Genomic DNA, 288,358 nt, shown 5'->3' with positions numbered 1-288,358 from the left:
TGATAGATATTAAAATCCTCCTTGTGTAAAAAATACAGGGGGAACGGATTCCGACGGCTGGTTTTTTTCCCGTCGGATTCTGTTCCCCCTGTAAAAAAAACATCTGACGGAATCCGTTCCCCAACTCCCATTATGAGAGGTGTTGATGAAGTGGCTTAAAAAAAATCATATTTTATTTTGTGTGGGGATGGACCTTACCTGGCATCAGTGTAAAATAAATACATTTAGGAGTTTTTGCCTTTTATTAGGAAAATATGGGATTAAACAAAGTCCACGAGCCGGGACTTGAACTTGTTTCACCAAAAAATCAGCAGCTCTATATGTCAGTGAATTGACCACTAGGCTATGGGGGCCTTAGAATTAGCAGCTTTTTGATAGATATTTAAAGATCCTCCTTGTGTAAAAAATACAGGGGGAACGGATTCCGACAGCTGTTTTTGTACCGTCGGATTCTGTTCCCCCTGTAAAAAAAAAAATCTGACGGAATCTGTTCCCCCACTCCCATTTTGAGAGGTGTTGATGAAGTGGCTTAAAAAAATGCATATTTTATTTTGTTTGGGGATGGAGCTTACCTGGCATCAGTGTAAAATAAATATCTTTAGGAGTTTTTGCCTTTTACTATGATAGGAAAATGTGGGATTAAACAAAGTCCACAAGCCGGGACTTGAACTTGTTTCACCCAAAAATCACCAGCTCTATTTGTCAGTGAATTTACCACTAGGCTATGGGGGCCTTAGAATTAGATGCTTTTTTATAGATATTAAAAGATCCTCCTTGTGTAAAAAATACAGGGGGAACGGATTCCGACGGCTGTTGCCATCGGATTCTGTTCCCCCTGTAAAAAAAACCTCTGTCGGAATCCGTTCCCCCACTCCCATTATGAGAGGTGTTGATGTAGTGGCTTAAAAAAAGGCTAATTGCGTTTTGATAGAGGTTAACTGTCATCGTTTAAATTTGAGTATTTGATCCAGAGTGATGAAGATTGAATTTCATGGTACACATTTAGTATTCCTGTCAGATTTTGCTTTCCTTGGGAATCGAACCTATGACCTTGGCATTGTAAGCACCAATGCTCTACTGTTTGAGCTACATGAAAGCTCATATAATAAGTGCATCAGTTTAGGGAATAATTTTATGGAGTTTTTGCTGATTATTATGATAGCAGAGTACAGGTTCAAGAAAAATCACAAACTGGGACTTGAACTCGTGTCACCCAAAGCCCTAGAGTGCTTAACACCAGTGCACTGACCACTAGGCTATAGGGGTCAAAATATCAGCAGCAGTTTAATATATTTAGAAATATATTTAGGAGTTTTTGCCATTTATTATGATAGGAAAATATGGGATTAAACAAAGTCCCAAGCCGGGACTTGAACTTGTTTCTCCGAAAAATCACCAGCTCTATATGTCAGTGAATTGACCACTAGGCTATGAGGGACTTAGAATTAGCAGCTTTTTGATAGATATTTAAAGATCCTCCTTGTGTAAAAAATGCAGGGGGAACGGATTCCGACGGCTGTTTTTTTGCCGTCGGATTCTGTTCCCCCTGTAAAAAAACAGCTGTCGGAATCCGTTCCCCCACTCCCATTATGAGCGGTGTTGATGTAGTGGCTTAAAAAAAGGGAGCTTACCTGGCACCAGTCCATAGAAATATATTTAGGAGTTTTTGACTTATGATAGGAAAATATGGGATTAATAAAAGTCCACGAGCCAGGACTTGAACTTGTTTCACCGAAAAATCACCAGTTCTTTATGTCAGTGAACTGACCACTATGGGGGCCTTAGAATTAGCAGCTTTTTGATAGATATTAGAAGATCATCCTTGTGTAAAAAACACAGGGGGAACGGATTCTGACGGCTGTTTTTTTTGCCGTCGGATTCTGTTCCCCCCGTAAAAAAAACCTCTGTCGGAATCCGTTCCCCCACTTCCATCATGAGAGGTGTTGATGTAGTGGCTTAAAAAAAGGCTGATTGCGTTTTGATAGAGGTTAACTGTCATCGTTTACATTCAAGCATTTGACAGATTTTTGATCCAGAGTGATGTAGATTGAATTTCATGGTACACATTTTGTATTCCTGTCAGATTTTGCTTTCCCTGGGAATCGAACCTACGATCTTGGCATTGTAAGCACCAATGCTCTACTGTTTGAGCTACAGGAAAGCTCATTAAATAAATGCATCAGTTGAGGGATTAATTTTATGGAGTTTTTGCTGTTTATTATGATAGCAGAGTACAGGATCAAGAAAAATCACAAACTGGGACTTGAACTCGTGTCACTCAAAGCCCTAGAGTGCTTAACACCAGTGCACTGACCACTAGGCTACAGGGGTCAATATATCAGCAGCAGTTTAATATATTTAGAAATATATTTAGGAGTTTTTGCCATTTATTATGATAGGAAAAAATGGGATTAAACAAAGTCCACAAGCCGGGACTTGAACTTGTTTCACAAAAAAATCACCAGCTCTATATGTCAGTGAATTGACCACTAGGCTATGGGGGCCTTAGAATTAGCAGCTTTTTGATAGATATTAAAAGATCCTCCTTGTGTAAAAAATATAGGGGGAACGGATTCCGACGGCTGTTTTTTTGCCGTCGGATTCTGTTCCCCCTGTAAAAAAAAACATCTGACGGAATCCGTTCCCCCACTCCCATTATGAGAGGTGTTGATGAAGTTGCTTAAAAAAATGCATATTTTATTTTGTGTGGGGATGGAGCTTACCTGGCATCAGCGTAAAAGAAATATATTTAGGAGTTTTTGCCTTTTATTATGATAGGAAAATATGGGATTAAAAAAAGTCCACAAGCCATGACTTGAACTTGTTTCACCGAAAAATCACCAGCTCTATATGTCAGTGAATTGACCACTATGGGGGCCTTAGAATTAGCAGCTTTTTGATAGATATTAGAAGATCCTCCTTGTGTAAGAAATACAGGGGGGACGGATTCCGATGGCTGTTTTTTTGCCATCGGATTCTGTTCCCCCTGTAAAAAAAATATCTGACGAAATCTGTACCCCCACTCCCATTTTGAGAGGTGTTGATGAAGTGGCTTAAAAATATGCATATTTTATTTTGTGTGGGGATGGAGCTTACCTGGCATCAGTGTAAAATAAATATATTTAGGAGTTTTTGCCTTTTATTATAAGAGGAAAATATGGGATTTAACAAAGTCCACGAGCCGGGACTTGAACTTGTTTCACCGAAAAATCACCAGCTCAACATGTCAGTGACTTGACCACAAGGCTATGGGGGCCTTAGAATTAACATCTTTTTGATAGATATTAAAATCCTCCTTGTGTAAAAAATACAGGGGGAACGGATTCCGACGGCTGGTTTTTTTCCCGTCGGATTCTGTTCCCCCTGTAAAAAAAACATCTGACGGAATCTGTTCCCCAACTCCCATTATGAGAGGTGTTGATGAAGTGGCTTAAAAAAATGCATATTTTATTTTGTGTGGGGATGGACCTTACCTGGCATCAGTGTAAAATAAATACATTTAGGAGTTTTTGCCTTTTATTAGGAAAATATGGGATTAAACAAAGTCCACGAGCCGGGACTTGAACTTGTTTCACCAAAAAATCAGCAGCTCTATATGTCAGTGAATTGACCACTAGGCTATGAGGGACTTAGAATTAGCAGCTTTTTGATAGATATTTAAAGATCCTCCTTGTGTAAAAAATACAGGGGGAACGGATTCCGACAGCTGTTTTTGTACCGTCGGATTCTGTTCCCCCTGTAAAAAAAAAAAATCTGACGGAATCTGTTCCCCCACTCCCATTTTGAGAGGTGTTGATGAAGTGGCTTAAAAAAATGCATATTTTATTTTGTTTGGGGATGGAGCTTACCTGGCATCAGTGTAAAATAAATATCTTTAGGAGTTTTTGCCTTTTACTATGATAGGAAAATGTGGGATTAAACAAAGTCCACAAGCCGGGACTTGAACTTGTTTCACCCAAAAATCACCAGCTCTATTTGTCAGTGAATTTACCACTAGGCTATGGGGGCCTTAGAATTAGATGCTTTTTTATAGATATTAAAAGATCCTCCTTGTGTAAAAAATACAGGGGGAACGGATTCCGACGGCTGTTGCCATCGGATTCTGTTCCCCCTGTATAAAAAACCTCTGTCGGAATCCGTTCCCCCACTCCCATTATGAGAGGTGTTGATGTAGTGGCTTAAAAAAAGGCTAATTGCGTTTTGATAGAGGTTAACTGTCATCGTTTAAATTTGAGTATTTGATCCAGAGTGATGAAGATTGAATTTCATGGTACACATTTAGTATTCCTGTCAGATTTTGCTTTCCTTGGGAATCGAACCTATGACCTTGGCATTGTAAGCACCAATGCTCTACTGTTTGAGCTACATGAAAGCTCATATAATAAGTGCATCAGTTTAGGGAATAATTGTATGGAGTTTTTGCTGATTATTATGATAGCAGAGTACAGGTTCAAGAAAAATCACAAACTGGGACTTGAACTCGTGTCACCCAAAGCCCTAGAGTGCTTAACACCAGTGCACTGACCACTAGGCTATAGGGGTCAAAATATCAGCAGCAGTTTAATATATTTAGAAATATATTTAGGAGTTTTTGCCATTTATTATGATAGGAAAATATGGGATTAAACAAAGTCCCAAGCCGGGACTTAAACTTGTTTCTCCGAAAAATCACCAGCTCTATATGTCAGTGAATTGACCACTAGGCTATGGGGGCCTAAGAATTACCAGCTTTTTGATAGATATTAGAAGATCCTCCTTGTGTAAAAAATACAGGGGGAACGGATTCCGACGGCTGTTTTTTTGCCGTCGGTTTCTGTTCCCCCTGTAAAAAATACATCTGTCGGAATCCGTTCCCCCACTCCCATTATGAGAGGTGTTGATGAAGTGGCTTAAAAAAATGCATATTTTATTTTGTGTGGGGATGGAGCTTACCTGGCATCAGCGTAAAATAAATATATTTAGGAGTTTTTGCCTTTTATTATGATAGGAAAATATGGGATTAAAAAAAGTCCACAAGCCATGACTTGAACTTGTTTCACCGAAAAATCACCAGCTCTATATGTCAGTGAATTGACCACTATGGGGGCCTTAGAATTAGCAGCTTTTTGATAGATATTAGAAGATCCTCCTTGTGTAAGAAATACAGGGGGAACGGATTCCGACAGCTGTTTTTTTGCCATCGGATTCTGTTCCCCCTGTAAAAAAAATATCTGACGAAATCTGTACCCCCACTCCCATTTTGAGAGGTGTTGATGAAGTGGCTTAAAAATATGCATATTTTATTTTGTGTGGGGATGGAGCTTACCTGGCATCAGTGTAAAAGAAATATATTTAGGAGTTTTTGCCTTTTATTATAATAGGAAAATATGGGATTTAACAAAGTCCACGAGCCGGGACTTGAACTTGTTTCACCGAAAAATCACCAGCTCAACATGTCAGTGACTTGACCACAAGGCTATGGGGGCCTTAGAATTAACATCTTTTTGATAGATATTAAAATCCTCCTTGTGTAAAAAATACAGGGGGAACGGATTCCGACGGCTGGTTTTTTTCCCGTCGGATTCTGTTCCCCCTGTAAAAAAAACATCTGACGGAATCCGTTCCCCAACTCCCATTATGAGAGGTGTTGATGAAGTGGCTTAAAAAAATGCATATTTTATTTTGTGTGGGGATGGACCTTACCTGGCATCAGTGTAAAATAAATACATTTAGGAGTTTTTGCCTTTTATTAGGAAAATATGGGATTAAACAAAGTCCACGAGCCGGGACTTGAACTTGTTTCACCAAAAAATCAGCAGCTCTATATGTCAGTGAATTGACCACTAGGCTATGGGGGCCTTAGAATTAGCAGCTTTTTGATAGATATTTAAAGATCCTCCTTGTGTAAAAAATACAGGGGGAACGGATTCCGACAGCTGTTTTTGTACCGTCGGATTCTGTTCCCCCTGTAAAAAAAAAAAATCTGACGGAATCTGTTCCCCCACTCCCATTTTGAGAGGTGTTGATGAAGTGGCTTAAAAAAATGCATATTTTATTTTGTTTGGGGATGGAGCTTACCTGGCATCAGTGTAAAATAAATATCTTTAGGAGTTTTTGCCTTTTACTATGATAGGAAAATGTGGGATTAAACAAAGTCCACAAGCCGGGACTTGAACTTGTTTCACCCAAAAATCACCAGCTCTATTTGTCAGTGAATTTACCACTAGGCTATGGGGGCCTTAGAATTAGATGCTTTTTATAGATATTAAAAGATCCTCCTTGTGTAAAAAATACAGGGGGAACGGATTCCGACGGCTGTTGCCATCGGATTCTGTTCCCCTTGTAAAAAAAACCTCTGTCGGAATCCGTTCCCCCACTCCCATTATGAGAGGTGTTGATGTAGTGGCTTAAAAAAAGGCTAATTGCGTTTTGATAGAGGTTAACTGTCATCGTTTAAATTTGAGTATTTGATCCAGAGTGATGAAGATTGAATTTCATGGTACACATTTAGTATTCCTGTCAGATTTTGCTTTCCTTGGGAATCGAACCTATGACTCACCAATGCTCTACTGCACCAATGCTCTACTGTTTGAGCTACATGAAAGCTCATATAATAAGTGCATCAGTTTAGGGAATAATTTTATGGAGTTTTTGCTGATTATTATGATAGCAGAGTACAGGTTCAAGAAAAATCACAAACTGGGACTTGAACTCGTGTCACCCAAAGCCCTAGAGTGCTTAACACCAGTGCACTGACCACTAGGCTATAGGGGTCAAAATATCAGCAGCAGTTTAATATATTTAGAAATATATTTAGGAGTTTTTGCCATTTATTATGATAGGAAAATATGGGATTAAACAAAGTCCACTAGCCGGGACTTGAACTTGTGTCACCTAAAAATCACCAGCTCTAAATGTCAGTGAATTGACCACTAGGCTGTGAGGCCTAATAATTATCAGGACTTTGATAGATATTAGAAGATCCTCCTTGTGTAAAAAATACAGGGGGAACGGATTCCGACGGCTGTTTTTTTGCCGTCGGATTCTGTTCCCCCTGTAAAAAAAACAGCTGTCGGAATCCATTCCCCCACTCTCATTATGAGAGGGGTTTATATAGTGGCTTAAAAAATGCATATTTAAATTTGTTTGGGGATGGAGCTTACCTGGCACCAGTGTAAAATAAATATTTTTTCGAGTTTTTGCCTTTTATTGTGATAGGAAAATATGGGATCAAAAAAGTCAGCGAGCTGGGACTTGAACTTGTTTAACCTAAAAGTCATCAGCTCTTAAAGTCAGTGCATTGACCAATAGGCTGTGAGGGCCTAATCGCTTGCAGCACTTTGATAGATATTTGAAGATACTCCTTGTGTAAGAAATACAGGGGGAATGGATTCCGACGGCTGTTCTTTTGCCGTCGGATTCTGTTCGCCTTGTAAAAAAAAACTGCTGTCGGAATCCGTTCCCCCACTCCCATTATGAGAGGTGTTGATGTAGTGGCTTAAAAAATGCATATTTTATTTTGTGTGGGGATGGAGCTTACCTGGCACCAGTGTAAAATAAATATATTTTCGAGTTTTTGCCTTTTATTCTGATAGGAAAATATGGGATCAAAAAGTCAGCGAGCTGGGACTTGAACTTGTTTCACCTAAAGGTCATCAGCTCTTAAAGTCAGTGCATTGACCACTAGGCTGTGAGGGCCTAATCACTTGCAGCACTTTGATAGATATTTGAAGATCCTCCTTGTGTAAGAAATACAGGGGGAACGGATTCCGACGGCTGTTCTTTTGCCGTCGGATTCTGTTCCCCCTTTAAAAAAAACTGCTGTCGGAATCCGTTCCCCCATTCCTTTAAGGAAACGAACAACCAGGTCATTCCTACCAAGTGAACGGCCAAGCGTCGGATTGGCGAACGCTGCTATAGCCGCCACGTAAACTTTGAGCGTGGATGGGGTCCTACCCTTATCCAGCAGCTCCTGTAGGAAGGAGAGAACCTCCGTTTCCCCGCACTGCAGGGGTGATATATCCTGGGCTGAGCACCAGCTAGAAAACACAGACCATTTAGAGGAATAGAGCCGTCGAGTGGACGTGGCTCTAGCCTGCTCGATCGTGTCTAATACTCCTTTTGAGAGGTTAGCGGGTACCCGTTGATGGCCCACACATGTAGGGACCAAAGCTCCAGGCGAGGATGCAAAATCGAGCCCCTGACCTGAGAGAGGAGGTCCCTCCTCACTGGTATCGGCCATGGAGCAGTGCTTGTCAGCTGCATCTGTACTGGAAACCATGCTTGGTTTGTCCAGAACGGAGCCACGAGTAGCACTGAGCATCCACTTTTCCTGATTCGCTCCAATACCTGAGGTAGAAGCGAGACAGGAGGAAAAGCATAGAGCGGGCAGCGGGGCCAGACGTGGGCCAGCGCGTTCTCGCTCTTGGAGAAAAATTTTGGACAATGAGCGTTTTCCTGAGATGCAAACAGTTCTATTTTTGCTCTGCCGAATGTCCTCCACAGCAGTTGTACTGTCTGTGGGTGTAGAGACCACTCCCCCGTAGGAACATTGTTCCGTGAGAGTCTGTCTGGGCCGATATTCAGGTGCCCGGGCATGTGTACTGCTCTCAGCGAGCGCAGGTTGTGCTGGGCCCAAACCAGGAGGCGTTCCGTTAACCTGTAAAGGTTTCGGGATTTGACACCGCCCTCGCGATTTATGTAGGCCACTACTGACATATTGTCCGAACGGACCAGGATGTGATGTCCTTTTATCCGGGGACAAAAGCGCCTCAGCGCGTAGTCCACTGCCAATATTTCCAGGCAGTTTATATTTGGGAGCCTTTCCCGTTCTGACCACTGGCCAAAGAATGGTCTGCCCTCGAGCAACGCTCCCCAGCCTGAGGTGAATGCATCCGTAGACACCACCTTCACGCTCGAGGAAGTCCCCAGGCTTACACCTGACTGGTACCAGTCTGTCGCACTCCATGGTTTCAGAGCTGACACGCATTCCTGATTGACCTTGAGGCGACAAAGACTGGAGACCCATGCTCGGCGTGGTACTCGCGCTTTCAGCCAGAACTGCAGCGGGCGCATGCGAACTGTACTGTACAGTTGCGAGAACTGTAGCGAATAGCCTCTTTTTATAATGTTCAGCACCCACTCTGAAACTCCGGGAAGTTTTTCCCACGCATTTGCATGAGTAACTAGGGGTAGAATGAAATCTGGGCCCTGGTCGCGAAATAGCGGCGACACGAGAGCAACCGTGTGCTGTAACATGGACGCCGTGTTTGCAGCGTTTGAGGCAGGGGGCACGCTTAATCGAGCGGGCAGCCCCCTTAGGGCTCGTCATGTCTGGGAATAAATGTGGGTGTGTGATAGCGGGCACATTTATAGCACTGGGAGTACTGTCTATTAGAACTGACTGACCGTGCATTGGTTTCATTTTACAGAAACCGTTGAGATATGCAGTGTGTAGTGATTGTGGGCACTGAAGAGTGGGCACGTTCACTACATGTGATGCACAATCGACATGAGTCGATTTTATGTGTGCAAGCCCTGTATTGTGTAGGGCTGTGCTTGTGTGTATGAATGGGCACTGAGTTGTGGGCATTACAGTTACACACATTACACCATCGGCCGTGGCCGGTACACCATATAGCACTCAGAGTACTGTCTGTCAGAACTGACTGACCGTGCATTGGTTTCGTTTTTACAGAAACCGTGGGACATGCAGTGTGTAGTGATTGTGGGCACTGAAGAGCGGGCACGTTCACTACATGTGATGCATCAATCGACATGATTTGATTTTATGTGTGCAAGCCCTGTATTGTGTAGGGCTGTGCTTGTGTGTACGAATGGGCACTGAGTTGTGGGCATTACAGTTACACACATAACACCATCGGCCGTGGCCGGGACACAAGAAAATACACTCTTTTCAGATTTACCTGGGACACCGTAAAAACGGCGTTTGTGTGCAGGCAAACGGGCCGTGATGCCGGTTTGTTGACTGCAGAATACACTGGCACGGTGGCGTGTGTTGGAACTGTGCGAGCGAAAAGTTTTGGTGAAAATCCGGCCGCCACGGAGAATGCTGCTGAGGCAGAAGTATGCACCCTGGCTGAAAGTGGGGCTTTCCAGGACTTCGCGACTTCTTCATGAAGCTCAGGAAGAAAAGGCGCGAGTCGTGAGGACGGCGAAGTACGGTCCCCTGCAGAAAGCAGCCATCCAGCCGGTTAAAGGAACACTTCACCCATTTGCATTAGACTTTGTATCTTTAGAAACCCAGTCACATTTTCGAATGGTCATGGTTTATTCCCTTATTTTCCCCTGAGATGGGAAAAATAAGGATTTAAGTGTTCCACTTCCTGCTTTTTATGACACAAAAATCGTCATTTTGCGTCATGATAAGCAAGAAGTCCAATTTCTTTGGGAAAGCAGGAAGTTCAATTTCTCATCATTTATCCAGTAGAATGCGCTGTTCCGCATGTTTTCAACCCGCCCATAGAGGGAGGGATCTCACTCACAGAATGTACATATAGTGTCAGCCATTTTTTATTTGGAAGCTAAGCTAACAGTTTCTTATACTGTGGAGAAAGCTCAGTAGTAGGGGTTACCATCCTCTTTTTCCCGGACATGTCCGGCCGTCGAGATCGTCCAAAATGTCCGGGATTCGGCTTTTGCTTTCTGCAGTCGCATTCATTGTTTACATGCACACCTTTTGTTTCAATCTAACTGAATTCATTCCGATTGGTGAATCTGAATGTAGTGTTTACATGAATGCTAAACAAGTGATCGGTTGATGTGCGTTTTAACATTGCTAAGAAAATTCCCGCTCCTCCGTGAGAGATACGAGACGAGACCGGTGCGTCTCACAGGTGCCGCTCATCAGTAATCACGCCACCGGCCTCGTGTCGTTCTCCCACGGCCGTCAGTCTCGTTCCTGCTCGTCACAGTAAACATGATGAATGGCGACTGTAGAACGCAAAAGTCAAATCCTGGACATTTTGGGCGACATCAAAATACCGGGCAGACTCACGGAAACTCACTGGTAGCATAGCCTTGTTGTTTACTGCGATCTCTTACCAGTAGGCGTGGCCTCCTAGGGCAGTGAAGCAAGTGCATTCTGGGAGTTGTTGTCTTTCATCCCCATAAGCCAAAAATACACAGAATCCACAGAGCTCGTGGTCGTCACCCAGGCAGGAAACACATATCACGTGGTGGTCCCCGCAGCTGAGTGGGGCTCGACACGAGCGACAGTTGCGCGGCATCTTTAAAAAGACGCTCGGCTCTTTTAGTGTGGGAGAAAAAATGTGTGAAGAAAAGAAAATCGGACTTCGGCAGCTGTGCTCGGTTATTTATAAGCCTAGGCCACGCCCATTCTGGCGGGACGTGATGTAGAGGGCGCGAAGCGTCCTCATTGGGTCAAGCTTCATGGAGGCCTCGCATAGGCTGCTGCTTTTGCCGCAGAGCAGCCAATAGGCGCGCAAGCTGTTCCGCCTAAGGCTGTATGCATTTTACATTATTACAAAATTAAGGATTAATTTTTTGGCTTCAATATCTCGAGAAAGAATCTTTTCCGCAGCGTCTTCGACGCAGTACAAGAGAACTCTCGTAAGAGAACTTCCATTTGATGGTGAATTGATGGGTTTGTTGTTCCAGAAAACGTTTATACTTTTTCCTGGCTCTGCAGCGCGAGTTTCCGCTGCCTTCGCGCTCACCTCCCCAAGCGGACGAGGCATTTGTAGGACCACTGTAGGAGCTTGACGCGCTCGCCGTTGTAGGAGCTTGACGCGCTCGCCGTTGTACTATTCTTTGAAACGACAGGGGGCGACTCGAACTAAATGTCCTCTAAACAACAATTAATAATCAGCGGTGAGAAGTAAGGTAAAAAAGATACGGTGACATGGGCTGGGTCCCAATTCGCCTACTTATACTACGACCTAAAAGTATGTACTCTTTTTGTGAAGAAAAAATATATACTTTTGAGTGTGTAGCAAAAAGGTAGGCAAGCTTTGAGACATAGGCTACTACTTCGTCATCTTTAACGGACAGATCTGTCGCGTGCATCCTGTCACTGTAAACTGCCCTGTCAATCATCTTGTCACAGTTAAAATCCTCCATTCAATCTAATTTCATTTCCTACCGTTTCGGAGAGAAATGTAGCAGCACGTTCATCTGCCAGTCGCGGGTCTTTCTTGCGGAGACTCTCCTGATGTGTTTGGAATTTGAATATAATGATGCATTTAAAAGTTAATGGCTAAACGTGTCTTTACAAAAGTTCACAATGCTGCTGCAGATGCAACAAATGTGGACAACATTGAATAAATACATTTTCGTCAGGTTAGATACTGATAATTAATCACTCAAACCCCTTTATCTAAACCTCTCTACCTACATAAAGCCGGACTCGCGCGTCCTCCATGTCTGTAGTTTTTTATTAACACTTTTCACTCGTGTTTGTAGTTCCAACCGAATCCTCGCCCAACGCGTGATGGGTTATGTGCAATATTAACCGTTAGAGTGTTCATCGATCTGCACTTCGGATTCTGAACGGAAATAGTAGACCAACCAGGTATAGTCTAGATGGGATGTACCCAAAAAGTGAAAGTGAGGAGCATTTATGGGTACAAGTCGGGAACCGGCCTACTTTACATATTTCTAGGGTTCTGAATCCAAAAAAACTGGTACCCAAGCGAAATTTTGAGTTTTTGACCTTCTAATTTGCATATCAAAATGGCCGCAAAATTGCCTATCTTGCTCAGTCGTTGGACCATTTTCCCCTAGTTTTTTTTGTAAGTAGGCAATCAAGATGAGGAAATTAAGTTTCTAGATCGATAGTCAAGGGTCAGAGCAAAGATATAATGGATATAATAAATTTTTTATGTATATATATATGCAAAATACCAACTTTTAAGTTGAAATTAAGCATTATTTGTGTAATTTTTTTAGGCCGACATAAATATTCAATCAATATCACTCTTAAGCCCTATTCGCACGGGATTAGTACTATCTGAGGACCACGTGTGATTTAGAAATGACCCCCACACATCTGAATTTCGTGTGGCGCATTCACACGGGATAACCGAAGCCTGTGATTTTACTCAAATTTACTGACTTATCTCCCTGATATGACGTCAATAGGCTTTACTAGGAAATGTCTTGCCGTTATTACAGGTCTAGCTGTATGATATATCATAAACAGAAGAATGTTCCTTACCGCATGCTGCTATACATGTCATTCATCTCCATCTTATCATTCTTTTTGTTTTTGCTCTTCTGATAATTTTTTTTAGCTTTCTCTTTCTGCAAATTGAATAGTAGTTGTATAGCGATATGACCCGGCACCCAAAACACTATCAAATCACTTCAACGCAGCCTCCATTCTTCTTGAAAGATGGAAAAAAAGGCGTGCATGAAACAAAAACATTGAAAAAATGATATACGATCCCGCCAAATCACAGAGATCGCATCGCTTGTTGCCGGCATTGCTTCTGGTTTACCTGTCCTGGAGAAAAGTATATACCTTGCTGCATCAACAGAGTCTGTTTTATGCACATCATATATTCTGCAGACAAAAGCCTCTGAAGATCTTTGAGTCTCCTCCGTGAGATCACCAATTCCGAGGTTGCTGAGCAATTGATGGTGCATTTTCCAGACTTTCTACGATGTACTTTTGGTGTATTTGTACTCAACAGTGTCTACCCCAAGCTATTCACGCAAATGCGTGGGCAAAGCTTCCCGAGGTATCATAATGGGTGCTGAACATTATAAAAAGAGGCTACTCGCTGCAGTTCGCTCGACGTCCCCGCCATTACATGGCGCGGGTCGAAAATACGGTAAAAAACGAAGTAGCTCATCTGCTTCGAGCCGAAATGGCGAAACTATTGAGCAAAGGGGCCATAGAGCCTTTATCTCAAGCTCAGAGCGAAGGGGGTCTATACAGCAGATATTTTCTGGTACCGAAAAAAGACAGGGTTCTCAGACCCATTCTAGATCTAAGACAGCTGAACAAAGTGCTTGTGAAACGCCAGTTCAGAATGCTCTTAACCAGGAAAATCCTCGCACAGATTTGCCAAGAGGACTGGTTTATGTGAATAGATCTGAAGGACGTGTATTTCCAAATACAAATAGCGTCACGTCAGCATCATTAGTACTCCAGTTGGGTCTGCTTCGCATGCGCCCGCTGCAGTTATGGCTAAAAGCGCGAGTACCACCTCGGGCATGGGCCTCTGGTCTGTTTCGCCTCACGGTCAATCAGAAATGCGTCTCAGCTCTGAAACCTTGGAGAACAATCAACTGGTATCAGTCAGGTGTAAACCTGGGGACTTCCTTGAGTGTGAAGGTGGTGTCCACGGACGCCTCCACCTCGGGATGGGGAGTGGTGCTCGAGGGCAGACCGTTCTTTGGCCAGTGGTCAGAACGGGAGAAGCTTCTACACATTAACTGTCTAGGAAATGATGGCAGTCGACAACGCGCTGAGGTGCTTTTGTCCTCAGATAAAGGACTACCACGTCTTGGTCCGCTCGGACAACATGTCAGTGGTGGCCTATATAAATCGCCAGGGTGGCGTCAGGTCCCGAAACCTTTACAGGCTGACGGAACGCCTCCTGTTCTGGGCTCAGCACAATCTGCGCTCATTGAGAGCAGCACATGTGCCTGGTCACCTGAATTTGGGACCAGACAGACTGTCCAGAAACAATGTTCCAGCAGGAGAATGGTCTCTGCACCCGCAGACGGGCCTACTGCTGTGGGAGACATTCGGCAGAGCGCAGGTAGACCTGTTTGCGTCCCGCTCACTGTCCGAAGTTTTTCTCCAAGAGCAGGGATGCGCTGGCCCACGTCTGGCCCCGCTGCCCACTCTATGCTTTTCCCCCCATCTCGCTCCTGCCTCAGGTATTGGAACGAATCAGGGAAAACGGATTTTCAGTGCTACTTGTGGCTCCGCTCTGGAAAAACCAGGCTTGGTTCCCAGTTTTGATGCAGCTGACAAGCACTGCCCCATGGCCAATACCGATGAGGAAAGACCTCCTCTCTCAGGCCAAGGGCTCGATCTGGCATCCTCACCCAGAGCTTTGGTCCCTACATGTGTGGGCCATCAACGGGTACCCGCTAACCTCCCGGAGGGAGTGTTAAACCCGATCACGCAGGCTAGAGTCCCATCTACTAGACGACTCTATTCCTCAAAATGGTCTGTGTTTTCTGGCTGGTGCAGAGCTTGAGGCTTTTCACCCCCAGACTGTGGGGTTACGGAAGTTCTCTCCTTCCTTCAAGAGCTACTGGATAAGGGCAGAACTCCATCCACACTCAAGGTTTATGTGGCGGCCATAGCAGCGTTTACTAAACCAGCGACTGGCCAGTCACTAGGGAGGAACGATCTGGTCATCCGCTTCCTTAAGGAAGCCAAGAGGCTGAACCCTCCCAGACCCCCTTCAGTCCCCATGTGGGACCTTTCTACGGTTTTGGAAGCAATGAAAGGTGCCCCGTTCGAGCCAATCCATTTATCGGACATGAAACATTTGAAACACTCAAACCAAGACACGGTTACGTGCCTAAATCCCTCAACACACCGTTCAGGGCTCAGGATATTTCCCTGTCTGCCCTGCCGGTTTACAACGAGGAAAAGGACGCAAGCTTCCTTTGCCCAGTCAGGGCATTAAGAGCTTATGTGTCTCGCTCGTGTCTGCTCACAGACTGAGCAGCTCTTTGTTTCGTTCAGCGGACGTTCTAAGGGACTAGCCGCATCGAAACAAAGCCTATCCAGGTGGATAGTTGAAGCCATAGCACTGGCCTACACTTCTAAAGGCTTGCAGTGTCCTTTGGGTGTCAGAGCGCACTCCACTAGAGGCATGGCCTCGTCGTGGGCGTGGTCTAGCGGGATTACCTTGCAGGATATGTGTATGGTGGCAGGCTGGGCCTCCCCGTATACATTTATAAGGTTTTATAACCTAGAAGTTCCCGACTTGCAGGCTAAACTACTTTCGGTCTAAAAATCAGTACTGTCTGTCCCGTTGCTTCGGCTCAGAATACTGAAACTGCTTGAGCACCGCTCACTGATCGATAAAATAACTCCATGGGCATTGAGTAAGACCCATACTGTTACCCAGTTAAGACCGAACATTTTCACCCTGACTGTGTGGAACACTGTTGATGTGATTAGCTCCCTTAGGATGCTACTTATTGGGGAATGATGCTTCCAGCCTCTCTTCTCAGACTCTCTGTGAGTCCCTGGTGATTATGCACTATATGAGCCCCAGGCACCTGCCCTTGGGACTTTGGTGTTGGATCCCAGCACGCACAGCGTTTTACACTGTGTTCCCCGTAGCATAAGATATTACGCAGTATGAGAGAACCTCTCGTAAGAGAACGTACTCGGTTACTAACGTAACCTCGGTTCTCTCTAGAAGAGGGAACGAGTACTGCGTATCTTTGCCGTGCCTGCAACACGCTCTGGTTCGCTTCAGCGATGAAAAACCAGATTATATCAGCCCATCGAGCTGTATTTATAGGCCTAGGCCACGCCCGTTTCGGCGGGACGTGACGTAGTGGGGGCGAAGCCCCCCCTTTGGATCTGACGTCACGATCGGCCTCTCTCGATAGGCTGCTGCAGTTGCCGCAGGACAGCCAATAGGCACGCGAGCCGTCTTGCCTATGTCTGCATGCTGCCACAACGCGTTTTACATTAATTCAAAATTTATGATAATTTTTGGCTTCAATATCTTGTGGATCAGAGGTTTTCCCCTGTTGTACTGTTTACTGTTGTAAATACACTGTTGTGCATCAACAGTGTATTTACACAACAGTAATGTGTTATAACATAACATTATTTAATATTTGAATCACAGCTTAGGCTATAGGCTAGTGTTTTGACATCGACAGCCCAAGTGCATCTTACCTCAAACTTGCGACTAGTTAACTTTCTAAAAGTTAATCGCTTCTCGGGTCGATATACCACTTTTTAATGCGTGATTGTGTAAAGGTGTTCACGAGATACCAACCTTTTGCGAACTTGCTTTCAACGTTGATCACTCATTCTCATGGAGACGCGGCGTGCACGGAGGGGGAGGGGTGTGTGTATGCGGCCTGCGCACGCGTGCATGTGAGTGACAGAGAGACTATTCACCTGGGTTTTTCCCGTCTTAGAATTTAGAGAACAAATGCTTAATTTGCATTAAAAAAAAATTAATCTCAGACAACTTGCAATGGTGTTTTTCTTAGTTATTATGTAATATGGAATACATCACATATCATATTTACACTGGGAACATTTAAGAGTGATATTGATTGAATATTTATGTCGGCCTTAAAAAATGACACAAATAATGCTTAATTTCACCTTAAAAGTTGGTATTTTGCATATATATACATAAAAAAGGCAGTGAGCCTCCATTATATCTTTGCTCTGACCCTTGACTATCGATCTAGAAACTTAATTTCCTCATCTTGATTGCCTACTTACAAAAAAACTAGGGGAAAATGGTCCAACGACTGAGCAAGATAGGCAATTTGGCGGCCATTTTGATATGCAAATTAGAAGGTAAAAAACTCAAAATTTCGCTTGGGTACCAGTTTTTTTGGACTCAGCACCCTAGAAATATGTAAGGTAGGCCGGTTCCCGACTTGTACCCATAAATGCTCCTCACTTCTTATAGAAGGCCATTTTTCTGAAATCCGTCTAGTCTAGTATCTTTGGAACAATTATTTCAACATACTACGATTTGGGACTTATTCTACTTTCGAATACTATTTAGGACAGATAGTATGCGATTTGGGACGCAGCCAATGTTTATTTTAGTACACCACCGGCTACCCTGGAACTCCAGAGTTCTCGCGAGAGCACAATTTGAATTTGCTAAGCGAGTTGCTCTGGTGTCGAGTAATAATGCTCATTAAATATGCCCCTCTATCTGAGCTGCACCAATCACATCGGGTTATCTGATATAGGCAGGCCAGAAGTGAGCTAAACACAGCGCTGTGACGTCGAAGTCATTAGTAAACATTGCAAGATGTTGATTGCATTACACAACTCAAACTTACTCTTAATACCTCGAAAACAAAAATCATGTGGTTTTACCGTAAGGGTGCTACGCCACCTCCTGCCCTTAACATCACCACCTGCAATGGGACTACTTTAGAACAAGTCACTGCATATAAGTAGGCTACTTGTGCATCTGGTTGGAAACTTCACTTTCTTTCTCCATCCACATATCAAAGCTGCAATCTAAGGTCAAAGCCAAGCTTGGTTTCCTTTATAGAAACCGCTCTTCTTTCACTACTTCGGCCAAACTTACTCTAATTCAAATGACCATTCTACCCATGCTAGACTACGGAGACACTATATATATGGTTGCTTGCAAGTCCACTCTATCAAAACTTGACACTCTTTACCATTCTGCTATTAGGTTTCCTACAAATGCTCCTTTCAATACACACCACTGCGCACTATATTCTTCTGTTAACTGGCCCTCAATTCACAATCGCCGAAAAATTCATTGGTTCACCTTCATTTACAAGACCCTTCTCGGCCGTTCACCTCCTTACTTAGGTCGCCAAAGACTGTCACTTATAATACTCGATCCTCAATTCATTTTCAATTAAGCGTTCCCAAAACCAACTCTGCCTTTGGTCATCTTTTCAATCTGCTGCCGCTCGCGATTGGAACACGCTGCAAAATATTATCAAACTGGAGACATTCATTTCAATTGCATCATTCAAAACTATTATATCATCCTTGTTCACGGATATATGCAGCTGCTTCTCTACATAGTTATTATTATTATTTTTATTTTTATTTATCATCCATTATCACTTCTATGTACCTATACACTTAGCTGGTTATAAGTGTCTGTTGTCTACTGTGTTGTGTTTTAAACTGTATCGTGTTTAATGTATTTATTTTAGCCCTCCTTCCCTTTCCCTAAGTGGTTATTCCACTTGTCAGGCCGCCATTGTAAATAAGAACTTGTTCTTAATGACTTGCCTGTAAAAATAAAGGTTTAATAAAAGATGGCTATCGATGAACAGCAGTTGTTTGAAACGGCTTTGGGTGCTACAATGAAAGATTTAGACTTGCCTTTATCTCTAAAAGAGGAACAGAAGACGGCGCTCGAATCATTCCTTTGCAAGGAGGAAGTTTTTGCTGTTTTGCCGATCGGATACGGCAAGAGTATAATCTACCAGTTAGCTCCGCTCAAGTTCGAACCCGAAGACAGACACGAGAGGCAGGGAACAGAGTAGACGTGATAAATGTGAAGTTGGAAAAGAAAGAACGCCGTGGATCAGGAGGTGAGGTGAATTAACAGACTGCAAAAGCCTGGACTTAAGTTGGACCCAACTTTTCAAAGGTAATCAACATTTTGGCTATTTAACATTACATTTTAATTATATTATGCTGAAGTGAACGAAATTAATCGAAAAAAAGATTTGTTCATTTTGAACGAGATTCAAAGATCCGAGTCAGTAAAATGATCCGAACTTCCCACTACTCCGCTGGTAACGGGGCTTAGTGGCGTCGCCCCGTGTATTGTTGTGATTGGTCGTGTTAGCCAATTGCGTGCAGTGAGATTTTCAAATGCACGCTTGGTGCCACCCCTCGAGCTGGCCGATTTTCATTAATCGACACCAGACCATAATTCTTTCAGATTTTGGTCTGAATTTCCAGGCTATTAATACGCTAGAATAGTGTAAAACCCAGTAAACCTTGAGATTATTACTTGTGACATTAACTTTAAAAAACAGGTTAGCAGTTGTGGGTTTCACATGGCTAACAATTAATTGCAATACTCAAATCCAAAACATGAACAATTTATTCACATCGAAAATTTGTTATGACAGTTAAACAGGAACATGGCCACATGGGGACAGTGTTGCTCATATCTCATACTCTAGCTTTCATCTGACTGTGTGGTGGCAGAGGTTTCTCCAGGTGGTGACCCACAGTGAGACCGAATGGGGAATCAGCCTGCTTTTCATGAACTTCAGGCTTCAGCTGAAAGCCTTTCACCTTATCAAAACTGTCTGCAGGTGGGAAGGAGAGAGGCGCTTCGCTTAAAAGACCTTGAAGACGAGTACGCCAGCCTTTCAACAGGCTGTCCCGAGCCTCAGCAGAGAGATGTGTGGGTGCCCAGAAGACCTGTGGTGCGAGGACCTGGAAGCCACAGTAATTGAGGACACCATTCTACAAAAGAGAAAACATTAGCACAGCAGTCCCAGGTTAGTATGACATGCAAAATCAGATTGTCAAAGTTAAGCCTGGTTGAAGTTGAAGTTGAAGTTGGGATGAAGTTTTTACCTGAACTGGCCACAGAGTAACATTCATATCTCCATTGATCCCATTGGAGCTGAACATGGTTTCATGGGAACCAGTGGTGAATGACAACATGGCTTTCTTTTCCTGACACAAATTAAAACCCCACGCACCCATTAACCACCCACTCACAATTAATTAAATAACCAACACAACCTTTTCTGATTAACACATGTAATTAAAGATAAGTTTGTGATTTGTAGGCCTTACCCTGAAGATGCCCGCACTGTAGCGCTTCTCCGAGGTGTATGCAAAACCAAGGGTAAGAACCCGATCCACCCAACCTTTCATGATCGCAGGAACCGAGAACCAGTACATGGGAAACTGCAAAAGACAACAACAAAAAAGTAAAAAAAAAAAAAAATGTAATCAGACTTCTGATATAAGAGCCTTACCTGAAAAATAACAAGGTCCGCTTCTTTTAGTTTCTTGTGCTCCTCTACAATATCAGAAGCTAGTCGTCCCTCCTGCCAGGCCAGCATGGTCTCCTCTCCATAGCAGAAATGTTCTGGGTTCTTCACTGCTCCTGAAACAGAAAATTGTGCCATTGCCCCAATAAGGGAAAATGTTTTTAAGTTCAATATTTTCTCGTCAAACATAACACCTATAGATTTTACCAGTAATATCCTCCTCAGTTGCTGTGGCCTTGAATTTTAGTTCATACAGGTCAGACACAAGAACATTGCAGCCCTGTTTCGTCAGCACATCTACAGCAGCATCTTTAACAGCTGCATTGAAAGATCCAGCACTCTGGTGCGCGTACACGATCAACACGGTCTTCACAGCTGAAAAAAATAAATAAATAAACTGCTGCAACAAACAAATAAACTGCAGCAACAACAACAACAACAACAACAACAACAACAACAACAACAACAACAACAACAACAACAACAACAACAACAACAACAACAACAACAACAACAACAACAACAACAGACCATACCCATTTTTCTCTCTCACAGGTCTCTACTAGAGCATCTACTAAAACAACAGTTTTGTGAGCTTCTTTTAAAACCACAATCACCTGAGCACAGCTGAAAGTAATTAACTAATCAATTAGTGTTGGCAGGCTAGAGGCAGGCAAAAACAAAAATATACAGCAAAAAAAGTTAAACAAAAGTGATTTTGAATTGGATGTGGCTGTGGCCTATTTCTTCTTAAAAGTGTCTCTATGAACGGTAAAACACACACACACAAAAACAAACTAGAATCGCATTATGCCTGGTTTAGTTTACCTTTTTACCACTAGATATCAACATGCACCAGGGGCCTCATTTATAACCGTTGCGTATGCACAAAACAGGCCCAGAAAGCGGCGTACGCCACTTCCGACGCATAAGTTGTGATTTATAAAAACAAACTTGACGGGAAAATGTGCGCACCTGCACGCAAACTCTGACCCATGCGTACGAACGTTTTGGAGACGGAGCAGTTTGGCGACACCGATGGCGAGCTGGAGTTAAATGTCTTTTTGGTCACTTTTAGACAGAAAATCTAAATAAAATTATATACAGAAAGATAATACAAATATAATTTCACTCACCAAGCCTATCACTTGAAGTAATTATCCACATCTTAAATGTCCGCGCCAGCGAGCGCGTTGGGCCGTTTATTGAAACTGACGCATATCTAACGGCAGATGAAGTAAAAACTGTAAATCTTCATTATGTGTCCTAATCATAAATAGGCTACAGTTTATAAAACAATTATTTAAACTATGTTTTATTTCTGATATAAACATTTAGATTAAATATGCCATTCTCATTAACGGAGTTAAACACTTAAACTACATGACATTAGGCCTAGCCTACTGAAAAGTAAAAAAAAAAAAAAAAATTATATATATATATATTCAATAAATAGCCTATAAATATTTGTTGTGGATGCAATGCTTTTGAACACTTTCTTTTGAAGTTCGATCTGTTTCCATTAAAAATATAAATCAATTAAAAAGACTATTTGGCCAGTGGAAAAGATTGAGAAAAACTTTCTCTGAAATGTATTTTACACTATTTGATTTATTTATTCAAAAACAAGGCAAGGATAGGCTACTAAATGATTTTTATTAATGTAATGTGACGGCACATCCGCATTTCATATTTTCCTAATGTCTTGTACCGTTAAACATGTTATCACGTGGATGAATAATCATATGCAAATGATATGCAGATGAAGATATATGCATAGTAAAACTAGGCGTTGTAAGCTCCATATATGGTTATTTCGGGGAGGAGACGCATGTGCGCACAATCTTCCACTGAGTGGCATTTATAAAGTGAATCCTGCGCAGGTTCTGGCGTACACACGGTTTTATAAATCTGATTTTTTTTTTGCGTACGCCATTTTTGGCTTTCGGGCGCACGTACACTTTTAGTAAGGATCCTACGCACAGTTTTATAAATGAGGCCCCAGCACAGCCTGTTTAAAGCCTGCAGCCTCGTCAGTGGAAACAAGGCTCATGTTAACGAGACAAACTTGACAACCTTGGATATTTGAGTATACTACAATCACTATGCAGGTCTAAATGGTTACTTACTAGAGAGAACGTTTGGAAATGGTATACGTCAATAATAGGTGAAACAGAAAACAGTGTAATGATTTTAAATGGCAAAATGCTACATTGTCACATGTTCTGATACCTATTTCACATCCAACTTGGTAAAAATGAGATGACAATTTTCCCTTATTGGTTCATTCACACAGAAAGTAGAAGAGGGGCTTGATCACACCCTTAAAGAGTAATATATTCCAAGTTTCAGAGACCGTACCAGTTTCTAGATTACATTTTGGATCTGTTTTAGATTAAATAAGAATCCAAATGCGTTTGAAAGCTTTTTCGGCATGACATCTGCAATGCACTTTGATACAGACATTTATCATTTACACAGTTGTGCACATGCCTCCAAGAAATTTCTATAGGAAATGGTTAAGTTGTGCACATATGACAAATATGACAATTTATGTGCACCAAATAAGTGCCATATTACAGTGTTGCTTGTTCTGATTCAAACACCTTTGGTTTGGACCATAGAATTATTTGGATAGCTCCTGCTAAGGGTGACTAATGGCAAAAACGAGGTATTACATGCATCACATTTGTATGCAATACACTTGAGACCGCATGACTATGCAGGGAAAAGTGGTCATGTCTGCTCTACCTTGTTAAACATTTGCCCTTTAATTTGTAACTCAAAGCCACTCCATGTATGAGATGATTGAGCTGCCAGTGTACCTGCCAATAAATGCAGACTTTTCACTGTCAAGCTCTCCGACTCCATGTTATTTGGGTAAACCGTTACAAGACCACTAAAGCAGCAACAAAAGAGAAAGTCAGAAAAACACTTGACTAGGGAGCACAAACCATTACGTTTTGGTTTCTTAATGTCCCAATCTGACATTAACTTTAAGAAACAAGCGGTTGTGGGTTTCACATGGCTAACAATGAATTACAATACTGAAAATCCAAAACATGAAACAATTTATTCACATTGAAAAATTAAGTTATGACAGCAGTTAAAGAGGAACATGGCCACATGGGGACAGTGTTGCTCATATCTCATACTCCAGCTTTCATCTGACTTTGTGGTGGCAGAGGTTTTTCCAGGTGGTGACCCACAGTGAGACCGAAGGGGGAATCAGCCTGCTTTTCATGAACTTCAGGCTTCAGCTGAAAGCCTTTCACCTTATCAAAACTGTCTATGGTTGGGAAGGAGAGAGGCGCTTCGCTTAAAAGACCTTGAAGACGAGTACGCCAGCCTTTCAACAGGCTGTCCCGAGCCTCAGCAGAGAGATGTGTGGGTGCCCAGAAGACCTGTGGTGCAAGGACCTGGAAGCCACAGTAATTGAGGACACCATTCTACAAAAGAGAAGACATTAGCACAGCAGTCCCAGGTTAGTATGACATGAAAAATAAAGCCTGGGTGAGGTAAAAGAATAAGGGATGAAGCTTCTTACCTGAACTGGCCACAGAGTAACATTCATATCTCCATTGATCCCATTGGAGCTGAACATGGTTTCATGGGAACCAGTGGTGAATGACAACATGGCTTTCTTTTCCTGACACAAATTAAAATCCCACTCACCCATTAACCACCCACTCACATTTAATTAAATAACCAACATTGAACCTTTTCTGATTAACGAAAGATTGGTTTACGATTTGTAGGCCTTACCCTGAAGATGCCCGCACTGTAGCGCTTCTCCGAGGTGTATGCAAAACCAAGGGTAAGAACCCGATCCATCCAGCCTTTCATGATCGCAGGAACCGAGAACCAGTACATGGGAAACTGCAAAAGACAGAAACAAATAATAGAAGTATAAGCAAAAGAAAAATAAACCAAATCAGATTTCTGATAGGCCTATATAAAAGCCTTACCTGAAAAATAACAAGGTCTGCTTCTTTTAGTTTCTTGTGCTCCTCTACAATATCAGAAGCTAGTCGTCCCTCCTGCCAGGCCAGCATGGTCTCCTCTCCATAGCAGAAATGTTCTGGGTTCTTCACTGCTCCTGAAACAGAAAATTGTGCAAAACAACATTTGCACTCCGATAAGGACATAGGTTAAGTTTAATATTTTCTATACAAACATAACACTGCCTCCACACCAGTAATATCCTCCTCAGTTGCTGTGGCTTTGAATTTTATTTCATACAGGTCAGACACAAGAACAGTGCAGCCCTGTTTCTTCAGCACATCTACAGCAGCATCTTTAACAGCTGCATTGAAAGATCCAGCACTCTGGTGCGCGTACACGATCAACACGGTCTTCACAGCTGAAAAAAATTTAATGAAAGAATGAAAGAATGAAAGAATGAAAGAATGAAAGAATGAAAGAATGAAAGAATGAAAGAATGAAAGAATGAAAGAATGAAAGAATGAAAGAATGAAAGAATGAGAACTGCAGCAACAAAAGACCATACCCATGTTTCTTACTCAGAAGTCTCTAGAGCATCTAAAGCAACAGCTTTGTGAGCTTCTTTTAAAACCACAATCACCTGAGCACAGCTGAAAGTAATTAACTAATCAATTAGTGTTGGCAGGCTAGAGACTTTCCAAAACAAAAATCTACAGCAAAAAAGTGAAACAAAAGTGATTATTAACTGGATGTATTTCTTCTTAAAAGTGGCATCTACAGGTTTGAATCGTTAAAAAACAAAACTAAAAACTAGAATCGCATTATGGCTGCTAAGTTTACCCTTTTACCATTAGATGTCAACATGCACCTGGAGCTATAGACGTCTAGCTATGAAAATAAAATACCTATATGATAAAGATAAAATATAATGATAAAGATAAAAAAAATATATAGGTCCTATAAATTTGGTGACTCGGTTTAGATAACAAGCTATTTTGCTTAGATATTTTTGTATCATAGCCAGGTTATATATAAACCCCTTTAACGTCCTCTCGACCATTTGGTAGAGCACATTTTGAGTCACTATATTTTATTGAGAGGAGTACCTTTATGCTGATTGAGCCATCTCTATCTGATTGAGGTATGTTAAGACAAAAAAATCCACTAGATATCACTGTGTCAATCAACAGCACTTGTCACAACACTTCCTCAAACATGTATTTCAGAAACAAAAAATCACTCCTGCCATTAACTGTTTTTGGTGAAATTTTGCAAGGTAAGCATATTTGTTTGACATATTACACTGTAAGAGCCCTAAGTTTACAAAATGTTACTTGGTCCCATGAAAAAACTTTAGTAGGCTATGTTTTTATAATTTTTCAAAAACATGCTCAACAAAACGGTCGATTTGGCACATAACGGTTAACTGTAACTCCCCCTTTTAGAATGGGAATTCAAATGCACTATTAAAACTTGGTTGTAATTCAAGAATGCTTTGGAATATACCGGTAGACTTAAGTTTGGTATTGTTTTAAATAAAACACTCGGCAGATTATTGCTGAAGTGAAAGAACTTCAAAAAATGTAAAGTATGAAAAAGTAATAATGGAAGTTTAAATTGACATTAAATCAAATAGACTGTACTTAATATTTTATTTTATATAAAATATATATTTTACAAAATATTTTTTTACTATAAAATTAAAGCCATATATCTAACCAAGTTGTGTTCCAAATTTGAAGTTGATATCACAAAAATTGAAGTTCTCATAAGATTTTGTTTAGGCGGGTGACATACATTCCATTGAATGCATTCTGCCTAACAAATTAATACATTTCTGTCCAAATATCACTTCTGTCACAAAATATTTAACCTTGAGACTCAGATAAATAAAGAAGATTCAAAATACAAAAATATTTTATTTTCATTGTTTTTAAAGTAAATTAGTATTATAGATCATATTTTCATAGTAGCCTACATATGAAAATGTGTATACTTTTCTTTTTTTTTACCTTTAAGTGCAATATCAAGGTCGATCTTTTTTACATTATGGGATGTGTTGAAAAAAAAAGACATTGATTGTGGTTAGCGACATAAGGAGAATAGAAATGCAAAAAAAAAAAAAAGTAAAATGCTTGGTGGGGCTGCTAAAGAGTTATAATTTTGACTACAATTTTCTGCTGGGGAAAAAAACGTTTCTGGTCTCCCTGACTGTGATGTAGTTTGTGGTCTAGGATAGATGATGACGTGCTTTGCTTGAGACCAAACAAGACACTTGGTCAGGCTGAGTCTGTCTAATCACCATTTAGAAATATATTTTCCCCAGTAGTGCTTTTTTTTTTTTTTTTTTTTTTTTAGATCGAGATCCTGGAGTTTATTCTAGTATTATCTGTCTCCAATCCCGGAGACCGCAATTTCAGGACCGCAGTTAGGACCCTATTTTGTATGTGTGTGTGATAGCGCTACTCATGAAAATCTAACCCGTCACTTAATCAGAGAGTGTCAAACCAAATCCACCACATCACAAATGTCTGCTTGACGTGCGTGTTGATCTGGATGTGTTCTTTTGTGAAATAACGGTAAACCACTTTATTTATGTGTGAATGTGCAATCTTGACATCATTATGATCAATGTATCACTTTTTATTGTAAACCTGTGGTAAAACATCGATGCTTAGGTTTTAAATGAAAGTTTAAGTAGGCTAGCCTAAAAAACAAAAATGCCAGCAATGTCGCTTTATGTTCGTTTTTGGATCTCGCTGGTTTCCAGTGATTTATTTCGTTTTCGTTTTCTGATAAAACTTCCATTTGATGGTGAAATGATGGGTTTGTTGTACCAGAAGCCATTTATAGCCTACTTTTTCCTGGCTCTGCAGCGGGATCGAGTCTCCGCTGCCTTCGCGCGCACCTCCCCAAGCGGACGAGGCATTTAGCTACTTGACTCGCTCGCCGTATTCTTTGAAACGACAGGGACTAAATGGCGAATGTCCTCTAGTCTAAACAATCATTAATCAGCGGTGAGAAGAAGTAAGGTACACGCGTGATACGGTGACATGTTTATTTACACCACCAATAAGCTACAATAGAGTAAAACCCAGTAAACCTTGAGATTAATACTTGGGACATTACAACATATATTCAACTAAATGAATGATCTTTTAAACATTTTCATTTAGTTTTGTAAAACAGATTAAACAAGGACCTTTATGTAAAAGGCGTATGCTATTGTAGACTCGGTTTGACCATTGACTGTAAAAATAGATGGACGATGCCCCTTCGCTCTCCTCCATTGGTTAGAAGTGAATCTGTCAGTGTCCCGATATGGCGCTGACATCTTGGGGCCGGAGTCTGCGCAGTAGCAATCTCGGGACCTGAGTCTGCACAGTAGTGAGAAGTAAAGCTGCGAAATTAAGGTCCTGACGGCTAGATTCGCGTTGAAGTCGTTCATCTTCATAAGCAGAGCGCAGTTACAAAAAATGCAGCGCACACCACAATGAGAACGTACTCGGTTACTTACGTAACCTCGGTTCTCTCTAGAAGAGGGAACGAGTACTGCGTACTGAAAGTACGCACCGGGTAAAGTCTCTTTGCTCGAGATATTGAAGCCAAAATTTATCCTTAAATTTCCATATCTTGTAAACGCAGTGCAGCAGCAGTCAGACCTAGAGCGGGCAATCTAGCGCGCTCATTGGCTGCTCCGCGGCAACTGCTGCAGCCTACCACTGAGCCCCTGGCGTGACGTCACGCCCAATGAGGACGCTTCGCGCCCTCACGCGGCCAAGCCCGCCAAAATGGGAGTGGCTTAGCGTATATAAGGGGCAGTTCAGGCTGCTAACACTCGATTTTGATCGCTGAAGCGAAATGAGCTCGAAGCGCGACACGGCAGGGAACGCAGTACTCGTTCCCTCTTCTAGAGAGAACCGAGGTTACGTAAGTAACCGAGTACGTTCTCTTACGAGAGGTTCTCTCGTACTGCGTACTGAAAGTACGCACCGGGAACCCCTTGTAAAAGCCGTGTGCGCTTAAGCAGTCACTATATGAATCCCAGGGGGGAACGCCCCGGGGGACATGGATAAGTGAAATTAGGTGGCCAACAGAGTGGGCTCGCACCTGTACATAAGCACTATATGAGGGGATATACATACAGAGCGGCACTGCCGGTCTTATATTTGAACACATCAACCCTTGTAGCGCAGTTCACAAGTGAGTCGCTAGGACTTTTTTTTTTTTTTTTTTTTTTTTCAGACTGAAAGGAGTCTAGCCTGCAAGGCGGGGACTTCTAGGTTGTAGAACCTAACAAATGTAGACGGGGAGGCCCAGCCTGCCGCCGTACAAATGTCATGAATAGAAATCCCGCTGGACCAAGCCCACGACGAGGCCATGCCTCTGGTGGAATGAGCCCTAACGCCCAAGGGGCATTGCAGGTCTTTTGACGCGTAAGCCGCAGCAATAGCGTCCACTATCCATCTGGATAGGCTGTGTTTCGAGGCGGCGAGACCTTTGGTGCGCCCACCGAACGAAACAAAGAGCTGCTCCGAGCGCCTGAAGGCGGCGGAGCGCGTGACGTAAATTCTCAGTGCTCTGACAGGACAAAGGAGGTTCGTATCGACCTCGTTGTCTGATGCCGGCAAAGCTGAGAGCGAAATGATCTGTGCTCTGAACGGGGTACCGATCGCTTTGGGACATAACCATGTCTCGGTTTAAGGATGACTTTAGAGTCATTAGGTCCAAACTCGAGGCACGTAGCACTCACAGAGAGCGCGTGCAAGTCACCCACACGTTTAACTGATGCAAGAGCGATCAGAAACACGGTTTTGAGCGCGAGGTACTTCAAATCCACAGAGTGAAGCGGTTCGAAGGGATGTGCTTTCAGGGCCTCTAGGACCAGGGAAAGATCCCAGAAAGGAACCGAGGGGGGCCGTGGGGGATTCATCCTCCTGGCTCCTCTAAGGAAGCGGATGATGAGCTCATTCCTTCCTATCGCCTGGCCGAGCGTCGACTCGGCGAACGCTGCGATGGCCGCGACATATACTTTGAGCGTGGAAGGGGACCTGCCCCTTTCCAACATCTCTTGAAGGAAGCAAAGCACCCACGAGACTCCGCACGTTTGAGGCTGTAAGCCCTTGTCCGTGCACCATTTAGTAAACACCGACCATTTAGACGCATAAAGCCGCCTGGTAGAGGGGGCTCTAGATTGCGTGATCGTGTTCACGACCCCTTCTGGCAAAACAACGGGTACCCATTGATTATCCATGCATGCAGAGACCATAGCTCTGGATGAGGATGCCAAATCGATCCGCCGGCTTGGGAAAGGAGGTCTTTCCTCACCGGGATCGGCCATGGGGCTGAGTCTGACAGCCGCACCAACTCCGAGAACCATGTCTGGTTCTCCCATCGGGGGGCTATGAGGAGCACCGAGTGACGCATTTCCCTGATTCTCTTGATTACTTGTGGTAACAATGAGACCGGAGGGAACGCGTATAACGGGCATCTGGGCCATGTCTGGGCCAGAGCGTCCTCGTTCTTTGAAAAGAACCTTAGGCAATGGGCGTTGTCTGTCGACGCGAATAGGTCGACTTCCGCCTTGCCGAAGCGGTGCCACAATAACTGGACTGACTGAGGGTGCAGGGACCATTCCCCGAGGGGAACGTTGTTCCTGGACAGTCTGTCCGGTCCGTCGTTCAGGCGTCCTGGCACATGCGTGGCTCTGAGCGAGCGCACGTGGTGCTGAGCCCAGACGAGGAGGCGTTCCGCCAGATCGCAGAGTGCCCTGGATCTGACACCGCCCTGGCGGTTCACGTACGATACCACAGACATGTTGTCCGTTCGAACCAGTACGTGGTGGCCCCGCAGAAAAGGGAGGAAGTGTTTCACAGTGTACTCGACCGCTATCATCTCCAGACAGTTTATATGGAGGAGCTTCTCCGTGTCTGACCATAGGCCAAAGACCGGTCTGCCCTCGAATATCCCGCCCCAACCGAGGTTGGAAGCGTCCGTCGAGATAACTTTTCGGTACGAGACAGTTCCCATCATAACTCCCCGCTGATACCAGTCGGTCACAAGCCAGGGCTGCAGAGCTGAAACACAGCTCTGAGTCACTCTGATTCGGTAACCGCCGGAAGCCCACGCTCGGTGGTGTACACGAGCGTTGAGCCATCGTTGCAGGGGGCGCATACGCAATAGACCTAGCCGGAGCACTGCTGCGGCTGAGGCCATAAAGCCCAGCAATCTCTGAAACGTTTTCAGGGGAAACACTTTGTCTTTCTGGAAAGATGCGGCCAAACGCTGAACACGGCGCGCGCGCTGTGTTGACAAGCGAGCCGTCATTGCCACTGAGTCGAGCTGTATTCCCAGAAAGGAAGCTGACTGACGGGGCAGCAGTGAGCTCTTGGTCCAATTGACCGTGAGACCCAGGTTTTCCAGATGACTGAGTAGCACAGCTCTGTGAGACACAAGTTCCGCCTCTGATTGTGCTAAAATCAGCCAATCGTCCAGATAGTTCAATATTCGCATCCCCTGACGCCTCAGGGGAGCGAGCGCCGCGTCCATGCACTTCGTAAATGTACGGGGTGCTAAAGACAGGCCGAACGGCAGGACGGTGTACTGATATACCTGACCGTCGAAGGCGAATCTCAAGAATGGCCTGTGACGGGGTATGATCTGAATCTGAAAGTACGCGTCTTTCAGATCGAGAGAAATGAACCAGTCCCTCGGGCGAATTTGCGCGAGGATTTGTCTGGTCGTGATCATTTTGAACGGTCTTTTCATAAGAGCTTTGTTCAAATGTCTCAGATCTAATATAGGTCTGAGCGCTCCGTCCTTCTTGGGCACGAGAAAATAACGGCTGTAAAAGCCTGACTCGCTCATAGAAGGACGTACCGGCTCTATCGCCCCCTTGCATAACAGTTTTGCTATTTCTGCGCGAAGTAGGTGTGCTACTTCTGGGTTCACGCTCGTCACTGTACGGGCTCGGAAGCGCGGGGGACGGCGAGCGAACTGCAGTGTATAGCCTTGTCTTACAACCTTCAGCACCCATTCTGACACGCCCGGGATAGCTTCCCATGCTTTCGCACGCATAGCTAGGGGCAGAATGGTCTCCGCGTCCTGAGCGCCGCACTGCGCGGGCTCGAGGAACTGAAACGGAGGTATCAGCGCGGCGCGCGCGCCCTCGTTTGCTGAGTAATGCTGCTCGCTGGTTACAGCAGCCTGCCGTTTCGCATTCAGTAACTCGGTCGCTAGGGACGGAGAATAGTCTGTGGCGCGAACAGCGGTGCTTGTGAGCGATATGGGGGGAACAGTGTTCGTCAGTGAGCGCTTATATCTGAAACACGGCCTATTGGCTTTATTAGTTTCGCCCCCCGTGATAACTGTACAGCAGAGCAGACATTTTGTAGGTGTGGGCACTGGGACGTGGGCACAAATCCTACATTTAACACTCGAGCGGCGCGTGCCCGCTTTATATGAGTGGGCTCTGTGACAAACCTGGGGGGCGTGCTTGTGTGTAGGGGTGAACACATTGGAGTGGGCACATTTTCTACACATAGAACACAATCGGCGTGAGCCGTATATACAGACATTACACTCTTTTTGTGATTTATCTGGGTCGCCGTGAAAACGGCGTTTGTGTGCAGGCGAGCGTGTACTGTGAGTGGCTCGTTGGCTGCTAAATACACAACTGCAGTAGCCTTGTTTAAGGGGACTGACAGAGCGGCTAACTTTGATGGCGGTCCGGCGGCGGCGGCGGGACTCGCGCATCTTTTCCTCTTCGCGATGGCTAGGAGGATTTCGCGGCTTCAGGCTTCAGCACGATCTTCTGTCGCGGTCCCCGGGGGGGAGGCGGTCTGTGACGGCTGTTTGAGCGCGATCGAGGGCGGCCGCCCTGTCGCTGCTGCGAAGCTGATGGAGGCTGCGATGGGCGTTGTTGCGATGAGCTTCGTGCAGGAGGCTGCTGGGAGCGGCCTGCAGCGGAGCTAACGCGTCGTGGGAGGAACAGCTTCATGGCTTGAGACGTTTTCTGTACCTCAGAAAACCTTTCCACGATCCCGGTCACCGCAGGGCCGAAGAGGCCGGCGGGGGAGAGCGGGGCGTTGAGGAACACGGCGCGCTCAGACTCACTCATCTCGGCGAGCGTCAGCCAAAGGTGCCTCTCCGTTACCGTGAGTGAAGCCATGCATCGTCCCATCGCCTGTGCTGCGGATTTCGTGGCGCGGAGGGAAAGATCCGTCGCGCTGCGCAGATCCGTCACGATGTCCTGAACCGGGCGTTTCTCGTCCAAACGGCGGAGGAGTTCGGCCTGGAGGATCTGGAGGACAGCCATAGAATGCAGGGCGGAAGCGGCTTGTCCGGCGGCGGCGAAAGCGCGGCCGACAAGGGCTGAAGTGGTCCTGCAGGCTTTCGACGGGAGGGCAGACTTTGAGCGCCATTTTGGTGATGGCGGGCAAAGATGCACTGCGACCGCCTCTTCCACTGGGGGAATCCGGCTGTAGCCTTTTTCGACGGCTCCGTCCACTTGGGAGAGAGTCGAGGAAGCAGGGGAGCGGAGTCTCGCGGAGAATGGAGCATTCCACGATTTAGAGAGCTCGCTGTGGAGCTCCGGCAGGAAGGGTGCTGACCTAGAGGCAGGCGCTAGGCGGCGGCTAGGTAAAAAGCACCCATCGAGCCTGTTGGGCGCGGGCGCCTCCGGTGGAGACCAGTCCAGGCCCAGTTGGTCGACGGCCATGGTGAGGAGGCGGATGAGTTCGGCGTCCACATTAGACCGGGCCTTGCCAGGTTCCTGCGTCGAAGAGGAGGTGGAGTGTGTAGATCCAGACCACTCTTCACTGTCCGACGCCAGGAGAGAACAGCTGTCGATGGCGTCGTCCCCCGCCTCGTCCCCTGTGTCGACGGCAGTGAGGGCCGAAGCCGTCATCTGCGCGTCGGGAAGGGGGGGCGGTGAAGGGGAACGCGAAGCTCGAGGGGAAGGTTCCGGCGAGCGTTCGCGAGCGACGGGCTCCGGGAGTCTCTGGGCACGGCGCTTCTTCTTCCGCGGGCCACTGGAGAGAGGCGGAGCGACAGCTTCGACGTTGAAGAGGGCGAGTCGAGCCCGCAGGGTCGAAATCGCCATCTCGTCGCACTCGATGCAGCCACCCGTCGAGAGAGCGATGGCTGCGTGGTCTCGGCCCAGGCAGAGAGCGCAGATCACGTGGCGGTCTCCGTCGCTGAGCGCGGTTCGGCACGAACCGCAGGAAAGACGAGGCATTTTTGTACAAACGCCTTTGCTCTTTTAGGACGTGAGTCGCGGCGGCGAGCTCACGGAGAGGTTTTGGAAAAGGATACTTTGTCGCCGGATAGCGTAGCTGGCACGGACGGCTGAAGGTGGCGAAGACGGCCGGCTTCCTCAGGCGCTGTCCTAAGCTGGCTGGTCGCTGGATTCGACGGCGGCGGCTTCTCTCGGAGGTCAGCGAAGCGTAGAGCGTCGCTGAAGAGATTAAAATCGAGTGTTAGCAGCCTGAACTGCCCCTTATATACGCTAAGCCACTCCCATTTTGGCGGGCTTGGCCGCGTGAGGGCGCGAAGCGTCCTCATTGGGCGTGACGTCACGCCAGGGGCTCAGTGGTAGGCTGCAGCAGTTGCCGCGGAGCAGCCAATGAGCGCGCTAGATTGCCCGCTCTAGGTCTGACTGCTGCTGCACTGCGTTTACAAGATATGGAAATTTAAGGATAAATTTTGGCTTCAATATCTCGAGCAAAGAGACTTTACCCGGTGCGTACTTTCAGTACGCAGTACGAGAGAACCTCTCGTAAGAGAACTGGGGCCTTGCGCAAACATATAACACGCACGACCGCAATTATGTTATTTTTGCCAAGTAAACCTTGCTTTACGGGCAGGTTTTAGTGAAACACTGCAGAGCCTCTGGCCCGATGGTGGAAACGCAGCATTGTTTTGGACTATTACCCCAGCACAGCCTGTTTAAAGCCTGCCTCGCCAGTGGAAACAAGGCTCATGTTAATGAGTCAAACCTGGCACTCTTGGATATTTGAGTATACTCCAATCACTATGCAGGTCTGAGTGGGTACTAGAGAGAACGTTTGGAAATTATCTGCACAGTATACATCAATAATATATGAAGCCAGACACAATGTAATGGATTAAAATGGCAAAATGCTACACTAGCCGCGTTTCCATTACAGATTTGCGCAAATGTTTTGCGCTTTTATCTAAATATCGATACAAAACTATTGCGAAATGACGGCGTTTCCATTAACCGATGTTATGCGACTAAAACGTCCTTTTTTCTCTCGCGATAAAGTCATTCTAAAAATCACTGCAACGGACGTTGGCTTATATAATCTCACAGCCACCGCATTAGACATTATTATTATTAATGGAGGGAGACGTACGTGTTATCCAAGCATTAATGGCAGGGAAAGACCCTTATATTCCAAACGAAATATAAGGAGTTTCTGGGTGTTTCACCCTCATTTCTGCGCTGAGGTTTTGATTGTGGCATTTCTTTGAAGTTTAGAATCCAGTGTTCCTATAGGCAATTATTGTTTCTTTTATGAATTTAATAAAGAACTCTGTCTCCTATTCCAAACGATCCATGTAGGCTTCTGTTGTGTCCATTCGTTTTTTCCTTTTTAAACCCGTAATTGAAAAACGAAAAATAAACGGTTGTCTTTTTAAAACGCAAAGTTGAACACCACAATTTTAATTTAAACTGGCTACACCAACTGCTGCGCAAAAAAGTAAATATCGACGAATTTTCAGATGTTTTAATGACTTTTTTCCCCTTTATTAAACATGTAAAATATTCACAAATTAATATGGAAAACTTGTCGATTTTACTGGTTTTCTAAGGCCAAATTAGAACCTGGAATTGACATTTTCCCCGCAGTGCTGAATAAGAAGAGCCATTAATATTATCAAACTATTGTTTTCTAACTCGGCTAAAAACATCTCTATCTCCGCTGTAAGCAGATGCTCTTTTAGAGAGAAATGCACCTTTCATACGGATTACTTAATCAGAACAAAATGTATTAGCTTTCGATTCGAATTTGTTCGTTTTAAAGTGGACATTTCAAGCTTTAGCCTACATAGGCTATATTTTGTTTCAGTTCTCGCGCTCCAGTTCACGGAGATCATGAAAGCGCGCCTGATTGTTTTATTTTATTTTACAAAAGCACAACATTTTCTTGTTATTGTTTACACAAATAAAAGTAGTTACAAATAATGTATTATTATTTTCTGTATGACCAGAAATTATAGAGTAGGCTATATTAAGTTGTTTCACTGTTAATAGGAAAATGCAAGTGTTCACGCCCGCGCCTCCGTGCCATGTAGTGCGCGCTCCACACTCCACATAAACCCTTAGATATGCGTCAAGATATTGTGTTTATTTGTGATAATCTCAGCTCTGTATTATTATTGTTATTATGAATGACATTTGACGAATTGCTTTGTTCCTTTTTTGGATAAAAGCGTCATCTAAATATGTAGCCTAGTAATGATGATAATTATTATTATTTGCTTACACGGACCCCAAACACACCGCGTCTTCTAAGTCAGGTGACTGTAAATGCGCAAAAACTGTTTCCATTGCAGTTTTGCGAAATACTCCTTTTTCGAATTGGCTGAAAAACCTCCTCATGCGAGCGTAAAAACTTTTTTGCGATAAACGAGAGTTTTTGCGAAATTGACGTGTTTCCATTGAGCGTATTTTCAATTCGCAATTTCAATTTGCGCAATTTGAAGGGTAATGGAAACGCGGCTACTGATGTCACATGTTCTGATTACCTCAAACTATTACACATCTAACTTTTAACTTGAACCAATAAGTGAAAATTGTCACTTCATTTAAACCATTCCCACAGAAAGTTGAAGAGGGGCTCACACCCTTAGAGTAATATATTCTAGATTACATTTGATTACCATTTAGGATCGGTTTTAGATTACATAAATGCATTTCAAAGCTTAATCACAGACATCTGCTAAGCACTTTGATACAGACATCTATCATTTACACAGTTGTGCACACATGCCTCCAAGAAATTTCCATAGGTAATGGGGAAGTTGTGGACACAGGACAAATATCTTTGAGTATGAATCCAATTTATGTGCACCAAATAAATCTGCCATATTACAGTGTTGCTTGTTCTGAAACAAACGCTTGGTATTTGGACCATAGTTATTTGGATAGCTCCTGCTAAGGGTGACTAATGGCAAAAACGAGGTATTACATGCATCACATTTGTATGGAAAACACTTGAGACCGCATGACTGTGCGGGGAAAAGTGGTCATGTCTGCTGTACCTCTTTGTTAAACATTTGCCCTTTTATTTGTAACTCAAGAGTCACTCCACATATGAGAAGATTGAGCTGCCAGTGTATGCCAATAAATGCAGACTTTTCACTGTTAAGCTCTCCTATGCCATGTTTTCTGGGTAAACTGTTACAAGACCACCAACGCAGCAACAAAATAGAGAAAGTCAGGAAACACTTCACTATAAGGGGCACAAGTCAACCACTGTGTTTCGGTTTCTAAAATGTCCCAATCTGACATTAACTTGAAACAAGTAAGCAGTTGTGGGTTTCACATGGCTAACAATTAATTATAATACTCAAATCCAAAAAATGCACAATTTATTTGCATAGAAAAAATTAAGTTATGACAGTTAAATAGGAACATGGCCACATGGGGACAGTGTTGCTCATATTTCATACTCCAGCTTTCATCTGACTTTGTGGTGGCAGAGGTTTCTCCAGGTGGTGACCCACAGTGAGACCAAAGGGGGAATCAGCCTGCTTGTCATGAACTTCAGACTTCAGCTGAAATCCTTTCACCTTATCAAAACTGTCTACGGGTGGGAAGGAGAGAGGCGCTTCGCTTAAAAGACCGTGAAGACGAGTACGCCAGCCTTTCAACAGGCTGTCCCGAGCCTCAGCAGAGAGATGTGTGGGTGCCCAGAAGACCTGTGGTGCGAGGACCTGGAAGCCACAGTAATTAAGGACACCATTCTACAAAAGAGAAAACAGCACAGCAGTCCCAGGTTAGTATGACATGCAAAATCAGATTGTCAAAGTTAAGCCTGGTGTAAGTTAAAAAATAGAAAATGAAGCTTCTTACCTGAACTGGCCACAGAGTAACATTCATATCTCCATTGATCCCATTGGAGCTGAACATGGTTTCATGGGAACCAGTGGTGAATGACAACATGGCTTTCTTTTCCTGACACAAATTAAAATCCCACTCACCCATTAACCACCCACTCACATTTAATTAAATAACCAACATTGAACCTTTTCTGATTAACGAAAGATTGGTTTACGATTTGTAGGCCTTACCCTAAAGATGCCCGCACTGTAGCGCTTCTCCGAGGTGTATGCAAAACCAAGGGTAAGAACCCGATCCATCCAGCCTTTCATGATCGCAGGAACCGAGAACCAGTACATGGGAAACTGCAAGACAGAAAAGAAAAAAAACTACAAGTATAAGCAAACGAAAAATAAACAAAATGAGATTTCTGATATATAAAAGTCTTACCTGAAAAATAACAAGGTCTGCTTCTTTTAGTTTCTTGTGCTCCTCTACAATATCAGAAGCTAGTCGTCCCTCCTGCCAGGCCAGCATGGTCTCCTCTCCATAGCAGAAATGTTCTGGGTTCTTCACTGCTCCTGAAACAGAAAATTGTACAAAACAACATTTGCACTCCGATAAGGACATAGGTTAAGTTTAATATTTTCTAAACAAACATAACACTGCCTCCACACCAGTAATATCCTCCTCAGTTGCTGTGGCTTTGAATTTTATTTCATACAGGTCAGACACAAGAACAGTGCAGCCCTGTTTCTTCAGCACATCTACAGCAGCATCTTTAACAGCTGCATTGAAAGATCCAGCACTCTGGTGCGCGTACACGATCAACACGGTCTTCACAGCTGAAAAAAATTGAATGAAAGAATGAAAGAATGAAAGAATGAAAGAATGAAAGAATGAAAGAATGAAAGAATGAAAGAATGAAAGAATGAAAGAATGAAAGAATGAAAGAATGAAAGAATGAAAGAATGAAAGAATGAAAGAACTGCAGCAACAAAAGACCATACCCATGTTTCTTACTCAGAAGTCTCTAGAGCATCTAAAGCAACAGCTTTGTGAGCTTCTTTTAAAACCACAATCACCTGAGCACAGCTGAAAGTAATTAACTAATCAATTAGTGTTGGCAGGCTAGAAACTTTCCAAAACAAAAATCTACAGCAAAAAAGTGAAACAAAAGTGATTATTAACTGGATGTATTTCTTCTTAAAAGTGGCATCTACAGGTATGAATCGTTAAAAAACAAAACTAAAAACTAGAATCGCATTATGGCTGCTAAGTTTACCCTTTTACCATTAGATGTCAACATGCACCTGGAGCTATAGACGTCTAGCTATGAAAATAAAATACTTATATGATAAAGATAAAATATAATGATAAAGATAAAAAAAATATATAGGTCCTATAAATTTGGTGACTCGGTTTAGATAACAAGCTATTTTGCTTGGATATTTTTGTATCATAGCCAGGTTATATATAAACCCCTTTAACGTCCTCTTTTGAGTCACTATATTTTATTGAGAGGAGTACCTTCATGCTGATTGAGCCATCTCTATCTGATTGAGGTATGTTAAAGACAAAAAAATCCACTAGATGTCACTGTGTCAATCAACAGCACTTGTCACAACACTTCCTCAAACATGTATTTCAGAAACAAAAAATCACTCCTGCCATTAACTGTTTTTGGTGAAATTTTGCAAGGTAAGCATATTTGTTTGACATATTACACTGTAAGAGCCCTAACTTTACAAAATGTTACTTGGTCCCATGAAAAAACTTTAGTAGGCTATGTTTTTATAATTTTTCAAAAACATGCTCAACAAAACGGTTGATTTGGCACATAACGGTTAACTGTCACTCCCCTTTTTAGAATGGGAATTCAAATGCACTATTAAAACTTGGTTGTAATTCAAGAATGCTTTGGAATATACCGGTAGACTTAAGTTTGGTATTGTTTTGAATAAAACACTCGGCAGATTATTGCTGAAGTGAAAGTAGGCTACTTCAAAAAAAAGTGAAGTATGAAAAAGTAATAATGGAAGTTTAAATTGACATTAAATCAAATAGACTGTACTTAATATTTTATTTTATATAAAATATATATTTTACAAAATAGTTTTTTACTATAAAATTAAAGCCATATATCTAACCAAGTTGTGTTCCAAATTTGAAGTTGATATCACAAAAATTGAAGTTCCCATAAGATTTTTAGGCGGGTGACATACATTCCATTGAATGCATTCTGCCCAACAAATTAATACATTTCTGTCCGAATATCACTTCTGTCACAAAATATGGAACCTTGAGACTCAGATAAATAAAGAAGATTCAAAATACAAAAATCTTTTATTTTGATTGTTTTTAAAGTAAATTAGTAGGCCTATTATAGATCATATTTTCATAGTAGCCTACATATGAAAATGTGTATACTTTTCTTTTTTTTTACCTTTAAGTGCAATATCAAGGTCGATCTTTTTTACAATATGGGATGTGTTGAAAAAAAAGATATTGATTGTGGTTAGCGACATAATTAGAAATGCAAAAAAAAAAAAAAAAGAGTAAAATGCTTGGTGGGGCTGCTAAAGAGTTATAATTTTGACTACAATTATCTGCTGGGGGGAAAAAACGTTTCTGGTCTCCCTGACTGTGATGTAGTTTGTGGTCTAGGATAGATGATGACGTGCTTTGCTTGAGACCAAACAAGACACTTGGTCAGGCTGAGTCTGTCTACTCACCATTTAGAAATATATTTTCCCCAGTAGTGCTTTTTTTTTTCTTTTCTTTTTTAGATCGAGATCCTGGAGTTTATTCTAGTATTATCTGTCTCCAATCCCGGAGACCGCAATTTCAGGACCGCAGTTAGGACCCTATTTTGTATGTGTGTGTGATAGCGTTACTCATGAAAATCTAACCCGTCACTTAATCAGACACAGAGAGTGTCAAACCAAATCCACCACATCACAAATGTCTGCTTGACGTGCGTGTGATCTGGATGTGTTCCTTTGTGAAATAACGGTAAACCACTTTATTTATGTGTGAATGTGCAATCTTGACATCATTATGATCAATGTATCACTTTTTATTGTAAACCTGTGGTAAAACATCGATGCTTAGGTTTGTAGTGGCGGTTTTATGATATTCATTGATCTTTAGTAAAATATAGATGATTCAAAGAATGTCACATGTGTGACTCTCACTTGTAGTGAGAGAAGATTCTTTTTATGTACCTGGGGAGGCAGAAGGGAGAGACACTCCAGAGAACAGACGAACAAGGACCTCTGACCTAGATGTCAGAAGGCCATTTGGTGAAGGAGGGCTTAGGAGTTGGCTCTAGTGACGAATCGAAACTAGTGTTATGGCTTCCTTGTCTATGGAAAATTACTGAATGGAAATCTACTGTGGGGGGAAGGCTCTGCGGAGAAGGCCTTGAAGATTAGGATAAAAAGCTAGTTCAGTCTGTCTGGGGGTGTGTCACTCTTCTGCACAGGGTAACAGCTGTGTATTAGACTGCTCCTTCTTGCAAGAATAAATACTTTAATTTTATAATTTGACTCTGAGTCTCCCTTACGCAGTGATGTTTGTTTGATGAATTTTTGCCACAACAATTTGGTGTCAGAAGTGAGATTCCTTGGACGATGCCTCCTGGACCTGAGATCGGACGGTGTTTGGCCACCTGGACTGAGTAAGTTCCAGCTCTACCTCGTAAACTTGAGAGAGAGAGGCCGGCCGATGTCAGAGCCCCGGGAGGATCGACCACTGGAAATCAAAAGAACTCAAGGTGGCACAGAACAACATCTCTGAGTAAGGTAATTAAATTCAGTTTAATTGGGGGAAGAGTGAAATTGAACCATATTGGCTGAGAACTGTTTTCTGTGGTAAGGATCTGAAATTAATTGAGGTCTGTGACAGAACAAGATATTTCAAGCAGATAAATAATCTGGAATTAATTGAGAACTGTGACAGACCAAAACATTTCATACAGATAGGTACCTGAAAATTAATTGTTCCACCACGGAGCAAGTTATTTTTGGGTGCTGAGACTAATTGGGGGAGCCAAGAAAATCGTAACAGATTTTTGGTAAACCATAATTAGGAGAAGCACTAATAGTGCGAACCCAACCGACTTGGGTTAAAAGAAAAGATCGGGTTTGTTTCAGAGACGTCTGACAAATAAAGAGAACGCGCGCAAAGGAAAATCCACAGAAGACAGTGAAACAGCCAAAGTATGGGGATGTTTTAAAAGCAAGCTTGCGAAATTTGGTACACCGGTGTTTTGTCAAATGAGAAAAAAATTAAGGGCAGAAATGTATTATATTGAGCACCACAAGATTAAAGATGGTGCGGGAATCAGTTGAACAGGGCAGTGAGAAACCGAAGTTGTTGTGTCTGCGTTCAACGTGTGTAAAAGTGTGAAAAGACAATGAGTTGTTGGCTTGAAGCAGATAAAAGAGAACCGAGTCGATGTAGAATGTATTGCCATATAGTAAGATTGAATATAACTGATAAAAGGTTTTTTATTTTTCACCCATTAGATGGATGCATGACATTAGATGTCAGAAGATTTTTTTTTGTAACAAAAGTTGATCCTCTTTGTGAAGGATTGAGATTTGAGTAATATGATATTTTGGTTTCTGTAAAAACAGTAAGTAGGATAAGTGGGACAGAGACAGTAATGATAATACTTGTTGAATCTGCAGAGTGCAGACTAACCATTTTGAGAAGAAAACAACTGTAGAAAATGTTATGAAAATAACATTTCTGATAAAATTTATGGAACTATATATGAACGGCTGTTAAGTCAGATTAAGGAATGGTATGAAAAGTGAGGTTCAGATTAAAAATAATAATGATAAGGTATTGAGTATGATTAACAGGGATTAACATGATTTAAGATAATGAATGTTTCATTAAGCAAAATGGGGAACAATTCTATATTTTAGTGGTAAAATAAAGAGTGAAATTATGTTTACTTTTGGTTTGACAACCATTATCTTTTGAACCTAAAGACTCCAGCTATGCTGGGAGTACAGCAACAGCGCGTGCTTATTCAGCCCGGCTTCCGGATGTTAAATGTGTACTTGCTATTGTAATCACTGTTGTTGATGATAATACCGAATTAGAGAGATGTAAAGACAGATTTTGAAATTCAATAATGTAAAATGTCAGATATTTGGTTGATATTAAGTCATTGAAGGAAAAAGACATTGTCTGTTTTATAAAGGAAATTATGGGTCGGGGATAATTTCCCTGGACAAGTGTTAAAGTTAAACAGAAACTTTGTGAAAACTTTGTTAAAACAATTTATGCATTTCCGTGCAGAAAATTAATGTTCTGCCAATAATTATGATTTGGCTAGTGTGACTGAATCCGCCACTGGTGGACTGTCAAAGAATAGAGAGAACTGCTTATCAGCTGTGTTTACAAACTGATTGGAACACACTGCTTCAAGGGTGTCAGTAAGTTGGAGCTGTTTGAAAGCTCACAGAGAGATCGAGCTATATGAGAAGGGGACAGAGAGTGTTTTAATTGTGGTCAGCTGCATTTAGCAGTAACTGTAAATGCCCACTCAGAAAGGTGTAAAAGAAAGTTGATGGAATGTGAAAGTGACGTGTATTAATGTGGGTTTGAAAGTAGAACAGGATTTGAATGACGATATTAAAGTTTTCGTCTGAGAAAGAACCAAGAATGTGAATGCAGGGCTAAGGGAAGTGAAAAGAATGTGTAAGTAGATTGAAAGAGAAAAGAAAGTTAATAGATGGAAGTCGTAAGTAGATTGAAAGAGAAAAGAAAGTTGATAGATGGAAGTCGTAAGTAGATTGAAAGAGAAAAGAAAGTTGATAGATGGAAGTCGTAAGTAGATTGAAAGAGAAAAGAAAGTTGAAAGATTTAAGTTGTAAGGAAATCCTTTTAAAAGGAAAGAACTAAAGTACCAGTAGATGTAAATTGCAGATAAGCAAAATATTTGTAAAAGTAAAGGTAACTAAAAATATGATTGTCTTATAATGAAACGCTTAAAAAAAAGGTTTTGGAAGATCCTAATTGTAGATTGGTAAACCCCTAGAAGAGAAAATATGGAAAATATTGTCAGATAAAGTTGTAATTGAAAACCTGACAACTAAAATGTAGATGTTTTAATGAAACGTTATTGAGAAATAGAATAACTATTTGTTGCTAAATGTAAAAATGTAGAAAGGGATCTGATTAAACAAACAGCTTGGTAGTGTTGACCATGAAGCAGCTAGAAGATGTTTTGGTTTCAAAAGATAAGATTGGGACTTGGCTGAAACTGACTCAATATGAGTGGAAATTTGTAATGTCTAAATTCCCTGATGTATGGGCAAAAGACAACTATAAAATTATATTAATATTAAAAGCGTATGTAATTTCTGGCAAAGGTGCCTTAAGCTGGGCTATAGAGTTAAAAGATAAAGTAGAGAATGTTTAGTATGACAAAAAGTGTACCAAGTCCTGAAGGCCTCAGAGTCTCGGTCTCATTCAATGTCAGAAGGCTGTTATCTTAGCCTGTCATGACGATAAGTAAAGCACAGTGTTTCAGTTGAAAATTATAGACACAGATGTTAAAGGAAATCATTGCCATTCAGAGGGCAATTAGTACTTAAATATTTTAGATTGTAAAACGGAATGACTTTAAAGAAGTCTTTGAAATAATAATGTAGACCTGAATGACAGAAGTGACATTTTTGTACTTTGTTATTTTAGGACCAGTAACGTATTTGTCTGATCTTAGCCTTCACCATGACAGTGACACAGGACCTATCACCATGACTATAGATGTACACTGAATAGACGATGTGAATTTTGTTCACTGAGATTTTGTTGATTCGGACATGTCTAACAGATTTGAGTGATTGAATACTGTTGTTGTTAACCTGTCTCCCTTAACAATATTAGGCAGTCCAGATGGAGGTGAGGTGACTCTTGAATGTGTCTTTCCTAAGCTCCAGAAAAACAGCTGAGTTCTGTTGAAGAAACTGATTGTGTGATGCGAGCGGGTCACCAGTGGGTACGTGGCTACTCAAAGACGGGATGATTTTCCTGGCCAGGAGACATTCTAACGCAGGGGGTCCCGGACACTGCATCTCCGGATGGAGGTGTTATATGTGAGAAGGTATGAGAGTTGAGCGCTGATTACCAGAGGCCACTGGGGTCAGCAGAGCATTGTGGGGTCAGCAGAGCATTGTTTGACCGAGAAAATGTGAGTTCCTCTATACCACTCACCAGAGAAAACCCCCCCTCGCAATTCACTGTATGGCTTGTTTTCAACTGTGACAAGTCTGATGGAAATTATAGATAAAGAGCTGATGGGAAATGTGCTTTCAAGAGCCAGCTGAGACCATCTGATTGTCATTATTTGTTGGGGAGACAGTAACATAACTTATTAATTTATATCAGGAACATGTTGCCTTATGGGCAAGGAAAATTAAAGAAGTTGATTTTGAACTAATATGTCTATAGGATGGTTTTAACTCCTGAAGGTTAGACATGGTGCTGGTTAAAGATTAAGACAGTTTTTGTAAGAGTTTGGATAACAAAGGTTAGGTGAATTGAGAATTTATACAAGTATTCAAACTAAAGATAACCTTATAAATACTCAGAGCATAATGTATTTTAGATTATTGTAATGGTTCTAATTTGAGTTAAACATTTGTATATTAACATTTATGAACTATTAAGGGTTCTATGATTAATTAAGTTTCAGTCTTAGGAGGCTGTTTGAAAAGATTATTTGTGTAAGAGAGACTGCTGAGTGGAGGAAGGGATTGGGACGCTGTTTGTCTTTCTGTTATCAGGCCTGGTAAGGCAAGCTTAAACAAAATAATGATAATGAACCAAAACAACCCAGTTGACTTTTCTAAAGAAAAAAATGAATAATGAACAGATAGAACATTTGAAACGGTTTGAAAGGCCATGTAAAATTATATAAAAGCTACAGAAAGATGTGAAGTTTAAATCTTATTTAAACCTTAAATATTATACTTTTAGAGTTAATATAAAAAAAAAAAGCGAACATTGTAAATGAGCAGTTAACATGCTGTATGTGTGTCTAGCATAAGTGTGTGTGATGGGGACAGCACTTTATGTCTTGTGTTAGTTTAGGGCAGCTATTCCGCCTGAATAGTGAGTATGTTGTGTCTTTAACCTCTGGAGAGTGTTTTTTCATTACAGATGTGTTAAGGCAAGTGACAAATTGTAAAGAAGGCAAATGCTGAGTGAATCTGATGAGAAGATGATAGAGAACATGGGACGAGCTTTAAGATCACGCTCCGTCTGGTAGTAATTACTTTTGTCATTTATGATGTGGATTTGAATTACTTTCGGATAAGTTTAGGTATTTATATAAATTGGAAGTGTGGAGTTGTAGATCATGGGTTGAAATAAAAGAAGATGGTATAGATTTGACAGCAACAGCAAAGATGTGACACATTGGCTAAGTCAATATCAAATTATGCAGAGAGCCATATATGATTATTGTAAACAGGAGGAGAATGTTTTTTTTGACTGACATTGACCAAGTCTGTACAGCACGACCTGACTTTTAAAAATGGTTGCGAGACAAAACAACAGGCCTGAAAAGCAGGATACGCAGTGAGACTGAGGGCCGTTGCCCTTCAAATGCTTCGATAAGAAAATGAAATTGTGGCTTTAAGTGAAGAATGTAATATTTTGTTTCAGAGGCAGAGAAAGATGCCTGGAGGAAGTTTGTCTGAGGGACAACGTTTGGGTTAGTGTTGATGGCAGACTTTATCGAAGACACTATGTTAAATGTTATGTTAAATTGATGATCGAGTTGTGTCGACCATCAAAAGGGGGATGCTTTATGTTTTATTAGGAATAAATGTTGGGAGAACACTAGGGGTAATTGGGTAAAAGCCCTGAAAGAAGCCATTTTTCTGCCTAACAAAATTGCTGTCTGGATTGTTTCAACAGGAAAGCAAGGGCATCCAAGGCCGTGGCAGCACGTACTTTACTATCTGACAATAACCTCAAAATTTGTTTTTCTTTACAGAGAACATGCAGGTTTGGGAGACAATTAATTTTGCTAACTCTCCTGGCCTGGGTTATTATTGTGGCAGAAAGGTGCTACACCTTAACCTAAAATTTTCCTTTTGCAGAATGTCAGGAGGATTGCATCAAGCTGAACTGATTCTGTTTTTCCAAATGTATGAATACTGACTTGTGAACGATATGTGTTTTTCAGGGGAAAAGGACTCTGACTCTAATAAGCAAGAAATGTCTAATGATAATTGAAAATGAAATGGAAAATAATGATTTTTGAAAATTCCACAGGCCTACACCAACACTCCTGGAGGAGGATGTGGACCAACTAATGAATTAAGAATGTGGTTTTGGGATGATTTTGAGGACTTTATTTGAGCTTAGTATTGATATTGGTATATGACAAATGATTTGATTGGTTACTGATTAATTAGAAAATATTTAAGGCAAAGGTTTTCAGGAAGAGAAGATCTATTAATTAATGTAAATTATGGGGATTATTATTGAAGCTTATTAAGTAGAACCACTGCCTGATTGAATTAAAAGTAAAAGAACAAAATATGGTTAGGGAAATGGATATGGGGAAAATGTTGAATGTGTAGTGTATGAGTTATGATTGGATGTGTTATTCTGATCATTTTGTTATTCATGGGTGAATATGAGAAAACTGGAATGTCTGTTCAATTGGTGAAAATGACAGTCTATCTGGATGATGATGATGATGATGAACAAAATTATGCAGATGATTCAAGTAGAGATTACAGTTAAATGTGTTGATGTTTTCTTTTTCTTTCTGAGAACGATTGATATGTAAAGAGGGTTAAAAGTAGCAGTCATCCGTGTTACGAGATGGCGTACAAGGACAGGGTTTGAAACTGAGGGATTTTTTTATTTTTTTTATTTTTATTTTTTTATTTATTTATTATCTGTTTGTTTTCCTACTGTGCTATAATCTTTTTCCTTACTAGTGTGACTGCGGTAGTGAGCCCGGCATTAGTAAATTGTTTACTTGCTTGCTAAATAATTAATGGGGCTTTCCCCCACAAAAAACAGCCTTATGCTTCTTCATTCTAAACTTTTTCTTCACAGGTTCAAGGAGACTGATTTTTATGATGTGATGTAATGACTTGAACTTGCATTTATTATTGTTGTTATTATTATTATTATGTTTGATTAATAATGATAAAAAGTGAGGAGTTGTAGTGGCGGTTTTATGATATTCATTGATCTTTAGTAAAATATAGATGATTCAAAGAATGTCACATGTGTGACTCTCACTTGTAGTGAGAGAAGATTCTTTTTATGTACCTGGGGAGGCAGAAGGGAGAGACACTCCAGAGAACAGACGAACAAGGACCTCTGACCTAGATGTCAGAAGGCCATTTGGTGAAGGAGGGCTTAGGAGTTGGCTCTAGTGACGAATCGAAACTAGTGTTATGGCTTCCTTGTCTATGGAAAATTACTGAATGGAAATCTACTGTGGGGGGAAGGCTCTGCGGAGAAGGCCTTGAAGATTAGGATAAAAAGCTAGTTCAGTCTGTCTGGGGGTGTGTCACTCTTCTGCACAGGGTAACAGCTGTGTATTAGACTGCTCCTTCTTGCAAGAATAAATACTTTAATTTTATAATTTGACTCTGAGTCTCCCTTACGCAGTGATGTTTGTTTGATGAATTTTTGCCACAACAGGTTTTAAATTAAAGTTTAAGTAGGCTAGCCTAAACAACAAAAATGCCAGCAATGTCGCTTTATGTTCGTTTTTGGATCTCGCTGGTTTCCAGTGATTTATTTCGTTTTCGTTTTCTGATAAAACTTCCATTTGATGGTGAAATGATGGGTTTGTTGAAGAAGCTGTTTATAGCCTACTTTTTCCTGGCTCTGCAGCGGGATCGAGTCTCCGCTGCCTTCGCGCGCACCTCCCCAAGCGGACGAGGCATTTAGCTACTTGACGCGCTCGCCGTTGTACTATTCTTTGAAACGACAGGGACTAAATGGCGAATGTCCTCTAGTCTAAACAATCATTAATCAGCGGTGAGAAGAAGTAAGGTACACGCGTGATATGATGACATGTTTATTTACACCACCAATAAGCTACCATAGAGTAAAACCCAGTAAACCTTGAGATTAATACTTGGGACATTACAACATATATTCAACTAAATTAATGATCTTTTAAACATTTTCATTTAGTTTTGTAAAACAGATTAAACAAGGACCTTTATGTAAAAGGCGTATGCTATTGTAGACTCGTTTTGACCATTGACTAAAAAAAGATGGACGATGCCCCTTCGCTCTCCTCCATTGGTTAGAAGTGAATCTGTCAGTGTCCCGATATGGCGCTGACATCTTGGGGCCGGAGTCTGCGCAGTAGCGATCTCGGGACCTGAGTCTGCACAGTAGTGAGAAGTAAAACTGCGAAATTAAGGTCCTGACGGCTAGATTCGCGTTGAAGTCGTTCATCTTCATAAGCAGAGTGCAGTTACAAAAAATGCAGCGCACACCACAATGAGAACTGGGGCCTTGCGCAAACATATAACACGCACGACCGCAATTATGTTATTTTTGCCAAGTAAACCTTGCTTTACGGGCAGGTTTTAGTGAAACACTGCAGAGCCTCTGGCCCGATGGTGGAAACGCAGCATTGTTTTGGACTATTACCCCAGCACAGCCTGTTTAAAGCCTGCCTCGCCAATGGAAACAAGGCTCATGTTAACGAGTCAAACCTGGCACTCTTGGATATTTGAGTATAACTCCAATCACTATGCAGGTCTGAGTGGGTACTAGAGAGAACGTTTGGAAATTATCTGCACAGTATACATCGTTCTAACATACACCTTAAGGTGCTACTTGGACACGTCATCAGTGATGAACCCGGGGTCAACAGGTGTTTCGGGTCTTAAATCAACAGACACCCTCGCCCGGGCGACCCTGCCGGGGGTGATCAGTCCCCGGCCTGTGTCCAAGTGGCATGCTACTCCACGGATCTCCCCTCCGGATCCACAGCCATCGTGAGGCTTTTTCGGCAGCCTCAGTGATGTTCTTTATGGCTCGCCTGCACAGTTGACCTTTAACTCCTAGGATTTTGAGTGTTCGGAGCAACGACCGCCCAGCAAAGCCCCGGCATCCGACCTCCACCGGCTCACTGCGTGCTTTCCAGCCGCCGCTCCTGCACTCCTCCACCAGCTCCGCATACTTGGCTCTCTTGCGCTCATTTGCCTCCTCCAGTCTGTCTTCCCAGGGGACCGTAAGCTCAACTATGACCACCTGCCTGGTCGACTCAGATGTTATCACCACGTCTGGGCGGAGTGAAGTGGCCGTGATGTAATTCGGGAATTTGAGCTGCCTTCCCAGGTCCACTTGAAGGTGCCAGTCTCTTGCATTGGCGAGGAGCCCACCTGGGGAGCGTGGCTGCTGATGTGCCTTCTCCCCAGCTCTGACAAAGGAGATGGTTTGCTTGGAGGGATGCTGGTTCTTACTGCTCTGAATCGCTGCGGTGATTGTATCTGCCAAAGCCCTGAGGACTTGGTCATGTCGCCAGCGATACCGCCCATCCCCCAAAGCCTTTGGACATCAGCTGAGGATATGCTCCAATGTGCCACTCCTTTGGCACAATTGGCATGCTGGTGAGTCTACCAAGCCCCAGCGGTGTAGGTTGGATGGGCTAGGTAGAAGATCGTACACCGAACTGATGAGGAACTTGATGCGCAGTGGTTCAGAGCTCCACAACTCTGCCCAGGTAATCTTGCGCTGCTCGGCGTTCTCCCACCTAGTCCAGGTGCCTTGCTGTTGCATACCGACCATCTTGGTCAGGCGGTCTTCCTCCACCTCTGTCCGCACCTCTTCCTGCACCAACTGACGCTTCTCCCTCCCTCTTGCTTTGTCATAACGTGGCTTAGGAAAACTGCCCAGGCCTGCACGTCCCACTGCCACGTTGCCAACCAAGACACCATGCCTCAGCCGCTCCTCCGCTCTGTCCACCGCTACCTGAGCCTGCCACTTCCTTCCCGTCTTAACACAGATTCCAGCTGAGGAGACTTTGGCATCGGATGAATCTCGGTACATCAAGACCTCACTGGTACGGGTGATCTTGAACTCCTCGGACAAGCTGCTGAAGGGAAGCTGCAGCTTGGTGGAATGGCCATAGAGGGCAATGTTACTCAGGGACCGTGGGAACCCTAACCACCTCCTGAGGAACTGACTGATGGTTCTCTCCAGTGCTTCTACCGTTGTCAAGGGTACCTCGTATACGAGAAGGGGCCAGAGAAGCCTCGGCAGGATTCCGTGCTGGTACATCCAGGTTTTGTACTTTCCCGGGAGAGTATGAATCCAATTTATGTGCACCAAATAAATCTGCCATATTACAGTGTTGCTTGTTCTGAAACAAACACTTGGTATTTGGACCATAGGTATTTGGATAGCGCCTGCTAAGGGTGACTAATGGCAAAAACAAGATTTTACATGCATCACATTTGTATGCAATACATTTATGAGACCGCATGACTGTGCCGGGAAAAGTGGTCATGTCTGCTGTACCTCTTTGTTAAACATTTGCCCTTTTATTTGTAACTCAAGAGTCACTCCACATATGAGAAGATTGAGCTGCCAGTGTATGCCAATAAATGCAGACTTTTCACTGTTAAGCTCTCCTATTTCCATGTTTTCTGGGTAAACTGTTACAAGACCACCAACGCAGCAACAAAATAGAGAAAGTCAGGAAACCCTTCACTATAAGGAGCACAAGTCAACCAATGTGTTTCGGTTTCTAAAATTTCCCAATCTGACATTAACTTGAAGAAACAAGTAAGCAGTTGTGGGTTTCACATGGCTAACAATTAATTACAATACTCAAATCCAAAACATGCACACTTTATTTGCATAGAAAAGTTATGACAGTTAAACAGGAACATGGCCACATGGGGACAGTGTTGCTCATATCTCATACTCCAGCTTTCATCTGACTGTGTGGTGGCAGAGGTTTCTCCAGGTGGTGACCCACAGTGAGACCGAAGGGGGAATCAGCCTGCTTGTCATGAACTTCAGACTTCAGCTGAAAGCCTTTCACCTTATCAAAACTGTCTACGGGTGGGAAGGAGAGAGGCGCTTCGCTTAAAAGACCTTGTAGACGAGTACGCCAGCCTTTCAACAGGCTGTCCCGAGCCTCAGCAGAGAGATGTGTGGGTGCCCAGAAGACCTGTGGTGCAAGGACCTGGAAGCCACAGTAATTGAGGACACCATTCTACAAAAGAGAAAACATTAGCACAGCAGTCCCAAGTTAGTATGACATGCAAAATCAGATTGTCAAAGTTAAGCCTGGTTGAAGTAAAAGAATAGAAAATTAAGCTTCTTACCTGAACTGGCCACAGAGTAACATTCATATCTCCATTGATCCCATTGGAGCTGAACATGGTTTCATGGGAACCAGTGGTGAATGACAACATGGCTTTCTTTTCCTGACACAAATTAAAAACCCACTCACCCATTATTCTTCCACTCACATCTAATTAAATAACCAACATTGAACCTTTTCTGATTAACGAAAGATTGGTTTACGATTTGTAGGGCTTACCCTAAAGATGCCCGCACTGTATCGCTTCTCCGAGGTGTATGCATAACCAAGGGTAAGAACCCGATCCATCCAGCCTTTCATGATCGCAGGAACCGAGAACCAGTACATGGGAAACTGCAAAAGACAGAAAAAAATAATAGAAGTATAAGCAAAAGAAAAATAAACCAAATCAGATTTCTGATAGGCCTATATAAAAGCCTTACCTGAAAAATAACAAGGTCCGCTTCTTTTAGTTTCTTGTGCTCCTCTACAATATCAGAAGCTAGTCGTCCCTCCTGCCAGGCCAGCATGGTCTCCTCTCCATAGCAGAAATGTTCTGGGTTCTTCACTGCTCCTGAAACAGAAAATGATGCAAAACAGCCATTGCAGTCCGACAAGGACATAGGTTAAGTTTAATATTTTCTAAACAAACATAACACTGCCTCCACACCAGTAATATCCTCCTCAGTTGCTGTGGCTTTGAATTTTAGCTCATACAGGTCAGACACAAGAACAGTGCAGCCCTGTTTCGTCAGCACATCTACAGCAGCATCTTTAACAGCTGCATTGAAAGATCCAGCACTCTGGTGCGCGTACACGATCAACACTGTCTTAGCAGCTGAAAAAAACAAAACAAATCAAAATTAATAAACAAGTACATAAAAATTGCAGCAACAAAATAACATAGGCCTACGCCTACCCATGTTTCTCAATCACAGAATTCAAAGCATCTACTAAAATAACAGCTTTGTGAGCTTCTTTTAAAACCACAATCACCTGAGCACAGCTGAAAGTAATTAACTAATCAATTAGTGTTGGCAGGCTAGATGCAGGCAAAAACAAAAATCTACAGCAAAAAAAGTTAAACAAAAATGATTATTAACTAGATGTATTTCTTCTTAAAAGCGGCATATATGAATCGTAAAACAACACTAAACTAGAATCGCATTTTGCCTGCTAAGTTTACCTTTTTACCACTAGATGTCAACATGCACCAGCAACTGAAGCTAGGCATAGACGTCTATTAGGGTTAGAGCCATAAAAATAAAATACCTATATGATAAAGATGAAAAAATAAATAGGCCACCTATAAATTTGGTGACTCAGTTTAGATAACGAGCTGGTTTGCTTATTGTTTGTATCATGGCCAGGTTATAATTATGACTACAATTTTCTGCTGGGGAAAAAAGGAAACTATTCGGGTATTTGGCGTAATTTGTGATTTTTTTAACTGATTAGGATTGATGATGTGCTTTAGACCACCTAAAAAGGACACTTGGTCAGGCTGAGGCTATAAGACAATATAGCTACCATTTCAGAATGAAATCCAGCAGTTTATTAATTGCGAAAGGCGCGTAAGCACATGGGTATGACTTTAAGAAGGACAAGATAAGGTTTCTGTTTTTAGCAGCAGAGTCCCATGATTAAAAATAGCGAAGAGGGTCTGCGAGTGCGAGCCCTAAAACTCCCCCAAAAGACGCTCACAGTCCATCCGCGCAACAATGAACTAAAATAAAACTTTTAACCCAGCGGTTATACTGACAATCACATTGTTAAAGAACCCAACTCTATAAGCAAACAGACTATAGTCTAGATTTTACAGCCATTTTGGCAGCTCCTCAGAGGCGACACGTGTGTCATGAAAAGGCGTTTGCGCTCTCAGCACCGGTGACTCTTCAGTCTTTCACAGTACAGCACTAGGAAGAGTGCAAAAAGACGGATGTAACACAATGAACCGCTTCGCGAACGACACAACGTAGCCTCGCTGTTTTTTTTTGTTGGTTTTTTTTTTGGTTAGAGTTGGAAACGTGTTTTCTTTTTCTTATGCCTCTGCTGAAGGAATAACTGTCCAAAGGATCGGTTCTCACGCGTAAAGGAGTGTTTCTCGGACATATTTATTAAAGGTTACCAATGGGGTCTCAAGGACCAGGACGTAAAAGAACCCCCAGCAAAAATGGGTTGACTGCCGAGGAAGATGCCCTCAACGTAATCGCAAAAGAGGTAAATTGATCTCATAAGAGATAAACTAATGTAATGGTCTCATTTGCGGAATTACAGGGTTAAACTCCCTTGGAAGATACGAGAATCATGGTTCTACATCCTGAGTCAGTTTATTTATTAAACCAAAGAGCATTACACAGTACCACGAGTATCTAATTAACATAACAGAAGCCCAACTTAGGTAAAGTCCGCTTTTGGCCTCACGTGGCACTGCATTGTTCATAGTTTATTCTTACAAGCTGTAGATCATTTCCTCATGTCTGCTTCCTCCCAGTGTTTTTAGTTGCCTTCGCCTAACTACAAGTTTCTGAGCTGTTATGGCTAAAGGTGTTCTTTTTATGCATCATGGCAGTAATGTTTGAAAGTGCTAGCTGTGTGCAACATAAGCTGAGTTTGATGTGCTGGAACAGGTGTTTGGGTCATGGTGGAGAGAACCTTCATTTGAGTGCTTAGGAAATGATTTTGGCCAGTCAGATCTTCGACTGATATTATATTCCTGCCTTTCCATAGTGAAAAGCAAAGAGTGTAATAGACAGTTATACATATCATTTGTAGCAAATGTTTCAATCTATTATTAGTAAGTGTGTCTCTGCTTGACACATCATGCTCAGTAGTAAGCAGGATAGAGGCCTTCTCACTCTACTGTTAGCATGCACGGTTGGCTACTCTCAGTTTAGAGTGAGACATACAGTCAGAGAAGCGTGTTATATTTGTGTGTAATATGCATCTGTTTGTTTACATGATTAATTTATTATTGCCATTGTTCATGACCATGCCCAGGCTTTCTTTTTTTTTTATGCAGTGGTTTTAGGGGAAGTCTGAGTTACAGTATGAAACACTTATTGGTGTTTAAGCATAATCAATACAATAAAATGTTTAATAAATACACAAGTGTCAGAGGATGTGTAAAACTTTGACTTTATTGATCCCACAAATTCACTTATTACCCCAGCTACAAATTCAGATAAAACAACAGAGAAAATACACATTGTGAACAAAAATACACAAAAAGTGCTACAGGATGTTATTGCAATTAAAGAGTCTAACTGATGTTAATAATAATAATAATACATTTTATTTGTAATGTGTTTTTCTTAAACCCAAAGTGCTGTTGGAAGGAAGGACCTATTTAAAATGTTTAAAAGTAGCCTAAATTGACAATTGCCCATTTGTAAGAGCGCATTTTGTTTTCTGTAGCACATTGAGTTTATCTCTAGTAACAAGTGAGCATGTGGATAAAGAGAGATTCAGGTTAAACACACCCATGTTGTGAAACATCGAATCAGGAAGCATCTTTCAGTCTCACATTTGCATAATTTCAGCATGACCCTTAAGGTTTTTTTTTTTTTTTTTTTTTGATCAAACCTGTTTCTCTTGAAATGGAAATATTTTTTTTTAGTATTCTCCCATGTGGCTTTGCAATAGCTTCTGCAAATTTAAACAGCGAGGTCACGCAAGGTCTCATAGAGCTTCTCTCTGAGCAGGTTTAGTTTCAGTTAGACGATGACAAGATACTGTGGTGTAACCCTCTTTTTTTTACTTGCCTCTTGGCACGTTTTCAAGTGTTTTTGAATGCCTTTACAAATAAGCTAGTTATTTACATTTCCCTAGGACTTTTTTAAGGTTTATGTATTTCTTGCAGAGCCCCTTTATCTTCTTTTGATGGCCTATTTCAGTATTTACTCCCTGTGTTCCATGCATGTCCCACATTTATTCACCTGGTACCTGCATTTATTGCTGATATAGGCTGCCGTCCCACACTTGCTGCTCTCTAACAGGCTGGTATGTTGGCCCTCGTGTGATCGTTGATTCTGTAACAAGAGCTTTAAAAATAGAAGGCCCTCAGGGCAGCTGTTAGTGCAGCCTCAAGACCAGACATGAAGTTTTGGGGGGCCATTACAATGAGCAGAAGTAGGGAACAGGGGCATCTGATAATGATATGGAAACATACTGATAACATCTGCATTAGTAATCCTTAGTGGCTGTGCTTTTCTGCTGTTCTCTAATGTAGCTAAACTGGTAAGAGTGAGAAATGGCCTCAGTAGAACACGAGTCAGTGAAGGAATTCCTGTAAAACAATTTCAACAATTGCTACTCAACACTTTGTTTCAGTATTTTGTTTGTCGTTCTAGTTACACAGAAGCAAATTGTGGAATCTGGTAAGACAAACGCATGACATAAATAGATTGTTTTCAGCTGTATGTGTTTGGTTCATGACCACATTCCGCAAAATTTTGGCACACACTGAAAAAAGTTTCTTACAACAACACTCCTCATTTGATTAGATGAGGTATTTAAATTTAAATGCAGACCAACTCCAAGGATGCATTGAATTGACCAAAGTGACAGTAAAGACATTTATAATATTATTATTATAAAATGTTTATTTTAAGTAAATGCTTTATAACTTTCTATTCATCAAAGAATCCTGGAAAAAGGCATCATGTTTTGTTTTTTTACAAAAATATTAAGCAGCACAACAAGTCCTGAAGACTCGAGTAATAGTGCTGCAAATTCAGCTGAAATAAATTACATTTTAAACATAGAAAACAGTTATTTTGAATTGTACTTACATTTCACATTTCTACAGTCAGCCTGTACTTTTATTAAGCCAATTATTATTTAAGCCAGAAAACCAGCCAATCAGAAATGCTCTCTGCTTGTAAACCATTTTGTGTGTTGACTGATTTATGATGTGATTTATGGAGTAACTGTACCATGTCAGTCTGTATGATTAATCAGATTCAGTTGTGAGTAGGACAATGGTTTGTCAAAAGCTCATATGTCACTGTCACTACCATTGTTATTTTAAGCAAGATGAAAGTTGATTTCAAGTCTTTAGAGCAATTAACTCTATAGGAAGTTGAGTTGCTGGCAGGACTGATCCCTTATATGTAAAAGAGGCTTAGCTAGAAATCGGCTATTGAGACAGATGCAAGTTGGCAAGTCTGTTAAAAATGTGTTCAATAGTTTTGTTATAAGAGAATTATTGTATTGGTTTTGGTTTGGCTAAACAGAGCTCTTAACTAATTGTGTGAGAATAGTTTTAGTGAGAATAGCACATGCATAGTTCAAAGTAGGCTAGGCTGAGCCAATGTTCTCCATCATATTGTTAAAAAAATAAATAAAAGGCCACACACACACACACACACACACACACACACACACACACACACACACACACACACACACACACACACACAACCGTTCAAAAGTGTGTTTGAAAAAAACCAAAACAGCAATGATGCATTAAATTGATCAAATGCGCAATAAAAGTTTTATTGCGCATTTGATCAATTTAATGCATCCTTGCTGAATAATATTATAAACAGGAAGTACAAAATACTAGCACTTATTTGACAGAAATCTATAACATTATGTTTTAAAACATAATGTTATAGATTTCTGTCAAATAAGTGCTGGTATTTTGTACTTCCTGTTTATCAACGAATTGTGAAAAAATATAATGGTTTCTACAAAATATTAAGCACCACAACCGTTTTCAACATTTAAATAATAGAAGGAATGTTTCTTGAGCACCAAGTCAGCATGAATGATTTCTGAAGGATCATGTGACACTGAAAACGGAAGATTAATGATGCTAAAAAAATTCAGCTTTGCCATCACAGGAATAAATTTCATTTAAAAAAATATAAAACCGTTATTTTAGATTGTAAAATGTTCACAATATTACTGTTTTTACAGTATTTCTGATCACATTAATGCAGCCATAGTGAGCATAGAGGACTTTTTTCAAAAACATTTAAAAATCTTACTAACCCCAAATATTTGATAGTGTAAACTAGCTTGTACTTAACATTTCTCATTGCTAACAGTCTCAACATTCCAAAAATGATTGTTAAACTTCTCCACTGGAAGCTACTAAGCTCAGTCATTGGATGACACTGTAACAGTGCCAGAATGCATCTGAGATGGTTATAAGCAGATTAGGATGCCAGGCTTTGTGCTCTGGAGGGTGTTTAGATCATTAATCTAGGCTCAGACTTTGGATTGTGAGAGCTGTTTGTTAAAGGATTAGTTCACTTTAAAAAAAAACTTTTGCTGATAATTTACTCACCCCGATGTCATCCAAGATGTCCATGTCTTTCTTTCTTCAGTCGAAAATAAATGAAGGTTTTTGATGAAAACATTTCTCCATATAATGTACTTCACTGGGGACCAAACGGTTCAAGGTCCAAATGACAGTTTCAGTGCCGCTTCAAAGGGCTTTAAACGATACCAGACGATGAATAAGGGTCTTATCTAGCAAAACGTTCGGTCATTTCAAAAATAAATATAAAAGTTTACGTTTTATAAGCACAAATGCTCGCCTTGCTCTGTTCTGTGATGCGCGTTCGTGACGTCATGTAATACGCAATTACGTTGAAAAGGTCACGCTTCTATGAAAATTTCTGTCCTGCCGAAAATGTTCTTTTAGGCTTTTTAATATTACAACACGCAGGATACGCACACGAAATGGGCATTTTAAACGATAAACTGACACAAAGACATTTGAATGTGTGTACAGTATATGGTCCTCCTTCCGCAAATTTGTAAACACTGACTCGGTGAAGCGTGACCTTTTCAACGTAATTGCGTATTACGTGACGTCAAGAACGCGCATTACAGAACAGAGCAAGGCAAACATTTGTGCTTATAAAACGTAAACTTTTTAATTTATTTTTTAAATCACTGAACGTTTTGCTAGATAAGACCCTTATTCATCGTCTGGTATCGTTTAAAGCAATTTGAAGCTGCACTGAAACTGTCATTTGGACCTTGAACCGTTTGGGGCCCATTGATGTCCATTATATGGAGAAATGTTTTCATCAAAAACCTTCATTTATTTTCGACTGAAGAAAGAAAGACATGGACATCTTGGATGACATCGGGGTGAGTAAATTATCAGCAAAAATTTTTTTTAAAGTGAACTAATCTTTTAATCTAAACTCATTCACGAGCAGTTTTGCATTTCTGGATCTAGAAGAAGAGTCCTGACATCATAATACATAATTTGAGTTCCCACACACAAATATGGGTTTATGAATATCACCAAGCACAGTAGCGCATTGACGGATTGTCACCTGCTTATCACTGGTCCATGACAATCATAAAAATACAAATTTTCTTCAAGAGCCTTGTTGCAGAACTGTTGATACAGGTTGAAGCAAGACACTGTAAAACTCTCAAATAATGTCAGCACACACTTAAGTCAGAAACCTTTTTCGCATGCTGACATCTTTCACCAAGAATGGAACCTCTCCATATAAGGACATGGATTCAGAAAGGGTTTTCTTCCTTTTTCTGACTTTGGATGGGCCCCTGAAGATTGTTATCACAATTGCTTTCCTGTTTATTCTCTGCTGTTGGGATGCATCCCATTTAAAGGAGTAATGCAGAGTCCACATTTCTAGTTCTCTTTATGCTGATTGGTCAGAATGTTTGTGTATAAGCATGGTTAATGCAATAACTGCTTCTCTTAGACATAACTCCTATTTATTTATTTATTTATTTAAAGGTCTCTTTTCTCTTCTTTTCTGTATTTCGCCTCTAGCTTGTTTACTCAACTTGACTTAGCATTTTATACTATCATGAATATTATTTCCTCTTGTGACAAATTGGTTGCGATGTTCCTCATTTGTACATTAAAATTAATTAATTGTATTAATTAATAATGGCATATTTTATTATTAGGTTTTATTATCTATTTTATTTAAATAATTTTCAAATGAAAATCAGCATATGTCAATTGTACAAATAGTTAAATTTAATCAATTAAAAAGCATGAACATGGTTAAATATGGCTAGCTGTGGAACTAGTAAGATTCAGATAGATACAATGTATAATGTTTGGTTTATTAACGATAAATATATAACCTGGTTATTGTGTATACTATTACAAAAATCGCATTCTTGTATCATTTATGTATGACTGACAAATATGCATCACATTACATACAATTAAAATGTATAAATCTTACATTTAGACCTAAGTATTTTTTAGTGTTGTTAGTTATTTTAGATAATGTCTAAATTAGTAAATGCAAACACAATAAAAGGTGATGTTCCTAATTTTAGTTCAACAGTTTATAGCAAGGTCAAAGAGGGTTTTCAGTGACCTAGCACCAGACAATTATGCTTTCTGTTATAATCCTCAGTATAACCAACAATGACTTATCTTTAAAATATTGTTTTTGTTGGATTTGAGGTACATGGTAATCCTACACATATACGTCTTATCTGTAAAGTCTTGTTTTATTGTTTTTTTTTCTTCTCCCTTTTGTATAACTTGTATTCCCTTAAGTTACATTTATGCTCAAAAATGTGAAATACAGTAAGTGAGAAAATGGTTCCTGTTTCATGATTTATTAACTTGGTGTACAAGGTCATGTTGTGGATTTTGGTCAGATAAGACCATTTGCTAAAGGGAAAGAAATTCGGACAAACTCTCGCTCTGGTCTTGGATTGGCCATTTGGTGCAAGTTGTTTGCTTATTTGACAAATGTAGGTGTGAAACAGCTTGATGTGTAAAAAATTCTGTTATGTTGCAAAGCCACTGCTCATTTCTCTGTATGAAGAAACACAATTCGTCTTCTGTTTTCTCTCACTCTGACCTGACCTAAAGGAGTCCACAGACATCTTATAATTAATAGGGTTTAATCCTTTATATTGGCACCGGCCCACCCATTAAATATTTAAAACAGTATCCTATACTAAACCTAAACTAATCTTGACAAACTATATATTTGAAAGCTTACATTTCCTAGTTTACATATTTGGTGACTGATTTTCAAAATAAATTACAGAGGAGCCGTAATTTATCAATTTGCAACAAGAATATTTTCATACTCCTAAGGCATGTTCAGACCTTTATTTTGAAATGGTGATTAACATGAAAAATCATGAAAGAATGTTAGAAACCTCAGTTTGTTTTCATGCCTTGCCAAGAGTTCAAAAGATACCATCCATTCAATTCTTAGAAAAAAAGGTCTGAAAATGTTTTAAATATAAAGAAAAAAATAATAGATTCACCATTTGTGATGTGGCAGCGAGCTATAATGCACATACGTGTTCTTTTGTGTTTCTTAGATGTTGAATTCATTTTAAAATCTGCCAAACTTTTACCAAACCATCCTATACTTCTGAATAGGATGTCTACTTCATAAATTGTATACAAATTGTAAAAATAATGGTTCAGATCACTCAAACAACATATGGAAATGGAGGCGCCCTTATATGGGCTGTAATGTCAACTAGTGAAAAAGTTTGGTACTGCGCCCAAGCAAAATCTTACTGGAAGCTTGTTTTTTGAGATATCATTATCAACCTAAAATTTAACACAACTTGTTCAGATTTTGGCTTTTTTTTGTTGCACTTTTAGAGTCCTCCAGGTTTTGAAAATATATATTTTATATCAAATATGAATAATAAACATTTTAACATTGTACATTTTCATAAACTTAAACTTCTATCACTTTTTTTCTGTTTAACTTCCTTAATTTATTTCACTTCTAAAAAAAATCTTCCAAATGTCTTCTTTAAAACGAGACCAATCTTACACCACTTCTTCGAGACCACTTCTTATTTTTTCATATAAAAAATGTAGGATAAACAAATACAATTTCCATAAATTCTTTGGGAACAGCAAATGTGCTTCACCATTAGAATAATGTCATTAGAAACCAGAGACTAGATGAGACACTCTTTCACCATCATGCTACTCTTTATTCCTACATTTCAACAGTCTAGAGTTTCTCTCACAGGTTTGTCCTTCCTCTTGAGTAACTCCTGTTGTCAGTGAAGCAAGTGTTCTTGGTCAAGTACTCTATAGGTCTTCTCTTTCTGTGAAGAGCTGCTTTTGTGCAGTCATCTGAGATGGGCACTCTGGCATATATCAAAACATCACCCTGCCTGCCTCAGGTTTCTCAGGGTTTAAAAGAACCACGCCGTTTTTTGACATGGTTTATTTACCGTCTCCCCTACATTTAGATAGGTGGGCAAGCGCATTTTTGCCGCTTCCTTAGCTTAGCATAATGAATGGAATCCTTTGTTGCCGGATAGCATGTCGTGAGTAAAAGTGATACAAAGATAAAAAAATATTTGTGGCCTGCGTATTCACAACGAGTACAAATAGCAATGCAGATTAGGTGATTTCCTAGGCAGATATTGACTTGGAAATAAATTGGGGAGAAGCACTGCTAATTGGGCGCAGAGATATCACGCAACACCTGAACCAATCACCACGCGTGATATCTCTGCGCCCAAGTAGCAGTGCTTTGCCTGTGCTTCACCCCACTAAGACAATGCATGCACTGAGACAAAAATGCGTTTGTATCCCACCTATCTAAATATAGGGGAGACGGTGAATAACCCCTATTTAAAAAAAATGGTGGTGTGTTCCTTTAAGGATGAAATGTGTAATAATAATATTTGATAGCACCGCAGAGCTACCGTGTTTGCATTCTTTGGGAAGTCAATATCAATGGCTTACTTATAGTTCCCTCTGCAGATTAATTTGGAACAGCAAAGTATTTAAAGGTATAGTTAAATACCTAAAGAAAATTGCTTCGTCATTTACTAACTTTCATGTCATTCCAAACCTGTCTGAATTTCTTCTGCAGAAAGCAGTAGATAATATTTTGATAAATGTTTCAACAGTTTTGTCCATATCATGAAAGTCATTTGGGGTCCAAAACAATACATTTTTAAATTTATCTTCTTTTGCACTTTTACAGTAGACCGAATGTCATACAAGCCAAAACTAAAAGAGGGTGAGTAAAGGATGACAGCATTTTCAAGTCAAGTCAGTTTTATTTGTAAAGCGCTTTTAACAATATACATGGTTTCGAAGCAGAATCATGATAGTAATGTTTATAATATCTTAACATAGTAGCATTTATCAAGTAAGCGTTGGGCGATAATATCTTTATATTTAGAACTATCCCTTTAACATAGAAAATTAACCATTGTCTGAGGTTTATATTAGAAATTATGTATTACCACTAAGTAATGGTCACTTAATCTTATGATCTCTTTTTCTTTCCCTCCTTTTTTGCCATAATTTTCTCCATGCTCGGAATGATCCAAATTCAATGTTCCTAAACTTTTTTTAGCCCTACATGGTCAGTTTCTTTTTGATCAAGCTCACTTTTGATATTAAAATCTGCCACAGATCCTAGGGCCTGCTAAAATATGGACCCACCACACACATATCCAAAATTGTATGGTTTATGTTGACATGGCAGGCTGGCACAATTTATGTAGGTGTTAATATGGGCAGACCAGAAATGTGGCAGACGTCTCCAGTGATCTCATATGTTCCAGTCTCTGGCTCTTACGTTAGTACTGGAGTGAGAAAGACTGTTTATGTCTCATACTGAAGACAGTTAATCCAGTTTACGCAGATGGCAAAATGATTCACATTTTGAATATTGGGCTTTCCACATTAAAATGAATGAAACTGGCCAGAGGCTCTTTTGGTTTATATAAGTCATAGTTTTGGAGTTAATAATGCCTAATTTTGTACACTATAGTAAGTTTTGCTTGCAGATTACTGTCCAAACACTGTGAAGAAGGAGCAGTTGTGGACTTCCAGTCATTTGTGTTGCATATCTTCTGTTTGTTCCCTGCATTTTCCATTACAGCTGGTCTATTAGCAGTCCAGCTGATTAGCATGTACCCGCTCAGCCTGGCATGCTGGTACAAGAGGCCGTGGGAGAGAGAGATCTGGTGAACTTGGCATCTCCTTCTGTAGTATTTATGTCAATAGATAAGTGCTCTGGACTCTGGCATTCATCGAACTCCCAGCGACTTGTTCTGCATGTCTACCTTAAAAGGCACCAAATAAAGGGTTTTAGTAAAGCTGTCCACAATCATCTGAGACAAATATGTTAGTATCTTACAAAATTCCAAAAATGCTCTTATTCTTCAACTGTTTATTTAACCCTAAGATGTTTCATGGGTGCTCATATTTGCAATTTAGAGAATTAGAAGGTCAGTAAGAGCAGTGGTTACCTCAGTAAAAAGGAATAAAGAAATGAATGGTCTCTTGTACACTCGCATGCATGTGGGATTCCAATGCTCATCATGGAACACCTGGAAATGTCAGAGAATTGTATTATCGTGTTGTATAGTAGTTTACATCAAAGATGGGGGCGTATCAGCTAGCGCCACACAAACAAAACAAATGTCATGTAACTACTTATATTAACATTAATGCAGGCATGACGTAAACTTGATGAACAATTAAACAATGTGTTTTATTCCAAAAAAGAAAGTCTCTCCCAGGCAGCTGTGGAACTAGCTCTTCATTCCCGTAAATTAGAGCATTTTGGGTTTATTGATAGAGCCTGCTCCATTTGGGTCATTAAAAATAGCTGTTGAGGAGAAAGTGAGAGGAGAGAGGTGTAGGAAATAGGCCACTTTGTTTTTCTCTTCTGTGATAAGAGTGTGTGAATTGTCATGATGGGGGGAAATGCGGATGACCCAGGCTATCATATGCTCACCGTGACAGATATAATGGTCTACTTTGATAACTGCAAGAAGGTAGGCCTTCATATGAATATGGGTTATCAAAAAAAAAAATGTATATATTTTAGTTCAGAGAAGAAGAATAGTGCTTGCTTGCTTGCTTGCTTTAAGGTGGCTGCCTCTATCCTGCTCCTTTTAGTAGAGTGAATAGATTTTGTTTAGTAAAATGGATTATTATTTCATGTTGATGCAAATCATAGTACATGCACATGACCTCCACATCAGGACCGAGCAGCAGTGGTGGGTGTTTTACGATCAGCCGTTAGTTCTGTTAATACTGCAGGAAGGGTGTGATCAGGCTCGATTGTGAATGACTCAGCCCTCTAACTTCCTGCTATGGTCAAAAAAGGCATAGTTTTGGTTACCCTGTTAGTCCCACAGTAGAGTGCATTTATTCCTGCATGTTTTCAGAAGACTCTGGATGTTTTGTCTAAGTTTTTTCCCCCCCAAGTGAAATATTATTCAACATTTTCAGCAGATGTTAAAGACATGTTGGGTGGTAATGCTGTTATTTTAAAGCAAGGCAAAGTGTATTGTTGTGCTCGTGGAACGTGTGTTGACTGAAAACCTGTTATAAACATGTTTAGACAGCTGCTTAATTGCTGGGGTTTGCTTTGGTAACTTCTCCCTAGCAGTTTATCTACATTATTATCTGCCTTCATTACAACCGTACTGACTGACATAACATGGTCACACATTTCCTGTTTACAAAGTAGTGATTTTAGATATAAAGTATTTGGACATTTAATTCTGATGTTGTTTGACCGCTACACAGCACCGTCATTTAATTAAGTGAAATGCTTTTGTAAAATATCATTAAGGATGTGAAAGGTTGCAATTTCAGCTTGTTTGTTCTTAAAAACAAAATTAGAGCCATCATTTTCTGTTAGAACTACCAGTACTAGAACTACGGTCGAAACTGTGGAAATATTTATTTTGGAAACATATTTTTTTTCATCGTTGTTGGCAAAGGGACGCAAGACCTTTGTGGTGAGAAACAGCTGCTTCCTTGGAAAGTTGCTCGACTCCGTTCGGGACGGAAGGCCCCAGTCTGAGGCATTAAGATATGATCTGACATTTACTCGGGAACACGTCATTATGGATTTCTCCATCGGCAAACAAACACAGGAAATCATTTTAAAGCTTTGCATGCATCCCTTCAAGTAGTAATTTCACTATTTTAACCCCTATTCTTTAAATCATACATATTTTGCTGCTTTTTCAGGAATATGTTGTGGAACTGGTGCAAAACTGGGAATGTTACAGTCTCTGGTGTAAAGGTTATTTGTAGCATGGGATTGTGTGGAAGAGTAGGTGGAGTTAAGCTAGAGACATCACTATGTGCTGGTGTCTGTGATGTAATACTGGAGTTGAGGTTTCTTCTTTTTTTCTGGTTGTTGCACATTTTGTGGCGTCATCTACAGGAAGGAAGTGTGCATGTTCTCTCTCTCCCCCTCATGCCTGAAAGGGAGTCTTTTCCTTAAAAGGACTTTCAAAGTGTGATTGACTTAAGTCACAAATACACGCATGCGTACTCATGTAAACAAACACATTCATAGAATGTGCCATCTGAGAAGTATACAGTTACAGTACATGAAACATTATGACAGTGAGGCACACAAACATATTCATGTGTAATCACATATGACATTATATTTCCTGTGATCCTCCTGTTACATTTTTTTTGTTTTAAGTTTAGTGCACAGCTTTTATGTGTTTGTTTTGTGTGTGTTTTTGCATTTACTACATTGCTCATGTTCTCATGGTCATGGTTTAATGAATTTACCACTCTCTCTTTTTCTTTTCCCCCACCCGCCCCCTGCAGGCTGAAGCCCGTTTGGCAGCTAAGAGAGCAGCCCGTGCAGAAGCTCGTGAGATCAGAATGAGAGAACTGGAGAGACAACAGAAAGAGGTGAAGAAACACACAATCACTGTGAGCTTAATCTCGGGTTGAAATTTAGCCTTGGCCTTAGTTTTGCTAAATGTTTTAATTTGTCAAAATAGGATTGGTATCAACTTTTATGTACATATTGTTACAATCTATCCATCTATCTGTACTTAGATCTGATCTCAGTATAAATCAAATATATGTAGAAATATTTAAAGAAGGGGTTCGGCAAATATACCATGACAGTGCTATGAGTGTGTTGAGCTGTAGGCCTTTACAATTTCAAGTTTTTTTTCTTCTTCTATTGAACTACCAGCAGAAAACGGCGCCTTTATTCTCAAAATTAAATATTTCTCACGTACAACGCTGTCAGCCGATTATGTTCAATTTGTTTAATCTTCATCATGATTGTGGGCTCTGTGCTTTGAAGGACATGTTTTGGCTGGGTTAACAGGGATCAGGGTCAGTTAATCACCCCTTGGGTCAGGACCTCCTAAGAGGCCATTTGAACTGCTACGTTGGAACTTCAGCCTCAGCTAATGCTCAGAAATATCAGTTATATCATGAGGAGTTTGGTGTTTTTACATAGATTGCTTTTTTAAAATTGGGTCCAGTGTTGCTTAAGACCCCATTTAGTTTTTGAATGGAAAAAAAAGACGACATTTTTCAAAATATCTTTTTGACATTAGTAAATGATGACAGAATTTAATTTTTTGGGTAAACTATCCTTTTAAGGTCTATTGGCAGCAATTGAAAATGAATAATAACATGCAATTGATTTTTTTGGAGTTGTCTGAGGAATTTGTTCAAATAGCATTAACATTTATGAAAAAGCCTGGTCTGTCTTTTGCTTATTTTGGTGTAGCACCCTGCAGGTTTTGTACTCGGTTACATTACAGTTATTGTAAGTCTTTACAAACAGACTTTATAGATGTTTTTGAGTTACTCATTTGATTTGTCAGGCTTTTTGAACTGCAATAGTACATTGTCGGAACATTCCTCATTGTAAAGGGAGCTGGATTTTAAGAAAGGTTTTGTTCCAATAGGTGTATGATTGATTCTGTGTAATTAATAATTTAATGCACTATGACTGCTCATGCTGGTTTGCTACAGCCGACTGCACACACATGTATGTATGGCATGGGTTCAGTAGCACGAATACAAACAAATTGTAGATATTTAGGGACATTTGATTATATGAATGAACTGTTGCTCAGGGTCCGTCAGAGGTGAATGGAAAACCAGAAACACACACTGTGATCTCAGACGAAACAAACTTATGTAATGAAGATAAACACAGCCTTTACACATACCCGGGTCACACTTGAAAGATTAGCTAGTAATCAGAGTTAAGCCGGTCTGATCAGGAGGTGTGTGAGAATGTTAAGGGTGTGCGCTTTGTGGCTTTAAAACTCCAGTCAAGTATTAAAGTAGATTATGAGCTTTCAGCCGTACCTGCAGCAGGATAACAGACTCGGTTCCCATTCACTATCTGGGATGTGATCATTATGGTAATCAGGAACACAATGACTCAAGATTGAACATGCTGTGACAAAATAGATCTGAAAGAGTTCAATCAGGACTTAGTCAAGATGAACTTGTAGCGCAAACAGGCTGTGGGGTTTGGATTATATGACAGACTATATCTTTGGGATCGTATAAAGTCTCTGTCTTCCTCAGTCTTGAGGTAGACGGGGACACTGTGATACTAGTAGGACGGCCTACAAGCGACTAGTGCGTAGAGGGGCTAGGGAAGTGATCGATGGGCGACCCCAGACCCCTGTGCTGAGGAAGGTGAGCTTGAATTTACTAGATGAGCATTGAAAAGATGAGAAATGTTTTCTTTTGTGCCTAATGGAGTACACGGTCATCTTAAACATTTTTTTATCATACTCTGTCCCTGACCGTTTCTTAGTTTCTTTGTTTTGTGAGGGTGCAGAGTTTTGCAGAAAAAAATGAGCACTGATGTTGTTGTAAAGTCTCTAATTAAAGATTACTCCAAGGAAGAGATTTTGTTACAGGAATGTTTTGTTAACAAACACTCATCTAAACTGGAGCAAATACTGTACATAATGGGAAACCAGTTGGGCGAGATTCTGTAGGTTTTTCAGTAAGTGAGAATGAAAGTGTATAGTAAAAAGAAGTTCAGTAGAATATTAGACAATAAGATAATCAGAATAAAATGATTGATTATATTATTAAAATTCTTAACACAAACTGTTAAATTGTATTGTTCTATCAAGAAATGAATGGAAGAATAGCCTAGGCTTTAAAAAAAACTAAATATTTACAATGTTTAGTTGTGCCATTTGCAGGATGTCAATTTAAGTTTACTGTAGGGACCAGACCATGTTGTTAGTTTTTAAAGTAGCTTGATGTTATGGTTACTTGGAAAAAAATGATGGCCAAGAACAAAAATGAAAAGGTGTTATTTTAAACGCACCACTGCTTTACTAGTCTAGTGCTGTTCATTGGTTTGGCCACTAGTGGACTGAATGAACCCTTAAACATCAGTGGAAAGAATCCTTTTGATTCACAACCATCACAAGACCATCTTTAATTCTTAAGTATGTAGATATCTGAACATTTGCATGGCATAATTCTGATGCTTTTATGAAGTTTGCTGCTTGTTGATCCACATGACCTTCGTGCATTTGAGTCAAGTATGTAAACTGGTGTTTTTCACTTTCACCTGTTAGGCCAAGTACTATGACACCTGCCTGACGGGTTGCTAAAAATTGAACCGCTTTCCCTTTCCATTCCATTATCTTTGTGTACACAATCTTCCACTTGGTTCGCTCTGTCGTGTCAAATAATCAATGTCTATCTTTTTCCCTTTCTTTCCCAATCTGGCTTCTTTCTTTCCTTTGCTCATCTGATCCTCTTTTGCTGGCCTCCTGTGATGTAGATTTATCAGGTGCAGAAGGTAGGACATCTAATGCTGTAGATCTACTCTAATATTTTAGTTCCTTTCCTTCTGTCCTTGCTTATTTAGCTGTTTCTCATATTTTGTTAGTCTAATGTAATTACTTTCAGGTCATTCTTGTTAGCTGAAGTTCTTTTTCTTTCCTGGTTTCTGTTGGATTTCTCATTTTAGAAATACTATGGACTGGATAACCTGGACAACAAATGGGGGGACATTGAGCAGTGGATGGTACATTCACTGTTGGGATTTTGTGCATGTTTCAGGCCTCTAGTTTTATCAGCATGTGATTTTTGCATGATAGGGATCCATTTCGATACAGGATGCATTCATGTTTTATCTGTTAATAATTAAGAGAGTCAGCGCAGGGTTATTTGTCTCATAACACTAGGTCAATACCTCTACAAGGCTGATTTGCACTTTCAGAAATCAGCCTTTATGTTAATCTTTGTTTAATGGCACTGTAGATACTACTGTTTGTTGTGAAAGTAGTATTTTATGCTTACCAAGGCTGCATTTATTTGATTAAGAAAATACAGTAAAACTATTTTCTATCTCAATATATTTTAAAACATTGTTTATTCCTGTGATGGCAAAGCTGAATTTTCAGCATCATTACTCCAGTCTTCAGTGTCACATTTCAGAAATCATTTTAATTATGCTGATTTGATGCTATTTTTTTTATTCTTATTTTTATCCATGTTAAATGGATGTTAATGTTAATATGTTGTGCGGCTTAATATTTTTGTGGAAACTATACTTTTTTTTTGAATTCTTTAACAAACAGAAAGGTCAAAACAAAAATAAAATATATTTTATAACATTATAAATGTATTTACTTTCACTTTTTATCAACTTAATGCATCCTTGATGAATACAAGTATTAATTACTTTAAATTAATGAATGAATTCATTGCTAAAAAAAAAAACGTTTTTGAACGGCAATGTCAGTATATGTGTTTCACACTATTTTACAAAAAACAATAACAACTGCGTACAATTAATAGTGTGGGTTGTGTTTTGTATTGTCTTGAGATGTCTGGTTTTAAGAGATTGCTCTTGCATCAATTATTACTGATTTGCACGCTTCCATTGCTCACCTTGCTTGCTGAGTGTTGTGTGTCTGTCTCTGCCATCTTGCATATATTATACTTCTCTTCTCTTCTCTTCTCTTCTCTTCTCTTCTCTTCTCTTCTCTTCTCTTCTCTTCTCTTCTCTTCTCTTCTCTTCTCTTCTCTTCTCTTCTCTTCTCTTCTCTTCTCTTCTCTTCTCTTCTCTTCTCTTCTCTTCTCAGGAGGATAGTGAGCGGTATTCACGTGTCTCACGGAGACATACTTCGGTTTGTATTTCTGTCTTTTCACTGTCTGTCCTTCTCAAACTTCCATGCTCCCAAGCAAAACATTTCACAAGTTTGTCCTTCAGAAAAACGCTGGAAATTTCATTTCAAATGCAATTACATAGAGACATTAAGGCAGACTTACATTTTAGGGCTCACTACTGAAATGCTGTATATATGCACAGTGGTGAGTTTTATGTCTTTAAACTTGTGCTAACTGTGGGCTCCATCTCATTTTACCTTTTTTTTTATCCAAGGTGTCAGATGATGAAGAACGGATGTCAGTGGGGAGCAAGTGCAACTTACGGGTCAGTATCAGTGTAACTGTATGTTATTTTCAGACCTTCTGTACTGTGGGTCAGAGTGTATGAGGTACATGTGAGTGTGTTGTCTAAAGGTTATAACACAGTCCAAATTGTTCTACATGCTGATGATGGTTTTGTTTGTCTGGGCAGTTGGATTTGGATGCGGCGGGTGATTATGTCGGGGTAAGAATCGCAGGCTGGGAAATGCCAAACACTTGTAATACCTGATGCTACATTTGTGATGTTTTGAAGGGTTTCATCAACATTACAAATGGGGTGTGATCTGTACTCTTGGTTTAAACCAATATGACCGTATGTGACAGTTAAATGTCTGTTACTAAGGGGCTGTTTACACCTGGCCACTTCATGCGTTTTCTTAGATCAGATAGCCATCTGATTTATCAAAACGAGTCCATTTACACCTGGTCACATAAATGTGTTTTTGCAAAACGGATATAAATCCGTTAAATCTTCAATTCCCACGCTATATGCAGATTTAATGGAGTTCATGTCACCGAAAGCAACAGTTATGAGCTGCATTTTATTGCATCAGCTAAAAAATGTCAAAATCAAAGACCGCAATAAGAGAGAGCGGCAACAGCCCTGGTAAGACCATTTAGTTTCTTTACTTTTAATGAAGATAATTGTGTGTTAAGCGCCAGCGACTTACTTTCACTTTTAGATGCTCATCTGCGGCGATGTGTGCTGCAGTAGCATCGTCATATCTGACAATAACATGACATATAGCCTATAACACGCTCTCACACGTTTATTTGTTAGTGTTTTTGAGAGGAGCGAAATTTACATATGTGTTTTCAACAACCAGATGCATTTACACTTGTCCAGTTTCGTCTGGAATGCGGCCCAGACCTCCTCCTGAAGTGGTTTGAGCGATCGGATTCAAATCCGTCTCGAATGCGTTTCGGAGGGTATTTACACCTGGTCTTTTCACGATCGGATGGCTATCCGATCACAGAAAACACATGAAGTGGCCAGGTGTAAACAGCCCCTAAGTGTCTGAAAACTTCACCTCCATGTCACAGTTGAAGTGTGAAGTATACAATGAAGTATTGAGCAGTATTTCTGCCGTTTTAATCCTCCTTCCATTTCCCACCATCTTGTCCAGCTTCCCCAGGCCACCTCCTCTCACTCACATAAGAAGTCCAAGAAAAAGAAAAAACATTCTTCTAAAACTGTACGTTCACAGCAATTATGCACATCACATTTGTGTTCTATAAAGAGAGAATGTTATATCAATCATGACATACTGTCTTTCCCACAGAGCAATGGATATGATGATGATCTCAGCACATTGTCTAGTCGGGTTAGTGACCCAAATAACTGTGCAATAATAGTGTTTGAGGATTAATAGCGTGTTGATTCTCCTATAATGAAGTCTAGGAGACTGTTTTTTTTCACAAATTCGCAGTGATCATGATGCAGCAGTGTGACTTACTGTGGTGTGATGTGCTACAGATTGGTGTGATTGGTTGTAAACTGAATTCTGTGTATTTGTGCACAGAGCTCCAAACTCAGTGATGAGAGCAAAAGGTCTCGCTCCTCTAGACTTGATCTGCAGTCGGTGGGTCTCAATCCTGCATTTCTTTAACCTCCTGATTCTCTGGCCTTGTCACTTTTTATGTCATTAACATGAACATATGTCTAACATTAGTGGATGATTGCCACTGTGTTTGAGAAGGAATGTGTTTGTTTACGAAAACCCTAGTTGTTGACTAATATATCGGCTAATCGGTTGACTAATATATATTTGGCTTTTTTTATTTATTATTGGCATTGGCCGATAATTGTCGAATACTTTTATTTTATTTATTTATGAATACTGGCTTGGCCTGTGTGGGAGACCAGCTAAAACAAACTAAAGATCTTGAAAAACTTGAAGTAGGTTTAACTAGTAGGTTTAACATGACTAATTACTATAGGTGTGATTCTAATGGTTTTATGCATGCGAATTGTACCAAAATTAAAGGCTTTTCACACTAAAACTTTGTCTTAGGGTAATTTTTCATTAAAAAAAATGTAAATCTAGGGTTAAAGGGTTAGTTAACCCAAAAATCTAAATTATGTCATTAATTACTCACCCTCATGTCGTTCCGAACCCGTATTTTTGATGAAATCGGAAAGCTTTATGTCCCTCCATTGACAGCAATGTCATTTCAACTTCCCAGAAATGTAGTAAAAACATTGTTAAAATAGTTTACCACCTTTCTGGGCCTTGAAAGTTGCAATGACGTTGCTGTCAATGGAGGGACAGAAAGCTCTCAGATTTCATCAAAAATATCTTCATTTGTGTTCCGAAGATGAACGAATGTCTTACGGGTTTGGAAAGACATGAGGGTGAGTAATTAATGACAGAATTCAAATGTTTAACTAACTAACCCTTTAAAGCCACTTAGGTAAGCAATGATTCACACTTATTGTAAAAAGAGATTAGCAGCATGCTGCTTCAGAGTAGAATGCTAAATTACTAAATTAAATGTGTGAGCGGTGTGAAATCCCAACCCAGATAAACAGTGTAAAGCTGAAATAAGATACTTTTTATAAAATATCCTGGGTAAATGTTTTCAAGTGTGAAAAGCCAATGTAGTACAATTTCTGACTTTAGCTGGCATGATACCCTTGCATTGCAGCTTTTCGTGTCATCTCTCAGACTCCGGTCTTCATCAGTTCATCATTCATTCCATCTACATTATTTCCCATTATTTTAGAGTGCCTACTATTCATCTGAGTTGTACAACAGCAGTAGTAGTTATTCCTCTAAACCTCAAGTCCCTTCCTACAGTGGCTACCAGGTCTGTTATCTTCATCCTTCTCCTTCCATCCTCTCACTTAATCTCTGTCCAGTGTTCAAATCCCCTCTTTTCTTGTAATTTAGCATTTGGAGTTTTCTTTTTCTTCAGCCTAGTTTTGCTGTTCTCTGCCTTTTCGGTCTGTTTTTGATTTGAAATGTTCATCTCTCCTGTCTGTTTAGCCCCCTTTGCTGCACAGCAGGAAGCACAGGGTTTGTGCTGCTCCTCATATTATACCCTCTGCCCCACAGCACTTCCTGTACAATAATATGTGCAGCTCTGCCTCTGTACACACATTTTACATGCTTTCACTCTCTCATTCACAGCAGGTCATGTAGGGTTATTAGATCTTAAACCTACACAGACCACACACACCTGAGGACTTAGCTAATTGCTCGTGCTTTGGCTTTGACATACCATCCTTAAAGATGAAGTGTGTGATAACCAGGCTTCCTAACTACTTATTGAATATTTAATGTACTATTGCATATGCCTAGAAAAAAAAAACTTTTTTTTTCATTTAAATTATGATTAGAAAATTATGAAATTCCTACATAGCTGTGATCTTTCTCTAGCTTCCACCATTAGCTGAGCCAGAAGTTGGTGTTTTAAAAGTGCCAGATAGTTATAGTGGGAAGGGAATTCATTCTGAATCGCTTACTTTTAGTGGTCTGAAAAATTAAAAAAATACACACTTCAGCTTTAATAGTTGTATATATTTTTTTCCTCACCAGCCTGGCAGAAATCAGAGGAAATTAAATAATCTGAATGTGATCAAAGACAGCTGTATTGATGCATTGTGCATAAAAGGAGAACTGAGACTAGAGTTTGCATGCTTACTTGCACAGAGCAGTTATGGGTCAGACCTTGAGGTGTGATATAAATGTTGTTTCTTGTCTGTGTGTCTATATCTGTCTATTATCAGGGCTCTATATACGAGGACAGTCTCTACAGTGGCTCTCGACGCTCCGGTGCTCGTGCTGTAAGAATGATAGAGCTAAACTGTAAATGTGCATGAAATATTACCTTATTAATCTGTGGATTCAGTTCCCTAACCAAAGTGTGAGTTTTTACAATTATTTTGCATAGTTGGCTTATTATTATTTACCCTTATAATGTTATGTTACTCACTTACTATCGATTGCAACAGTCAGGTTCCGAAAGTAAAAACTTCACTTCAAAAGAAAAGACATTCATTTCTACATGGGGAAATTGATATTGAACAATAACTTCTAAACAGACCTACTGTGAGTTACGAGGTTGTTAAATTTGCTTCTGTTGAAGGTGTCAGCCCACATTATTTTAGAATATTTTTTTTAAACAATTGTGCTTAACAGCAGAATTCCTGGTGAAAAACTACATTACCCATTTTACTGTACAGAAAATTGCACCAATCAGAGAGTTGAAAAAAGCAACACATACCAAAAAATTGTTAGCTCTGCCCACTCCCATGAAAATAGTAGACCACCCCTACTCTTCTTGTAAACAGTAGGGGTGTAACCCTGGTGTCCTGGCCACACTCCACCAACTTGCCCTTGCCAATCATGGCCTCCTAATAATCCCCATCCATTGAATTGGCTCTATCACTCTCTCTCCTCTCCACCTATAGCTGGTGTGTGGTGAGCGCACTGGCACCGCTGTACTGTGGCTGCCGTCGCATCATCCAAGTGGATGCTGCACACTGGTGGTGGTTGAGGAGAGACCCCCGACATCATTGTAAAGCGCTTTGGGTGTACAGTAGTACATATGAAAGCGCTATATAAATGCCTCATTCATTCATTCATGAAGCACTGCGAATTACATAATACTACATAATAATTACATAAACATTTGTAAATGAGTAGTTGTATGTTTCTCCATTTTTTATTTGAGTATGCAGTTTGCTTCATGGGATTGTTATGATAGTTCTTTCCCTCACCTAAAGCGGCTGAAAATCGGGGTGGGCGCTAATGCACTATATTCTCAAAATACTAATTGTAATCATTTTAACACACCGTAGAGAGTACGGAGAATTGGTTCTCAAGTTTATTTAACTTTATCTGTGTGTTTGTGTGTGTGATTTAGAGGCTAAAACAGGTTGCTTATGTATCAAGTCAAAATAAGGCTTTGAAAAGACTTTGAATGTGTTTTGGGAATGTTGTAAAGCTGAGAGTGCATGCGCTTGTGTAGCTGTTGCTTGACATGTCACATGATATTTTCTTTTTTAATTAACATCAAAATATTAGGTTAAAATTCTTGTAAATTAAAGTAAATTTTCAGGTGCTGTTTTTTAGGTTTCATAATATTATTATTTTTTCATTTCATTAAGTACAAAAAAGTAAAAAAAATCCATAGTATCTCAAATTAATAAAATTATGTATAAAAAATGAACAAAATGCTGTTTAGTTTTAGATGGAGTATAGCTTGTCACACTTCAGGAGGTAATAAGTCAAATTGGTATTTTATATCAACTACCCATCTAGCACATTCAGAGGATCTACAAGACAATAACAGGCATGTGTGTTCTCAAAGTGGTTTATCTACCAGCTTGCTTTTCTGATTTTTGTTAGATTTGTCCCTTTTTTTTCTCCATCTTTTTGTTTTTGTTTTGAGAAGCTTGTAGATGTTTGGTGACTGCAAGAGGCCTGAAATATCTGTCAATCTCCAAACCTTTTTGTGTACATATATCGTCCGTCCGTCCCTCCGTCTGTCTGTGTCTGATTCTTCACATACTCAGTGCAAGTGTGTGTGTTTCTCTAGTCCTCTGAATATAGTGGTTTCCTGGGCTCCAGCTCTAGGACTTCGTCCAGGGCAAATTCTGTGTGTGGCAGCCCTGTGGTGAGCAACCCTGTGTCACTGATTCCCAAGATGATCATGGACCAACACAATTTTATTTCGCAGTGACAGATTCAGTAACAGTGGCTTTTGCTTGTAATGTCTCATAAATCGTGTGTGTGTGTGTGTGTGTGTGTGTGTGTGTGTGTGTGTGTGTCATTGATTGTGGATGTTTCTACTTGAGTCATGAATGTGCTTTTTGTCTTCCATTTAAAATTATAAATTACATTTGATGTTTACATATTGAGTAGTATTAAATTACTTTAACAGTGTAAGAAAGGACTTGCGTGTTTGTGTGCATTCCTCCTTGGGTGCATGCAGAAAACCGACATGCCTCTCTCGCATTGATGTTAATTGCTGCTATCTGGTGGTTTCCAGGAGGACTGCAGCAGCTCAGTGGCTAGTTTTATGCGCAGCACAGCTAGTATCAGTGGCCTTTCTAAAGACCTTGACCGCGTTGTCATTCCTGACCTGCCGAATGTTAATGGGATGCTGCCTATGGTACGAGAGTGAAACCTTGGGGTTCATTTGATCTGTGGTGATTTGATGCCCTGGTTTAAAACGTGTGTGTGTGTTTATGCATAAAAGCAATGGCATGTTTGATTGAGACGAGCTAACTGAATTTATGTGAGAAAAAGCACTGAAGTCTTAAGTGACATGATGTTTGATGGAACTTTCCAGTTGTTAATATTCTACTTCAAGTTTGTGAAAAGATATTGGCAACACCTTGAGCATTATTACAGAACTGCTTGCTGGTTGCATTTAGATTTATCAGTCGTATTAATCAAATACTACCATTGGGTTTTGAATCTTCATTAACTAAGTTGAACTTCCTCTAATAAATAGAAACATTTATTTTTTTGCAAACTTTTTTGTGTCGGCAGCATGTCTTCAGTGGACAACATGAATCACAATGAATGAATAAGAGACTTGTAATGGCTCGACTTGACTTGCGAGACCTGAACAAACAAACCTAGGCAAACCTAATGACTTTGTATAATTTTGTTTATTTACAGGTTGATGACAGGTCAGAGCGAGACTACTTAGAAAAGGTTTGTGATTTTGTTTAATTTATGTAGATCATTTACTAATTAGGCAAATTGTCATGGTGAGCTGTATAAACAATCGATATGACTTATGAACTGGTGTATTTTTAGGGCTCTTCACGAGCATCAACTATATCTGGTGCCACTCTTACCTCTCTGGGTGGGACATCCTCACGGAGAGGAAGTGGGGATACATCCATCTCTGCTGACACAGAAGCATCTATACGGGAAATCAAGGTGTCCTAATCTTTTTGTCTGGTGCCAGTTTAAATTTAGGCAGCACGATAATATAAACGCATGATATCATCCTGTGACCACATACCTACAGTAAATGCAATATTTATTTGTTTATTAAATTTCATTATATTCTTTCTAAGTCTTTCTAGTTAACTTTTTAGTTTTGTTTGATATTTTGTATTTTATTTATTTTCACACTTATATTCGTGATATGTTGATTTGATTTAAAAATGTGTACAGCCATACTTCTGATTTAAGATAACATAGCATTGCTCAATTTCATCACTCCCCTTCTTCACAGAAGCTCAATACACTTGTCATTTTCTTTCTCTGTGTTGCTGAGTCCTGTTTCTAGAGATCTGCCTTCCATCAGAGTTTAGTCTATAATTAAACACACCTGAACTAGATAAGTGTCAAAATCTGCTAAGGGGCAATTAAATGTAACAAATCATGTAAAAACGTATCCTCTTTTATTGGAAAATTAATCAACATTTTATATATATATATAAAAAAAAACTGATCATTACCCTAATCTTTTAAACAACTGGGAAGATAGTATTCAAACTACATTTTATTTTTTAAAAAAATCACCAATATATTACATCATCAAAATAAGTCAAATTGAACGACTATACAAGGACTATACAGGGACTCAAGATCACTCATTTAACAGTTCATCTATTGCCTAAATTCTGAAAAAAGATCAGTCAAGAATTAAAAAATATTTGAAATATTAAAATCAGGAATATCAGAATGCATAGTTCTTACATTAAAAAAAGTCTGTCAAAACCAACACGTTGAAAGATGTTCACTAACCCGGTGAAGTTTTTCAGTTGGATCTGCGTTTATTCTCTTTAGAATGCAGTGTGAAGCATTTCACTCCGTTCCCAGATCATTCCAATTCAATTTCAGCGAGTGAAGAATAAATGTATACTCGCGTGCGTTATGTATTATGCATGTTACCGTCTCTGACAGACAGCATGATGAAGCTGCTCAAGCCGCATCATGCAGTGATGACGCATTGAAAACATCTGGGAAGTGTTTGTTTTCCCAGGAAACGTATATGTACTCGCTGAACCTCTGCTTCTCGTAAATACTGCTGCCGTACATTTTGCACGTTATTTTCTGACAGACATCGATGTTGTAATTATATTCAAATTATGTGAATTAAAAAAAAAGATTGATAGTAAGGTAATAATATTTTATTTCTTAGCCAGCAAGTATTCAGTGAAGTGATTGATGTCCATGAGTGTTACATTGTGTCAATATTTTTAGTTCTGATATTCCAACCGACAGCCAGCCTAAGTTTTTGACGGACACGATGTGTGGAAGGAGTGAACTATGTTTGATTTTTGGGTAATTATAAAATGTGCTGGAGACATTTTAAATGCTTTTTGTGTAGGTCATTATACTTATTTTACATAATCATTATACTTATTTTACAGAAAGTCTATTTCATGGGTTAAATAAATACATGTTACTAAATCATTTTTTTTTAAACCCATTAAAATGCATATCCTTTTGTAAATAATAGTGAAAAATCACTTTTTAAAATTGTTGTTCCATTATTACCCCCTTTGCAGATTTTGATGTTTGTGTGCTAACTCTTCAGGAGTAGGACTGAGCACCTGCTATAATCTGCTTCTCTGTAAAAAAAAAAATATTTGTACTTCCTTGCAAAGTAATTAATCCGAAAATATGTCAGCTGTTCTTTACCCTTCCATTGCTCTTACTCCACTGCATTCTTTATCCTTCCTTCTCATTCTCACTCTTCATGCTTTTCATTCAGGAGATCCATGAGCTTAAGGATCAGATTCAAGATGTGGAGGCAAAGCACATGCAGAACCTCAAAGAGCTCAAGGTACATGTCTGGTAAAGACAGTGCCAGTCAAAACCCCAGCAAGAACCTGCTTTATCTGAGTTACATATGACACATTTGTGCTTTTTAATCAGCGAGTGGCTGACTGGGAACATAATGAAAGATGTGATATCTAGCCTCTGGTTCTTATCTGGCTCTCGTCTTGCATGTTCATACTTCTGTGCCACAGAAGTCTATAGTCTGATTTATCTGCCTTGCTTCCATCTTTGACTTGATATTATTCTCCAAAACATATGGTTACACATCCTTCTTCATGATATTTTGGAATGTAGTCTAAAAGTGTGTTCATGGTTAATTTAGTTAGTATTTTGTAATACATGGTCAGTGGTGTGTTTGTGAGTGTGCTGGTTTTAATATGGTGTCTGACTTTTTGAAGGATTCCCTTTTGGAAGTGGAAGAGAAGTACCGTAAGGCCATGGTGTCCAATGCACAGCTGGACAATGAGAAGACCAATATGATGTATGAAGTGGACACTTTAAAAGACTCTTTAATGGAACTGGAGGAGATTCTGTTTGAAACGCGCCGTCAGCTTGAGGAAAAGACTAAGGTCTGTACAGTCAGGTGTGCATTATAGTAAGTTGCAGATAAATCTGTTGTAATACTTTATTTATTAGAATGGATTCAAATAGTAAGTGATTTTAATTGGAATTTTAATTTATTTATTTGTAAATTAATTAACTTTTTGTTACTGTTTGTAATTTAATTCTTATTTTTGTGACACAAAAGTGTACACATGGTGTATTCGCACTGTGTAAAAACTTCTGCATTTGAAAAAACAAAACAAAAAAAACAATTGATAGCAGTTCTATTTATTTTTCAGGACCTTGAACGAGAGAAGCATGCTCATAGTATACTGCAGTTCCAGTTCAGTGAATTAAAGGAAACATTGAAACAGAGTGAAGAACTGCTCACTGTGAGTATTGTTGTGTTTGTGTCTGTCATGAAACTTTTGTCTTTTTCAAATGCTTGGCTTCTGCTCATCTACCTGAACAATTTCTTCCCTTCCTTTATATTTGGTCTTTTTCCATGCATACTGTAATACCTCTTTCTAGGAGATCCGTCAATTACGGCTCAAGCAAGACTGCTTTGTTAGGGAGATTTCTGACCTCCAGGAAACTATTGAGTGGAAGAATAAAAAAATTGGGGTATGATCCCTCAGTATCCAACTCCTATTAAAGTTGTATTTGTCTTTACCTTCATGTTAAGATAATTATAATTTCACCTTTCAAACATACATTTGCTTGATTCTACATCCGTTTCCTGCTACAAACTGTCTGTACTTTGCCAAACTATTATTTTCGCTTTCATTCTTGTGTTTTTATTGCTTTCTCCTTTTTCTCCTCTTTGCTGCATCTTTGCCATTCTGGTGCTGTTCAGGCATTAGAGAGGCAGAAGGAATTTTCTGATGCCATTCGAAATGAGCGGGATGAGCTCAGAGATGAGGTTGTTCAGCTCAAAGATATTTTAAAGGTATTGATATGTGTGGTGAAAAATAGGACTCATTCTTTTCCCATGAACATTTCCTAACAAAACAAATATTTTGAATATTTTTGTAGACAGACCTTCTGGACTTGATACTGATCAGCTTTGTATTGATATTTATTCATATAAAGGTACTAAGATCCAGAATATAATAAATCGAGACTGATTCTTTAACACTCAACTTCTGACTATATAAACAGAATATATTATATTCGAATTTTATCATAATATTGGTGCATCAACAAATACAGATGCGTTTAAAAATAACTCTAGACCAGGGATGGGCAACTTTGGTCCTGGAAAGCCACTGTCATGCAGAGTTTAGCACCAACCCTGATAAAAAAACTCAACTGCCTGTAGCTTTCTAGTAATCCTGAAGACATTAGATTAGCTTGTTCAGGTTTGTTTGATTAGAATTGGAGCTAAACTCTGCAGGAGTAAACTAAGTATACTAATATTAAATTGTTTTCCTGTACAGAAACATGGCATTGTCCTTGGACCCGACTTGGCCACCAATGGAGAAACGGGGGAAGAAGCTGAACCGAATTTTCAAACCGCATCAACTGAAATCCGAGAGGGTAGTAGCGTACTAGGTAAGCTGCTTTTCTTAATGTCATTCATTGCATGCTTACATTACTTTACTTTATTTTTGCCACTTTGCATTTCCATCTTGTAGAGCTTGAGCCAAACCCAACTAAACTGTTTCTATGAACCTGGTACAAATGCACTGTTACATTAACATCTCTCACACTTTCCTATTTTCCTGTATTCACTTTGCATATACAACTAATTAATGGCATATCATGAACCAAACACTACAGGATCTTGTCTCTTTCTTGAGTCCATATTTCAATATTCTGCTGGACAAGTGTTTATCAAATTGCTGCAAATATTTACTCATTCTTGACTTTGAAATCAAAATCAAGAAATGGATTTGCTGAGTAGTCTCTTCGGTTCTTGACTTTAAACTCTGGGGTTTTCTTTTTTGGGACATCCTTGAACACATTTGATTTGTATAGGTTTAAGAGCTTTGCCTTGGAGTCTTCGTTTTTCCCTCCTTTCCTTCTTCCTTTTACTTCTTGCTTTAAACATTTGCAAGATACTCATTGGCTTCTACAGACGCATTAATTCTGGCTTTAACTACTGACACCTCCATCATCTCCCAGGCACTCATCAGTTGAAGCCGTGTAAAGACCAGCAACAAAAAGATTTGGATGACCGGATGCAAGGAAATCAACAGTCTTCCTCTTTCAGTTCTACAAAGACCGCTTTAGAAGCAAATGAGAATGGAGACGTTGGGGACCAAATTAATCAGGGTGTAGGGCAGCTTGAAAATAGACCTGAAGAACCTCGGAGTCCTGTTGGTGATGATGAACTCACAGCAAAAAGACCCAAGGAGAAGATCAAATCTGAGGCACATATTCCAGAAGATTCAAAATATACTGAAGAAGTAGAGTGCAAAGTTCACAAGGATGGACTTATGGAGACCGATCAACAAGAGTGCAAATTTGTCAAACCTAGTAAGGAAATCAAAGAGGAAACTCCTTTAGAGCCTGTATCTGGTTCAATCCATGATGAAACCGATAAACCTGATGAGGCAGTGATTGATGATCAACTCAAAGAGGAGTCTGTGGAATCATCTCACGTGGAGAAACTTACCAAAACACAGGGTGCCAGTGCTTCCAATAAAAAAAAGAAAAAGAAGAAGAAAAACAAACAGAAGCAGAAACAAAGTGACAAGCAAGAGAGTGACACAAAGATGGATGACAAGAATGAAATGGTTTTGATTGAAGACAATCCAAACCAAGAAGTGGAAGGTGATCTAGAAGAAAACCACAAGAAGCCCTTAGGGAATGACATATCCGAAACAACCATGAATACAGATATCCCACATGGTGAAAAAGGAACCAATGAATTGGACTGTATTGAAATTACAAGCATAAATATTAATGCTGATGATTCTCAAGACAGACTTCAGTTAGTTACAGATGAAGCTGATTCTGCAGAAATTTCTAAAACCATCAAAAATGTCGATTGCCTTGTATCTAGCAATGGTGTCCTTTCAGATGATCTGTCCAACAATATTATCTCTAACCCTGCCACCATTTTTGATGAACACACTGAGGATTTGACAAATTCTGTCACAGAACCTGTAATCTTCAGCAGTGAGCTTATGCCTTCAGAAACCGAGACTTCACTGCCTCATGAACCTTCTGCTCAGCCAATGGATACTGTTGGAGTGTGCATTGAGTCCATCAGCAGCTCTGAGAACATAGATAATTCTTCATTGGTAGGTGTCAAGGAAGAGAAGAGTCAGCTGGACTGTGAAGTAGAAGAACAGAAGGAAAGGCTCCAAAATATCGGTCTAGATTGTGACACTAACTCTGAAGATCAAGATCATTCTGCTCATTCCTCATCCCCTGTGATGATGGAGAAGTTGGAAAACGAAGCTGAAAAGGTAATCCAGGAACAACCTATTGATCAGCCAATGGAAAGTCAACTTCAAAACAGTATTGTAGCAGATGTGGACCAGGAAGAGGTTGAGACACAAGATGAACCAGATGAAGAAAACCTTAATTTTCCTAGTGAAAAAGTGTTTGATGGATGCCAAGTTGATGACACTCCTTTAATTGAATCACAGATTCAGGTTATACATGAGAATCCCCTTTCTGCCAGTGAAGCAAATCAGGAATCAATTGTAGAGTCAGAAGCTTCTGCCCATGAACCCAAGGTAGAACATGTCCAGGAGGAAAGATCAAACCAAGATCAGGTTACACTTAATGTGGAACTAGCTGAAGATGAGGTTGAGCCTCAGGTTAAGTCAGATGTGGTTCTTCAAGAGCTCAAGGAAAAAGATGATGATGAGGAAGACGAAGGAGAATCATTTGATTTTGATGAAATGGATCTTGAAGCATCATCAGGTGCCGCTTTAAAAAACCTTCTAGATCATTCAAATGAGGACTCATTGTTAAAAGAGAGTGCACAAGACGTAAGCCATGAATACCAAAGTAATGTTAAGGATGAGGACCATTCAAATGAGGACTCATTGTTAAAAGAGAGTGCACAAGACGTAAGCCATGAATACCAGGGGAATGTTAAGGATGAGGACCAGATTCAAGAAGATGAACATCTGGAACATACAGATCAGGATTCAATGCCAACGGAGCATAACGATGATGGTCATGCCACAGAAAACCCACAAACAGCAACAGATGTAGAAAGATGTTTAACAGAAGAAAACAGTCAAACCAATAGTGAAGTCAGACCTAATGATCAGAATTATGACAGACCTGATCCATTTGAGGAGCATCAGCAGGCATCAGGAGATGTAACACTCAGTAAAGGGGTTAATGAAAGTTCAGAGATGGAGACAAAAGATGTAGGCCAAGAGATCAATAACTCCATTCAGCATGAAAACAAGGCATCACATATTTCTGAAGAGCAGGAAGCCACAGGGATCAACAAGGAAAATGATAGAAAAGAATCTAAAAAAAGTGGAAAAGGGAAAGGAAAGGGCAAGGGGAAAGAAGAATGTAAAATGTCTTAATACAAGGACGTTGCTGAGTGTCCAATTCAACAATTAACATTGCACTTGTAGGTCCTAATGAAATTAATTTGGGACCATTACTTCGGAGAACCCTAGAAAACCAAAGTCAATCCAGATTATCCATCATCACAGCTGTTTCAGCAAGCACATTTTATACATAAATGTTTTACTTCTGAATAACAATACTGAATGAAATCTGGAAATTAGGTCAAATAATATGTAAAATCTAAAACAAAAACACATTAAATGCTAGCAGTAATGGGTGTAATGTCATATTTATTTAGAAAATTTACACAATCATGAATAAAATGTTTTTTATAAGAATATGTGATTTAATATTTTTTTTTCTGTTTTGGAAACTGCCATCTTTCTGTCTATGCTGCGGTCATGATTAGCATTTACAGTTTTTTTCTATTGCAAAGGACCCAGAATGTACTTTGTATGTTGTTTAAGTGGTTGGTATGTTGTTTCAAATGTGGTAAATAAAAAATGTTATTGTGTGCCAACCCTATTAAACATTCCTCTAAGGAGCCTTGTAGTTGCGCTTTGTTTTTCCAATAAATTTTTTGGGAGATATGATTGAAAAAAAAAAATCATTTTAATTCTATTTGGTGAAGATGGTGTTGGAACATTGAAACATGTATGTTAATTGAACATCTATGTTCAAATAAAATGAATAAATTAAAAATCGACATTTTAAACTATTGTTGTTGATTGTGTTAGTTTAATATTTTATCATTTAATTTCCCATCTAACTGAATATAATAATATATTATTATTATTATTTATATAATGATAGAGGACATTTAATTAAACTGCTTCAGATAAGTATACAAACAAAATTACAGTCAATGTTTATTTTTTGGGTCATGAATTTTGCGAGTTTTTGTTTAATGCCAGATCACACTCATTTGCATAAGCTCAAGTATCTCACAATCATGCAAAATACTGATATGTAATAGACGTACAGTTGAGTGAATGCTGAGAGAATTGACTGCATGAGGCTGAGGGCTCTGAGGTCACTTAAGTTTCTGCATGTTGTCCATCCTCATACTTCACATCTCAGCATAGGATAGCCTCACTTTTGCATGCCCTGACTCCTCCCCCTCCATGCCTTTGGCTCCTCCCACCCCTGGTATGTGAACATTTTCCTGTCTAACCTTTGTTTTTTAAGACATGAATGTATATTATTACAGAATATTTTTTTGTTTTTACGTTTTACTAGATTTGTTTAAAAATTTTGACTTTAGTACCCTAAGGTGTTATTATATCTCTCCCTAACCCTCAAACATAAACTGCAGGAAAATGGAACATTTGTTGCTGTCTTATAGTCAATGTGTTGCACTTGCTTTTCAGAAATTCGTTTGCGAAAACTGGTTGATGAGAGGGAGAACTTAATAGAGCAGGTGCGTATCTGGCAGTTGCTTGCTTCACACTCGCTTTGTCCTCATTTTGTGCCGTCACATGAATGTATTTCTTCTTTTTTTTCAGGTTAAGAGATTGAAAGGTCAATTTGAGCTGAAGAAACAGAATAATGGCATAGAGGGCGCATCCAGCCCAGAGGGGGATGTGCTGGAGAATGGTGCCGACTCCAACATCATGGATATACAGAGTAAGGAAATGCCTGCACTCTCAATCAGGTTCAGGGTAAACGTTTTGTAAACTTTTCTCCAGCTAAAAATATCATTACATTATTAACAATGATATTTAACAGGTTTGGTTCATAGTTCAAGAAAATAAGACTCTCTCATCCTCAGCTGTTGAGAAATGTGTAATTGTTCCTTGTTTCAGGGGATGCCAACAGGCAAGTCAATGACCTCAAATTTAAACTTGTCAAATCAGAGCAAGAAGTCACAGCACTTGAACAGAATGTGAGTTATTTTAATATAGTGTTTTATTAGTGTTTATATTTTTAACACATTTTACTCTTCTTAAAATATGAAATAGTGAATTAAAATTTGACACGGTTTTAATTGAAACTCATTTTGTAGGTCACGAGGCTCGAGGGTCAGGTGACCCGGTACAAAGCTGTATCTGAAAATTCAGAGAAGGTGGAAGACGAACTCAAAGCTGAAAAACGCAAACTGCAGCGAGAGGTACAATAGCCTAATAGCACTGCTTTCATCAAAATGACAGACAAAGTCCTACTTATTTGTACATATAATAAAATAAATGACTTGCTCAACTTTGCTTCTGGCAGTTAAGATCTGCATTGGACAAGATTGAAGAGTTGGAATCTAGTAACGGCCACCTCTCAAAAAGGCTGGAGAAGATGAAGACTGGCCGAGGAACAGCAGCAACTCCCTAATGGTTTCAGATCTGTCCCATAATCTGCCCTAGTTCACCTCCACTGCCTGTCCATTTCCCATTGGGCAGCCTCCGAAAGAGCTCTCTATTTATATTCATTCACGCCCATGAGAACCCTGATATGTTACATCCTGCAACCGTGCCATTTCTTCCTGTTTAAGTTGAGTTCTTCATCTTTGGAGAACCCAATCAGGACTTTTTTGAATGATGCAGGACGACTCTTAGTGTGGCATGTTTAAAAGCACAAACACTGTAGTTCAAAAAGTTAGAATGCTAATTGTCTCATTTGAATGTTGCTATGACTGAATTTATTCAAACCTAACATGCAAGGCCGCCTGAGATTATTTGTTGAAGGATCTGAGAAGTTATGCTTTGGAATTCTGACTGTGAAGATCAGGACATGTTGTCCAGCTCAAGGAAGTCTGGGTGGTCATTTGTTTGGTTTGTTTTAGGTGTGTAAGACACCTGTTGCTTTACAAAGACGAAAGATAAGTATGTGTGATGCTTTTATGTGTTCCACTCTCAGATATTTTATTAACACTGGTTGAGTTAGCTCTTCCGTATTTATCTGAATCCAAAGTTTCTGGAATATTGAGGTCACACAGCTGGATTTTGCCATCTGTGTTCTTTTATTTTTTTGTTCTTCTAATGAATTGTCTATAATGGTCTTCCTAGCATGCTGTCCCCTACATGTCAGAAAGACTGAAGTGATATAAATGAAGATGAATACTGATTCTTAGTGAATGTTATTGTTGTATTGATGCTGACAATGCCACTCAACAGAACCACATTGATCAGTAATTTGTTCAAGGATTTCAGGCTGAGCACAGCAACAACTCTTGATGTTGTAACTGCCTTTGACAAGATTTAACATTCAACTTCCAGGTGATGAAGAAGACTAGAAGATTGAGTCATTTTCATGTTTTCCAAACCATTGAAACCAATTACGAGAAATTCTGTGATCAGAAGCATTAATTGGTGAAGACTGTTGTGATCACAAGCGCAATTTATTACCACCAGCCCGGATGAGAGGCGCTTCCACCCTGTTTACAATGCTTTAACATGTAGGTTAAATTTATGAACTGTTATCTGCAATAAAATGTCAATTTTAATTTAAACAGTTTGTCCGTGGTCCATATACACATTCTCCTCACCACTCTCAGATGTCCTTTGACGGCGATGGCACAGCAAAGTCTTAATTTGGCATTTCCAAGTGTACAGCTCCATTTAGTCTGAATGAATGACAAAACTATTTAGTGTCAACATTTTCCTCTGCCGCCTCCATAGGTTGCCTAATGTACGCCCGACTTTGAATCCGCAGCACCATGCGGCGAGCATAGAAATCCCGATACTCAGGTGGCAGTTCTTCTAAGATGCCTAGAGTCCTCTCCAGTGCCTGCAGTGCTCGAGTAGCTGCTACTGGGTCTTTATTTCCATATGGATCTTTCTTATCATAACTCTCAGGTGGAAGGTGCTTCCAGAACACGTTGACACCAACTCCAAACTGGAGAGCCAGGGTATTGTGAAACCAAAGAGCTGAGAAAATGCAATTCAAATTTCATTACATTAAAAAAAATTGCTATTCTTTGAATGCAATTAGTTCAACATTACTTCAAGTTATGAGTGCTGTGTGAAAGTACATAGTAGTTTAACTAATTGGCGCGGGTAAAGGATCATACCTGGGATGAAGAGCAGGTCTCCTGGTTCCAGAACACACTCGTAGCGGCACGCTTTCACAAACTCAGGATAACGTTGCAGATCAGGAGTGTCGATGTCCAAAACTTCAGACTTGTCCCCTAAAAAAAAATTACAATTCAACAATTATGCAGATGTATTTTAGAGATTTATAATTTAGTATATACAGCTTTATCACACACATAATGTGTCTTTATGTGTGTATAGATAAAATTTACATTTATATTCTACACATAGTTGTCATTTGTAAAGTACAGAGGATCACCTGTGAGGTAGAGATGAAGGGCATCTTTGGGGCTGTAGAGAACAACACGCTTTCGTCCTGTAACCTGAGCCAGAAGGTTGTCCATTACCTGACGGTAAACCATAACATAGCCGCCATAAGCCAAGAGTGCTTTAAAAATGTACAACTTAACAAGAAACTGCATGGTCACATTTCCATTGTCTTGTCTTTTTGCAAAAAAAAGTGCCACAACTTATAGTTATGTAGAACTCACATCATAGTGCGTCCACAGCTGTAGACCAGGGGAACTAATTCGAAAGACACTGGAGAAAAACTGCTCCGGCTCAAAGAACTGGGGTATATAGAAGTCTTCTGCCAGCTCAGGGAACTGCTTCCTTAAATCAGCAGGTTCCTCAAAGGGAAAGGACAAGAATATGTTCTAGGCATTCTACTGTAAGGCATATACAGAGGCATATTCAATTATTCGAATTAAACTCTACAGTCCCAAACAAGTAGGATAACTACCTTACGAACATCTTCTCCAAGTGAGCGCAAGTAATAGCTTTCATCCTGTTGGGAAAAAGAAAATTGTGTTTGGCTCACATAAAAACTTGTGGGCCATAGCAAAATAATAAATAAATTAAGAATATCAAAGTATATGAAAATATAGATGCATTAAAATGGGTTAGTGTGTCTGAAGCCAGAACTACTTCCAAACTTTAGCTTTAGAATTAAGTGGCACAATGCAATACATTTAAATAATATTTGGATATTAAAAATCTTACAGAATATGAATTTAAAAAAAAACATTATCACACTGCACTTTTTTAAAGATTAAACATTAAAGGTAACTGACCTGACTAATGAAGAAATCAGAGTGTTTCGCCTCTGCAGCTCTCTGAATAAACTTGTCAAATGGCAGTGTCCTGAAATACAGAATAATGTTCTCTTACGTAGAGTTCTCTCGTACTGCGTCGAAGAACGCTACGGGAAAGATATTTCTTTGTCGAGATTGAAGCCTAAAATTAATCCTTAATTTTGTAATAATGTAAAACGCTTTTCTGAAGCATACAACCTAGGCGGAGCAATACAGCTCACCCATTGGCTGCTCTGCCAGAAAAGCACAGCCTATGCGAGGCCAGGACGCTGACCAATGAGGGCGCTTCGCGCCCTTCTGCGTCACCTCCCGCCCAAACAGGCGTGGCCTAGGCCTATAAATACGAGCATAGCTGTCTAACACGCCGATTTTCTTAAATTCACGAAGCTGTACGCATCGCTGGATTGGATTCGAGCCGCCACAGCCGTTTGGAACAAGCACCTCAGCAGGACGCGCCTCTTACCTGAAGCCGCTGGTCATCGCCGCCTTCAGCCGCCGTTCCCTGCTGCGCTTCTCCGGCGTGGAATATCCTTTACATTATGTGTGTGTGTTTTGTGTGTGTGTTCGCCGTCGCGTCACACAGTTTTTCCACACTAAAAGAGCCGAGCGTCTTTTTCAAGATGTCTCGCACCTCCTGTGGCTCGTGTAGAGCCCCGCTCAGCGACGGGGACCACGTGCTTGTGTTTCCTGCCTGTGAGTATCACGCAGCTTCAGCTCTCGTCGATGGCGGCTGCCATCACTGTGATTTGATGCCTACGGTGACTCTGCGGACTCGCCTGGCGTTCATTTACTGAAGCTGCACCCTTTTTCCGCCCGCTGTAGTGCCGCGCCGTGAAAAGCGCCGTGCTCAGCGGAGCCCGGAACCTCCCTTCACCACGAGATGCTCGCCGCTGCTGCCGCTAGCTTCTCCGCCCGCTTCGCTCGACTCTCTGACCGACGGACAAGGGCCGCTGTGTGCCGCCGCGTCCGTCATGGATGAGGAAGATGAAGCCGTGTCTGTGAAGGACGACTGCTGTTCTCTCCTCGCTTCGGGTAGCGAGGGATGGGCGAGCTCCGAGGATCTCCCCTCCCCCGCCGCTCGTGAGCGTCGACGGAGAAAGACCAGCATCGATGCGCTTACCGGCTGGATGGCTGCTTTTCTGCAGAGGAACGTACGTTACCGTCCTCACGACCCGCGCCTTTTTCTTCCTGAATTCACGAGGAAATCGCGGAGTCCCGGAAAGCCCCGTTTTCAGCCAGGATGCGCATTTCTGCTTCGAGGAAAGCTACAGTGTTAAAATCCCGCCGCGGCCGGATTTCACTAAAATATCTCGCTCGCACAGTCCCAACATTCGCGACCGTGCCAGTGTATTTTGCAGTCACCAAATCGGCATCAATGCCCGTTTGCCTGCACACAGACGCCGTTTTCACGACGCCCCAGGTAAATCTGAAAATGTATTTACTGGTGTCCCGGCCACGGCCGATGGTGTAATGTGTGTATCCGTAATGCCCACGACCTAGTGCCCATTCGTACACACAAGCACAGCCCTACACAATACAGGGCTTGCACACATAAAATCGACCCGTGTCGGTTGTGCTTCACATGTAAGTTAGTGAACGTGCCCGCTTTTCAGTGCCCACAATCACTACACACTGCATGTCCCGTGGTTTCTGTAAAAACGAAACGAATGCACGGTCAGTCGGTTCTGATAGACAGTACTCTCTGTGCTACACGGTGTCCCGGCCACAGCCGATGATGTAATGTGTGTATCCGTAATGCCCACGACCTAGTGCCCATTCGTACACACAAGCACAGCCCTACACATACAGGGTTTGCACACATAAATCGACCCATTTCGATTGTGCATTATAGGTAGTGAGCGTGCCCGTTTTCAAGCGCCCACAATCACTACAAACTACATGTCACACGGTTTCTATGAAACGAAACCAATGCACGGTCAGTCAGTTCTAATAGACAGTACTTCCCAGTGCTATAAATGTACCCGCGTTCACGCACCCACATTTATTCTCAAACATGCCGAGCCGTACGGGGTTCGCACCGCGCGCTCTCTCTTTCACCTGAGAGAGCTGAGAGCGCGCGCGGGCTGCCCGCTCGATTAAGCGCGCCCCCGCATCACGCTGCAATGGCGCCCATGTTACAGCACACGACTGCTCTCGTGTCGCCGCCATTTCGCGACCAGAGCCCGGTTTTTCAACCCGTGCAAGCACAGCCCTGAACAACGCAGGGTCTGCACACATAAAATCGGCTCATGCCGATTGTGTTTTACATGTAGTGAGCGTGACCCACTGCCAAGTGCCCACAACCACTACACACTGCACGTTCCGCGGTTTTCTGTAAAAACGAAACTAACGAACGGTCAGTCAGTACACAAAAACAGTGTTCCCGGTGTTATAAATGTGCCCGCCACCAAGCGCCCACGTTTATTCACAAACATCACGAGCCCTACGGGACTCGTCCCGCGCGCTCTCTCTCGACACAGAGAGCTGAGCGCGCGCGGGATGCATACTGTGTTAAACATGCCCCCCGCCTCACACGCCACGGCGTCCATGTCACAGCACACGGTTGCTCTCGTGTCGCCGCCATTTCGCGACCAGGGCCCAGATTACATTCAACCCCTAGTCACACGTGCAGATGCATGGGAATGACTTCCCGGGGTCTCAGAATGGGTGCTAGAGACTATAAAAAGAGGCTATTCGCTACAGTTTCATCGACGCCCTCCCCGTTTCACGGGAAAAGTCGAAACCACGGTAAAAACAGAAGTAGCACATCTACTTCGAGCCGAAATAGCGAAGCTATTGAGCAAAGGGGCCATAGAGCCTTTATCTCAAGCTCAGAGCGAAGGGGGTCTGTACAGCAGATATTTCCTGGTACCGAAGAAAGACGGGGGTCTCAGACCCATTTTAGATCTAAGGCGTCTGAACAAAACGCTAACAAAGCGGAAGTTCAGAATGCTCACGACCAGAAAAATCCTCGCGCAAATTCGCCGAGGAGACTGGTTTATGGCGATAGATCTGAAAGACGCGTATTTTCACATACAAATTGCGTCACGTCACAGGCGATTTTGAGATTCGCCTTCGAGGGCCGGGCATATCAGTACACAGTCCTGCCATTCGGCCTATCCCTAGCACCTCGTACATTTACAGTGTGCATGGACGCGGCGCTGGCACCCCTGAGACTCCGAGGCGTTCGAATTCTGAACTATTTGGACGATTGGCTGATTCTAGCTCAATCTCCGTCAGAACTCGCTCACCACAAGACACTAATACTCGATCACCTCGAGTGCTTAGGTCTGAGAGTCAATTGGGAGAAAAGTTCACTGTTTCCCAGTCAAAGGATCTCCTTTTTAGGACTGGATCTGAACTCACTGTCTATGACAGCACGCCTGTCATCACAGCGCAGGCGAAATACCCTGCAAATGGCGAAATCCTTCCGCAGCGGCCACATAGTGCCGCTCAGGAGATTTCAGAAAATGCTGGGCCTCATGGCCTCAGCCTCTACAGTGCTGCAGTTGGGCCTGCTGCGCATGCGCCCACTACAGTTCTGGTTGAGAACGCGCGTACCGCGCCGAGCATGGTTACACGGTCGTTATCGCCTCAAGGTCACTCAGGAATGCATTTCAGCCCTGACACCATGGAGAGCGTCAGACTGGTACCGGTCAGGTGTAAGCCTGGGGACTTCCTCGAGCCTGAAGGTAGTGTCCACGGACGCGTCCACCTCAGGCTGGGGAGCACTGCTCGACGGCAGACCGCTCTTTGGCCAATGGGCAGAGCGAGCCAAACTACCGCACATAAACTGCCTGGAAATGATGGCGGTGGACTTTGCGCTGAGGCGTTTCTGTCCCCGGATAAAAGGACACACGTCCTGGTCCGCTCGGACAACGTGTCGGTAGTAGCCTACATAAACCACCAGGGTGGCCTGAGGTCCCGAAACCTATTCAGGTTAGCGGAACGCCTACTGGTGTGGGCCCAGCACAACCTGCGCTCGTTAAGAGCAATACACGTGCCAGGCCACTTGAACGTAGGCCCGGACAGACTCTCACGGAACAATGTTCCTACGGGAGAGTGGTCCCTACACACACAGACAGTGCGTCTGCTGTGGAAAAGGTTCGGCAGAGCGGAAATAGACCTGCTTGCAAACCAGGAAAACGCTCACTGCCCAGAATTCTTTTCGAAGAGCGCGAACGCGCTGGCCAGAGTCTGGCCCCGCCGTCCGCTCTATGCCTTTCCTCCTGTCTCACTCCTGCCTCAAGTGCTGGAGCGTATCAAGGAGAGCGGATGCTCGGTACTACTGGTTGCTCCATACTGGACGAATCAGACCTGGTTCCCAGCTTTGATGCGACTAAAAAGTACTGCCCCGTGGCCGATTCCAGTGAGGAGAGACCTCCTCTCACAGGCCAAGGGCGCGATCCTGCATCCTCACCCCGAGCTTTGGTCCCTACACGTATGGGCCATAAACGGGTACCCGCTAACCTCCCAAGAGGAGTGTTAGACACGATCGAGCAAGCTAGGGCTCCGTCTACTAGACGGCTCTACGCTTCCAAATGGTCGGTGTTCTCTGGATGGTGTTCAGATCAAGGTCTGTCACCACTTCAGTGTGGAGAACCGGAGATTCTCTCCTTCTTGCAAGAGCTATTGGATAAGGGAAGAACCCCATCCACGCTCAAAGTCTATGTGGCTGCCATATCAGCGTTCGTTAATCCAACGCTTGGCCGTTCACTAGGCAGGAACGACCTGGTGGTCCGTTTCCTTAGAGGCGCCAGGAGGTTAAACCCCCCAAGGCCCCCCTCAGTCCCCGTTTGGGACCTTTCTACAGTGTTGAACGCTATGAAAGGGGCCCCTTTCGAGCCTATTCACTCAGTTGACATGAAACACCTGTCTTTCAAGACCGTGTTTCTTTTGGCTCTCGCTTCAGTGAAGTGTGTGGGAGACTTGCAAGCGCTCTCAGTGAGAGCTTCTTGTATGGAGTTCGGGCCAAACGACTCTGTAGTCGTATTGAAACCGAAGCATGGGTACGTGCCTAAGTCCCTCAACACACCGTTCAGGGCTCAGGTCATCTCCCTGTCGGCTCTGCCGGCTTCAGAGGACGGAAATAGCCCCCTTTGCCCGGTCAGGGCATTAAGAGCTTATGTGTCCCGCTCCGCTGTTTTTCGACAGACGGAGCAGCTCTTTGTTTCGTTCAACGGACGCTCCAAGGGGCGAGCCGCGACGAAACAGAGTCTGTCTCGATGGGTAGTGGACGCCATTGCGCTAGCCTACGCATCTAGAGGTTTGGAATGCCCTTTGGGCATCAGAGCACATTCCACGAGAGGCATGGCCTCTTCATGGGCTTGGTATAGCGGAATCTCGTTACAAGATATCTGTATGGCGGCAGGCTGGGCCTCCCCGTCTACATTTATTAGGTTCTATAACCTAGAGGTTCCTGCGTTGCAGGCTAAACTGCTCTCGGTCTAGAAGACTATGCATTAGTGTCCTGCCCCGCGCTGCGGCCCAGGTCACTTCAATGTTAATATGTATAAGTGTTTCTGCCCCGCGATGCGGCCCAGGTCACTTCAATGTTTAATGTGTATAAGTGTTCCTGCCCCGCGCTGCGGCCCAGGTCACTTCAATGTTTAAGCATCACTCACTGACAATGTGTCCCATGAGCATGCTATTACCCCTCATATATATCTATATTTACATATATATGCTATTATGCCTTAAGAGGCACTACTATAAAGGGATGATGCTAATTTAGCCGCTCTCCCTATACTTCTTGGGGTAGGCACTTGTATACCAGGGCGCGCGCGCCCTTAGGTGTCTGTGTCGGTCCAAGAGCACGCACGGCGTTTTACATGGGGTTCCCGTAGCGTTCTTCGACGCAGTACGAGAGAACTCTACGTAAGAGAACGTACTCGGTTACTAACGTAACCTCGGTTCTCTCTAGAAGAGGGAACGAGTACTGCGTCTCATGGCCGTGCGTGTCCGCGCTGCGTCGCTTCATTGACGAAAATCGGCGTGTTAGACAGCTATGCTCGTATTTATAGGCCTAGGCCACGCCTGTTTGGGCGGGAGGTGACGCAGAAGGGCGCGAAGCGCCCTCATTGGTCAGCGTCCTGGCCTCGCATAGGCTGTGCTTTTCTGGCAGAGCAGCCAATGGGTGAGCTGTATTGCTCCGCCTAGGTTGTATGCTTCAGAAAAGCGTTTTACATTATTACAAAATTAAGGATTAATTTTAGGCTTCAATCTCGACAAAGAAATATCTTTCCCGTAGCGTTCTTCGACGCAGTACTCGTTCCCTCTTCTAGAGAGAACCGAGGTTACGTTAGTAACCGAGTACGTTTTAACTTACACAGTTTTTTGTTGGACTCGTGATCTGTGTTAAATCACACACCTGTACACAAAGTTCTTATGCAGAAAGTCCATCCTGGGCTCGGGGGACACGTGCACTTTGACCTCGCGGTCTCCCCCTTTTTCTGCGAGATAACTCACCGTCCACGCGCGCGCACATGGCCCCAGGGGCACGCGCTTTAGAACCACTGGTCTGCGCTGAACGAGACACGCGTTTCATTTACACGCAACACACTCACAACACCGCAACAAATTGTTGTTATTACACATAACACGAGTTACCAGAGGATATATGTCCTTCAAGAAAGTCTCTCTGTCCACATCGGTGTATACGGGCACCTCCAGCTTTTCCTGACAGTCCATTTCTGACAATCTGAAGCTGACTCCGAGTCCATTCGCTGCACTCTTTAGCCTTCCGAAACTGATAGGAAGTCCGACTCGTTTCTACGAGTCGACTCTTTCAAACAGTTATTTTCAAAGAACCGGTTAAAATTTCTCTAAAAAATGCTCTAAATTAAATCACTCAAGTAAAGCCACGTAGACATATATTGTTGTTTATTACTGTGTTTTTATACATAATGGTGGTTAAATGACTAGGTGAGTTGTTGACCATAGACAGTATATAAAGTTGTTGACCCGAGAAGAACCTCTCAGAACCATTCAGTCTGATTCGTTAACGAATCGCTCAGCCCGTTTTGAACATAGACATGACAAGGCTTTCTATACATGTCTATGGTTTTGAAAACCAATTCAAATGATTCATTTAAATAAACCGACTCAAAAGAACAATTTGTGGGAAAAATTGGACACATGAAAATATGTCACATGTGTTCTACGTCTCTTTTTTTTTTACAAACAATACACATAATATACATTTAATTAATGTAAATAAAGTGTAAGTTTGTTTTGTCTGCAAAAAATACTGATATAGTGCTGAAATCCGTTTTGTTTCTGTAAATGCGGAACTTTTCTCTCCTTTGTATGTTGTCAGTCGGATTCCCCTAACAGACGGCCCACTGAGGATGATGGGAGAAAGATGGCGCTGCCCTTACTGAGGTGCTGTAACGTTAGCTGTAACCGTAACAGGCCCGTTTCCATTCTGATCCGGTACTTTACATCAAACCCGCTTTTAGTGAGTCAGTCCAAACAAATCGCACCCGTATCGTCTTCTGTGTGTAGTGTTCGTCAGTACAGCTCTGAGAGACACAAACAGAACCAAAAAGTTGTTGTTGTCGGCATCCCGAACCCCTTCATCTGGTTCCGAACCCGCATCTACTTCTTTCTCATCCGAACTTACTTCGACAAAGAGTTTAGCATCGAGGAGTTCTCGGAAGGAGCCAAACTGGTGAGTTTTAGATTTGTCTCCTTTAATGTCATCACATCATGAAGTAAACCGACGGCGTGTTTTTTAAAATTGCTTAACCGACGACATGTTATGGACACTACATATAAATAATGTTAGAAGTTATAACTTGTTCATAATAATTATCGACCAAAAAGTCAATAATTGTATAAGACCCTTGTATTTTAGGCATTTATATTTTATGAATGAACATACCAAAAAAGATGCATGTTTAATTGTAATTGTAGTTTTAGCCTATCAACAAATGCCAAATTGTAAACATTACTTCACATTTAGAAAGGGTGGGGAGCATTATAATATGTTATACATATGTTTATACCATTTCTAAATCTCAATAACAAAATAATTGTTTAATTTTTTTTAAACAAGTTTTGTTTTTTTACTTTTCATGCCTCTTTCTTGACTCTTTCCTCTTTCTTTATTTGTGATTGTGAACTGTTTACTGTTTTGAGTAAGTCCTACATGATGATTTAAACCGAATATTAAAACCTGTCCTTTCTTTCTCAGGCTTTCTCACACGTTTCAAGATTGCTGTCTCAGTGTCAGTTCGAGTCTCTTGAGGGATTAGTGGCTAAAGATGTAAGAACATGTTATGAAGAGAACAATTATCCTATTATTTTCCTGTTGAAGATTATTTAATGTCAATATGAGTATATTATGTGTATGTAATATACTCCTATAATATATATTATTTATATTCTCTCCCATAGCTAATTGAAAAACTTGAGGAAAAATGCGCTCATCTGCCTGTGAGCCACCAGAGGGCGCTGTCAGCCGAGTCTGATGAGATCATGTACACAACTACTGGAGATGTGGGCATCTACTATGATGATAGCGGTGAGACCCTATAAGCTTCATACCACGCAATATTCGTCCAGGTAATGTTTAAGTATTGTTTGTGGGTGAGTAATTTAGAAAAAAATAGCTTTAGTTGTGTGTATCCAGCATATTTTCCTCCTTTTTATCGGACTGGTTCTTATGAAAGCCAATTTAGGTTACTACCCCCCCAGTTGCATAGACCAGGCTTAAAGGATTAGTTCACTTTTTTTTAAAAACTTTTGCTGATAATTTACTCACCCCCATGTCATCCAAGATGTCCATGTCTTTCTTTCTTCAGTCGAAAAGAAATTAAGGTTTTTGATGAAAACATTTCTCCATATTATGTACTTCACTGGGGACCAAACGGTTCAAGGTCCAAATGACAGTGTCAGTGCCGCTTCAAAGGGCTTTAAACGATACCAGACGGTGAATAAGGGTCTTATCTAGCGAAACGCTTGGTCATTTAAAAAATATAAGTTTTATAAGCACAAATGCTCGCCTTGCTCTGTTCTGTGATGTGCGTTCGTGACGTCACGTAATACGCAATTATGTTGAAAAGGTCACGCTTCTATGAAAAGTAAAACATTTCTATCCTGACGAACATTTTCTTTTGGGCTTTTTAATATTACAACACCCAGGATACGCACACGCAATGGGCATTTTAAACGATAAACTGACACAAAGCCATTTGAATATGTGTATATTGTCCTCCTTCCGCACATTTGTAAACACTGACTCTGTGAAGCGTGACCTTTTCAACGTAATTGCGTATTACGTGACGTCACGGACGTGCATCACAGAACAGAGCAAGGCGAGCGTTTGTGCTTATAAAACTTCAACTTTTATATTTATTTTTGAAATGACCGAGCGTTTCGCTAGATAAGACCCTTATTCACCGTCTGGTATCGTTTAAAGCCCTTTGAAGCGGCACTGACACTGTCATTTGGACCTTGAACCGTTTGGTCCCCAGTGAAGTACATAATATGGAGAAATGTTTTCATCAAAAACCTTAATTTCTTTTCGACTGAAGAAAGAAAGACATGGACATCTTGGATGACATTGGGGTGAGTAAATTATCAGCAAAAGTTTTTTTTTTAAGTGAACTAATCCTTTAAGCTTAGTCCCAGACTAAAATGCATGTTTGAGATGTTTTTACTGAAAGCAACTTGCACTGAGATATCTTAAAATATGTTAGTGTCATTGTTTTGTCTCAAGATGCACTCCAGTAATGTTTTTTTTTTCTAGGGCATATATAATATATATAAAAGCTACTCGAATGTCCTAATTGAACCAAGGCCTACTCCTGTCTTAATCTAAGCCCTGTCTGTGAAACCAGGCCAAGATGTTTTTAAAAAGATATAATTTTGTTTAAAGTAGTCCATAAATTCATATGTATGACAAAAATAATTGCAGTATCTTTCTTTTATTTTCAGGAAGGAAATTTGTAAGTATTTTGATGCGCTTCTGGTACTTAACGAGTGCCAGAATTCCTGAAGATGATATGGAGGGAGCGAGAATTTTCCAGGTTGCCATTGGTGGAGAGGGAGAGACACCAGAGGCCAAGAGATTGCTTACAGCCAATTATGAGTGAGTACTGTGATTACTCTTCATTGCTTGTATATTGCGTCTCATAGTGAGATTGAGATAGATTGCAAGATTCTTATTAATTATTGTTTATTACAGTTTAAATTGCTTATAAATATTATGATTAAGAGAAGCTTCCATTTACATTGAGTTAATGTCCAGAAATATAAGTTTTGTGTAAATATCAGTAAAAGTTATGTCTGTCTTGTTTTCTTTGTTTTGGCAGATTCCAAAGGGAGTTTACCCAGGGTGTGACTCCAGATTGGATCATCACAAGGATAGAACACTCAAAACTTCTTGACTAAGGGTGTATTCACACCAGGAAAGTCCGATAGTTCACTTGCTTTGGTCCGGACCAAATAATTTTTTAGTTTTTTTGTTTGGTACGGTTCGCTTTCACACTGCTCTTTTTGCAAGTGAACCAAAATGTGTAAACAAAACCACACGTGTGCTAAGGTCGTCCATTCATTGGACAAGGATTCTCAAGTAGGGAAATCAGGAAGTGCAACAAAAAAAAGGCTCGGAGATTTAAAAAATATAAAAATAAATTAAAAATAAATTTAGAGATATTTCGTAGGCTACTGCAATATTTGTTCTTTTTGTCTCGTTATTTCGAAATAATATGTGTGCGTGCATCTGTAAATCCGGTGACGCGTGTATTGATTTTATTAATAAACAAGTGTTTTCTCTAAAAGTGTCGACTCGGCTGCAAAGATGAAGTTGACGATCGCCATCTCCATGTGAACGCGCTTATAGAGAGAAATGAACATAAATAAGCCTAATAATGGATTACATAATCAGAGAGTAGCCTTTTTCTTTTTTCGTTTTGAATTATTTCGTTTAAAGACATTTCAAGCTTTGTGTATTTGGTGTATTTGTCATGTCTGTGTGAGGCATACACTGAGTTTCGTTAAGTTAGGATGAGCTCTAGTTCACGTGCAATGCAAGTGAGCGCGCGGCCGCCTCCGTTATATTTGTTTCGTCGGCCTAGGCTATTCATTAAATACAGACAATTGGTTGATGAAAAATGTATTAAAATTAAGATACAATTTATACAAAACGAAATTCACTTTAAAGAAAGGCTTTCTATAACAACTTCAACTTCAACGGTCAAAATCATGTCTGACCCGCTCCATGTCTCATATTGCGCATCCTTGGTCGTGCTGTTCACTTTTCATAAATCAACATAAATGGGAAAAAAAATAACATTATAATATTTTAACAAATATGAAACGCGCTTTTTTAAATGGCTACAACAGTATAGTAGGCCTACATAACCTACTCTCTATTTGTACAAATTTCTGCACATTAATTTAATTCTGAATTTTGCACACATAAGTTGAAAGGCATTTGTTCAAATCAAGTTCACGGATAATTGTGCGTGCATTTATTAGCCTAATCATTATGATACTAAAATCCTAACAAATAGGCTATGCTATGTACAAAAAATCAGATGAGTTCTCTCGAAAAATCTCTCGTTCACGTTCATTGTATTAAAAGTGATTCGTTCAGCGTTCGGCGAAAATATCACGCGTTCAGTGAACACGGTCATGCACAACACTGCCAATGATGCACACACGACGCGCAGAATGACGCGCAACAGTATCGTGTGGCCAGACAGCGCGCCGGAATGGAATTCTCTTTCGCACTTGAATGAACAATATTGGGTCGATATTGATATTGGGCCGATATTGGGTCGGTTCATGTTCACATCGTAAACGAACCGTACCAGAGTTCGTTTGGAACCGTACCGAGACCACCTCTTCAGCTGGGTCTCGGTTCGATTGTTTGGTCCGCACCCGAGTTCGATTGCTGTATTCACACCTGCCCAAAAGGTCCGCACCAAGGGGGGAAACGAACTAGAGTTCGATTCAATCGAACCAAACAAGGCAGGTGTGAATACACCCTAAGTGTGCTGAACTTGAATTTTTTTTTGTTCATTCAATACTGCTCAACATGCCAACAAATTTAGGCTTGAATCTCTAACCCTCACTGGAAAAAAATTATTGTTATGAATGGTGGTTTCATATGTGCTTCAGTGGATCTCATCTCACTGATCTTAGATTAAGATGAGTGATTGTTCAGATTAATGTTTGTAAATTTGTAAGGCTCATTGGAATATTTTTATTTTATTTTTATGAATCAGAATCTGCTTTATTGGCCAAGTATGAGCATACAAGGAATTTGTTACAGGTTTAGAGCAAACCAACATTGCTGGACTGAACGAGACATAAACTAATACAACATGATTATGGATACTACATGACAGTCAAAATGTAAACACATTTAGGAACACAACAGTTTTTTTGTTTTGTTTTTCAACATAATTGACTTTTGGTGTCAAATTGTGCAAACTGTGCAATTGAACTGTAACACTGTATCAGAAGCATCTGAAAACCTTTGAATCACTGCTTGGGTCATTTAAAAGACAGGCGAATACAGATTTGATGAACTGACCTTCTTTTAACGGTTTTATCAAAATGTACATCTTATGCAAAACAGCAGCAACAAGTAACATCTGTTTTTTATTTCATATTAAAATATCATAATTCATCAAAACATTGTACATTTAAATTATTCTGGCTGAATATTATAAATGGTTAGTTGTTCTAATGGAATCTTTATTTTGCGATATGTCATATACAGTACAACTGAAAAAATAGCCATATACTGAATTAATTTGAAACCAAATATATATATATATTTTTTTTCTTTATGGTTATTATTTTTCTCTAACATGTAGTAATGCAGTACCTTTTAGAACTTTGTAACTTCAATTCAATTCAATTCAACTTTATTTCACCATGTATACAGATACTAGGAATTTGGATTGGTCTTCTCCATGCAGGCAACACACAGTAAAACAGAAAGACAAAGAAAAACAAAGACAAAAACACAAAAACAGGACAGACAGCGACATTATGAGCAATAGGTTAATATGAGTGTAGAATCTAAATAGTGTTGTGTTAAAAATAAAAGATAAAGTGCAATGAATTCCAGATTTAAGAGTCATTCAGAAGGACTATTGCTTTGGGGAAAAAACTGTTGCGGTGGCGTGATGTTTTGGCCAGAAAGGCCCTGTACCGTTTTCCAGAGGGGAGAAGATTAAACAGACTGTTGGCAGGATGAGAGGGGTCGGCCGCAATCTTCACAGCTCTGGTAATGGACCAGATTAGAACTTAAAAACATATGTCTGTAATTAAGTTAAGGAGATGTTTCTGAGAGATTTTCAGATATATGCTTTGGTCAAGCTAAGACACCTTTAAACAATGTTAATTATAGCTGGATTATTAACTCAGTGGCAAGAAAATTAACAGGATTTTTTCACAACTGGTTTCTGTCATTTCTAAATGCAATGATTTGAAATGAAATTGAAGGCAATTCAACATAATCCACAAAAAAAGTACAGATGGTGTTACTTTTGGCAAATAATTTGGTTTGCAACAGGGGAAAATGCAAAATACTAGCAAGATGGAAAGTGCAATATTTTAGAGAATGAGAAGGTGACGTCACGGCTGACGTAAATTACACGCTGCCGCCATCTTAGGTCGTAACTAGTTGTAAACAGTGCTTGGAAACAGTTGTAATCAGATTAAAGAAAATTGCTATCTTTAATTTTGTATCCATTATATTAAGATAATGGCGATATGAAAGTGTACTGCATAAGATGAATTACTGATATTTGATGTGTAATCGTGCGATGCAGGCACTTTACGTCCCTTCGCCTTAAACTTATTCAAGGTGACGTGTGGACTTTGAATTCCCCCTCGAGTTACGCCTTTCTGCGTTTTAAATAGAGGAGAATTTTTCTACGATGATCCCACTGTTCTCGTGCCATCCCTCCCACTTTCAAATCTGATTGGTCAAACCTAGAACACATTCCCTCTACTCTCCTGTCTGCGTCGTGACGTCGTCCCAGGAGCTGCATGACAGGTCCGTAGGTGCCGTTTCCTATAGGTTCAAACACAGTGTGGGTTTACAACGAGGAAAGCGGAGACACGATTACAATGAATTTGTGAATATAATCAAGCTTATTTTGTGGAGACATGAGACTCGCTGTTTACGCGTTTTACGGCTTTGCTCTTGGGCTTTTGCTCGTGGGTTTGCGGGAATTATTATTTAGTTTCGAGGAGAATCGATGCAGCATGACATACATGTTCGAGTACCCAGAATACCGAGTGAGTATCACTGCAAACATAGTCTTTATCACTGTTGTTTTCTTGATATGTTTGGTTTGCATTTAGCTAAATGCACAATCTCTTGTAAATAAGGCAACATTTCTGGCTAAGGTTAGTGTGCACAATTCACTGGCAGGGGCAGGCCATTCATCAGTTCCTCATACCTGTCATTCTACCTGTTGTTTTGGCAATACTAGACAAACCTAGTAAGCTACATCAGTCATTACACAATGTATATGGGTAAAACCGTGGTATAAGGGGTCAGATTTGTTTATCCTCAGTCAAAACAATGAATGTATGACATTTAGAGTTTCATTTTGAGAAGTATATGTCACCATAATAAGCAGTTGCTTATTATATTAATAAACCTGCATAAAAACCTGTACATTAATTTGAAGTTTCGTTTGTGTCAGAAATCCTGTTCCACAATTCGATTTGTTTGTGGTCTTGCATTATTATCCTCTGCGCGTGAATATTCACAGTCATTTTGTGTGCGTGCGTTTGCAGCGCGTGCCGCTTCCGAGGCGTGTCGCGCGCCAGTACCCATCATACGGCCTGTATCTGTATGGAGAGGGCGCATATGCTCAGGAGACCAGAGGACTCAAGCTCACCGGCGCACCTGTGCTCTTCCTGCCTGGGAATGCGGGCAGCTACAAGCAAGGTGAGATGGAACTGTTTTTTCTTAAATATTTCAATCAGCGCATCTTATACATACACACATAGGTGATATAAATAGCTTGGCCTTGTTTAATTTGCCTCCGTTTTGACATCTGGGTGACAGAAAACCTGTTTGTTTGCTCAATCAGTCTTGATTATCCTCCTGACTTTGTCCCAACCCCCAATGCAAATGGAACTTTTTAGTGAGATGTGAGAGCTCATTGCAAAACAAAGATGTTGTTGTACTCTCTCTTGTAGCTCGTTCTCTGGGTTCAGTGGCGTTGAGGAAGGCTGAGAACCTGGAGAGAGGGATCCATATGAATGTGTTTACTATTGACTTCAACGAGGAGCTGGTGGCCCTGTACGGGGGCAGTTTGCGCAGACAGACTCAGTTTCTACATGAAAGCATCAAAGCCATCTTGCGCCTTTATAAGGTCAGAGGTCAAGAGGTTCTTTTTACTCTATATTTTTGACCCTTTACTTCCACGTTCCTTCCTTAATTTTCTTTCTTTCCTTTTTTTTCCTTCACCCTTTCCTTTCTATCATTTTCTGTCCCTTTCTGTCTCTTTGTTGAAATTACAGATCACAAATTACAGTATTCTACACTTGTGTTAGTATGCACTGTGGTTTAAGAGCAATAACAGTAATAATCGAATTTATGGACCAGTATCTTTCTAGTATCAGTTTTGGATTGACCACACACAAACTATATATTCTTATAAAAAAATTACTTATAGTTTTATGATTCCATCCAGGTGGAAGATTTAATAATTGTTTGATATTTTGAGCAGATTTTAGAACGCATTGTTTTCATTTGCCAATGCATCTCCTTGCAACCATGTGTATGGTTCTGTGTGAATTTGTTTGTGTTGTGAACAACGTGAAAGTCTGGTATGACTATGATCCTTGTTTGTTTAGTGTATGATGCCCAGTTTATCCCTCTGCAAGTCAGCAAGTGGATGATGCCAGACTTTAAAAGTCATGTAGTGTATTCCAGCCTTTATTGATTTAGTAATTAAAGCTCACTGCTATTAGTAGATTATCCACATCCAAACCAATGGTCTTTTTACTACATTCTCATGGCTGCAGGACCGTCCAGACCCCCCCACAGGTGTGGTTCTGGTGGGTCACTCCATGGGTGGAGTGGTGGCAAGAGCCTTGTTCACCCTGGCACGCTTCAATCCACGGCTGGTCAGCCTCATCATCACCCAGGCCTCCCCCCACCAGGAACCTGTCTTGTCTGTTGACACTTATATACTGGGTAGGGAAAAAAAAACATACATACACACATACAGTTGCAATCAAAATTATTTATAAAATGATTATACTGAAAGACATTTTGCTGCTGAGAACAAAATGTGATGAAAAATATTAAAGAAAGGCATTGAAAGTTTATTAATACACATTTTAATGATTCTTAGAACGTAAAGTTCATGAAAAATTTAAGAGGAAAAAATCGTATTGGCTCTAAAAATGTAAAAAATTACAAATCACATTTTGTGCAGAATCATTTATTCTTTATAACCTCCAATAAACGCTGCCTGTAAGTGCTTAGAAGCTTCTGTCACCTCTCGACTGCAATCTTGGCCCATTCCTCATTTGAAAAGCTTCCAGATCACTGATAATCTTTGTGTGTTTTTTTTCTCACCATACCACTGCTTTCTTTAAATTCCACCAAATATTTTCAATGAGATGTAAATCTGAAGACTGTACAGGCCACTCAAGAACATTCTACGACTGATCCCTGAACCAAGCTTCAGTAGATTTGGATGAATATCTAAAATGCTTTTTCCTCATTTTAGCAGGTCATCTTGAAATCCTTTGGCTGTAAATTGAGGGTTTTTCTCAATTGCTCTGATCAAACATTTTATTCCCCTTATTGTTCTTTTTCTTCAACACCCTCAAAGGTTTTCTGGTACAACAAATTTTAAACTTATGAATAAGGCTGCCAGCTGTATCTCTAGAAACTTTTAGAGTTTTGGATATCTTCTTGTAGCCATAGACTTTCTAGTGTATTAAAAAGTTCTCTATAGCTTTTGTGAGAGCTATTTTGACTTTTGCCTTTTGTCATATTTGATACTCAACTTTAGCACATGCATGGGCTAAATGTATGCATGTGTAACAGTACAGGCTTAATTGTGTTTTACACAATTACACAAACAACAGGGGTTGAATAATTAGGACTTAGTATTGCAAAAAAAAACTATAAGTCAAAAGCATTACATTGTAAATTAACATTATCACTTTTAATTAGGCACTAAACTGTTATAGATGCATGTTTTAAACTCTGTATCTTAAGAAAAGCTTACATTTGTAAATGATTACAGTCTCCAGATGGGTTGAATCATTTTGATTGCAATTGTACATGAACATAAATATGTACAGAAGATTTGTCTGAGAGTTTTGAAGGTACACTACTGTTCAAAAGTTTGGGGTGAGGTATTTTTTTTGTTAAAGAAATTAGTACGTACTTTTATTCTGCAAGGATGCATTAAATGGATAACAAGGGACAGTAAAGACATTTTTAGTTTTATCAAATATATTATTTTGAAATGTATCCAAGAATCCTTAAAATAATATGTATTACAGTTTCCACAAATATAAAGCAACACAGCTGTTTTCAACATTGATAATAATAATAAAAGTTTTTAAAGCACAAAATCAGCATATTATAATGATTTCTGAAGGATCATGTGACACTGAAGACTAGAGTAATGATGCTGAAAATTCAGCTTTGCATTACAGGAATAAATTACATTTCAAAATATATTAAAATAGAAAACAATTACTTTTAATTGTAATAATATTTGACAATATTACTGTAATTTTGATCAAATACCATTTGATCATGTACCCTTGCTGAACACAAGACTCTTTCCAAAAGATTAAAAAAATCGTATCAACCCCAAATTTTTTGTACACTTACTTTCTTAAACAAAAATTGACGCAAACATAGTTGGTACGCTAACGTCTGAATTGTGTGTCTGTTGTAGAGTTTTACTCCACAGTCAGGAATCGCTGGGCCACAAATGCTGAAGACCTTCGAAATATAACCGTTCTCTCTGTGGGTGGTGGTTACCTTGACTTCCAAGTGCGCTCTGGCTTGACGGCGCTGTCCTGTCCCATTGATGACTTCAATAAGATGTCAGTTGTGGTAGGTCTACAAGCCATTTTCTGTGAGATCTTTCTTTAAAAATGATCTTCAGTTAAATATTTCAACCTGAATATTTAAAGTACAAATTTTTTTAGTCTTTTTTTTTTTTACATGTGTGTTTTGTAAACTGGTTTTAGGTGACTGCAGTTCCTCGAACATGGGTTTCTACGGATCATATTTCCATTGTTTGGTATGTTTTTGTATGCTAACATTGAGCTTAATAACTGATGCCTAATTGTTTTGCTTTTAAGCTACTTAGCTTCTTAACAGCCAGTGAATTTCATTCTTTGTAATTTCAAATGATTCATACAAGGTGCAAGGAGCTGGTTCTGGCCACAGTTCGGGCGTTCTTCGACCTTATTGAACCTGAAACAGGGCAGGTGAGCACTGTGTGGAATTACAAATATAAGAATCCGTTTAATCCTTACATAACATCACTTGAAAAACAAAGGGGAAGTACATTGTATTTATATTTAAGATTATATATCAGATGAATTGTTCGGTTAAGCAAAGATTTTAGCAAGAGGTTCCTGCCAGTCCTGTTCTCTTTGTAAGTCTAATGAGTCTGATTTCTTCAGACTCTCACAATTTTGTCTTTAATGGCTCCTGAAGCCCCTGTCCCATTCTTTGAATAGTTATGCGGATTGGATTAGGACTGGTGACACTCTAGTCTTGAGTCTGGGGTGGGTTCCTATACCTGGATTCTTCATTTGCATGATTTAAGGTTGTCAGCCAGGTGCTTTGTCTCAATTTCTAAGCACTGCCTCCTAAAATCTATACAAACTACAATGTACACTGCCTTATTTAGTCTTGATGACTACAGCTACCAACAGCTCTTTCTCAATAAAGAATCCTGCTGAAGACTCAACCTCGTCACGTCTGAGATTCCTACACTGTCCTAAATTAATACCGTGTTAATGTTCGTGTTCAAGTTGTTTTTATTGACTCATGCTTCTCTTTAGTTTACAGAGAGTCCTGAGAAGCGAATGTCAGTGTTGAACTATCACTTCTTTAGACATCCAGTGCTACAGCCTGGAGAAGCACAAGAAGACCCTGTCACTTTCTCAGGTCTGTGTGCACATATATTTATAGTCTTATCAGTTTTCAACACAGCTGGAAGATTATATCTGAATCTCTGTTTCTTCTTCTTACTATTTTTATCCGAATCTATTCATCCATCCTTCCAGCTCCTCCTGAGGCATGGAAGGAGGTCAACACACTCCGTCTGTTCTACACTGCCCCCAAGGTGACAATATGTTTCATCATCTCTGGGAAAAATTATGCCAGCAGCTTTTCTCTGAACATTGCACTGATGTAAACCATCCTCTTGGCAGGAAGCTCAAGTCAAGTACTTCCTGTTTGCTCTCTCCAGTCGAAGGAAGGCCTACAGTCATTTCCATTGCCGCAGTAATAATATGGTGAGGGAGTCCAACAGCGTCACACTCAGAACCCTTTTTTCCTTTAAATGTATCATTTTGATTTGAATGTCTCCAAACATTAGTGAAATTAAGTCTATTTAAGAGCATTCCATTGACATTTTTTTTATGTGTTGTCAGCTGTCCCAGTCGTAAATGAAAATGTGCAGTATTATTGTGCATTTGAATGTGCATATAAATGGTTGAATATTATAAAGCAGAATTTACGGTAGTTCTTGAGTATAAATTAAGAAAAAAAATGCTTGTTAATTTTCCAAAGCATTTGGATTCTCACTGCTCACACTTGTAAAAAAAAAAATTATAAATAGTACTGTAATAAACAAAAAAGTACATATTTAGCAGGATAATACAGTTTTTCCTTCATGCAGGCTGTGGTCCAAGTATCCATCATGACTTATGCTCATTGTAAATGTTCTCAAGCATGTTTTGAAGAGCTCTGTTTATCTCTGCATGTTTAACAGGAAATGACCAGCTGGCTGTACGGCTGCACACAGATGAGCGGCTCCATGTGGTGAGTAAAGTGAACCACATGAATTCCAATCCTCTTGTAACTGGAAATGACCAGGGCCCATAGAGAATCTGCGCCAGTAATTTCTGCAGTATACAAATGCATGTCTTTCACAAAGTTGGCACATTTTCATGAGTCTGGTGCATCGCTCGCACATCCTGATCCATATCCATACCAGCAATGGACTATTGTTGATAATGTATTAGTACGCTATATTATTTGCTTTGTAAAGTTTCTTTCTCTGTTTTTCTTAATTTTCTAGTGTTCAGGCAATAGATCTGTCATCTGAGACAGAGCTCCTTCCAGCCTATAAGGTCAGTCTAGTTTTTTTTACACACAAAAACAACTTATAATACTACATTTAAAAATAAATTTGATCTATAAACCGTCTGTTTTTTTTATAGGCGGTGACAGTGAAAATCAGTGAACTCTTGTCGGTCTCTCATCTAATCATTGATGCCTCTAACCCCAGCGGAGGACAGGTTAACTTAGTCCACATTATCATGTTCATCATGAAAACTTCCACAGACCACATTAGTATATCTTTCTTTTTAAAACATGCATTGGTTGATTCATGTCATAACAATTTGCATGATGATGAACTATTTAAAGATCCATTCTAAATGCTTGATTGTCTGATTGTAGTTTTTAGTGGAGTGCGAGCTGCAGAGAGAGCAGAGCCTGACTGTCTCAGTGCAAGTGCCTCATACGCTGTCCTTTGGTGAGCCGAAATCACATACATGTATATGTTGACATTTTACTTTTAAGGCATTTAGCAGACACTATAATCCAGGGCAATGTTTTAGTATTTTTTTGTTCCCTTTTTTCTGTAGTGACATGCATGAACTTTTATTTTTATGCACATTTAAAGTTCCCCTGTTATGCCATTTTTAAGGTTTCTAATTTAGTTTTTGAGGTCTCCTAAAATAGGTTTACAAGCATCCAAGGAATGCGTGATTTTTTTTTTTTTTTTTTTAACCGAGAAACGAGACTCCCATTACCATATCTGAATTTCAGCTCTGGATGCTTACAAAGTGGATTTGATATGTCGACAACACAAACCAAACTCTTTCGGGGCTCCACTATAACTACAGAGTTTAATGGCGGGTCAAAGTAGACGTTGTTCGCTGGCAGCCAATGAAGACCATCGGCTGACATTATGTAAATTTGTTACAGACCTATGCAGGTTTGTGCAGGAAGCAAAACAGGAATTACTGCAGGAAGGAGTTACTAATGACTCGTTTCAGGCAGTTCGGAATCGGTTATTTATTTTGGAAAAAAACATTTATAATTTATATTAATAACTAATTTATAGTGCACTTTAATCTTTGAAACATTGCACACATTTTACATAAAATACAAACCGCTATATAGAACACTACATGCAATGTAATATCCAAAAAAGCATAATAGGGACATTTTAACTCTAGAATTGGCAGAAAAAATAAGAATGTAATAGTCGAATAAAATAGTGTCAAATACCGTCATTCTTACTTTTTAAAACCAAGTAAGTTGTGTTTAAGGAATGCAAACGCTTTAACCTGAATGTGACTGTTTGCAGGTCTGACCGTCAGTGACATCAGCATTAACTCATCTGGGCTGCTCCATACACTTCTGCTACAAGACTTTCATCAGGTGATCGCTCACAACATTTCATGTGTTCCTCTTTCCCTGTTAACCTCAGCTTCTCTATAGATTTAATCCCTCAGATTTTTCAAATATTCAGTTTTAATACATAGTAGAAGCGTTTTTAATGGTAGAAATCCCATAATAATCTTTAGCATTATAAAGTCTTTTGAGGATAATGTTCCTATTATTAGTAGTATTATTGGTAATCCATTAATCCTTTAATTAAAATAAGAAGTATACCCCAAAGCATAAGACATGTGAACTCTAGTTTGTGTTCCTTCAGGTTTATCAGGCTTTCAGAATAACGGTAATGAGTCACTGCAAAACCACTAAAGGTAACCAGTTCTGCTTCTTTTGCCAGAAATTCAGCATGGTGTTTTAAAAAGCTCACGTCTGATACCATACGTGTTGTGTTATACAGACAGACTGCCCAGTGTGTACAGAGTGAGGGTACCTTGGTTTCAAGAAGACTCATTTGCTATGGCGAGGTAGAATAATTAGCCAGCTTTCTTCCTCACCACAGCTCTCTTTTTGCATCAGAGTAGAGATGATTGTGTCTTCTAAAACTCTTTGTATGTTTTCAATCCCAAGTATTCCTTCGGTATCTGAGATCTACAGCATGCTTCACACCAGTCGCCCAGACAACACTTCCAGTGCCCTCCTGCAGCTCCACACTGCCCCCAACTGCCAATACAAGGTGTTTCATCCACATCCACAACATGTTTTCCTCAGGTAAACCTACCAGTAAGACAACTAACAATGTCTTGTTTTTCTACAGGTGTCTATTCGGACTTCGTTTCCCAAAGTGCTTGGGCAGGTGTGCTAACATTGTGGTATTTCATCTGCCAATTTTAACTTTGAACCCAGAGTCTCGTATTCAAAAGAAATCGTTGTTCTTTAGATTCTACGTTTCTGTGGTCCAGTTCTGCCGGTCTACTCGGCTGTAGTGCTTCTTCTGATGATCAGGGCTCAGCTGAGCTCCATCAAAAGATTGGGGCATCCTGTTGGAATGCAAGAAGCCATGAGTAAATCATTACAGGTCCACAAACTGGAACTTCCTGTCCTACTGCTGCTGCTGCTGCTCAGGTGAGTCTCGACACACAGTGTCTATCTGCTGTATTTGAATGCGGATTCTATTTTTCTGTATAACATAGGAGCCTAGTCAAGCAGTGCTCCCATTTTAATCTTTTCGAGGGGTTTTCTGCTGTAGGCAGAGCTGGTTTCATGATGTCTGGTCCTCTCTGGGTCTTCCGGGGGTGGATACTCTTCCTCTAATCTCTGTGGAAAACACATCCCAGGATCCAAAAGCCTCTATGCAGGAATGGCCTCGTCTGGTATCCCCACTGCTCTGTGTGCTCGGTGCAGCCATTGCATTCTGGGGTAGCACAGTCCTCAGAGTGTCTGTCTACTTCCTGTCCTTTTTTCTTGCTCCACTGCACAGGTGAAAATCATTTTAATAATTGCTTTGTAGTAGGTGCTCTAAATAAATAGATGTTTTGCATGAATTTTTTTTTCAGAGATCTAAATCCACAAACAAAAATAAACGCATTTGTCATTCTGTGAGTTCAACAATGCATTTATATAAATGTTAAAATGTTTCATATTTATACACTACTTTTTAAAATGTTAGGGTCAGTAATATTTTATTTTTTAAAGAAATTAATACTTTTATCCTTCATGGATGCATTCAATTTGAGTAAAGACATTTATAATGTTACAAAGATTTATTTTTCAAACAAATGCTCTTACAAAGAATCCTGGAAAAAAAAAATCACAGTTCCACCAAAATTTTAAGCAGAACTGTTTTCAACATTAATAATATTAATGTGTTTCATAAGCAATGTTTCATAAGCATCAAATCATCATATTAGAATGATTTCTGAAGGATCATGGGACACTGAAGACTGGAGTAATGGTGCTAAAAAAATTCAGCTTTGTTTTTAAAAATCTAGTAAAATCACAAAATTGTATTACAATTTAAAAATGCTATGTTACTATTTTTATATTGTAAAATAATATTTGAAAATAGAAAAAGCATTATGTATGTTATAACATCCCCAATGCAGATAATAGCTGAAATTGTTCACCTTCTGCCATAGAAACTAGTTGCCAGCTGCTGGTCTTTTCAGAAATGTTTTCACAAATCATGTGTGTGACACTGTGTTTGTTTGCAGACCTTCAGTGTCCCGGGACTGCGGCACGCTTCGTCTTCATACTCAGATTCTCCTGATGGTCTCTCTGAGTGTGCTCGGAGGCGTCACGTGTGGAGCGCTGGCTCTTATGGTCTCCACTCTTCTCCACTTCTACAGAGTGAGTGATCTGTCCTCCCTTCCTTAAGGCCGTTTCACACCTACTTCATATACAGTAGGTTAGGGTTGGTAAGAAATCATTATTCTAATCTTTTTTTACCTCAAGTTGGATGCTTGACTTAAGAAATGATTCCTGCTGATGCCTGTAATAGTTATTAAAATATTTGTCTTTCTTAATCTCCAATTAGTCTTAATTAACTATTTTCTTCATAATGAGTTTAGTCTTCTGTGATTGTCTGTCTTTGTCCAGGTGCTTAAATTACAGATGACTGAGAGATCACTGAGCCACATGTTGAACCTGGTATAAATGCCTTATTTTACATAATTTATCTTTCTTTTCTTTTTTTTACTCTAGTTGGCTCTCAGTACCTGTAATTTCTAAATGTTTTGTTCCCGATAAACCAGGCTCCCCAGAAAGTTTCACAAAACACAGAAAATGGTTTTCATGGCAGTGACTCTCACAGCAAGAGTAAAGAATGTAATGGCAGCCCTTTACTGTCAATATCAGTGCTACACGACGTCAGAGATGATCTGGAGCTCCACTTTAGTTTGTCCACAATGCTTACTCTTACCATGATGTTCAACGCCCCTTCCCTTATCCACTGGAAGAACAATCTCAGGTAACGGAGCAATTTAAGGTGCAAGTTGATTAGAAATTTCTAAATCTCTAGAAGAGAGAAAATGCCTTGAAGGTGAAGAGAAAGTACTCTATAGCCAAAGTCCTGTAGTAGTTTTTAATTTAAACATGTTTTTGTGTCTTGTTCAGATATTGGGTTCATTTGGATCCTGACCCCTGTTGGCCTCACATTGTGCCCCTGCTCATCAGCTCTGTTCTGCTTATCAACTGTAACACAAATACACTCCTCCGCAGGTTTGTGTGCATTTCTCACGGAATTAGCCATGTCATTTTACATCATTTAAAATAATGTTCATTACTGACACACTCTTCAGGAAGCTTAATATGGCAATAAAATAATCTCTAAAATATTTATGATGTTGCTTAAAGGCACAATATGTACGATTTTTGGATTAAAATATCCAAAAACCACTAGAATAATGTTATATATTTTGTTGACTTCTATACTTGCATTATCCCAAATGTTTCCAACAATGGTTAAAAAAGCTAAATTCTCAGGATTTAAACCGTGTGACAGCCCTTGTCATTACGTCGCCTGTCAACGACGTCATATCTGCATTACCCTCGTTTTCCGGTTTTACTTCTGTAGAAACCATGGAAACAACAAAGCTGCTTTAATATATTATGATTTATTAGATAGGTGAGCAACTGTTTGGATACCTGTATCGACTGAAAACTAATACTTGTATAGCTATATAGTTATATACTGTAGCTCAACACGTTTGTTTGAATCTCTTGTTTTCTTGAAACAACGAGTAACATGTTTGTACATGTATTTTAATTTGTCAGATAATGTGACCTGTATGAGTAGCAATAAGCTGCTTCAAGTTCAGGGAAGGAGGCGGACATTAAACATAGCTTTAAACGTATTATAAACATAAGCAATAAAACGAAAGGAGCATGAACGGCCGACTGCGGCATACAAGCATAATAAAAACAGCAACTGTAAAATGTTCCTGGCTCTCTTCCCCACCCTGAGACATATCACAGTAAAACTAATAAAACTTTAATACTTCAGCTCACTCATGAACATGATTTCTAGGGGTGTGCATTGGCACTGCCCTCACAATTCGATTCGATTACGATTCACCAGGTAACGATTCGATTCAATTCGATTCTACGATGCATTGCGATGCATCAAAATTCTACTGCACACAACAAGGCAAATTTTTCATCAGTCATGAGGCAATACAAGCAGTCATATATTGAACAACATTTTATTGGCTGCTATGTGTGTATTATCACTCTCCTGTATCTGACATAAATGTCATTAAACAAAATAAAATTTAATGGTAGGCTACAGGGTATTGTATATGGCATTTTCAAACCTGAAAAAGAAAACATAAATCACTGCTTTCTAGGGCTGTAATCTCCCAGTCGATTGTTGGTCGATACGTTCTTGCTTGACCAAAATTCTGATTAGTCGATTTTTTTCCACGTTCATTTCATCAGTTTTGCCGCGTTCATTTCATCAGTTTTGCAGTGTTCATTTCATCAGTTTTGCCGTGTTCATTTCATCAGTTTTGCCGTGTTCATTTCATCAGTTTTGCCGTGTTCATTTCATTCGTTTTGCGCGTTCATTTCATCAGTTTTGCCGCGTTCATTTAATTTGTTTTGCGCGTTCGTTTCATCAGTTTTGCCGCGTTCATTTAATTCGTTTTGCGCGTTCGTTTCATCAGGTGGAAAGCACTAATTGCTAATGGGGGTGTTTTCAGAGCACCCCTGTTTCACAGGTAACAGTCTGTCTTCAGAACACCCCCCTTGTTTTCACTTCTTTTGGATTAGCCCAAACCACTGGAGAAGAGAGACAAATTGAAGAAAGTAGGCTACTAGAAGGTTTGCTGAATATTATTTATTTAATTGAGAGACCGTTTAATTCATAGTCAGTCCTCTTCTACCATGTCAACAAAGACATCGGCAGTGTGGCAGCATTTTTTTTTTAGAAGACGGGAAAAATGATTGTGCGCAGTGCCACTGTTTGTATTAGTTTTGAGCCTATGCTTTATTTTTCAGTTATGCACTTTATTTTGTTTTTGCTCTTGATCTGGTTTGTTTAATAAATATTATTTTTTTATTCAAATGGACGTGCCTTTTGTGTTTAAAAGTAAAAGCTTTATGTTAGTCTATTCGTGTCTCAGCCGCGAAGCTGCGCTCCTGTGTTCAGCCTCGTCTTGTTTAGTTTCCCATTAACTTCGTAGAATCCGAAATGTGCCCAGATGTCCGCTTTTCCAAGCTTTAGGTGCGTTTTTAATTACCCGTCTATCGCGGTCATCTCCCTCCGCCTCAGCCGTCTTGATTGTTGTTATGCCCACGAAAGTAACTTTATTGTCCAACTCAAGGCCAGAAAATAAACAGTGACATAATCGATTATGGCACTTTGCCGCATCGATGCTGAATCGTGCATATCCCGCATTGCGATGCATCGCCGAATCGATTATTGTTGACACCACTAATGATTTCTGAGTCCCATCAGATTGCTTTCCATCGGCTGTGGAGGGTGAAGAGGACAATTCTCATGATTCCACACACATTCGCAGCTTTATCACCTTTGTTAATGGTTTGAATAAGCAACCTCTAGCAGTGAAACTTACTTACTGTGCCTTTAAGTATAATTCAAAATCATCACAAATGTGTAGTGAATACATATACAGTACTGTGCAAAAGTCTTAGGCACGTTAGTATTTTCACAAAAAATGTTTTTAAGCCAGTTATTTATACATTTAGCTGTAGAGTGTCAGTAGAAAATATCAGTTTACATTTCCAAACATTACTTTTATTATTAATTGTAATAATCCTTTGAGAGTTTTGTATGCACAAGGAGTCTGACAACAGGCAGTAGGTCAGTTTCTCCAAGCGTCTTGGAGATGTTACTGCAGTTCTTCTGGATTTACTGTCTCAGTTGTTTTCTGTTTCTTCATGTAATCACAGACCGACTCAGTGATGCTGAGATCAGATCTCTGTGTGGACTGTGGAGCAGACCGGCTGTTGTCAGACTCCTTGTGCATACAAAAATCTCACTGGATTATTACAATAAAGGGCAAATGGAATGTTTGGAAATATGTAAGGGTTAATGTCCGACGAGGTGTCCATTGTCAGGTTTTATTTAAAACCTGACAATGGACACCTCGGAGGGCATTAACCCGCTTATACCATGGTCACTTGCCAAATAAAACATTTTTAAAACATTAGTTTATATTTTAATTAGGCTAAATCTAGTTTTTAACAAATAATAACTTGCCTGACGGTTTATTTAGCAACCGGAGACATTTATAGTCCGCTCAGCTTGTAGAACCCTTCAGGTTCAGAAATGCATTTTTTTTTTTTCATGAAACACAAAGGTAGGCATAGTTATTTTTTTATTACACATAAAACAATTACATCAGCGGTGTAATTTTCAAAGCTGGAGTCCATTTCTTTTTGAACAAAGTCTCTGAGTGTATTTACTGCCCATTTCGTATTATTTTTCGTGTTGATCTAATCTTTTTCGTCTTCTATTTGATTCAATTCTCCTGGTGTTAACGTTATCTCTTTGTATCGTTTCTCCGTTTTATTTAAATTTTTTTCTTTCTTCAGCAGCATCCCAGTCGTCAAAGTTGTCATATTCTCCATAAATGTTAAAAGAAATAACGAAGTCGCTCATTGTTGTATTAGTAGGCTATGTAATATCTAACTAACGTTAGATGTTTGTTTTGATAGAGCAAATTGTTAACGGATACTTTGACTGCCTGTTCCTATGGTTACTCACAGCTGTTGTAGGCAGCGCATTTATTTATTAATTTCGAATGGTAAACAGGCAGTTTCACCAGAACTACTTTACTAGGTGTCCTACATCACTTTTTAACGGACACCCTGCAGCCAATCAGAATCGAGTATTCACCCAGACCATGGTATAAAAACTGATATTTCCTACTGACAAACTACAGCACAATATATAAATAACTGGCTTAACCACTTTTTGTTGTAAAAAACTAATGTGCCTAAGACTTTTGCACAGTACTGTATATAGACAGTATATTATATACAGTATATTCAAACATAGACATATGTGCTTACAGTATTTTTGAAAGAAGTCTATGCTCACTAAGGCTGCATTTATTTGATCAAAAACAGTAAAACAGGATTGAAAAATAGTAGTGACTGTTCTTGTGATGGCAAAGCTGAAGTGTCACATTATCCTTCAGAAATTATGCTTATTTAATGCTGATTTGGTTCTTACGAAAAATTTTGTTATTATCAATGTCGAAAACATTTTCGCTGCTTAATATTTTTATAGAAGAAGCCATGAAATTTCCAAAAGGACAGCATTTATTTGAAATCAAATATATTTAGATCAATTGAATGTATCCTTTACATTAAAATAAAAGTAAAAGTATTAATTTCTTTCTTACAAAAAAAGTTAAAACAAGACTGTGTGTCTGTATCTACACTTGTATTTCAGCAAACGGATGCTTAATCTGATGCTCCATCTACTGCTGCCGCTGTGCGTGGGAATGCTGGCTTTTTGTCCGCTGCACATTTACAGAGTCACTTACTTCCTGTCCGCAGCACTTACCCTCTTGGTCTGTTCTTGTTTCTTTTCATCTCCCAACAAACTTTAAATGTGAGTATGCATTGAGATTAGAGCAAGACTTGAGTTTTGTATACATTTAGACCAGATCAGACCAAAACAGCCTTATAACCCTGTGTGTATTCAGTGGGATCACATGGACTTGTGACATCAGTGGACCAGCACATCCAGAGTTATGTGATTTGTAATCATTTGTAGTTTCTTGACAGGGTATTACATTTGTTAATGATGGCATGTCTGTATTCATGAGCAATACCTCTTGTCCATAAGGCTAGTTTTCCAGACACATTTTAAGCCCAGGCCTGAACCAGTTGCGGATTTAGGCACTGGCGACTTGGGCAACTCCCCAGGCCGGTATCTTGCCGGGGGGGCAGCAAGGGTTTTTGTTTTTTTACCTTGCAAAACAAAAAATGGAATGTGCGATCGGGTTTTTACTGCTCGGTATCGCATCAATGATATCATGCCACTAACCTCAATTCAATTAACAAGAATTTTTAACTATAGCCACTAGATGGCTGCAGATGATTACTCAACGGGTTTTCATTTAGATTTATGTTTAGACATTATAAAATCATCATTATTATTATTTTTTTTTGTGCAATTGTAACAATATTACTGTTAAACCTGAGCATGCTATTTAATCAGTGTCTGGGAAGCTAGCATGTACTGGTGTGTGTATTGGGGGTCGGGGGGGGGGGGGTGTATTGTTCTTATTTAGTGTTAATTCTTAAAGTCAACATGAAATCATAATTTATTGGGATACGCAATATATCAGTAAAAAAAAGAATATCTGAAAACAGATATGGTAAAGGCTTTTTTTTTTTTATCAGCATCTGACGACATTTAATTTAGTTTAGTCATAGTCTAAAAATCATAGTGATTTTGGCAAGGGAAAATGCTTTTACAATTCATTCCAGCCCCTGTTAACCAATCGATGTTTACACATTTTTCTGTCAATCATGCTTGTTCATGGAAATCTTCACTTCATTCTTTAGTCAATTTCCAGTTTCATACCATACATCATTATAAAAATGATTTCGAATGCTTTTTCATGTTGACTTTAAGGGTGACTTTAAAGACTTTAGGTGTTTGTTCTGCTTTTCTGCAATTCACATGTCTGTTTGTGAGTGATCGGATCTCTGCCTGTTCTATCTTCGATCTGTCATTTCTGCCTTAAATCATTTAGCTTTGAATGCACATGTAATGCCTGTAAATTCTGAAATCTCTCAGATCTGTTCGTATTAACGCCTTTTTTTATTATTATAATTTGTTTTGCATTAGCTGAAGCTGTAAGGCAAGGAACATAACATAGGTGCAATCACTGAACTGGGCAGACAAGCAATATGATGATGATTTTATATTAGCATCAATGTGCACAATTTGTGGTGTTAAAAAGACATCAGTTACATTTATGGTTATAGAGCAGTCTCATAACCTGAGACGAATTATTAGAAACACTGCCAGTCACAGTAGCCATGAGATTGTTGCTGTCTGAATAGCTTTTTTACTGTAATGTTTGAAGAATGCTGTTGATGGTGTGTGTTCCTCACACACTGCTCAGCAGCGTCCATCTGCTCTTTCATCATTTGATCTGCTCATGATTCAGGATCGCTTAACCTGAGAGCTGAAAAGATACTTTTGTCATCCTGAATCAAATGAGAGAAACGGTGCCTTTCTTGTAATATGCCCCTGCTTCTCTGAAAAAGATTTGCAATTTAACCTTCTCGTCATAGAGGACGGATGTTGAGGATATTTGTCAGTCCATCCAAGTAGTCTGATATTTAAATCAGATTTCCTTCTCTCACAGGATGTACTTGACCAAAAAAAAAATACTCATATGGCACGGAATTATGTCCTCTGCACTGTGAATGTACGAGTGTGTGTATTTGAGATGTTTTGCAGTGAGCTTTGAAGTGTGGTGTCTTTTTTATGGTATGTTGCAATCTTGCTCTGCCTCGTGCTAAATTTAAGCGTTTTTTTGTGGTGAAAGTCTGAAAGGATGCCTTTTTTTCTATCAGTATGATTGTGACTGATCGTTTTCATCGATGTTCACTGTGATGTGCCACAATATTTTGAGGCCAGGATCTGATTTTATGTCTCGAAGCAAGGACTGCTTATTTAGGGCCAGATCTGTCCTGGTCATGTAATGAGTACACTCACCGTCTGCAATGAAGCCAAACAGATCCAACAGAAACTCTTTAACTCTGCAGCAATGACAGCAATGTTTGTATTGATGCTGGTGAGGCTTCTGCTGAGTGAAATTTAATGACAAACTTGCATAAACTTATTTTGTTTAATAGAGTGTTATGTGATAATATTAACAGTTCAATGTTAATTGTAAAGATAGGAATTCTCTACAGGAAATTTCCAAAGGTTGGGTTCAATACGATATCTTAATTAACAAATAAATAAATATATAATTTTTAAAAAATAGAATTTTATCACTTCTGATCAACTGAATGCTCCCTTGCTGAATAAAATTGATGTCAAATGCTTTTTTTTTTTTTACTTTAAATTCAGTAATGAATCCTGAAAAAAAAATCATGGTTTCCACCAAATATTAATTGGCACAACCTTTTTCAACATGGGTAAGATGTGTTTCTTGAGCACCAAATCAACATATTAAAATAGTTTCTGAAGGATCATGTGATATTGGAGACTAGACAAATGGCTACTGAAAATTCATGTAAATAAAATTTGAAAATGTATTAAAATGAGAAATATTTCACAAATTTACTGTATTTCTGATCACATAAGCTTTGGTGACCAAAAATATCTTACCGACCGCTAAACTTCGAATGGAAAAGATTAAAACTGCGTTTTTAAATTCAAGTCTCCAACGTTAATGTTAAAAATTGATTGATAATTAAAAAATGTATTATAAAGCAAAAAAACTAAATGTTCAGTATTACATTATATTTTTATTTTTATATCAGTCGAACAATAATCAACCTTTAAAAACAAATGTGTTTGGAGGGAACAAAAGTCTACACTCCTGAACATCCCACAGTCCTGTTCTGTGAGAAACACAAATTCAGTGTGTCTGTTGGTTTTGAGTGGGGTCTCAGATGGGCTTCAAGTTTAGCTGTGACTGTTTTGACTTTTTATTATTTGTATAAAATGCAGCGCTCTGCCTCATGAACCTAAATGCTGTTTTGCTTTAATATAATTGCAGTGACTCACTCATTACAGTGACTCGTCTGTTTTATATAATGGAGAGGTTTAAATCTGTATTGTAAGGAGTTGATGTCTCAGTTGAAAGCTGAATAATAGGCATTTACATTTGTAATATTTTAAAATGAAAGCATAAATCAGCAGTAAATTGCTCATTAAAACATATTACAAAATGTTTACTAAGAGATGTAGAAGGTAATACAAGTGTGATTATAGTGCTGTTTTGCTTGGTTTGTGGTGCTTTTGTAATGAACATATTTCACTCATGTGCGGTAACTAAACTTCAAGAGAGTGTTAATAAACATTTGTCAAAGCCTCTTTTATACTGATCTGTGATGAAGCACTGTCTGTTAGCACATGCATGCTAACATATTAGCACTTCTATGCCAGTCGGGCTGATTTAACATCATTGGCTTGCACCTGTTTGGCCAAACAGCAGAGTCACTGTGATTGGCTGTGATCATTGTTTTCTTAATATGGTTATTATTATTATTATTCATGCTCATTTCTGGAGCATCTTTTATTGTTATTTAAAACACAGACATGCTAGAAAGTGTCATATGTTGTGGACCTGTTTTGTAATAAGATTGTTACAGACTGTGCAGGATAACAAGGTATTTGCCTATTTATTTGTATATGGTGAAATAACAAACTGAACATTCTCAGGTTGCGAATAATGTATTGTGGAGTCAGTGGCTTGTAGTGTTTATATATCTTAATGTTATTTTACCCCAGAATACGTGCAATTTGAGCACTACTACAGTTCCAATAAAATTGTTTTTATGGTTATAATTGTTTTATGGTTCTCAAGTTTATTTGTGTGTGTTTGTGTGGGTGGTAAGGTTATTTTATTATTTTCTTTTTTTAGATCCAAAAAAAGTCTAACAAGAATACAATGCATGATGTGAAGATGTGATGTACAGCAATGTTGTACACCAATGTATTATATGAGGATTATTTGAAGCATGGTGAGGGTACATTAACTTGTGGTTATATCATGCATAAAACAGTATACAATAATAATAAAAAAAGACTGTATAAGACCATAATAATCACACACAATATCCTGGAGATATGCATATTCATTCATGGAAGGTTTTTGTATGAATGAATGGCGAAGAGTCCTTTTTTATGGCATTAATGTGAGCGTTCACTATTCATTCCTTTTTGTTGTAAATGGCTCTGGTTCTGCCTGGGTGTTAGTTGCAGTTCGGGGGTAGTTCACAGAACTCCAACACATAGGCTAGTTTGTTGGAAGAGGGGGTTTGCATGATTATTATTTTAGTTTAGTTTATTTAATTGTATTGTACATTAAAAAACAACTCAAATTGGCCAACGTGCTTTGGAGCTAGGCCTTAAAAACAAACGTGATCTCCTCCCGGGTTAGTGACATCACTAACCCTAAAATTTACATAAACATGAATCTGAGGAATCATTTCCCAACTACAGAACTTCTGTCCTTTTAATAAGAAGAAAACAATTTGATGGTATTGGATCCCTATCCACTGACGCTCTAAAATAATTCTGTTCAGTTGTATCAAATGCTGCTGTAAAATCAAGGAGAATGAGAACAGCAAGCGATAAATCATTGCTCACTTTTAAAGGGCACCTATTATGACATTTAAAATGTTCCTAATGTTGTTTAGGGAGTACCCAACAACAGTTTTACGTGCATGCAATGTCAAAAAACACTTTTGTTTTCGTATAATATGCATTTATTTTTACCTGATTTGCTCACCGACTCCCAAATGAATCGTTCAATGACTCATTTTTCCAAACCCCTCCTTTGCGCGACGCTAATCTGCGATTGGTCAGATGACCCAGCAGTGTTTACAGAGATAATAGTTATTGTTTAACACGGAGTACAATTATGCTTTTATCAATTAAATCGTGTTATAATAATGATTATAGTCCACTGCTTTGTAGTTTGTAGTAAAAAACAAAAAATAAGATAAAGAATTTAATGTTATGTTAGCGAGCATAGCCCAGAGTTCATATTGTAAAAGCACAATCAGTCTTTGTTTGCATTAGCCCGATGCATAAACAAAACGTTTTTACAAAAAAAAAAAATGCAGTTACGTTACTACGAGGTATTACTCTATTTTTTAAGACAACTCCGAAAACAACGACAAACACTTCACATATCTCAATACAATTTCCATTGAAGACCTAGAAGCTAAACGGTGCTTACACAACAAACAAAATAATTATTAAGCATGCTACATAAAACATAAAAACAACAATTATTAATAACACTTACAGGTTGTGATACGGAGGAGGAAGCTGATGCAAATACACTTGGAACTGAACTCAATATCAGCCAGCTCGGGAATCCAAGTTTGATTGCATTTAAAAAGCAATCGTCTTCAAAATGGCGCGAACAAAGCACAAGGCTCGGACTATACTTCTGTGGTATAGTTATATGAATTGTAACCACTTACTCTTCAAATGCTCCTCCTTGGGCATATGAAAAAAGTTGGCTTTTGAGTCGCACTTCAGAACAGCATCTTCTCGTCGCCCTGATGTTTTCCAGTTTTCCCTGGCCTTGGAGCGCAATAAGTGGGCGTATCGTATTCAAATAACTTGACAAGTTGACGTCATCTAGTCAGAGAAAAAGCTTCGGTCTTCTAACGATTCATAAAAATGACTCAGAGTCGACTCTTACTTTTGAAAGACAATAACTTTATATACGGTGCACTTTCATATTTCAAACTTTGCAGGATGTTTTTGTTCACTTAGATCTATGTTACACACTACATGAAAGGTAAATTTCAAAATTCCATAATAGGTGCCCTTTAAAAGAGCAGACTACATAGAACCTAAAACCTGACTAAAATTTATAAAAATTAATTATAAATAAATAAATGAGAACAGCTGAAGACAAACAAACTTCTCAAAACTTTTAGATAAATTATTACTTTGGAATTGGGCGAAATTTTACTAAAAACAAAATGATCAAGTGTAGGCTTTTTAAGAAGAGGATGTGTTATAGCATCTTTAGACAGGATGGGACTATATAACATTTGCTAAACTACTATTTATGATACATACAATTGTTGGGCCCACAACATCTAGAACCTGGAGAAGAAGATGAGAAGGAATGCCATAATAAGCAAGTAGGTCTCAAGTGCTGAACTATATCTACAAGATCAGAAAGAGAGCGGTTCAAAACTAGATAATGCAGAGCAAGGAGTAAATTCTATAGAGTAAAGATCAGTAGAATCAATACTAGCTCTAATTGTCTTAATCTTCCCAGTAAAAAAAAAAAAAAAAAACTTGTCACAAGCTGTTGGAGTGGGGTCTGGATAAATATGTGTTAAAGGATTCATTACAAAATTTGTTGTATAAAATGTTCTAATTCTGTATTAAGTCAGAATCAGAAATGATTGCACTTTAACTGCCTTGGCCTCCCGCTGATGACTGATCATTCTATATCTTTAACAATCATAAGACAACTGAAGTTTATCTATTTTTCCACTGCCTCTGATCTTCTCCATTTTTGTCTAAAGGCCTGGGTGCTGTCATTAAGCCATGGCTATTTAACTTTAGGTGTTACTATTTAAAACACTGATACAAGATTTCAGTACAATGTTGTATTAAACCAGGAAATCATTGCTTTAGTACCCATATGAACAAGACATGATACTGGGGAACTACAACTCTACAAGATGAACTGCATCTGCAAACTGACTGGCCGTAAAAAGGATTAATAGCACGTAAACGGTTTCCAAATAGCCTATAACTCTGCAGGACACCTGAAAAAGAAACATTAAAAGTAACAGGTTTTTGGTCTGATAAAGGAAAACCATTGGGTTGGCATACGATCAACAGGCTCCTTCGGTGCAAAAGCAGTCTTTTCGATTGTACTAGATTGTCTATAATTTTGTGATTGGTCCAGAGGCGCTACAGTTGTTTAAATAACTATTGTTTACATTATTTATTTTATATAGTTGCCTATTTACAATATTATTTAAATTATTTAAATTATTAAAATTGTAATACTTTTATTTATTTGGTTTGATATTTGTTTACAATTTTTCTTCTTTTTTTGGGTGCAGTCCCTTTAAAAAGTGGGTGTTATATGTTAGCAATTCCTAGAAAAATCCCTCACACATATTGTCAGTAGCATTTTAATTCCTGCTAATTAGTCACATTTACTGATATTTAGCTTTTTTTTCTCAGCCTAGCAGATGGCTGTTAGTCCTGCTGAGATTTGGCCACTGCAGCTGCCAAAATTTGACTGGTCTAGACAGAGAGGTGGAAGTTTTCTTACATCTCAGTTGAAAGACAGATAACAATTTATTCACAATGTCTTTTAATATTTGACGCACTGTTCCGCTTCACTGAACGGTCCACTTCTCCATTCATAAATACATAAATAAATTGGCCCATACAGCTCATTTAAGGCACAGAATTAATGTGAACACACGAGTTTGGAGCGAGATCAAGTGAGAGGGTCTTTGAGTGTTCAGAATAAACCACAGGATATGAATACAAATGCTGTCCTCAACAGAGCAGAGTCAAGTGCTACAGTCACATCAAACAGAAGATTCGTGGAATGGAAATGTGTCTAATGCTCGAGGGTTTCAACCCCGACAGAAAATATTTTCATGAGTTTCGTCCAATGTAAACCTTTAAATAATGCATATTTACATTTTTATTAGCATTATTAATGCAATCAAATTGTACAAAATTACCATTTATTCATCTTTGTTAATGTTGCCTAATAATGCTGTTAAATGTGTATTCAGAATGCATTTACAATGAACTATTGTGGATTATATATAATATGTGCATTTACATTTATAAAATTATTGTTATTGCATGCATTACCAGTTGAACCCTATTGTAAAGTGTTATTAAAATCTTTAATGTCTGATGCAGAGCTATTTACAGTCTTACAGGAAAAAGTGAACATGTTTGAAATTAAGTATTTTTTTATTTCAGTTTGTTTCTTTAATGTTTATGCATTAAATGTGTTTAATATAATATAAATATGTTAGATATAAAAAAAAAAGATATTTTTTCTGGGACAGACACACACACATAAATATTTTACATCTGCATTATTCTACAATGCAACTGCATAAGGTCTGATTGATAAATCCATACAATGTAATCTGAAGACGGTTGTAACCTTTAGCCTGTTATTTGTCCCACAGCTCCTGTGTCTGCAGGACAGATGTATTCGCCACTCTCACACTGCCTCCAGCACTGGAGCGCCTTATAACTGGTTTATTACCACCGCTGCATGCGCTGCGGGGACTGACATGAAGACGGACCGAGCCGGGTGGTCACGACCACAGGGAAACCGAACGCCGTTTTCTGCTATAGCCTAATTACACAGATCTTCAGGATCAGATAGATCGGGCTGTTATCCAGGATGTTATAGCTCATCTGTCAACCTGTGCAGAAGGGAACTGTCCCCTCAGTCGTGATTTCTGGTTCGGGTAAGCGACAAAATCTCGCTTCATTGGATAAAGAGGCCCTGAATGGATCGACGCCTCGCTATCAAGGCGAATCTGAGGAAATAACTATGAAATAATATTATTAACGCACGTTATTCGCCTTTGCGCCTCGGATTATGTTGGCGTTTCCATGGACACATCGCGTTGATGCGCAGGTACGCGGTTACACAATGATATCATGTACGGTGTTTTGATGCATGGCTATGCAACCAATATTTTTAATATAAAATGTTTTATGATTCAGCAGTTCTAACGCACCACTGCATCTTGTGATTAAGTTTCTTTTGCATATCACGCTTTTTAGCGCGACAATATATTTATAGATGTAGCCTAATAAAGGTGCATTAGCGGGCTGACTCGGTGGTTTAGAAATACACATATCTGCTGATGAGCGGTTGCGTTAATGCAGCATTGCTGAATATCTGCAGATCATGATGTGTGAATACATGACGAAGGGAATTCCCCGTGTTATCCGATAGCGCTGCTGCATGCTGTCGTGAGGAAACAGTCACGGCTCTGTGGAGCTTGTGTGCGCGCTGGGCTTCACCTGCAGAATAATTCATGATAATAACACCTTTATGATAATGTTAAATAGGTTGCATCGCACTGAACTCATGACGTAATACACACTTCTGCTGAGTAATAAAATATGACACATTCTAGGCTATTTATTTCATTTAGCTTATTTATTACACTTTTTTTCGACAGCATACAGTAGCTAGACCAATGTTCACATTTACATCGATAAAAAAAACAGATTGGTCAAATGAAATTGGATGGACGATTCAGCTAACACGGAAATTCATCCTTCCTGATCATGCTGTGTTCTTTTTGCATAAAAATAAACGGCATATAGCCTAGGCTAGGCTACGTTTTATTTCAATCAGATTTTTATAGCTTTAAAAGTTATTAAAGTTAGTAAGTGTGTGTCTTTATAGCAAATCAACCCTAGCTGAATTCGCGTGAGGTAACCATAGCAACAGAACGCCGATCTCGATTTTTCTTTTGAGATCAGTAACGTTGCTATCAGGCGACAGGCGTACCGTCGGCGGTATATATATAGCCTATATATATTTATATATATATATATATATATATATATATATATATATATATATATATATATTACATAAATAGTCTATATTTAAAAATATCTTACATTATTGGCATAGCTAAACGTGCTGGAGTAGCCTACTTGTAGAAGAATATGTCTTAAAAACAAAAAAAACTATAGATATCCCTTAAAAAGTAAACCCTCTGAAAGCCGCTGCATAATTTGCTCGCTGATTTTGATATCTTTATTGGTGATGCTGCAGTAGCTACTCTCCCTGTCATTCTACATTCATAATGCTGCATCACATTTTCAGATGCAGGAGGTGGCAGAGTGAATGTTTGACTGTATTTGAACATTATCTGTGACAAATGAGAAAGACCCCTGTCGTTCTTTGCCTTTTATTCCCTGCAACCAGTTGCAAGAAACCGAGTAAAAAAAAAAGAAAAAAAAAGCCTTTAATACATTAGGTAGGCGTTGTTAAAAATGGGTACTGATCCATAGAAAAAAAATGTTTATCAATCTTTCTAGAAGAAGCTGGGACTTCGGTGATGAGCCCCAGCAGACTTCTGTTCAGTAATGAATTGTGCCTTAAATGCTTGCAAGATGCAAGACAAAGTCTGTTGCACTGGCAGTAGTGTGCAGTTGCAGGCGTGTGTGTGTGTGAATGTGTTTGTTATAGAGAGTGGAACAGTTAACGCTCCTGTGCCATTCTCTGTGCCAGCTCCCCAAGGTGCCCGTTATGTCAAGTAGCAAAGACTGCAGTAACCTCCGCTGTAGTGCACAGAGGGGTTCCTGTAGTGATAGCAAACACTGCATTCATGCATAGGTGAACACAGACCTCATTTACTATTTAATGGACTGTAAGATCAGGTGTCATCCGCATGCAAACACTGCAGAAACTCTCTGTGCTGACATCACCTCCTGTAATTCGCTCATACACACATGCACGCTCGCTCAAGCATTTTTCAGACATGCAATACATTGTCATTCTGCAGTGTAAGACTTCTAATTCAAAATGTGGCAAACGGCCACTGCACGTATTGCACGCACAATGCAGTGATCCACATTATATGTGGGATGCTTTTTGAATTCTTCCTGTTTGGTCAGAATTGGTGAATAAATAAGTTCACATTAGATGTTGGAGAGTGTGGAGTTTGAATGCTTCTATAACCAGCAGAAATATATTATTTAGTTTCTACAACAGGTACATTATAATGCTCAAGAAATAATCTCCTTTCATCATTTTTTTTAGTCTGTTTTATTCATTTCCCCAACTGCCCATGTCAGTGATTTATGAGGTATAAGGAGGATGGCTGGAATGTTTTGAAAAACCAAAGATGCTGCTGAGTGCAAAGAAATGACATCCACTAATCTTCCCACTGGTCCTATTTTTACCTGAGGTGCCTTTGGAACTGAAGACCTGTCAAATGATCATACTTTAATAAAAAATTCAAAACGGCATGGTGTCTAGACCATTATTTGGTTAGTGTCTTCATTGGTGCATCGTATTTTAATAAGCAAGTTATATCGTTGTATGGGAAACGCATCTCAGTGCAGTGCAACCAGTACAATTCAAACTTCAATTTATGAACAAATGACTCCTATGAACTGGTTCTGTTGAATTCAGGTGTTACTGGAATTTTTGAGTGTTGTTATTGTTAACTTAATTGAAATAAAGCAGTAATAAAATTCAAAATAGATATTAGAAGAAAAACGTAAAAAAAATGTTTTTAAAGAAAATGTTAAATGTTCATTGGCTGATAAATTAAAGCAATATAGAAACAAAATTTGGTAGAAGAAATCACAAAAAATACTAAAATGAAAACTGAAAATATAAAAATATAAGCTCATTAAAAATATATAAAAAATACTATAAATATATAATAATGAATATATAAATGATACAAAAATAACACTGGAATTAACTCTCTGAATTGGCCTGAATACTGAACTGAAAGTGTTATCCTTTTAGTGATCAAAATGTAGCAAGTTATGTTTACTTAAGGCTCATGAAACTTATGTCTGTGATATTAAATAGCTACATATGAAACTGTGTAGGACTGTAAAAACTTTCTCTTTACTGACATTTCTCTTTCTTTGTTTCTCTCTCTGTCTCTTTGTCATTTTCCTTACCATTTCCCACATCACTTTCCTATTCCTCACACTTATTTCTTAGCTTCTAAAGACTCTTAGATATTTGAATTAAAATAATTTCAATCTTCTTCATTGTGTTTATCGATAACAATATCAGATTGTTATGACGATATTCTCTTAGAAGCCGAGAAGGATTGTGTTTGCTAGCTGGAACCCATTTGCCAACCAATTGAAATAACTGAGCTCTTTTACATTCATTAAAGATTAATTAAATACCTTATTCTCAAACCATTAAGGTCAATAGCCATCATCATAGCCAAGTGCTCTAACAGACGACAGGCCAGAAGAGTTCCTATCTGGTCCTAGTCCAGACAATTACAGTTCAGGCCAGGTCTGATCCAGGATTCAGGTCAAGGTTCTCGATCATTCCGGCCTTTTCCTCAAATCCCCATTCAAACACATCCAGTCCATAGACGTGCTTCCACACAGTTGCCACCATTCGCCCCTCTCTCGCCACAGCAGTTCTCCCGTCCAGGCCCCGCTCCACCCCGGCGTCAGGCATGGCGCCTCAGGGGCGGGATCACCTGGCCACACGGGAGTCTGCAGGTCGTAGACGGAGCCCAAATGTGCGGCACACACTCAGCCCGGACAACCTTCGGAGCTTAGCCGAGCGTGGTGGAGCCGAGCAGGCTGGAGTTGGACTCCTCAGAGCCAACAGTGATACAGACCTGGTCAGTTCTCAAGGGCGATCCTCACTCACAGCGTCTACTTTAGAGTTCACTATGGGCCGGGGCCAGAACTTGGTCATCTCATGGGATATCAAGGAAGAGGTGGATGCCACTGACTGGATTGGCCTGTATCACATAGGTAAGGCTTGGTGTTTTTGTGACTAACATCTAAATTCCAGTAGTTCTGGGTTTTGCTGATATGAACCAGTCTGTTTGCTCTACCTTACACAAATAAAAACTTGTATGTGCAATTAACTAATAGTTTTCAAATGAGTTTGAATCGATTTAATTTTGTCATGTTTAGATATCTCATTAGAATCCTCATTTTATTTAGTCATGAATTTATCAGTTTTTACATATTTATTTTAGTTGTTACTAGTGATAATGTGCCAAGCTGTGGGGTTGTCTCTAAAAGAGACAACATCTTGTAACATGCAGATGGTTTTCAAAACATGATTTGGGCTCCTTTTACCATGCATATGAGGGTGACACTGGCCACATACAGTATTTAAAGAAAGAGATGTTAACACATGATGCCACATAACTCAAAAGGGGCGACAGACAACACAGCCAGTGATATTTTGTCAGGCCATCACACATACTGGGAACCAGTTAATACAAAATTACAAATTATTAAGTACATTTTTAAATAATAAAAATAAAACACAAAAAGTATTCTTGTCGATTCATAAGGTTACAAAGGTCATAACGTTGCAGTCTATGTGGAGGACAGAAGGCAAAAATATCTTAATTTGTGTTCTGAAGATGAACGAAGGTCTTATGGATTTGCCCGGTCTCACCCCAAAATGTCATATACTGACGGGTCTTGACCATACGTCAACATACGACGAAAAGGGTATCCCTATAACGTCAATATGAGACGCAGACATAGGCGCACCAGCAGCGCCTCCTAGCGGTACCCTAACGCATACCTAAACCCAACCATACCCGAATCGTCACACATGGACGTTAAAGGGTACCCTTTTCGTCGTATGTTGCCGTATATGGTCAAGACCATAGACAGTAGGGTCAAGACCCGTCAGTATGTGACGTTTTGGGGTGAGACTGTGTTAATTTGGAACAACATGAGGGTCAGTAATTAATGACAGAAATTTCATACTTTAATAACTTTGTTATGGTGTGATACAAAGTTTAAAAATTGCTCACAAAAGTATAGACTACAACAGAGAAACACAATATAGTACAAGTAGAATTTAAATGAAAAGCAGCAGGACTCTACCAGACATGCTGTTAGGCGTGTTTACTAGATGATAGCAGACAGATCCAATCACCCTCTGTGCCCTTCAGTTCTCATCCTCAAACACTAAGATCACAATTCTCACTGTCATGTAAAAATATGAGACCGGAGCAAAGCGATACATCTGGGCACAAGGCCACTAACCGTCGACTTGAAGGCCAGCAAAACTTCTTTACCTGCACAGGGGTCTTATCTCTAGGGGGCTCTTGGTTTCAACGACTAAGCAAACATTCAGTAATGGCCTCAATGTAATCTCTCCCACTTGTTCATTAGTAGATGACTAATGCTGTGCAATGCAATTTACAGAGCCGCTGTAGATTCTATTCTGCTTGTAAAATGTGTCATCCTTGTGGGGCACTGTTCTGCAAATGTGGTTTATTTTACCTCCTGTGTCACCCATTTGTCACCTGAAAATGTCCAAAAACTTTTTTTCAGATGAGACCTGTCCATCAAACATGTGGGACTGCAAGAACCGTGGGGTTAACGGTTCACAGTGTGGTCAGATTGTCTGGAGGCTGGAGGCAGGGTCCTACTTCCTTGAAGGTGAGTGACAGAACTTGATGTCATAAAATATTTCATGGACTAGGAGGTTAGACAAAAGTAGAGATACATACTTTTGTAATGGCATGCACTTGTTTTACATTCTTGATGCTCAGACATGTTAGAAATTCCTACGGTTATAAATATGAAATGTAATTTTCTTTGTGTTATAAAATATCACGCTGACTCTACGAATATGCTGGGCAGATTTGTTATACTGGCACTCTTCTGGTTATCTCTTCTAGCTGAGACAAGGATCTGTTTTAAATACTACCATGGAGTCAGTGGTGCGCTGAGAGCCACAACTCCCTGCATCACAGTCAAGAACCCCAGAGCCTCGGTCAGTGTGTGTGTGTGTGTGTGTGTGTGTGTGTCAACAGAAGATATTATTCCTGTGTAAAGACAGCATTTTAGCTCACAAAAGCACATGGTGTGGTAAAGTGCTTGTCTTTTCAATCCAATTTAGCGTAAAACAGTTGTTAGTCTGATCAAATAATAAATCATACAAGATATAATAAAACCCTTCTGGAGATTCAAATGGAAGGTCAAGCACTGCAGGATGAGGTAAACAACACAATGTGCTTTGGTTTTACAGATAATTTAAATACCATTATACACATGACTTGAACACAGCATGGAACATTACCATTCAAATGTTTGGGGTTTAAAAATAAATAATAATAATACTTTATTCAACAATGATGCACTAAATTGATCAAAATTATAGATAATGTATTTATAATGTTACAAAATATTTTTATTTCAAATAAATCCTGTTCTTTTGAAATTTATATTCATCAAATAATCTATATTAAAAAAAAGAGTTTCACAATATTACTATTTTTAAGGCCCGATGACGATAACTAGCGATAATGATAAAGATATCGTTCTAAAAATCATTCACAATTATAACAATAATGGCATCAATATTGTTGGAATCACTTTCAAAAAAATTTTTTCCCAACTAATAAATTATAAAAAACAAGAGAGCCAATCAGAATCCATCCTGCTTTAAAGAGCTCGAGTGACAAAACTGCAGCAGATGCCCGTTGGTGTGGGCGCAAATATATTAGTTAGTATAGTTCGTTATTTTTAGTGTTTTTATGTTATTTTGATCAAATAAATGCAGCCGAGGTGAGCATATTCTAAAATCTTGCTGACCCCAAGCTTTTAAATGTAATTGGCGTATTTGGTAGTTTTTAATTTCAAACATAGCCTATATATTTTTCACTGTTTTTAATTCAAAAAACTGTCTTTACTGGCTCACAATATCTGTGGAATATTGAACATGTTTATTAGCAAATGATATTATAAACAGTACTGTAGCTGTCTTGCTACAGGCCAGACTATGATTGGTAAAGGTTAGCCGTCTATGAGGTGCTAAGTGCTAAAGGGCTATTTCACTGCTCAGTTCCCATAAGTGCAGCCTGTGCAGGCCATTTATCATGTCGTTGGATGGATGGAATGGAATCAGTCATGTACATGGGAGCTCTCTCCTCGACACCTGTCTTCCTGTAGAGTTTCAACTCTACTGAAACACACTTGAGCCAGATAATCACACTTGGACAGTTGTATTTCTGTTTTCTGTGTCAAGTAACCTGATAATACAGGATGACTACAGTGATAAATTATGAATGATAAACTATTAAGATACTTATTATTACTTATATTTATCACTGCAAGTCTATGTTCAGAAGAAGGCTAACTGTATGTAGCCACTCATATATGTCGACGATATTATTCTAGGTCGACGGTCAAGATGATGGACAACAAGCTTCAGAGAGCAGTCGAAAATTGGTCAGCTTTACCCTATCAGGTGTGTAAGAGACAAAGAGGATTCAACTAAATGTCAATGACTTATGACGTTATCCTTCTCCATAGATTTATCCATGCGTTTTTTTCATATTACTAATTAGACTGTTGTTTGTTTTAGATATCCGGGCTGTGGGGCTGAAGAAGGGGATGTTTTTTAACCCAGACCCTTATTTGAAGATGAGCATTCATCCAGGCAAGAGAAGTTGCTTTCCGACCTTTTCCCATCATGGCCAAGAGAGACGATCCGGCATTACAACTAACACTACTAATCCTGTGTGGCATGGAGAGGTGACACACACACAAACACACACTCACCCTTAAAGAGACACAAATTCTCTAATGCAGACTGTGGAAATACAAATATGTTCACAGTCATGAACTGAAACAGTTGATGATGTTTTTGTTTTCCAATTCTCTCTTTGCTTTTCCATGTATAGAAACACACTTTTGTGGCTCTTATGACAGACGTATTAGTGATTGAGATTAAAGACAAGTTTGCTAAAAGTCGACCAATTATTAAACGCTTCCTGGGTCAGTTGAACATTCCAGTGCAGATGCTGCTGGAGAGACATGCGTCAGGGTGAGTGTCACGGCAAGGTCTCATCTGATCGTCACCACACCACAATCAGTAATACACTACCGTTCAATATACTGTATAAAAGGTTTTTTTTTTTTTTTTTTTAGAAATTGTTACTTTTATTCATTAAGGATGCATTAAATTGATCAATAGTGACAGTAAAGCTATTAATAATGTTACAAAAGATTGATCTTTCAAATAAATAACTGTTTTCAGCGTTGATAATAAAAACAAATGTTTCTTGAGCACCAAATACGCATATTAGAATGATTTCTGAAGGATCATGTGTCACTGAAGACTTGAGTAATGATGCGGAAAATTCACATTAAATTATATATTAAAATATAACAATATAGAAAACAGCTATTTCAAATTGTAATAATATTTCATTAATTTTCATTACATATTTCTTCTATTTTTATTACTTTTGTACTGTATTTTTGTTCAAATAAATGCAGCCTTAGTGAGCACAAAAAACTTCTTTCAAAAACATTAAACACATCTTACTGACAATGTCAATTAATACATGTTTATATGGCTACAGGAACCAATCACTGAGCTTCTCTCTATGCCGTCGTTTGCCCACTGATCATGTGAGTGGTCAAATGCACTTTAAAGTGGATATCACATCTATAGGCCAAGATGGTGAGATCACATACAAACACATTTGGTCTGGCTAAGCTTAAAGCTACTAATTTTTAAATGGTTTTGAAATAACTTATACCCACCTCTCATAGATGTTTCCCATGAGACGATTCTGGGGGCAACAGCCCTCAATGGAGCTCCTGGAACCCCTTCAGATGATGAAGAGCTGCCCCGTCCTCTCCAGGTCCCATCAGCAGGCCCTTCACCCACCGGCTCCCTGGGTTCCCATAGAAATGGGGAAGGCAGAAGCATACCTTCCCCAGACACCGAAATGTATGGGGCCACCCTGGATGATGAGGCCCCTTCTTCTCCAGACCTGCTCCAGGGTTCCTTCAGTGAGCAGCTTGATTCCATTGAGGCCCCTAAGGGCCCGGGAGATAGGCCTTTTGGGGCAGCTTCTCCCAAACTGCGATCCAGCTTTCCCACACACACACGCCTCAGCGCTATGCTGCACATTGACTCTGATGAAGATGAAGAGAGGTCCGCTGTTACGGAAGTCACACATCATACATTTAATGGTGTTTCAAGGACTCAACAAAGACCCCCAAAACCACCAATTACAAAACCTGCACGTGGAGGATCTGTAGAGGAACCTCCAAAAGAGGCTGGGCTGGGGTCTGAAATAGAGACTCTGAATATAGCAGAGGTGCCTCCTGTGCCTGAGGTCATGCCGAGTTCAGTGGGCCCTGAGGTGGAAACTGCCAGTTTGATGGAGAGGCAAGAGGACGTGGAGGCAGAGGAGGAGGAGGAGGAGGGACTGGCACCCAGTGAAGAGCTGGCAACTGAAGTTGATATTTCTTCAATGACATCTGACTGCTGCCCGGTCCCTACATCTGCTTCTCAGGTCAGTTGAAGATTTAGGCTACTGAAAGGAAAATTCACAATTAAAGTGGATCATACAGTGACATACAGTGACATAAGTGGGTCATACAGTGACAGACATACTGTCCAGATCTTTTACAAATCTAGTTTAAAACAGTGTTGTCATTGTTAATAAAAAAATTTTCATTCAGAAATAAAATATAAATTGAAAAAATATGAAATTTAAATAATGAAATTTAAAATGACTAAAACTGAAACACGGAAAAAAATGACAAAAGCCCATAACAAATTGCTAAAACAAACGTTAAAATTAACGTTTTAAAAGTTAAAATGAATACTGAAAATATAAAAATAAAATAAATAAACACTATGATAGTGTATTTATAAAAATGTCACTTGTTGTTAGAAGTGTAGTCTTTGTGTTCATGTTGAAACACTTATACTATGTTATTAAAAAGTAATAACATATTTATATTTACACCATTAATGTGTATTTTAAAATATATCTTATAAATTGCTCCACAAGTTGCCACTTGCCTTGTCATAAAAATGAACAAATTCCCTAATATTATGTTGGTGGCACCAGCCACATGACTTTTAAGAAATAATAATAAAAGATTGTGACAAACTCCATAATATAGTTTTCTTTTCAGAAATGTCATTCTTTTAAGGAGTATTTATTTTTGATAAATTCGTTTTTTTATATGATATCAGGACTGTTTAATCACCTGATATTTTTTATATATGCCCTAAAAATCTCAATTAAAAAATTAAAAATCATATGAATAGAGAAATATAAATCTATGAACTGCTTTGTATTGTACATTGTATTATTATTGTATTATATTGTATGTATTTATGATTAAATTAATAGGTAGGTAAAAATAATGAGTGCCACATCATCAATCCACCTGGCTCTTGCACTCTTGCACAAACATTAATACATGTTTGATGCTAATAAAAGCAGAGAGAGGTGAAGGTAATCTTTCTCTATGAACTTGATCTTTATAGGAAGCAGAACAGGGGGCAGATGCAGCCATTGACCCAGGGGGAGAAGATCTTTCAGATGATCCACCCACAACTTATGAAGTTGCTGAGACTGCTGAAGAAACCCACCCAACTAATGAGCAAGTGAGGGACGCTCCAAAACCAGAACCATCAGCCAATGAGGAGGAGGAATGTGAAGATGTGACCGAGGACACGATGTCCAGAAGGTGGAGCCTGGAAGCAACAGCAGGTGTGTCACAGGAGGACGAGGAAGAGGAGGAGTTAATGCCATCAGGTGACGGAGAATCTGGGGATTCCGAGACCTTCGTTACCGAGACTGAATCAGAATCAGGTATTCACAGAACCATTGAGCTGGCCTTCACTTGACAATTAAATGGAAAATTAATCAAATATGAGTTTGGAAATACATCCTGATTCTGTATGAAAAATGGTGCGCAGGTGTCCCTCAGATAAACGGAGACCAGCGTGTGAGTTCCCTGCCATCTGTAAGACAAGACGTCCACAGATACCAGCGTGTGGACGAGCCCTTACCTCCCAGTGAGTGTGTGTATGTGTTTCTGTACATTCGCATGTGCTTTTCTGTTGTTTATGTGTCTGTAGATAGGCTACTTTGCTTATGTTTGTTTGTTTGAAAAGACAATTTCGCCAAATTATTTGATTTAGGCTTGATGACACAATCAGGCACCATCACATCCTACTCTCCATTCTCATTTCTCACCTTACTTTTCTCAGACTGGGAGGCTCGTATTGACAGCCATGGCCGTATCTTCTTTGTGGATCATGTGAACCGCACCACCACGTGGCAGAGACCCACCGGCCCACCTGCCCCACAGGGTCTGACCCGCTCCAGCTCCATACAGCAGATGGAGCAACTCAACCGCAGGTTAGAGCTCATGAATATTGAAAACAAAAACAAAAACAAAAAAACAATAATAATAAGAATACAAATTTAAAAAATAAATGTTTTACACATTCACTCATTAATGAGAAGTTACTGATCAGATACAATGTGGATTTAGTAAAATATTAAGTTATGACTGATTTATAAGCTCATGTTTCACTGGGTCAAAACTGCTCGGGAATATGAAAGGTGTATACACTTTTTTTTTTTAATACAGTTAGAGGGTTAATGCATTACCGAAAGTGTGATTGCTGTATTTTCTTTCTGGCAGGTATCAGAGTATTCGTAGGACAATGACCAGTGAAAGATCTGAGGAACCGAGAGTGGATGATCCTCCTCCTGAAGAAACAGACCTGCTGTCCCACTCCATCTCTGGTAAGCTGTCAATCAAAGTAAGAACTACAGATGATAGATAGTGTCTGGGAAAGTGAATGAATGCTACGCTGAGATGAATGTTAGATGACTGAGGCTGGGCAGAATGAGAGGTTGTTGTTCAGTCTGTGTTTGTTGATGTGTCTGTTCTCATGTAGAATACCGGCGGGACGGCTTTATGGGTCAAGCCAGCTCACGTTCTCGTCTGGCTTTGCTGCTTCAGTCTCCTGGTGCAAAGTTCCTCTCCAGTCCAGACTTCTTCTCTGTTCTGCATTCTAATCCTGTGAGCTAAAGCACACAGAGACACAGATATCAGTGCTTACACGCACACCTGAAACTAAGTCATTGATAATGTATAGCCGGGCATTATTACAAAACTACGGAGCCCCGCACATTACATGTGGGGGAAAAAACAAGTTTGTGGCCAAAAATTCCCTCATTTTAGATCAAATGTGGCAATATAATTCAATTAAACAGAGGGAATGAATTAGTAACTAACTATAGTTAACTAAAACAATTGAATCAAATAATAAAATCAAGTATTAATAAGTAATTGGAGCAAATTCTTAATTTTTGGCATCAATATATATTTTTTCTTTCCTGTGTCAAATGCGTGGCTCTGTACAAAACAAACCCAGATGGGAATTTCAAAACCTTTTTTTTTAAGTAATGACGACGGACTCAACATTATCCAGCTTATTATACAGTATGCTTACAAACTTAATGATGATCTTACTTGTAGATTTGCTTAAAGATTGTGTTAAGCAAGATAGTCTATTAGAACATAACACTGCCTAGCAACAAGACGAATGCTGCAGCACTATTACAATTTTAATTTATATTATTATTATTAATGTGTAATCCAAGTAACAGTTTTTTTCGGAACTATAGTTAGCAAACATATTTAGCTCCATTGTAAAATGTCTTCCTCCTATTTTAAGATCTGTCTCACCCATGTCTTTGTGTCTCTTACATAGTTTTTCTGAGCAATGTTTTCATCTTTTTGCTTTAAATGGGGACTCCTGAGCTTCTAGACATCTAGCAAAGGTTTTATGCTCACTGTTTATTTTCAAATACAGAAGTCCTCTCAGATCATTTTTACTGTTCAGTAGCTGTGTTTTGAGTCGCAAAATGTTGCCAATTTGCTATTCTAAATTGCTATGAAATTAGCAGTGGCATTTTGCTACAGATAATCGTCAAGTATCCAATCAGAATGAAATATTCAGAGAGGCGTGCAATAATTTTGACACATTTCCTAATTTGATCTCTTCATTTCCCTTTCAGAGTGCCTATCGCATGTTCACTAGTAACACGTGTCTGAAGCACATGATCAGTAAAGTTCGACGGGACGCCCAACACTTCGAGCGGTACCAGCACAACCGGGACCTGGTAAACTTCCTCAATCTGTTCTCCAACAAGCAGCTGGAGCTTCCACGGGGCTGGGAGATGAAACATGACCAAACTGGAAAGGTGTGTGTGATTTCTCCTTCTGTAATTGTGCTCTTGTTCTGTCTTAGGGGCATAGACCTGCATACGAGTAGTCTGACAGAACAAACTGTACAGACAGAAACTGAAATCTGAGTTAGTGTGTTTATGTAGGACTGTCTGGTTGTCTTCTTGATGCCCAATTAGTGTTTCTGACAGGAAAAAAATTAACAGAGGCTTGTCTTATTTATTCTTAAGGGCCCATTAGTTTTTTATGTTTCATGGACAGCTGTTTGCTCAAAGTCTGTTTATGTGTTTATGCATCACAGGCCTTCTTTGTGGATCATAACTGTCGTGCCACAACGTTTATTGACCCGCGGCTGCCCTTACAGAACTCCCGGTCCAGCGGCCTGCTGGTTCATCGACAGCACCTGTCCCGCCAACGCAGCCACAGTGCAGGAGAGGTACATATGGTACATATTTCAGTAATACATTACATTTTACAAAGTTTGGGATCAGTAGGATTTAAAAATAAATGTATATTATTATTAAAGCTACACTGTGTATTTTTTTAAGTTGATTCTTAGCAAAAACCACTTTGTTCTTTCAAAATGATATGTGCTCATTAATGTATAATTACTTCTACCAACTAATCAAGTATTCTCGTAGGCGTAGAATGTGCCATTTATAATACATACGGGTGAGCTGCTCGAATGGCAGAAGCCATGTTGCACCTCCATCTTGAAAATACATTAGCCAAAGAGGGACATACCTGGAAATTCAAACTTCGTCTTTCACGTTTTTACACTCAGTGGCACCGTCACAAATGCGAGGGGGAGATTACTCGCGACTGCCGTCAGATTCGAAATAATACGGCCACCGTAGGAGTTAAAACGCCCTCGGAATGGGAGGGGCTAGAAAGTAATATTCAGTTGGTAGTCATATACAGTTTCACCGCTAGATGGGAGTAATTCCATAGACAGTATATAAACTGGACACAGCGACCCCATAGGTTTCAACGGAGAGAAATGAAGTCAATTAGAAGCACTCACTTCCTGATCGCAAGGCGAACTGCGCAGACTCAAACTGAGCTTGATGATGTAGATGTGACGTGAGCAACCTGTAGGTCTTCTAGTAGCTGTGCCGAGAGAAATCTGAATCATTCCCTTCCGAATCTCGCAGAGACGGAGAGCGTGAGTATTAGCTGTCCATGAGCTAGCAGCGGGAGCAACTTTATCACTATCTATGGGCTTATCCCTTGACTTTATGCCTCCACGTCCTCCCGATTGCTTGCGAGCTCCTCTGCCTGTCCATACGGTAATTTTTCGACTTGTGCGACAGAGTCGCGGGGGTATGACGCAATCGTTAGCCTATTTTTACCAAAACTGCTTCTACGGGGCCATAACGTAAGGTACAAGGTAATGGAGCCTTTTATACATTTTCGTGTTTCTTTAGAAATAAACAATGGACAAACGGTGTCTTTAAACGCCTCAGATGTAAAGTTATTCGCTGTCAAAGTGACGCCAAAATGAATGGGAGTCAATGGAATGCTAACAGCAGGTGGGGGTCCGCTAGCCAATGGCGGTGCCCGGGGATGCTTCAGTGTCTTCCGAAACACTGCCCCCCTGAGTAATTCCTACACAGTGTAGCTTTAAGCTAGGACGCTGTCACGTTTCTTCAAGGAATAAGGAATACGAACGACTAAGAACACTTCCAATAGACTTTACTGGAAAACAGGAGAAATATGACACATAATCCTAGACAATAACCAACAAAGGGCTGAACAGAATAGGGAGTATATATAAACATAGTAAATGAGGGAACTAAACAGGAACAGCTGGACAATGATTAACTTATGGGTGAGCAAGGTGGCAAATGAGGAAATCAGGAGAACAGGGAAAGAGCAAATAGAAAAAGTCACCATCAGAAACGCAAAACATAACATGATTTTGACAGATGCATTAAAATTACAAAAATTACTGTTCTTTTGAACTGTCTACTCATCAAAGAATCCTAAAAAAAGGTTTCCACACAGTTTCTACAAAAAATATTAAGCAGCACAATTGGTTTCTACAATGATAATAATAAGGAATCTTTCTTGAGCACCAAATCAGCATATTAAAATTATTTCTGAAGGATTGTGACACTGAAGACTGGAGTAATGAATGACTGTAGAAAATTCAGCTTTGCCATCACAGGAAAATGTTTAAAAATATATTAAAATGGAAAATATTTAGCAATATTACGGTTTTACTGTGTTTTTTTTTCTTGGTGAGCATAAGAGACTTCTTTCAAAAACATTCCCAAACCCAAACTTTTGAACAATAGTGTAGAGTAAAATAAAGAGATAAATAAAATAATGTTTTGTCATTTTGTCAGTTGCGTTGTTTCTATTTCTCTCCATTCGCACTGGGTATCTCTGCCCATCTCATTGCTCCTTCACGTGTTTTTAATGTGCTGTATATTGTTTTCTTACATCTAATAAACTCAAATGGGGGCACACTATGGAATTGTGAAATCCTCCTGTGATGTTTCAGGTAACAGATGACTCTCGCTCTCCAAGTCCTCCTGTCCAGGGCCGGTCATCAAGAAACAGTCAGTACCAGGATATGGTGCCTGTGGGTGAGTGTGTGCGCTCACATTTACAGTGTGACACTGACATATCATCACATGAGTACAGACACATTACACATCTGTGTTTTTACAGCTTATAATGAGAAGATTGTCGCCTTTCTGCGACAACCCAACATTTTTGAGATTCTGCAAGAAAGGCAGCCAGAGCTCGTGAGAAATCACTCCCTTAGGTACATATTTCTGCAGTTTTACGTTTCATCCACAGATGGCAACAGAGAGGCCAGAATTTCATACTGCACCTTTGAGAGATTGTGCTGTATTTATTTATCATTTTCATGCTACAATAGCTAAATGCTAAAAGTTTTTCATATGTTTTATGGTTGTTTCAGAGAGAAGGTCCAATTCATCCGCAATGAGGGGCCTGCTGGGTTGACCCGTCTGTCTAGTGATGCAGACCTGGTTATGTTACTCAGGTTAGTGTGCACCTTTTGCAACATGTTTAATTACAGCTAACCGTGTGCCTGCCTGTTTCCCTTTGCCTGAGATACGCATGCATTTGAGTGTGTATGTACAGTACACTACCATTAAAAAATTAGTATGATTTAAAAAAAAGAAAGTAATACTTTTATTCCTCAAAGATGTCTTAAATTGATCAAAAGTTACAGTAAAGACACTTACATTGTTACGGAAGATTTCAATTTAAAATAAATGCTGTTCTTTTGATATTTCTATTCATAAAAGAATCCTGGAAAAAAGTATCACAGTTTCCACAAAAATATTAAGCATCACAATTATTTTCAACATTGATTAGTAAGAAATTTTCCTTGAGCACCAAAACAGCATATTAGAATGAAAGACTGGAGACTGGAGTAATGATTCCGGAAATTCAGCTTTGCCATCACAGGAATGCATTCAAATAGAAAACAGTGATTTGAAATTGTAATAATATTTTTTGTTTTGTACTGTATTTTTTTATTAAATACATGCTTCCTTGGTGAGAATTTATTTCAAAAATATTAAACATATTTTCAGACCCCAAACTTTTGAATGGTAGTGTATATGTTAAAAAAAAAAGAAAAGAAAAAAAGCGGTGTGCACATTTTATGATGGCTGACTTTGTACACCTAGCTCAGGGTAGAATACACATACCTGTTACCTGGCCCTCTCTCCTTGCAGCCTGTTTGAAGAGGAAGTGATGTCATATGTGCCGCCCAATGCCTTACTGCTCTCCAGCTACTGTCATGCCTCCCCACAGAGCTCCCCTGGTGAGAGGTCACATGACCCGGACTCGCATCTAAATAAATAATTTCCTTTCCCCCCCTTTTTCCTGCCTTGTGTCCTTGATTACAAGACTAAATAATGAGAAGTGGAAGACCCTCTGGACTTTATTGGAATGTTTACCTGATCACGCATGTTTAAAACAGTTATTCTGTTCATAATATAGCCTATGCTTTTAAATGTTGGAAGAGCCTTGCATTGTGGATACTAGATTTGCCAAGTTTGTTAATCTCAGTTTTCGTTCCAGATATTCACATCTTCTCTTGCTCACAGGAACTCCACGGGCCAATGCTCGAGCCCCTGCACCCTACAAGCGTGATTTTGAGGCCAAACTAAGAAACTTCTACCGCAAATTGGAGACCAAGGGCTACGGGCAGGGGCCGGGAAAAGTGAAGTAAGTTCCATCTTTACATTTTTTTGAGGAAATATAAATAATTCTCTACTATTCTCTCTAATATTCAACAAGCAGCTAATGTTCACTTCTTATTATATCCCTAATCTTGTGTGTGCAGTTCAGGGGTTGGTTGAAAGCATTCAAATCCTGTCTAATTGAGTCTACCCAGCTAACAGGGAACATTCTCAGAACTTTTTGGCAAGGTTCTCTCAAAGTTATGAACAAACATTCCACCAGTAACATTAACAGAATGTTCTTTCAAAGATGATTTAATAATGTTCTCAAAACACGAGCCCCAAAAAAATGTTTTATACATTATTTTCATTGAAATTGTTTTAGTTGGACATTCATCTAAAAACTGTTTTTAATATTTACTTTTGAATGTTCTCTGAACAGTCTGAAATGTTCCCATCCCTTAATGTTTGCAAAATTATCGAATGGAATGTTCCCTTAACGTTTTTAAAATACAGTACCTGTCAAGATGTTTTTCAAAGAAATCTCTTTTGCTCACCAAGGCTGCATTTATTCATTAAAAATACAGTAAAATTAGGAATGTTGTGAAATATTATTACAATTTAAAAGAATTGTTTTCTATTTTAATACATTTAAAAATGTAATTTATTCCTGTGATCAAAGCTGAATTTTCAGCATCATTATTCCAGTCTTCAGTGTCACAGGATCCTTAAGAATGTTAAGTAGCACAACTGTTTTCAGCATTGATAATAATAATAATAATAATAAATATTTCTTGAGCAGCAAATCAGCATATTAGAATGATTTCTGAAGGATGATGTGACAGCGGAAACTGGAGTGATGATGCTGAAAAATCAGCTTTGCATTACAAGAATTAGGAATATATATATTTTTTTTCATATTCAAATAGAAAACAGTTCTTTTAATTTGTACTATTATTTCGCAATGTTTTAACTGTTTATTTTTATTAAATAAATGCAGCCTTGATGGGCATAAGAGACCTCTTTCAAAAACATTAAACATTGTAATGTTTCCAAATATTTGACAGGGAAAAAATGGATGTTTTGAATGTTCAGAGAAGGTTAAAAAATAACCTTTGTATAACTTAATGGGAACGTTAGCAAAACATTCTTAGAACATACTTTTGTTAGCTGGGTAATATTTAAAATAAGTAAAACAAATTGATAAATGTTAATTTTTAAACTAGTTTTTGTTTCTACCTAGTAATAAAAATTGTAGATATTAAATACTTGGTTGTTTCTAAAACTTGAATTTGTTCTAGATTTTAGACACAACACTACGGTGCGTCACAATGTCAAGGCAAACTGTCAGCACTAATACAAAATATGGAACCACTTTTGTCATGATTATGTTAATTTGTCCTTCTCTAGAATCTTTGTGTCCTGATATGGTTTCTATCACTTTCTAGGTTAATAATTAGAAGAGATCACCTGCTGGAGGACGCTTTCAATCAGATCATGTGTTATTCCCGCAAAGACCTCCAGAGGAGCAGGCTTTATGTCAGCTTTGTTGGAGAAGAAGGGTTGGTATACATATTTTCGATCAAAGTGAAATATGTTTCTAATTATTTTGACCTGTATGTTATTGAGATCATGTGAAATCTCTACATTACAACAGGTGTGTTCATCTCATTGTAAATGGCAAACTTAATTCAAATGAAGATCCCTTTTTAGTTCTATCATTTTACATTTTGTAATTTAAACCACATCACTGTATTATTACATGTGTGCATTGTTTTTATCTTCTTCTTCAGATTGGACTATAGTGGTCCATCCAGAGAGTTCTTCTTCCTGGTTTCCCGAGAGCTGTTTAACCCATACTATGGACTATTTGAATACTCAGCTAATGACACTTACACTGTGCAGATCAGCCCCATGTCAGCCTTTGTGGACAACCATCACGAGTGGTAATCAGCCGATAGATGAATGGATGGATTTAATTTGCAATCGATGTCCAAAGGGCATTTTCAGACTTATGTTGTGTTTCTTAGGTTCCGGTTCAGCGGACGCATTCTGGGTCTTGCTCTAATTCACCAGTACCTGTTGGATGCGTTCTTCACCCGACCCTTCTACAAAGGCCTTCTTCGCATGTGAGTCTTTTTATTGAGGACTAAAGGATTATTCATATTTGCTTCATGAAATGTATCACAGGTTTCTCTTTTTCTTGATTGAACTACTCCAGACTTTTCCAGTTGTTGTATAATTCTGTCACATTATATGTAATGTATTTTTTTCTTTGTAGCCCATGTGATTTGAGCGATCTAGAGTTTCTGGATGAGGAGTTTCATCAGAGTCTGCAGTGGATGAAAGACAATGACATTGAGGATATGCTGGACCTCACCTTTACTGTCAATGAGGAAGTGTTTGGACAGGTCTGAATGGCTCATGTTTGTTTGTGGGTGTTTGTGTGGTTCAGATAAATCCTAAATTTTTTGGTCCCCAAGAGGAAAACAGATTATAAATCACACTAAGTGACGTGTTTTGAAAATGTTAAAATGCAGAAAGTCTTCTGTGGTGTTTAGGGTTAGGGGATAGAATCTACATTTTGTACATTACAAAAATGATTATGTCTATTGAGTGTAGATAAAACATGAGAACACATCCAACACAATGCGCGTGCGTGCGTGTGTATGTGTGTGTGTCATCAGTACCGTATATTTAGAGTCTCTAAATATTTGAACACTATTCTATATCTAGAAAAGTCCTTAACCCTAGCAAGAGTAACATGTCATCAACAATGTTATTTTTATACTATTATAGTTTTTTTAAATGATTAATATGAATTATTATTAATAATAATATTTTTTCATTTTTATATTTTCATTTAAGTTTTAGTAATTTTATGTGCTATTGTCATTTTAAAAATGTTAGCATTATTTTTATTTCAGTTTTAGTAATTTTAGTACAGTAATTCAACTTTTTATTTATTTATTTCAGTTAATCTCAAAACAACTTTTATAAAGGCCATTATTTTTTAATAACAACACTGGTCCACTGTTAGTGGTGTTTGCTAAGGCTGTGTGTCCACCAAAGCGTTTTTTCACACGGCTGGCGTGTTTTTTCAATTGTTTTCAATGGGAGCGCCGCGTTTTTTAAACGCCATGAGCGTAACGAGGTGCTGAGCATCTTTTTCACGCTGAAGCGCTGAGCGCTCTGCGTTTTTTACAGGTCACCGAGAGTTAAAGAATGTTCAACTTTGGGTAAAACGCAGCGCTCATCACTGTCACTTTTTACCCAACCGTCCAATCACAGTGGAGGAGGGGCGGGACTAAAAAAATCTGCATCTGAACATCATAAACACATGAGAGTAGGGTACCGGTATTTGGATGAGCAAACGTCCTAGCAACAGCTCAGAATATCTTAGCAACGCCATAACAATCACCCAAACCATGCTAACAACACCCTAGCGACCAGAAATGTAAATCAGAAATGTAAAATCTATTTTAGTTAGTTAGCCTATTCGTTGTAAAGTTATATAAACTTAGAGTGAACTGGAGGATTCTTTATGTCAGATTACAGAGCGTGAGCTAAAGCCGGGTGGGTCTGGCATTGCTGTATCAGACAAGAACAAGAAAGAGTACATTGAACGCATGGTGAAGTGGAGGATTGAGAGAGGTGTGGCCCAGCAGACCGAGAGTCTTGTGCGAGGATTCTATGAGGTATGATGTCGTCTGAATCTTTCAAGATGAATGACTTCTAGTTTAACTCCGTTGATCTGAGACCATGTGATTGTGCAGGTTGTGGACGTCCGACTCGTCTCAGTGTTTGATGCCCGAGAGCTGGAGCTGGTCATTGCTGGAACAGCGGAGATTGATTTATCCGACTGGAGAAGCAATACAGAATACAGAGGAGGTATTTTTTTTACTGAAACCGATTCAGGGGTTGTTTCACACCAGGCAAGAATATCACAGAATGTGTAAAAATGTTACAACAGGATATCATAATGTGATTTTTTTTTCTCATCTCTGCCTTTGAAGGTTATCATGACAACCACATAGTGATTCGATGGTTCTGGGCAGCAGTGGAGCGTTTCAATAACGAACAGAGACTACGACTCCTTCAGGTACACTCAGATCTCACTATCACCATGGGTCAGATACACTACCATTCAAAAGTTTGGTGTCTGTTATTTTTATTTTTTTTATAATAAAGTATTTTTATATAAGAGATGAATACTTTTATTCAGCAAGGATGCATTAAATTGATCAAAAGTGACTGTTGAAGAAAAATTATATATCAAGTAAATGCTGTTCAATGTTGAGCAAGAGACTTTTAAAAACATTACCTCATAAAGCTAATGTAGCTCAAAGAGTAGAGCATGTCCTATCAACACCAAAGCTGGGGCTTTGACTCCCAGGGAATGCATGAACTGATACAAATTTCACTTAATGAGCTCATACAGTGTAAAACAAAACCTCTCAAATTGTCATTCTTATCTGAGCTCCCATTTAAAACAAAGCTCTTCTCCTGGTAGATCAGTGACATTAGCCATACGTGCTCTGCTTTCCTCCAGTTTGTTACAGGCACTTCCAGCGTTCCCTATGAGGGCTTTGCCTCCCTGCGGGGCAGTAACGGCCCACGCCGATTCTGTGTGGAGAAATGGGGCAAAGTGACCTCCCTCCCACGGTATTTGAGCTTTTTATGTTTAGTGTCTCACACACACATCTTACTGTGACAGTTATATGTTATCCCACACCGATGTTCAATCAGCTAATGCCATGTTGTCTTTATATGTTTGTATAGGGCTCACACCTGCTTTAACCGGCTGGATCTCCCTCCCTACCCCTCTTTCTCCATGCTCTACGAGAAGATGCTCACTGCTGTGGAGGAGACCAGCACCTTTGGTCTGGAGTGAGCTCCCATCACAGCAAAAGTGCTACGGATTATTATTTTTTTGGCTCACCATACAGACTTTATTTTCATCCCTCACTCTTCACTACAACCTTGGTCACCAGACACTTACAGAATCTTTTTGACAAAGTGGAGCTGGAATATATGCCATCAAATGACTCATTGGGCATGTGCCAACTCATGCTCTATAGTGTATGAACTCAAAGCCTGTGATAACTGCAATCAATTCTTCACACAAAGAGACTTAAGGCCAAAGTATACTTCGACCGTCCGCGTTTCGCAACAGTTAGCGCACTGTCCGCGTAACGTAATTTTCATCATCAGGAGGGTCCGCGGACGTCCACGCACACTGTCCGCGTGCAGCCCAATTTTAGTGTCCACGCGGACGGTGTGCGTACAACAGCGCATGTGCGAGTTGAGCGCTTGAAAATAAAGTCCACTAGATAGTGCGCACGCGCCAAATGTGTCTTTTCGCACTCACGGCCAAAGGAGTATACTTTGAAAGGCGGAGCGGAGCGGAACGCGGAAAATGAAGTATACCTGGGCCTTTACACATTCACAGAAATCAGAGCTGGAATCTTTGTTATCTGGTTTTGGCCTTCAGATTGGTTTAGACCAGTACATTTTGATCTGAGTTTTAGGTCTTTGCCGTTTGTTCTTGACTGAGCTGCTTTTTTAAAAGTCAAAACTATATCTATAGGGTTTAAAGGAACAAAGCTGTGTTGCTTTTTGATGCAGGTCTTTGTCATGGAAAGATAATGTCAGTTAAAAGGGACTTTTTTGGTTTGACTTATGGTTGGCGTTCTTTGTTTTGAAGGGTCTAAATGACATTGATCTTGGCTGCAGTTCTGAAAACTCATTCCTTTAGCCATCTTTTAAGAGAATGAATCCATGAAAACAAAACAGCATGCACACTCTCTTATAGAGACCCTTGCACCAAATGTAGTGGTTGTAGAATAGCAACCTGAACGTCCTAGGTTCAAACCCTGAAAAGAATGACCCATGAACTAGAGTTCCTCTATCACCTCTTGTGCCCTTGAGCAAGACATTTATCACCAGACTGTTCCAGGGGACTTTAAATGTAGTAATTCACTTTGGTCACTGGTTAACTAACAAACACCAACACTCAGTACTTTATATAATGCACACATTTTTTTAAATCCACCTCTCAACCTTTTATGCAACCCGCAAATGTTACTAAAAAAAACTATGAATGTATAAACACTGATCACCATGTGCAATGTGTGCAACAGATATTTGTGTATCAGGAATGGTAGATTTGTTCTTAGAGTTAATCATAAGGAGACCTATTGTTCTAAACTGTGGTGACAGACACAAACAGTGGCCTTGAAATCATCTTTATTAAAATGTATAGTTGGGTGTAGTTAATATCATGGTTGTGTGCAGTCCACTAGAGTCATTTAAAACCAGGGCTCCAGTGGTTAAACCAGTAAAAACAGATTAACACGTTTCTTCTGCTATGGAAAAAAGATAAGAAAAGTGAAAGAAAAAGAAAAAACATGTTTTAGCATGTGTAGGGATTAGCAAGCCAAACTGTATCACCCTTGCACACGTGGTATGACGTGTTTTGGAAATATGACATGGAACAATCTCAGTGAAGGGATTTCTTTTTAATGTAACTACAGATAGAAGCTAAACACACAAATAATGGATGAAAAGTTCCTCATTTTTGGGTGACAAGTTGCACCCCTCGTTTACAGACATGTCGTTTCCGTCTGTGGTCCCTCCACAAGCCCTCTCTCACACACACACACACACACACACACACACACACACACACTCAGCATTACATGGAAATCACGCATTCACACCACACAAATGCAGATCTGGCCAAAGCTCAGATCCTTAGATATGGATTTGTCTTAAAACAGCTCCTTTCTCTATGTAATTGATCTTTGGATAAAATACTGCATGCAGGGTCGAAGAAGCAGTACCTGAGTTTGACCCTTAGATGGCGTTGTGTCATAGCTTGATATTGCATGCTGGAATTAGTGAAACAACAAGTCCAGATTATCTGAATTTGCATGAGAAGTTGCTGTTAATAAGGGGTGGGATGGGATGGGATTGGGGAAATAAATAAATGAGAAAATATAAAAATGTCACTTCCATACTTTTCATACATCAGCTGTTATGTAAACTTTGTGGGTCACTGATCGTGTAATATGATGCTGATGAAAGAGCCATCACTTGAAAACAGTTGGTGAAAATGTGAACCTGCATGCGTTCCATGATGTGTCCATTTTTGTATATAGCTGTAAAATATGTATGTCAGTCAGTCTTGTCCTGTGTTTAAATTATATTTTGCACTGAATGTACCAGTAGATTTGAGTGCTGTCTGGACTCTTTTGTCTTTGTGCTTTAACACATTCTCTTGTTATTGCAAATACTTTTTCCCTTGACACAGGACAGGCAGATTTGTGAAGTGTTGTTAGAGCCATGATTTACATTTTATCTTTCTGCTTGGCCAATCAAACTCCACTTGTCAGCTTACTCTTTGAGTTTGCATTTCCATGGACTAAAGTCCAGTTGCCTACTTCAGTTCAGTTGTCTACTAGGGACAATAAATCCAAAGCAGACCTGTAATGTTCCAGCTTCTCTGCATTTCACATTTGATGACAGTATTATAAGCTGCAAAACAGATAGGCCTAAGCAAACACTAAACACCTAAATGAAAGGAAGAATAGCCTAATTACTTAAAAAAAAAATATATATATATATATATATATATAGCCTATATATACTTTTTTTTTATGAATTAGTGTTAATGTATAAATGTATTAGTAGCATAGCCTAAATCATTATTTAAAACAACATTATTTTAAGAATGTATGATGTAGTAGACACGGATACACTTGGCTACGCGTTTTATTTTTATTTATCAATAGCATATCGAATATTTAATTTTTCCCACTTATTTTAAAATTGACAATTATCTAGCACTAAGAGACAGTGGCCTATAATAAAATGTTCTTTAACTTTAAATAAATCATAAATCTGCCATTTATCGATTATCGGCCATAACATTAAGAAGCCAAATTATTGATTTCAGACTATTTGTATAGCTACATCTATCTATCTATCTATCTATCTATCTATCTATCTATCTATCTATCTATCTATCTATCTATCTATCTATCTATCTATCTATCTATCTATCTATCTATCTATCTATCTATCTATCTATCTATCTATCTGTCTGTCTATCTGTCTGTCTATCTATCTGTCTATCTATCTATCTGTCTGTCTATCTGTCTGTCTGTCTGTCTGTCGTACAATGGGCGAATTCTAACGACCGTGATGATGACGGTGGTGGTGACGTAGTGGCTCACTTCTCGTACTGGCATCAGAGCAGAATTTGAAACTGAAGAAACACCGGTGGACAAGATCTGAATCGCAGAATCCAAAACCGACTTACCTCAGCATGTACTAGCAGCCAGACGAGCGTGTTTACTCTTCGTTCAGCGTTTATTACCGATAGTTTGTCAGTTGAACTACATCTACTGTTGTTCCCGTGAGAAGAGGAAGAGGGTGTCAGTTCTAACTTAACGTTAATGTCGTGATTTTGTCCTGCGTGAAAGGAAGCGCTGTCTGTCTGTCGGCCGGTTTGTATTTTGAACAAAATGAGACGAATCTCCACGTACGTTCGTCTAAATATAGGATAGAGTTTAATCCAGGAGTTTTTGCGGAATTGTTTAGGGCTAAATGAGCTAATCTGCGCTAGCTAGAGGCTCTTAGCATCAGTTGTCGTGTTCAAACTCAACTGAACTCACTCCAGTTAAGTGAAATAATTTATTGGCAACACTTTCTGAATAACCGCGGCGCGAACTAAAGTCTCGTTCTGAAGCCGTTTCAACGTTTCAAGAGGCCGGTGGCAGTGGGTGTTTTTTCTTCTTCCTGGTGGTGACTCTGAACATGAGCAGAGTGTTGTCGAAGTGATAAAAGCAGTCTGCACTCTTCACTGGACACTCGCTGGTGGTGATGGCCCGGAGGAGACTGGACAGTCGCAGTGGATCCTCGGCTCTGCTGTCAGAGATCCACACTCACATCCACACGGATCCTCTGGACGCCGTTTTTGACATGAGCCACGAACTTGGCAGGTGTGTAAATATAGCCTACTCCTCATTAACGTTACCTGAAGTCTGTGTCTCTTTAATCGTTCCCTTCTTAAAATACTTTATTTGATGTTATCATAATGTATTCATATGTTGATAAACAATACAGTGACTGCAGAACTGATGCTCAGTGCAGTAATGTAAATATGTATCGGTATGTTGTCCGTGAATGTGATTGTTCTGTCTTATTTCTTGTAATTCTCTGATACAGAAGTAGCTAGGCTAAGTTACTACTGTCAGATTACAGAACTGTAGCATGTTTTTGTCCTCTTATATCCTGTTAGTCTTATATTTGCTCTACTCTACACGTAATATACGTGAATGATAATAGTTAGAATATTTATCATTAATTTAAAAAAGTTTTTAAAAAAAATAAAATCAATGTAATTTATTCCTGTGATGGCAAAGCTGAATTTTCAGCATCATTACTCCAGTCTTCAATGTCAAATGATCCTTCAGAAATCATTATAAAATGCGGATTTGCTGCTCAAGAAACATTTCTTATTGTCAATCTTTGAAAATAGTGTCCACATATATTTGTGGAAACCCTGATTCATTAATTTTCAGGATTCAACGTTGAGTAGAAAGTTCAATAGCATTTATTTTAAATATAAATTATTGTAAATCTAAAAATATGTATTGTTACTTTTGACCTATTTAATGCATCTTTGCTAAATAAAAACTTAACTTAATTTACATGTTATTTCATCCAATTGCTAATGTGCATGTTGGAATATTTATCATATATTGCCATTTAGGGAGGTATTGTGGTCCCAGATTATAAGCAGATATATAAACTTTAGAATAGAGGTTTTCTTGGTTTATTTGGTTTATTTTGTCACAGGGTGAGTAGGACTGAAGGTTGTATGCCGTATGGAGTTGGAGTCTGTCCTGCTTCTGTATTATTCAGGATTGGAAAGGCCTTGCTCACTGAACTGTGACTAATATGTGTGTGTGTGTGTCATTGCTAAAGCTCTACAGCAAGGCTTTGGAGCTTTTAGCAGGAAGGAAACCCATGTGGGAACCAGACCCAGTTTTGTGTTGTGCTGTAGATTGTACTGTGAATACTGAGAAAGAGGAAGTAATATTGGTCTCTTCCTCTTTTTCTCATACCATTTGCTTTTTACAGCCATATTCGGGCTGTTTCTATGCTACCGGCTGTGCTGTTTACAGGAAATCATTTCACAGTTCACTTAAAGTTTTAACTTGTCAGTGTGAAGATGTTTTGTTTTTTGTTTATGTGGAGGAAGGTGCAGTTCTGTGGAAAGAAAGTTTGAATACTGTGATATTTTTTTATGGGTTTTATGAAAAGATGACATGCAAAGTTTCTCAAAGAGCAATTTTGTTTTGAATTAGCCTAGAACCAGTGAGAATAAGTTTATTGGTCAAGTAAATATCAGAGATTTCTCCCTGGTCAATATCAATAGTGAATATTCTACTCATGGGTGGGTTTTGATTTTCTTTATCATATACACCGTTCAAAAGTTTTGACTTTTTTTTTTTTTTTTTTTTTTTTTAAGAAAGAAATGAATGCTTCTATCCGCAAGAAAACATTAAATTAATAAAAAGTGACTTTTTATTAAAATATGATTAAAAATGTATTTGAAAATTAAGAATAGGCTATTTGATTTGATTTGGTTTCTGAAGGATCATGTGACACTGAAGACTGGAGTAATGGCTGCTGAAAAAAATTCAGCTTTGCCATCACAGGAATAAATTACATTTTGAAAACATATTGAAAAAGAAAACAGTTCTTTTAAATTGTAAATAATAATATTTCACAATATTCTTGTTTTTACTGTATTTTTTTTGTCAAATAAATGCAGGCTTTGTTGAGTATGTAAAACTTTGTTCAAAAATGAGCCTAAACCTTTGACCGGTAGTTTGTGTATATATTGTGAATATATCATTTCCAAGATCTAACTCGATACAGAATGCAATATGCAGCACGGTCGACTATACATTCAGTATGATACATCCTATACACTATAACAAAATGGTTTATAAAGGTGATGGTCTGGTCCAAATAATTGTGGGATTGATTTTGAGTATATGCTTGTGGCCTAATGTCTCACCTGTTCATGCTGTGACAGTAATTGCAGTTTCTCGAGTAAAGACTGTCTCACGTCAGTCATCTAACCTGATATTAAACGGTGAGAACATCTAATGGAGGGTTTGACTCAGTTAATAACTATCTGTGTCAGTAAGAGCTTTGCTGTGAATGAGAGAACCGCTATAGGTGTGACTGAATGCGTGCGCACTGTGACCGATATTACAAATTTAGGTACTTTATTTATCTCTCAATTTTCCACTTGTCACATTTAGCTCCCATTACACTCATTTTATTCTTTCTCTACCTCTTTTTTACTCTCTGTGTTCTCTGTTTGTCTCCTTCAGGGGAAAGTTTGCAGTGGTGAAGCGGTGTGTGGAAAAGGCCACAGGGAAAGTCTTCGCTGCGAAGTTCATCAAGAAGCGGCGACGAGGTCGCGACTGCAGGGCGGAGGTCGTTCATGAGATCGCCGTTCTAGAGTCGGCGAAGAACAACCCTCGTGTGGTGAACCTGTATGCTGTATATGAGACCGATCACGACCTCGTTCTAATGCTGGAATAGTGAGTGCTGTGACCAGAAGCATTAGTTGCATGTCCCTGTTCACGAAATGATCGTTGGGTTCAGTACTAAGAATAACCCTGAATGTGTGTGTGTCTTAGTGCGGCGGGTGGAGAGATATTTGATCACTGTGTGTCAGAGGAGCTGCTTCCTGAAGGTCAGATCACCCGTCTGATCAGACAGATGCTTGAGGGCGTTCATCTCCTCCACCAGAGCAGCGTGGTCCACCTGGACCTGAAGGTTAGATGCACGGCTGCTTTTAACATCTTCATTCCTGAAATTACAGCTTTTTAAACTATGATCTGCCTGATGCTACTCTAGTTCAATTTGATCACGTGCATTTCTTCTAAATAGCACTAGTTGTATTTATTGAGACTGTATTATCTCATTCAGCCCCAGAATATTCTCTTGACCAATCTGAGCCCAATGGGGGATATAAAGATAGTGGATTTTGGGTTGGCCCGCCGGTTAGGCTCTGCTGGGGAGCTCAGAGAGATTCTGGGAACCCCGGAGTACGTAGGTAAGGTTTATTTAGTCTCATTCATCTTCAAATCCACACATATCTCTGTGTTCATTGTCTCATTATAGTAGAGGAGTTCATGCTCAATGAAAGTAATGTATTTGGTCGTTTTGCTTTTGATCATATATCCAGCTCCTGAGATCTTGAACTATGAACCAATCACCACAGCAACAGACCTCTGGTGAGTCTTAATCTTTTTCATCAGGTGTTTCAATATACAAGGTTCCCACTGGCTGATATCCAGACCTGGAAATGTCATGGACATTAATAAACTTGTGGAAGGTCATGGATATTTCAATGGTCAATAGACATTTTTCTTTTTATACACAGTTTGTGGAAATTCATTGGTTGGGAGATATGAGAATTGTTGTCTACTATATTCTGTTAAGTAAAGACAAAAATAGACTCTGAAAGCCATACACTACCGTTCAAAAGTTTGGGGTACGATTTTTTTAAATGGTTTTGAAACGGCTCACCAAGGCTGCATTTATTTTATAAAAAAAAAAAAAAAAAAAAAGTTTTTTCAGCCTTCGGTGTCACATGATCCTTCAGAAATCATTCAGTAATATTTCAATATGCTGATTTGGTACTCAAAAAACATTTCTTATTATTATCAATGTTGAAAACATTTGTGCCACGGTTTTTTTTTTTTTTTTTCAGGATTCAAACATTTGTTTGAAATAGAAATATTTTGTTACATTATAAATGTCTTTACTATCACTTTTGATCAATTTAATAATAAATCTTACTAAACCCCAAACTTTTGAACAGTAGATTTGAAGTCAATTTGAGTCAAACAACTTTGCTATTAAAGGAATATCCATGTTCATAGATGTTCGATGTGTCAAAGATGGTTTTAAACTGATTGTGTATCCGTTGACTTCAGGAGTGTGGGTGTGATCGCCTATATGCTGGTGACGGGAGAGTCTCCCTTCGCTGGCGATGATAAACAGGAGACCTTCCTAAACGTATCCCAGGTGAACGTGGACTACAGCATAGAGGCCTTCTCAAGGGTGTCTGAGCTGGCTGTCGACTTCATCCAGAAACTGCTGGTCAAAGCACCAGAGTGAGTGACTCTCATTTCAGACACTTGGAGCAAGTGAAGTTTATTTGCCAAGCTCAGTCATTGTACTGTGCAAAATTATGTACTGCTTCTAAATGAAGAGTCATATAATAAGTGCTATCTAATACCCTTCCCCACTTTCAAAACAGTAATTATTCTGGGTCATATGGTTGTATTATTCATTACAGTGTTTTAGAAATGAAGTCATTGCAAACATATAAATAGGCTTACAAATTAACTTGTCCAATGATCACTCTTTTATGGCTCAACGTTTTCAGATATTGACTTTATCCATTCCCATAGATTGTGTAACTGTTGGCTATCACAAAGTATAAAGTCCAGGTTTCATTTTCTTTTCGTTTGTCTTCAAACATGCATTCACAATTGTAGAAAAGGCAAAACAATTGAGAATCAAAATAGACTGTTTAGGATAAATGGAAAGAAAAAGGTTTGTTTCTATATAGAGTTAATATTTTAAATTTGCACTTGTTGTCATAAACTAATTGATGTACTTTGGTTTTATTACTGTTCCTAACGATAGTTTCAGATTAGTTTCCACTCAACCACATATCAAAGTCCTTGACATGAATTCTCCCCTCCTTTTTCAGGGATCGTCCCAGTGCAGCCGACTGCATGACCCATCCCTGGCTATGGATCAACTTTCCAGGTTCTGATCCGATCCCTGTGACCCCACGCACTCCCCGGGAAAGGAGTTTCGGGGGGAAGTGGTCCGCGCCACCCGAGGATCCTGAAGACAAAGAGAACATTCTGGACTCGCCACGGGTCAAGAGGTTTCGTTTTGAGGAGGACATGTCAGCCATGGCCGACAGTGACCACTTATGCTGATCCTAAAGGGAAATGTATTTGCACTGAATAGCATCATCACAATGTTGGTCCTTGAGTACATTCCCCCACACGGCACCAGCAAACATGCTTCTTTTTCACCATCCTTTGGTTGACCAAAGATGATCTTTTCACAAAAGGGCCAGATCTGGTGTAATATTAATACTATAATAGTGAGAATCTAAATATTTATGTTGCTGTCCTGTCTCAAGATTTTTGTTTTTCCTGTCATATTTGGATTTTAAATTATTAATTTGAATATATTTTTTATTTTAATCTCCATTCAGTATCAATTGAATTATTCTGCAGATCTTATCCCATATGAATCTGGACACTAATTCCATTACTGCACTTAAAGCAACAAAAAGGGATTTGAAAAAGACTTGAGAGCAGCAGGGCATTCAGTGGTTTTTAATTCTGCTTAAATGAAAGATGCGAGTGTTTAAGCAAACTAATGTCGGTCTTTGTTCTCTGTGTCTCAGCGTCAGAGGGAGTTCTGGTTGTATGATTAGACCTTGTTCATTCAAAAACACCTTGTGAGACTGTCTCTGTTGAAAAGGTTCAGTGCTGGAATGCCCTCGGTGTATGGGTGTGTGTTTTGACTTACGTCCTCTCCTTTCGTGTGGTATTGACATTAGTGGGCTCTTAAAAAATGTGACTCAACACACACACGTACAACACACCCTGGATTACACAAATATGTTTGTATTGGTCACAGAACTTCCCTCTAGAGAATGACTAAAGAAAATCAGGAAAGCACTTAAACCTTCTATTATATGTTTCTGTGACTAAAATATGAGAAAATATTTGTAACAGCATTATTTAGTAAATCGAGTCTATCTATTGTTTTTTTAAATCATTCTTGTTTTAAATATTTCCTTTTTTCCTGCCAACTTATTGTATAATAAACTGTTAAGTACCATTCTAGCATTCTCCTATGGCAGGCGCCTAATATCTCAATGCCTGTGATGGCCTATGATATACATAATCTTAAAATGACAGTTTTTATCTATGCACCAATCTGAGGTAATTCAGGGTTTTGTTACCTTTTTTGTGCAGGTGTTTTTAAGCTAATGCCATTAACTGGTTTCTGTACTCATTTATTCTGAACCTTATTCTCAGGGTTAGCTGTAACTGCAGTTCACCGGTGTATATTTCTCGAGTGCCTTTGTGTGCATTTGTTTCCCTCAATGCTTGAGCCGTACAGCCTCACTTGATCTCATGCAATACCAGTGCAGCACATTTATGTGTATGTATTATTAATGTTTGCCCTGTTTTAATTGAGATACTGGTACACCCTTTAAACTGATGGCCTGGTGTATTAAAAGTCAATTATTTGTATGGACTTAATGGGGATAAATATATGCAATGCGTTTTAGAAAGGAAAACTGTGTTAAAGTTATTATATTTATGGTCTTTGTATATGTAGGGCATGAAAAGATGGGTTATTAATGTTGGTTGTTATTGTTGAAATGATATGGTTATGTCAGAGATAGTGAAGCACGTTTGGTTGAATTCTGGAATGAAGGGCAAGGGAATGTTATTGTGTTGGAAAATAGTTTGGAAGAAGAATTGTGCACATCAGAAAGTGTGCAGTAATGCAAGGGTTAGTGAATATATAACTAGCTGAGGGTTTATTGGTTTAATATAATTGACAGCTTCTCTGAGTGGCTGTTAGAACTGGAAATGTTAGTATTGCAGAATTTAGTCTTAAAGGTCGAGCCCTTCACTTATTGTTGTGTTTAAAGAGGTGTGAAGCGCTCATGTGTGTTTGTGTGCTCAGGGTCTTACGGTTTCCCAGAGATGTCACCAGTCTGTAATCATAATAGAGCTATTGTCTCTGAAGACGAGAGGCTCTTGTCACGGTCGTGTGCTCGCTGTATGCCGTCATCTTAAAGCAAAACATGAATCTATTCCTTGCCTGGGAAACGGCCTCAATAGGGGCATGAGGTATTTGAAGCTGCAAAATAGGCCAGACTTTGGAGTGCATTTCTGAGCAGTTGGTATTTGCTGAAAGCTTGTCACAAACTTTGTAAAGACACTTTACGGGATAACTTTGTTGATTGTCTTACTATCTTAGTAAAAAGTGATAATGGAAGATACTCACGATGAAAACTGTGTATTTTGAGTTATATGTACCATAATAAATTACGTTCAATTGTATTACAAATTCTAATAAAGCCATTGCGAGTCTAAAGGATAAAGGATGCACCCTTAATATCGATTTTGTATGTTGTTGTTTTATGACCCATAACAAAACTTTTTTTTTTTAATGCATCCCTCATTCTATCAGATTAATTGAATTAATCATAAAAGGATAGTAAAGCCATAATCTGTGACTGAAAATAATTAAATAATCATTTTAACTTTAAACATTTTTATGCCTTTAATCATTCTAACATACTAATTTTATAAATTCCTTTTAACATCTTGAAACTTGATGCCAGCTGTCGATTTGATGTACCTTTTCCTGTTGCATCAACTTGAATTGCATTAAAGTTCATGTTTCTAATTAAACAGATCACTGAAACATTTCAACATGTTTATTGGATTACATCAGGATGGAATGACTATGAAGCAGGAAGTACATTCATCGCATTAAATTGAGGATATTACAAAATCCGCATATTCATTAGTATGTGATATAGGCCTATTCAATACAGCACATTCCAAAGTGCGCCATCTAGAGTATAGTCTTCTGAGATTCAATACTGGAAGCGTTTTAGATACTTACCATTATTCAGTCAATAAAACATTACAGAATGAGTCAGAAAATAAAATATTTTAAAGTTTTAGGTTATTTTTTTAATCTAACCAAAAATATATTCTATACATTTCATTTCAATGGAAGATCCTTAGATTATTTGGTTTGATTTCCAAATAAAAGCAATACCAACTATTAAACACAGAACACATTTGTGATATTAAACCGATGAAATCGTATATGGGACGATGCTTATGAAGGAGCTGTAACTGCTCTTTAGTGGATTTGCCTGTCTGCAATGTTTTTAATATATATTCCTTAGCAGGGCCAGGAAGTTTACAAAGTGTTTTTACATTCAAGAGTATCCATATATCATTGGGGATACAAATACTTGAAATGAAAATCCAAGCTTAATAATTTATTGTAACAACAAATTAATTTAATAACCTCTATCAGATAGTTAACTTTTCCTTTCTTAGGAAACGAGAGCCCTTTAAACGTGAAGAGATTATCGTTTTACGAAGCATATCTGCATTCCAAATAGACTATGTAAAACAAGTATCCTAGTATATCGGACAATGCCTATGTAAGTGTGCAACAGGCAAACAATAAGGCTTAATGTCAGGCAGCTAAATGTGTTACAAGTTTGGTCATTAAAGGGATAGTTCACCACCCAAAAAATAATAATTCTGTCATAATTTACTCACCCTCATGTTCTAAACCCATAAGACTTTCATAAATCTTTGAAACACAAATTAAGATATTTTTAATGAAACCTGAGAGGTTTCTCTTCCTCCAAATCCAAGTAACCAAATCTTAGAAGATCCAAAAAGGTCATAAAGGTGTTGTAAAATGAATCCATATGAACAAAGCAGTTTAATCCAAGTCTTGTGAAGACATATGATTGGTTTATATGAAGAACAGATTAGATGGACTCACATACATGAAGCACGTCACAGAAGCTCAAATGTGCGTGTGTGATGCACGAGAACCAATGAGGTTTGTTCTAGCGCATGATGAATGCACGTTATGCGTGCATGAGCTTCCCTGTTTACCATATGTGATGAGCTCCATGTATGTGTGTTTATATGTGAATAAAAGCCTAAATGAAATCTGTTCATCATATAAAGTGGTCTTATCTCTTCACAAGGTTCAAACTGCTTGCTTTTGCTTCATATGGATTCATTTTGCGACACCTTTATGACCTTTTTGAATCTAAGTTTTGGTCACCTGGACTTTCAATGGAGGGACAGAAAACTCTCAGCTTTCCTTAAAAATATCTAAATTTGTGTTTTAACAATCAACCAAAGTCTTACGGGCTTAGAACGACATGAGGGCAAGTAAATGATGACATGACAGTATTTCACTATTTCTGTGAGCTATCCCTTTAAAGCTTCAATCTTCTCTTCTATGTATGAGTGTTGGGCTCTTTTTTTTAACTAATACATCAGTGCAATACAAAGCTGTCTGCTCTACAAAGAATACTCTCCGTGTTAAGACTTGAAAGCATAGATCAAGAAGTCAGAACTCCTGAATGACTCTGAAGTGATTCTCAATGGACGCCGGCTCCTCCTCGAAGTGCAGTTTCTGGTTCAGACATGCACCCAGATCCTCCAGAGTCTTTATAAAGCGCTGGTGCTCTCGCCCAACCCATGCCCTCATCGGGTCCCTTACCTCATACGGAGTGACGTGGGCATGGACAGCCACCCCACTGGAGGCCAGCTCACCCAGAGCACATTTATTGGTCACCCACGTCTCACTGCCTCCAGGGTGTCCTCCATCCAGCCAGTACATGTCCGAGACACTGTCCAGAAACAGCCTCAGTTCGGGGTCTGCTCGAGCTCCAGCCAGCTCATACACTATTTGATTGAGAACAACACATCCTTTACTGAAGCCCACTATGGTAAGGGTGAAACCTGCAGGAAGGGGGCCAGGGGTGGCTGTACCACTAAGAGGAGGTAAAGGATTTGGGAGACCAGCCCGCTGCATGCCATGACCCAGGAGTGCCCTCAGGTGGCGAATGCCTCCGTAGTCTGGAGAGTGTTCTGGTGCTCCAAACAGGTTGCTCTCTACAAAGTTCTGATAGCAGCTGAACTTGTGTAGGTACATGCGGGATGCGCGGACTACCCAGATATGGCAGCCAGGAAACCGGTGGCCCAGGGTGAGGGCGACACGCTCCAGGCTCCAGGACTGCCATGGGGCAGCGTCAGGCTGGAGGGCCATTTCCTGCTGGAAGTTCTGGATAGAAGATGAGAATCAGAAGTTGCGTTATGAAGAGAGGATACATAAGTCAAGAGGAAGAGAAATTTAATTAATTCAGCATATACAGTATATTTAATAAACGCTAACTGTCGAAAACAGGGTTCGCACACATTTTGAGCAATGAATTTAGGACTTTGTCATTTGTAATTTGTTTAATAGAGATTAAGGGACATTTCTCACAATGGGTGATGCACATTACTCACACCTGCACATAATTAGACAAATATATTCACTATAGTAATTTTTCCATGACTTCTGAAAATAATATTAATTTCTATGACTATTTCAGGGCTGGAAATCACCATTTTAAAATTCCCTGATAATTCATAGTTTTCCATTAAAATGATTCAAGCTTTAACTAATAGTCTTCTAGAAGAAAAGATCAGAACTAAATGTGCATGTCTTCACTTTATCTAAAGAAAACCAATCCATTTATTCAGACAGACATATTCAATATTATGAGGCATGCATGTACTATAATGGTTCAAATGTTTTATGTCAGTAAGGTTTTTTTATTTAGAAAGAAATTAATATTTTTATCCAGCAAGGATGCATTAAATAGATCAAAATTGTTGCAAAACATTTCTGTTTTAAATAAATGCTGTTCTGCAGAGTATGATGTTAAAACGTCTCTTGGGTCTGTTTTCAATGTCTCTAATGAAAAACTAAATATAGAGATTGCTTATTAGTCGAGCTAAACTGTATCAAATGCTTTGGTTCATCCTTGAGGTTTCTCACAGGGTGTTCACGTTCCCTATAACGCGTAATAGGTATATTTAGTCTAATAATTAAGAGGACTGCATACACTGTATAAACAATGTCTAATTCCTGACACAGTTGAGAGCTTTATTACATGACATATTGTTTAGAAAGTAATTTATGAGGGCATGCAGTCGTGGTACCATGACAAGACAGGTTCAGGATTGATGACCTGCTGCACCAACCTGAATGTCTCCAGGAAAGAAGACTACGTGATCGTTTCCATTCTGCAGGTTCTCTGTATCGTTGTCGCATCGTCTCTGCGTTTCCGTGGCTGCTCGTAAGAGCAGAACATCGTTTAAGCGGTTTTGATCATGACCGGGTACTGAAGTCAGGCGGAGCAGCCCGGGCGCAGCAGCGGATGTCCCGGGGACGCACAGCCCCTCTGCGGCGTTCATTTTCTTCGCTATAGCGGCTAGCGATAAACAAGCCACAACTGATCGGATACTTCCCATGAGCAAAAGGGATTATGTAGCAGCGACTGCACGAGCTGCAGCATTAAGATCGAAACCATCACTGCAAAACAGCCGCAAAAAGCAACGCCCTATCCAAAATATTAACTGCGTTCAGGATAATCCGGTGGGCATTCGGTCGTTTTGCATTTTGAAATTAACCGACCGGTTCAGGATAATGAAATGTGTCTGGTTTATGATTTGTTTATATTAAACGCCACCAAGTGGCGCTTTTGGGGAGCGTCAAAACATGACAACTATGCGCATGCGCGGAGCCAAAAAGCATTCATGAACAACGGCAGTGCTGATACATTTAGACAACGCATTTAGATCATAGACAGTATCAGGGGCGCCGCTAGAAATTTTAGGCCCTATGAAAGAATATGAGGTTGGGCCCCCCACCGCACCTATTCCATTAATAAAACCAATCTCTGGGGGCCCCAAAAGTGCGTGGGCCCTTAGAATCGTCCTAACTTTTCCCCCCTTAGCGGCGCCCCTGGACAGTATATAAAATATTTAGATAGACTGCATTACTATAACAATGTAGTGATTAATGCGGCATGACCATGTTTAATCTAATGTCCAAAATCTAAGTTTCTTTTTAAATTTCAGGGGGCGGAGTATGTTGTGTTTTAATCATGTCTCATATCGGTTCAATCGGTTCCTTTGAACAATTCGCGTCAAAGAACCGGTTCAAGAACGATTTATTTACAATGATGTCCCTAACATTCTGACGTGACATTTTACATGCAAAACATGTTCTATATAGGCACTGTTTTGTTCAAGTTTTTGTCTTACTTTATTTGTCAATTTGTTGTGGCCATTTAGATCATAAAACAAGTTTTGAACCCAAAAACATACGTAATATTAAATTAATTGTATTAATTATATTTATAACCAATTGTGTATATAATCCATAAATACATTTTCAATACGTTTTATTTTTTTCGTTCAGACCATTTTTGTGAAATGGTTTAACTGATTCATTGAGAAGTTTCGACTCTAAAGAACGATTCGTTCACGATTCGGACGTTGCTAGCGGAAACAGCTGAGAGCATGTGTTGTGTGCTTCTGGAGTCTCAAGCCTTCAAATAACTTTGTGCATGAAAAGCAAGTACGATGTTTGTGTGAATATGATTACAAGTCAGTCAGTTAAGAGTATTAGTAAAAAAACGTATTAGTAAATAATCTACGATGCGATGCCTCTTTGTTGTAGCTACGAGTATGATAAACTTTGGACTGTTAGAAAGAAACTGATCAAAATAAAGCTGTCGAGTGTTTACACAGCTATTCAGCCTTGAAAGTTCATTCCTTTTGTGGAAAATATTCATAAAACCTATATAACTTAAAGTTCATGACTTTTCTGTCTATATTTTAAACATAGTAATGTTTTTAAGTAATATTATTATAAAGTATTAACAATATTATTATTATTATTTTTTTTAAATGGGCGTTCCTGGGTTGGCTGATAGTCACCATCGGTTTGGGGTGTGTGGGTCTGTAAATGTGTTTCTGTAAAAGTGTTTCTGCTCTCTTGAGGGATGTCCAGCTCTGCTCTTGGTCGAAGGCTGGTTGCATGTCTCCTGAACATCTCGGAAGCTCGGAGAAGAGACCTGGTGGAGACAGTGGCAAGAGCAGCCATCACTGACACACATGGTGAGAACCTGAATGCATGGAATGGATCGATTAAATTTGCCTTTATTAATTACTTCTAAACCAAATTATATTTCATTGTGGTCATTAAACTGTATCTGAAGACATTAGGAATATTTTCATTGCATGTTATTGTGACAAAACTAGGAAAAAAGCGTGAAGGCATCACAGTGCTGAACATCTTCAATGATGTTGACTACAATCGCTCTGTCATCACTATTGTTGCAAGCATTGACCTACTAAGTGAGTTGCCTGCTCATCCTTCCAGTCGTTCTTAATACATGTCCAATTGCTGAGAACAATTGCTTTGTGAGTAATTGTACAAAAGAGGCCAATCTGTATTGTTGTTGTACATTTTAGGGGAGGCTGTATTGTCGGCTTGTGAGCGTGCTTTCTCTCTGATTGACATGAATGTCCATGAGGGCACCCACCCATGCATGGGTGCAGTGGATTTGGTGCCTCTCTATCCACTGGGGGAGGAGGTGGGCCTTGAGGATTGTGGAAAAGAGGCCCAGGGTATGTGGCCATGCATGCACAGAAGAAATGTTAAAATCCATTCTCTGAATATTCACTTTGCACTTTGAATGCTTTCAATATAGTATTAAAGTATAAAAAAAAAGAAAAAAAGCTAATGCAGCACAAACAGCATTGAGTTATTTTGGGCTCAGCATGCCATTATTTAAAGGGCACTACCGGTATTATTATTCTACAGATTAAAAATATATATTTTCAAATGTTAACTTGTCATTTTGTCCTTGTCTATATGTACCTCAACTGCTGTTTTCTTTCTTGTTTAGCATTAGCTACAGCTCTGACAGAACGAGTGGCAGGTACCAGTGCTTTTTTGTTCGGATGGGCTGATTCTCCTCAGCGTCGAGGTCTGGCTCAAAGGAGGAAGGAGATTGGCTGGTTCAAAAAGGTCAAAGATATGTCAAGCATCCAGCCAGATGTAGGTCCACAGGCCACAAGGAGATACGGCATTACAGGTTATTTTTCAAATCTGCATTCACAAAATATTGAAACAATTGAAATGAAACCGCAAGGTAGACTTTGCTTCAACAGAGCAAAATTGGGTTCCGGAAGTACTTTTTATTTATTTATTATTAGTAAGAAAATTTGATTTGAGAGTATATGCTTCTCTTGCAGTTATTAGCAATTTCAACATTATTGTTTAAAAAAAAAAAATTCTGAGGGAAGTAAAGGGTGCTTTCACATCTGTAGTTAGGTTCATTTGGTCCGGACCAAGGGAGAAAAATTATACTTTGTAGCATTTTTCAGGCGTTTTGGTTCCTTTTCACACCACAGTGATTGCTCTGGTCCGAATCAGTTTATGAAACGAACCAAAATGCAGTCACGTGACAACATCCACATCACTCGTTGGCCAGATGGGTCTTGAACGTATTTTCATAACTGCACTTTGATAGTCAGAATTAAAGGGATAGTTCACTTTAAAATTAAAATTCTGTCATCATTTACTCACCCTCAAGTTGTTTCAAACCTGTATTAATTTATTTCTTCTGCTGAACACAAAGAAAGATATTTTGAAGAATGTCAGTAACCAAACAGTAGTCTGTACCCATTGACTTCCATAGTATTTTTTTTTCCTACTATGGAAGTCAATGGGTACAGACTACTGTTTGGTTACTGACATTCTTCAAAATATCTTTCTTTGTGTTCAGCAGAAGAAATAAATTAATACAGGTTTGAAACAACTTGATGGTGAGTAAATGATGACAGAATTTTAATTTTAAAGTGAACTATCCCTTTAATGTGCGCTTGTTTGGTCCGCTTTTGGTGCACACCCAAGTGCGATTGCTGCATTCACATGTGAAAGCACCCTAACACTGTCCGTGTGTATATATGTACATTTTGCAATGTATTTGCAATATATATTTTATATTGTTTGCAATGCATCACTGTAGTTTATTCCCTCATAAAGTTGATTTGTTTGGTTCATGTCATAGACCTGTTTATTTAAGTTTTTTTTTTTAATATCCTTTAAGAGAATGGAAAAAGAATGGGAAAAAATAACAACACTGCTGAAAAAAAGTTTCTTCAAAGTTTTGGTTACCTGTACTTGCAATGTAGGGACAGAAACCTTCCTGGTTTCATGAAAAATATCTTAATGTGTATTGAAGAAGATTATATTTGAACCTCTAAACTAAACAAATAACAGCTATTTGTTCCGCAGGTGTTGGCGCCAGCCCCTACGTCATGAACTGTAACGTGACCATCGATACCCAGGATCTGGCCCTGGGCCGGATTGTTGCTTTAGCAATCCGTGAATCCAGTTCTGGTGGAATCCCTGGAGTTCAGGTCATGGCTCTGCCACATGAAGGTGTTATGGAGATCGCTTGTAATGTGGAGAGTGTTCAGGGTGGTCCTCCATCATCTTCATCTTATGGTGAGGAACAATGGCCAAGCTTTGTCATTGGAGGGCAAAACTTTTGCCATGCTCCAGCCTCGCTAATCACAGAACGTGTAGCAGAGCTGGCTACACACCATGGAGTGGCTATCAAGGGTACGGCCCTGGTGGGGTTTACCCCACGTGAGTGCCGGAGACTGGCAGAGGGAGCACTCTCAAATGGCATTGGAGAGTTCTGGAAAGAGCTGCAGCGTGTACACATGTGAACAAGCCAACAACTTTAAACACTGTGTTAACTAAATTTGAAAATAAGCAATTGTTAATTGTAGGGTATTTGTTGAGCCACCAACAATAGATAATCAGCCCTTATTACTCTCTTTCTCTCTCTCTCTCTCTCTCTCTCATATATATATATATATATAAGTACAGTCCTTAAAGGGATCCCAAAAATAAAAAAAATCTGTCATCATTCACACACCCTCATGTTTTTTTTAAAACCTGTATTACTTTTTTCTTCTTCTGTTGAACACAACGATAATTTAAAGACTGTTGGCAACCAAACAGTTTTGGTTATCATTGACTTCCATTGTATGGATAAAACAGACATTTCTCAAAATATCTTCTCCCGTGTTTCACAGAATAAAGCCATACAAATTTAGACTGACAGGTGGTTGAGAGTAAATGATGACAGTCAGAATTTTCATTTTTGGGTGAACTATCTCTTTGATTGTATTAATTTTGGTTACAATGTAATTGTACAGCTGCTAAGGGGTCATTAAATGTAAAAAATGGTGTAAAATGAAACATTTTATCAAGTTATGATAATTGCCTTACTCTTTTAAACAAAAAAGAGGATAGTGATAGTATTCAATCTACATTTTAGTTAAATATATACATAGCAACAGCATATGAGAGTCAAATTGGATGACTACAGGGACTCAAGTTCACTCATTTACCAGGTCATCTATTGACAAATTTTTATATATATATATATATATATATATATATATATATATATATATATATATATATATATATATATATACATACAGTGGGAAGAACAAGTATTTGATACACTGCACTGCAGATTTTGCAGGTTTTTCTACTTACAAAGCACGTAGGGGTCTAATTTTTGTCATAGGTAGTACTCTTCAACTGTGAGAGATGGAATCTAAAACAAAAATCCAGAAAATCACATTGTATGATTTTTTATTAATTATCATTTTATTGCATGACATAAGTATTTGATCACCTATAAACCAGTAAGAATTCCGGCTCTCACAGACATGTTAGTTTTTCTTTAAGAAGCCCTCCTGTTCTCCACTACTTACCTGTATTAACTGCACCTGTTTGAACTCGTTACCTGTATAAAAGACACCTGTCCACACACTAAATTAATCAGACTCCAACCTCTCTACAATGGCCAAGACCAGAGAGCTGTGTAAGGACATCAGGGATAGAATTGTAGACCTGCACAAGGCTGGGATGGGCTACAGGACAATAGGCAAGCAGCTTGGTGAGAAGGCAAACATCTGTTGGCGCAATTATTAGAAAATGGAAGAAGTTCAAGATGACGGTCAATCTCCCTTGGTCTGGGGCACCATGCAAGATCTCACCTCGTGGGGCATCAATGATCATGAGAAAGGTGAGGGATCAGCCCAGAACTACACGGCAGTAACCTGGTCAATGACCTGAAGAGAGCTGGGACCACAGTCTCAAAGAAAACCATTAGTAACACACTACGCTGTCATGGATTAAAATCCTGCAGCGCACGCAAGGTCCCCCTGCTCAAGCCAGCGCATGTCCAGGCCCCTCTGAAGTTTGCCAATGACCATCTGGATGATCCAGAGGAGGAATTGGGAGAAGGTCATGTGGTCTGATGAGACAAAAATAGAGCTTTTTGGTCTAAACTCCACTCGCTGTGTTTGGAGGAAGAAGAAGGATGAGTATAACCCCAAGAACACCATCCCAACCGTGAAGCATGGAGGTGGAAACATCATTCTTTGGGGATGCTTTTCTGCAAAGGGGACAGGACGGCTGCACCGTATTGAGGGGAGGATGGATGGATGGGGCCATGTATCGCGAGATCTTGGCCAATAACCTCCTTCCCTCAGTAAGAGCATTGATGATTGGTCGTGGCTGGGTCTTCCGGCATTACAACGACCCGAAACACACAGCCAGGGCAACTAAGGAGTGGCTCCGTAAAAAGCATCTCAAGGTCCTGGAGTGGCCTAGCCAGTCTCCAGACCTGAACCCAATAGAAAATCTTTGGAGGGAGCTGAAAGTCCGTATTGCCCAGCGACAGCCCCGAAACCTGAAGGATCTGGAGAAGGTATGTATGGAGGAGTGGGCCAAAATCCCTGCAGCAGTGTGTGCAAACCTGTTCAAGAACTACAGGAAACGTATGATCTCTGTAATTGCAAACAAAGGTTTCTCTAGCAAATATTAAGTTCTGCTTTTCTGACGTATCAAATACTTATGTCATGCGATAAAATGCAAATGAATTACTTAAAAATCATACAATGTGATTTTCTGGATTTTTGTTTTAGATTCCGTCACTCACAGTTGAAGAGTAAAAATTACAGACTTCTACATGCATTGTAAGTGGGAAAACCTGCAAAATCGGCAGTGTATCAAATACTCGTTCTCCCCACTATATGTATATACAAGATCAGTCAAGAATAGAACATTTTGAAAATGTTCAAATCGAAGCATCCTCAAGGCTCCGGAGACCATGGATCACACCGGATGAGGATCACCAGTGCAGCCGCAGCGTCGGTTGTGACTCAACAGTCCAATTCTGGAGTGGCAGTCTCTGCTGCATAACATCCAGGTGAAATCTGAGGCAGGTTGGATAGCTTGGCTCCTGGCCTTCCTCTGTTTGCTTCAGTAGTTGGAGAGGCCTTTCAACACAACCTGTCTCTACTGAGGCCTACTGCGGCGGGAGCTTCCCAAGTATCTGGGTTGATTCCGAGAGCCTTAAGATCTCTTTTGTAAATGTCTTTGTACCTCAGGTGCAGGGGCGCCGCTAAGGGGGGAAAAGTTAGGACGATTCTAAGGGCCCACGCACTTTTGGGGCCCCCAGAGATTGGTTTTATTAATGGAATAGGTGCGGTGGGGGGCCCAACCTCATATTCTTTCATAGGGCCTAAAATTTCTAGCGGCGCCCCTGCTCAGGTGTCTGCCTATTGGTCTTGTTCCTTTTGACAGTTCGCCATACAGGAAATCCTTACAGAGCGAGATAAGGGGCTTTCACACCGGATAGTTCTAGGAACTGAGTTGTTACAACTGAGAGTGGTTTCCCGATAACTAATGGTTCCCCTAGGAACGTTTCCTTTTGCATTCACACCGCTAGTAGGAACTCATTGTGACTTTTATTTTGACAGCGCGGACCTTTATTTTGACGGCACTGACAAGGCCAGAGCCTGAGCAAACAAACAGTGCTCACATTCTTCGTGTTCATTAGGTTACGATCTATCTAACATTCCTGTCTAATATGTTATTAGATATAATTGTTATACATAGAAAATAGACCATATATGAAAAGTTATTAGCATATGCCGTGTGGTTGATGTCCAGTGTTGCTAGCTGAGCAGAAATACATGATCATTAGCTTGGTCCCCTCAAAGTTGCGTTGATTTTCTCCTCAGCGTAAAGGTTAAGAGGCCTGTCTATCACTGTTTTCCATGTTCGTAGAGTTAGTTTCTGTAGTAAATAAATAGGCTATAATCTTTGTGTTTACATAGCTTTAAAAAAAAAAAAAGCTGGTGCTTCGAGTGTGTTCGGCCAATCATCGAACACTACCCAGACAGCAACATAGTGACGCCCAGATCCGGCCCACATCTGGTACGCGTGGAATCCACATGTGGCCCGGATCTGGGCAGACACTATGTTGCTGTCTGGGTAACATAACGGATAGTTCAAAGTGCTGGTTTAGACCCTACTCTGAAGTAGGAGCTAAATTAGTTCCTCCAAAAGAGTTCCTAGAACTAAAATCATTCCTAGTTCCTGCAGTGCGAACACGCTGACATCAGGGTACTTTTGCCAATAGTTCTAGGAACTATGAAAAGGTTCATCCAGTGTAAAAGCCCCTATAGAGGATCCCAGGTACAGAAAAGTCGTGTACAACCTCAAGTTTATAGTGAGAGATTGAGATGCTGACCCATGACTTGCATCTTCTTTAGGGTGATGGTGAGTCTATATTCGTAGCATGCCTTGCTGAAGCCATTCATCAGTTGTCGCAGATCCTTAGCGGAATTTGTGGTGAGAGCTGCATCATCGGCAAACAGGAGGTCCCTCAAACACTTTTTTTCGGACTCTGGTCTATATGCTCTTAATCTAGAAAATATATTATAATACATATGTATTACAGCAGCAAATGAAAGTCAAATTGAACAACTACAGGGACTCAAGAACACTAATTTAACAGTTCATCTATTACCAAAATGATAAAAAACAGTCAAGAATAGAAAATTATTGAAACTGTTCGAATCAGGAATGTCAGAATCAGAATCTTACATAAAAAATGTCTGTCAACCAACACCTATTGAATAATGTTCTCTAACCCGGTGAAGTTTTTTCAGTTGGTTGGTGTTATTCTCTTTAGCATGCAGTGTGAATCATTATGATTCAATTTCAGCATGTGCTGAACATGCTGAATGAATGTTCATTCATTATGCATGTTACAGTCTCTGACAGACAGCATGTTGAAGCCACTCAAACCACCATTTTCTCCGTCGTGATGACACATTAAAAACATCAGGTAGTGTGTGTTTTCCAGGAATGGACCTCTGCTTCTCGTGAATACTGCCGTGTATTGTGAACATTATTTTTGACAGACATTGATGTGATATTCAAATTATGTGGATTTGAAAACCGATGGATCATAAGGTATGACTTTATTTCTTAGCCAGCAAATTCAGTGAAGTGATTGCTGAATTTTATTGGTTATTCAACCCAATAAAAACTGTGATTTTGACTGTGAATGGTGAAACTCCTGATTTATCAGATTTTTTTTTCTTTTTTTTGTCAGTTAATGTTTTTGTGATGGAAAAAAAAGTCTACATTTAGGGAATAATTAGGTTTTGATCAAGTAGGATGACCATACTCCTCAACTACTGTATATTATTTTTTTATTTTGAGTGCATGTTTAATGGGTAATATTCAATTATGCTTGCTTGCTATATATATTTTTGTTGCTTTTGGAGCAGTTCTAAGGTAATTTAATGATTGTAAGGGTTTGAATAATTTGGGTTTATACAGTGTCTTTCCTTGTTCATCACAAGTGTGATGACATGATGTTCTGCTCAAAGGTGTATATAATTAGCCCAGTACAGTTTAACCACCCCTTGATGATGTCATTCAGAGAGTTACTGATGTCAGATCTGGAACATTTAGGAGATTTAGTGTTTGAGGAAGGAGCAGGAACCTTCTAGTATGGCTTAAACATGCTAGCTAGATTATACATACTGTATATGCAGTGAATATTCAGGAGTAACTAATGTACAAGTACAGACAGCAAAAAGAATTCTAATTTCACAATGTCTTGACTTCAGGGAAGTTTTTAAGAGGAACAAGAATTTTGATGAACATGTTTTGAAATCCTTTACACAAGTTTGTGCTTGACTGGGCTGATGATAAAGCATAAGCACAGGTTTCCTGATCTTATTTGCTGTGACCAAAGTATTTAATTTTTTAAGATTCAAGATTTACCTAGCCTCACATAATGACACAACACTATTAAAAAAATAAGAACAATAAATGGTATAGCTTGTAATCAGCTATCAATGCTATAATGCATTGATGTCAGTCATGTTTAAGGATAATGATGTTTCAAGTTCATAGAAAATCTGAGCATGATCAGTACATGCTTGGATCATTTTCACAAATATTCATGAAATAAACTCACCTACCCACCACTACAAAAATAGTGGTGTGCATTTTACATTTGAAATAATCCAACTATTTTCCCTGACAATACCCTGGCTAATCTTCGTATATGCATGCAAACTAACAACAAAGACAAAACAGATAAAAAGCAATGCTAATAAAATATTAACTTTTAGATGATGGTATTAGACCATGTCTTAATGCACTAAATCATATATTGTGCAATTCGTATGCAAGGGATTCAACTGATCTGGCATACTGGATGCAAAAACTCACTAGCACAATGCATACTGACACAACAGTTCTTCCAGAAAAAAAAGTTTTTTGTTTTTTTTCTCAACGGGCTTTATGCACAGCTGCTACTTCCTGAACTTTAGCCAGCTCCTTTGTTTCCTGTCTGTCATTATTGGACAAACTGATTAATCCAGGTGTGCCTGACCAACAACAATAATCAGACACACCTGGATTAATCAGTTTGTCCAATAATGACAGACAGGAAACAAAAGAACTGGAACTAAAGTTCAGGAAGTAGTGCAGCTGTGCATAAAGCCCATTGGTGGGTTGTGTGTGTCAGATGGAAAGAATTTGCATGCAGGTATGTTTTTTTTCTATTAATCAGAAGCAGTTTCCATGTTTTTTTAATAGTACATGTTCGTAATGTGTATTTACCATGGTAACTCGTTTCCATAACCACAAAATGCCACTATTTTCACTTTGTGTTTTGTATTTCTATAAATAACCACTTACTAACTTTATTGTATTAACAAAAACTAGTTTAGGACTGCTATATAATAGCCTTACCACTTAATCAGTAATTATATTAAGAAGGACGGTACTTGTGTCAACTATTTTTATGGAATATATTTGCTTTTTTTTTTTAAACAAATGTATAATTTGTATAAGCCAATTAGATAGATGATAGATAGGGATTAAGTCAAATTCCTAAAAAAAAAGAAAAAAAAGGGATCACAGCTTGATGACCATGGAAAATGTTGGCCCTATGGTCAAACCAATTGAGAAGCACTGATCAGCACAACAAACTGAAAACTTTAAAATCTCCTGTCAGGGTCTAACTTATTAGCTTTCCTTACCAGGAGCATTACGCACTCAGATCACGAAATCTGCAAATAGAGCAGCTTGAAAATGTTAACAGGCAAATAAGAAAACAACACTTTGGCTATTTGTATTAGCTTCTCATGCAGCAAAATGTTTAAAAAAATATTAAAACTTTAAGGCTAATAGAAACACATTTTTGGCTGAACAACAAGTATCCCTAAATTGATATACAACAGTAAAATGTCTATATTGCCAAACGAACACAGGCAGAATTTATCAGCTGTGTTACATTGATTGCACTATAAAAAAGGCAACAATCTCATTCAATGTAAATGGCACTAAAAAGAGAAGTAGAATAAATTACGACAATAACCACAGCGATCAATTTCCCAACATTTTGTTCTACATTTATTCCTAACTAGGCTAAATAATCCTAAGTGTTCAATCAAACTATCACCTTTCCTTTCACACGTCACCTCTGGCAATTTATTTATTTTTTGGCCAAGGAGAAGGGGGAAGAACCCATTTAGTCATCAGTCACTTTGAAGTTCTTTCCTCAATTTGCAACAGCAGTTGATCATTCCTGAATCACATGACAACGCATTCACTATAAATTAAGAGAAGAAAGTGCATCAAGTGTTCAAGTAGGGTGTATAGTTTAACAACACATTTAGGGAAAGGACATAAATGGTGGGCCACTGAACCAGCACTTAATGGGCGAAGGGTATGCCAACCTTTAACTGTAACAAGTTGAAATCTAACGTTTTGATACTACGCAAATATTGGCAAAATGACAAAGCAAAAGCACAGGTGGCAAACAGTAGCATTAAACCTCGTATCTTTTGATTGGCAGTATTGTTTTGTATTATAAGGGTGTTTTGTGGAAGGATTTTAGGGAGGAGTGGGAACATGAAGTGGTTTTGCAGTCTCATCTCTTTGAAGCCCTTCTTGGGTCCCTGCCATTGCTAATGGTGACTGTGGGTTTGGGGGGAGCAGGGGGTCCCCCTGCAGTTACTGGGGGTGGTCCATTGCCTGGAACACGCCCGTTTGGTCTTCCTGGAGCACCAAAGTTGGAATCCCGAGGCACAGGTGCAGCACTGTTATTGGAAAATACTGGCCCAGTACCATTTCCTGTTGAGCAAACAAATAAAACCAAAGGTGGCAGACTTAATCATATCAGAGACATACAAAAGACACCATACTGAGGGACCAGAAAAAGCTATTACTTTGTTTCATTAAGCAGACACTTATTAAAAGCAACTTAAAGTAACGGTAAGAACAGGATCTCAGTAACTCCAATTTCAGAGACTGAACCTGCAACCTTCGTTAGCAGCCCAGATTCCAAACCACGAATTCACCGCTACAAAATCAGCATCCATCACCTTTGTGGCGAGATTATGTGAAGTACTAGTCATATATTTGCTCACCTGTCTGCACAAGAGTACCTGCATTTTGATTCGGTGGAGAATTTCCACGCTGTTCTTTACCCTATTGAGAGGACGAGAGAAAAGACACCATTGTGTTGACTGTGCATAACAGGAGCTTTGCTGGTTAGGCTAGTTTGATGGCTTGGTTTTGAATGCGCATAAGTAAATCCAAATGTTTGCTCCTAGATAAATAACTTCTACAGTCCAAGTTATGTTCTAAACAAAGACTTTGAAATGAGGTAGAGTGAGTGAAAAAACAAGCCATTTTTTTTTTTTACATTATAACTGAAGCAAATTTAGACATGCAAATGATTGAAGGGAAGTATACTCATTGAGGCGTCACACTGATGCCATTTTGCATAAACATGAACATTGATTGGACTCACCGTCTTGTTATGCTGGTTAGTTTGTCCTAGCAGGTCTGCATTTGGCTCACTGAAATTGGGAACCTCAGAATACACCATACAGAACCTGTGAAAGACAATGTACTATAAAGGATGCTTCTATTGACATCAACATGCCACTGATGTAAAATGAATGGTAATACTTTCAATTAAATGTTCAGGCTTGGAAATAAAGAATATAAAAATTCAGATTTCACCATGAGAACCCGATTAAATTATTTTAGGCAGTTACTGAACCGAAGCATTTTAAAAAAAAAACAGAATTCATGAATCTATTCACGGATTCATGTGCCATAAGAGATTTCAAACCGTCACACAAAGGCAAAGGTTATTGCCAAATGCTGATAAATGATGGATGATGATATATTGCGAGTCAATATTGAATACTCACTCTCCTATTTTTTGTAAGTCTCCTCCTCTTCCAGTGTATAGTGTAAGGCACCCCTTCCACATCGAAGCATACCTATCCAGACAAAAATATATTTCCAAAGTTGAAACACGTCATCTGTACTTAAAAACCATTTATGAACCTTAAAAATGTGTACCCAGCACGTTTTTTATAGCACATACATGGTTGTCAGTGACATTCATTTCACATACATCCTTGTTATACAGTCTTGCAGGATACTCAAAGCAGTTTAGATCAGTTTGAAAGAGATAGTTGACCATTTATCAAACATTTGACGGACCAATTGCCATACAGGGTTTAAAACGTCAAAGGTCTGACTAAAACACAAACAGAGAGCGACAAGAGATGTCTCGTACCCTCTCGTAAGGCGGATGATGTCCCCGGGTTGGATGAGGCTGCCCAGCTCATCCCACACAGAGATGGCGATGCTGCCGCTCTTGTCCGCAACTCTGCACGAGCGCACCTCGTGCCCGTCCTTTGTCTTCGTCACCCGACCTGCGCGTGCACAGCAAAGTTCAGTAAAATCTTAACCGTTTCAAAACTACTGAAAACACACAGACGGTTGCGATACATGATGGGAGATAGGTGAAAAGTCAAAGCTACAAGACCACGGAAAAATAGACGTCGAGCATGTTAGACGTGTTATTCATGAATGTTAGCTGTGAGAAATTAGCTCTAACGTTAATTGTTACTTGTGCTAAAATGCTCGTGACGTGCAGTGGTGTGAATCCACTTACCGATTTCCAAAACTATAAAGACGATATTAAGGTTTTTAGATCCGGCCTTTACATCTTTAATCAAGATCACACCTTCGTTGGAGATATTCGACATTTCTGGGAGCTGTGGTGAAGGTTAGCACACCGGCTAGCGAAACCACAGCTGTGTTGGAGGATTTCTTGATCTAAAGCTAAATCTGTGCCCTGAGTGGGATTGTATTTGCCAAATAAACTTTATTTGGCGAATAAACCTTGTATGCAAAACCCTTTTTGGAAAGGCAGAGGTGTTTCTAGCGTAACATTTGAGGCAGTTTTTCCACACTTGACCAACGAGCTAAAGGAATGAAAGGAACGTAGAAGCAGGAAATATTTCCTCATACACGATTAAAACTAACGTTACTCGTTTAAAAACACTCAATTCGTTTTCCAGACAGATATTTTAGACTTCATCCTGCCCTAAACCTGGAAAAACTGTGACTCAAGACTTGGCTTCAAGTCGTCACTGCTCAAAATGTCCAACGTTAGCATCCAGATTCATTTATACGGAGTCACTTTTTTGTTGTTGTTAGCTAGCTACACTGTCAATCCACGACGTCAAGTTAACAAACAGCTGTTAAAATCTATGTTTTCTTCACACATATGCCGGTTATAGTGCGGGTTGCGTTTAAAACCGTGTCAGTGAGTTCAGTCACACACACTGCCGGTCAAACTGAACACCATCGCGTCTCTTCATGTCACCTTCCACTCGAAAATCATTCATCTGGCGTCTAATCGACATTAAAAATGCTAAAGCGACGAGACAGTCAATTTAAAAAACGATTTCAGCCGAGATAACTATAACTGCCTAACTTGTAACGTTACGTTATGACCAGTTCGAAATTTCCTGGTGGCCGTTTAAATTGTTATAATTATAGTATGTTTTCTACTTGTGACGTACTGCAATTTTACCAAGAAACAGAATAATAAAAAAAATACTTTCGCAAAAGAGGGGAAAATCTCTACTTTACAGTGCTATCTCACTCCCTCACCAACAAAGCGTCTGATCTGCGCAAGTGTGTGTTCGGTTCTTTAAATTCTACCGGATGTACCATCGCACTGTTTCGCGGGGGTGTTCACAGATGCGTTATGTTGTTAAATACACACATGCGATTTGAATACACGCACAGTTATTCACAAACAGACATCATAAAATAATTCAACAGATTTTGTCCAGTATCATGGATATTATACGGGAACGAAGACCCAAGTGTTGGTTTTTACCGTGTTCTTGTTACAATGAGCTCAATCTGATTGGACACCATGAAGAATGTGTCCACATGTCATGGATAGGAAATATAACCACACTCCATTTCCTCCTACGATTGTCGACGTTGTGTAATATGATTTGATTACACGCTCCAAAATATTTCCAAAGGTATTTAGGTTGCATCATCACCTACCTCAGTAATCCAAGAGAGTGTTGGGAGTTACAATGCGTTGTTTTGCTGTATTTTAAGGGACTGTACTGTATATATCCATGAAAAACTTAGTTAAACATGTGTTGATGTTCATATCAAATAAATAAATGTTTAAGACTATTGTCTATTGAATATTGTCACAAATCACAATGATCTTCTTTCGAATAGAAATGTGAAAACACGACCGGTTGACTAGATCAGGGGGCTGTTCCATAAACCAAGATTAGAGTATAAGCCAGACTTATTTTGGTTAGTCAGACTTATTGTCGGTTGATTCTGTTTCATAAAGCAAACTTAAAATAGTTCAAACTCAGTTACCCTGGCAACTTATGCTGGGAAACTAGCCTGGTCCAGGGCAGGCTAACTGTCTGGCTAAGCCTCAGTTGTTGCACAGATCCTCTAACACTGACCAATAGGAACACAATGACTGACACTCTCATACCATTATTTGACTTTATTAACCACTATAAGTCCAAAAATAAATATACAGTAAAGAAAATCAACTTAAATAAGGCTACAATGATAAATTAGACAATATAGACCTAAAAACATATATATGTCGGGGTTTATATACAAATATATGTCGGGGTTTATATACATATATATATCCTACAGGTTTTCTTTTCTTACTGGCTGAATGTTTTGTGATTTAATTAGATAGTTTTAAAAATGTATGAAACACAACATTTAAAATAAATAATTACAAAAGCACAGTATACATTTAAACTGGTAAGATGAATCTGAGCTTAGTAATTGCTATATTAACCTACACTTGATTTACCCCATTACAATAGTCCCTTTACAGTTATTATCCTAAAAATACACTAAATTGTAGGTTTAAAATTCTAAATAAGGCACATCTAATGTCCAACAACCAATATTTTAGCATATATATATATATTATGTACTTTATTATGTCTTTCAATTCAAATACATTTAACACAATTATACAAATGGACAGTTCCTGTATTTCCCCCCAATAAATCTTATTTTTCCTTCTACTTTTTTCTTTTGTGATAATACCCACCAACACATAAAAACAATTAGAACAACAACCATTAAGTACATAGTTAGACACTTTTACATATGAAAAAAAAATGGAAAAAATCAAACATTCACATATTTATATCAAACTCTTATAATGACACATATTTCATAATAAGTTATTAAAGTAATATTATTTAAATATCAAATATTAAATAAGTAAATAAATAAAATAACAAATAACTAGAATTAAAAGGGAGGGAAGGTTATTTAGTTATAGGCTAATATGTATTCCTTTATTTTATGGAATATTCTTTGATTTTAGAGTTGCACATATCTTTTCAAAATGTATACTTTTGCTCTTAATTTCATGTTATCCTCTGCATAATGCACTGTATAAACTAAATCTAAACAAACCTTCTTGCTTTCTCCAACAAAAAAAGAAAGAAAGATTGCTTTAAAAGCTGTCAGCATTCTAATTAAGTCATCTTTTTTAAGTAGCTTAGGTCCTAAACCCAAAACTATATTTTGTATCTTTATTAAATTATATTTGGTTTCTTAAAAAAAATATTCCCTGAATTAGGCTTACTTCTGTTCAATTGTTTTATTATAAGTATAAAATATATGAGTTTAATGAGATATAAGTTCACTGCAACTGATCCAACATCCTAAAGATAAATTATTATAATTAGAAGATAAAATATCGCATAGACTATTAATTTTCCAAGCAAAATGTAGCCTATATTAGTCACATTATTGCGCTCCTATTTGGCGCGCATGCGCGCAGCAGCGCTCGTTCAATGTGAAGTTTACAGCAAAATGGAACTATTTGCACGACTTTCTAAGATTTTAAGATGGAGAATATTCCTGTGAAATGTAAGTTTAGCAAACCCCATGTCTTAAACGCATAAAACAGCACAAAATATATGCAGTTTGATGGTGGATCGATTTGATCTATGATCGACCTCCAGGGCTGCTTAAGAGACGCGTGCACACGCAGTTATCTAGACTTGATAAACCTGGATCAAATTAGTAGGATTGCGTGAACTTGAATTACCTTTTATGAAACCGCTTTAGCCCAAACTTATTTGTTAGGTTTAATCAAGTCGGGTTTTGGACTTTAATCCCCGCTTTTCTAAGCGGCTTTTATGGAACAGCCCCCAGATTATGATTGTTTTAGTTAACATCCTACATTGTTTGCGGGGAATTTTTAGTAACAATAATTCACTGCTGTGATGTCTCGCGTTTACACATGCAAAAAGAAAATCCGTCACGAACAGGATTCGAACCTGTGCGGGGAAACCCCATTGGATTTCGAGTCCAACGCCTTAACCTCTCGGCCACCGTGACGCCATTTTATCTATTGCACACAATATATAAAACCAAACGTTTCATCAAATTGCACGCATATCTGACGATGTTTTTTTTGTGTGTCCTAAATAGTTAACTTTCTACACTTTCTAACTTTCTAAAAAAAGGAGTTTTAAGGTTTAGTTACCCTTTAAAAATTAATTAATACCGTGGCGTTTTTCTTCTCGATTTAAAACTTTTTAAACAGTTAACTTGTCTGAAAATCAAAAACTATTTAACGTTACATGGTCTTCAAATAAACTCTCATGGTGTGATAATAGCTTTTAGAGCAAATTAAGGCTATTATTACAGACATGTAATGAAAAGCAGACTTACACTTGTTTTTAGTGAATTAGAATACGATTTATACGATTTTTTAATAAAAAATTTTGGCAAACAGTGATCTGATTATTCTCTGCGAAACAAAATAACATAACATATTCAATAACTATATTTCATTCATTTTACGGGTTTATGTTTGATAAGCGCCAGCTGGAGTAGCCTTCTGGCGGCATTTGGCCACACGGTGGAGACAACATCATCCATTAAATTTAAAAGTTCAGTTCCAAAAACCAGCAGGTTACAGCGTAAAAGATAATTACAACAATAATACAGTAAACGTGGATGTGAATCCCTTGTTTTGTTTCCCTCCTAAACATTTTAATTTGAATGAAAATCTTAGCAATATTTTTCAAATGTATTATTTAAAAGTCGACAGATTTATAGTTTACAGTTACAACCCCACCCTGTTAGCATACGCCCTTCAGCTCCACAGTGTGATTCCAATAAGACCTGCATCTGCACATATATAACCTGTACCTTTTGTACAAAGTAATCTCTGTTAGGGAAGGAAAAAGCTCACATAAAGTGTAATGTCGTCTCATTATGGCACATTTAATCTCAAGCTACAACATCTCCGTACCCTTTTATACCACACTGTCTTTGTTACTGGTTCCTCAATAATCCCTCAACTTGGAGAGGTAGCCTTTACAGTATGCTATGCTACATGTAACCTGACTCCCCAGTCTACCTGGGAGCCAGAGAGATTTTAGACTACTTGCCAAACTCACATGTGGTTTATGTTGAAAACTAAACAGTGAAGTTTTCTGTCTATAACGACTATCTTACCACATATTTCACATTTCGTCCCCTTGGAATTATAAGGTTCTATCTGACATTTTTGTAAAAAATTAAGTTATTCACATATTCTTATTCTGTGACCACTTCTTTACATTATGTGATGTTGTTTTTTAAGTTTTGTACATTTTGGAACTTTTTATTTAGAAAATAAAAAGGTTCTTTCTACACAGTCGAATGGAATGCAAAAACTTTAAAGCTCAATATCTCAAAACCAGTCAGAATGCAGATAGAACCTTATAATTCCAAGGTGGCGATTTACTAAAAGAATACAGGATTTGAGACACTCAAAATCTCCACTGATTTGCACATTTAAGTTGCATTAATAAATGCTTATGTTTTCTGTAATGGTGTTCATTATTGTGGACAAAATTCACAAAACTCAAACTAAGCTGGTCCTGAAGTTGTTTTATTTATGTTAAACCAGCATGAGTGTGTCTGAGAGGGGCCGTGAAGAGGCCTGTAGGCAGCACACCTGTAGAACATGCGGGTACTCCATACCTCAGCTAACCCGTGGAAACTACAGCCATCAATCCGTTCCCATCTCTTCTTTTTCCAGTCAGTGGAAAATAAACGGCAGAGAAGCTATCCATCAGAACCAGGAATGCACCTTCTTCACCTGGGGGCTGTTCCATAAAAGATGCTAAGAAAAGCGGGGATTAAACTCCAAAACCCGACTTGAATAAACCTAACAAATAAGTTGGGGCTAAAGCGGTTTCATAAAAGGTAATTCAAGTTCACGCAATCCCACTAATTTGATCCAGGTTTATCTAGATAACTGCGTGTGCACGCGTTTCTTAAGCAGCCCTGGAGGTCGATCATAGATCAAATCGATCCACCATCAAACTGCATATATTTTGTGCTGTTTTATGCGTTTGAGACATGGTGTTTGCAAAACTTACATTTCACAGGAATATTCTCCATTTGAAAATCTTAGAAAGTCGTGCAAATAGTTCAATTTTGCTGTAAACTTCACATTGAACGAGCGCTGCATGCGCACATGCGCGCCAAATAGGAGCGCAATAATTCTGACTAATATACATTTTGATTGGGAAATTAATAGGCTATGCGATATTTTATAACACCAGAAATATCTTCTGATTATAATAATGTATCTTTAGGATGTTGGATCAGTTGCAGTGAACTTATATCTCATTACACTCATTTTATAGCCTACTTATAATAAAACAATTGAACAGAAGTAGGCCTAATTCAGGGAATATTTTTTTTTAAAGAAACCAAATATAATAAAGATACAAAATATAGTTTTGGGTTTAGGACCTAAGCTACTTAAAAAAGATGACTTATACTTATTTAATTAGAATGCTAGGAATTACAGCATTTAAAGCAATCTTTTTTTTTTTTTTTGAAGAAAGCAAGAAGGTTTGGTTAGATTTAGTTTATACAGTGCATTATGGAGAGGATAACATGAAATTAAGAGCAAAAGTATACATTTTGAAAAGATATGTGCAACTAATCAAAGAATATTCCATAAAATAAAGGAATACATTAGCCTATAACTAAATCACATTCCCTCCCTTAATTCTATTTATTTGTTATTTTATTTATTTATTTATTTAATATTTGATATTTAAATAATATTACTTTAATAACTTATTATGAATTATGTGTCATTATAAGAGTTTGATATAAATATGTGAATGTTTGATTTTTGCCATTTTTTTCATATGTAAAAGTGTCTAACTATGTAATGGTTGTTGTTCTAATTGTTTTTATGTGTTGGTGGGTATTATCACAAAAGAAAAAAGTAGAAGGAAAATAAGATTTATTGGGGGGGAAATATTATGTCTTTAAAGGAACTGTCCATTTGTATAATTGTGAAATGTATTTGAATTGAAAGACATAATAAAGTACATAAATATAAATGCTAAAATATTGGTGGCATTAGATGTGCCTTATTTAGAATTTTAAACAATTTAGTGTATGTTTATGATATAAATAACTGTAAAGGGACTATTGTAATGGGGTAAATCAAGTGTATAGGTTAATATAGCAATTACTAAGCTCAGATTCATCTTACCAGTTTAAATGTATACTGTGCTTTTGTAATTATTTATTTTAAATGTTGTGTTTCATACATTTTTAAAACTATCTAATTAAATCACAAAACATTCAGCCAGTAAGAAAAGAAAACCTGTAGGATATATATGTGTATATATATATATATATATATATATATATATATATATATATATATATATATATATATATATATATATATATATATAAACCCCGACATATATATGTTTGTAGGTCTATATTGTCTAATTTATCATTGTAGCCTTATTTAAGTTGATTTTCTTTTACTGTATATTTATTTTTGGACTTATAGTGGTAAATAATGGTATGAGAGATTGTCAGTAATTGTGTTAGAGGATCTGTGCAACAACTGAGGCTTAGCCTGACAGTTAGCCTGCCCTGGACCAGGCTAGTTTCCCAGCATAAGTTGCCAGGGTAACTGAGTTTGAACTATTTTAAGTTTGCTTTATGAAACAGAATCAACCAACAATAAGTGTTCTGCCCTTTAGGCATTTGCATTTAAGTTAAATATTTATGCATTTAAATTTGATATACTTTCGGTTTCATGCAGACTTTTATTTTGACGTTTGTTTACTGAGCTAAAAACGGAAGTAGGAATCCATGTTAGAAACGCATGAGAAAAATCGGCAGACTGGCTCATAAATGTAAACAGTCAGTGCGCAATTAAAATGCATCCTTCCCGTTGACTCCCCAGCAGAAGCATCACTTGTATGTATATAATCTTGTTCTGACTAAGTTAACTTTTAAGCATATTTATTTCGTGCTGTAGAAGTAATGTTCATGAAAACTAGGTGGCTTAGCTAATTTTAGTGTTTTGCTTTTTGTTTCCTAGTTTCACTCTCTCGATCTCTCATCACTCATCTTATGTGTATGGATTCAGTACAATGTGAAGAAAATAAATCTGCATACAAAGAATTCTGGATTTCTTCATGTTCATGAATAGAGAGAGTTTAGCTCGCTGTTTAGTTGGAGTTGCTACACCTCAACGAGAACAGTACAGTGAAAAAGTGTAATCCAGCTGGAGTTTCGACGTCTTGAGAAGCAAGTAGTTAAGCAAAATGAGTGAAAAGGAGTCAAAAAGGGCTGACAATGCATCTGTGGGCACGAGAAGATCAAAGAGCTCTCACTCGTCGGCATCGAGTGCTGCAGTAAGGGCGCGCGCTAAAGCAGAGGCGGCAAAAACACGCGCAGCGTTTGCTGAAAAAGAAGCAGAGCTGAAAATACAAAGTGCAGAGAAGGAAGCAGAGTTACAATTAGGAAAAGCAAAGCTGGAAGCCGAGCTATGTGCACTCCAACATCAAAGAGAGGCGGCCGCAGCTATCGCCCAAGCCGAGGCATTAGAATCAGCCGAACTAGATCAAGAAGATTCAATTAAGATCGATGTATCTTCTCAAGCAAATTTACAAAGTGAAATTGTAACACGCACGAACGAATATGTCAAAGCACAAGCTGAACATAACGTAGAACGAACTCAAGCATCTGCTCATGCAACACCACCTGAGGCAGCTTTGTCAGAAGGCAGCTATGTAACATGGAATCGTCCATCAGAACGCAACTTACAGTTAAAGAAAGAGCAAAAAGAGGTTGAAACCCATAACAAATCATCTGAGCATAACACCACACCGGAAAAAACATTCTTCAGCAACCACACTAAATTCAGGGATGTAACACACATCAGCACACCACTTAATGGAGGTCATACAGGTCTGCTAAGATACGATGGACATCAGACGATACCTGATAGAGACGGCGAACGCTCCGCAAAACCCAACACAATGTATCATCCAAGCAAATCACCACTTAAAGTAACAGCTCCATCATATGTGCCTGCGTATGCTTCATCCATTACAAGCGTGACACCTGAAACAGAAAATCTGGCACGATACCTGGCTCGTCGTGATTTAGTAAGTACAAGTCTCTACCAATTCGATGATAAACCTGAAAATTACTTGGCATGGCAGTCGTCGTTCAGTAATGCTACTACAGGCCTAGGACTCACCTCCACCGAAATGTTAGATTTGCTGATTAAATGGCTCGGATCAGAGTCTGTGAAACATATCAAAAGGATTCGCTCTGTGCATGTCGGGAACCCAGACGTGGCACTTAAAAAAGCCTGGAATCGCCTCCAAGAGTGCTATGCTGCACCTGAAGTAATAGAGAAGTCTCTTTTCAAGAGATTGGATGAATTCCCAAGAATATCAACTAAAGATTACGGGAAGCTGAGAGACCTAGGTGATCTTCTTATGGAACTCCATGGTGCCAGAGAAGAAGGTTATCTCCGAGGGTTGGCCTACCTGGATACCGCCAGGGGCATTGGGCCCATCGTGGAGAAGCTCCCTCACGGGCTACAGGAGAAATGGCTCTCAGTCGGTTCAAGATTTAAAGAAAATAACAACGGCTACTTTCCCCCATTTGATTACTTTGCTGATTTCATCTGTCAAGAAGCACGCTGGAGGAATGATCCCAGTTTCATCCTTCCATGTGCCAGCAACAATGGACCAAGGTCAGACAGAGTAGTCTCAAATAATTATGGAAGAAAAATATCCGTTCACAAAACAGACATCTCTTCAGGTAAAGACCCGCCTGCGAACTCACCTGAGAGAAGCTTCAGTGGGCCAGAGAAAAACTGTCCCATTCACAACAAGCCACATTCGCTAAGGAAATGCAGAGTATTTAGAAGGAAGACTCTTGAAGAAAGAAAGAGCATTCTCAAGGAGAATGGAATTTGTTTCAAGTGTTGCACATCAGCTAGTCATCTTGCAAAAGACTGTAAGGCAGCAGTAAAGTGCATGGAGTGCGACAGCGAACGACATCATGCTGCTATGCATCCAGGTCCACCACCTCAAGTCTACAGAAGGCCTACACCCCCACCAGACAATGGCGGGGAGGAAGAGGAAAATGCTAGCGACAACAAAGCCATCTCCTCACACTGCACCCAGGTATGTGGTCCAAAGCGAACAGCAAGATCCTGTTCAAAGATCTGTCTGGTACGAATATACCCTCAAGGTCAACGTGAGAAGGCGATCAACATGTACGTCATTCTGGATGATCAAAGTAACCGTTCCCTGGTGCGATCAGATTTCTTTGAGCTTTTCAATATCAAGGGCCAACCATTCCCCTACTCACTGAAGACCTGTGCCGGATTGGTTGAGACGTCAGGCAGAAAAGCGGAGGGTTTCCAGGTCGAATCACTTGATGGGCAGACTAGCCTACTGCTACCACCGCTAATTGAGTGTAACGACATTCTCATTGATCGCTCTGAAATACCGACGCCTGATGCAGCCCGTCATCATCCTCACCTACGAAGTGTAGCAAGACACATACCAGAACTCGACCCCAAAGCGGAAATCCTCATCTTGCTAGGCAGAGACATTGTGAGAGTTCATAAAGTGCGACAGCAAGTGAGCGGACCTCACAACGCCCCCTTTGCACAAAGACTGGACTTGGGATGGGTCCTGGTAGGAGATGTGTGTTTAGGGAATGCACACAAACCAGCTGTGAGCACGTATAAGACAAATGTGCTAGAGAATGGCAGATCTTCTATTCTAAGACCATGTGAAGGCTTCATGAAGCTGAACGAAGATGTGTTCCATGGCAGGGAGCAGGAGAGCAAACCACACAAGGCATCGTTGGAGGCCCTAGGATTACAGATCTTCACCGAGACTGAGTCCGACAACAAACCCGCCCCGTCCATGGAGGACACAATCTTTTTGGAAATCATGGACCAAGAAACGTATAGAGGCACGTCAAATCACTGGGTCGCTCCTCTCCCCTTTAGAGTTCCCCGTCAGCGTTTGTCCAACAACCGCGAACAGGTGTTCACTCGCTTCACCTCCCTGGATAAAACTCTGCGGAGAAAAACAGAGATGAGAGACCAGTTTCTAGAATTCATGAGGAAAATAATTGACAACAAACATGCAGAAGTGGCTCCTCCACTGGAGGAGAATGAAGAGTGTTGGTACCTACCTATTTTTGGAGTTTACCACCCGCAAAAGCCTGGAAACATTCGCGTGGTGTTTGACTCCAGCGCAAAGTACTTCGGCACATCTCTAAATGATGTTCTCCTGTCAGGTCCAGACCTCAATAACTCACTCATTGGAGTGCTGATCCGCTTTCGTAAGGAACAGGTAGCGGTGATCGCTGACATACAGCAGATGTTCCACTGCTTTCTTGTTCACAGAGACCACAGGAACTTCCTGAGGTTTTTGTGGTACAGAGACAATGACATGTCTAAGGACATCATCGACTACAGGATGAGGGTCCATGTTTTCGGCAACAGTCCGTCACCATCTGTAGCCATCTACGGACTAAGGAGAGCCATCCATGAAGGTGCACACAAACATGGAAAAGACACGGTCCAGTTTGTCGAACGTAATTTTTACGTAGATGATGGGCTCATAAGTGTGCCAACTGAAGCTGAAGCCATTAGTCTTCTACAGAGAACACAGACTTCTCTCAGTGCATCGAACCTGAGGCTCCACAAGTTTGCCTCAAACAGTGAAGCTGTACTTCAGGCCTTTGCACCAGAGGACAGAGCTGTTCTGAAAGACCTTGAGCTTAGCGGAGAAGCTACACCGGTGCAACGCAGTTTGGGACTGCTGTGGGAGACAATGATTGACACTTTCACATTTACAGTCTCAGAGCACAAGAAACCATTTACTCGCAGGGGAGTCCTGTCAACAGTAAATAGCATCTTCGATCCTTTAGGCATGGTCGCACCAGTGACTATTGAGGGCAAAAGTCTCTTGAGGGAACTCAGTGTCAACGCATGTGACTGGGATACTCCTCTTCCAGAACAAAAGCTGAAGCAATGGGAAGCATGGCGTGAGTCACTGTATGAATTAAGCAAGCTGCATATCCCACGTTCATACACCATCACGTCACTTTCAAATGCTGTACAGACAGAGCTATGTGTGTTCTCCGATGCATCCACAAAGGCTATTGGAGTTGTGGCCTACCTCAAGACCATTCAAGCTGAGGGACAAGTCGAAGTAGGATTCATCTTAGGGAAGGCTAAGCTGGCCCCACCGTCCGAACCTACCATTCCTCGGTTGGAATTGTGTGCCGCAGTATTAGCCGTGGAAGTCGCCGAACTCATCCAAGATGAATTAGACCTGAAGCTTGATGCAATCAAATTCTATTGTGACAGTAAGGTCGTGCTTGGATATATCAACAATCAGACAAAACGCTTCTACGTCTATGTGCACAATAGAGTCCGACGAATTCGTCAGTCTACAAGACCTGACCAATGGTTCTATGTCAACACAGAGGACAACCCGGCTGACCACGCATCCAGGTCAGTTCCTGCATCCCAACTGACAAAGACTACGTGGTTCACTGGACCAGCCTTTTTACACAAACCAAATCCATGTCCATCTGACACAGATACAAGTCGGATGTTTGACCTTGTTAACCCAGAATCAGACATGGAAATACGACCTGAAGTGAGTAGTTTTCTTACTCAGACTCAAGATCGAGGCCTTACCGCTACGCGGTTACAGCGCTTTTCATGTATGCGCTCTCTCACCAAGGCTATTGCCCTACTCATACACATAGCCAACACTTACAGACACAACAAGTCTAGTGAATGTAAAGGATGGCACTATTGTAAGCTCCCACGCACTCCAGATGAGTTGTCTCAGGCAAGATACATCATCATCAGAGCCGCACAGGAAGATGTCTTTGCAAAGGAACTCACTGCTCTTGAGCTCGGACGAGCTGTGACTAAGGACAGTTCTCTTCACCAGCTCAGACCTGTTCTTGAAGGTGATTTGATTTGTGTTGGTGGCAGATTAAAACACGCTGACTTGAGCGCTCAGGAGAAAAGACCCATCATCTTACCCAAGACCAGCCATATTTCTCTGCTGTTGGTACGCCAGTATCATGAAGAGGTGAAGCATCAAGGCCGCCACTTCACCGAGGGGGCCCTGAGAGCAGCGGGCTTCTGGGTCATAGGTGGAAAACGACTCATTACCTCTGTCTTACACAAATGTGTAGTGTGCCGAAAGTTACGCCGAAAAACAGAGGAACAACTTATGGCAGACTTGCCTCCAGAACGCTTGCACACATGCCCACCTTTCACCTACGTAGGAGTGGATGTGTTCGGACCATGGCAAATCGTCTCCAGGCGTACACGAGGTGGACAGGCCCAAAGCAAAAGATGGGCGATGCTCTTCTGCTGTATGAGCTCCCGAGCCGTGCACATCGAGATCATCGATTCTCTAGACACGTCCAGTTGCATCAATGCTTTGAGACGTTTCTTTGCCATACGGGGACCTGCGAAGCAGATAAGATCGGACTGCGGAACAAACTTTGTAGCCGCTGCAAAGGAACTGGGACTAAGCCGACAACAACCTGACATTACTGTACAGAACTTCTTGAGCCAACAGGAGTGTTCATGGGTGTTTAATCCTCCTCATGCGTCCCATATGGGAGGATCATGGGAACGTATGATAGGCCTATCAAGACGGATCCTTGACGCAATCCTGCTTCGAGAGAACATCCAACTCACCCACGACGTCCTGTGCACACTCATGATGGAAGTGACTGCGATAATAAATGCCAGACCTCTCATCCCAGTCTCTACTGACCCAGAGTCACCGTTCATATTGTCTCCTGCAATGATACTTACCCAGAAGGTTGGGGTTGCCCCACCGCACGGAGACTTCACAGACAAGGATCTTCTCAGTAGACAATGGAAACAAGTCCAAGCTCTCGCTGACAGTTTCTGGCGTCGCTGGCGTCAGGAGTTCCTCCCTACTCTTCAAGCTCGCCGGAAGTGGAGAGATTCCCAACGGGATCTGAAAGAAGGAGACATTGTGCTCCTGAAGGACAGTCAAACTGCACGTAACGCCTGGCCTATGGCAAGGATCACAGCTGTTTTCCCTGGGAGAGACAGCAAAGTAAGGAAGGTGGAGCTCAGGACATCGAATCAAGGTTCTCCGAAGGTGTTCTTGAGACCAGTGTCAGAAGTAGTTCTTCTTCTGCCTGAGGACTGAAGGTCCAGAAAGATTTGATAGTTAATAGTGACCTTTAAGGTCAGACGGGGAGTGTTCTGCCCTTTAGGCATTTGCATTTAAGTTAAATATTTATGCATTTAAATTTGATATACTTTCGGTTTCATGCAGACTTTTATTTTGACGTTTGTTTACTGAGCTAAAAACGGAAGTAGGAATCCATGTTAGAAACGCATGAGAAAAATCGGCAGACTGGCTCATAAATGTAAACAGTCAGTGCGCAATTAAAATGCATCCTTCCCGTTGACTCCCCAGCAGAAGCATCACTTGTATGTATATAATCTTGTTCTGACTAAGTTAACTTTTAAGCATATTTATTTCGTGCTGTAGAAGTAATGTTCATGAAAACTAGGTGGCTTAGCTAATTTTAGTGTTTTGCTTTTTGTTTCCTAGTTTCACTCTCTCGATCTCTCATCACTCATCTTATGTGTATGGATTCAGTACAATGTGAAGAAAATAAATCTGCATACAAAGAATTCTGGATTTCTTCATGTTCATGAATAGAGAGAGTTTAGCTCGCTGTTTAGTTGGAGTTGCTACACCTCAACGAGAACAGTACAATAAGTCTGACTAACCAAAATAAGTCTGGCTTGTATTCTAATCTTGTTTTATGGAACACCCTGGTGTGTGTGTGTGTGTGTGTGTGTGTGTGTGTGTGTGTGTGTGTGTGTGTGTGTGTGTGTGTGTGTGTGTGTGTGTATCAGAGGCTGTGCGTATACTGAATAGTTAGTGTGAGATAGATGTGACTGTCCAGAGAAACGATTAAAAGATTATGGTACTTGTGTGGGTGTTAGGCTTTACTTTAGAAGTCTATCTGGCAGCATTTTTTAGTTTTGTTTACAGGTCTAAGCACTTATTTCATCCCTGAATTATCTAAAACATAATAGTGTGGAGAAAATGACGTTATTATCAGCGGTATGGAATGTTTGACAACACACAAATACTTCTGCTTCACTGTATACTTGTATTCATTAGGGTGTGTGTGTGCGCGCGTGTGTGTGTGTGTGTGTGTGTGTGTGTGTGTGTGTGTGTGTGCCCTTGCCGTGCACTACAGCAGTAATTGGAGAGTTGTTGGCAGTGGGCAAGGTTTCTATGGAGATGGCAGTCAATTGTGCTGGCTTCCCCCCAGAAATTTTGTAAACACGCTTCCCACCATGTCAGGACCTACTGTCAGTCCTCATACACATCTACTTATTCAAGCCTTGAGACGGATTGCTTCTAAATATTTTAATAAAAGTTTAAAATAAAAAAACCCCATCATTTTACCTTTTGTAGTTGTCTGTTTTATACTTTATAAAAAGTACTGTTGGTCTAATGGTATGATGTTTGATAGTGTTTGCAATCCTTCCAAAGTATTTGCATCATACTGTTACTGAAAAAACAAAACAAAGTACTGTTTCAAAAAACCTTAATACTTCCATTGTACTTTATTGTAGACAATTTAATACTAAATCTTATGTACACTGACAAAAGAGTCTGGACTCCAGCATAAGAAAGAGTAGATTGGCACACACATTGCCTCTCCTACACAAAAAAAAAAAAAAAAAAGATAGATAGGCCGAGTGAGAGTTCAGGCATTTCAGTTCAGTCAATTTCATGGTATTCACAGGCTCCCACAGGAAAATATAGCTATTTTGGTGTATCATTGTGGTGACAGTGGTCTGAACTGCTGTACCATTCTCTGGGCCTTTGTGCACAATCTACTTGGAATGGAATCTAAATGGAATTTCCTCCTAAGAACATGCTTCATTTCTGAACTTAACACAATAGGTTATAGTTACATTATATTTGGGGTTAATTTAGGGCGATATGCTATTTAAGCAGACATGCTAACATTAAAAAAGCTTGGGGACAAGATACCAGTGGCACAAGGGAGTAACTATGCTTCCCAAAGTCTCAAAAGTAGATGGAAGTCAGAGGGCTAGAAACAACTATATTTAAGAAGTTAGCTCAACAGTAGCTGCAGTTGACGGCGGAGACACGGGCACTCCTTCTGCGGGTCTTGATTCTTTCTCTTCCTCCTCTTCCTCCTTCCCATTTTCATCATGATCATCAGTGTCATCATCATCTTCTTTATCCACTTCCTCTTTAGCCAGAGTTGCAGATGGACCGTTCTTGAGATCTCCTGCCTCATCTGTAACGAACACCTCTCCATCGGCACTTCCTGGGGAGGAGGGGCTGTGGTGATCATCTCCGTTTGCTTTTTCACTTGGGGAGTGTAACTCAGCTAGAGGCAGCTCACCATCAGGCCCCCCAATGTTGGGAAGATCCACTGGGGTGAGATTTCTGGCAGAGCTCCCGGGCTGCTGGGAGGAGTCGGGCTCTCCATCTCGCACCTTCTTGACATTGAAGGTCATTGGCGAGACACGGAAAGACGAGCTCTTGGAAGAGGGGCTCTTCGGGTGGTTGGGGACGAAGCTTTTCTTGATCTTCTCACGTTGTTCTGCAGGCACGATCTTGTTGATCTGCTTCTCAATGCTGCTTCGCGAGAAGGCCTTTTTCAGACTATCCACCTTCTTAAGACTGGAGCGCTTGAACTTGTCAGCACGAGAACGCTCTAGACGTTCGCTTCCCATGCCTGGGAAGGTCTCTTCATGCAGATCCACCAGGGAATCATTGCCGCCCTCTGGCAGGGGGCTCATTGCTCCTTTATCCTCATCGTCATCAGAGGAGAGGCTGACGGTATGCAAACCTTCTTCTTGAGAGCGGTTTAAATCAGGGAGTGGAGTTGGTGAAGATGGAGAGATTTCATCCAGAGAGGTGGAGGCCAGGCCATCTTTAGTGAGCAGAGTGGATGGGATTTCGTTGTCCTCCTGAAATTGGAGAAAAAGAAAATGTATTTAACAAAGACTGAAAGGTTCAGAGTGTTAATGCCTGCCCTTTAAGGTTACAGTAGATATTCTGTTATAGTAAATCCTACTATAACCTGCATTTGGACTATAACTCTTCTCCAAAGACACTACAATTTATCAGTTGATGTATTCCCTGGGAATCAAAACCACAGCCTTGGCATTGCTAGCACCATAGTGTACGGTAAAGATTTGTTGCAGTTCCACACACAATATTCTTGCATCAATAAGGAAAACAAAGAGACGAGTCAGTTTGCTCTGTTGTTTTTTTAAGTTATATTGTGCAATCTGCTGAAAAACCTGTTTGTGGCACAGCTATACAGAAGACATGTAGAGGCATTGTCTTGGAGTTATTCCAAAGCAATAAAAATGGCACAAGGTTTAGGTTTTTTTCTTCCCACCAAATTTCTCTTAAAAAGCTTTGATTTAAAACTCTCAGGTATAAAAAAAAAATGCAAACTACAATCTTGTTTTACTTAGCCATCTAATTCCTTTCTCAAGTCAAGATTTTGGGTATCCTGCATATCTCAATATATGTTGAATGCAATCATTTGTATCACTTCTTTGCCTATTTGCTACTTATTCATTCTGTGATTATGCATGTAAACAACATATAAATATGTTACCTCATGCATAATTAAATATTTGCTCAATCATTCAATCATTGCAATAAAAAAGCCACACCCTTTCACACCAAAAATTCAAAAACCCTCCCTCTCTTACACACAGAGAAGAATATTATTTTAGCTCCCACACACACCTATGCCAAATTCCTTTTTCACAATTTACATTCATAAAAAAAAAAAAAAAAGTCAAGATTTTTGGGTAAACTATAGCTTAATATATGTTGAATGCAATCATTTTTATCTCTAATATTTGTTGCATATTTTGTAATTATGCATGTATTATGAGATACAAAGAGTTAAATATTCAATCACTGAAATAATATGAATAAAAATCACAAAATATGCCAAAATATCTCTCTGACCCAGACAGTGCAGAATCTTCTCTTATCTCCCGCTCTCCCCTCACACTCGCAGACACGGCTGCTGAGGTTTACAGGGGTTATGCTTCACGCTTAAGGAGTAAATTGAGGATCTGACCCTCAGGGAAGGGCGGATTAACAACACAAATGGAGCTATTGCACACTCACCTGCTCCCTCCTGAGCACTAGGCACACTCCCAATAATTTAGAGCATGCACTTTCCAAGCTCTAAACATCTAAATGACAGATTTGTTATTGTATGCCAGTATTTCAGAATGAAACTGCATATGCAACTACATGTTTAAACAGATCAGATGACAATGTCCCTATCTAGGAAATGAACATTTTACAAGTCAAGCAATTTTCTATCCTCTAAAGCACTCATTTACTGTATGCTCTTTTCAAGCTAGGGTGAGCAGTTTCAGAGGCTATAGAAAGCATAAGATCCCCCCCTCCCTTCAGAACACTCTCCAAAGCCACGCCTCCTCTAACACACACACAGCCTGAGCAGAGTCTGCAAAGTGTCACGAGACGGCGATAAATTACCTCACGTCTCAAAGCACATAACATTACAATAATGAACGTAACTAACAACATATAGAGCTCTGAATGTGATTTCACCAAGTACAACATGTTCCTGCAATCAGCCAATCAAATCTGAGGGACATGTTTACAGGGCTTAAAACCAGGGTTAGGTGCTTCTACATCAGTGTTATTCATCCGTCATTTCCCTCTGATTTTAGGCATAATTATGGGTTAGGATTAGGGGTTAACACTTAATTTTCTGACAGGAACAAGTTGACCCCAGAACGGGTCAAAAATCACGGTGACCGACTTACACCACCTGACTGCTGAGATTCATTTTGTCATTGATAGTGTTGCCAAAGAAAATCTGAGGATGTGAGCTTTGAAATTATTTAGGTCCTGAGACTTCCACAGAAGATTATACAGTATATTCTACATACACTGTATATACATCTTTTAATATTTATACCACTTCTATTATTAATTGCTATGAAGAGTTTTTCAACCAGTATATCAAAATGTTTATGAAAAACATTACTTTCATTAATTCAAAAGAACTGCAAAATCACACGTTCCTTTAACTTGTAATAAAGAAGCAACATAATAGACATTGGGAGCTCCCGGTTGAACATGCACTGTATTATAATGCAGGATAAAATGGATAACATCATAATGTAAAGACATCCTGATCCTCATGCCTTGTCTGTGTGCACAAAACTCTGTGCCATCATCAAGAAGTTGGTTTACAAATTCCAGCGAAGGAATGCAACTCACACTTTTTTACCTGCAATAAATAATCCCAATGTCTTTCTTGATTAATATAAGAAGAGCCTTTTGCAAAAGTGTGGCTAATGTTTTTTTTTTCTTCTTCTTATGTCTAAAAAGGGATGGGACTTTTGCTCATCTTTTTTAACATTTCACTTTTGAATACCCAGTATCACCTGAGGGCGGAGATCCAGTAAAAACCAGTGTTGACTCTGGGCAAACCAGTTTCTTCACGAGCACATGTAACACCCCTCAGGTTCAAGAGCGACATGGAAACCAGAGCTGGGAGTTGGCTGTGTTCGGTTAGTTCTGTAAAAGTATCAGCTTTTAAATTGCGATTACCTGGTAATGTCTACATTTGTATTCTATTTCATAATTAATAATAGAGTGAAACTTAGGCAACACCTTCATATTATATTTTCAGCCAACCATACAAGAACGGTAATTTACCAAGAAACTACACAGATGAGATTTACGGATTTAGATATTAGATATAAAAAAACCCAGTTGAATTCTGTAAAATTATTCCCTGTTGAAATATGTTGATTCAGCTCAAATCTAATTAGTTTATACCTTGAGGGTCTTGTCAAATGAAAAGTGCACACATGAAATATATCTCTATAAGCCTGGGAAATTTCACACAGTAGTAGGTCGACCCCAATTTGATGGCTTTATTAAAAGAGTCTGAACAGTGCTGTACCCGTGTCATATAAAGTCTAGTAAAACTAACATCAATAAAATGATGCATATTTGACTAAATCCGTTGGGAATGACTTCATGCAACAATATACCTTTCTCTACATTCACATTTTGATTTTAAGCTGAAAACCAAAGCAGGGACTCTCTGTTTGGTTGGTTTCACCCTTCATTTATAAACCTTTCTTAACATTTGTTTCTCAGGCCTTGTAACAGAGTAATAAATCAAGACATTTGCCATTCAGATTTTGACCTTTATCTAAATACACAATGGCTTGTGAGGCTCAGAGGAAGAGAAAGAGGAGGAGACTGAAGACAACTTTTGAAAACATTGTGTCACATGCTGATACCCCTGGTTCAGTGTGTGTAATGGGAGCTTGGATAATTAATGCACCCCGCTGGAGGCCTCTGGACTTTTTGGAGTGGAAACATCGAAAGGGATGAGAGAGACTGGTGTGTGTGTGTGTGTGTCTCGATCAGGCTCTTACGTCCTGAACAGACAACACAAGGGCAGCGGAAAGCATAGGAAAGAAACACAGGAAAGACAAATACAGTATAAGAACAATAGAGGATGATACTATTTTTTTTTAAAGCACAAAGGAAGGATGTGTCACTGTTAGATGTTGGTATATCGCATTTGTTTTTAAGTGCAAGTGGCTCTCAAAGACTGTCACTACAGAGTACATAATACTTAATACAAAAATACAAAAACTTCTAGCAGATGTTAAGCCGATTATAGCAGTGTTATTTTAGAATTATTACTATTATAGTATTTATTAATATTTTGAATTAGCTTTTATTTTTGTTTTCGGTTTTTATTTTTAAATTTAGATGAACTTTAAGTAATTTAATTTAGTTTTCATTTATTTTTTAGATTTTATTCATTTACAGTTTAGTTTTAGTGCTTAAACCTAAATGTATTTTTAGTAAGCTACCAAAGCAATATTTATTATTTTACTTTAGTTTAGTTAGGTTTTTCATAGTACTTATTTCATCTTTACTTTAGTTAACAAAAAAAGGTGTTGTAAAAGTATTATTAGTTAATGATATTAGGCCTAAATTATAGTCCTCATAATAAAAATTTAAAATTTAAAACAAAAAAACATAATAAATCAACAAAGGCACAGTACATTCTCATTCTGGGAAAATGATTATTATTCATGCAAATCTGACACATAAAAAGTCTACACCATCTGCACAAGTTTTGATTGTTGGTAAATGAATATGAATATCATGACTGAATATCATGTCTGAAACCGTTTTCTCTAATTTAACCCTATTCAAATGCATTATAAAACATGTTTATAAGTATCTCTACACATACATAAAACACATGACTTACAGACCATATGATGCCCGTTGTGCGCGCACGCACGCACACACACAAACCAGACAAAAATGTGCTCGCTCATCCGTTACCCGTTTATGATGTGTGGAAGAAGTTCATGGATTCTTTGGCCTCGCTCCAGATGGAGAGAATAAGTATAAAGCAACAGCCAACTGGCTTGAACACACAGTTCAGTGAGATGCTGGGTAAAGCAATATGCTATCAAAGCCTCCGATCTGCGGCATTGTGGTAAAAACTATGGAAAAGTGATACTTAAAGAGCCATCTGTGGACTTTTGACCATCTTTTACGTGAATTAGCAGAGGTTTACTGCCCTGCAGAAATGAATTGTATTTGTTTCATATAAAATCAAATTCTGAATTATTATGTCCTAAGAACTAAGCTACCTGGGGTCTGATTGCATCTTATTCTCTCTCTCAGGTTCAGATTAAGAAAGCTTCATTGTCTGTCTGGCCGCTTGAATTAATCACATGATTAGTCATGCTCCCTGAAGTATCATTTTTCTAATTAGACTGTATTCATTTGAACGAGTCTAATAACACCTGCAGAATGAGAGTGTATCGTTGTATTGTGGATCATTTCATCTTCACAGGGCTTGACTTTTCAGATCTCACCCCACCTCACCCTTGATGCATTTCTTATTTAAACAGTAAGTTTGGGTGGGGCATAACAAAGAGCTTGTCCATAAAAAAAAGCCAGTATGCTTTAATTATTTTAAGCAGTGAACCATTGCTACTTTCTTGGTTACAGGTGGTGTTTACACTCAGCGGGTGGGGCATTCTTAATCCTCAGAACATTTGATTGGACAAAAATCTGTGTTGTTCAGGATGAGTCATACCGCACTCAACTGTGATCCCTTGCAAACATTACTGAGCTGGGTGCAGGAGGAATCGTGGCTAGGAGGCAGAAAAGTGCATGAGCACACTTCAGCTCCACTGCACCAAAGTGAAAAGGTGAATCATTGGTTGTTCGTTTATCCTTGCATATTTTAATAGAATAAAAATAAAGCAATGAAGTAAGGTACAGTCAGTCGGTCATCATCACAAAATAAACCCTGACTGGCTGTTTGTAGGCCGGACATTATATGTGGAGTGATACGTACGAGAAACGTGAAACTAGCAAATAATAGGTGGTTGCTGGGGCAACAGTCAAATATACAGTTTGGCTGTCATTATTCAAACATATTTGACTGCAGAATGCTGCGATTGACCAATCAGAATCAAGTATTTCTGAACGTTGTAATAAACAAGCAGTTATATGTGTGTGCTTATGTTAGTTCAGAGATAAAGGGAGAAGTCAAGTTGTCAAACCAGAAATCCAGCACGGGGTCGAAACATGCCCGAGTCTCACTCTCTCTCTGTCTCTCTCTGTCTCTCTCTCTCTCTCTCTCTCTCTCTCTCTCTCTCTGTCTGTCTGTCTCTCTCTCTCTCTCTCTCTCTCTCTCTCTCTCTCTCTCTCTCTCTCTCTCTCTCTCTCTCTCTCTCTCATCAGTATGTTTTCCATTGTTCTCGTCCAGTTCAATCTATTTGTTCTGCTCCTCTGCCGTTTCCTCCCTCATCACAATCTCTTCCCTGGCGTTGAACTGTCATGTTTTTCTTTCTTTCTTTCTTTCTTTCTTTCTTTCTTTCTTTCTTTCTTTCTTTCTTTCTTTCTTTCTTTCTTTCTTTCTTTCTTTCTTTCTTTCTTTCTTTCTTTCTTTCTTTCTTTCTTTCTTTCTTTCTTTCTTTCTTTCTTATAAAATGTTCTTGCAACCTGAATCAGTATTCTCTCAGAGTAAAATAGCCAGAACAAATCTCTGAAATGCACTGATCGCAATAAGCTAACACATTTTCTCTCAGTGTCAGAATATAATCATGGATGAGATCAAATCAACACAATCAAATTCAGATTAATGCTCTTTGTTGTTGAACAAAAATAACTGTGTGCATCCGCTGCACGAAATGGATACAAATCTTAAAGGAAATCATGCTTTTGATTGATGAAAGAATGTGTTTTGTTGTATAACCAAGTGTTATTGTGCAGAATTATCAGACTGAATGTGTTTTGATCATCAGAATCTGCTCTGTCGCTATGAAAAGCTCTTTCTCGTTATGGGAGGGCCTGTAAACACTGCTATCGGGTTGTTTCCCTTCTTCCACACTGAAAGACTGTCACTTTCCCACAATTCACATTTGCACACTCATATTTGTTTTACCTTTCATTGAAGATCCTGATCTTGTGGATTAAACATCTATGTTATGTGAAATTAAACAAATGCCGATGGATTGCCTTGGTCAATCATACGTGGCATTGCTTGGATCTCGAGCAGACTTACATCATCCTAGGCGTTCTATGGCACCTCTGGGCCAAAATAAACCCTGACAATGTTCAACAGGATTTCAGAGGGTGAACTAATGAGGGGAATCGGAGCGACTACAAAGGTGTAAAAAAATGACAGTTTTCAGATGGTTTTGTGAACGCCCACTGCAGAAACATCTCAGCCAAATCTTTCCTTCCTTCAAAAACATAAAAGCAATAAAACATGTTTTAAAACTATCCATAAAATCCTCATGTTTGCCATCAGTCATGCAGCTTGCCAAACTTTGCACGCCTTGGTAAAGACATTTAAGGTGCATGTTATCCCTTATAAGTATAGAAAGAGTTTTTCTTTTAGACGTCATGGAAAACACATTCATAACTGATATTTATATCTTATATTAACAAAAAAAAAGCAAAAGTTCTCAGCAGTTGTCTAGATTATTGCCGTGAACACATTTTATGATCCGTTCACAAGAACTGGCAACCACAAACACAAAAAGGCCGTAGTTGCTTCACTGAAGAGCCTCAGCACGTAGAACCACATTTTTCAAGAATCAACACTCACGTATTCCTGAGAACACAGAAAGAGCAGTGATGCATTAAACATAAACAAACAGAGCTAGTAATTACTGCAGATCATTAGTGCTTGTTAATGGAAACGAGGCAGTTGACCGGACTTTCTCTCCCACACACATGCATTTTCAGTGCCAAACTTCAGCGCCAAAGTGTGTTTACTGCAGTTCTTTCTTTCTTTCTTTCGGAGGGCCCTTGTGTGTTCAAACCACACCTTCCATCTCCAAATGCCTTTACACAGCGCACAGAACATTTATAATTACCACACAGGCTGGGTGAGCATCGTCAAGATGCCAAAAAATTCAACAAAACAAGCAAATGCGCAACCAAAGAGCAACAGTCCACTTCCAAAGCAAACTTCTGAGGCCGTATGGTTCTCCCACGTGTTTGTATTCTGTGTTTACTTTCAATAGAGTGTAAAAGGGGTGGTCGCTTCACAGAACAATACACCATTGTTTAATGGCCTATACGGACATGCACATCATTTTTCCATTAGAAAAACACGAGAAACATGTCTTGTTTCAAAAGAGTCAGTGAATGAAAGATCATTATCACGTCATATTTGTCTTGACACATGTGCAACAAATGTGAAACATCACCTGCTATAATGCTAAACATGTCAATGTCCCAAAAAAGAAGGGAAAGTACATGCCTGTGCTGTCCTGTCACTCTTTGAGGCATTTTACCACATGGTAAAGTGTGTTTTGACCAAAAGTACTCTAGAACTAAAGTAAAAGAAATAAAAGAAATAAAAAAGGTAATTGTGAGATAAAGTTTAAGATAAGAAAGTCTCATTTATCTTTATCAAAAATGCAGTAAAAACAGTAAAATATCGTGAAATATTATTACAATTTAAGGTTGTTTTCTATATTAATACATTTTAAAATGTTAATTTATTCCTGGGATGGCAAAGCAGAATTTTCAGCATAATTCACAGTCTTCAGTGTCACATGACGTGATCCTTCAGAAATCACAATAATATGCTGATTTATTGTTATGATATGATTATGATAATTTTTTTCAGGATTCTTTTATGAATAGAAAGTTCAAAAGAACAGCATTTATTTAAAAATAGACATATTTTGTAACATTAGAACTGCCTTTACTGTTATCTTTGATTAATTTAATGTGTCCTTGCTAAATAGAAGTATTAATACTTCACAACAAACAAACACAACAGAAGTGTTAGTCCAGTGAATGTGTGCGTGTGTCTTGTCTTGCAAAGCTCTTCTTTTCATCTTCCAACACATTCCCAAAGTAGATATTACAATCTCCTGCAGCAAACTTTCTGCAAGCCTGCACTCATGCCAAAGTGTTTTAACAGGCTGAATACAGGATGATTATCACTTTAGAAAATCACCTGCTGCCAGCGATCGCAAAGGGAACGGTTAAGACTTGGGATCAACCATTAGTCACACTGTTCAGCCTCATGGGCTTCCTCTCTGACAGCTGGATTATTCAAGAGTCATCACCCATATAATCAACTCTCTCCACACTGATAGATTGCTCTTATCAAAAGAGCTTATTAAAAGAAATATCCTGAAAAGTTCCTATAAAATTAATCATTTTGAATTAGCATGCTAAGTCTAAAAATCTGTTCACCTCAGTGTTTTGTCCAAAAAATGAAACCATTTGACATTTTATGCTTCATAAATGATCAGGTGTTGACACGATGGATCAGGATATTAGTCTCAAAGGAGCTAGATAAAAGTATGTGCTTTCATACCTATTGAGGTTCAAACACTCGCTTTGACATTTAGCTCATTCTGCTATTGAATAACATTAGCCTCAGGAAAACTGATTCCCAGAACTAATTTTGAAAAGCAGACCTCGAACACCCCTAAGAAATGCCTCTACCTGCTTCTACAAGTTAAAGATCAGTGTCCCAGCATGTAAAGCTGCATGTGGCTCGCTCCAGGGCAATCAGATAAGAATACTATTCTAAAAGCATGAGCCCCACGCAGTTGCTTAAATCCACACGACGCACCCTTTACATTAACCAACCGGCATAAAGTATAATAGCACTTCCTGAGTGTGTAAAATTGCATTACCTGAACATACAAAACACCTCACCAAAAGATTAGAGCAAAGTAGCAAACTAAAGCACAGGTCACAAAGCTGGTTTAGCCAGACGACTTTACAATCTCAGTTTGTTTTACATTTATTTGTAAGGCGAGGCTTTTTACACATGCACCCATTGTAAACAAAGTGACCTTTGAGCTTTAAGGTAATGGATGATGAAGAATGTGAGAGTTTTGCAGGAAGCTCAAGATCAGCTACAACACCCATTCACATGCATACTGTAACAGTACACGTTTTTAAAATGCTCACACACAAACTTTTCATCCCAGCTGCAGTCACAGGAAGACTTCCCAAGCACTTCAGTTTCATTCATGATACATTACTGCACAGGTGTCCTGTTCCTGTTACACACAACTAAATCCAGGAAAAAACACTGAAATCTAACTTTCTTTACAATTAATGTGTAATTATTGTGTGCACCCAATTGCAAACTCTCTAAAAGATTGAACATTTATGCAGAGTTTAACACACAAAAAAAGCACAATTCTTGTAAAGGAAGAGTTAGAAAGTATGTGTTGAGGTATAACTTTATAGCTTTAAAATGTATTAGCTAAATGAAAACAAGTTTTCCTGAGGTGTACACAAACCTCATTCAGACTATATTCTCTCTCTCTCTCTCTCGCTCTATATATATATAGATATATTTGTATATAAAGTATATATTTAGGCTCAAGCCTAAAAATGCCCACTTATTTAGATTATTCTTGTCTTTAAAGGTTCCTCAAGTGTATAAAAACCTCGTTCAGACACATTTTAAAGTTAAAGTTTCCTCAAGAGTAGGAAGATCTCATTTTGCTCACCTGAAAGATGACCACCTTAAAGTGGTTCCTCTTCAGTAGATGGGCGTGGTTGGCCTCCAGACGCTTCACCTGGCCGCTCTGTTTATCCAGGCGCTCCCTCACCTCCTTCACGTTGTTACCAGTCTTGCGCGAGCGCTCCAGCAGCTTGGCCACGCTGTTGGCCGTGGACGCGTGGGTCTTGGTAAGCCGGGTCACGTCCCCCTGCACCACCCTGACAGCCCCCTCCAGCTCGGCCTGCTTCTTCTCCATCCTCCGCTGGTTATCCTGCACCGCCTCGATCATCACCACCAGCTTGTCGAGCAGAGCCATCACCGTGATGGCGCTGACCTGGCTGCTAGGGGCCGTGGGGATGGTGGGGGATTTGGGGCCCAGACGGGAAAGGGTGTTGACAGGGGAGGAGGGCATCGGGCTGGGGCTGAAGCTCGGAACGAGGAGATCTTGAGCATCCTGAGCATCCGGAGCTGGTGGCGTCGGGGTGCTTTCCTCCCTGGGTAAGGTGGCTGTGCTTCGCTCAGCGTGAGAGGAGTCTTCACCCATCCTGGAGTCAAAGCTGGTAGTTTTGAATGGTGTGGTTAGATTGACTCTCACAGACACTCTCCTGCCTTCTGCGCCTCTCTAAAAACAACATTCCCAACACTCCACTTAAAAACTTCTCACACACCCAGGGGAGGGGCCTGCCTGGTTGCTGTGGTAGTTAGCCCAGCCCATCAGAGTAATGCGAGTAAAGAGTGTCAGTGTGAAAGTGTCCCATTGCATGTGTGTATTTTCCCTCAGTGCAATTTCAGTATTGTTTGGTCAGCTTGAATTTGCAGTCAGTAATGTTTTGCATAGTGTAGTGAGGCTTTTTTGGACAACAGCCACGGGAGTGTTTGTGTGAAGGAATGTGGGCGTATCTGTTTCTGTACATGCACCTGAATGTCTCTTCATTTCTTCATGAATCTCTGCTGGTGTCTCAGACTGGGGAAATGTCACATGGGGAAATATGGAAATCAGTGTTTGGACAGTGAGCTCAGTTAATCTGTGTGGCCATGGCACCGGGTAACCCATAACCCATAACACGGGTTATTAAAGTTAACTAAAACTTGAACCAAAAATATACTTTAAACTTTAAAAACCTTAAACTTATTTTATTTCAGTTAGTTGCAAAGGGAACATTTCTCATTTTCATTTATTTTAACTTGATGTACAAAAAACCTCAAACTGAAATAAAACTTTTATTTGATGCTATAAACTTGGACTTGGACTGATAAATAAATAATATTATGTTCTACAAATAAATGAATCGCTGAATCATAGGGTTGCAGAAAATCAGACATGAGTGTAAGTAACTTTTCATTTTTGGGTCAACTATCACTTTAGAAATGTAGAAGGAGAGCAAAAATTTATTTAAAATAAGCAAATTATTATATTATTTAAAGAACAAGCAACATATTTTGCAATACCTTAAATGCTAATTGTGCAGGATGAAAGTCCAATAAACAAAAGAACATCGAGCAGACAGCTCAGTAATCATAATGATAAACTAGTAATAAATGAGTGCATTAGGATAATTTACCACATGTGCATCATATATGAGCTATTTGAGTCCAGGTCAGACTTTGAAAATGAACAAAGTATTGAATCTTGCTCAACAGTATGAATGAACAAAGTGAAGGAACGACACTAAATCATTCATAGATCCATAAAGTAAACATTGTGAAATAAATGCCTCACCTGGAAATCTGGTCATATCAAAAATAAACACGCCACATTATTCTGTTTCGACCAGAGGTCATTTTCTGGATAATGACAATCTATAGGGACAAAGCAACATGCATAACTTAGATATTTGTAAGATAGTTATTAAAGGACACTAACATAAACATAATCTCCAACATCTATTCATTTCCTGAGAAAAAAGGCAATAGCCTCCCTCTGAGGCTGCCTGCATGCACACACATACGCAAAGAAAAACAGTGCTAATGTTTCCTCTGTTGTAGTTTGGTGGGGTATGTGTATTCTCCCGTCATGTGCTCAGATTATAGAAACAAAGCAAAAACCACCCTAAGTGACCCCACATCCACACACGGACATCAATATACGCAGAAATAGGTTGTGCCAAAACACATTGCATTATACTTAAAGGGATAGTACACTCAAAAATAATTTACTTATCTTCATATTAATCTAAACCTTTAAGACTTGCTTTATTCTGCGCATAGGCGTAACTAGCGGATGGGCAAGATTGTACATGTCCTCACCACTTTTTGCCAAAGTCGATTTTATTACCATCCCACCACAGGAAGGTTTAAAATGCGAAGAAAAAGCATTTTCAATCTGTCGTTCTTTTAAAACACGTACATTACAACTAGAAATTTTACCTTCCCAGGACACCGAGACGGTCATGATGTGACCATGTTTTATTTGGAAGTTTGATGTTCCCAGAATGTTGCTGGTGTCAAGCACGTTGCCTGGTAACGTTCCAAGACGGTCACGATCTGGAGTTCTTTTAAGAGTTGGAGGATGTTATTTGGCAATTAGGGGACCATTATAGGACCATTACTATAGCCTATTAGGGGACCATTATAATAAGTTCCCTCTAGATCTCTACTAGGGTTGTCAAAAGTGTAATCGGTACCAAGTCAGTACTGAACCAGACACTGATTACCACTGATACCAGCATTTCTGTAGTATGGTAGTAGGCCTGCCGAATACTGGGTATTTTCGGTAGCCATAGGCAGCTGCTTTCATTCGCTTCCGTGTTTATAATAGTTAGTAGCACTGTAGCCGATATATATTGCGATATAGTGTCTGTGAATATTAAACCACAAAAAGACTATTTAAATATGAATCCCGCATGTTCTGCTTGTCTTTGTGTGAATGAATGGCACAGAGGCGCGGTTTCATTTACACACACACACACACACACTGAAGCACGCGTGGCGCTGTTTTCAGCCTCTGCCGCCTCACTATGAACTTTACACTCTAGGTGTCAGTGGAGAAAGTTGGGTTGACGGCAGGACCCAACGTCAGACTGACGGCAGGACCCAACGTCAGAATGACGGCAGGACCCAACGTCAGAATGACGGCAGGACCCAACGTCAGACTGACAGCAGGACCCAACGTCAGACTGATGTCAACATCCGACGTCGGATAGACGTTAGATTTTGGTTGGGAATGAAAGTTGGGTTGACGTCAGAACTCAACGTCAGATTGATGTCAACATCCGACGTCGGATTAATCCGCAACTGACCATGAGGTAATGTTCTGTTAACGTCCCAAATGTCCTCTTTGTAACATTCTTATGTGACCATAAAATAACTGATATGGAATGTTCCCCAGTCATATAAGGAACCTTGAACTGCAGCACTTTCATAACAAAAGAGGACATTTTAGGACCGTCCCTAATGTTCTGTAAAGGTTCAGGATTTTCGTCACCTTAAGAGAACTTTTAGGGAACGTTGCGTAAGGTCGCGGGAATGTCCCCTCCTGGGTGGTGTGCTATCTTTGTGGGGACTCTCCATAGACGTAATGGCTTTTATAGGTTACTGTACAAACTGTACATTCTCTCCCCTTACAATAACCCTACCCACCTATCACAGAAAACTTTATGCAGTTTTGCATAAAAAACAAACAAAGCAAAAAAACAGGATTTATAAGCTTGTTTCCTCATGGTGACCTCAATTTAGGTCCCCACAATGTACCCATGAGTCAAGTGTGCATTCAGGCTGAAGTCCCCATTGGGATTGAAAAACAAGCGCGCATGCGCATGCGCACACACACACACACACACACACACACACACACACACGTTCCACAGAAGAAAGAAAGACAAACCGTTTTGGAATGACATGAGGGTGAGGAAATGATGACTGAATTCTCATTTTGGGAGAAGTATCTCATTAAAAAGCTTTTCAATAAAGAGATTCCATAATCACCCATTATAGTGCAGTGAGGCCTGACCTCTGCAGGTAAAAGGTACTTACTGCAAAAAGAAAACAACAATAATAAAATAAAACTAAAATAAAATAAACAAATAGCCTAGCCTAAATTCACTAACCTGGAACTATTTCACATATCAACGTAATTCACTATCACTTTAACACTGGAAGCTGGACCACATGCTTCAGTAGCCTAATTGAATTTACTTTAATGAATGCACGTTGCACTGAGTGGGATAATAGCTAGGCTACTGTAAAACATCTCAATAATGTGTAGTGTTTCCTGTCCGCTACGTAAAAACATCCTGTTGTTGATTATTTTTAATGAGAGTCTGTAGATCGTCTTTCTCTTTAGTTTAATTCTATTCGTGACTGTTGTTGAGATGTCACTCATAGGCTAGCGTTGTATCATGATTGATTTGCGTTATCAGCGTCAAGTATGCAGAAACATGTCACTGCAGAGCACACTATAGTGTGGCCCCGATCACATCTGACGCGTTTTTTTGCAGTGAGAGGCGCCTTTTTCCCCCAATTGTTTTCCTATGGCAGTGAGCGTTCTGCGCGCTGTTTATACGCCCGCTGCGCCTCGCGTGTTTAAAGTTAAAATAAAAAAATCAACTCCGAGCGGAAAAAGTGCCCGACGTCATCGCGTTTTTTCCCCACTGTCCAATCGAATGAATGGAGAGGCGGGCCTTCCGTTGTAGTGATGAAAGCTTGCTTTGCACTGTATGGAGGATAAACTGCGATGATGGAGGATAAACCATTAGGCTACTGTCTATGGGATAAACTTGTGATGCTCTCGCGAGTTACCAAGAGCTAACGACTTCACGGACTGTAACTACCACAATGTGAACAGAAAGTAAATGAAGTAAGCTTATTTGACGTTAACTTGACTGACAGGACAGCTGTTTCGGTGGTTGCCTAGCAACATAAAAAACGCAGCGCATTGCTCGTTCTGACTGTCTATGGTTCTGGGTCAGTGCTGTGCGCGGCGCCTCTCGTTTTTGAACCTGAAAAACGCGTCAGGTGTGATCGAGGGCGGGGCCTATGCTTGTGTTGCATTTAATCGCTTTGTTTAAATCTTGGTAACAGGTTTCACAATATTACTGTTAATGTAAACTCCGGCTCTGGTGAGAGATTGTGCACAGTAATGAGAAAGGAAAAGACTTCAGCCTTCATTAGCCAAATGATAGCTGACAGATTTATTTCTCTCGTCTGGGACCTTTTGACCAGTGATGAAAAAAGCAGAAGATGGTAAAGACATTTGAGAGATAATTTGCCAATTTTTCTCAGATCTTGAAGGCCCTAGAAGAAAAGTGTTTTTCAAAGCCTTCTCATCCACCCACATGAAATGCTTCTCTATGCTATGAAGGTCTTGGAATGGATCAGATATTGCTTTCTTCATGTGGCTTGGAAATTGATTCAGTGTTGCTAAACATGCAAAGTATGTCTACTAGTACCTGTATCTTGCACTTTACTGTTTGACAGGAACATTGCATGCAGATTCAGTTTTTACGGCACCACAGTGTCACCAGGGCTTCAGATTCTTCCTGCATAGTTGATGAGTCTGAGGATAAAGATTCTGCTTAGTGGAAGCAGAATACAAACACATATTTGTGCACATAGACGAATGCTCATTTTCATTAAGGATCTCTCTCTCTTACCCCTGTGGCACACAGACTGTCTGACAGGACAGGAAGTCCCCGGACAAGGAATGTCTGGAATTTCTTAGTCCTCAAGGGTCTTCCTGTTCTCCACATGACCTTTAGAGGTCAGTAATATTCATATTTTGAATAGCTCAGCTAATTCAACACCTTGTTTCAAAATCTAAGACTGACAGTATATCATCTAGACTATTGCTAGTAAGTCAGAAGCCACATTATAACTCTACATTTGTCTTTCTTCTCCTTTTTTTGTGTGGAAATTAAGAGGTTAATTTTGAAACGTACCGCTATTATTTTCAATGCTTTTGAAAGAAGTCTCTTATGTTCATCCAAGCTGATTTTATTTGATCAAAATACAATAAAAACAGTAATATTGTTACAATTTTAAAAACTGTTCTCTATTGTAATATTTTAAACATTTGTGCTGCTTAATATTTTTTTTGTGGAAACTGTGATACATTTTTTTCCAGGATTATTTGACGAACAGAATATTAAAAAGAAAAGCATTTATTTGAAACAGAATTTTTGTAACACTATAAATGTCTTTACTGTCACATTTGACCAATTTGATACATCCTTGCTGAATAAAATGATTAAAAATCGCTGATCCCAAACTTTTGAACAGTAGTGTACATGATTACATTTCATTCAAAACAGCAAAATAATTGTTGAGATTCATTTTGCTGGGCCTGACGAAGCCTCGCAATGTTTATCGGTAGAAAATCATTTTTCCAGTCCCACTAGAATCACCTGAAATGACCTTCAAAAGTCATATCATCCACAAAAGAATAAACACACAGTGCTTTGTGATATAAATTATTTATTTACATTACAGAAAAAGGACCCCATCAAGACAAACAAATTAACTATTGGAAATATTACCCATACTTAACCAAATAACAGGACTTGTCCTATCATGTTGTCCTAAAATTCTCTGTTTGTTTCCTGTGCCACAGGTGCAAGGCATCGTGTGTAGAACCCATCGTCCTCCGTCCCTCCATCCCATCATCCAGCAGGATGCAGTGTCTCTGTGGGGACGGAGATTGAGTTGTTTTATTTTCTGTCCAAACTACGTTTCCCATGATTCTCTGCTCACGAGCGGTCACGGCGCTCAAATGAGGCGGGTGGAGGCGCGCAGGGTGTTTTCAGAGTTGTAGTGCATTGTGTTCTGCTTCTGCCGGTTGATTCTGTTGGTTCGTGGGCACTTCCTGTGGAGGAAGCAAAAGGACGTCCTTATCGTACATATAACTTGCTTCCACCAGGCAGCACTATGTCATTTCTAATCGAAACAATGGCTGGAAAAAAACCCTTGTATTTTAGAGCTTTTGCTATAAAAATAATTGTAATGTTTATTGAGAGTTTGGACGTTTTTAAAAGAATGTTTCACGCATGATTCTGCAACAGTATTCATCAGACAGTCTCACAAAGGCTGCATTTTTTTAATCAAAAGATCAGTAAAAACAGTAATATTGAGACATATTAATACAATTTAAAAGAAATGTTTTATATTTTAACATTTTAAAACGTAATTTATTCCTGTGATGGAAAAGCTGAATTTTCAACATCATTACTCCAGTCTTCTGTGTAACATGATCCTTCAGAAATCACTCTAATATGATGATTTGGTCCTCGAAAAGTTGAAACCAACTGTGCTGTTTAATATTTTTGTTGTGTATGTAGACTGAAGATCTGCGGTTTAATAATCCATCCATCACTTCTTTTCATGATCCATGAACTTACTGATAACACTCCCTCTTCTGATGCGTATATCAGTAGATTGGTGAGTTATTTAGTGCTACTAGAAGTGCTTTAGATTTCACTACCACACACACATCCTTCAACAATGACCTTTCACAGAGTGTAAAAAGACTCCTGCTGACAGGACCTCACACTCTATGAAGAGCTACGAGTGTGTGTGTGTGATCTACACATGAGGTAGCTTTCCTTCGCAGTAGCACAACGTGCTGTGGTGTGTGTTTATACTCACCGGGTGATACACAGCACCACTACACATATGATGGCCACCTGCAGAGCCCCAATGACAGACGCGATGAGGACGTAGCGGAGCTTTCCAGAGCCAGGGACCACGTACAGCACATTATACTCCTTAGTTTCACACTGCGGACCGCTGAATCCTGAGTGACAGCTGAAGAAAGAAACAGCATTATGTACTTGTTAGATTAGATGTGTGTTTTAGCTCTCTGTGGACTTGTTTTAAAGAGTCTACACGGTCTCTACAATATCTCTAATCAAGCACACAAACACATTTTCATTACTTGAGTTCAAATCAAACAAACAAAAAAGTAAACTTTTTTTTTTAGCTAGCTGCCAAGGTAAATTCTCATTTTTCGTTTAGTTGAAATACCTAAATCTAAAACTAAATAAAAATGAAAAAAAAAACTATTTTTTAAACGAGGTAGATCTTTCGTGGTTTGAACACTAGGGGGAGACAACGTTCTGTGATATAGAGTTACATACACAATCATAAACGCATGTATTCACAAGGTATTTTTATAAATGGGATATGCTTGAGTGATCAGACACATGATGAGTGTTTGTGTGTGTGAGTGTGTGTGTGTGTGTGTGTGTACCTGCAGGACGGTGTTGAGAGCATGTTGGGATATTCACAGTCTCCGTGAACACAATAGTTCTTATAGTGCTCAGGGCAGGGGATGTACAACCCTCTCGCCACCTCTGAAACCTCAGGCTTCTCCTCTATAATTCAGACACAGACACACACAAGTGGGTCAGAACAGCTGGAATCCAAGGGCATCTTCAAAACCACAGGACACACATGTTAAAATCAACTTTTGATTATTAAACACACATTCACCTGTGTAGTCTGTCCTGGCATATTGTCCATCCCCTGCTTTGGTGCCTGTAATCATGTCGCCTACAGGATAGAAATGAATTCAGATGTTACAATGAACAGATCTGCCTCTTCCAGTCTGCTGGTTATATAATAAAACATGTTTTTTGTTTTCATTTGTACATTGTCATTTTGCAGATGATATTTGGAAAATTGCTATATTCCAGAGACTAATGATATGAACATGAATGGACTTGATTATGTAACAGTGATTTATAATGTTCATCTTTCCATGTGTTCTCTCTTGTTGTCTTATATAAATGCAAATTAAATGGAAGAAGACATCATGTAACAATATAAGAAATGAATATTATATAAAGCAATCATAAATGATTTCAAAATGGTCGTCTTACCCTGACAGTGACCCAGGAACTTGACCTCGATTCGTTCCTGCCGCTGACACGACGCCTCTTTTACCTGACAGGGGTTGTCATAAGAGCGGCCGTCTGACGCACACACCGGGTTAAAACTGATGTGGGAGCAGTCGATGTTACAGACGCACCTGTGTAGGGAGAAACAACACAGTAAATGCCAATTACGGTCTAATCAAAGACGGTGAAAAGATCATTAAATAAGTGTCACACCTTGTTTGATCAAGCTGTCAGCTAAGAATAACACTTCAGACATGCAAACTGGGGACTTAAAGTAATTGATGGAGGGAATTCAATGTTTCACATCTGATACTGAAGCAAAATCTTTATTGGCCTTTTTGGAAATAATGAATCGTTTTTGGCCTTTTGCCAATTTTATGAATATTAATTGGGAGAGAGAGGACAGGAATTGATGGGGAGGAGGAAACGTCAGATTGTAATGTCGGCCGGCCAAACGAGGAGCGCACAACAACACAGCTCTGGGTATCATTGCAGATTTCCTGATTCAATTTTAATTCTCAAGCTCAATTCCGATTCATTCGGCTATATATCAGTTATAATGTCCATTTTTCTTACACGTGAAAGTGATTCTCTCTCTCTTCTAACTTAAAAGAAAGATATTATTTTGTGGTACATTGTCTTTATAATGCATCACAATCAATACAGATTTTAAGAATCAATATATAGTTTAACTGAAGATTGATATTTAACCCCTTTAAAAAACAATCATCAAACTTTTCTTATGGCGTGCAGAAAATGCATTTATAAAAGTAAAATAAAATAAACAAAGTACTGATCAGGTTTATTGTGCCCCCGAATGTTGAGTGTAGGCTAACTGCCGATACACACCAATACACCGGTGCACACTTCAAGTTCTTAAAATCAATCCAATGTATACAGGGCCGTGCCGAGAGTTTCTCAGGGGCTCAAATGTAATAAAGGGGCATCTCTCACTACAGAGTGTTTCCAATAGAACTACTACAGTAATCATAGGCCTACACGCACACACACACACACACACACACACACACACACACACACACACACACACACACACACACACACACACACACACACACACACACACACACACACACACACACACACACACACACACACACACACACACACACACACACACACACACACACGCACACACTAAAGACATTGGTAGATGTAAATCTTACAAAGTTTTTTTTTAGAATTTTCAGCATCATTACTCTTCAGTGTCACATGATCCTTCAGAAATCATAATAATATGTTAATTTGGTGCCAAGAGCCAAGAAACATTTCTTATAATTATATAATTAAAACAAAAAACAAAAATCTATAAAAGAAAAATATAAAGAACATCTACACAGCAAAGTCTGTTCCACAAACGACACCTGCCAGAAAGAGACCGTTTTAAGTATTTTGTGTATTCTAGTATTGCTGGTAGTTTCAATCAATCACACGAACACTTGTTCATATGCCTACAAGAAAATTGCTTTTGTAAGAGCCAGTTCTGCAAAGAGTGAACATTACGACTTTAATGTACACCTCTCCATCATGTATGAGTGTGTTAAGCTCAGCATTTTCACAGGCATCCTGCGAGACTACAGCGCTGCAACATACACAGATTGCAATGTTAAAAAAAATACAGGCCTCTTTACAAAAGGTCTGCATCAGCGGGAACGGTAACCTCGCATAAACATTAACTGACATTCATAATTACCCATTTGGCTTGAGGCTGAATGAATTACCATTAGAAACAGATTAACACCAACATCAACAGCGTTTTTATGACGTGTCTACTCTATAAATGTTGATAAGGGTGTCAAGATTGCAAATGTAATGAGTAAAGTCTTTTTTCATCTACTCGGATCAGCGTGAAGCTAGAAGGGAGAGCTCGGGAATGAATGTGGATGGGATTGAACTGGATGCAGCAGTGGTTTTCAACCTATAGCACATTCTTGAGACTATCATCCCAGGGGCTTAATAACTAGCACAGAGGACTGGCTTAGCAACCAAAGCACTGCGAACACATCAGCGGAGAATAATACAACGCTCCGTTTCAAACGAGAAATGATGAGTTTCAATGCTTTGATGTGCCTTCGCTCGTTTTAATGGCTGCTCTTATTCACATACCTTCATTAGTGATGGTAATGAGCGCTTACGTGCATGTGCGTATGCACGGATGAAAGGCTATGCGCTTCTGACAAGGAGACAAAGACGCATTGAATAACGGACAAAGTTTCTTACATTTGCGACAGGCATGCAACACACACAGCCTTTGTATTCGTGTGTGAACTAGTCATTCATTTCTGCCTGAGAGAACAAAAAAATCTGTCATCTTGTCTTTACTGTGTATGTTACGTGAGTTTATTTGGTATTTCCCAGAGGAGTTGATATAAAAAGTTCTGTCATGAAACTGTAGATGGCACATGCTGATAGGTCCTTGACCCAATCTGCTTGCAGTCACATCATTCTCTGCTGGGCACAGCTGATTGGTTCCTGCTGTATCAGTAGCCAATGAGCTCGCTGCTCAACATTTAAATACCCGTCTATCATTTGCTGCAGCAGTTTGCAGCGCGCTTTCAGAAACCCTCCACCTTCCCCAGCTCCACCTGTATAGATCTGCTGCAGGGAGATTCATGTATGCTTGTACAGCATCAGCAGCACAGCAGATCTATTCCTCCAAGACCAAACACATTAACATTGTCACACTCATTACAAGGCCAAACTCTCCAATAGTTGTCATGACAGCTATGAATTTGTGGTCTGTATCTTCAGCATTCAGGTGTTTCTGCTGTAGTTTCTCTCTAAAGTGTGTATGCGTCATCTGTGTGCCTCTGCAGGAACATGTTGAGCAGAAATGACAATTAAACTGCCGTCCCCAGTCACTTCTCACTGCAGCAAACAGACGACAGTATAATTATAAATCTGTCATTATTTGTATGTGCGTGTGTGCTTTTCTTTCTTCAACTTTCCTTTTTAATATTTCCACCCTGCCAGTGAGCTTTAGTGGAGTAAGGAGCCGTTTTGTATTCTGGCACTACTGGAATAATGTGAACTGACTACAAATGTGCAGATAAAAATATCTGTTTTAAATAGATACGTTGACTGAATTGAACTATGGTATGAAGTCCACTCAAGGGCAGCTTTGATTGTTTGCCATTGCTAATCGAGATCTGTAATGCATTGTAATTTAGATAAATGCCTGGGAACCCTGAATGTGAGATAAAACAAACAGGCGCAATGATATTGAGATGTATTTATTATGAAGCACTGGTAATGGTCACACAAGCACGCACGCACACACACACACGCATGCAAGCAGGCACACACTTGCCATCTGTAGTGGTCATAAAGGCTAATGTGTCTTGAGAGCATGAATATTTAATGTCGCCTCTCCCATTCTCTGGACACAGACACTGCAAATGCACTGCATCAACAACACACACACACACACACACACACACACACACACACACGCACACACGCACACACGCACACACGCACACACGCACACACACACACACACACACACACACACACACACACACACACACACACACACACACACACACACACACACACACACACACACACACACACACACACACACACACGCACACACACGCGCACACACACGCGCACACACACGCGCACACACACACACACGCACACACACCAAAGATTTCCAATAGCAAATCAAGTAATAATGGCTTTGCAAGTGAGTCCAACTGAAGGGATGAGATTTCCTTAAAAATGTAGGTTGTTTGGATGGTAGCCTCTGTATGTGTGTGAGCGCGGTTTATCTTGTTGAGTGAGGGGATATGTCTTATTGATTTGTAAGAGCCATGTGGTTTCTCTGTTATCTAAACTTTTCCAGCATGGCCTGTGGGCTTCCTGTCTGTCTGTCCAGCTGCCCTTTACTCACACTTTAGTTTAGTCTCTCTCTCTCTCTCTGGCTGGATTATGATGACGGAGTCTGTACTTGTTGAGAATCAATCTTAGTTTTCAGGGTAATTTGTAGTTTAGTTTCTTTAACCCAATGTTTCAAATGTTCGATTTAGATTAGTAGTGTAGATATTATCTATCTATCTATCTATCTATCTATCTATCTATCTATCTATCTATCTATCTATCTATCTATCTATCTATCTATCTATCTATCTATCTATCTATCTATCTATCTAACTATACTGGAATTTTATCTGTCTAACACAGACAGACACAGACACACAGACACAACAGGCAAACAAAGTGCGTGTCACTACACACACAATCAGTGCACAAACACACACTGACATGTTATTAATGCAGCTTATAGCACTGATTTTATTTATAATCTCTCATCTCATTTTTTTCAGTAATCCTTTCAAATGACGCATGAAGATGGAAAAATGGAGCGAGACTTAAAAAAAGAAGGCCTTCTGATAGAGGTAGAGTGTTTTTTGGTGGAGGAACAGCGAGGTGAGTGAGTCATCTGCAGTCAAGTGTATCAGAGCGAGGGGCCTGTCATGGGACCATCCCTACAACTCAGGCATAAATGCCTCAAATTGTGCTGATATCTCTGAGGAGGGAGAGGCCGGGCTGTTTCATTCTGATGCCTCCAAACACCCCAGCTCTCCAGCCAGTGCTTGTTGAATCTTTAGTGAATCTACAGGCTGTCTTTGGCAAGGCCGACAAGTAATTCCCTTCAGACGCCCTGAGAGAGATAGGCAGGAGGGAGGAAGAGAGGCCTACTTCTATTAAGATTAAAGGGTAGTCTCGTTCCTTCTTGCTGACAGTTTGAGCTGTTCACTGATGCCCAGGGCAATGAAAACATCCTCTCCACATCCACGTGTGGTTTTTAAATATATGATGCGAGTCAGGATTTTTTTAGTGTGTTAACAACTCCAATAGATTCTCTAGAAATTATAACCATTTCTCATTGAATATAACATAAAGTTGTTGTCAGAAGAGCAAATTGACTGCGTATAGTGGTTCTCTGCTTATTTTTTATTGAATATTAATGAGTTCTCAGAGCTGGAGCACCGGAGCTAAACAGCCATTCATCAGCAGAGATGAAACTGTCATAATTGGCCTTGTTTTGTCGCTCATTTCTCTCGGGCAAGTTCTCAGAGTTCAAATGAAAAGAACTGAGATTCATTGAAGTATGTGGACGAATCTCATATTGCCTAGTGTCCCATATCCCATATGCTATTACAGTACCAACAAATCAAGCAACCAACTAATCTCTTTGTTACTGACCAGAGAAAGCATTCAAATAAAAAAACAGTTGTTGCCTCAATTTATTTATTATATTTAAGTAATGATGGAAAAATGTCCGCTTTGTCATCACAGGAATAAATTACATTTGAAAATATATAAAAATAAAAAACAGGAATTTTGAATTGTTATAATATTTAAAAATATTACCATTTTTACTGTATTAGTGATCAAATACAGTTTTTTTTTACAGTTGCTAGGACACATTTTTCAATACTTAGGTCACTTTTTCAAAAGTCTTCACACAGTTCTCCTAACCAACTTTCAGCTCGGCATAGCATGTAATTTCACATTCAAAATGCACTAAAACTACCAAATCAACACATTCTTTTATAACACTAGCAAAGGTTGACAGCCAACAAACACACTTTATCACCCACAAAACAATGACCTGAATAACACTAACAACAGGTAGCTTTATACAATGTTTTCCTCTGTAAATGCTTTCTTTCTTCTACCTTAGCTTTCTTTCTTCTACCCGCAATACATGTTACTAGAATGAATCAGACATGATGCAGTATGCTTCAATACTTTATATATTTGATGTCCAATAAGTCCAGTAATTCCAAAGTACAAACATTTGTCTACACACCATCCACCGAAACAGATACAATAGGAATAAGCTGTGGCTTATACCATTTGCTGTCGTATACAGTTTTGTATGTTATTGTTTTGAACTTAAGTTTAACAGTTTTGAAACAGTATGCAAGCATGTGCAAATTGGCTTGTATGGTTCACAGAGTTTTGGCGGATGTTGTGTCGAAGTGAGAGAATAATTAATGTAATTTGAAAGATGTAGTCATTGAATGCAGTTTGTGCCAAAGCAATGATAAATGATCCACAGTTTAGCCCACATATACTTCTGTTGTGCTCACTGTGTGAAGAGTTTTGAAAAAGTGACCTAAGTATTGAGAAATGTGTCCTAGCGACTGTAAAAAAAAAAAAACTGTAAATGCAGCCTTGGTAAGCAAGATACTTTCAAAAACATTAAAAGATACCAACAGATTCATTACAATGAAAGTATATGGACACCCGGGTTGTCAAGGAAGATTTTCAAGGCAAGAATTTTGTGAATGACAAAACATTTTAGTAAGATTCAATTTAATTCACTTAAGAAATGCATGGCTGGGCAACCTTTATTTTATTCTGTTTCTGTTTCTTTTTATTTATTTATTTATCTTATTCTGTATTAGTTCTCCTACAGTTTGCTTTTGTGCTTACCAGACATCTTCTGCATCTACGTCACACTCTGCTCCAAACTGGCAAATGTCACAGGTGGACGTCTCCTTCTGTCCATTCTCTGCCGAACCCTCGTTCCCTGCTTGGATACACAAAGACGAGACAAGACAGCGTAAGCTATTAAAGGTCTGACAAATATTATTTGGGGCAAGATGAGCAGGCAATCACAGTCCATCTCTCTCTCTCTCTCTCTCTCTCTCTCTCTCTCTCTCTCTCTCTCTCTCTCTCTCTCTCTCTCTCTCTCTCTCTCTCTCTCACACACACAAACATGCATGAATAGATGGAGACAGAGGACAGACACAATTCTCATTCTGCCTTTGTCTCTGGCTCTCATGAGAAGTTCAAATCCCCCACTGATCTTTCCTCAGCCTCACCCCTCATTTCATCATGATGATTTCTGATATGCCGCTCCTGCTCCCTGGCGATAGAGGCTTCCCAGGAGCCGAAGCTTAAAGCCCCTCGCTATCGCATATCTGCCCTCATCAGTGGACGGGGAAAAGCAATCCCGTACGCCATGAAATTTAAATTACGTCTCCTCCTCGGTGGATCATCATTCCCCTTCGGATCCTGACCCTCCATTATGAGGTGCTATTTTTAAAACTTATACCGCAAAGACAGAGAGATGAGAAAAGAAAGGCAGAAGGATAAAAGGAAGAAAAGTAAAAAGAAAGAAATATACTAAGAACAACTTTAAAGTCACAGGTGTTTCAGTGATTATTTTGCTATATTTTTTTGTCCCTCTATCAAATCTTTTTGAATTTCTTCTTTTCTTTCACAGATCAAATAAAAAAATAATAATGGCAAGTTATTTTAAACTGTTTAAATTCAGCAATATGAGAAATAGTACAACTTCTCAATACAACAGTTCAATAAACGGTTAATATTTAGTAATTTTAATTTGAACAGTATAACAACATATCAGTAACAACATAAAGTAAAGTAACTACATTTTAGACACAATAGTGCCAATAATTTGTGCATTTTGCTCCACCAATGAAAATAGTTAGAAACAAGTTTGGCATCAAAATGAAAATAAACAACTGTTGTCTTGATGCTAAATGAATCAGTGTTCTGACGAATCTATGGAGTAAATTATTCAATGATTCATTCATAGTCTTTTTTGTTTGTTTGTTGTTGTCCTGAATGAGTTAGTATGATTCAGTGCCTCACTCACTTAAAAACAGCCACTTGTTTTGTTCCTGAACAAATCAGTGATTAGAACGAATCACTTGAGAGAATGATTCAAAGACTCACTCAAAAGACACCCACTGGCATAGTGATGTGCCCACCACTAATACACTAATACTGACAGTCTGTAAGCTCAAAAACAGACAACCAGAGAGACAAAGACAACGAAAAGTACAAGTGAATTCATGAAAAAGAGTAAAATAATTGTTCCTCCAAAAATCTAAGTATAAGATAATTTGACTTTATTCTGATTACTTTGTGTGAAGACAATGGCTACCATTAACATCACAAGTATGCACTAGATTAAGCTTTGCTCCAAACGCATCTCTTGTCCCGTATGATGACCGGAGCTGATTAACCTAGTGGTGTTGTGTTGTGGCTGCATGGAGCAAGGGTCTGGAAATGAGAGATGTGTCAGAGGGAAGGGGCAGTAACGGTTATCTCCAGCTTTAGATGGACCCTCTGAATCGATTTTCCCTGACCAGAAACACAGTCGATCACCAGCCCCCGCTGCTTTCATCCACAACCTCTGACAAAAAAAACAAATCCTGTTTAAGAATATCTACGATACACTGTGTGTGAAAACCCAAGGTCAATAGAATAATGGTAGAATTCGTAAGTCTTTATTGTTGTTATCTTTAAAGTGCTTTTAATGTTTCATAACCTTAAATGTCTTTGCGTTATACATGAAAATGTAGCAATCTGAGCACATGCAGAGCAGAGGAATAGGTTTTGCTTAAATGGTAGTTGGAAAGGAGATACTCAAATGAACGGAAGACAGATGGTGAGTGTCCAAGAAAATGGCTCTTAATGGGACAAACCTACTTGTGCAGAAACTAAGGAGAAAGGTGGGGGTGGATTTAGGGCACAACATGGGCTGTCAGACAGATGATGAATGAAGCCACCCATCTCCTGCACAGTGTATGGAAACTGACCTTCACAACAGATAGCAAGAATGAGTGTAGCATTCCAGTCTGGGTTGGAAGAGCTGTATATGAACTAAGATCACATCATGAGGAGTAAAAATAGCACCAAGAGACTGGGTAGAACATATATATATATTTCCTAATCATTATATTTACCTTGTTTTCCAGTGAAAAACATATCAACATCCTTAAAATTAGATCAGTTTTAGTTAAGAAGTCCTGAGCCCAGCAAAAAAAAAAAAAAAAGGTCATGATTTAACTAAATTAATTAAATGTGGCCATAAATCCATGGGAAAGAGTCACATTTGTATTGCATTTGATTTGGCTGAGTGGCAGGGTTTATTGCACAGACAACTTTTTATTTATGGCCACAATATCTAAATGTGGGGCTCCATAGTCAAGACTGCATAAAAGTTTTGTTTTCAGAATTTAACATTTTTCAAATTATAATAATATTAAGTGATTTGCTTACAGACATGATTGCAGTGCACATTGTACTGTAGATCGTTTTGTTTTACCCCATTTGCACCAAATGCTCTTAGAAAATTGTATTGTTGCGTTCATGACCATGAGATGAAAATTATTCTTTTGAGTGGTATTCCTTGCAATGTACACAATGAACAAATGGATGGATGATAACTCCTGGGTCATCTAACAAAAAGCAGCTCAGAACACACACACACACACACACACCATTTGTGAAATGGAAAGAGTTTTGATCAACGCAGTTAAACATTTGGTGAAACAAAAAGAATCACGAGGCTCTTTGTTAAGCTCTTCTGGGACTCCAAAAGGTCACATTTTATCATGCATATACTTTGCAGTTTAAAGGTTAACATGTGATTAACATGTTACTGAAATGCAATGTTCTATTAGCCTACTATGAAAAAACAAATGTGTAATGTAAGAAAAGCCTGCCTTCCATATTCTCCCTGAAGAGACGGCTCCACACAAGAACACGATGAGCTCTTGAGGGACAGAAAGGTCAAGTGAATCTCCACAGATGGAGAGGACACATTACATCTTTGAATCAATAGAGAACGTAGGAAGCATAATGCTTACAGTGGAAAGATGATAGCCCGAAAGAGGATCTTTGGATTTCCACTGATCTCTACGAGCTAATGATGCTTCTTCTATGCGGTTAATGTGACATTTAAGCATTATGCGTGATCCACAGAATCGTCTTAACAGTTACTTTCACGAGAGAATCTCAGAATTATGATTTTTTTTCCCTCCCTTTGTATTGCAGTAAAATGTCATTTTTTCTGGCTATGATTGTAAAATTCGGGGAATGACTGAATCACAGTGTTTGTGCATCAAAAAAGGCATGTGCATGAGTAATTGACTTGAGCTCAATCCGGCAAGTAAAAACACTACAAATATTGTAAATTGATTGCTTAGAGCTTTTACATGTGCATCAGTGTAATGATACTCTTCATTTCAAATTGGTTTCTAAGCAATGGGTATCTGAGTACAAATGCTATTTTTAAACCTTGTTTTTATGTAATATTTTTTTCAGAAACAAAGGGATAGTCTTTTTTGTTTGTTTGAAAATACCATTATTGCTAACTTAATACAACTGATAAAAATGTAATGTATCTGTCATCTCTACTCATTATTTTTTTTTTACTTATTTTACTTTCAGAGGACTTGATTACTATATTTTGGATGGATAATTTTGTAGTTGAGTATAACATGCTTACAAAAATCCTCAAAAATTTAATATATGACTAAACATTTTGAAAGGATGTATATTTCTACATTTGACCTGCAAACTTGTCTGATATACCAGGCTCTCAGTGTTCCAATCATGTAGTCATCAACTGAGTCTTCACCACATTGGGTCCATTATAACCCACTTCACACAAATAAGGCTCTGTGAGTAACCCCGTCCAATTGGGAAAAGCATGTCGTAAAACCCCCTCTGGCACTTTGCCTCTTCTATCCACACCTGACAGCATAGAAGACCTTGCCAATGACCCATTTGCGCATGTAATTACAGCAATCCGCTGACGACGGTGGCGCAGAGCGAAGGTGTCTAATTTTGTGGAGTGCTCCCGAGGCTCTTTTCTTCCACTGGCTGACAGCTTTTGGAGAGCGTTTTGAAAGCCAGATGAGGGTTTGAATTGGCAAGAGCAGTAAGAGCCAACGTGCGAAATTCAGGAAAGAAGGCCTGAAACGGGCTGCCCTTCTTCTAGGGATTAGGGAAGAAGAATTAGGAGAGGAATTACGGCTTAAAACTTCATTTTTTCCAGCTTTGACCAGATTAAGCGCTGCTCGCTGAAAGTCTTCCATTGAGCGCCTATAAGACCCAGCAGAAGATCTACGAATCAGTTTCACTCTGGGTCATTACAGTGCACTAAGGTCAACCGTGTAAAATAAACACACAGATTCCATATCACTCAGAAAGACTTTTACCATCACATATAAATTAAACGTATACCGCCCACATAAGCACCATTTCACTTGGATTTGATACAGCTGTGTTGTGTCTAGAGCTCTCCATTATACTCCCATGAGAAGTGCCATGAGGTTCAGACCCTCTTACATTCACACACAAACCAGTTCGTGTGCTGATCTCCAGCTCTGACTATGATCGGCCCCTGATGGCACCCATAATAACACTCGTGATGGAGCCACTCTTGGTAATATAATGGAAGAAGAGTGCAGGGGAAGGAAAGGAGATGAATAGTAGAGGATGAAATGAGAGGAAAAACTGGATGGAGAGAACACCATTTGATGTTTGTGGTATGAAGCAAAGGGAACGAAAGAAAGAAAAACAATACAACCAAGTAAACACGACAATCACGGAAAGGGTTCGAAAACAGAGGGAGAATGAGAGACAAAGAGACAGACTGAAAGAGGAAAAAAACACAAGGGACAGAACAGAAGAAAACATCTCCGGCAGCTAAGCGGTCGATGGACAGTCAATAAAGTGTCACTTTCTGCAAGCTAAGAAGCCAGCCTTGATGAAGGGATCTGACCAGGATCGAGGCTGAAATTAACATTTGGATTAATGGCCATATCAACTAGTGCTTCACCCACTGGATGACCTTCCCTAAACCACACTCTCATATTAGACCCTAAAATATACCACAGATAAAAAAAAAAAAAAAAAAAAAAAACATTTGATAAGGATTTATTACATGCATAGCTGTGGAAAAAGATTGATGAATTTTTTGATGAATTTTGAAACTTTGAAAGAAGATGGGTTCCAGCTTTCTGCTATTTAACAAAGCCTACATTATACTGTTGTGTTTCCACTTCCTTGTGGTCTTTTTTTTTATGAAATGTTGAAATGTCCATTAAAGTATATAAATTATATACATATATGTGACCCTGGATCACAAAACCAGTCAGAAGTCCTACGGGTATATTTGTGTCAATAGCCAACAATACATTGTATGGGTCAAAATAATCAATTTTTCTTTTATGGCAAAAAATCATTAAGATATTATGCAAAGATCATGTTCCATGAATATATTTTGTAAATTTCCTACCGTAAATATGTAAAACATTTATTTTTGTGAGTGAATGCAGCACAATCACGAACATAAATGGACAACTCTAAAGGAGATTTTCTCAATGTTTCGATTTTTTTTGCACCCTCAGATTCCAAATTTTCTAATAGTTGTATCTCGACCAAATATTGTCCTATCCTAACAAACCATACATCAATGGAAAGCCTATTTAGTCAGCTTTCAGATGATGTATAAATCTCAATTTCAGAAAATTGACCCATGTGACTGGTTTTGTGGTCCAGGGTCACATATACAGTATAGTTTTTCATTACCTTTTTCATTGGTCATTTGATCCTCAGAAATAAAAAAGGCAATTGTTGCTGCTGTGCAAGTTTTGCAGTTTAATTTCAATATATGAAATTCTTCAATAAGAACATAAAGCTCTTGTATCTTTAAAGATCAAGGAGCTTTTGATTTCCTTATACAGTGACCTCTTTTTGCCCCCCAATAAATTCTCCCAGCGCACCCCCTGCTGCAGTGAATCAAGTTTGTCCGAGCAGAAAGATGCTGGCACCTTGTCTTTCCATCTGAACTCCCAGACACAGTGGGGTGGCACAGAGAGCAGTTGAGATGTTCCAGCACTGTTGGTGCCAATCTTTGCCATCAAGCCCCACTAATCCTTCTGGCACCACAGTGCCAATCTTTCACTCCAGTTTTACCCGCTGATCTTTAGAAAAGATCCAAATCAGTAGTGCAATGCAAGCTTCTGGTACACAAGTGCTAGCTGCTATAGGCTATTGCAGAGAGGATTCCATAAAATATGACAGAACTTAATATGATGTTAATACCATGTTTCATTCATTTTGTTCTGATTGTATATTTATAAAAATGCAATGTTATTTTCCCTGAAGCAGATCTTATGAACTCATTTGACGATGAATGATTTAGGAAGGACGACGTGATGTTTTCCACCTCAGTAGAACAACAACTATTTTTTTCTGCATCAAGTTAAAGGTCATTTCACAACTCAAAGGAATATGAATTCATTGCTCAGAGACTTAAACCAGATTTAGATATTGGCCTTTAACAACATCTGCCCGCCAGGGACCTTTTAACACCCAACAGACGCACAAACGAAACACAAATGAAAACAAATGAAAGCATTTTCACAAGGGATTTTCCTACTTAGCAAACTCACGTTGATAAGGAGAACCATTACACCTTAGAACTGAGTGAACCGACTGAGTGAACGACTAAAGATGCCTTTACTAAAAAAGAAACTATTCAAAAAGATAAATATACTAAATAAACTATGTAAAATATAGGGTTACACCAGGGCTAAAGGCACACCGGGGTAAAAGGTGCACTTGACTTTTTTCTCTTTTAAACCCTTAGATGGCACAAAAATTCAGCTTAGCACTTTTCTTAACAACCGCTTTTGATGATGCACGTGGAAATTTGGCTGGTCTTTGACACGATTGCGGACAGCAACGCAAAGCTTTTTCTATAATAATTTGATCTAATATTTAATGTTTTTAAAAAAGTTGTAGATTTATGTAGCAAAGGAGAATCACTAACATTATAGACTATATTTTGAGACAAAGGTTTTGTTAATTATTTTTCAAGGTAATTACAGCAACAGATTTTTAATAACGGGAGAATATGTAAAATGATGGTATTTGGGGTAAAAGGCACCCCTGCTGTTGGGGAGAAAGGAACAATAATTAACATGATAATAAATATAGCTGCCTGACATTTAAATTTGTTGACATGACATGATTCGATGGGAAATATCATATATCAAGTTGGGTATATAACACCTGAATCCACTCAGTGTTTTTTATGTGATATCCCAAAATTTACATAAAAATAGGTGGATGGCAATTGTTTTAGTGCTAAATTTAAAATTCTAAAAGAAATACAATATGTTTTTGTCACGTTAAATTGTTCACTTTATTTAAAAACTGATTATTCTTTGTTCTTTAATAAAGTTCTTGCATAAATTAGATTAGTGTGGATCTTAATTACCTCCCCAGCTTGTGTTACTGTACAACTCACCCCAGTAGTGGGTAGATTGTAACAACAGAAATCTTTGTATTTGACATAAACTCCCATAAGTTTTGATTGTGTATACACACCCAAGTGAGTTTTGCTTGTATTAGACAAATGTGGCTAATGTGTATCAAAGTTTGAGAGATCTATAACAAACAACCACTGAGTTACTGATGCTCAAACACAAAGTGTAGGGTTATATAGAGTAGGGTTAAATAACAGGATTATTATTTTCTTTTGAAGTGAGATGTAATCAGCAAGGTTTAACACTTGTTTTAGCCAGTAACTGATTGACAGGCGGGTAGGTGGTCCTTTCGCTGCTATGCATTATACTGTAGCATTACACTATAACTTGTTTCTGACACTGTTTGGTTTGAGTGATTTGATCACTTTGGAGCCCATTTGCACCTAACCATTGATCAGATTACAGAAAGAGGGTCTATTAACAGAAGGCATTAGTAGTCAATAATCCTGAACCAGCTGCAAAAAGCCTTAAGAAAGTGGACAACAGATGTTAAAATGTAATCATCCATTATGCTTCTAGCCCACACATAACCCCTGCCATGTTACAGCAGAAATGCGAAATTCTTTTCAATTTCAAAACACCTCCAGCTCCAGCACAAACTCCAGACTCAAGCCCAGCGGAGCTCCTCGCTTCTCTATTTTCTATTCAAAGACAGTCAAACAAACCACCAACCTCAGCGGATTTCGCAGATGCATCCCAGGATAAATGAGCCTTTAAGAATTGAAAGCTCTATAAACAACCAAGCCCTTAGATGTTTACATTTCAAACACAGAGGTTTGTCTCCAAGGAGTTCAGGCTTAGCTAGTTCCAGTAATTTGGGAGATGGAGACTGCTGTTATGATGGGTTGATGCTTTACTGATTTTAACCAGAACAGATTGCAGTTGGTTTGTTTTTAGTGGCACTCAAGAAATGAAGCTCACTATTATCAGAGAATAGTGTCCTTGTAAGATCCATGACTGGAAAGGGATTAAACTCCTCATAGATGCAGCCGCTGAAAAACAACTCTATTTTCCCCAGTTACTGTGAAAATGCTTCTAGTGTTCCCTTCTGTCTCCTCCTTATCTTTCTCTCCATACATTTCTTTCTCATCTCCTGGACTGTAAATCTCCATTTTCTATGTTGATATAATTTATTCTGTCTATTCAAATATATCTTTGTGAGTCATGTCTTTTTGGTTCTACTGTATGTATATAAGCCAAAATGAACTCTGCACTTTTCTTTCACTTTCTCTTGTGACCTTGAGGCCATTTTGTCACTTCCTGCCACGGCTCATCAATCACAATGTCTCCTGACCCGTCCAGTGCGCTAATCTCCATATAATCCCACCATTACCGTGAACGGCTCATCTTTTTGTGTCTAGTGTGATTCCTGTTCATCCTCTCTGCCACTTTCCCGCTCTCTCCAGCCTTCCCATATCATTATATCGTATTTCCCAAAATATATTTTAATAGAAATCCCCTTCTGCCCCAAGGATGACCCACATTAAAACAGCACATTTATTTTTGAGCGACAGAAGGTTCAAACAGCCCCCAATACACCTTTGTCTCATTTGATTTGGCTCCTTCCACGTGTGCCTGAGATTTACATTTCATCTGTGGAGACCCTGACTATATTAATAACTCCGGAGGTATTTGTCAGAGCTCGGAACGAATCGCGAATGAGTAGACGCTGCCACAAAATGATTGCATTTTCTCTTGTTGGGGCTGGAAATAGCTTAGTCTCTGAAATGGGTTTTCACAAAGGCAACAAGGGCAAATCTATGTCTTGTTTGTGATAAGAACAAAGTGGAATATGAAGTCATTTCCATTTTCAATGTTATTTTCAATTTTCATACTTTAAGGAAGCGCTAAATCCCTTTCATTCAGCTATGGAGAATAAGAACACAGAAAAAAAGTGCTTTGAATTTAATATGATTTGATCACGCACATCATTCCACACAAATCAATGAAGTTTACTTATTTTTTTCCCCTTCTCGGTTTAGGTCAATAATATTTTGTTAGAAAACATAACTTGTTCATGTAAATTCAACATGATGGAATTATGGAATAATTATATTTTAGTGACCCAATTCACCAGCCTCAACATGCATTTATCCTTGACCAAGCCATGATCCATTTTCATTTGTGTCACATTACTCAGTTATATTACTACTACCTAGCTTTCTACCAACTAGAAACAGCATGTTACCGCATGCTAAATAATACCTCATTGACTAAAGCAATGTTCTTCATGGAAACTGTTCTAAATCAAATCATAATTGGACATTAAAGTCCCCCTTTCTAAATGTCAAAAATGTTTAAGTAAATGGCCTGCAAGTTGTGACAAAACAATCAATAAATTAGCCTCAGTTTAACCAAGTTAAGCAGGGATTTTTTATTTTTTTGCACTTTATGAATTCTGAGAGGAATAAAATAACAGAGAGTTCATTCCTGCTTTAGCAACTTCTTTGCTATGGAAGCTCAAAATAAATGTTGCGATACACAAAGCTAAGAGGAAACATTTTCCAAAAACCAGTCCACATAAGTAATTAATTACAATATATGTCTAATATTTGAATATCTGTTTTTCCTCTTTATGTTTTGTTAGGTAATATAATGTAGCTTTTTTTAATCGATCATAAGACAATATTTTGTGCATTGTCACATAGGCCTACATGTATTGTGATTTGGTTTGAGCCAATTGAGTGTTTGGTTGAACTTTTTCCTATACAAAGTATATAAACAAAAATCATTCCATAACAGATGAAAAAATAACATCTTTCCATTACAGAAATAATTCTTAAATGATAATATTCATTTTACTAAGTCAGATTAACAATTAAGAAAAATGTGCCATGGTGTTTAATGGTTTAAAATAGGTTTCAGCCAGTTCTTAATTTGTAATTTAAAAGATCAAAAACATAATTTCTAAGTAATTATGTTCTTCTAATTAGAAGGCGCTGTGACCGACACTAACTATTCAACTTCAGTTTTCCCAGAACATACAATGACGTCACTAAACGGTGATGGCACTACTGTATTAGAGCATCATTCACAAGTTTCTGCACGTCCCCAACCACAACCTGGTGCATTATTTTGTCATGTATATAGCTACGTTAAGACCAAATATAATTAGCTGATCAGTGATACTCTCTCTCACCGATGATGATGTTGCCTCTACCATTACATTGATTTCTGTCAGATCTAACTCCTGTCGCTTGTGTCTCCTGCTGATTAGCAGGGCCTAAAATGAACACTCCCCAAGCTCCAAATGCAAGTAAAAATTGGCCTTGTCTCACTGCACGCAAAATAATACGCAGTAAGCACCAACCTATGAGAGTGATTTTGAACTTAAGAAAGCTGATTGGTCAAAAATATATATAGTAGGTTGAGAGCCAACAGCAAAATATAACCCCCAAATACATTTGCATAAACCTGTCCTTACACTGTCCCACTCACACACACATTATTTTACCTTGAAATGCACTTGTTAATGCCATATCATTTAAAAACGATTTTTTTTCCAAAATTTGACATTTACTGGAACAGGATCCAGCTAAAATTAAGCACTACCCTCTCATTGAAGCTATGGACAAGATATCCCAGTCAGAGAGCTTTTCAATAGGGCATTTATATCAGATGAACTTATAAATTATATCCGTTGTGATGTTTGAAAAGCCTTTTCCAGCCGCAATGCCAGATCCTGATAAACACTATGTCTAACTCAGTAAGGACTGCAGTACAGAAACAGTGCACATGTTCACACTCAGCTTGAATGTTAAGCACGCAAACTCTGAGCACAGCTAGACACTTTTCCTTAGTCTTCACCTCCCATTCCAGACGGCACTGCGCCTGCCTTTATCGCAGCAGCTGAAATGGGGAGATTAGATTATTCTCTTTCTCATTCCTCTAAGCTTGTTACCATGGTGATACCACGGTGACTGAGGAAGGTCCTCACCCGGAGACGGCTGTGCAGCTGACTGTCGTCACCTCAGGAACGTGAGGTCATTAATTTCCCTCTGGTAAAAAGCTGCGGAGTGTTTTAGAACATTTTAAGGCACGACTTAACCACCATTTTATGTGAAAGATCAAACACGGTCAACCGCAGCTGCAAAGACTAAATAAATACACAACGAAAACCCAAAGAACACAAACCAACTCCCTTAAAGACTGCTTCCTGTGTCTGTATTGATTATAGAAAATCTACCAAAATTAAAAACATAATGGATCCTTGAAGCAGAGCCCTGGATACACAGTAAATGGATTTCATTTGGAAGTAATTATAAATAATGAAGTGCTGGTGGAGCCGTACTGCTGCAGTTTTGACAGCTGAAGTGATACAGCGATTAATCATAGAATAAAATCAGGCGTTCCTTGCTTTACAGTGATGGAAGAAATATATTTGCCTCTTGAATTAAAAGAGAGAAAAAAAAGACAAATAAATAGATAGATAGATCAAAATAAAAAGGTAGATCGATTTTTTTTTTTAAGTAAATGATCAGTAAATGAACATATATGCCTTGTCACAGTCCACTTGTCGTGACATCCTGCTCCGATTAGCGTTGAGGAATTTCCACCAGCAGAAGAAAATTAAACCAATTTAGTTTAACTTAACGTATTTAGACTTTACTATGCATGTCATCTTATTATTTTATTGTAACATTATGTAAGAGACACTGCCGGTGTTCTGCCAGTTATGAGATTAACAAGCAGCACGGAGCTCAAGTTACTACCTGAGGAATCATCCAACTGATTTCATTTTTATTTTTAAATTATTATTATTATTTTTTTGCATTATATCCCCACCGATTATTTTCTACAGTATAATGCTATCCAATCGTTGCACTCAAACACGTAGGATATGACTCGTTTAAACTTCAATTTGATCTAATTATTGTAAAGTAAGAGCATGAAAAAAAAGATAATAATAATAATAATTACCCTAACCTTTAATTTAATCCCCCCAAAATAGACTTTAGTTGTAATTAATATTTTAAGATTTGTCTAATTTTAATGCTCTTTAATGTGATGTTGTTTGTATTGTATTCTTGCACTTCTGCAATAAAATAAGATGATCAGACTCTGAAGTATTGTGCATACACAGAGTATAGCTTGATCGCCCCCTTTTAAATCCAGAAATATGCGTCGGAACTGATGTCGGTGTCTTTAGAAGTAGTATCTGTGGTGAATTTTACATAAATAAATCACAACAATCACATGCTATGGGCACAGCATTGATACAGGCTGCAAAGGAAGTTTTTTTACGCTCCAATTTGAAGCTTCCGCTTTTCGAATGCGGAAGTGTGATAAGTATAACTGTCTTAAACATTACGACTGCAATTCAATTAAACAACAACAACCATACATGCTGGTTTCACAGACAAGGTTTAAGCCTATAGTCCCAGACTAAAATGCATGTTTGAGCTATCTTAACAGAAAGCAACTTGTACTGAGATATCTTAAAATGACAGTGCCTTTGTTTTGTCTCAAGATGCACACCAGTAATGTTTTTTATTTCCTAAGGCATGTTTAGATAAGATACTTAAATGCCCTAATTTAACTAGTTTACTCCTGGCTTAATCTAATGCCTGTCTGTGAAACCAGGCCTTAAAGTTGCAGTAAGTGATTGAACATACAGTACACGAGTATAGCAAGAGTTCATTGTTAGTCGCCAGCAGCACACACTCAAAACCAATGTTACTCACGTATGGAGCCGAAACAACACAACTTCAGGTCTCTCCAGCGCTGGAAAGCTTTTCTATTATTAACGCAGGTCCTAAAGCTCTTGCCTGATCATAACCCTTCTTTTTCCAGTGATATTCCTCTGACCTTTTCTCTTTTGTAACGTCTCGCAGTCTTTCTTCAAATCCGCCCATTAGCACCTGCTACCAGATGGCATAGCTTCACCATCTGATTCCAAACAGCCTGCTTTTCCATTAATGACCATTCAAAACTATCTGTGTATCATTTAAAGCAATTTATGTGTGCAAATGCGCTACAAAGACCTGGTTATGATAATCATAACATATTAATAACTTGGTGAATAAACGTCATTAGAATCAGAATTAATATCAACTGCTAAGAAATGTTTTATAATCAGCAAACAGCCTAATCTCTTGCCATCAACCACAATAATCATGTTTCTCTATATTTCATTAGTCCGGAATGTAAATAGTGTTATGCTGCATGTAGCCTGTCACACTCAAACAGCCTGAGAAGCTTCTCTCTGCGCTTTGCCATAAGTGACCAGCAACATCCAGGCCCAGTAGGCGACCCATATGATTTATCTGCAGCCATTGAAATACATTTGATTTTTATCACACCGATGGTGCTGTGCTTACCTTAATGCCCTTCTCTCTCACTCCCTTTCTGTTCCATCCATAAACTGCAATCATTTACCCCAGCCTTTATCGCCCTCATCTTTCTCTTCCTCCTCTTTACTTATCTTTCTCTTTATCAGCCTTCCATTTCTCTTTCCCTCTCCTTTCCTTTCTCCACCCATTTTATCGATGTGCACGTTCTCCGCTCTCTTATCACTCTTCTTTTGTCTCTCTATCCATATTTTCTCCTCTCCCCTCATCATATCGTCTTCTCCACGTTCACTGCATTGAATCTATTTTTCTGGTCTGTAGAGAGTATTGTCATCTACTAATATCTACACATTCTTAGTTGGCATGCTTGGTAAAGGAGAAGTTCATGATGAATTAAGTCCTTCTATTCGGGCAGGAGAAGTTTTCTAAACCAGGACTTACAAACTTTTGTCATGGAACCCAAATATATAAACACCCATTTAAACGGTGTAAGAAAATGTTAAGTGCAATATTTTAAGATAAACATGCTGTTTGCAAAATAATTGGCTTTAATATTGTTATTGAACTGAAGCCAGCGTTAACTATTAGAGTATTATCTTGAAAATATTGCATTAAATAATCACTTCTCTACCCACTATAGAGTGTTGTAAACAAGCTTGAAGAGAAACATCTTGCTATGTTTCTTTAATCAAATAAATGCAGGTGAGCATGAGACGTCTTTTAAAAACATAAAAAAACATAAAAAAAACTTTGAATGGTAGTGTATGTGAAATTATAATGACGTATACAATTATGGGAGATATTATAGTGTGAGAATCTCATACCTGATGCTACGACACAATTGACCCACAAACAATTAAAATTTAGCAAAGGATACATCTTATAATGAAGATAGAACAGGCAGCACAACAAGATATTTAGCTTTAGTTAAAGTGTTCCAAGAGCTGTGAAATATACATTTACCTAACATCCTCATGGAAAACAGTCCCGTCCAAATGACACATATACCAACCAAGCTGCTGCTATTTGCAAAAAGCACAGACCACATCGAGCAAACAGGAAATGGCTGGCAAAATAAGACCACAATAAGCAGCAGTATAGCGGGGGGAGGCTACACTACTCAATTAGCGGATGTGGCCTGTTCGGTCAAGAGAGAGGAATAAAAGGGTTGACTGGAAGAGCGAGAGATTAAATCAAAGAAGAGTGACACATTTCAAGCGACGCTAATATGCAGCTCGAGCCGCAGACTGTTCTACTGTCAGTCAGACATTGCACTTTGGGGGAAGAGTGTAATAATTCTGTTTCTCTGAACAATACGCGAGTGGGCGTAATTGAATCTCAGTTTCAGTGGGCGGCTTGTGGAGGAGAGCAGATGACTGCTGACAGGCCGAGAGGAAGCGAGTGTGTGTTTACGAGCATCATTTGTGGGGAAGTGTAAACAAGTGCAGAGTGATTTAATGAGCAGCATGCACACAAATTCATGTGTCCAAATGGGAAGATTTTTGAGGTGGTTTGCCTTACCTTCATCTCCTGATCCTGAACCAGCCTCTATAAAACACAAAAAGCAGATCATTAGATCAATGTCTTCTCCAAAGTCTTTATATCATTTTAGTGAATCCACCAAGGGTCAAAATTCACACAGGTTTTACTGCATGTAAAACTAATTTAGAAAGGATTTTCTAGTTCTTTATCATTCGTATGCATGCCGTTTATAAGGTTTTATGTTAACTGAGATACCAAATGAAACAATTGTAGTTTAAAAAATGAACAAAAATCTGTCACAATACAACAATATTTAAATTAAAAAGGTTGAAATAATTGTATTGAGTGAGATTAATACAGTATCTATTCTGATGGTTTCTATTTGATAATTTGATTGATCTATTTGATTTTTTATGTCCATTATTCGTGGACACTACACTCCAAAAGTTTTTTTTTTTTTTTTGCAGTGATACCATAGAAGAACCTTTTTGGTTTCTACAAAGAACCTTTCAGTGATCGAGGGTGCAGAACATTTAAAAATTGTAACCATTTACAACAGACCCCCTGTATGCTTTATAAAAAGAAGATGTATGCCAAAATATGCTTTAAATGAATGTTTAAGAACGTCTAAAATCTGTACATGAGATGGACTGTCCATCTGTCCAGGGTGTTTCCCTGCCTATAGTCAGAGACTCTGGGACGGGCTCAAGCATCCTCGTGACCTTACACAGGACAATCGAATTGGAAAATGGATGGATTAAAACATGCACATTATTGCTCATCTGGGACTCTGGAGTTCGGGCACACTATTCTAATATACATTACAGATGTGGTTGTGTGTACTTGAACTGTGGGAGGATCAAAGGTGAATATGTGACCCATTTGGCTTCTAGGCAGAAGTGGGCTGAACAAATGATACAAGAGGGAGATATTACAAATGCATTTACACTCAAATTCACCACAGTCTGATTCAGATTCAGTGTTTCAACTGAAACCATAGAAACTATAACCACAATATTGCCACAATATGTGTGACTAAATTAAGTATTATAATGTCAATTATGTCCTCTGACTGGATATAAAGGTACAAAATGACACTCAAGTGAAAATGAGGGAAGGAGTCTTCCGGTTTCCCTCAGATTAGTTTATTCTTGTTACCCAGGCTTTTTTTATAATCAACTCTTTTGCATTACAGTCTAAATTGTTTATTTGCATTTTTATGTCTATTTTTATCAAGATTACACAGCTATGTCCTTCTCCTCAGGGTCACTAAATGCACAAGCACTTTGTTTTGATTTGTTTTTATCTAAGATTTTCTGTTTTTATTGTACATGTCATGCTTGATGATGTGCTGTTATTCTTGTCCAGTACTGTCTTGTATTGTGAGCCAAATCATCACCAAAATGAATTCCAGGCGATTTGTGTCGTTCTGGCAAAAATAAATAAAGACTTGAAGACTTGAAAGACTTGAAGATTGTATACAGCACAGTGGTCAACTACTGCTGTTTTTAATGTGCTTTATAAATAAATTTTGATTTGATAGCAAGATAAAACCAAATGCATCTTCAAAGTTCAAACACACATACACACTACAATTTACCTGTGTAGGACTATGTGTTAGATCAAGCATGAATACCATCCTCAATCCCTTAGACAGAATAAAATTCTCTATTTTTCCTTCAGATTTAAAAAAAGAAAATAACCTACGGAACCACACTCACACACACAGAAGTTCAAACTGCTGTCAGTTTTTCTAATTGCCTGACATTACGTTCCTGAATCAGAGACATGTCGCACACAATCTGTCTTTGACCATCTGAGAGATGCTCTCTGGCCATCTGGACATAAAACGCTCCGCTTTGGCTTTAATACAAAAATAAGGTCTAAACCTGTCAAAATACTTTCACCTGTAGCCTATATTTGATATTACATATAACACGTACACAACATTTTCATCTGTGTACGTGTATAAACTTAGAAAATATGACTCATATTAACTCTCTAAAGCCTGGCATATAAATAATAGTCAGAAAAATATTTTTATAATCAAACTATCTATTGAAAATGTAGACATATAATATGTACATTTATTACGGCTGTATACAGTATACATTAATATACTGTTTTGATGATCATGTTTTATTTTTTTATGACTCGCATGAAACTAATAACAAAGATTACTGAAATAAATATATCTAAATAAATATTAGAAAGCTATGTCTAAATATGACATCTATATGGCTTTATAGGGTTAAAACCATTTAAAATATAGTCTACAATCAACAACTAAAGAATGCATAACAATAAATAATCAATTATAATTTTCCATCATTGTGTTCAATTCAAAATTCCTGATAGAAACTGAAGACCTAAAAGACAAAAACATAAAAGCTTTATACAGAACCAATGAATCTGTCCTGAAGCATTGGATCAAAAAAGTGGAAAACCTTCCACAGCCTCAACAAATCATGAAGTTCCCTAGTACATCAAAAAGACTATTTCACAGTGAGGATGGAAGTAAAGCGAGACGAACAGCCTGTTTCTCGGCACACTTCTTCCTGTGAGACTGGACTCTGCTGAGTCTGCGGGCATGAAACAATGGCAGGAGTCTTATTTAGAGTAAGAGACCTGCTTTTCATTCAGAGGCATCAGCGGGTTACTCATCTCCTCTGCCTTTGTCATTTATCAGGAAGAATGTGTGATGAGGTGACTTTGCACTTTTCCACGGGCTCCCACGATGCCACGGGTTGAGCAAAACTTGAGCTCGTGGCTCAGAGGCAGATGGTCTCTGTCAGCAGAGACAAATGCAGCTGTGATTTAACATGCCACGGCCGCTGTTACAACACACAATTACCTATTTCAAGAACAGCACGCTTGACCGACATGTACATCAAGTAACATCAGTACCAGGCACAAAGCATAATTGATGAAACAGCCTGTTGAGCTTGCAGTCCTCAGTTTATGGGAATGTTTTAAAGAAATATACATTTCTTGGAATATGAAGCATACATCCTGCATGTAGAAAGCTACTTTAGCACTATACGTGGAGTGCGATTACGCAGAAAGGCTATCTTAACCTCCATTTCTAATGTCGAAAATGAAGTGCCTACTCCTCTCTGCAGTTACGCACCACTAAGCTAATGGCTAGCTGCCCTGTGCCGCACTGAAAACTCAATATAAGCACTGGCCCGTCTCCTTAATCAGTGCATTACTCACACTGATCTTACAGCAGCACAGCGGTGAACTCGCTACCGTTTGTGAGGTAAATAGCCCACTTATCAATGCCAGAAAAAAGAGAGAAGCATATACTCACCTCTGTGATACTTCTCAATATTTGGCACAGTGTCAGCGGAGCACATCAAGGACTCATTTTGGGAAACTAAGCCACACTCTAGTAGCATTTTAGTAGCCAAGTGTGATGGAGGAGAGGTTTGACACAGTAATGGAGGTGAAATTACTTAGCGGGACAAGGGAATAACAGGATTTTCCAAACAGTATTGGAAGTGACTGTTGGTGAATGGGATTACAGCTAAATTTAGTGACTAACTTGTAGACTTTAAATATTACCTAAACTTTTAATGCTTACAATACTTTAAATTGAAGGATTGTAACTGACAAGCACAATGGCGCTTTTGATGCCATTCAGTGTCACTCAACGCATGCGGAATGGTATTCAGCACCATGGAGAGCACCAAAACACAGACCCAAATCTGAAGACTTTCAAAAACATTAAAAAAATATTACTGACCCCAAACTTTTGATCGGTAGTGGACATACATATAAATGCATCTCTGTAAAGCTGTGTTATGATTAAGCAATTGCAGTCTGACTCAACTCAAAAAACAACAAAAACTGTGACAGATGAATGCTTTAACACAAGACTGTCCATGTTTACACGCCAATGGCATTTCTTAAAGGAAGAGCAGCATTTAATACTAAGAGCCAGACAAAGAGTGGGAAATAAAAATGTAATATGATGTGATATGACGCCTTTAATACTTTCTCCGGTTATTACAATCAATGTTCTATTTCCTGGTGCATGAAGGTGCTCACTTTCAGCTATGATATTGATGTATGAATGAAGACAGAGGAGCCAAGTTGCAACCAGCCTTGGAGAAATAAAGAAAATAGCAGAGTGTGATACACTTCACTTATCTCTGTAGGTCATCTGTCAGCCGCTGGATCATTTGCCAGGGAATTAGTGGAGAGGAAATCAGTGTCAAAGAGTTAGATGAGCTGGTACAAGCATCAGAACTGAGAGGCAGTCCATTTCTCTGTCTCTTTCCTCAACGCCCTCAGGGCTGAAAGTGTGAAAAACTCATCCGGCTGCGGGGATATTATTTTGGTCTGACATAAAGCTCTTTTTGGACAGAAATCATTAAGGATTTTTTTTTTGTTTTGTTCAACCACATAATTTAATCCTTGAAATAATGATGCATGTAAAATGCACTATTAAATCTGAAATGAACATAGTCAGAATTTCAAACATCAAACATGAAAGTCAAGACATGTATAATATTACAATAGATTTTGGTAACACTTTATAATAACTGCACGCTATTAATCATTAAGCAAGCATTAGTAAACAGTTAATTCATCATTTATAAAGCATTAATAGACATTAATAAGAAGTTTATAAATACAGCTATAAATGCTTGTCTCTTGATTTATAAGAATATCTATAATGTGTTTAATAATTGTATTGTCATACTTTATTAATGATCAATTAATAAGTTTAAAAAACAAAAAGAGTTAACTAACAACTACTAAATGCTTCATAACTACCTGAATCAACCCTGAATTGCAGTAGAAATACAATAAAGCATTTACTAACACACTATTATTAAAAGTAACTATTACTATATGTCTGAATAATAAGATGTATGAATGTACATTTAAAGAGTTTATTAATCATTTACATACACTTTATAAGTGATCTTATGAACCACAAACTCCAATATATCTGGTGTGTAAATAATGCAATACTTCATTTAGAAATGATAAATTGATCATTAATAAAGTATGAAAATACAATTATTAAACACATTATTGATATGCTTTTAAATCAAGTACAAAGCATTTATAGCTGTATTTATAAACTGCTTATTAATGTATATTAATGCTTTATAAATGATGAATTAACGGTTTACTAATGCTTAACAGCCTGCAGTTATTATAAAGTGTTAACAAGATGGGTAGTATCTTCACAATATTACTGTTTTACACAAATAAATGCAGCCTTGGTGAGCATAAGAGACTTCTCTCAAAAACATAAAAAAATCTTCCCAAAACAAACTTTTAAATGGTAATGTAAATACCTTTACAAAAAATATATAAATAATTTAAGGAATTAAACCCCTGACGTGTCCGTGGATTTCATAATAAGGACTGCAAGTCCGCAGTCACAGTATTGTAATGTATTTAAATGATCTTCATTCAGGAACTTAACTTGTCTCTGCACAAATATATGTAGTTTACTCAATAGCCAAGGAAACAAAGGAAATTAAGAAATATTTACAAAGTACCAAGCTGTTACAGGCAATTCAGAAGAACTAGTTGCCCGATTTTTGAGGTTCATGGAATCAAACCATTGAAAGATATTTAAAAAAACCCCTCTTCTGAGACACTTTGGAAGTAAACAAGATCACAACTGCAATTGTAGCTTTATTTTAAGATTTAAATCCATGAGGTACTTAAACCGGACTGGTCTGATGTACATAAAGAGTGAAATAAAAGCAAAAGATGACAGGAAAGTGTTCAGAGAGAGAGACAGCCAAACAGAGAGATGATTCAGTGGCGCCATTCAAGCATCACAGAGACAAAGACTCTTGTTTTTTGTGGCTTGTTTCAGTAAATTAGCTTTTTACCTTACAGAGCACCTACAGACAAGTACATGCTCGCACATTCAGGAATAAATGAGAACCAACATCCTGCTGGGATTGAATTATGACTTTACCTGTATACACACAAACAGGCACACACGACGAGAAGAGAACATTTCATTCTCTGGATGCTCCATAAGCACACATACTCGCCTCCCACACTCTCTCTCCTCCCTAGAGATCATTTTGAGAGGTTTCAGTGTGTTTAGGCACTGTTTAATGGAGTCTGACTCAGCAACTCCCAGAGCACCAAACATCTGCTTTACTCCCTGCAATATACCATTAACTGACCACAGAGCACACTTTCGCTCGTATCATTTGGTTTTTGATTTGCCTTAAACATGCAACACCCATTCACAATCACGAACATAATATAAAAGGAAAAAGGGGGATGTTTATCTGGAATCATTTCTAACAACAATCCAGTCTTGTGGAACAGCATTCATGCCTTAAAAAGCTCAATGCAGCTCACTAGGTTTTAAAACATAGCAAAACTTTACACAAAGCAGTAATACACAGCTCTAGCCTGTTAAAGGTATTATGGGTATTGTCTGACTGAAGTATAACATGTTTAACACAACACATATATGACTCTCTGTCTGTTTCAGATTATGGATTAACCTTCAAGAGACATACGCACCAAACCCACGACTGAACGTACCAGCTGGACAGGATCCTTCAGAAACCACCAGGATCTCGGTTTGCTGTTTGCAGGCGTCTCTCCGCAGAAAACACTCGTTTTCGTAGTTTTCGTTGTTGGAGCCACACACAGGAACATAATCGTTGTTGCACTGAAAAAGAAGGGATTTTCAGCATTAGAAAATATATGAGAACAATATTAGATTAAGAAAACATGGGGCCACAATTCAAGTCAATTATATACAATTCAATACAAGTCATTGTATTCATATTCAATATTCAAGTCAATACAATTCATATTTTATGTAAGTATGGCATGAAATGGGAACAAAAGAGTCTTTCTTTAAGAAAATGTTGTATTATATTACGCAAGAATAATAATTAAGCATGTAACTGACCTACATATCTCTCACAGCTTAATTGTGATGTTTTAGCTCCGCTTTATTTTGGGAGTTTTATGAGCTTACAGCGGAGAATAAGAATTGTGTGATCTGAATGCGAATTAAGCAACTGTGAGCTCTGAAAGGTCGAAATACAGTCTGCCAAATACACTGCCCACGTTCCCAAAGCAGTGGGAAAAAAGATTACAGTGTAAGAAAACGCAAGGGAGGAATATAGCACAAAATACTGTGAAACATTTGCAAATATGGTTTCAGGTTGTTTGGTTATAAAAGGTTATGCTTTTAAAGAGGAAATTTAGGTTTGCACAATATAGACAGCAATGCTATCAAAAAGAAAAAAAGAAGCAAACAATGGAAACTACAAAATTTAGTGATAATGCTATTGCAGACTTTTAAACTGATCTGACAGAAATAACAACAACAAAGGATAAATTACACATCAATGTGAAAAAGATTTTTAATATTGGCCATAACATAATTAATAATATAGTTCATTCAGATTTAAATGTATTAAATCTGTATCAGAAATAATTGTATTATCAGTTCATCCCACTGATCTATATAATGACATAGGCCTATATCCCATATGTCATATAGATCAGTGGTTCATCCCCAGAATTATGACAAACAAAATGACTGAATGCACCAAAATACTTCTCAAACATTCCAGTGAATCTCTTTAAAACCCACTAAAGCTTGACTTCATGAGAAGCAGGTAGTTTAAAATCACTGGGTGGCCTGGTGGAAAATGAAGCTGTTCCAAACCTCACGCAGGTATTTTGGAAGAGTCTGACCAGACCGCACACACATATGCACCTGGACACACAGAGACACACTGTGTCTGGTCCAGCAGGCAGGCTCTGTCTGGCCCCTGGGGAGGCAGGTACAGTGCAGGGCTGCAGTGGCCTGTCAGCTCACATGTTGGCTGAGGGACTGTGTGGCTGGAAGCCAGCTGGTTGGCAGGGGTCACAGGAATAACTGTGCCCATCGATTCTGAGGCGGGATTTGTACTCGCTGTTTTATCGGCTGAGAAGCAATATTATGCAGGATGAGAAAAGCTCTGAGCCAACACTGGCAAGAGATCCAGAGAGTGTGGAGGGAAATAGAAGGAAAAAGGGAAAAACTAGGTCTACAGGAGATGATTATACTGGATTAATAAAAATGAGTGGAATACAGCAAAAAGGAAAAAGACGGACATGAATGAATAAATAGATTTTTTTTGACACATATAGAATTTAAGTCAATTTTAGAATTTAAATGATATAATATAAACATGTGTGTGTATTGTGTTTAAACACAAGAAGAAGGGTGGGGGAAGGATACATTTTTAACTTTTTTTTTACTTGCACGCCATATCTTTCCAAGCACGTGAAACACTGTCAAACACATCCTTCTAGAGCATGTATGCATAGAAAATCAATAGAAAAGCATAGTGCAGTGGAATGCACAAATAAGTTCTGTGTGAACGGCTGCTGAAGCTGTTTACTCTGGACGTGTCGAAGCAAACGATCCAAATCCATTTGACCTTTGTGTCAGGAATGCAAGAGCGTGGAGGAAACCAGAAATAGAATGGGTCATCTGTTTACCGTTGGTGACTTGTTGCATTGCTAAAGTCAGTATTCAATGATTATAATGGGTTCAGTTTACTACTGATTCGTCGCTGGCATATGGTGTAGACCACATTACTTTGTTTGGTACCATTTTTGTTGGTCAAAGTCAAAGCAAATACAACCGACAACACACGGTATTTAGTTCCCGAATGAATCAGTGATTTTGAATGAATCAGTCAAGTAAATAATTCAATGACTCATTCAGATAAACACTCACTGTAGTTAATTATTGTAAAATGTTATATATGAATAATGGATGGATTGATATGACTAATATGGGGTTGGTGTGCCGTAGTGGTTAAAGATCTGGGTCGATAACCAAAAAGTTGTAGGTTTGAACATTGCAAGGGCCAATCTTTGATCTAATGCCCTTGAGCAGTGACATTTGTTTTCCAACTAAAAATGTTTTTCATTCAACTAAGGTCGAATGCGACTTGAGTTCTCTTTGATAAAAATAATCCACAACTAGCACACCTGAGACGGAGAGTGTTAGAAAAGACTGAGTGACAGTAAAATGCAACCGAGACACCCGAACAGAAAAACAGACTGAAATCTCAGAAGAGCGAAGCATTGAGATGATCTCGAAATAAACATAGAAAAAAATGAGAGGAGGAGTAGGAAGAGAGAGAGTGAAATGGATATTACCCGCTTTTAAAGCTTTTCCTTTTTTGACATTTTTACAGCTTCAAGTGTTCAATCAATCTTTTGGCCTGGCATGATGCAATAGTGAGAAAGACTGGCCAGCCCCAGGCAGCCCCCAGCATGCCCCGAGAAATGCCTGTTTTGCAGAGCCCCTGCGGTTCAGTCCTTTTAACTTTACCTCTTGAGGGGAAGGAGTGCATTAGCACTTCATCTTTGAGGAAAAATAACTGGTGATTATGATAGAAAAGTTAATTGAAATAAATTGAGGGCAAGCAATGAGTCTCTGACACGCTAACAGTTAAATGAGCAGACAGACACTTCAGCTACAACAACAAAAAACAGCTTTTCACTCGCAGGTCAGAGGACTAGGATTGAAGTAGCATTATGATGAATGAAAGGACCTTGAAAAAGCTGAACAGCATGATGATAGATACAATACACATATACCTGTCCCATTCCACTGCAGAAAAAGTCTGATCTTGTCAAAGTTAGCCATGATAGAAAATAGCATTAGACAAGCCTTTTCTTGTTTGCAGGCAACTGAATTACACAAACTACACAGCAGTCCCAGAATGTCTAAACACACTGGTGTTCTTGCATTTAAAAAGCTATGGACCGAAACGGGATGGAACAAATATTGAATAAAAATAATGATGACTCACCCCGCACTACACAGATTTTTGTCCAATCAGATGAGCTCTAGAAAGAGTATGACCCAACCCCCTAAATTATAAATATCACCTGCAACTAACAAGCAAGTAGCAAATCATGGTTCACAACTGTGATGTATAAACCAAAAGATACTGACTATCCGTCTGCCTCCTTATCCACCTTTGGTTTCAATACAGAAGTAAGCTTTTTCCTGTGAATATGTGAGACTTCTGATTTATTAAAAGGGCTTGATCAAATATAGGCCAAAAAATAGAAGGACTTTGTTATTAGAAAAATAACAAAGTCCAATGAACAGGGGCAAAAAAATGTACATTACAAAACAGTGTGTTTTCGAAAATACAATTAAAATAGTATTACAAATACCAGTTTAACCCTATAATCCATAAAGGGGGTCAAACTGACCTGGCATGCTGGGATTTTTTTAATATTTTGTTTTAATCGAACCAAATATTCAATGCCTAAAAATTAGTTTAGAGTTTGTTTGGAAAAAGTACAACTGCATTTTAAAAAGAATACATTTCATCTTTTGTAATGCATATACAGCATAAAAGGAAAGTGAACAAATAAACATGTTTGATATATTAAAACCTTTGTTTATCATCTATTATTTTAATTATTTAATTAATAGGACACTTATGTTTTTGAAGAAAACCATTAATTCCAATACAGGTCATTTTTCTTTATGTATTCGTGTAGGTTTTTCATTTTTGGGTCCTGCATTCTAGGGTTAACTTAAGACAAAGCGGGGGAGAATAGGAAACTGTAAGGGACACGGTGAGAGAGGGACAGGCATAGGAAGGAGCAAAAAGACCACAGAGATAAAGAAACATGTAAGTGCCGAACATAAGGCCAGACAGCATGTGTTCAAAAGCAATCTAACGCAATGAGCCTCCCAACAGAGGCCAGATACACAAACACTCAGGGTGGAGGCCGACAAATGTCTTCACCCAAAAAACAAACAAAATGACAACACAATTCAGCTCTTAAGTACCTTTAAGTAAAGTCAGTTTACTGAACTGGCATCTCTGTAGCACCGTGCACAGGCAGGTGTACTGTATGTATAGATTACAGGCAAGCACAGCTCCTGTTTGTTTTAGTAAAGTCTGAAATATTACTGCCAACTTTAAGAAATAATAACTCATCTTTTTAAACTGGTTTATAATGATTAAAGAGCCCCTATTATGCTTTTTCGAATATTACCTGTAAAAGGCCTGCAAAGTTTAAAAAGATCAAAATGCACGACAAATAAAGTTATTGTCTCCAAAAAGAAAGAATAAATTCTGGACTGCCGAAACAAGTAATCAGCAATTCCAGTCTCACTTCCTGTAATGTAACAGATTTGCATAATGTCAGCTATGGTCTTTATTGGCTGCCTGTGAACGATGTCCACTTTGACCCGCCTTTAAAAACTGTAGTTGCTGAGGCCTGGAAGAGTTTGGTTCGTGTTGCCAACAAATGCAGAGGAGACGCTCTTTTCAGTGCTGCAAATCCACTTTGCATGCACTTCAAAAGGATGAAGATTTAGGCTGGAATTGATATGGAAAAACTGATGCCATCATTCCTGTTCCTATCACTGTGTATAATGCGCTGAGGAAGCCTCTGGAACAGAAATTGTGATATGGTAATGATCGTTTTGTCTCTAACTCGTGCTATAAGCGGTCGACCAACCACAACAGACTGGGCCGGCTGACCAATCAGAGCAGAGTAGGCTCTCGGAAAGGAGGGGTCTAGAGAGACTGAATCTTCAAACAAACCGTTTTCAGACTCGAAATGAGGTGATGTGCACTGCAGTGTATATAATACAATTATTGTGTTGTTTTTTACTTTGGATGCATGTAAACCTGTTGTAGGAGACATCCAAAATAAAATTAGGAACCTTTAATATAACATAATAGGAGCACTTTAATCAATTTGTTTATTCCTTTGTATTGAGCATGGATGTATAATTGTTTAGATTTGTTTAAATCTATTATTGTACTTTAAGTTTATTAAAGTCTACTTTTTCTATTTTGAGATGAGAATGTGAAATGTGAGGAAGGCGCTTTACAAATAAAATGTATTATTTTTTAAAAACTGTCAAGATTGTTAGAATAATGTATCATTTCAAATTAGCATCAAAATATGACAATAATGATATCATAAATTGTGCCTCTTAACCTCAAATTACACTAAAGGGTACTTTAGACCGGTCCAGTTAATGTGCATAGACTAAACAAACAGGTACTTTTAACTATAAGACTAGGCATATTGGGGGTTACATACTCTCTCACATATAGGCTACTCCTTGTGCATTTTGTCTCTTAGTCTACCACCAAGATTTGACAGTGTTTCAAAGCTATTTGTGTATATGTGAGCAGGTTTTCTTGGTTACAATATTCTTTAAGTATTATATTTACAATATTTTGCCTTTGTGGCTCAAAGGAACTAAAACTCTTGATTGTAATACATCGTGTGTTTTGATACCTCTGATTTGAACCTCCATCGGTGGTGCTGAAGTTCCTGTTTTGTCCTGCAGGGGCTGCTGTGGGGCTGTGCTCTGGCTAAAAGAGGTCTTGTTTTGCTCCAATTTCCCTCATTATCTTTTACTTATTTTGAAGCCCGTGTTTCTTCACAACATCGAAAAAGTCCCTATGCAAACATCACTCAGAGACACCTGTGCTACCCCGTTTTAACATTTAATTTACACTATACCAATAATTGATGTCACACTTAATCACAGGCAGGAAGCCAACAGAAAAGTGTTGCAGCATTATTAGAGTGAGTATTAGAGCTAGCAAGTGGCAGCCCATTATTTCCTTGTTTTTCACCCATCCATCAGTTTTTTCCCCCAATCCAGGCATTCATTCCTGCATCAGTCAGTCCATCTATTAGTTTATCTATTCATCTATTCAGAGGCACAAATCAGCTGTTCTCTTTCTGACAAGTCAATCCATCTATGCTAGGCACTGCTTGTACTGCCTGAGCTTACACAAAGAAACTTCTCAAGCAGTAGGGCTAGACTGAACCAAGACAGGCAATTAAAGTCAGACACAGTGAGCAGCAGAAGCGATCGGTGCGGTGATAAGACTGACTGCATACTACGTCTACAGTTCTGTACGAGGAAGCGCTAACAGCACTGAAAACTGCCGTACAGTTGCTGACATGTTAAGACAACACACTCCCATAAGGAAACGGCAGTCTGGCGACTTGTATCCTGCACCACCAAAATGTCACTCTTGTGCTGCATACAAAAGTCTTTCTGGTCCAACATTCAGATGGTTTTGGAGGACTCCATTGTTTTACCCCGGGTTATTTAGGGAAATAATGAAAATTGTCATCACTAAATCACTCTCATGGTGTTGGGAACCCAAACATTTTTTGTTGCTGCAAAATGTCAAAAAAAGAGAGAGCACATTTTATATCATGGCAGCTTTTGTTGGCGGTTCTCAATGGTTACTTCTTGTCCCAACAACAGGATAAAAGCATCATAGAAATATCATTACAAAAGGGAATTCAAGTTGTACGCTGCCAAGGTGAAAAAATAACATCCACAAGTCACTCACTTTCGTGTTTTTTTATCAACACGATAATATTCAAAGATCTGAATCTCCTAAACTGAGATGAGAATGAGACTTTTTGGGATGTCCAAGATTGTGAGACTATCTTGGTTAAGATGGTGTGTTAGCAAACAGGTGAAAAGGCAGTTGGTTTGTACCCGCACAAAAACTGACGTGAGGTTTTCATATGCGTTTATTGTACTACACTGTGAGGGAATGAAACTCTGAATGTAAGGACATCCGCGAGGTAGTGTGAAATTTGAGTGTCATATTTAAAACAGCAGAGTCTCTTGAGTGCAGATGCAAAACTCCCATATGGTCCAACAGACTGAGAAGCGCTAAAGGAGTCTTGATCTGAAACGGAGTAAGAAAAGCAAATGTGTGTACTTGTCTACTTTTCAGTGGGTACACAACAGCTTGAGATGAAACAGACATAGCGAGTTAATTATGCATTGTGGAACATGATATAACCCATTTGATTCATTAAGCATTATGTAGCATTTCTTTTCACCCTTGGGCACATTATGAGGGCTGAAACAGCACGACTCGAGAAACATGAGAGGCCAGAGCGATGCTCAAAGTGCACCATGAGTGAGCGGCTGTGACTGCAAACAGACATCGCGTGCACACGCGCGCACAGCTCAATCTGACATGTGCAGAGACAGTCACAGACAAGAAGTCTGCCCGGTCTGTTTTTTTCTCTTCCATTAAGATAACGTAAAGCCTATCGGCTGTGTATCAGTAACATCAGCTGATCCTTATCAGGAGAACAAATCTGTCAAAGATGGAGTCGAAGCCCTGAGGAACGGAGAAACAAGTCAGGACATCGTCTGTTTGAATTCCAGTGACATCCATGGTACTCCAACCACCATTTCCTCGGAAAACACGAGGCTGTCCGAACCTTGAAATCGGAGAATCTCAGATGTCACGAGTGGCACTTGCACTAAGAAGACTTAATGTTCCAGGCACAGGAACACCTGTGGTTCGTGACAAAAGACAGAGATAGCGTCTTCGAGTGGCCCTGTCAGCTGGGTCTGCGGAGTGATGGATGTCTGGCACAGCGTTTGTGACAGAGTAAAAGCTCCAGGGAACGTCGACGGAAAACTGGGCCTTTCTGTCAGATCATTAGTCCCATACCAAAGGGATGAGTTGACCTTAAACCAGTGAAGGAATGTGAACGGGAGAGTCTCCCACAAGGACGCGAGGGTGAACGTTCTCACATGCGTTTTGTTCTCTCATCATTCCAAAATGTTGCTCGCTTCAGTTGAGGAACTTTGAAATGCCTTGTGAGAAAAGGTTTGAGATAGCTATCGGAAATTATGAATTCAAAAGAAAAATACAGTTCAAGATAAGCTCAGGCAACAGCACTTTTGGCATTATTACCACAAAAACATATTTTGGCCTGTTTCTCCATTACAAAAAAAAAAAAGTGAATCAACATGAAAAAATATTTGACCTTGATTAATTTTTTAATCTGATTCATACATTAGAAAGCATCTTATTGATTCTGTAATCCTATTATAGTATTTCTCAGAAATAAAGAATCTATTAAAAACACACAAAAAGTTTGAAAATAAAAAAATGTTCAGAGCAATTTTAAGCTTCACATTTTTGCTTTTAAATCCTCTGAAAAAAATGGGCCCCATCTACTTCCCTGTATAAGTGCTTCACCATAACCTTTACATTTCTAAAGACAAAATAGTTTTTTTGTGGCCATCAACATTACTCCACAAATGCTGTCAACGGAGTTTAACTTGTACTGAACCTGGAATATTCATTTAACTCCGGTTTCATCTGGGGAAAGTAAGAGAGCAACTATGTCTTAGTGCGTTTGGATTCGACGCTTGCTTTCTTAAAGAAGCACATTATCTGTGACAGCTCTCAGGCTCAGGGACGGTGGCCAACAGGGTCATGGGAGGGAAAAAATAGAAGCAGATCAGCCACCATATCCCGGAGAGGCACAAACAAGGGAAAAAAAAAAGAATCTGGTGCATGTCTCACCAGATGATGTATTTTTTACGCCCCCTCACAGAGACGCGCCTGCCATTGTGTGACTGAGTGACATTCCCCATTCCCAGGATGCCCATGTGCGTGCTGTTTGCCTCTGATGAGGGTGGGGGGAGGCTATGGGGAGGGCAGAAAGGCTCATGCCTCGCTCCGTAACCGCTTGGCAGTCTGCTCTTGATTAGAGCAACGCTCTTCCCAGCGAGGAGCTCCCGGGCCCTGTCAGGGGAGACGGCTCTTCGGTAATAGCGTCTGACAGGCTGAGGGGAGCCACGCGGGGACTGATACAGATGCTGCTATCCTGAGTGGCATCAGGCTCAAGCGAATATCACCTACCTCGGTAGAATCCTCACACCACCGACTCTCCAGCTGCCAAACCACCAACCAATCTCATGTCTAGCACATGCCAGCCGAGGGACTCGGTGTACATGGATGTATGACACATCCCGCATCTAACAGTCAGGATGCTGCCGGTATGACTGCATTTTCCAATCCCACCAGACTGACTTTAACAGGAAACGACCTAATTCCACCCTGAAATAACTTCCTTCCTGATTTTAATTGCTTCATTTTTGATATATCGGTGAAAGTTATCTCATGTGGCAGCTCATGGAGAGAAGCTATTAGGGGTGAAAGACATGAAAAAAAGAGCACAAGAAAAAAAAAAGCTTAGGCTGAATGGAAAAATACTCATGTATGGATTGCCATGAAATGCTGGTCACCCAAAATGATTCAAATGCATTTCTGCAAGTCATTTAAAGCAGAAGAGTGTGGTTTCTACACCACTAGTGGCACCAAACGCAATTGCCAAACCAATGATTTAAAAACAGGTTTCAAACACTACCTCCGTCTTCCACGGGTTAGAAATTTCACACTTTACTTATAAGCACATTTCTAAAATGCTAATTTCTGACTCTGAGTTCTGGAGGAACCACAATAAAATAAGAAATAGCCAATAAATACACACACCTGTGACCACACATAAGCTGAATTATACCATACAATAATGATTTTACTGTTATTGAATGCATTATAAAAGGAATACATTATAAAAGGAATGTTGTTTGATTCACTTTTAGTTTTAATGCATAAAATAGACCTTGGTTTTAAATCAAAGACCATTCTGAAAAACAATGTTAGTTTTTTTTTATGCTTGTTCTTTGGTGGAGACACTGCAACAATGGAAATAATAATAATGGTAAAAAAAAAAGTCACTAATATTTTGTAAAATCATGTCATAATACAATTTGCTCATCAGAAAAATACTACAAATGTTTAAAAACAAATACCAAACAATTGTCTTACACTAAACATTAAAGTAGCAGACTGAGAATCTATTAGATTTACTCCAGTAATACAAAATGGATGAAAAATCAAGAAACAAGAAGCAAACATGTGTGCGCTCCAGATGGTGTACCAGAGATGCCAGATTTAAAAGAAATATGAAGTCACCAAGAAAAGCTTTTTATTACTTTATTCAAAGTCATCCCTTCATTGTTAACCCTTTTATCGTCATCTAATGTACACTGTGTGCTTGCAAAGTAAGGAAAATTGGATCATAATTGTCTTAGGTACTCATGCTGAAAAACACCATTTTACCTGTAGTGAAATTCCTGTAACAAAACGTCTCATGGCCTATTTCTCCACACAAACATGAGATGACACTCGAATTTGCAGTTACAGGCACTCCAAGCACATTTTGGTATTGCACCTGTACAACATGATTCATGGTCATAGTCTTGTAGGACTGTCTAATGGCACCAGGGAATAAAGCCCCACTTTTAATCTGTCTCCAGCCACGGTGAAGCCATGTGACTGGAGAATAAAAGGATCACAAATGCATGGAAATATATGCAAAGAGGTCTGGCTGAAAATGGCTCTTATGATGGGCAGCCGAAGGCCCGGAGGGAAGTCGTCCACCTTCTGCCACTGTCTGCGCGCCTTGCGAGTTCATTCCCAGAGTTCACGCTAAAGGAGAACTGAAGGAGACGCAGTTTGTCCTGCACCTTGGCTAGAACTCAAACTAGAAGCTGTTTGCTACGTCAACCGGTTCACATCCATCTGAAAATGGCAACACCTCAGTTATCCAATGATGGCCGGAGGGATAGTGTATCAACCAGAAACAGTGCTTGAGAGACGAGCCAAGAGAGAAGATGGCTATGATAACTGATCAGTCCAGATAAACTGAATTAAGACCACACATCAACAGGCAAGGGACAATTCCATAAACTAGCTTGCAAACAAGCCAGAAAACAAAAAGCCCAGGCAGTCCGTGGCTAAGCAATAACCCCCCATTAATGAATCACATGAGTAGGCAATGAAAGTGCACATGAATGACTGAGCATCAGAGCTTTGGATCAGAGGTGTCATAACACAGTGAGTCATCAGCACGGGCATGACTGAACATGCAGAATCACAACACCATCCGTTATGACATGATGGTACATGTCCAGATGAGGACAATCAAAGATTTGCTAGAAAGAGGGGAAAAATATGACAAGCAGTTCTTTTTCTGCTGGCTTTTTGAAATTGCATTTCACTTAAATGTTGTCTGTACAGAACTATGGCACGGTTTCAAAATATTAATAAAGAGAACATTTTGTCTTCATTTATTCACCCCAATGTTGTTATGTCAGTTGAAACATTTTTTCAAAATATCTTCACAGAAGAAATAAAGTCATACAGGCTTGGAAGAACATTTCATTGTTGGGACAACAATTTTATGATTTGTTTATCTTTAATGATCTAGGAATTGCCAAAAAGAACATAAGAGACCAAGAGCTCAAAGTTTGGCTGGTTAGCATCTGTGAGCTCATTCTGGTAGAAAAATGTAACTATGCCATTCTGGCAGCAAATTTCAATGTTTTTATAGAATTCTTCTATGTAGTTTTTATAGAACTTGTAGAAGACCCTAAACTTAAGGAGTCAGAACACTTAAAAACATCCTGAACAAATCTTAAAATCACTGTTCCATTAACTCCTGCTTCTGTTTCAGAGACTCTTTAATAGTCATTTTAATAGTCACGTTGCATTGCCACATCAAACTTGTTTCGAAAAAACTATTTATGGGATTCATGCTGTGCCCCTGGGTTTCAAAGTTAACTTATTCATGGTCCAAAGACATACTACAAATTGCATTATATAAGCTGTACTGCTTTACTGCATATTTTCCAGCAGGTAAAATCACATAAAACGGCTAAATGGATATTGGGGTTAACTAACCTCTCACAATGCAATAAGGTACTAAAGAAAGTTTTTGCAAGTATTACAAGTACTTACGTAAATGAAATGACTTTAATTTCTGCATTGCTCTCAGTTTCTGCGTTCAGTCAGCCGTAGGGATACTTCGTGCATTTGATTCATTTTCTTGGCTTGATTAAATTTTACATTTCACACTTCTTTTTTTAAACTTCAACATGCTTATTCAAAAATGTATGGATCATACTAAAAAGAGAAAACATAAAATAAACAAATCAATAAGTTTCCACACAAAATATTAAGATGTTAAAACATCACAGTAATGAAATGTTTCTTGAGCAGCAAATCAGCAGAATGATTTCTGAAGGATTATGAAGACTGGAGTAATGATGCTGATAATTCAGCTTTTCCATCACATGAATAAATTACATATTAAAATACAAATAAAATAGAAAAACATTTATTTTAAATTGTAATATTATTTCACAATATTATTATTCTATCTTTGATCAAATAAATTCAGCCTTTGCTGAGCATTGTTGTATTTCTCATTTCGAAGTCGCTTCTGCTAGATGAATAAATGCAAAGTAAATGTAAAAAAACTTCTTTCAAAAACATTTAAAGAAACATTTGAAAGATAGTGTATACTACTCCTATATAGATAAATAAAAAAAACTTTCTAGAAGATGCAGTGCAAGACAAGACTAAAGTGAAGTGACTGCATTTCAACCCATAAAAAAAACACTAAATCCAACCCAATGATAAGTGTCACGTAATAGTAACTGCTTCACTTTGGCCACATTGGTTAGTGAATTATAATTCAGCTTGGCAGAATGAATCAGACTTATAAGTGTAAAAGTGGTCCATCTCCCTTAAAGTGTCCCTTAAAATGTTAGAAATGTATTGCTAAAACATATTACAAAGACTGTGAACTGAAGTACTACTGAATTGTGGAGTTAGACCGTTAAACAGTTTTTCACCATGCCTGTGTTCCGGATTTTTTGGGCGGGCCTAAAACGGGGGTTCGATGACGCACTGGAGCCCCTGAGCTCCTGGACACGCCCCTACTTGATGACGCACTGGAGCCCCTGAGCTCCTAGACACGCCCCTACTTGATGACGCACTGGAGCCCCTGAGCTCCTAGACACGCCCCTACTTGATGACGCACTGGAGCCCCTGAGCTCCTAGACACGCCCCTACTTGATGACGCACTGGAGCCCCTGAGCTCCTAGACACGCCCCTACTTGATGACGCACTGGAGCCCCTGAGCTCCTAGACACGCCCCTACTTGATGACGCACTGGAGCCCCTGAGCTCCTAGACACGCCCCTACTTGATGACGCACTGGAGCCCCTGAGCTCCTAGACACGCCCCTACTTGATGACGCACTGGAGCCCCTGAGCTCCTAGACACGCCCCTACTTGATGACGCACTGGAGCCCCTGAGCTCCTGGATACGCCCCTACTTGATGACGCACTGGAGCCCCTGAGCTCCTGGATACGCCCCTACTTGATGACGCACTGGAGCCCCTGAGCTCCTGGACACGCCTCTACTTGATGACGCACTGGAGCCCCTGGACACGCCCCTAACAATAGAGCACATTCCCATAATTTTGCCACTCAATCGCGAGTTACTGTCAGTACTACTACAGCCTACAGTTTGCTAGCTAGCTGTATGCCTTCGTCACGGAAATGCGTACTACCTGGATGCGATCACGTATAAAACAGATCGGTGTCCTTATTTAAATTTACGAAAAACGATCACATCAAGAAAAGGTGGATTAATTTTGTGAAGAGCCACCTTGATGGAGAGCTGAAGATCAGTGCCAAAACTCTGTAATGATCATTTTACACGGGATAGATTTATAAACTTTCGTCGGAGACAACTGGGATTCACTGATAATCCGCTGTTACTGGTGAATGGGGCCAAACCGACTATCTCCCGCCTCGGCCTTCATCCTCCCGTCACGCCGACAACTGTGCCATCATCGACAATGCGTGCCCACCAATGAGTGTAAGTTGCCTTGTGTGCTTATTATGTTATAATTAGAGTAGGTAGTCCACAGTAACTCCACAGTTGAGTGTGGCGACTGAAGCTTACCCGCGAGTGGGCGTGGTTTCAGCGCAGCCAGCGGACACGCCCCCAGCGTTTGAGAGCAGAGGCTACTGATCATTTTTTCAAGATTTTGATAGCTTATTTTATGTACTTGCCGGCTTTTTTATCATTCAAATTTGGCTGGGTGGCTAATAACAAATTTTTCTGTGGCGTGACAAACTCAGAACACATATTTAATTTTGACTTTACTGGGACTTTAAAGAATGGGGGGTTTCTCTTTTCTCAGTGGCACGGTTCATAAAGACAGTTGAAAGTAAAATTCAACCAAACATTCAGACATAATGAATACTTAAAAAAACATTAAAGAACCAATCTTAAGTACACATCACAGTATGAGTGATGTGCTAGGCGCTTCTGAGAGCTGGTGTGAGGTGAATAAACATCACTCAATGGACATCAGGGGCTGAATGACCTCTATTCATCGGCAGATCAAACCTTCTTCCTCTCTTCAGCAACACTACCTCCCTGACTGTAGACTTCCCTTGGGCTTCATACCCATCACAAACCACTCGACGATCCTTCTTTGATGAATTATTTCACTTAATGGAATAAAGACATGGACCATTATTAGGTTTAGGCTAGCTGACGTCAGAGCTTCACTTGCACACGTGGCACACAGGCCAGGCCAGGATGCCTAAATCAAGCTGTTCCTTTTTTCCTCCCTCACTTGAAAACAAATTAAAACAATGTGACCCACTGAGGCCAGACACAGAATGGGGTTTGTCCTAAAAACAGAATACCATCATGACTCTGAGAAGTCTGAGGTCTATTTGGACCAAAAAAGAAGAGGAGGGGTTGGACAAACAGGTAATGCTATTTATCTCGCCAAAGAAACTAATGTTCCTCCGCGAACTGGGATAAAAATAACAGACTCATTGAGTGCCTATGTGCTCAGTGCCTTGGAGGGACTCTAATGCATTTTCATTTAGACCAAACTCAGATGTTATTAGCAACGACTCTCTCTGTCTTCATTTCACTGTGATCTCACGGCCAAAGCAGATAAAGTGGGCCACTTTCTAGTAGTCCCGGTTGGACAGAAAACAGCGAAAGGCAGATATACTGAAGGATAGTTGAAATCGCAGTTATCATGGCATCAAAGACTTGCATCTAAATTGTGTTTTAAAATATTTTTGTTCCTAAGGTTTTAAAAATTGTAAATGATTCAAACATCAATTTTAATTAAAGAAATCTGGCCATTGGGCAAGCTGGCACTTGGCACACACGTCATCAGAGATGTTGTTGAGAGGGGGAGCATACGTTATTGTGTATGATTAAAGATTACAGTGGCACATATTTAAAAACAAATTATGTTCACAAATAAATCATTCATTATAAACACTGCAAGTCAGAGACAGTTGCGTTCAGTCGGTGTTCACAGTCGGTGTTTAAAACAGTGTTTGAAACAGTCTGTAAGGGAGATCAGTTCAGTCTTAATTGTTCAGCTAGCCATTAAGTGTGTCCCCGGCATTAGGGCTGGGCGGTATGACCCAAATTCTGTTTCACGGTATGACTCATTTTATTTCACTGTAACGGTATGTTTCACGATATAGCATGTGTATGTATAGTATGTGTATAGTATATATATGTAGTTCTGGGAAAAAAATACAGAAAGAAAAGTACTTCACCTTCTTTGATTTTTTCTTTTTCTTTTATTTAGTAAATTATTTATTTGGTAAACTATATTGATAGCTAAATATAGTAAATAAAAAACAGTCAACTTTTAGATGAACTGCCCCCAACTGATTGTTATTAAATACAACTCGTAGCTGCAATTAAACTTTAAATAAAATTTAATAATGCATTATTTTTCAATCTCATATTATTGTTGTACTTCATCAATCAGTTTATAATATCTAAACATTTTATATTGAACTATTCTACTCATAATAAATTAAACTTACTTCCTTTTAATTGTGTAGGATATTACCAATACTAGTTATATTGCTTAAATGGGTTCCCCAGTACAGTTTTGCCATGTCTGCTTATTTTCTGCTTGTTTTGCTATTTTTGTGAAAACTGGCAACCCCTTCACCTGGAGCTTTAAATCAAGAGAGGGAATAGTTCAGAAGTAACAAGAAGGAGAGTAGCAGTATGCAAACTGCTACTGTGAACAAAGTAGTTTAAATTATACACACCTTGTAACCACGTCATTATTTTACTGTAACCCGGTGAAGACTGACGTTGGCCTTTAATATTCACCTCTCAGTTGTGACCTTTCAACGTGATTACGTAATGCAAGGCGCATCCCATAGCTAGTGCAAGACGAGCTTTTTTTTATTGGCCGATCGTTTCGCTAGATAAGATCCTTATTCCTCGGCTGGAATCGTGTAGAGCCCTTTGAAGCTGCATTGAAACTGCAATTTGGACCTTCAAACCATTGGACCCCATTGAAGTCCACTATATGGAGAAAAATCCTTGAATGTTTTCCTCAAAAACCTTAATTTCTTTTCGACTGAAGAAAGAAAGACATGAACATCTTGGATGAAGTGGGGTGAGTAAATTATCAGGAAATTTTAATTCTGAAGTGAACTAGTTGTAAGTGTTTTTTTTTCTACTTAAAGTGATATGTTGTTGCCATGAATGATAGGTCTTGCAAAAGTTTATCAAGTCTCCAAAAAACAAAAAACAGTTTTGTGACAGTTTTACATTTTGTTACATATTATGCTGAAAAGAAAATAGATTTTAAATATATAAAATCGATTTTGTATTGTATTTTCAGCTAAATATTGTAACAATATGTGATACTGGCGCAGAGATAAAAGATTTCTGTCATACAACCCCTGACCCTTCACAACACACTAAACCTGGATTAGTGATGCTGGTTCATAGTGAAAGTGGTCTTACCTTGAAGTTGCATATACATGTTATTATGTCCCCGATTCTGAGGCACTCGCCATCAAACTTGCAGGTGTTGGTGTCACAAAGGAAGAGATCTGTGTCCCGGTCATCATCCCCTGCAACAACCCAAAGAGCCAGAAAACATCATGAGTTTCTGCATAAACACAGCAGTGTCAAGACACGACTAGCACAAGCAGGCTGTTTGTTCAGACACTTCTGATAAAAATAATTCATCAGAACTATTGGAGCGAACACGTCATCCCAGCAGGATGGCTGGCAGGGCTTCTGAAGGGTTCATCAAGTTGCGATGAGCACCTCCATTTGCCAAGACCATATTTTACTCTTGAGACATTTTCTTATCGGGAATGAAACAAGTGTTCATGGAGGAATAATGATTCAGCACACGGTGAACTTCTTGGAATAGGCGCATGAGAACCTTATTCAGCTTTTATAATAAGCTGAGTACAGGCTCTGTGAAATATTCGCATTTTGCTGAGGAGCTGGACAGACTCCGAAAAATAGCACTTCATCAAAAATCAAGAGCTCGCAGACAGTTTAAGTCCTCAAGGATTCCTTAAGATGATTACAATTAAGATGAGTTGTTTCTAAAAACAAACCACTGCTGAGTCAAAACCTAATTTTACTATTCAGCATACAGAAGCTGACTGCTGTTCATTTAACAATAAGCTCCCGAACTAATGACTTTACCCGTTTACCCGCACTACAGTACATCATTCAGACCCTATCTGATACCTTTTATAACTATGTAAGGAACAAGCTCTATCATTTCCTTAATATTATAAAAATGACACAAACATTACGCAAAGAATAATATCTCATGAAACATTCCATATTACCCGCATATATTCCGACTCAAAGAGCCATACATCATCATAATAAGACTACACGACACAAAACAGTGGGTCCGCTCGTGTGCCCTGGGATTTTTGCTGTCAAAGCAAATAAGCTTCTTGCAAGTGCTACACAGTATTTTTACCCTGTGTTATCCAGTGAGCCCTGGAAGCTAGAACGAACCAGAACATTGCTCATTGTAACGACAACACCAGAGGACATGCCGCTACTTTAGGCCCCTGCTAAAGGGCCACATACAGTGCAGAAAAATGTCTTGCGTAACCTAGTGCACTTATTTGCATTTCAGCTAAAGAAAGTATCAATGGACCTCAAACGCTGCCGGGAGGAAAAAAAGAACAGTCGTCAGTTGCGATATTCACATTATGTGCCTCAGTTCTGCGAGACCTTGAGAAATGATTATGGCTCTTGGTATGAGCATTAATCTCTCGTGTAAAACAGAAGATGTTCATACGAATGTTTTGCAACTGGAATGTTTCATTTAAATTCATCTAGTTCACAATCTGTTCTTAAGGAGCTGTGATAAACTGACATTCAATCAATTCAGCTTACTGAAGCAACAAATACAAGTCAGAGAATTTGCCAAAGCTAATTAGTCAAAACCATCATCAATCCCTCAGCTTACTGATAAAATAAGAATTCATGCCTTAATTTGAGTCTAATACTTTTTACACAAAATATTTTCCTCGCATTCAGGGGGATTTAAGGCGGAATCAGTAGAAGTCCTGGCTCTCTTGTATATATATATATATATATATATATATATATATATATATATATATATATATATATACCCACAGAAATATTTTCTTTTGTGTTCATGCAACTTAACTATCAAACGGTTGTTCTGGAAGCTGCACTTGGCACACAAATCTAACGTGGCACATACTGTACCTCATCGGTCTGAGCGAGCATGATGCATCTGCTTGCATTATTGATGCGAGCACTACCTCTGCGAAGTCATACAGATGCATGGCATTTTGTCACACCTCTATTGCTTGGCTGCTCTTCCATAGCTGTGTCATGATACAGCTTGACCTCATGACACATATGCTTTATAGTGCAGCATTCAACGAGGCAACAGGAGCAGGAGGGGGAAATGGTGTAATGGATCGGGGAAGAACAGAGTCTCTCTCACCAGACACAAAATCCCTCCATTCAGTTTAATTAATCTGAAGCAGTGCATCCTGTAGCTACACTGAGAAAACAAATTCCGTTGAGAAAACAACACGAGGCGCCACCGTTTTAAAAAACATGTAAAAAACACACACAAAAGAGTCAACTACCAACCAAACTTAAGATATATTCCGTCTAACACAATAAACACTGATTATATTGAGAGCGATTCAACAGTCTGGACTTGTTTACCAACTTTTTTTGTCACATGAACCTTCAAAGCCCCACAAGTAAATCTGAAGCACCCTTTCTTTGATAAAAGAAAAAGAAATGTGTTCCTTTTACTACATGCATTATACGTTATATCATTTAGCATTATACAAAATGTCTTTCGCACAAAATAATGTCTCAGTGCTTTTTGTCCAGTCAAACATTCATTATTGTATTGAAGAAGAAGAAAAAAAAGAAGAGTTGACGCATTCTTCAAAATATCCTCTTTGTGTTTCACCAAATAAATAAGTCACACCGGTTTAGAAAGACATGAGGGTGAGTAAATTATGACAGAATTTTCATTCTTTCATTTTGGTGAACTATCCCTTTAATTCCCCCCCGAGAAGCTGCTTATGTACGTATACCCCCTAGGGTTCACATACTCCTGGTCTGGACCACCAAAAAGTTCAAAGTCATATAAGGTTGGGATGTCAAAGTTAAACCAGAGACTGAAGAAAGTTAGAAGGTCACACTAGAGGAAATGAGTTCTGGAAACAGGCAGTGGCATCCTTGAAATTTTATTACGTTAATTCTTCATCAAGGACACTGAGAGGCCTTTAAATGCTTAACCAGATTTTAAACTTACCCAAACATCAGTCAGATAATATGATTAACTGTAAATAAGCTTTTGGAAGTCTGTTAAAAAATGCTTTTTGAGCAGGGACGAGTTACCATGAGCGGAAAGGAATTTTGTTCTGCTCTCTTTAAAGTCTCTCTGGCAGGACGATCTTTCAGTAGCCTGGTTGTCAACACGAATAGATAAGATCTGGTTTTCTATTCTTTGCGAATAAAGCACAGCATGTGTGTGGACAACAAGAAACATCCTGCAAATTTCAATAAAAATTCCTCAAAGTCATTCCTTGAAGTCACAGAGCAATGATTAGAGCAGCCAAACAGGAAATTACATCTTTCATCCTAAGATGCTCAACTATCTGACGGCCCACAAAAACAAGTAAAAGCAACTCTTCCTGAATCTAAAATAGACTTTCTGTAAGTTCAAAATCTTATGAAGTTCAAGGCATGTATAGTAGAAATGTGATGTGCAAACAGCCTGCGTGACACACGGCCGTAAATAAGATCAGTTGATGCATGACTATTCGCAACAATGATCTGTCACAAGTCAGGCAAATACTATATTTAACCCCCCAACAAACAGGTCCATATCATGTACTTGTGTTTTGTACTAAATGTCAGTATAAGGCTAAGGAAGGTTGTAGAGTTTATAGTATATAAGATCAAAATAAATAATAATAAAGTGGTTAAAATCATAAATAAATATCTGTGCCACTATAATGTCATTAAGCAGAACTGCCAAAATAATGACTACATTTTCAAATACTTCATTTTTAATCTGAGATTGGTCACAAAAACAAATAATCCTGTCCCAAACTCATGCCATTGGTTGTTTTTCGGGAATTTAACTTGGAATTGGGCAACATTGTCATTAAAGGAAGATAAGGAACACTGGAAACGATCAAAAATAGAGTTTACTGGTGACTCACATGAAGAACAGCATTACATAAAACAATAACTGACAAAGGACTTAGGCCCCGTTTACACGTACATGGTTATTTTGAAAAACAGAGACATTTCCCTTCGTTTGTGCCCTTCCTTTACACGCAAACGGAGAATTCGCCTCTAAAAACGATTCTTTCTAAAAACTCCGGCCAGAGTGGAGATTTTGGAAAACGTAATTTGCACGTTTGCATGTAAACTGAGTTTTAGGCAACCGACGTCACAGTATGTGACTATTTTCAGGATTCTGATTGGCTAACGTGGCTTGAGCTTATCGTTACACTGCCACCTACAGGTTTGGCATGCTCTTGGCGGCACATACACGGGTTCGTGTAAACAGGTGTCCACGATGTTATAGCCTGAACAGAACAGGGAGTATAACACGCTGGAATGAGGAAACTAACCAGGCACAGGTGGAGGAGGATTAACTAATCAGGGACTAACAAGAACAGGTGCAGACAGGACAGAACATAATAGTGACAGATTAACTACTAGACGAAAACATTTTTAATATAAAAAACTACCCACTTCACATTAAATGAATTAAGATTGTGCACCCAATCTATTTTGTAAAAGAATGTTATATAATGCATGTTATCTTATTGTGAACAATTCATCCATATATGTTTCATTTTTATGTTAATATATGATATATCTTAATATTATATAATATATTTTTTAAACTCATATTTTAATAAAAATGTCATACCTTGTATGCCGTTCTTCTCCAATCATTTATACTGTTTAAACCCCAGCCATCCATAATCGACTTTACATTTGCACTCACTTTTTAGTGCAACACCCACATCTCAAAATCCAATCAACAACATAGCCTATTCATAGAACCAAGTCCCTGCACTTTTTTATTTAAATCTTTTTTGATAATCCGTTACACTGGAATGAGTCACAATATGGAAGAAACGATCTTTAGCTACTTTCATTTTATTGTGGAATCCTATGCATATAAGGCCAGATTTGCATATTTCCCCAGAAGTTGTTTCCCACAAACAAGTCATTTTAAGATTCTGAAGCAAAATATTCCGTAAAGAACTTTATAATTATCAGTATAACCTTGGTAACTGCTTTTGGATAGGTGTTTGGAGCAGCAGAATTTGTCCTATGACTTGGCCACTTTTGCATAAAAGCTATTTAGTGGCTAATGGATGGCAATTTAAAACAAATGGGTTGTGAGTTACAGCTGTAGCTTTATAGTGACAAGGTGAAGGGCAGATTAATGCATTCCGTTTAGAGAATGTACGCAGAACTTCATAACATAGCCTACTTATGAATAACACTAGACTATACTAATTAATATTTTCACCTCCAATATTATAGCAACAACATCCACTTCATCAGTAATGGAGCTCTAACAATCCTAATTAAAAGTGTTGCCAGTACCACCTTCAGCTGCTTGTTTCTTTCATCTGCAGTGAAATAAGAAACTTTGTTTGGCTCAAACACCTGGTATTGCAGGTCTACTCGCTCTTCTCGAGAGTGTTGTCATTTTATCAAAACATACTAGAAGTGTGAGCCAATGTTACGTCTCACAATGTGCCAAACGGGTGAGTATCAGGGGAGATGCAGATTGTTATTTCGGCCTTGCAGTGAGGTGAATAATTTAAAGGAGCAAGCTGGCAGAGACACAAATATTCTAAAGGTGAAGTATAAGCAACTCCTGTGAGTGAGACATCAGACAGTTGTCTGGCCAGTAAAGCTGGAATTCAAACCCCAGGACATTGTTATCAGTTAAAAATGTTTTTAGCTTTTGTTTGAGGTGTAATACAAATATCTAAGAATGGTGTAGTGTAGTAGTAGGTCTAGTGTAGTAGAGAAGTTCTCTGCATTCTGTTCTGAATGCTCTACTACGCAACACCATTATTTAGAGATGGAGTGCATTTTGAAATCTCGACACTTAAATAATTTGAAAACAAAAACAGACATACAGCAAATGTTCAAAAAAGCAGTTGAAAAAAATTAAAATTATTCTTTGCTTTGTGGAACACAAATGAATATATTTTGAAAGAACCATGGGGTTCTTCAAAATTGTAGTCCTCAACATTGGACCCCATTGACGTTCATTGTATGGATAAAAAACACTGACAATCTTCTTTTTTGTTCCACAGAAGAAAGAAAGTCATGTGCAGGTTTGGAAAGACATGAGGGGGGAGTAAATGACGACTAAACATTACATTAATATTTTTTAATGAACTATCCCTTTAAGAGTTTAACTAAAAACTGGCAGTTAATGTTGTTGTGTCTCTTCAAATTAATAAAAGTCCCCTATCTCCTCTCACCTCCTTTGCAGCTGATATGAACAAGCCCCTGGTGAGCCAACACTGCAAAAAAAGAGAAGAAAAAAAAAGGGTCTCCAAAAGGAGAGCTATTGATATCTATGAACAATACAAATAAAAGCTTACTGCCCTTTGGGTCGTGGGTTTTGAGTCGGTACATGCAGTTAAAGCTTACATAATTCTAATCAAGCACAGGGAAGATAATTCAGTAAAAAGGCCCTTACTTTACAAGAGTATTCACATCGCTTGTGTCCATTGCCAACCGCTGCAAGTTAGGATTGTTGACTAAACAGCTGGCTTGCATTTGTTTTGCTGGACATTATTGCTGTGTTCAGCGCATAATTAGGTGCTGGTGCGTTAAACTATATTCAGTCAGTTGGAACTTTAGGTTTTAAACCACGGATTCCGCTCTTCAGACCTGTTAAATGCAATAGCCTATAATGTCAATTTATATTGGCATTCTGTTTGCTCTGTGCACTAGCCTCGTAATTCAGCAATGATTTAAAGTGATAGTTCACCTAAAAATGAAAATACTATAGGCCTAATTTACTCACCCTCAACTTTTTTGTAAGAAGACACAAAATATATATTTTGAAGAATGTTTCTATCCCCACTGACTTTCATTTTGTGTTCCACAGAAGAAAGAAATTCTGGTTAAATGTGACTGACAGCTGTTTGAAAAACAGTCAGTAAAAGCTTTTAGACACTCATGACAATCAGATAAGTTATTAAAAACTCTATCAACTCAAACAATGGCCACACCTTTTTGAAAATTATTACAATAGGCCATTAGTGCTTGATTCTGGCAATAGTGTTATATTTCATTGTCTAAAATGCTTGTGTGATTGCATTTGTAGTAAGGATTTAGGAAAATGTATCATATAGCCCAGCCCATTATCAACACCTTTTTGTAAATCATGGAAACACTGAAGTGGCCTTCAGACATGCCTGTGGTAGAGTTTCCCACGTCTCATGCATGCCATTGCCATGAGTTGTATAACCAAAGTGCAGGCAATAGGTAAGGATAGACGTTTTGGAACGACACCTAATTGCCCACGGTGACCTGCTGATTGATAGTCAGGCGCCACGGCGGGAAACTGCGCAGAAATATGCGGTGAGTTCCGCGCGTCTCTCGCGCCTCAGGGCGCGCATGATGATTATTTCACGTGCATCCGCAATCATCTGAACGGCGCTCTGACAGTGAGGGTGAGAGGTCGGCGCAATCCAAATCAAATCCCACTTAATATCCGAGTCTACAACGGACTGATGCCCGGAGATTATTATGCTGGCTTGATGGAATTGTTACCAAGAAAAGTATGACTTGACTTCTAAATTAATTCTTACACGTAGCCTACATTATTCAAGGCTGAAACCTATTATGACCATCAAAATATCACCACTCGTTTATTTTTTATTTTAAACAAAAAAGAAACAGGCCTATATAAATAATAGTTTTAGGCAAATTACGATAAATAGATATATCTTCCAAGGTTACAAGCAATCTCTGAGTCTCAAATTATCCACAGAAACTTAATTCGCAGGTGATTTAGACAGAAGGACAAGTCGGTTCACCACTTTTTCTGGCTATTATCCTATTTACGTGTTTCTTGCTCTTCATGGGTGAAAACTTGTATTTGACTACAAACCATCCGTTTTTTTTTCTTTTTAACGCACTGAACTTGAAAAACAGGTCAATTAATGTAGGAAATGAGGTGTCAGACACAGTCGGCTGGCTGGCGATACATTTTTGTTTTCATGAAAAATCATTATTTCCATATTACGTGAGGGTTAAAAGACGATTAGGAAACAACTATACGGTATAACACACCAAATACCATCCTGACCATCACTAAAACAGGTCTTTTTTCAAAACATTTTTTTTTTACAGCAGCAATGAAATGCAAAAGCTTGCATCACCACAAATATGATCAATTTAGTTCCATAACTTATGTTATTGTATGATAAACAGCCGTCTTCCGTTGTCAAGGGAACTTTAAACCGTATTCCCTTCAAACCGAGGAGCAGCGGACTATATGAACATCTTACCTGAGCAATTCCATCCAGTTGGAGTCTGACAGTCGCTGAGAGAGGATGGGAAAGCGCCAAGTTGTTGCACAGGGAAAGTGGCGAGAAAAGACAAGACTGCAATCCAAACCCAGTGTCCCACTATCCGGCTCCACTGGTGCGGACTTCGGGGCTCATGTAGGGCCGCCGCCACCGAGACACCCATCTCAGTTCCCCCGACACTGCTCACAGACGCGCCCTGGTCCTAATGTTGTCAACTTTGCCGGTGCGCTTAGAAGCCAAGAGGGGGACATTTTCCGACGAAAGGAGTGTGCCCCATGAAGCAGTTGTTTCTGGATGACCAGAGCAAGGATCCGCCCGAAGCGAGAAGGTGCAGATGCGGAATGAGAGAGGTCTGGGTGCGATGACAGGGGAGGGGATGGTTTCGGGAGGAGAGTGGGTAAGCGAGGTGTTCAGAAAGCAAGGCAAAAATAAAAAAGACGCAAGGGGTGTTTTTGAGAGACACAAATGGGGCAAAAATCATATATCCCTTTCGAGTGACATGCCGAAGTTACAACATCCACTGAAGCGCCGGTTAGAGAGACTGTCCTCCGTCCTCAGTCCGTGCGCTCGCGGAGAGCCGTGAGTTTGTCAGAGTCTCGCGGAGGGCCATTCCTCTGTACCTGTGAACCACAATAACGCACTGAAGGCGAGCGGCAGGTTTCCAGACCGCTCCGGATCACGTGTTCTGAAGGGATCGGGAGGGGCGGGACGGTGCCGCGGCTCTGATTGGTCGGTAGGGATGCAGGAGTGTCAGGAGCGAGGCGATGGTCCAGCTCGAGCTTATCGACGGCCAGTGCAGAATAGTGTACCCTGTAGTCTACTTTAACAGAGCTTTGGTTTGCAAACGCGTGGGCGAAGGGCCATTAAGAGAAAGTCTTCCCAGTAGCCTAATTGAGCACTGCTGCTCCGCTCGAGCACGGTGGCAGCTGAAATCGATTGGAAACTTGCAGTGTTGTGAAATTATCCCCATGTCCTAAACAAAAGACTAGCCTACAGCATAAGATGAGAAAACCTGACGATGAGGAGTTCACGACGCTCGCGGATGTTCACGGCGGTGGAAATAAATAAGCAGAGGCATTTTTTAATGGTCGCGAGCTGAGCAACGGAGCATTCAACGACATTTAATGACGTATCATTTCGTATCAGAAAAGCTACTTTCGCGAGGCGTACAGACGAAAATAAACCAGATCACTTTCGTTTCGACCGCAAACCACTTGCAAGTTGCATGTTTCCGACTTGCATGAAGTAGGCTACAGCTGGTTAGACTGCGTTTTCTCCATCTCATAAACACAGCCCGTTAACAGGCTGCGTTTTTGCACGGCATCCGTTGTTAATAGACAATACCCGACCAAACGCGAAATGGCCACCATCTTCTTTATCTTGTTTAGGCTATCACTTGCTGACTTAATTTGAATGTTATTTAAAAATATGCAGATAGAAGTTAGAGAGAAATATTAGCCTATGTAAATATGTTAGAGATAAGGCAAAGTCAAGGACTTGCAGACAGGCACTACAGTGGTCCCACAAGTATTAGCACTATTAACATGGTATTTAAAATAACAAACCATCAAACCAAGCCTGCCAGCCATTATTAAAATTATTATTAAAAAAACAAAAAACAAACAAAAAAACAAAACAGTAGGCTACAAGTAGGCCTACAGTTTTTAAGCAGAACATTTAAAATAGCCCGCTGATTTATGTTTAGATTATTCAATAGCCTATACATTTTCAGTTGAAATCTGGCATTAGTCTGATGGCCAAAAAGCAAAATTCTGGTCTCATTTGACCATAGAACTTACTTCCAGCTGGATTCATAATACTCACACATGCCTTCTGGTAAATTGTTACCAAAATCCCAAATCTCAAATCTCACAGACACATCGCTTTTTTTTTTAACAGTGGCTTACTCTTTGCCACAGCTGTGAGTGGTGAAGAACCTACCGTTGTTTAATGCAGAGTTTCTCCAAACTCAGTCTGTTCCTTCAGCTCTGTCATTGGTCTCTCAGTGCAGTGGCTGAATTCCCTCCCGAGTCTCTTTCTTGGTCACTGAGTTTTTTGAGGATCATTTACCCACCTCATGTTGTTCCAAACCCATGTGACTGACTTTATTCTGTAGAACACAAAAAGAGAAATTCTGAAGAATGGTTATGCAACTCTTTCCCACACAATGAAAGCAGCATTGACCAGAAAAAGAAAAAAAAGAAGCACCATGAATTTTTTCCAGTCTTTGCAGCTCGAGTACGTTTATGAGGCAAATGAGAACCAATGGCAATTGGTGTTATTGACACCAAAGCTGGTGGGAGGTGTCCTCATACCAATTTGGAATGTTGTAAGAGCTTGTACTGCACACATCTTATGGACTATTTTATTGTGTTTTTGGTCATTGTTTGGAATTTTTAATTCACCTTTTCACTCAATGGCCTTTCTGAAGTTTAAATCTTTAGAAATGTGTCTCCGTTTGAGCGCAGCACTAATAAATGACGACAACATGCCAACATAAATCACCTGTCAAATTCATAGCAGCAAGGCAAAAAAAAAAAAATGCATATAATAACCCCCAATAACACTTCTTTGAATAGTCACTTTTGTATTTTCTCTTTATGAGGAGAGCACATTTGGAAATGGTATGAAACCTGTTGCTTCAGCAGTTTAAATGTGGACTTCTGGGCATGTCCTCAAGAAAAAAAAATGACGATATACTCTCGACTGTTCATTTCTCTTGTACCTGATCATTCCCACATTTCTCCTGGAGTCTGGCTTCATACCAGCGCAGTATTATTAGCATGGTTCAGAGCTCCGCTGGAGAGCAGCTGGCTCTGGGCTATCACCGACAGACACTTTTGACAGATAAAACAACACACCCTTGCCATAGGATTTCTGTAGTTTTCTCAGTGCGGTATCATGTATCACATGATGGATTTGACCTTGTAATTAAGATTATGAAACATTAATTAATCATTACGATTTGTAGGAGACATGGAAAAGTTCATGTCCTCTATAGGACCTGTTCAGAAAAAGGAAGAAAATATTTTTTTAAACATATCAAACCAAAGGCAATGCGTGGAGTTTTAAAGGTCTAGACAATTATCTAATTGATAGGAATAAAGAGGTCATGACTCAACTCCAGAGCCATATGAAATTAAAAACCAGTTTAAAATGAGTCTTGGCACGTCTCCCTCAGCTGCTTTTATTTATTTGATATAGCAAAAATATTAAAAATCTATGAACACTATAAGAATACCTAATTTTCAAAGAAATATACTCGGTATAATGTTGGTTTAATTAAGTGTATGAACTAGTAATGATGTCAAAGATAAAAGATAAATTAGATTAGAAGCTTGTCTTTGTTCTCTCTAGACTCTTTAACCTGCATGGACTTATTTCAAGTGCAGTATATTCTCAGTATAATCTTCCACTCACGGGTATAGACACACTTACTGTAGTTTGTTGGTCACTGTTCAGTCTCAACATTTGGTTCTGCATTACAACTGTCCCAATTCCTCCCAGTTAGATCCATACATTTTATAAATCATTCACATCACATCTCACCTCTAACCCGGACGGGAAAAATCCCCTGTGGAACATACCTGGAGAGTCGACATGGCAACTGGAGCTTCATGGTTTCATAAGTTTCCTTCTATGTACAGTGTAAGTGTTCGCTGGAAGAGTATGGTGAGCAGGTTAATGAGGAAGGCTGCCTGGGGACCAGTGAGAAGGTCACATCTCTGGAGGGAGCGTGTGGTGTTTGAGTCTTCTAGCAGCATGGGATCCGTTAATGATGCAGGCATTTTAAAACGCTCCCTTAAGTTCTGTTGGTGCTTCTGTCATCCTGCTGAGCAGCTCTTCTCTTTATCTGTATATGTAAAAAACTAAAAAAACTAAAAAAAAAAACCCATCATAACAGGCATATTACGTGAATAAATTATGGATATTGATTTGCTTTGCATGGGATCATTTAGGAATGTATGTTCTGAAATTACACAAAAAATCTGATATTTTGATACCCAAGATTCCCCTTCGACCAATAGCTCAATTAGGACAATTCTAAATCACGTTACATAATTCTGCCACAGGCATGCAATCTATAATCCATATAAGTGAATAATTTAGAGATATTTATGAATTAATTGAATTTATTTTCACAGCTGAACTCCTGCTTACCAGCTGAACAGTTTTTCTCATAATAGAGGGATGAGCATATGTTTTTGTTCTTTGCTGCTGGATATCACACACAGATTTCAGTACAGCTGTGGATTTTCTCAGCAGTAACAAATTGATTGCTAGAGATATTTATGAATTCATTGATTTGCTTCTGTATTTGATTTGAACTGCGCAACGAGCAAACCTGACTGTTGCTAAATTTCTCAAGGTTGTCAAATCGAATAAATGTTTGATATGAATGATGCAACTAATATAAGCAATTAGTTGATTAATTAACAAAATAAATAAGTATTATGTTTACCCCTTTCAGAGAAGATTTGTCAACATGGTGTAATGGTCACATATGGCTATTAAAAAAATGCAGATGACAAATGTGGAGTAGCTTGTGTATGGGCAGGTTGGCATCCAAAGCATTTTAAATAAACCACCAGAAAAACAAAGATGAAAATATTTCGATTTACATCAGGGGGTTTTCATATCAGGGCCCAAATATGATTATCACTTTGCGATAGACCCTGTTCCTAAAATATAAAGGCAGCTACAATGGACTTTATGCACAGCTGCAATACTTCCTGAACTTTAGCCAGCTCCTTTGTTTCCTGTCTGCCATTATTGGACAAACTGATTAATCCAGGTGTGCCTGACCAACAACAATAAATCAGACACACCTGGATTAATCAGTTTGTCCAATAATGGCAGACAGGAAACAAAGGAGCTGGCTAAAGTTCAGGAAGTAGTGCAGCTGTGCATAAAGTCAATTTCATGTATAAACACCCATCTAGTATAACGCAAAAATAAAATCTGAAAAATTAGGGATAGATGTAAATAAATATGAATGCTAGTGTAGCATGATTCTGTCTGGCACCATATTGAATCAGAAAGATGTCTCCCCTCACCTAGATTTACAAAATGATCACATCAAAGCATCAGTTGGCTCACCACCATGCAACTTCACATCTATACTGATGCACCACATTATCTGATCACGAGCTAGAACATGGCCAGTTTCATGAGCTCTTTAATTATAGGACCGTCACACCATAACTTCGCCATGGGTGAGTTTTGCCAATCAGCTGTAGTCGTGGGTTACTGCCAGTTTAGAGCCTTATCGACAGCAGTAAAAAAAAATAACAGGACCTCTGGCAGACTGCCACTTCAAGCTGTCGGCTAGGGGCCCTGAAGTCCTGCTGTGGCGGAGACTGACAGAGAAGGGGCTTGTTTCACACTGGATAGGAGATGACAGTGTGAAATACGAGCACAGAGATGGTCCCATCAAGTTATTGGGGAACACTATGGTAAGTTCGGATCGAGATAAGTATTAGGCACAATGCAAGTGTATGGTGACAATTGGCTGTCAAACTCCAAAAAAGGATGCAGAAAAAGAGTTTTATCCATTGCAGTTTATTGTGCTTGAATGCACTGAGATGATAATTATTGACTATAGCAAGATGTTATCTGATTGACTGCTATTTGTGGACTACCGACATGTAAACAATAACTTGATATAACCTCGTTAAAACTGCGCAGCATCTATTTTTGCTTGTCATCTATTGATCAGAAAGTCCCTCGCTAAGACGTCATGACCTCATCTGGCTTTTAGAGTATTATGATCAATAATCACATTATAAACGCATCAATTTCCAGCCATGATGGTGAGTTATCGTAATCGTAACTTTAAATACAATTGTTCTTATCTAAAGCAGAGATGCAAATTATATTTTGTTATATTTTTAATCAGTGATTGAAATAAGCTAATTGCTATGATGTGTCATAAAGTGACATAATTGCTGCAATTATGGTTTCTACCAGTACAAGGGGTATTTTAAGTAAAGACGACTCAGGTTTTTAACCTAATAATGGGTGTTGATGTCACAGCACTGCAGCCTTAAAAAGACACTTGGATGAAAGCCAATCTTTCTGAGTTTAAGGAATTGGATAACACATTCATATTGAACATATAACAAAGCAAATGTGTAGAAGACTGCCATAATGAGAGTGGACAGACATTGACATCTATGTACCTTCAAAAGACTCAGTCAAAGACAAGAAGAATGCATTATTATTAAGAACTGAAAAAAAAATTATATTTAAATTTGTATATTTAAACTGATATGTTAACAGTAAATTAAACATCAAAGACAATGCTAGGAATTCACAGTAAGAGTCAGCTTCTAGACAATAAAGTTGTCTAGACATGTATACATGTCTGATTAGCTAATTATTATAATTAGTTAGCTAGCTATTATTTTACCAAACATTAATAGTTTCACATGGCTTAGAATGGTATTAAGATACTATTTATAGAAAGTTCTTAAGCAGAAATGTAATTTATGGTATTTTAACTTACCACAGAGTTAGATTTATACATTAAGAAGATCAATGTTCTCTGAGGTAAATTACTTCAGATTCATGGTCTGAATTTACATTAAATATGTAATTTGAAGTTCCAGTCATTTGAAAGAATCTGAATTAAAAAGCTATACCCTTTTACTGTGAGATTTATGAAAAAGCTACAGGCACTTTCACATTTTTTAAATCTGCAAATTTACACTTGCTTGAAATGTTTACTTTTCTGTTTTTCTTTTCTGCCACCTTCTGAGTGTAATTTACAGCAAGTGTAACTCATCCACGGTGCGGGAAAAACCACCACAGCAAAGTGTTCGTTTGGAAATCTGAGCGATATAGAGCTTTATGATACTTTGTGAGGCTGAGCAAGCTGCCTGCAGAAATGTCACGCTCTCTGGCTGTGAAATCCAACTCCTCCTTCTCCTTTTTCTGGCTAAGCTGCTACGATGAAAAATATTGATTCACCATGGGGACACACAACAGCCTTATCTGCCCGAACCTTTGTGCTCCACAGGCTTTACCCATCAACCCCTGCACAGCCTCATGGGTTTATTGCAGAAGTCTTTAAGCAACCCATTCTGCCTCCTGTGGACATGAAAGGAACTGCAACAGCATTTGTCAACACAAAATAAAACAGTATACCTATATTTTGTTAAGTTTGAATGGTATTAAAATATATCTTAAATTGCATTGGTTAGTAATTTGTTAATTTAAGTGAATCAGTTAACACATTTTCATTGAAGTAAAAATAGTGTTTTTACACAAATAATATGTAAGGCTATGTTCACATGTAAGATATTGTGTAATATCCATAATCTTAAAAATGTGCTTGTTTTATCGAGCTGAACATGCCCCCACATTCATTATGTAAACCGACAGTATCACTGCCCCCGATCTGAACTTTTTAACTCATGTTTTTTTGCTCCTAGATCCTCCCACTCTATATGAAACATACGTTTAACATTTAAGGCATTTAGTGAGTGCATTTATTCAGAGAACCTATACAAAAGCTTTACATGTGAATCAGCTTTACGTTTGCTCTGTCTATCAGTACCAGGACTAAATATGTTTCTTTATAGCCTACGTCTAAACTCGGACATATCTCAGAGTAACCACGGAGCATTTAATAGCTTAATGTGAACAAAAGAAAATGGCTTCTGCCTGTATTCAGCACAACTCTATTATTAAGGGTCTGGTGTAAAAGCAGCAGTTAAAATGTCATACTACAAATAGGTGTTGTGGATTGTGCACTAAACAGCAAGCATTTCATGAGAACAATCAAAGACTGCCAACCACGAACAACACAGCAATATGAGGGCCGCTAAACTGCCTTTAATAGGGCTATTTAGTACCAGTTTATGGCTTCTCCTCAATATCCAGCAGAGCCATGAAAGCCACAGAACTTACATTTCAAAAGGATTTATGCTTTAAGATTTCAAATGTCCTATTAATAAATAAAAAAATAGCTACATCTGAAAGCGTTTATTTCATAAAACGTTAAAATATGCTATAACTAATGAATTACTAGTGTGTCACAGACACTCATTCTTGAGCCCTAATTCGGACAGGACTAGTTTAACATGGAGAGGTGGGGTAAATTAATTACCTGAGCTTCTCTGTGATTTTAGTCCTGTCCGAATGTGCACCTCAGTGATCATTACAGACAATGGGCCCTATCTTGCACCCAGCGCAATTGACTTTGTACACCGACGCATTCCTATTTTGCACCTGCGCACAGCAGACTTTTCCCTCCACAGACACACGTCGGTAAATTAGGGAATGAACTTGCGCTCGCGGGGGCGGTTCAGCGCAAAGAGGAGGCGTGTTCCGGCGCAAAAGTTCCCTGGTGCTATTTTCCAGTTTTAGAAAGCAATTCCGCCACTGACCAGGAAAAACCCAGTCTAAAGACAGTGGCGCGTTAGTCATATGCTATTTTAAGGGCGCGTACTTGGCCATAATGTAGCGTGTTAACACGTATACACTTTGATTCTCTAATATAAACAGACGCAGCAGTTTTCATTTTTGCAAATCATACATTATTACAAGGACAAATATTAACACACGAGGGAAATCATTGTGTCCGTGAAGATGTGAAAAAAATTTATCTAGATAAAAGTTTTACGGCCCTGATGAGAACGTCGGTCTCCTCGGCTGTGAATGCTCCTGGTGTGCGCCTGGCAAATCCGCCGTTATAATAGCAATCCGCGTTGGAACAAGCGCGCCTGCTCATAAAGGGAATGTGAGAGGACGCTCTGATTGGTTTATTTCACGTTACGCCCAAACCACACCTATGAATAATGAAGCTACTTCAGACCAACCCCTTTTAGACCCCGAAAATAGCAATAGCGCCGGGATCCGCCCACAAACTTTGACACTTGCGTTTCAGATCGTTAAAATAGGGCCCAATGTCAGTATAGATTACGCCAACATTTACCTTCAGAAAAAGGTCCAGCAAAATTACCCCAGGTAACTCTAATACTGTGCTAATAGACCCGCTGTAAATATATTATAGCCTACGTAAATATTTCATAATTTCCTGTTTAAAAGTAGCTTACCGCGGTTTTTCAAGTATGGAGATGCTTGAAAAAACATTCAGTTGCATTCTAGGTGGTGGGATCGTGTTTTCCACACACCATTAAGATCAGAAAGAAGATCGAAAGCACTTGTTAGAGGCACGTAACATCTTTTAGCATTAGGTAAGTGCCTATTACCAACACAATCCAATCTGAAGTTAATTAATACATCGTTCAACCGGACATAACTGTTTTATATATATAAATATAGGTTATATGTGTTTGCGCACATAATAATGTACCCACATGATGACAGGAGTGACGGCGATGCGTACATCTCCCACTTACTCTCCCACTTCTGCTGGTTTTACTGAGATATCTTTGGCCATTCATATTATAGATGTCCTGTGGTAAAATTACATTACTCCATCTACCCTTGTAAAGTTAATCCAGTCCGAATAGGGCTAAAGTTTCATTATCATGGACTTTTAGGTTGTTTTCACGTTTCCTGTCTTCCTTTGTTCAGTTTTCCCGCCACTCTTTAGCTATCATGTTAACAGATATGTTTTCAGTTCAGCTGTGGGTCATTAATTACCCTCGTTTTCCTTGCTATTTAAGTTACTGTGTTTGTATCAACCATTGTCTGGTCACGTTTACGCATATCAGGTTGGTTTCATTTGATGATCTTGTTTTGTATTACCTTCTGAGTGGATTATTAAAGACATTATACCTTAGTTCATTGTGTTTCCTGCAACCGTTGGTGACAGTGTCAGAAAAAAAAAAGATAATCTCGTGAAAACTGCTGAATAAAATTTGACACACAATTTTGACCCCATATTGTTTGGGGTTAAAAGAAGTGATTTCAGCGAGGTTCATTTTAGCAGCACATGTTTTAAGTAAAGTTTTGTTTACAGTAGAGAGAAACACTCAGGCATGGATAAAATCTTTCATAACAGTTGATCACTAAAACTCTAAAGTCTTAAGACTAGACTACCTCCTTTTTAATCCTTTTTTTTTACACCAAGCTTCTTCAGTTTCTCATTTTTGCAGATATTCAAATTAGCCTGGCATCATACCAAACCCCTGGTGTGAAAAAGGTCTGCTAAAGCTCTTTGTGTGGATCCAGTCAAATGTTGGACACAGATCTATACAGGCACGTTTCTTCGTGTTTCTCCACAACGGCCGTCTTGAAATGCAGCGGTGCAGTCTATCTCTAACTCACACACTCACTAGTAATTAAACACCTCAATGAACAGATTAAGAGTTTCCCCATTTGGAAATTTCATTACCATTGCTGTAATTGGATTCCAAATTTAATTAGCACTCCTCTGCGAAACAGCAGGTGATGTTGTGGAGGCAGTCAAAGCTGTCCAAGTACAGAGAGGTCACTGAAAGAGTTTGGCCACTGCCATTGCAGAGAATGTGCCATGTTACACCTGAGCTGATCATTTCTGACCTGTTGCTCATAGAGGTGTACAAGCATGTATGGTGATGGTACACCCCCATACTTAAAGGAAACATATAAGGAATTATTTAATATGCATTATATCATGCGTTCAGAGCTTTAAGTTACGGTTCTCATCCTCATGGTCGTAACTGTAATTCATTTTAGCTTTAAAGGGGAACTTGGCAACTCCAACTAGCCATTTCTTCGCTGATTTTCACTTTTGTTGTCGGATATTTTCTCAAGGAGCTCCCCCTACAGCTGTGGGGCGTATATTTCACAACACTGTTGTAAAAAAAAATCACTCTTCTCCCCCTTTCTACTGCTGCTCATGTGCATTTGTTATTATCGGAGCCGGCCAACTTTATCGTGTGGAGCTGTCTACCGAGGTGGGTAATACATCACACACAGTATCATAGAACATGCGTTTATGTCGAATTGCCGTAAAAGCAGTTTGTGTTTCTCGCTTGTTCTTGCTTCTCACGAGACTTCCTGTTTCCAACTTACCGGGACGTTAGTCCCCATGTTGCAAGGTTGGTTTTCTGCCTGGGAACGCTAAGGGGAGGGGGGGAAAGTCACCATTTTCACCAGAACAGGTTATTCAACCATCCAAATGATTTCTAAACAGTTTTATTAAGTTTAAAAATTGTTGCCAAGTTCCCCTTTAACAAATGCCACAATTACAAGAAATATGGTAATTTTGTTAAGGTATAATCAAGAGCTTTAAAGTCTGAACCTTCATGAATTATGGACCAATCTTTCTCTAAAATGTGTTATTTTCTAATAATGATTGATAGGGAAAACCTGTCTTTCTGATATCCAAAAATATTACATAAATCATTAAGAGCCTGATGAAATGAAAATATCTGTTCAGAATAGGAAATAAGCATATTCAATAGAAGAAAATGTAAAACTTCCTATGGCACTTTGAAGTAGAAAAGCCATATTTTTCATTAATCTCTATGTATGTAGCCTATGTATATAAATAATAATCAAAAATGTACATTGTGGGTTGCAAAAAGGTTGAATAGCTGTCAAAGAAGAAGCTTGAAAAACAGTTGAATTACATCATCTACCAGCAGGGGCTAACTGGACCTATGCTAACCACCCCTTGGTCTTGGCTCAGTCAACCCTAATTTGATGGGATGTCCTTTATTTCCAATGAACATTCTAAGGATTTCCCAAGAAATATCTCAATGACTTGTTATTACTATTGAGTGCCAGGAGTATTTTACAAAGAAAACCCCTCTAGAAAACCATATATATTGGTGGTGGTCCACTGGCCCTCTGTGATCAGGGTAATGCATTAAATCTACAACATATGATGAAACGTTGTCAAAGTAAATCCAACACACACTGAGGCAGGATGACAGAGATAAAATAACTATCGGCTTCACTTTATTTTGATGGTCGCTTTAACACATTTTGTTTACTATAAGTAACGTTGCACCTACATGTCTAACTCTCAACAGAGTGTTAGTAGAGTGCCAGCGTTATGTCTGCTCTTTGTAAGTCTGTTGTCCAAGTAAAAAAAAAAAGATCATGTAAAATGTAATTTTACAAATTGCCTAAACTGACAATTTTGCACAAACATTTGTGACATGACCACTCATAACAAAAGACACATGGCGCTTTACAATTCTCTACACACTCAGACCTCAACACATGGTACATAATACAAGAGGACAAGGATGACAATCAAATAGGTGGTCATAGAGGAACAAATACATCTTGACATCACAAGACAAGAAGTTAATAACTTGACATCGACCATCACGGTCCCACTTTATATTAAGTGGCCCTAATACCTGTGAACTTACATGGTAACTACATGTGTACATAGTATGTAACTACAGTGTAAGTACACATTAGTACATAGTATCTACAGCTGTAACATTTGCGTAACTACACATATGTAACAACCCTCAGAATGGTATGTGTAAGTACAAATGTGTAACAGGACATTGGTAACAAATTTTTTTCACTTCAGTAAGTACGTCATGTGTAACAGTAATTATGTAACTACATTTTGTAACAACAATATGTAGCCTATTTGTTGTTGAACTTCCACATGCAGTTTTAGATACTGCAGTTACAAGTTGGAATACATGTATTTATGACTGGCAGGACTAATGTTGAATTACAACTAAAGTTTCACCTTGTGATACCAGTGTTACATGGTAACTCCTCAGGAACTGTCCACTTAATATAAAGTGTAATTGTTAAGGTAATTGTTGTGTACATCAGTGTCGTTACATGATAATTCCATAGGAACTGTCCACTTGTTGGAAATTAAATACATTTATACCCAAACTGGTAACTGCAGTATCTAAGACTGCATGTGGAATTGGAACAACAAATAGGCTACATATTGTTGATACAAAATGTAGTTACACATGTGTACTTACTAATGTGAAAAAAAGTGTTGTTACCAATGTCCTGTTACACATTTGTACTTACACATACCATTACGTGGGTTGTTACATACGTGTAGTTACTCTAATAATACAGTTGTAGATACTATGTACTAATGTGTACTTACACTGTAGTTACATACTATGTACACATGTAGTTACCATGTAAGTTCACAGGTATTAGGGCCACTTAATATAAAGTGGGACCAAAATCACAACTACAATGTTAAAAAAAACTGTCAAACAGACAAACAATGCATCCATATAATTTATTCATGCACCAGTGTATGCGGGGTAAATAAGACTAACCAAATAACCAATAATTTCAATTTCAATCTCTAAATATTTTTTTTTTAGGAATTTTAGAGATTGACACTCATAATTTCAACTTATTCTGTTTCTCACATTACTTTGGATCTACACTTTACGGTCAAACTCAGCAATCACTGGTTGAGAGATTTGTCTAGTTTTTTTTTTTAGATGTCATTATCTTCTTAGACCTGTGTGAATTTCACACAAGCTGCAAACGAATGAAGAGTGCTATTGATCAGACAGGCTCATTTTTACAGGCCCTGGAGGTGTGAGCTGAAAATCACCAGGGATATCAATGAAAGCCCCAGCAAATGACATGAAGATAAAAACGTGAACACACAGAATCAGTGAGTGAAAACATGAGAAACAACAGTCATTCTGAGCTGTTCCACAGTCCTGTACTGTATGAGGGGAATTCACTGAGAACACATAAGCCCCTTTCACACAGAGATTCCGGAAAATACACGGATAAAGTGACCCGGGATTTGACCCGGGTTCGTTTGAAAATGGTTCATTCACACTGCCAGTGATTTGCCGGAATCAGAGAGCGCGTTCACACACAACCCGGGTATGTCCCGGATAGACGCGTGACGTTATGATGTGACGTATAAGGTGGCGAACGATCTCAGCTTCGGCGCGGATTGCAAGGAGCTCTCGGGTCTCTGCTTCAGTCCAGTTTGCAGACATATTTTCGTTCTTTCTTGTATCGATGACGAACACAAACTTTCTTCTAACAGAGTAACACGATAACTACGTCATTGCGAAGGCTCGTGCATCATCACTACGACACACCCCTTACGGCATTTGTCCTGGCTTTTGTTCACACAGCGCGCGTTCCGGGTCTGAACACGGCAATGTTACTAGGTCCCCAACCCGGCATCGATCCCGGCATTAAACCCGGGTCGTGTTTGCGTTCACACAGAAGGCGTTCCGGCAATTTGCCGGCAATTTGCCGGGTTCAAAGTGCTGTGTGAATGGGGCTATAGAACCGTGTACTTTGTAGTCCTAAAACCCTAAATAAATTAGAATTTGTCGTTTTAGGTTTCAGAAGGGTGCTCTTTTGTGAGTGATATATGCCTCGATATACGCCCTCCACAGCAGACTTCTACCCGACAGTCAAAGCAGCAGTAAGTTATGAAAGTGTGGACTCACAGAGAGCCTAACAACTAGGGGTTGAACGACTTCAGATTTTTTGAAGTAGACTGTTATGACTTCAAAGTCGAGTCGACGTCGACTAGTCACTGACGTCATTCACAAAAACACAGGAGATGGGACTGCTTTGCAACATGCCACAATTTGCAATTTATTATCAGAAAATGATACAGATGCTGACACAGCTCATAATATGTTGCAACTTAACGGTAACAATGCAACAATAACTACCGTTTTAGTGCAAAACAAAATTATTGATGCATTATGTTGGCATAACAATGCCATTTACGCAAGATAGGCTGTAAGCCTACTCAATGTCACAGCCCTGCTCATTCACAGTTTTTACTTTTCGATCATGGTTTGCATGTTTAGTGAAGTTTCTAATTGACCGTTCGCCAAGACCTGCTCCCTTTAGTTACTGTTGCTATGTCCGACGCAGTGAAATATACATCGCGGAGCACAAAGGACACTGACAGAAATGGCAGATTCTGCAGATGGTGGATTAAGACTGATCAGTTCGCCTGTCAATCAAACTCCATGCGAAGGGTCAACTGACTGCTGTCGAGATGATTTGCACTCCTCACCTAACGTTAGCGGATGCCTTTTCAGATGAGTGTGCATTGCACTTGTACTTTTGTTGTACTTCAGGACAGACTTACTTTGCAAGTGACATTTTTACAAGCTTCATCTTTAGTGAAGTATTTCCACACACTTGATGGTGACAATCATACTGTCACATGATCAACGCGACTAGTCGACGTCAAGTTTAAAGGGTAACTAAACCCCTGGTCAGAGCCTGACTCCACCCACTGGCAATATTTAAAAAATGCTGGAAAAGTGGGCAGAGCCCAGTGGGGTGTGTGGTGTGTGTGGGGGGTGTGTGTGGTGTGTGTGTGTGTGGGGGGGGGGGGGGGGGGGGGTGCACCTGAGACGTATCTCTCTGTAGGCAAGGGCGTGGTTAGCTGGTACTCTACCACAACTGCCAATAGGAAAATTCAACTGCAGTAGCCACCGTTCAACCTGAAGAGGGCAGCACTCCGACGTTTTTACACCATATATTGTAGAAATAAAACACTTTATACCCAAATGTCAAAAAAAATTACTTGAATCAATGAACAGCATTAACAAAGCCCCAGTCTTACATATCATTAACTAAAAAAAGTTGTTTTAGGGTTTAGTTACCCTTTAAAGCGTAACGGCATTGCATTAAGGTCGACTAGTCGGTTCAACCCCTACTATCAACTCTGAAATGCTATCCCCGCAGACCTCTAGGAAGCAGAGGCCGCAAAAGGATGACAGGCTTCACACAACCTAAGGCTCACATAGAGCCCAAACTCAGCACTACTGCCTGCTGAGTTCTGGGGACGGAGGCCGGAATATGGCGACTCTCTAAATTGAGAGGAGGCCTATCGCCGTTCTACGCTCTTAACAGCTTACCAAAGAGGATTCGCAAAGCCTAAAAACTCGGAAATGTTATCCCCGCAGAGCTCTAGGAAGCGGAGGCCGCAGAAGGATGACAGGCTTCACAAAACCTAACAACCCAGACACGCTATTCAGACGGAGCTCTACGTGAGCGGAGGCTTCATAAGAGAACGCAATAGCGAGATGACTAACGATGCTTCCTTCTGAAAGCAGTGGCCAAGAAGGCTCACATAGAGCCCAAACTCAGTACTTCTGCCTGCTGAGTTCTGGGGACGGAGGCCGGAATATGGCGACTCTCTAAAGTGAGAGGCGGCTGATCGGCATCCTACGCTCAGAACAGCTTACCAAGGAGGCTTCGCAAAGCCTAAAAACTGAGACCTGCTATGCAGGTGGAGCACTATGGAGCGGAGACCTGAGAAGAGTGACTTTCTATAACGAGAGGAGGCCTAACAATGCTCAACTACTATAAAGTCAGTAGCCAAGGAGGCTCACAGAGAGCCTAACTACTGCCTAGCTGAGCTCTGAGGACGGAGACCTCAGGATAACTCTCTAAACCGAGAGTCGGCCTAACAACGTCCTATGTTCAGGACAGCATACCAAGGAGGATTACAGAAAGCCTAACGACTCGATACTGCTGTCCAGGCGGAGCTCTGCTATTCACAGGGGGGCACTAATGTCCAGACAGATATGTTCTCCATAAAATCTGTCTCATGCCACCAAACAAGATCTAATCAGTCATTGGCGCAGGCATAACTTTCAATAATTCCGAATTGTTAGAATAATTACAATTACTACACTCTTCTGTCTCTAATTCCTCAGAATTAGATGCATGCATAGAACAATAGTATTTTTGTGCCAACAAGAGGAGCCAAAAAAAGGAAATTTCCTGTTTGACTCATCCCTGCTCTGCCTATAAGCCCCACACTCAATCCCGCCTCACCGTAAAGGCAGCCCCGGGACCCAAACTGCGGAGTGCAGGCACTCAACCCTCATCATTCAGGAGAGAGTCAAGCCCAGGTGGAACCAATTACTGCGGCTGCATTGCAAAAGTGAGCATTTAACCCCCTTGAGAGTCAAGCACACTAGTTCAAACGTCAGATTCTATCACTCTGAAAAGAATAATTCGAGAACAGACAAGAAAGCATCACTATGAGTGCCTTAAACTCCCTCGAGAGCCGAACACGCTGCTTACCTGTCTCTTGTAGGACTATAACTTTTCATTGAGAAAACCTCGCAATGTGCGCATTCATCTCCCTCAAGAGCTAAACGTGTGTGCTCCTCACTCATGTACAAACAAGTTTCCCGAAGACCGGGGGTGTAGCCAGAACTTTTTTTTCAGGGATGGCAAGGTAAGACCCAGTGATTTTATTGAGATGGCAAAAAAAGACTAAAGAAAAATCCTGCTTCAAATCTAGAAAAAAACACTTAACATGCATCTACTACTGTGATAATGTCTAGCCTGCAGGAATACCTTACAACAGGAATATAACACACATAAAATGGATTTCACGTAACTGCATCTCAAAACACTATGGTTTTACAATGGATCATCATTCCTATGTAATGATTGCATTTTTCCTGGCATAAATGATCTTCCATAGACAAGGAGTCTCCAACAAAAAAACTATCAATCCATACTGTAATCGGCATATCTTCTTGAGTACCCTATAACTGATCACAAGGCTTATAGTTGTCAGTAAACATCACAAAATAATGTTTAAAGTCTTTTAAAAGTTATTAAAAATCCCACAGCATGTCCATTTCCAATCCACTGCGCTACTTTTCTTTTCTTTTTCGATGTAAACATGCGCTTGAATTACATGTTTGACCATTGCGTTCGCATCTTGCTCTGCAATGTTTTGCTTATGCTTGTAAAGCAACTTCACCGAGCGCTCATTTTCAGCGTTGCAATGTCCACTTATTATCCCTGGGGCTTGTTATTTTTCCATATTTCCACCCGTGGCCCCTGCTGAAGACAAGAAAGAGAATGACATTTCACATGTGCCCTTTTATACTCACGGTAGCACCAGTAGTGACGTCATAGGCTGCCGCCTGCCAATGTCAAGTTCATTGTCGTGTTTGGACTCATGCTTCAGACACCGGTCATGCCGAGGCATTCCTATAGCACCCTCTAGGGGACGCAGCGTGAGTTCCCATTTGAAAGAGAACTGTTATTCTAAAAACCCTTTAGAAATTCCCAAGGGAATCCATGGTGAATAAGCCTCCCACTGATAGCGCTGTTTATTTTGCATGTGTATTCTGTGTTGTTTAACATGCCGTTTTTTAAATGAATTATGCAGATGTGCAGTTAATGGTAAAACCATATACACCACCAGTGTGTTTATGATTACAATACTAAATTAAAATATATAATAACAAATACCAGTTTGCAACATCAACAAACAGCAAAACAGACTATTTTTGAATAGCTAAAATATTCAAAAAAGTGGAAGTGGCTGAGACCAGAAGCCTTGCACGTTCAGATTAAAAATGGCCACGTCATTCTTATGTTAAAGGGGTATAAATACGTTCTTTCAAGGATAACATATTTATTAGGGATGGGCATTTTTGTCAATTTCGATTGGTCGGGGGAGGTGGCGGGGCGTGTCCATCATGGAGACAATGATATAATTTTAAGATCATCGTTTTTATGATTGATCGTCGCTGTCATGTTCGAGTACTCGAGTTATCGAGTACTGTGCCCATCCCTAATATTTATGTGCAGTACATCCAAACAGTAACTACAGATTTACTTTCTATTTTTATCTCATTTCAAGATGCATTTTTCAATAACACGCTTTGGTAAAAAATCCTAACCTTCCCAACTCAAAATTTTGTAGTGACTGGTCACATCTACATTTTTTAATTGTCCCAAATGAAATTCTGCAAATATAATTTGATCAATTTGCAGAATTTCACTTGGGCCAATTGAAAAATGTAGATGCGACCAGTCACTATAAAATTTTGAGTTGGGAAGGTTAGGACTTTTTACAGTGCAACAATATCCGGCCATAAGAATCAACGACAAAAAAGCGAACTTGTCAAGACCATGTTAAATATATATGTACTTCCTGTACAATATACCTTTTCCTTCACATTATCTGTTTTGTTCCTTCTGTAAACTGTTGCATTTACATGCTAATAGGTTCAGAGCCAAATAAGAAGTCAAAGGTTTAGCCAGGGTTTAGCCACAAATCCAGTTTGGCAGTTCAATCTCGAACCGTTCAAAACAATTCCAGCACTAACAAATTAAAAGAGGAAGTGACCTGTGCTCCTGCATTCAACTGAGAATGTCAAGTCAAGCCCGACTAGCTTATCACCGTAGCCAGACGAAAGGGAATGGACAGCAGATGACATTTATGAAAGATGTGCTTCATAAATCAAAGCTAACATAAACTACCAAACAGCATATCGTTGGCTGGTATTCAGTTAAATAGAAAGAAGTGAAGTCGAGTGCAACTGAATGACTCTAGCTGATCATTACCAATTTTACTGCTAGAAGAAGTGTTTTCGTAAGTTTGTTGGTTATAAATAAAATTATTACAGACAGTATGTCAGTATTCTAAGGGACTGGAGAATGACACTCAATAGTATGTGTTTACAGCAGTAAACAATACAGTGCCTGTAATTTACAGTTTGCCGTTCTCCCTGTCATGAAACTGTAGTCACATTTTTTGTAAGCCCATCATGATACGATGCTTCATGTCTCGTC

General features: G+C 39.2%; 16 protein-coding genes across 61 annotated transcripts; 7 read left to right on the top strand and 9 right to left on the bottom strand.

Moving 5' to 3' along the window:
- Positions 1–19,485: 19,485 nt before the first annotated feature.
- On the bottom strand, positions 19,486–22,085 carry LOC307001872 (NAD(P)H dehydrogenase [quinone] 1-like). 3 transcript variants are annotated; one of them, XM_079618889.1, is made up of 6 exons: positions 21,210–21,513; positions 20,881–21,048; positions 20,659–20,789; positions 20,474–20,587; positions 20,249–20,350; positions 19,486–20,134 (listed from the first exon to the last, which is right to left on the bottom strand). In XM_079618889.1, exons 1-6 carry the CDS (start codon positions 21,211–21,213, stop codon positions 19,835–19,837), a joined length of 819 nt encoding a protein of 272 aa, XP_079475015.1. In that variant the 5' UTR covers positions 21,214–21,513; the 3' UTR covers positions 19,486–19,834. The 3 variants fall into 3 exon arrangements, with proteins under 3 accessions (XP_079475015.1, XP_079475013.1, XP_079475014.1); XM_079618887.1 differs by lacking the exon at positions 21,210–21,513 and adding an exon at positions 21,810–22,085 and having other exon boundaries at positions 19,625–20,134; XM_079618888.1 differs by lacking the exon at positions 21,210–21,513 and adding an exon at positions 21,649–21,816 and having other exon boundaries at positions 19,625–20,134.
- A 559-nt stretch (positions 22,086–22,644) lies between these two features.
- Positions 22,645–25,702, bottom strand: LOC307001802 (ribosyldihydronicotinamide dehydrogenase [quinone]-like). The gene is made up of 6 exons (XM_079618752.1): positions 25,184–25,702; positions 24,869–25,036; positions 24,642–24,772; positions 24,439–24,552; positions 24,221–24,322; positions 22,645–24,122 (listed from the first exon to the last, which is right to left on the bottom strand). The coding sequence occupies exons 1-6, from the start codon at positions 25,185–25,187 to the stop codon at positions 23,823–23,825; spliced, it is 819 nt and encodes a 272-aa protein (XP_079474878.1). The 5' UTR covers positions 25,188–25,702; the 3' UTR covers positions 22,645–23,822.
- Positions 25,703–37,222: 11,520 nt separating this feature from the next.
- Positions 37,223–39,178, bottom strand: LOC307001710 (NAD(P)H dehydrogenase [quinone] 1-like). 2 transcript variants are annotated; one of them, XM_079618528.1, is made up of 6 exons: positions 38,701–39,178; positions 38,368–38,535; positions 38,141–38,271; positions 37,942–38,055; positions 37,724–37,825; positions 37,223–37,614 (listed from the first exon to the last, which is right to left on the bottom strand). In XM_079618528.1, exons 1-6 carry the CDS (start codon positions 38,702–38,704, stop codon positions 37,315–37,317), a joined length of 819 nt encoding a protein of 272 aa, XP_079474654.1. In that variant the 5' UTR covers positions 38,705–39,178; the 3' UTR covers positions 37,223–37,314. The 2 variants fall into 2 exon arrangements, with proteins under 2 accessions (XP_079474654.1, XP_079474655.1); XM_079618529.1 differs by lacking the exon at positions 37,724–37,825 and having other exon boundaries at positions 37,223–37,584; positions 38,701–38,778.
- An 11,839-nt stretch (positions 39,179–51,017) lies between these two features.
- LOC307001803 (ribosyldihydronicotinamide dehydrogenase [quinone]-like) lies at positions 51,018–53,029 on the bottom strand. The gene is made up of 6 exons (XM_079618753.1): positions 52,951–53,029; positions 52,702–52,869; positions 52,475–52,605; positions 52,272–52,385; positions 52,054–52,155; positions 51,018–51,941 (listed from the first exon to the last, which is right to left on the bottom strand). The coding sequence occupies exons 1-6, from the start codon at positions 52,952–52,954 to the stop codon at positions 51,642–51,644; spliced, it is 819 nt and encodes a 272-aa protein (XP_079474879.1). The 5' UTR covers positions 52,955–53,029; the 3' UTR covers positions 51,018–51,641.
- A 52-nt stretch (positions 53,030–53,081) lies between these two features.
- On the top strand, positions 53,082–88,103 carry lrrfip1a (leucine rich repeat (in FLII) interacting protein 1a). Of its 30 annotated transcripts, XM_079618740.1 has the most exons (28): positions 53,921–54,251; positions 66,607–66,693; positions 69,578–69,595; positions 69,767–69,823; positions 70,887–70,931; positions 71,186–71,236; positions 71,384–71,416; positions 72,360–72,428; positions 72,516–72,557; positions 72,756–72,815; positions 73,960–74,043; positions 74,223–74,252; positions 74,966–75,022; positions 76,780–76,857; positions 77,233–77,355; positions 77,871–77,906; positions 78,012–78,137; positions 79,927–79,998; positions 80,393–80,563; positions 80,837–80,929; positions 81,069–81,161; positions 81,394–81,486; positions 81,977–82,091; positions 86,402–86,451; positions 86,537–86,657; positions 86,837–86,916; positions 87,037–87,141; positions 87,246–88,103. In XM_079618740.1, the coding sequence occupies exons 1-28, from the start codon at positions 54,162–54,164 to the stop codon at positions 87,351–87,353; spliced, it is 2,187 nt and encodes a 728-aa protein (XP_079474866.1). In that variant the 5' UTR covers positions 53,921–54,161; the 3' UTR covers positions 87,354–88,103. The 30 variants fall into 30 exon arrangements, with proteins under 30 accessions (XP_079474871.1, XP_079474851.1, XP_079474856.1 ...); XM_079618741.1 differs by lacking the exons at positions 73,960–74,043; positions 74,223–74,252; XM_079618742.1 differs by lacking the exons at positions 81,069–81,161; positions 81,394–81,486.
- A 239-nt stretch (positions 88,104–88,342) lies between these two features.
- On the bottom strand, positions 88,343–96,914 carry tyw5 (tRNA-yW synthesizing protein 5). Its single transcript, XM_079618751.1, has 8 exons — positions 96,757–96,914; positions 96,518–96,672; positions 90,127–90,196; positions 89,796–89,840; positions 89,545–89,682; positions 89,313–89,400; positions 89,032–89,148; positions 88,343–88,888 (listed from the first exon to the last, which is right to left on the bottom strand). The coding sequence occupies exons 1-8, from the start codon at positions 96,835–96,837 to the stop codon at positions 88,602–88,604; spliced, it is 981 nt and encodes a 326-aa protein (XP_079474877.1). The 5' UTR covers positions 96,838–96,914; the 3' UTR covers positions 88,343–88,601.
- maip1 (matrix AAA peptidase interacting protein 1) lies at positions 96,625–102,911 on the top strand. The gene is made up of 7 exons (XM_079618754.1): positions 96,625–97,071; positions 97,466–97,819; positions 98,345–98,416; positions 98,548–98,674; positions 100,090–100,243; positions 100,467–100,547; positions 102,152–102,911. Exons 2-6 carry the CDS (start codon positions 97,511–97,513, stop codon positions 100,543–100,545), a joined length of 741 nt encoding a protein of 246 aa, XP_079474880.1. The 5' UTR covers positions 96,625–97,071; positions 97,466–97,510; the 3' UTR covers positions 100,546–100,547; positions 102,152–102,911.
- Positions 102,912–104,135: 1,224 nt separating this feature from the next.
- Positions 104,136–127,731, top strand: pgap1 (post-GPI attachment to proteins inositol deacylase 1). Of its 2 annotated transcripts, none has more exons than XM_079618526.1 (27): positions 104,136–104,418; positions 104,926–105,079; positions 105,334–105,509; positions 106,165–106,336; positions 108,069–108,229; positions 108,367–108,419; positions 108,543–108,609; positions 109,192–109,297; positions 109,417–109,475; positions 109,564–109,647; positions 110,127–110,176; positions 110,436–110,487; positions 110,578–110,655; positions 110,819–110,894; positions 111,735–111,808; positions 112,086–112,137; positions 112,224–112,290; positions 112,394–112,499; positions 112,581–112,619; positions 112,704–112,888; positions 113,013–113,243; positions 113,977–114,112; positions 114,362–114,412; positions 114,517–114,731; positions 114,878–114,982; positions 119,187–119,348; positions 127,652–127,731. In XM_079618526.1, exons 1-26 carry the CDS (start codon positions 104,287–104,289, stop codon positions 119,344–119,346), a joined length of 2,841 nt encoding a protein of 946 aa, XP_079474652.1. In that variant the 5' UTR covers positions 104,136–104,286; the 3' UTR covers positions 119,347–119,348; positions 127,652–127,731. The 2 variants fall into 2 exon arrangements, with proteins under 2 accessions (XP_079474652.1, XP_079474653.1); XM_079618527.1 differs by lacking the exon at positions 127,652–127,731 and adding an exon at positions 119,443–119,695.
- Positions 127,732–134,637: 6,906 nt separating this feature from the next.
- hecw2a (HECT, C2 and WW domain containing E3 ubiquitin protein ligase 2a) lies at positions 134,638–151,770 on the top strand. Of its 4 annotated transcripts, none has more exons than XM_079618479.1 (27): positions 134,638–134,765; positions 135,378–135,447; positions 135,565–135,734; positions 135,884–136,026; positions 136,568–136,668; positions 136,761–137,512; positions 138,502–138,829; positions 138,937–139,035; positions 139,231–139,381; positions 139,671–139,774; positions 139,930–140,054; positions 141,056–141,241; positions 141,589–141,660; positions 143,734–143,818; positions 143,904–144,000; positions 144,160–144,243; positions 144,947–145,035; positions 145,322–145,442; positions 146,845–146,958; positions 147,190–147,342; positions 147,427–147,525; positions 147,678–147,807; positions 148,948–149,094; positions 149,173–149,287; positions 149,413–149,498; positions 149,949–150,061; positions 150,179–151,770. In XM_079618479.1, exons 3-27 carry the CDS (start codon positions 135,594–135,596, stop codon positions 150,288–150,290), a joined length of 3,747 nt encoding a protein of 1,248 aa, XP_079474605.1. In that variant the 5' UTR covers positions 134,638–134,765; positions 135,378–135,447; positions 135,565–135,593; the 3' UTR covers positions 150,291–151,770. The 4 variants fall into 4 exon arrangements, with proteins under 4 accessions (XP_079474605.1, XP_079474604.1, XP_079474603.1 ...); XM_079618478.1 differs by having other exon boundaries at positions 141,589–141,669; XM_079618477.1 differs by having other exon boundaries at positions 141,526–141,660.
- Positions 151,771–153,559: 1,789 nt separating this feature from the next.
- stk17b (serine/threonine kinase 17b (apoptosis-inducing)) lies at positions 153,560–161,989 on the top strand. Its single transcript, XM_079617681.1, has 7 exons — positions 153,560–154,404; positions 156,817–157,029; positions 157,129–157,267; positions 157,421–157,547; positions 157,680–157,728; positions 158,434–158,613; positions 159,219–161,989. The coding sequence occupies exons 1-7, from the start codon at positions 154,286–154,288 to the stop codon at positions 159,454–159,456; spliced, it is 1,065 nt and encodes a 354-aa protein (XP_079473807.1). The 5' UTR covers positions 153,560–154,285; the 3' UTR covers positions 159,457–161,989.
- Positions 161,982–165,851, bottom strand: cUnh2orf69 (chromosome Un C2orf69 homolog). The gene is made up of 2 exons (XM_079617683.1): positions 165,364–165,851; positions 161,982–164,395 (listed from the first exon to the last, which is right to left on the bottom strand). Exons 1-2 carry the CDS (start codon positions 165,631–165,633, stop codon positions 163,679–163,681), a joined length of 987 nt encoding a protein of 328 aa, XP_079473809.1. The 5' UTR covers positions 165,634–165,851; the 3' UTR covers positions 161,982–163,678.
- A 775-nt stretch (positions 165,852–166,626) lies between these two features.
- ftcdnl1 (formiminotransferase cyclodeaminase N-terminal like 1) lies at positions 166,627–170,466 on the top strand. 3 transcript variants are annotated; one of them, XM_079619058.1, is made up of 6 exons: positions 166,627–166,744; positions 167,170–167,286; positions 167,431–167,526; positions 167,644–167,799; positions 168,081–168,269; positions 169,475–170,466. In XM_079619058.1, the coding sequence occupies exons 2-6, from the start codon at positions 167,172–167,174 to the stop codon at positions 169,912–169,914; spliced, it is 996 nt and encodes a 331-aa protein (XP_079475184.1). In that variant the 5' UTR covers positions 166,627–166,744; positions 167,170–167,171; the 3' UTR covers positions 169,915–170,466. The 3 variants fall into 3 exon arrangements, with proteins under 3 accessions (XP_079475184.1, XP_079475182.1, XP_079475183.1); XM_079619056.1 differs by having other exon boundaries at positions 166,635–166,740; positions 169,475–170,443; XM_079619057.1 differs by having other exon boundaries at positions 166,647–166,744; positions 167,180–167,286; positions 169,475–170,443.
- Positions 170,467–174,721: 4,255 nt separating this feature from the next.
- Positions 174,722–185,491, bottom strand: nabp1a (nucleic acid binding protein 1a). 3 transcript variants are annotated; one of them, XM_079617561.1, is made up of 6 exons: positions 185,380–185,491; positions 179,190–179,328; positions 178,816–178,887; positions 178,407–178,491; positions 178,021–178,081; positions 174,722–177,724 (listed from the first exon to the last, which is right to left on the bottom strand). In XM_079617561.1, exons 1-6 carry the CDS (start codon positions 185,399–185,401, stop codon positions 177,522–177,524), a joined length of 582 nt encoding a protein of 193 aa, XP_079473687.1. In that variant the 5' UTR covers positions 185,402–185,491; the 3' UTR covers positions 174,722–177,521. The 3 variants fall into 3 exon arrangements, with proteins under 3 accessions (XP_079473687.1, XP_079473686.1, XP_079473685.1); XM_079617560.1 differs by lacking the exon at positions 185,380–185,491 and adding an exon at positions 179,571–180,685 and having other exon boundaries at positions 174,723–177,724; positions 178,039–178,081; XM_079617559.1 differs by lacking the exon at positions 185,380–185,491 and adding an exon at positions 179,571–180,651 and having other exon boundaries at positions 174,725–177,724.
- A 1,530-nt stretch (positions 185,492–187,021) lies between these two features.
- On the top strand, positions 187,022–194,816 carry LOC307001271 (uncharacterized protein). Of its 3 annotated transcripts, XM_079617557.1 has the most exons (3): positions 187,022–187,246; positions 187,371–188,794; positions 188,890–194,816. In XM_079617557.1, exons 2-3 carry the CDS (start codon positions 188,792–188,794, stop codon positions 193,534–193,536), a joined length of 4,650 nt encoding a protein of 1,549 aa, XP_079473683.1. In that variant the 5' UTR covers positions 187,022–187,246; positions 187,371–188,791; the 3' UTR covers positions 193,537–194,816. The 3 variants fall into 3 exon arrangements, 2 of the variants coding, with proteins under 2 accessions (XP_079473683.1, XP_079473682.1); XR_013798196.1 differs by having other exon boundaries at positions 187,022–193,823; positions 193,948–194,109; XM_079617556.1 differs by having other exon boundaries at positions 187,371–194,816.
- A 141-nt stretch (positions 194,817–194,957) lies between these two features.
- Positions 194,958–207,704, bottom strand: cavin2a (caveolae associated protein 2a). Its single transcript, XM_079617558.1, has 2 exons — positions 206,475–207,704; positions 194,958–196,367 (listed from the first exon to the last, which is right to left on the bottom strand). The coding sequence occupies exons 1-2, from the start codon at positions 207,009–207,011 to the stop codon at positions 195,492–195,494; spliced, it is 1,413 nt and encodes a 470-aa protein (XP_079473684.1). The 5' UTR covers positions 207,012–207,704; the 3' UTR covers positions 194,958–195,491.
- A 5,157-nt stretch (positions 207,705–212,861) lies between these two features.
- tmeff2a (transmembrane protein with EGF-like and two follistatin-like domains 2a) lies at positions 212,862–269,534 on the bottom strand. 4 transcript variants are annotated; one of them, XM_079617950.1, is made up of 10 exons: positions 268,862–269,534; positions 260,760–260,869; positions 243,740–243,890; positions 237,257–237,283; positions 221,776–221,875; positions 215,281–215,429; positions 214,892–214,951; positions 214,650–214,773; positions 214,046–214,204; positions 212,862–213,266 (listed from the first exon to the last, which is right to left on the bottom strand). In XM_079617950.1, exons 1-10 carry the CDS (start codon positions 269,043–269,045, stop codon positions 213,170–213,172), a joined length of 1,161 nt encoding a protein of 386 aa, XP_079474076.1. In that variant the 5' UTR covers positions 269,046–269,534; the 3' UTR covers positions 212,862–213,169. The 4 variants fall into 4 exon arrangements, with proteins under 4 accessions (XP_079474076.1, XP_079474077.1, XP_079474078.1 ...); XM_079617951.1 differs by having other exon boundaries at positions 221,776–221,872; XM_079617952.1 differs by having other exon boundaries at positions 243,761–243,890.
- Between the last annotated feature and the right edge of the window lie 18,824 nt (positions 269,535–288,358).

This window comes from Phoxinus phoxinus (genome assembly GCF_949152265.1).
Source record: "Phoxinus phoxinus genome assembly, chromosome: 7".
Taxonomy (NCBI): Eukaryota; Metazoa; Chordata; class Actinopteri; order Cypriniformes; family Leuciscidae; genus Phoxinus; species Phoxinus phoxinus.
This window is presented reverse-complemented; position numbering and strand designations above follow the sequence as displayed.

Excerpts from the sequence above, each read along its gene's own strand:
- hecw2a (XM_079618476.1), top strand. The coding sequence starts at position 135,594 with ATGTTTTTTAACCCAGACCCTTATTTGAAGATGAGCATTCATCCAGGC. Across the intron at positions 139,775-139,929 it reads GCTGTCCCACTCCATCTCTG|AATACCGGCGGGACGGCTTT; the intron begins GTAAGCTGTCAA and ends GTTCTCATGTAG. Across the intron at positions 147,526-147,677 it reads TACAAAGGCCTTCTTCGCAT|CCCATGTGATTTGAGCGATC; the intron begins GTGAGTCTTTTT and ends TTTTCTTTGTAG.
- ftcdnl1 (XM_079619056.1), top strand. Across the intron at positions 167,287-167,430 it reads AGCCATCACTGACACACATG|GAAAAAAGCGTGAAGGCATC; the intron begins GTGAGAACCTGA and ends TGACAAAACTAG. Across the intron at positions 167,800-168,080 it reads TTGTGGAAAAGAGGCCCAGG|CATTAGCTACAGCTCTGACA; the intron begins GTATGTGGCCAT and ends TTTCTTGTTTAG.
- stk17b (XM_079617681.1), top strand. The coding sequence starts at position 154,286 with ATGGCCCGGAGGAGACTGGACAGTCGCAGTGGATCCTCGGCTCTGCTG. Across the intron at positions 154,405-156,816 it reads ATGAGCCACGAACTTGGCAG|GGGAAAGTTTGCAGTGGTGA; the intron begins GTGTGTAAATAT and ends TGTCTCCTTCAG. Across the intron at positions 157,548-157,679 it reads GGGAACCCCGGAGTACGTAG|CTCCTGAGATCTTGAACTAT; the intron begins GTAAGGTTTATT and ends TCATATATCCAG.
- LOC307001802 (XM_079618752.1), bottom strand. Across the intron at positions 24,553-24,641 it reads CAGACCTTGTTATTTTTCAG|TTTCCCATGTACTGGTTCTC; the intron begins GTAAGGCTTTTA and ends TGTCTTTTGCAG. Across the intron at positions 24,323-24,438 it reads ACAGTGCGGGCATCTTCAGG|GAAAAGAAAGCCATGTTGTC; the intron begins GTAAGGCCTACA and ends AATTTGTGTCAG.
- LOC307001710 (XM_079618528.1), bottom strand. Across the intron at positions 38,272-38,367 it reads AACTGAGGAGGATATTACTG|GAGCAGTGAAGAACCCAGAA; the intron begins GTGTGGAGGCAG and ends TTTCTGTTTCAG. Across the intron at positions 37,826-37,941 it reads ACAGTGCGGGCATCTTTAGG|GAAAAGAAAGCCATGTTGTC; the intron begins GTAAGGCCTACA and ends AATTTGTGTCAG.
- lrrfip1a (XM_079618721.1), top strand. The coding sequence starts at position 54,162 with ATGGGGTCTCAAGGACCAGGACGTAAAAGAACCCCCAGCAAAAATGGG. Across the intron at positions 75,023-76,779 it reads GACGCTCCGGTGCTCGTGCT|TCCTCTGAATATAGTGGTTT; the intron begins GTAAGAATGATA and ends GTGTTTCTCTAG. Across the intron at positions 80,930-81,068 it reads AGAGTGAAGAACTGCTCACT|GAGATCCGTCAATTACGGCT; the intron begins GTGAGTATTGTT and ends ACCTCTTTCTAG.
- cUnh2orf69 (XM_079617683.1), bottom strand. The coding sequence starts at position 165,633 with ATGGGAAGTATCCGATCAGTTGTGGCTTGTTTATCGCTAGCCGCTATA. Across the intron at positions 164,396-165,363 it reads TCTTTCCTGGAGACATTCAG|AACTTCCAGCAGGAAATGGC; the intron begins GTTGGTGCAGCA and ends TCTTCTATCCAG.
- cavin2a (XM_079617558.1), bottom strand. The coding sequence starts at position 207,011 with ATGGGTGAAGACTCCTCTCACGCTGAGCGAAGCACAGCCACCTTACCC. Across the intron at positions 196,368-206,474 it reads TTAAGGTGGTCATCTTTCAG|GAGGACAACGAAATCCCATC; the intron begins GTGAGCAAAATG and ends CTCCAATTTCAG.
- LOC307001872 (XM_079618887.1), bottom strand. The coding sequence starts at position 21,840 with ATGTGGATAATTACTTCAAGTGATAGGCTTG. Across the intron at positions 20,588-20,658 it reads CGGACCTTGTTATTTTTCAG|TTTCCCATGTACTGGTTCTC; the intron begins GTAAGGCTCTTA and ends TGTCTTTTGCAG. Across the intron at positions 20,351-20,473 it reads ACAGTGCGGGCATCTTCAGG|GAAAAGAAAGCCATGTTGTC; the intron begins GTAAGGCCTACA and ends AATTTGTGTCAG.
- tmeff2a (XM_079617950.1), bottom strand. The coding sequence starts at position 269,045 with ATGGGTGTCTCGGTGGCGGCGGCCCTACATGAGCCCCGAAGTCCGCAC. Across the intron at positions 237,284-243,739 it reads TACGTTCAGTCGTGGGTTTG|AGGCTGGTTCAGGATCAGGA; the intron begins GTGCGTATGTCT and ends TGTGTTTTATAG. Across the intron at positions 215,430-221,775 it reads GTAGATGCAGAAGATGTCTG|GTGCGTCTGTAACATCGACT; the intron begins GTAAGCACAAAA and ends CTCCCTACACAG.
- maip1 (XM_079618754.1), top strand. The coding sequence starts at position 97,511 with ATGGCGCTGCCCTTACTGAGGTGCTGTAACGTTAGCTGTAACCGTAAC. Across the intron at positions 97,820-98,344 it reads TCTCGGAAGGAGCCAAACTG|GCTTTCTCACACGTTTCAAG; the intron begins GTGAGTTTTAGA and ends TTTCTTTCTCAG. Across the intron at positions 98,417-98,547 it reads AGGGATTAGTGGCTAAAGAT|CTAATTGAAAAACTTGAGGA; the intron begins GTAAGAACATGT and ends TCTCTCCCATAG.
- tyw5 (XM_079618751.1), bottom strand. The coding sequence starts at position 96,837 with ATGGACTGTCAGGAAAAGCTGGAGGTGCCCGTATACACCGATGTGGAC. Across the intron at positions 89,401-89,544 it reads AGCTGTGGACGCACTATGAT|GTAATGGACAACCTTCTGGC; the intron begins GTGAGTTCTACA and ends GTTTACCGTCAG. Across the intron at positions 88,889-89,031 it reads AGACCTGCTCTTCATCCCAG|CTCTTTGGTTTCACAATACC; the intron begins GTATGATCCTTT and ends GCATTTTCTCAG.
- nabp1a (XM_079617559.1), bottom strand. The coding sequence starts at position 179,664 with ATGTCGAATATCTCCAACGAAGGTGTGATCTTGATTAAAGATGTAAAG. Across the intron at positions 178,082-178,406 it reads CTAACCAGCATAACAAGACG|GGTAAAGAACAGCGTGGAAA; the intron begins GTGAGTCCAATC and ends TCCTCTCAATAG. Across the intron at positions 177,725-178,020 it reads AGGTACTCTTGTGCAGACAG|GAAATGGTACTGGGCCAGTA; the intron begins GTGAGCAAATAT and ends TTTGCTCAACAG.
- LOC307001803 (XM_079618753.1), bottom strand. Across the intron at positions 52,386-52,474 it reads CGGACCTTGTTATTTTTCAG|TTTCCCATGTACTGGTTCTC; the intron begins GTAAGGCTTTTA and ends TGTCTTTTGCAG. Across the intron at positions 52,156-52,271 it reads ACAGTGCGGGCATCTTTAGG|GAAAAGAAAGCCATGTTGTC; the intron begins GTAAGCCCTACA and ends AATTTGTGTCAG.
- pgap1 (XM_079618526.1), top strand. The coding sequence starts at position 104,287 with ATGAGACTCGCTGTTTACGCGTTTTACGGCTTTGCTCTTGGGCTTTTG. Across the intron at positions 112,291-112,393 it reads GACTCATTTGCTATGGCGAG|TATTCCTTCGGTATCTGAGA; the intron begins GTAGAATAATTA and ends TTCAATCCCAAG. Across the intron at positions 114,113-114,361 it reads CTCTTCTCCACTTCTACAGA|GTGCTTAAATTACAGATGAC; the intron begins GTGAGTGATCTG and ends GTCTTTGTCCAG.
- LOC307001271 (XM_079617556.1), top strand. The coding sequence starts at position 187,597 with ATGAGTGAAAAGGAGTCAAAAAGGGCTGACAATGCATCTGTGGGCACG.